This window comes from Leptidea sinapis, chromosome 30, assembly GCF_905404315.1.
Source record: "Leptidea sinapis chromosome 30, ilLepSina1.1, whole genome shotgun sequence".
Taxonomy (NCBI): Eukaryota; Metazoa; Arthropoda; class Insecta; order Lepidoptera; family Pieridae; genus Leptidea; species Leptidea sinapis.
This window is the reverse complement of record NC_066294.1, coordinates 7,913,425-8,190,192: the sequence shown is the minus strand read 5'-3', so window position 1 is coordinate 8,190,192 and position 276,768 is coordinate 7,913,425. Positions and strand designations below refer to the sequence as shown.

Sequence of the window (276,768 nt, the reverse complement as noted above, 5' to 3'; positions counted from 1 at the left end):
GTACCATCTATGACACTGCGAAAATAGTTTTACTTCAGAAACTGTAGATGGAATCATTACGATATTATAACAATAATTTGTGAAACGTATGTATTATATACATAATTATCACATATAAGTATGAAAAAAAAAACATATTTACTAAAAAAATCTATTTACTGCAGAACAAGATCATTTTCCAGGCGTTATTTACCATTGCTATTATTCAACAAGCTTTAACTGAAGGAAAGACCAATTTTAAGGCAAAAAAACATGGATTTTTTTTTATGACAATCATAAGTTTAGGATTCTAGTTAGTAAGTTATGGAAGTCGAACACAATTGACTAAACTTGACTCGATACAATAAATTCGCAAAGTTTCCTCTAAATCTTCATTTGTTGAGAGATATTTCTACGGATAAAGCAATGTCATTTGATAGTTATTTAACATTATTCAATCAAATTTAGTCTTCATGTTCCATTATTATATACTTCACAGGTTTTATTTTATTGTAAAAGAGTATTTATTTTGTAGCAAGAAATACATTTATGAAAAACAATTATTAACACTAGTTGGAATTCCTCCACACGTTAAATTCTATTTGATAAGTTTTACAATTCATCATTAAAGTCAAAGTCAAAAATAGGTCCATACAAAATATGAAATTAGGTCCATGTAGAGTTCACCGGTTTGAAGCCCGGGAGGTAATTATCATTATTATTATAATCAGTGAGTTCAATTAAAAAAAACGTCAATAGCGTCAAATTTCAGATTTAAAAATCAAGTTAGGTTTTCAATTTAAAAAAATAAAGGATTTTAATACCTATTAAAAAATTAGAAGCCAAGATAATATGAACTTGCTAAGTTATATTTATTCGTTTTAAGTCGTAACAATATTTTTACGGTTCTTAATTTAATTTATACCTCATTAATTGTAACATTTGTCGTTTTAGATGATTAGTAGACCTAGTTTGTATATCAGTAATATGTAATGTGATAAATAAATAAATAAAAATATCGATGCTGCATTGTCCGTGTGAGTTTTGTCATAACTCAGTCTCAGCTGAAATTATTTCCGGTCGCTCTGATGAGAAAACTAGAGTTGGAGAGCTGGAAATGTAAGTATCCGCGCAACAAGCCGTGGAATAACGACGCGACATATTTCATTCTTAACGAAGTTAAATTTCCGGACAGGCCCTGGAAGAGCGTGCGTAACTCAGATAAAAGGCTTGGTGGATTCGTTCTTGTAGTCTTGTACTGTGTATATCTTTTATTATGAGACATAGTGACTAGACTAACAAGACGTTCATCTATTCACCTGATGACTCCAGGATTCTTGATTGAACTCAAAATTCTGAGTGGAATCGCAATTATTTAAGACATAAGATGTTGAGTCTCATTAGCTCAGTAATTTTTCTTCTAGCGCTCTTCAGATCGAAACATAATATTATATTATAATACTTGCATATTGCTACTTGACGACAAAGACACTGTAGTCCGCTATACTTCTATGAACCTTCCGAAATCGGCATGTACCCCAATATTTGAAGTGCCGTACGGCACTCTGCGCCCTAACCAAGTTCTGACCCCTGTACTAGTGGTCTAGTTGTGTTGGTGCCACAGACAAATAATTGAGTATGGTAGGTTCATATAATTTATATTAGGCAATACGTAGTACATAATAAATTCCGTACATAATATTTTCGATAACGATTAATATCTGAGTACCTATATACCTATCTTATCCTTGTTCCATGAAATTCAATTTGACCACCCAGTAGTCAATGTATCTTACTCGTGCTATGTAAATAAGGGGGAAAACAAAACAATGCTGCAATCACGACGCAAAGTACGTACGGCTTCGCTCCCAACAGCTCGACCAGCCGACGTTGGCCGGTGAGCCACGTGTAGGGCTCCACCCCCGGCCAGTGACAGCTTCTCCGTCATCACGCGGGATATACGCTGCACATCACCCACCGTGCAAGTAGACTGGGACACCAACACCAGTTCTTCGATGGACACAGTCCTGGACCGCTTGGTCCTCTCGGCATGCTCGTTGATGGCAATGTTCATGCAGAATATAGTGATGCATGGCACGTGGCATGGCCTCACCTTCATATTGGTCAGAAACTGATCAAACAGTCAATCGGAAGGTCGAACCAGAGCTTCAGACTCCTCAGCACATGAGCAGCACCATCTCTGGCACCAATCGTCACCTCGCTGACCTCAGAGTCTTGCGGCAGACGGCTTCGGCTGGAACTTGGTCTCCACCATGAGGTACTCGTTCAGGCGTGTACCTCACGTACAGTTCTCGCAGCCGGCACTCGCCTGGCGATGGCGCTGCAACCGGGTGACCCGATCTCAACATTGTCGGGCCTGCGCGAGCCGCGGTTGAATCGGCAACTATGTGCAAATGGAGCAAGAAGCGAATTCAAATGGCGCTATCACCGATCCCCCACAGCTCGACCAGCCGACGTTGGCCATGGGCGCAAAAATATATAAATCGTGATTAATAAACTTAAAATATCATCATATCATAAAAATAAAATATCAAAAATGTAAATATATTTGGGACACCCCTATCACTTAGGAGTATAAAAAATAGATGTTGGCCGATTCTCAAACCTACGCGATATGCATACGAAATTTAATTCAAATCGGTTCAGCCGTTTCGAAGGAGTTTGGTAGCAAACATTGCGATGCGAGAATTTTATATATTAGAAGATAAAGCACCACATTACATGACTGATTTAATATTGACTAATACCTCCTCAAACTTTTGCAGTTCAGATCAAGTGCCATCTACCGTAAACCTACATCATTAAAATGGTCTTTGCTTACGTACAAAAAATTATATGTTTTAAGCCACACTACAGATGTCGCTATTAACCTAAATACTACTAAAGTTAATGATAACTTTGATACTTTATATAATAAAATAATATTAAATTATTGTAAAAATAAAACGAAGTATCTCTTTGTTATTTCAAAAATGATTTTATACCTAATACCACAAAATCTCGTCTGAGGTATGGATACAATATTTAATGATCTAGTTGACCAACTAACATCAACATTCAGGATGTCAAACTTGCGGGACGGTGTGAAGTTTTCACTCATAAAAATACTAAGTATATATAAATAAAATTAGTATTAAATCTTCAAATAGTGTGGTAGATAACTGGGGGATTTGCGATTTTGAAGTAACAATAGTAAAACTTCATCTTATACATACAATTCTCGTGTCCCTGTGTTTGCTACCAAAGTCCTCCGAAACGGCTAAACCAAATTGTTTGAAGATTTGTGTGTATATCGGGTAGGTCTGAGAATCAGCCAACATCTATTTTTCATGCCTCTAAATGATAAGGGTCACCCATCCCTAAATATTATTTTTTTGACAATTTTTTTTATTTTTATTTTATTCATCATTAAAAAATACATACATTTTCAAATTTTCACCCGTCTAAGATCTACACCAAATTTTGTATCGGGATTTTAGTATTATTCTATTCCATCCATAGATGCGCAATAGAATTGGAAGATGGCAATCGGTCGTCATCTATTTTTATACACCAAATTTTTTTTTTTTAATTATTACTACTTTATATGGCAATACTACGTTTGCTGGGTCAGCTAGTATAATTTAATATCGTAGTGACGACCGTTCGTCACTCACGTGTCCCCTGCCCGTATGCATTCCTGGTTAAGCATATGCAATGGTAGTTCAAACTTAGAATAAAATCCCCAAATCGTGCAACAATGATTTCCAGTTTCACGATTTCCTGTATCCGATATTTTTGCTTGACTATTGTTGGCACGTTCTAGCTTACAAACCTCGTTATCAATGTAACTCCATGGGAAAAGTTTAAACCTGAATAAAGCTTTCCAACGATATATTATACAAAATATATCGTTGTATAATAAAATTTCTAACGCTACCTTTGCGCTTTGTATATTACTAGTGGACCCGATGTAGAAGTTGTCCTGTACACACGTCTTAAATTTGAAAAATCGGTCCAGCCGTTAGGAGAAGTTCACTAACATACAGCAGGAGAATTATAAAAATCAGTGCAGCAGTTTAGGAGGTATTGTGAATCCAAACCATTCTCGAATCCACCTGAAGACACACAGAAAGTTACGTTAAAATCCGGCCATTTGCCGGCCGGACCGATTTTACCCCCTAAATAGGAGAACTTCAGTTACAAGAGACGCACAAAAGAAATATATATTAAGATAAGATATACTAGCTGACACGACAAACGTTGTTCTGTACATTATAAATAAAATACTGTTTAAATAAGAATAATTTAGTAAAATATGCTCCCTGTTGTTATAATGAAATTGTTTCACAGCAGAACTGTCAAACCGTGCGTCAATAAATTCTCTCATAGAAAATATGTCCATACAAAACAAATATTGGCAATGAAAATAATTATAGGTCCAAATCGAAATAAAAACTATCCTATCTCTCAAGTTAGACTAAACTCAACTCCATCAAGTAATCCCCATTAAATTCGTTCATTAGTTTAGGAGTTCACTGGAAATAAACATCAGGACACTGGAATTATATAATATACTAGCTGCCCCGACAGACGTTGTTCTGTAGATAAAAAAAATACTGTTTTATAGCAATTTGCCAATAATATTTCAAAACATCAAGAATTACTTTGTAAAAAATGATCGCTGTTGTTATAATGAAATTGTTTCACAACGGAACTGTCAAACCGTGCGTCACTAAATTCTCTCATAGAAAATATGTCCATACGAAACAAATATTTGCATAAAAATAATTATGGAACCCAAAACGAAATAAAAACTATCCTATCTCTCAAGTTGGACTAAGCTGCACTCCATGAAATAATCCCCATTAAAATCCGTTCATTAGTTTAGGAGTCCATCGCGGACAAACAACGTGTCACGTAATTTATATATATTTAGTGTAGTGTACTGACGTCTAGTCTTAACAGAGTTTGTGTTAACTATCATTGTCACTGTCACGACATCGACAGTGACATTAACCGTGTGACGTTGAGTGCTATATAAGGAATGCACAATACAGCGGAAGGCCAGTTCTAATCTGCTACATAGTAAAGATTAGTTGTTTCACTCGTGAGCAAACGAGGAACATTACATTAAGATTAAGATATATAACATGTTCATATAACACTAGAGTTTTTGAACATAAGCAAAAAGGATATGGTTTTATGAAACCCCGGTAAAAGTGAAACTTTTTTTCACATGATAGACATTTAACTAAAAAGTAGCGTGGAGCACTGGTACATATGAGTAATAGTCTTTACACTACACGGTCAGCTGCTGCGAACTATAGGCGCCGCCTGACCGTCATGCGACATGCAACACACAGACGAAAAAGTTTGAGACGATGTAATAAAAGTTTCACTTTAAAAATACAAAAATGTAAGTACATGAGTGAATCCGCGACATTTATTGTCTTGAGGAGAGTTTCTTGCGCCACTTGCTCTCTCTCAGAGCGCCATTTGTATCCGAAGCGGTGATAGCGTTAGAAATACTAACAAAAATAATTCTAAAGGAATCAACTTTGAGAAAATAAAAGATTTTTTTTTTTTTCAATTTTCCTTTAAAAGTTTAACCATGACTGAACGTTGTTAAATCAAACAAATCGCTGTAACCTTTTTCTTATTATTTCACATAAGGCCGTTAAAAAACAAAATAAACCGTAAATTGTGTAAAGTTTGACAGGTGCTTGATACATTCAATGAAACAACAGCGATAATTCAAGTTTCGCGAACAAGTTGGATTGTTTTCTACACATCATATCGCCAAATAAATCTTTCAGCCTCTTATCTGGCGCAAACTTAATTCTCATGCATAATTCATTGTTGATTCATCGAATAGGGGAAAAGTTGTAAAACTCGGACAGGGGGTGCTGACGGCTGACACACGTCGATTAGACAAAATAAACTTTATCACTACATTAACTCGTGATATCACCTCAATAAGTTACCGAAAAGTTTCTGAATATAACGGAGATAGTTGATGAAAAAGCGGCCAAGTACGAGTTCGACTCGCCCATGAAGGGTTCCGTAGCAGCAAGTGACATAATATAAAATTTGTTGTTGTTCTTTGTAACTTTGATTGACGTTTTAATATTATTGTATTAAAAAAACTACTCACTAGATCTCGTTCTAACCATTCGGTGGAAGATGATGTACATGATATATTTTTTTATACGCTTTATATTAGCTTCACCTGTATGTTTGTATGTTTGTAACCGACTTCTTTGGGCGCGATTTTGACCCACTTTATCCATGACCGATGACATTACACTAATTTGACTAAAAATTTAAAAATAAATAATAGTTAAAAAAAGCGTGGCGTGTAGAAGAATTATTATTTCAATAATATCTTAAAAAACACCCCACGCTTTTTTTTACAATAAAATATATTTTTATTACACTATTTTCAATTTAAATTTATTTTCTATTTTTTAGTTGAATTTTATATAAAGCGTGCTGTTTAGTTTTTTTGACTCTTATTTATTTAGTTTTATCATTCTCTTATTTTAGAAGTTACAGTGGAGGGGGGACAAGAGAATGTGGATGGCGGTGATCACTTAACACCAGGTGAACCGTACGTTTGTCCTCCTTTTCCATAAAAAATAATAATAAAGTAACATAAAAGTAAAGGGTATATATAGTTTATTTATGTTAATACACTTCCTATTTAATTTTTAATACTTTTTCACTACTTGTATACTTAGTTCGTGAGTTTTATGTCTACCTCTTATTTATTCCTACAAGTCATCACTTGTAATTGGTCTTTTAAATTCTAATGTTATTATTTAGTTTCAATTTAAGACTTCATTCGTTATAATAAAATATATAAATGCATTTTATCATTATTAAGAATACACTTTTAAATATACAAAGTTTTTTTGTGACGCTTGCAAAGTACAAACAAGGTAAGTTGCGTTGCTACATTACAAGATTGTTGGGAGCAGCGCGTACTAATATTTCATATTTACCATAAAGAACTTTGTAAGAAACTCGACTTGACGTGAACGGAGAGTGCTACGCGTTGATAAAAGAACTTTCTCGAAATTATAATGAAATTCGTACTGATAATTACAATTAGTGTGACCAGGCAGATTATTTCGTGCCTATTATAGATATCAAAAAACAGTAAACTGGTATAGAAATTAATCTAACTCACTAACCTAATCAGTAACATGATATCATGGTTATTTATGCAACTGTTGTGTATTAAGGGGTATTATAACATGAATGTGGGTATATCACCACATGGGGTGGTGGTAATAGTATCACATGAGTGTTTTAATACCTAATTATCAACAATTGCATACTTTATCTACACCCATAATATGAATCCTCTTTAAAATATACTGAAACAGTTAGCTTACTGCTTCTTTACTGTGAACTTCTAAAAAGCAGTTCTAGTAACCATAATATCATCCAAAGGTGATATTATGAAAATGGATGATATAATGTTGCACTGAATTTCATTACAACACTCGTTTGGATGATGTAATGGTTAGTAGGACATTGCGTGTTTTAATGTTGGCAATAAGGTAACAGTTTTAGAATATTGAATAGGAGATTTAAAGGATGGGTGTAGATTAATTATTAAATTCAAACCAGAGCTATCCAAAATTTTTATATCAATAGGGTATGATAATTTACTCAAATTATCTTGCCCAAACTAGGCATAGCCTGTATGCGACAACGATATATTTAATACCATATACTTACTTAAACATGTATAAATACTTATAAACATGCATGACTCGGAAACAAATATCCATGTTCATCAAATAAATGTTAGCACCTACCAGGGTTCGAACTCGGGACCTCTAGCTCAGTAGGTAGGATCACTGGGCTATATGGGTCGTCATTATATATATTAACTATCCATATTCAGTACAATCATAAATTTTGAACTCTTCTAATATATCTCGTGTATTCTTGATGATAATATGGTCAGCTTCAACCGAGGTTCACCAAGCATCAGTTTAGTTTCCAACTTCAATTATTGAAGTCTTCATACTAAATAAAAGAAGTGGCAGTAGTAGAGACTGCCGATATAACTGAAAACTTAAAATTTTTAAAATTAATATTTGAAAATTCATAATGTTTAATAACAGTTAAATTATTATGAATACTTATTTTCAATAATATACTAATGAAACAAGAACACTATTTCAACAATGCACAGTAGATACACATTGAACTTTTCACTAAATTCATTCAATTTCACTTATAAGATATACACAGTACTAATGTTGCACAATACGTCAGCTGTATAGCTACAGATATACTGCTATAAGCATTTCGGTGTCGCGAACTCACGAGATTTCACCCATCCAAAATGAGTCTAACTGTACATATTTATATTTTTTTTATTATTTATCGCGTGCACCAGTCATGAGTATATCGATGACGCAAACTCATAAGGTTTTCCCGTACTAAAAATTTTCACTTCAATAAACGTCGTTGATATGTTAGTGAATCATCAATTGGAGTGTGGCGGGGATTGACGACATTCAAATCAATTCCACATCACGCAGTAGGACAGGACGTGGTATTTGATTGTGCCAGTTTCGCATGTTCGAAATCAATCAAATACAGGGTTTGAATTAAGTACCTCCTAGAACTGACTGGATGCAATCAGATGAAACAATATAGTGAAAAAGAAATCATGACAAAATTATTGTACTTGGAACAGCTGCTATACATTTTGATCTTTAAAATAATATCTTTGCGCGCGATTGAAATAAAACTTAATAATAATTAACTTTAGGAATAATTAACAGATACATAAATATATATATATACATTAATTAAAGCCGTGTTATCAACTTAGCAATCACGTATTGCTGAAGAGCTAGGAGCATTGTTAGATTTTTTTGCTATTTTTGGCAATTTGTCTAACTAGAATAAAAAAAAACCTTGTATAATTACATAATTTCGTCGGTTTACTGCAAGAACTCGTAACTGACAAAAACAGAACTATGTATTAAGCCACTTTCAGTTTTAGTGATATTGTTTTCCCGATTGAGATGATATACATCTTAGACATGATTATGTTAAAGAAAAGTTAAATCCTATTATATTAATTAATATATTTATTATTACAATCAAGTGAGTTTTTTTAAATGTTAATAATTCATAATTTAAAAAAATACATAATGTTAATGAATTCTTGCTTCTAGCCTTTGACCGAGGCTTGAATTATTATTTCAATGTAAATAAAGATTTTGCTGATGCATTACTAGGCTTTCAGGAAATGGTGTGGGAAGGGAAGCGGAATAGACCTACGGGGCTCTGGTGGAGAAAAAGGGGTAGACCTACGGGACTGTGACTGAGGTAAAAGGAGTCCCCTTTACTTACCTTTACAGGACTCTCACTGACCAAACGAAACGCAACAACATAGTTGCGACTTGACGCCCGTTTTCTTCGCATGGAGATTTATCTCATCCGAGCTCTCTTCAGATACTTACAATGAAACTACGCCAGGAGCCGATCACAGAGCACTGGGTCTCCGCCAATTTAGGCAGCTCTGCGATCGGATTTAAATGGTTCGAGCTGATACTGGGGTGCGTCATAATATGTGGCTGGACTTGCGCTTTGAAGAGCGCTAGAATGTGGGCCGGGTTGAAATGTTGCCGTGCTCTATTTATGATGCCCAGCTTCTTCGAAGCCAATTTGGCTTTGTTCGAGATTTGAGACCCAGTATTCAGATACGTGGGCGAGGCTTTAAGGAAGGTGTTGTCGAAGAGCGGTGATACAACAAATGGGGTTTTTTATACCTGCAAACTTAAGACTTCTGGGGGTCAAATTGGAGCGTGGTTCTCGAGGAAGGTTTTAGTATTTAATTTTGTTAAGTTTTTGTATACATTTTTGTATGTAGTAAAGAAATTTATTGGAGATGTCGGAAAAAATAAGCCGTCTGGGAGCTTTGAACGAAAACGCTGAAAAGGGTTTACCTTTGAGATATAACAAAATAATTTATAGTGGAGTTGTGCATCTTATATAGGTCTACAGAAAGGTCAGTGTTTGCATATGTCTATCTATTAAGAATAACATACCAAATCCATCTTAATACTTTATAAAGTTGGATAAAAAAAAGCTGTTTACACAAATACAATATTAATCCTTGTCATTCTATTAGGTACTACATATTATAAAATCATTCAGAAATACATTTTTACACATTTCAGATCGCTTAAGACTATGTTATTTCCGAATACTTACATTTTTGATCTATTGACAGAACGCTATCTGTCGGATCAGCTAGTAAGTATATATAATATATAAAATAAATGCAGCGTTTATGAAAATGTTAAATAAACACAACGAAAGCGACAAAATGTTCACATACCTACGTATACTCTAGTACTAGTTTGTTTGCTACATTTAAATTCAGTACAGCAAGTTAGGGAAAGAGTTTTAGCATTTGTCCAGTGCCGTTCAACTCACATACGGAATTGTAAATTTATTTGTCGGTTTCTAGTCCAACTCTCTTTAATTCTTTACATAACATGCTCAATTTACATGACTTCAATACTGTTCAAGAAGAACTATTTATTTTAAAAAGATATAATATTATTTATTAAAGATATTTTATATTTATTTACATTACACTTGATTCTAAATTACGAGGGGTCCCCAAATTAAAGAATTCATGCCCAAACCACTGAACCGATTTTGATGAAACTTAGTACAGAGATACACAAGAGCTTGTAAAACAAAATAGACTAACAAGGAATAGACAAACGAGCATACGGGTCACCTGGTGTGATCACCGCCGCCCACATTCTCTTGCAACACCAAAGGAATCACAGGAGCGTCGCCGGCCTTTAAGGACGTAAACCTTACTTAAAGGCCGGCAATGCTTTTTTTGAAGGTACCCATGTCGTATCATCCGGGAAACACCGCACATGGAAGCTCAGCCACAGCTTTGTAGTGGTGGACGAAAGGTCCTTGAAAAGCGCACAGTAAAGGACCACCACACATCTAGAATGTGGGGATGGTATCCTAATATGTGGCGTGTCGTGCGAAGGTGTAATGCAGCGGCAGGAATCAGGTGAAATAGCTCTTCATTAAACTCCCCGTGATAAAAGCGGTAGAAGACGCATAATGAAGCGACGTCTCTACGCAACGACAAGTGATCCAGCCGTTTTTCACTGGGTCCCCGACAATTCGTTGCACACGGCCAAATAGATCGATCTGATACTGGAGTGCGCCAGACCAGAGATGACCGTAATACTCCATGTGTGGCCGGACCTGCGCTTTGTAGAGCGCTAGAATGTGGGCCCGCTTCAAGTATTGCCGTGCTCTATTTATGACGCCCAGCTTCTTCGAAGCCAATTTGACTAAGCCCTCCAGATGACCACGGAATTGGCAATCGCTCGAGGTTCCATTCCGCGACCTTCTCGAGAGAGGACTCGATAGGAAACACAAGTTTCTCCCAGCACTGGTCGACGATTTTCCGAGAGAGACCTGCATGGCCCGTGTAGCCGGCATCACCAGTGCTGTCGTCTGCATAGCAATGTATGTTGGAGGTTACCAAAATACGTTGCTATGCAGACATTAATGATATAAATCAAACTAAAAAGCCCTTATTCGCCCCTTACTTGGGCCTGGGACTCCCCTATTCTTTTTGCGCCCCGGGGAAGCACAGGGCTATGATTTACAACAACATAAACTACAGAACTATAAAAACACAAGTCAAAACGTAACAAGGAAACCTTTAAAAACCAAGCAGTGATAGCACAAGAACATCACGACATGTACCTAACGGTAATGAAACTGCAAGCCGTACTGACGCAATACGACAACCACGAGGTGGCGAAAGGGGAAGGGGGGGCTTCACATTCCCGCATAATATAATATAATTTTAGCGAGATCAGGAGATAATGTGGCCGCGTTGTACAAAAGGCAAGCTGCGGGAGATAGCTTTAAGCAAAATGTCATATTTAACGAATTATTAGACGATAAACTCATTTCAATAATAGAAATACACATTAATATTTCAAAGTAAAAGTAATTAGGCAAGAAAAAAACAAAAAACACCAATACGAAAAATATTTCGTTCAAATCTTGAAGTGAAAGTTACGAGCCAAAATTTATTTCGTTACCTCGTGACATTAAAAATATTTAACATATCAATTATTGTTTAGCTTCACGAACAGAATGGCTGCGTCCGTTACAAGTCATAACCGCTAACATTGCGAGGGTTACTGCTGCTAAACACGAAATGAGGTGTTGCTCATAATTTCACCGGTTTCAGATTGCGCGTAATATAGGGTACGGGTCACAGAAATTGCCGTATTTCCCTAATACACTACATTTAGCATAGCTAAGAACTGGCGACAGAAACATGAAGTACATCGTCGCTAGGAAATAAACCAATTTAGTTACGAATACATAGCATTTGTTTTGAATTGCACAATGTCTCGGCTCAGTATCGTTAAGGGAATGAGATGCGGAGTTTGTTCGAAGTATTATTATTATTCACGGTTTAATTTCCTTTTATTACTTTACAGAAACAATGGAATGGATGCGACGTTAGATTCAGCTCTATCTTAACAACTGTTAGTGCGAATATTCTATAAATTATGACAAGCATTTATTGCAATTAAAAATGTATAATTATTAGCCTAAATCAGTGTTTCTCAATATTATTTATTTCGCGACCCCATTGCAGCTTGAAACATACCGTAGACTCTCGCTACATGGCCAACAGCGCCAAAATGGCGAAAATCAAACATGCACAAAAGTATATTGATAGCCGCCAGTCCAGTGGTATATAGTAGAGGTCAGTGGCTCTTAGTAATAAGTTTGACACATATACAATAAAAAAAAAGCTGGTAAAGGTGGTATATTTGCTTCAAACTTTTTGGATAAAGCTTCTCATACATCATATAAATTTTTTCGATTTCAGTTGGTAGTATTATTTTCATATAATTCTTATAGTCAAGTTCAAAACATAATTATAAACAATGTTTAAAAGTTCTTCATCATTTCCGTGTATGGAAAAAATTTTATTCAAGGTCAAAGGTCAGAAACAGAGAGTTTTTCGCGATTTTCAGCAAAACGGTAAGTTTTATCACAAAAGTACCTCAGACAAAAATTGTAGATCATAAAATTATAACTTGTTGAATCGTTATATCTCAGAAACGGTGGCTTGTAAGAAAAAAAGTATTGATACATTTTTTATAGATAATTTGAACAATTTCACTGATTTTCAGCTTGTTGGGACTTTATGTAACTTCATTCTCATTTTTTGGTGTAAATTGACCGGACTATTATATTTGATGAGCTTATTCATATATTTGATAGCCCTTGTTTAGGTGCCTTATTAATCGTTATAAATTCGGTTCTAACCGGTTTGTCAAACCAACCAACAAACAATGAAACCAACAATGTACTTTACCAAATAATTGTCATTTTATTTAATTGAACATTCTAATTGCTCAAGTTACGTACTAGAGTGAACGTAGTTGTTTTAATGAACAGCATCGTTAAGTGTGTGAACGTGGAACGTCGACATATCGTCGCCTTAATGATTACCATTATCACTACACCCGAGAGTATCGTTGAAAATGTCATAGAAAATATTTCAAAATATTATGCTGGAGAAAAAGTTTGTTCGCATGTTATATAAAAACTCAAACATTTTTTTTCAAAGTTTATTTACATTCAGGCTAAGAGTTACAGAGACAGATTCGGACAGGATTTCTTCGAATTCTTTCCCTTACTGCTTTGACCACCATTTCCGTAAGAACACTACGTGGACGGCCAGATCTTTTTCTGTTACAAACAGAGGAGGTCTCATTGTACCTATTAATAGCCCGGTACACAGACATTTAAGTAATACCACGCGTATGGAGAGTTTTAAAAATCCATACCTACTTTGTGTAATGCAATCACAGCGATTCGGTTCTCTTTATCACCCCACTACATTTTAATATCGCAAAATATTGTACAATGTATTGGCGCAAAAATGAGAAAACTCAATGAACAATCATATAAAAGTCTTTACTTATGTAAAACTTAGCTGAGTGTGATAAAACGCGAACTTGAGTTTTGCATTGAACTGTCTTACCTTAATCTCAATATAATTTCAGCTGCCAAATGACAATAAAACCAAATCAAATATTATTCTAAGCTTACACTTAGCTAAGACTTATGTAAGTAAATGCTGAACAAAGTCTAAGTACGCTCTATGGATCACAGCCTTCATTTCAGTATATATGTCCAATTTTTTTCGATGACTTTTTGCCCTCTGCTGAGGTATAAAGAGCTATCGCAATTAGCATGAAACGGTAACTAACTACTTATTTTTTTAATGAAAATACGGGACGAGACGAGCAGGATGTTCAGCTGATGGTGACTGATACGCCCTGCCCATTACAATGCAGTGCCACTCGGGATTCTTGAAAAGCCCAATAATTCTGAGTGGCACTACAATTGCGCTCGTCGCCTTGAGACATAAGATGTTAAGTCTCATTTGCAACCTACAGACCGAAACACAGTAAAGTTATATATAACGGCTTAACGGCAGGAATAGGCGCCGTTGTGGAACCCATAATCTAGGCGGCATCCTGTGCGATGGAGCCTCCCACTCCCACTGTTAAGACTACTGAATACCGAAAGCCTTTATAATGTTATATTATATACTAGCTTACCTGACAGACGTTGTTCTGTACTTAAAAAATACTGTTTTTTATTTTATATGTTATTATAATGAAATTGTTTCACAGCAGAAGTATCAAACCGTGCGTCAATAAATTCTCGCATAGAAAATATGTCCAAACAAAACGAAATAAAACTATCCTATCTCTCAAGGTTGGCTAAACTGCACTGCATGAAGTAATTTCTATTAAAATCCGTTAATTAGTTTAGCAGTTTACTGGAAACAAACATCAGGTCATTGGATTTATATATTATATTAAGATATAATTTTTTTAAGGATTAGTAATTTATCCTTAAGATATGATCGCGTACTTTTCTGTGGACCTATAAAAGAGAAAAAATCCCACCGTCTTTGTTTTTAGGGTTCTTAGCCAATTTGCAAGAAACGGAACCCTTATAGATTCGTCAGGCCTGTCTGACTGTCCGTCCGTATGTCACAGCCACTTTTTTCCGAAACTAAAAGAACTATACTGTTGAAACTTGGTATGTAGATGAAAACAAATCTTATAACTATATTTACAATACTATGACTACATAAAATTAAAACTATCATTACGTGGAAGTGTACCAAGAATACTGGCAGCATTTCCGCGTTGGATAGCGCTTGGGTTTTCAGTAGCCTTGTTGAGGCGCGAAGATAGTATTTTGAACATTCTCCGCGCCTCTGGGCCCCACAGCCCAAGTGTCTCGACACCAAACGGCACAAAGATGTATGACTCACTGAGACCAACATATTTGCGACGCTTGCTGTCTTCGGCAGTCGAAGCAGTAGCCCCAGCATCAACTGACGTAACTTGGACATGAGAAGGAGCCAGAGTGTCGACGCAAGTCGCGTCCCACACCAGCGCCATTCTCCGTGCCCAAGTCACCAGCGTCATTCCATCAGGACGCTTGCCATCGCGGCGGGTAATACCATTTGACTCTAAAACAGCTGGTATATTAAGAGCGGCAAATGCCCTGCAGATGACTTCATTAATGCTGGCGTGACGACTAATTTTAGGCAGTATAACCCGTGACGTCCAAGAGCATCTACATGAACGCCACATCTACATTGATGTGGTTCATTCAGTTTTATTATGACAACGTCATATTGTCAAGTAGCGTTCCAAACGGCGCAGAAGGCAAGGCTTGTAACCAAAAGCCCGACTCATTTTATGTCACGGCCAAAAGACGAGCACGCTCTGTTCTGTTCATATATTAAAATATATATAATATCGAAAAACTTCCACCGACAATTTGTTTGAACGAGATCTAGTATGCAGTTTTTTTTTAATACGCCATACATCGTATTATCAATAACTTATTGAAAAAAAAAATACACTAGTAATTTAACACACAACAGCTCAACTTTTCAGAAGTCGTGATAAAAACTTTGTCATTAATTTAATTGAATAAATAAAATTCTTTCTTTCTATCAATAAAGAACACACAAATCGTCCCATTTCGTTTTAACAACATGGCGAGGTTTGTTGATGACGTGTTCAATTCTGTCATTTGGTCTTAAATACACAGCGTGTTTCTATTTATATATATTATGTACCCTTTATCCAGTTTTGAGATAATTCAAATTGGATTCACAATAGTCATACCCAAAGCTGAGGTCTCGATGTGTTAAGCGCTGGCTAAACTAGTGACGTGGCCCTCTCTGACGTCTCTTTGTCCCTACACACCTTGGATTATTAGTATTCACAATCCCACTGTGTTTGATAATCATGCATCGTATTATTAACTAACCTATTGCATACAATATAACATGCGAATTTTATTTCATCTTTATATTGTGACGTGGTGGGTTAAGTGATAGTAGTGAAATTAAACCCACAGGTCAACACGAGGATTTATAAGGAATTTAGGAGGAAGGTCGTGAGTTAGAGGGGCCGGTCACAATTGTAACTAAGCTAGTAGCAACAGCTAGTAGGAGTGCGGTGACATCACAGATGACAGTGGAACGCGGCGAGATGGTGATGACGGCTGGTTGATGGTACCGTAGGTGATCGCCGTAAATTCACTGGGCGCTGTCCAGGCGTGAAGATATTTATTTATTTATTTGTTGACACTCCAACAGCATTACATACAAAACAATAAGAATTATTATGGTCTAATAGGAACATAATCAGTTATGAATACCAGTTACTGGTGCATACACCACTCTAAATACAAAATACAGTTCGACCTACAAATTTAACAAGGATTTTAAGCAAATTTATAAAAATAATAGATATAGTATAACGAAGAAATATTTTATATGAATATCAACTTACATATTATTATTATTTACGAACAGAAATGTGCGGTTAGTTTTTTTTTTCAGACTTGTCACTGTGTCATGAAAAATATCAAAAGATATCCATGACACCAGAAGAGGGTTCCACGTGTGAGCGTTAGTCCAGACTAAGTAGTGTTTCCGGCATGATCGTGCGACACAACCGCCTCACTCGATAGATGTTTCTTCACTGACTGCTCCCCGGCCGCTCTCGACCTCGCTCACACCGCACGCCGATTACACCGAGCTAAGACGAGTACCGAACTATCTTCGTTCTCGTTTCCTCTGATCGACCTTCTTGACTACGTACATATACAAGAGATTAACACCTATTTACTCATCACGATGTCTCAGCAACCATTGTGATTTACATTTCAAGTAGAAGTCAGTCAGTTTTATAAAATTTTACATTCATACAAAGTATATGGATCATCAGAAAAAAGTTTTTATTCCTTTGTTTAAATTATTTCGTTTTTTTTTTATTATGAACAGAGCAACGTCTACCGTGCCACCTGTCTCATACTAAATATAAGGAATGTTTAATATCAATATTTTGGATACATATTGTTCGATTTTTGAAAGGTTATTGATACTATTTTACTGATTAAGAATCGTACTTTCAATATCAGTAAGTATAAAGTTTTTTGATATCTGTAATAGCTACAGAACATACATAACAATTACACGATATATATATATGAGGCCATTCGTCGATTATACAGTATTCATGACAATAAACTTAACGCTTGCAGACGTCTTGCTATTTGGGTGCTGTGCGTTTAGATACGACTAGTCCGAGATGATAGAACCTAAATGCTTTCTCGGAATCTCACTCAACGCTACCGCTAAATGTTCACTATCTAGGTGCATAGCATTAGACAATGTTTGCATTCCGAAAGGCAGTCAGCCGGAACTGTTTATGCACGTCCGAGTAATGCTTGCTTATCTGTGAATTACTCGTCTTCTGACATTCAAATTTTGACGTTTGCTGAACTTGGTTCATATCTAATCTTATACCTTTAAACGAGCAATACTTGTATATAAGATATAATCTGAATCTCGGAAACGGCTCCAACGATTTTAATGAAATCTAGTATACAGGATGTTTCGGGGGCATGAAATCTATTTAGCTAGGTTTCAATTTTAAAAAATGTAGTTTTAGCCGTGTTTTAATGAGAAACAGCTACAATAATATTAGAATACAAAGGTAAATTTCGCCACTATATACAAGACTGTAAAAGCTCAGATGGGACATTGGGATCGGGAAAGCAGAAGACCCCGGTTCGAAACCAGATGTCCTATTAGTTTTTTTTTTGTTCAAGTATTGTACATTATTAAAAATCCGAGAAAGGCTCGGTCGTCCAGATATTTATTTAATAACTACACTAGGTTAATATGCAGCCATAGGCTTTCAGATTCTTAAAAGTCATTAAATATATTTTTTATATAATCGCTTATAAAATGCTCACAGAATACCTTTATTTATTTACGGTGTGTGTGGATGATGCAGCAACTGTACTCAATAACTTTTGTTTTGGTTTATTACAAAAAAAAATAATATAAAATAATTCACAAAGCGTATTGATAAAACCGACAAGGAAAATTTATAAATACTATCGAATAAAATAAGTTTTGTGTTTATCATAGTTTTATGATAATATAAAACAATTTAAATAAAAAAGACTATTTTTCAAAAAATATATCTATCGAGATTTTTTTCGTAATCGTGTTTTCGAAACTGCGATAATTTAGATAAAGAAATAAAGATAAACATGTCAAAAAATTGGAACCATAGTATTTGTAGAAGTATTTTAAGTAGATTTTCAAAAATGTTACTTTTTAGGACTATAGCGCCTTAATTTACGTGTAATTTCCGTGACTTACATGATAATGAATAAAGTGATTTTGATTTGATTTACACTTAATATTAAAAATGAGGTAATGTTTGTGAGGTGCTACGGTTATAGGGGGAAATCTCAGGTTCTACTCAATTGATTTTGATAATTCTATTACTAATAGAAAGTTATTTGCGAGTTCCATCTATTATGTTAAGAAAAATTAAAAGTTATTTTGTGGTAATAAAGGTAAAAGGTGGTTTTTGGATTGTAAGTCAGAGGTAAGAAAAACATTCGAATGAAATAGTTTTTTACCAACGCTGCCATAACGATGAGAGGTATATATTTTTATATTTAGTCCACAAAACTGACAACAATTGCATGGAATGCATACAATTGTATGGATTGCAAAGTAGTAAAATATACAAAAATACTATTTATCAATTGAGTATACTGGATGTGGACGTGGCATGCGTGATTAAGAGATACAATAACTACAGCGCAACAAAACACGCTGAACAAACAAGCTTGATAAAAACAGGACTTATTCTAACAGCCAATGATTCTCTAACTAACTAACTAACTTCTAACAGATCTATGATTGCTTTGTAAATTCATATGGCATAATTTTATCACCAACCAATATGGTTATACTGATAAATACAATTGAAGTCACGGATAATAGCTAGTATACAAAGTTATATACTAACGAACTCAACAGACATTTATTAGCTGATAATTACTATGGAGTATAATTGGTTTCATCTAATAAATAAAATTCTCGTGTTCCGGTGTATGTTACCAAACTCCTCCGAACCCGATTTGTATGTAATTTTGTGTGCATATCGGGTAAGTCTGAGAATCGGCCAATATCTATTTTTAATACCCAATGAAATGATAAGTGTGACTCTCCCTTAAATATATATTTTTCATTTTTTGACAATGTATTTTATTTTTATTTTATTATGATTCAACATTAAAAAACATGCAACTTCAAATTCACGCCCTTCTACCATGTACAATTATTTTTGTATCGCGATTTTTATATTATTCTGTTCCGTCCACAAAACCGCTATAGGGTTGCAAGATGGCAATTGAATACAATAACTGTAGTACGATATATTTATAACCAGTGGGAGGCTCCTTTGCACAGGATACCTGCTAGATTCCACAACGGCGCCTATTTCTTCTGAGTAGCAGTAATGTGTAAGCATTACTGTGTTTCGGTTTGAAGGGCGCCGTAGCTAGTGTATTAATTATTTTTTAATTACTTTATATGGCAATACAACGTTTGCTGGGTCAGTTAGTGATTTTATATTTACATGTGCAAAGAGCATAATAATTTCTATCATATCATCGCAGCACCATCTTGCCAGTACAATGAATGTGTTTATGCCCAATTATTTATTTATAAAATTACTATTTGACACGTCATGTACTTCGTCATGCCCAGTTAGATGTCATTGCTTGAGGCGGCGTTGTAGGGTGGGTCATTCCCTTCCCTAAAATATGATCGAGGGAGGCGATGGTCCATGAGTCATGCACGTGAACGGGCACTACTTGTGGTGGTTAAAGATACTGTTATCACTAACTGCTTCATGTTTTTAAAATAAAAGTTATGTTATATACTTATTATAACATATTATAATATATTTAATGGTTAATATAATGCTCGCATAATTTTATTCATCTACAATATGTGGTAACGCCATCTGTTTCTTTTAGAATGAATTAAAAAGTATAGATGCGATCTCACCTCTTTATGTCCACGCATCGCCCACCTTTCCCCGCGTCCTTCGACATGCCTACCAGTAGCAGTATGAGGCTCGCCGCGAATGAAGGTCGAATCAAGCACGCTAATTGCGCACACGCATTGTACCTACCGCTTATGTTTTATATTAATACTTAAGTTATTAGGACAGTTGAAATTATAATAAGAAAACTTGTTATTAACACTTGTTTGCGCCAATTAGCTTCATTGCGTAGAATGAAAGGGCTAACTTGGATCGCGACGTCATTTGCGAAGCGACCGTGAAGAGTATACGTCGACCCCCGCATCTCAATCATCGCGACTAACACTGTTTCGATACTATCAAGCCGAAGCAGCGGCCAGCCATCTTACTACTCATCAGTGGGAGGCCCCTTTGCACAGGAAGCCGGCTAGATTATAGGTACTACAACGGCGCCTATTTCTGCCGTGAACCAGTAATGTATTAGCAATACTGTGTTTCGGTCTGAAGGACCCCGTAGCTAGTGGAATTACTGGGCCAATGAGACTTGACATCTTATGTCTCAAGGTGAAGAGTGCAGTTATGGTATCTCCCAGAATATTTGGGTTATTCAATAATCCTGAGCAGCACTGCATTATATGCAGGGCGAATCAATTACAATCAATTAAACGTCCTGCTCGTCTCGTCCCTGATTTTCATAATAAAAAAAACCTCGACGTGCACGTCGGTAAAGGTAAGGCAAGTCTTCCTAATTTCTCAATAACCGATCACATCTATCGGTTCGACAGGCGAATTACCAGCCTCCTTCTATTTACAGTCCACATAAATTCAAATGTTATAAAAAAGGATTGTGTCGTTAAAAGTGAAACTTTAATTCACATTAGTTAGTTTTACTTTTGATAGTTAAACGTTTAACTAAAAATTTTTGGAATAATATTCCATTAAGGGTATAAAAAATAAATAACAACAAAATAGATAGCAAACAAAATAGCGTGGAGCACTGGCACAAATGAGTAATAGTCTATACACTACACGGTCAGCTGCTGCGAACTATTGGCACCGCCCGACCGTCACGCGACATGCAACATACAGACGAAAAATTTGACACGATGTAATAAACGTTTCACTTTAATAATCGCGTTTTCGCAAATTCGCCTTAATTAATGGTCGTTTATCCTCCAATGTGTTTTCATTGATTACGAGTTATGTATAAATGTAAATCCATTCCATCGGATAACCAATTGCAATTTAAACATAGCAAGAATTTCTGGATTATTATACTACTCTATAATCTTATTATAATTAATTTTATAGATAATACAAGCTGACCCAGCAAACGTTGTATTGCCGATATTAAAATCGCGATACAAAAGTAACTGTTGATCGTAGATGGGTGAAAATTTGAAGTTGTATGTATTTTTTAACGAGGACTCATAATCAAAAAAATAAAAAAAAAATCGTGTGGCCATTTAGGGGAATGAAAAATAGATGTTGTCCGATTCTCAGACCTACCCAATATGCACTCAAAATTTCATGTGAATAGGTTAAGCTGTTTCAAGGAGTTTAACTACAAACACCGCGACATGAGAATTTTATATATTAGATATAAAGCTAGAATCAAACTTTAAAAACAGCAGGTGTACATCTCAGAAATTGTTTCTTTCACGACCAGTTGAATCTACGTAGAGACTTATAACAATATGTAAATTGAAATTTTGTTTACGTTTAAATTTGGAAAAATAGAACTGACAACTCTTTATTCCAAAAAAAAAAATGTAACTTGCGACCTCTATAGGTATGAACTATGAAATGCGGTTTTTTCTAGCGGTAGGACTTTTGTCGATAGGTTTGATTGCCATTCCAGCAGGAAAATAATCTCTTTTTTTTATGGAATAGGAGGACAAAGGAGCGTACGGGTCACCTGGTGTTAAGTGATCACCGCCGCCCACTTTCTCTTGCAACACCAGAGGAATCACAAGAGCGTTGCCGGCCTTTAAGGAAGGTGTACGCGCTTTTCTTGAAGGTACCCATGTCGTATCGTCCCGGAAACACCGCACCAGGATGCTCATTCCACAGCTTCGAAGTACGAGGAAGGAAGCTCCTTGAAAACAGCACTGTGTAGGACCGCTACACATCCAGATGGTGGGGAAGATATCCTAATTTGTGGCGTGTCGTGCGAAGGTGAAATAGGAAATTATACGCGGACGAAGTCGCGGGCAACTACTAGTAAATTACAAACTAGAGACCACATTACTGTATGGAAAATATTTATAACTAAACAGGCTTAAAAAATATAAGCTCTGCTGTCACCACGTCCATTTAACAAGGATCTTGATAGCAAATCATAAACACCCATTATTTGTGATGACAGCACGTGTGTTTGTTTTATTAGAGAGTGGGACACTATGACGAGCCGCCAACTCCGTGATGGAGGTCAGCTTGAAGACCCTGCTGATATTACGATATATATTATGAAATATTAACTATTTTGGGGAATTATAATATTAATACGTTAAACGAAAACTTTTAACCCTTTTAAAAAAATGCGCGAATGGATGAAAGTGAAATTTAGCACAGTTAAAGTTATATGGAGAAAACGTGCATTAACCTATTTTTTTTTGTATTAAAGAATAATAATATTGACACATTTTAAACAAACAAGGTATAGCCTGTACTATGGGTACAAGACAACGATATATTAAATATAATATACTTACTTAAATATACATCCATATTTATCATATACATGTTTGCACCTACCGGTATTCGAACCCGGAACATATAACTCAGTAGGCAGGGTCATCTAACTCAGCAGCACTGAGCTATATGGGTCGTCTTATGCAAAATTCCTTATACATACATACATAAATAAAATCACGCCTCTTTCCCGTAGGGGTAGGCAGAGACCACTTCTTTCCACTTGCTACGCTCCTTACATACTTGTTTCGCTTCGTCCACTTTCATTATTCCTTTCATACATGCTCTTCGGTTTAGGGTACTCTTGACCTGGCCTTTTTTCAAGACGTCCCTGATTTGATCTTGAAACGTCCGTCTAGGTCTACCCCTTCCAACACTTTCTTCGTCAATCGTTCTTCATTCATTCTCTCGACATGTCCAAACCATCTCAGCATAAAAATAAAAATCCTAATGAACACATTAAATTAGCTAAAGTAAATATTACACACACTATTGCTTGAATGACACACAACATACACACACATATACATTATAGAGATTAAAAAAAACCCTAATAATGTTCAATCTCAAACATTTAATGAATTATGGCCGAATTTCGACCTCTGGGTGACAATGGTAAAAAATTAATGAATTTTAATAAATATTTTCCACGGAAACTTTATTCATATATGTATTTTTAGAACAGAATAGAAACACTTTAATAGCAATTAAAAACACACACCTTCAATTTTCAGTATTAATTAAAATCTTAAAACAATAAATTAAATGAAATAAGTAACAAAATTATTAAATATAAAAAAAATATATGAACCGTGCGGCGCGTGATTTCCTGCTAAAAGGAGCTGACTCAGTACATTGTGGGTCAGTGCAGAAGACACCAACACGACACTGGTCTTCAGCAACCCCTCGTGACATTTGCAGTTTACAGTTGCTGTAGTCTTCCCATCGTAATATTTTATTTTTGTTGTCCAAGAGAATGAATTAATATCATAATATTAAATATTTACATACTGGTGTAAAATAATGACATTTTTAAATTTAAATGACCGCCATTTTGCAATTCAATTTAAGTTGACATAGCGGCAATATCTTACTCCGTTACTACTCTGTTAAAACTTCATCTATAGACTGACAATATACTATCGTATAAACGAACAAAACTTACAAGAGAATAGAACAAAACTAACGGAGATTACTATAACCAAATTTGATTGACAAGTCATAAGCAGTCAGCAATGCCTAGAAACAGGTTGGTTTTTGGAGAAGGGCGGTGATGTCCAAGTCGAAAACTACGAGACTTAGAGGAAAGTTGTAAAAGAAGTCATGCCCTCAATATATACGAAACCAATAACTGAATATTTACTAATTTAAAATTTCTTGAACTTTCAACGGAAATCGATCCGAAATATTTAAAAAAAAAACTTACATCCTGTATTATTGGACCAGTAGACTATGTTGCTGATAAGGATCAATCTTTGCAAAGATATGTATTACTACAAATGAATAGAAAATACCAAATTGTTTCTTTTATTACGAGGATAAATTCTGTCATGGTATCAAATACAGTAAGGTCATAGGAGAGACATATGTATTGGAGTCAACGGAAACCATTTTGAGCAACTTATTAATTAGGTAAAAGTGAGATATGAAAAGCAATTCGTAAAATTTTACTATTTGCTTTCGTTTTTAGTAACACATATATTTCCAAAGTTTGATCTTTATCAACAGCAACAGACTCCATTGGTTCAATAATATAGGATGTAATTATTTCGAAATTGCATTCGGGTCTATTACAAAAGTTCAAGAAATTTATAAATATGCAGTTATTTGGACTTCTTTCACGAGTTTTCTCTAAGTGTCGTAGTTTCCGACTTGGCCATCAAGGCCCTTCTCAAAAAAACATCCTGTATAACATTGACAAATATAATAATGATATTTAACGTATTTGCAGGTTCACAAGAGCATAATAATATACGAAGAAGTTTGCGGTTGGTTTGTTTGTCCTATTATTTGCTATATCAGGTTAAATAAGACATTCGATAGTCTCAAATACTGTGTATACACATATACTCACACATCATACACATGAACTGAACACTCTCCAACAAGATATCATAATACGTCTCTCTATTATCTACAATCCAGCGCGCATGGTAATCAAATCGGGTCAGGCTGAGCTCCCTAATCGAGCTAAGCCATGCTCGACCTCCGTCAAACGTGCAGCCTACATACCCTCACTGTCATTTAGAATAAACCTCTTAACACTTACCATTTGTACTATGATTTCGGCTTACAGACTCTTTAGATTTAACATGTCATTGCCTACCATATTTTACTCTATTGGGATTATTATTGTAAAACTAGCTGACCCGACAGACGTTGTTCTGTATATAATGAATAAAATAATGTTTTTATATGATTTGTCAATACTCGTAATATATCATAACATCAAAAATTACTTCGTAAAATATGCACCCTGCTGTCGTAATGAAATTGTTTTACATCAGAACTGTCAAACCGTGCGTCAATAAATTCTCTCATAGAAATTATGTATGGACACATCAAAGGAAAAACAAATTTGTTGTTTTTGTTTAATTTAGCAGCATTTTCCTATTTATTCACCTTTTAAACCTTATCTGGACTTCCACAAATAATTCAAGACCAAAATTAGCAAAATCGGTCCAGCCGTTTTCGAGTTTTAGCGAGACTAACGAATAGCAATTCATTTTTATATATATAGATAAAAGTGTATTTGCTAGAGACTGTAATGTTAATATAGTGTATGTACACTATAATGTTAACACCAGGAACAAACATAAACTTATAAATCTACTCGGTTAAGTCAAGTTAGTAAGACTTCGTCACCTTTTTGCTCTTAATAGTGATTTTCATTATTATAATACTAGAAATAAGGAATTGCTTGTAAATAATTCTAGTAGGATTCATAAGATACATAATAGCGTTAAGGGTAAATGTATACACTTTTATAATGAAGTCCCAGCCACTGTTCAGGCATTATCTATTAACAAATTTAAATGTTTTAGTACAAAAAAAAAATTAACAAAACAACAACCGACTTCAAAAACACTATTCCAAAACAATAGATATTAGGTCCTTACATATGAAATTGGCGTATTTCGTACTGGCCACTTTAATCACGATGTTCTCCTCTTTGGTAAGGAATTCCAAATTCAAATTTGTACAGTTATTTACTCATGTATTTGTGCTTTGATGACCGTCATTCATTTGTTTTTTTCTTCTGTTTTTTTTCTGTTTGCGTCACTCATTTTACAAAATGGAAAACTTAAAGTATCGCATTATTTACGAGTACGAGTTCCGCCGTGGCACTAGTGCTGCGGAAACGACTCGAAGGGTGAGTCATGTGTATGGCGGTCATGTTGCAAAAGAAAACACAGTTCGTTTTTGGTTCCAACGTTTTCGTTCTGGAAATTTCGACCTGCAGAACAAGCCCCGTGGACGGCCTGAGACCCAAGTTGATAATGAAGTATTGAAGGCTATTGTGCCAGCGGATCCATCGCAAACCACGTCCGAGTTAGCTGCAGACTGCGGTGTTAGTGATAAAACTATTTTAATTCACTTGAAGCAAATTGGGAAGATTAAAAAGCTTTAAAGGTGGGTACCTCGCGAATTGACTGAAGCAAACCGGCAAACGCGCGTCGACTGCTGCGTTACATTACTGAACCGGGACAATAATGAAGGTATTTTAAACCGAATCATTCCCTGTGATGAAAAATGGATTCTTTACGATAATCGGAAGCGCTCAGCGCAATGGTTGAATCCTGGCCAGTCAGCCAAATCCTGCCCCAAGCGAAAATTAACCCCAAAAAAGTTACTTGTAAGCGTTTGGTAGACTAGTGCCGGTATTGTTCATTGCAGTTTTCTCAAATCTGGCCAGACTATTACGGCTGATGTCTATTGTCAGCAATTGCAAACCATGATGGAAAAGCTAGCGGCTAAACAACCTAGGTTGGTCAATCGCTCCATGCCACTGCTACTTCACGACAACGCTAGACCACACACTGCACAACAGACGGCTACCAAATTAGAAGAGCTTCAATTAGAATGTCTAAGACATCCTCCGTACTCCCCGGAACTTGCTCCAACAGATTACCATTTTTTTCGAAATTTGGACAACTTCTTGCGAGGGAAAATTTTTAACTCTGATGGGGCAGTCCAAATCGCCTTCACAGATTTTATTGATTTCCGTCCGACTAAAGGGATCAATGAACTACCTATGAGATGGCAAAAGTGCATAGAAAACAATGGTTCATACTTTGATTAATTAAATATATTATATTTAAAAATATTCAACGTTTTGTTCCTTCCATACAAAACTCCAATTTCATATGTAAGGACCTAATATAATATGCACTAAAAAGTATAAAAAATAATTGCGTATTTTCATACAATATAATTCTAGTTACGATTATTGTAATTTTTGGAATCGGTGTACTTCCGCCGCGACCCGCTCTCGCCTCTCACGTCCTCACGACTCAAGCACATTTCACCTATAACTATGTATTTAGCTACAAGCCTATCTTGGACGACACCGACTCCAAAATTTACAATAATCGTAACTAGAATTAGATTGTTTAAAAATACGCAATTATTTTTATACTTTTTAGTGCATATTATATCTATTGTTTTGGAATAGTGTTTTTGAAGTCGGTTGTTGTTTTGTTAAAAATTTTTTTGTTTTTTTATTTTCAGTGAATATGTAGTACACTAACAACTTGTCTAAATATGTGCAGTAATACAAAATTTTTCAATGCAGCAATGAACGTAAGCACTTAATTGAAGAGTTCCGTTACTTTGCCATGGATTCCGTTATCAGAACCTTGCCAAACTCTCACCAAACTATCTTCCTTTCCAATAAAAAAATAATCATCGAAATCGGTTGGCGCGATTTTGAGTTATTCGTAAGTTTATCATCCATATTGCTATACGTATGTAAAGCAAATTTATGACTTTTATGATTTTTCTCATGGATGCCATTGTCAGATCTGGACCAATTACAATGGGACCATACGGGAAGCATCAGCTTTCAAATAAACAAAGAGTTATCAAAATCGGTTAGCCCAGTCGAAAGTTTTGAGGTAACAAACATAAAAAAAAACAAATACCGACGAATTGAGAAACTCCTCCTTTTTTGAAGTCGGTTAAAAATGGTTCAGTCGTAAATTCTACTACTCCACAGCTGAATATATAGCCTAGGACTGGAACATATTTTATAGCAAGAGCAATGACAGTACAATATATTGATTAAAAGGAGCCCAAAAAAATTCTGGGAGAGTTTCTTGCGATACTTCTTCTCTGTCGGAGTGCCATTTGTTTCCGAAGCGGTAGTAGTGTCTTTATATATATATCTTTATATATATATATATATATATATATATATATATATATATTATAAAATCACATCAAAGAGGATTCTAAAGGAATCAATTTTGAGAAAATAAATGCCTTTTGTGCCTTTAAGTCTTTTTTGGGGCGATGTATATGCTTTTACAATAAGATTATGTTTTGTTTTTTTCAAAAATTAAATGAAAGGGAATTTGTTTGAATTTAAGTGTTTTTTTATTACTACGTTTAGTCTTGATTTTAAAATTTTACCAAACATTTAAATAAAGTTAGCGACAAAACTGACAGATCTGTAGGGATGTTGCAAGCGGGAAGTAATCAATCTCAGGTATTTCGGCATTTTGGCATTCATAGAAGTGTTGTTTGTATTTGTCGTCTTTGGCAGCGCTACAAGACCGGTACATACAACTGACTTCAAGACGTCAGCTGATGTTAACCGTCACGGGAATCGCGCTCGTCGAAATGAATGGTGTAGAGAACGCAGAACATGGACCCAGAAACAATGTCATAAAATTATGTTTTCCGATGAGTCGCGATTCGGGCTTAGGCCTGATACAAGAAGGGTGCGAGTGTACCGTCGGCCCAGAAATACTGAAAGGCTCAGGTATATTCAGAAAGTTCATCCATACAGTGGCTTAACAGTTATGGGCGGGTATTATTAAGAACAGGCGAACTGAGCTCATTTTTGTAAATGGAAACATGAACTCTGAAAATTACGTTGAGGATATTCTCAGACCTTATGTCCATCCATTTGCACAAACCTTTGGCTCCGATTTTACGTTAATGCATGACACAATGACATACAGCTCGGCGAACCAGTCAATAATTGGCAACGGAGAACGTCCGGGTATTGCCCTGGCCTGCACAATCGCCAGACCTCAACCCCATCGAGTACGCATGGGACATGCTCCAGAGACGTGTTTTGAAGGACTTGGACGGACTTTTCTTGAGTGTTAATTCCGCCAATTCAACGATTCGTCAGTCTCGTGCTAGAGTTTGGCGAATCAACATCTCCTGATGATGCTTCGTGTAGAGGCGAAACACGTGTCGAATTGTTTGAAGACGAATATTGACGCATTAACACTCAAGAGAACTCAAAACATTTGGATCCATAACAATTCTAAAATGTTCAAAAATGCATAACATTAATGTTCCAGTTTTCACTTCTGCCGGCACAAATGTTTCTTTACAAATGTTTTAAACATTTTAACGAGCATTTGTATGAAAAATATGACGGGTTGGCCGCTTTTAAGAATAAGATCACCCTAGACATCAAGTTGTTTGTAACATCAGAAAATCCTCAACAAATTTAGTAGATTAATTCAATGAGACAAAGTTGAACTTTTCCGTATTGGACATATTTTATTCAGTAAACTTTCCGCGAGGACGAAATGACTTTATCCAATGCAGTGAAGCAATCGTTTTTTTCAGTAAATATTTAAGTTTTTTAAGGCAATTTTACTGGTTATTGTGTATTGTTTTAAACCGACCACAAGTCTTTTCAAATACGTCTGACTTTTTTTGAAATGAAAACTTCTTTAGGCGCTTGAAAACCTCCTCCTTTGTCAAGTCAATCAAAAGAGCCTATTTTGAATGCTTATTAGGAGAACAGTCGAAAAAAACTAAGATGGTTATCCCAAACTTTAGGCTCACTGTTATAAACAGGTATATTTAAGAGAGAAGTGTGCGATTATCTAGAAAATGTCCAAAAGCGTCATTTACATGAGAGCTTATCAAAGTTCATTAAATATAGTATTTTTGATTAAGGCGTACATTTAAACACTTTTTAAGTAAGTCCCTCTGAATACGTGATCTATAAAGATTACGAAACGTGGGGTAAACTGAAATAGTAATAATAAACGTAACTTTTACAATTTTCGATTTTTAATTAATTTGAGCTTTAACGCAACATTTTTAACTATAGTGCGGATGAAGCCTTATGCTGACATATGAATTACCATTCAAGTACATGGTCGTCGAAAAGATCTCGTCCATACGAGGCCAAGTTTTAGTAAGGCTTAGACTACAACTACCTCTACTGTAGGCGGCGGCACGTAAGTCTAGCGTTGAACGAAACATGTAGGAGATAGTTGCGCATGGGTACTGTCGCGCAAGCTTTACAAATATAACTTTTATTAATTAATAGTAAAATAATATTAATGACCATAATCTAGCGCAGAGCGAAATGTGGAGGATAGCTGCGTATGGGTAGATACTGTTGCGAACGCAAATATTATACTTTGAAAAATTATTAATGTTATAATGTTAAGTACTTCTGTACAAAGTCAAGTAAGTGCCAGAGTCGTTAAAAAATCTCAACTATAGAATATGTGTGTGTGTGTGTGTGCGTGAGTGTATGCGAGTGTGTGTGTTTTTAACAGACCAACTCAAACTTAACAATAAACAACAAACAAAATAAAATCAAATAACAATACAATTCTGAACGTGACTGTACACTGGAAGTGTCCGGGGTGCCGTGTCGGTGCGGGGGACGGAATGCAACTGGCGAGCCATTCGGCACTACGCAAGCTCGCCCTTCATCCCACTAGCCCCCCGCAGATACCTTACTTTTGCCTTCTGCGCAATAACAGTCGGCGCTAGACTTCCGCGTAGCCACTTATACTATCTGTCTGGTCACTGCGAGCTTAAGACATTAAATATTAGCTAATAAAAGGATTTTGTCTATGAAGATCATACCACTGGGCTACCGAAGTTCATCTTGCAAGACTTGGCATTTCATATCGTGAAAGTTTGGGTTCTTAGAGCTGGGTTCTTAGGGTTCTTATTATATACACATACATACGCACTTGCACGCACACCAAAACACACACACACACACAAACACACACACACATATATTAATTTTAAATCAGTAAATTAAGTTAGTAGTAATGAAACAAAGATTATGTTCATTTACCGTTTCAGTTAGGAGGAGCAATAATTTATATGAAGATATTTTTCAGGATGTATGTTACCGAATCATGGATATTTAAATGTATTTATGTCTGTTTAAATAAGTATATTGTATTTAATATATCGTTGTCTTATACCCATAGTACAGGTTAAGCCTAATTTGGAGCAAGATAAATTGTGTAAGAGTGTGTCAATATTATTATAATTATTAGTTAATTCGTTAATCTACATTAAGAATTGAAATGGAGGAAGAGTGGTCTTTCAATATAGGCATTAATTGCTTACAGGCCCAAATGTTAATGTTAATGTCTGTTTTAAATAATCTTAGTAAAGAATACTCCGGTACTTACTTGAGAATAGTTAATTTTGTAGTTATATATATATAGTATAAAGATATATATATATATATATATTGTTTGTTTCAGTGAATTTGAGATTGGTTTAGTTTCTCAATTCCGTCCATATAATATAATTCTCTCCGTCCATATAAATAAGAACTCCTCTTAACGGCTGGACAGATTTTGCAAATTTAAGACGTGTGTACAGGACAACGTCTGTTGGGTCCACTAGTATATATATATATAACTGCGTTCATGTAGAAATCGAAGGACGTGCATTTGAGTAGATACATATTATAAGTTTAGTTACATATTAGTAAATTCTCTTGCAACACCAGAGAAATCACAGGAGCGTTGCCGGCCTTTTTTTAAGGCACCCATGTCGTATCGTCATTCCACAGCTATGTAGTACGTGGAAGAAAGATCCTTGAAAAGCGCACTGCGGGGGACATCCATATGGTGGGAATGATATCCTAGTTTGTAGCGTGTCGTGCGAAGGTGGAATTCGGTGCGGCAGGAATCAGGTGAAACAGCTCTTCAGAACACTCCGTAACAAATGCGGTAGATAAAGTTTTCGAAATGAAGACTTTATAAGGTTTCCTTTTAATTAAAATGAAACAGAGAAAGTTTCGGTAAGAAAATATGTTTTAATTTAGTGTATTATTATTGCCTGATATCTCTGTGTCTCTTTTAATACTGCAAGCGTACTGTAATAGAGTTTGAAAGTTGCCACGTGAACAAACTTGCAATGAACTTGGTGCTAAGCTCGACGCCAGCAGACAAAGTACTTTCAAATTAAAGGGACGAAAAATTTCATATATAGTTTTCCCGATGGTTGGACCTTAGATATCGTCTAGATACTTTACTACTTTAGTGTGCGTGAGAAGCTTCGTCTTACACTCTCGATTTGTACGTCACTTTGTGTTAGTGTGCGTGCATTGCTGTTTCGACGTTTTTGCAGCTGTTACAGTTTATCTATATATAATACTAGAAATAAGGGATTGCTTGTAACTAATTCTAGTAGGCTTCATAAGATACATAATAGCTTTAAGGGTAAATTTATACACTTCTATAATAAAGTCCCAGCCACTGTTCAGGCATTATCTATACTAATATTATAAAGCTGCAGTGTTTGTTTGTTTGTTTGTTTGTTTGAAAGCGCTAATCTCTGGTACTACTGGTCCGATTTGAATGATTCTTTCAGTGTTGGGTAGTCCATTTATCGAGGAAAGCTATAGGCTATGTTTTTTTTTTCAAAATTAGGGATCCGTAATAAAATTGCTATTTTGTAACACAAGGTGTAAAATCGAAAACCTATTTTTGCGTGCGCTGCAAAAACTATTGACAATAGAACAAAATGATGTACAGGCTATAATATAGGCAATATTTTGTTGCTTATAAAACTATCGCGTGAATTATACTTTATATGGCAAAACAACGTTTGCCGGGTCAGCTAGTCTATAAATAAATTTAAATGTTTTATAAAAAAATGGCTCTGTCGAAAATCCTATTACTCCACTGCTGAATATCTAAATGATCGGACAGCCTGGGACTAGATTGTGATTATTTTATAGTGATAGAAATGACTGTATTGTATAATTTTATTGAAAAGAGCGCAAAAAAAGGAATGCTGGGAGAGTTTCTTGCGCCGCTTCTTCTCCCTTAGAGCGGCATTTGTTTCCGAAGCGGTAGTAGTATCTAGTAGTTATTAGAAATGCCATGACAAAAGAATTCTAAGGGAATCTTGAGAAAATAAATGCCTTTTATGCCTTTTATCTAGACGTAAAGATGATCTAAAGCTTGGATAGACAAAGAGCTGGTTCATTATATTTTCTTAAATCATTGATATCTATATTACGATGTTTTATCAAAATTTGTTCATTTAAATTAATTTTCACTTTATAGAAATTAATTATATTATAATTGTATTTTATTGTATCTTAGAATTAGTTCTTATGTTGCACAATCACAATTAAAATTCAAAAGTAATGTATAGGTAAGTTATACTTGCATGTGGTCGTTGTCTGTAAGTGCAATAACATTTACACTTAGATTTAAGCTTATTTTAAATACTATTTTAAGTAATTAGTAAGTGATTATTGTATTGGCGATGCAAATAAATAAATAAAATATAGCTTGAAAAATTTCAACTCGCTGTTTTCTGGATATTTAAAGTGTAATTTAGTGTATGTTTTCATTTCTCAATGTAGTATGAAATTTTCCAAGCAATATTGTCTGAGATAGTCGTGATAGCAAAACTGAATATCTCTTTTAAGTTACAAGGTATCGGGCGGACTATAAATACATCTCTATATCGTTGAAACATCGTACCAGTGGGTGACTCCTTTAAACAGAATGCCGGCTGGATTATGGGTGACACAACGGCGCCTATTTCTGCCGTAAAGCAGTAATGTGTAAACATTACTGTTTTGGTCTGAAGGGCGGTGTAGCTAGTAAAATTACTGGGCAAATGAGACTTAACATCTTATGTCTCAAGGTGACGAGCGCAATTGTAGTGCCGCTCTTTGGGTTTTTCAAGAACCCTGAGCGGCACTGTATTGTAATGGGCAAGGCATACCAGTTACCATCAGCTGAACGTCTTGGTCTTCTCGTCCCTGTTATTCATAAAAAGCGATCACTTTCACCGCACGACGAGAACTAAAAACATTACATTACATTCGTTATTACACAATACATAGACGATTAAACAAATATTTTTTTTATTATAGTTGATAGTTCTAATTCTAGTTTAAAAATCTAATTTAAAAAAATAGTAACAATTACTTGAGGTTTTAAACTTTTTAAAAGTGTTTTATTTAAATTCATTTAATATGTCAATGCGTTTAATACGTGTAATTTTTTATGGAGATTTTTGACAGTTAACCTTTAGCGTTAAGTTAATTTATAACTTATAAAGAATCTTTTATCTCTTATCTTCTTTTTCAATCAAGAGTCAGGTGAATTAATGGTCTTTTGCCTTAATGGTCTTTTCACATTTTCCATAAAAAAACTAAACATAATCCATTGAAAGGTCTTTCTTGTCTTGAAAATCCAATTTGAACCAGCAAACAAGAGTTATAATATCAATAAAGCATCACCTTTAAAAATAAATGCTGTAAACTATGTTTAGGTATCGTCGGAAATTTAATTTGAGGTCAAAAATGTCAACAATGATGTTGCCACCTAAAAATAATAACCTTTTCCATTGTGTGTGTCGAAATATACTAGAATATCATCTTAAAATTATAAGTGAAGTATAAATACATAAAAATTAATATTGTACAACATGTTCTCTTTGTATATATTACAATAAAATACATCCGAAAAATAAAATGTATTTTTTTTGTGCAAACTTTGCTTTTACACTGGCAATATGATAGAAGCTCTAAACATTTGGCTCGTCTTCACAAGAAAAACGTAAATAATGTTACAAAAAATCTTGGTCTTTGTGACAGGTATTAAATTATCTATTTATGTTTGGTAAACATTATCAAATAAAGACATTTGTAAATAATAATTTTTTCGTTATATATTTATGTTTTATGTATCATGCATCAAAATGAGTATTTATATACTATAGTTTAGTTATTTAAACTACCTAGAAAAATGTTGATAATCTCTGAATTGTTATTTTGATAGTGACATATCGTTGCTAACATTTTTGATCTCGAATTACATTTCCGACTATAGTCATAGGCAATGTTGTTGCAAGCAAATAGAATGTGACACAACAATGCTGTCTTCCCGCCAAATTTATGTCAACAACAACATTTCACTGAAGCGCTTAGAACGTTGGCTACAGGCAACATATTTCACAACATAAATCATAACTTTATTTCCTCTCGCTCACTGAATACGGACTCGAGGCGTGAGGTGTCTTTGAAACGGCATTAAGAGTTCTCGCTCCACCACCGCAAAGGAGTACGAAAATTAAATTAAGTGCAGATGGAACTGCGAAGCGTTGCGATTATATTTCAAAATTATTTTAAAGTATAACGAAGGATCTAATAAACCCTTTCATAACCGACTTTGTCGTAATACAATTAACTAATCCGGTTTTGTAATTGTGCTTTGCGAGCGTACGAATAGGGTATATAAATAATTTAAATGAAGGTCCCGATCTTAATCCGCTGGATTATGATTTATGGTCAGTTTTAGAGAGTACGGCTTGCTCTAAACGCCATGATAATTTGGAGTCCCTAAAACAATCCGTACGATTGGCAGTGAACAATTTTCCCATGGGAAGAGTGCGTGCTTCTATTGATAACTGGCCTCAACGTTTAAAGGACTGTATTGCAGCCAATGGAGACCACTTCGAATGAACTTTTTAAATTGTTTTATATTGCTTAACGGCCGGCAACGCTCTTGTGATTCCTCTGGTGTTGCAAGAGAATGTGGGCGGCGGTGAGCACTTAACACCAGGTGACCCGTACGCTCGTTTGTCCTCCTATTCCATAAAAATAAAATATGTATTAAAGTAATACACTGTAAAAGTAATAAATGTTATATCCAATAGAAAATTTTTCGAAATTATACGTCTTTAGGCGCGTTATGAAAATATGATGAGAGTGAAATTTTAAAATGCGCGCGCATCACTGTAACACAAGAGTAACAGGTTGAAGTTGGTTCCTAAAATTTTCTAACGTTTACGTCATTCGTTATTGTTTTTTTGGTTTCTTCGCCCATTATTAGGACAGGCAAAGGGTTCAAGCCCATACAGCCGTATTCATTATTTAAATATTAATAGTCAAAGCCATCTTTGCAAGATTTTTACAAAATTGTTCTTTCTAAAAACGTAGAATAGCACAATGAATACATCATTTTAATGATTTTTGCTTCGTTAGGCCAAAGAAGTATAACTTCTTGCGTGCATACATAAGTACACACACCCTTTTTTTTTCTTTGTTCCAGTATTTATGGCAGGTCTAGGTATTTATGTTACAATGTTTGATTAAAAAATTGCTTGAAAAATTCACCGCGCTAATTTCTCGACCTATAAAGTGTATCTATGTTTCCATTTCTCAATGTAGTCTTAAAATTATTTTAAAGTAAAACGAAGGATCTAATAAGTCCTTTCATAACCGACTTTGTAGTAATAATTTACTAACCTGGTTTTGTGCTTTACGCGCGTACGAATAGGTTACTTAATTAATGTAAATGAAAATAATAGGGCGTTAATGGACTCATTTGAGACGTTTTAATGATCCTTCCTGACAATTAGCTCTCGGCGCCAAAACAATGACGCATGAATTTATTGTAAGGTTGCTCAATGCTGGGTCATTCAAGTCTCCATATGAAAGCGCATGATATGTTTCGTGCATTCGCAGCTGACAATTCAGGTAAACAATAGCACATAAAATGGAATAACAATAATAGAGGGATATATAGCTATCGCTAAAGTGGAATTTTGAGGTAGATGTTTTAGAATAAGATGTTTACGGATAAGGATTTTAATAATATATAATTCACCAGTTGGCTCCTTTGTAAGAGGATGCCAACTACATTATGGGTACCTCATCGGCGCCTATTTCTGCCGTGAAGCAGTAATGTGTAAACATTATTGTGATTCGGTCTGAAGGGTGCCGTAACTAGTGAAACTACTGACACTTAACATCTTATACCTAAAGGTGAAGTCTGATTGTATATTTCACCAGTGGGAGGCTCCTTTGCACAGGATTCCGGCTTATGCCGATTATGGGTACTACATAAGCGCATATTACTGCCGTGAAGCAGTAATGTGTAAAATTTTATTGTGATTCGTTCTGAAGGGCGCCGTAGCTAGTGAAATTACTGGGCTAATGACACTTAACATCTTATATCTCAAGGTGACGAGCGTAATTGTAGTGTCGCTCAGACTTTTTGGGTTTTTCAAGAATCCTGAGCGGCACAGCATTAAAATGGGCAGGTCAATTACCATCAGCTGAACGTCCTGCTCGTCTCGTCACTTATTGTCATAAAAAAAATAGGAAATAAAATCCATTTAAACTTAATTATTTCATTAGGTTTTACATTTTATTAGTGTTTAAATTCTCACTCGAAATGAAGTTATATACACAATTATGGAAAATAACTAATTTATTATTAATATATTATATTATGGCTTAAATTCTCTGATTTTCAGGGATTCTGAAAACGTGCTTTGAGCCAAATTTAAGCGATAAACTTTCAACTTATTCTGCGCTTGTCTTTAACACGATTAAGAATTTCTGTCGGTTTGTAGAAAATATTTAGTTATGAAGTCCTAGTATATTTTCCATCCGCAGTCTATCTTACTTTTCATTACTGATTAATTAATCTAAAGTATTAGGTAATATTTAACTAGTAATACCAGGTAATATTTTACCAGTGGGAGGCTCCTTTGCACAGGATGCCGGGCAGATTATGGGTACCACAACGGCGCCTATTACTACCGTGAAGCAGTAATGTGTAAGCATTACTGTGTATCGGTCTACTACTAAGGGCGCCGTAGCTAGTGAAATTACTGGGCAAATGATACTTAACATCTTATGTCTCAAGGTGACGAGCGCAGTTGAATCCTGAGCGGCACTGCATTGTAATGGGCACGTATCAATTACCATCAGCTGGACGTCCTGCTCGTCTCATCTCTCTCGCCTAATTTTCATAAAAAAAAGGTAAATTATCCGTCTTCTGCATAATATTACATTGTATTAATAATTATTTTTTTACATATTTATTTACATGTTACTGGATATTTAAGTTAAGTATTCAAAACTATTAAGCTTATATCAATAATGTATTATTTATAAATAACATTTCTTGGTTTTCACAAGATCAACATATTACTAATCATCGTTATATAATGAAGATATGATATAAGAATAATGCGGGTATTTGTAAAAAATTTCAGATTTTTATTGTATTGTGTTTATCGCAAACCATGCTCATATCGAATACTTACTGCCTGTCATGCCATAAATCATTGGCGCTAGTGAAATAATAGGTACGTATGATGTCCATTTTGACTCCTGCACAATTTTGAAGTTTGCTAGAAATTAGCAAAAACATTGAGGTGTTCTGCTTATAAATGATGGTACGAGCAGATCACCCACCTTATATTAAGTGACTTTTACACAGACCAGTGGGAGGCTTCTTTCTGAGTGGATCCCACAATGGTGCCCTTCTCTTGTGATGCAGTAATATGCAAACATTATTGTGTATTGAGAGGCGAAGTAGTTAGCATCTTCTACACCATACAGAAATTTGGATTCAAACATGATATCTTAGCGACTCTTCTTTTAATAGGCAGGGCGTATCACATTCTAAAAGAAGAACATCCCGATGCTTTCTTCACATTTCCTCATAAAAAAATCTTCCGATTCTTTCTCTCGCCTCGCCGCACATTCTTTCGTACGTTACGTCACTTTCGATTTTGTTTGTTATAGTAATTATGTGAACCTATCATCATAAAACCTAAGGCGTAACATGATACGACCCCACAACATCAATTGAGTGAGTGTCTTCCTTGAAAGTGAAGGCCATACCAAGATTTACGTTCCACGTGTCACTCGGACGGTTGGCTCCACAGACATAGATCCAAGTAGATAACGCAAATCCCTCCGTCTGTATGAAAACCAAGCGTACCCTTTTTTTGTTCCTACTTTGACGTCGTTAAAAATGCCAGTGCATCGAGCCTAACGTTCAGCCACTCACCTCATCATTAGTTGACGTTTTCAGTACATCAATAGTCGGTATTGCTTATTACCAAAATCGGCAATGTATTATAAATCACAATGAACAGTAAAATAAAAGCGTCAAAGGTAGAGTATTGCTCGCACGCGCCGTACATACACTCGCGGCATATATTTGGATCCATGTCTGTGGTTGGCTCAGTTGGTAAGAGCGCTCGGACTAGATGACATAGGTAACTTCAAAAAGAATGCGTACACATTTCTAACAGGACGGCACGCTTCTGTGATTCCTCTTTCTGATGTTAAGGGTTACCCGTACATGTGTTTGTTTCCTTCCAAATGTTTTAGGATTTTCTTTAGTGTTAAAACCGCCAATATTTGTCACACAGACTCAAACCAGACCAGCCTCGTGCCAGAATTTGGCGAGTCAACATGTCCTGAGGATGACTCGTGTAGAGGTGACACACGTGTCGAATTGTTTAAAAGACAAATATTGACGGAATTAACACTAAAGAAGCTCGACGCCAGCAGACAAAGTAAAGTACTTTCAAATTAAAGGGACGAAAAATTTCATATATAGTTTTCCCGATGGTTGGACCTTAGATATCGTCTAGATACTTTACTACTTTGGTGTGCGTGAGAAGCTTCGTCTTACACTCTCGATTTGTACGTCACTTTGTGTTAGTGTGCGTGCATTGCTGTTTCGACGTTTTTGCAGCTGTTACAGTCTATCTATATATAATACTAGAAATAAGGGATTGCTTGTAACTAATTCTAGTAGGCTTCATAAGATACATAATAGCTTTAAGGGTAAATTTATACACTTCTATAATAAAGTCCCAGCCACTGTTCAGGCATTATCTATAAATAAATTTAAATGTTTTATAAAAAAATGGCTCTGTCGAAAATCCTATTACTCCACTGCTGAATATCTAAATGATCGGACAGCCTGGGACTAGATTGTGATTATTTTATAGTGATAGAAATGACTGTATTGTATAATTTTATTGAAAAGAGCGCAAAAAAGGGAATGCTGGGAGAGTTTCTTGCGCCGCTTCTTCTCTCTTAGAGCGCCATTTGTTTCGGAAGCGGTAGTAGTATCTAGTAGTTATTAGAAATGACATAAAAAAGAATTCTAAAGGAATCTTGAGAAAAAATAAATGCCTTTTATGCCTTTTATCTAGACGTAAAGATGATCTAAAGCTTGGATAGACAAAGAGCTGGTTCATTATATTTTCTTAAATTATTGATATCTATATTACGATGTTTGATCAAAATTTGTTCATTTAAATTAATTTTAACTTTATAGAAATTAATTAAATTATAATTGTATTTTATTGTATCTTAGTATTAGTTCTTATGTTGCACAATCACAATTAAAATTCAAAAGTTATGTATAGGTAAGTTATACTTGCATGTGGTCGTTGTCTGTAAGTGCAATAACATTTACACTTAGATTTAAGCTTATTTTAAATACTATTTTAAGTAATTAGTAAGTGATTATTGTATTGGCGATGCAAATAAATAAATAAAATATAGCTTGAAAAATTTCAACTCGCTGTTTTCTGGATATTTAAAGTGTAATTTAGTGTATGTTTTCATTTCTCAATGTAGTATGAAATTTTCCAAGCAATATTGTCTGAGATAGTCGTGATAGCAAAACTGAATATCTCTTTTAAGTTACAAGGTATCGGGCGGACTATAAATACATTTCTATATCGTTGAAACATCGTACCAGTGGGTGACTCCTTTAAACAGAATGCCGGCTGGATTATGGGTGACACAACGGCGCCTATTTCTGCCGTAAAGCAGTAATGTGTAAACATTACTGTTTTGGTCTGAAGGGCGTTGTAGCTAGTAAAATTACTGGGCAAATGAGACTTAACATCTTATGTCTCAAGGTGACGAGCGCAATTGTAGTGCCGCTCTTTGGGTTTTTCAAAAACCCTGAGCGGCACTGTATTGTAATGGGCAAGGCATACCAGTTACCATCAGCTGAACGTCTTGATCTTCTCGTCCCTGTTATTCATAAAAAGCGATCACTTTCACCGCACGACGAGAACTAAAAACATTACATTACATTACATTCGTTATTACACAATACATAGACGATTAAACAAATATTTTTTTTATTATAGTTGATAGTTCTAATTCTAGTTTTAAAATTTAATTTAAAAAAACAGTAACAATTACTTGAGGTTTTAAACTTTTTAAAAGTGTTTTATTTAAATTCATTTAATATGTCAATGCGTTTAATACGTGTAATTTTTTATGGAGATTTTTGACAGTTAACCTTTAGCGTTAAGTTAATTTATAACTTATAAAGAATCTTTTATCTCTTATCTTCTTTTTCAATCAAGAGTCAGGTGAGCCCCTTAATGGTCTTTTCACATTTTCCATAAAAAAACTAAACATAATCCATTGAAAGGTCTTTCTTGTCTTGAAAATCCAATTTGAACCAGCAAACAAGAGTTATAATATCAATAAAGCATCACCTTTAAAAATAAATGCTGTAAACTATGTTTAGGTATCGTCGGAAATTTAATTTGAGGTCAAAAATGTCAACAATGATGTTGCCACCTAAAAATAATAAACTTTTCCATTGTGTGTGTCGAAATATACTAGAATATCATCTTAAAATTATAAGTGAAGTATAAATACATAAAAATTAATATTATACAACATGTTCTCTTTGTATATATTACAATAAAATACATCCGAAAAATAAAAGGTATTTTTTTTGTGCAAACTTTGCTTTTACACTGGCAATATGATAGAAGCTCTAAACATTTGGCTCGTCTTCACAAGAAAAACGTAAATAATGTTACAAAAAATCTTGGTCTTTGTGACAGGTATTAAATAATCTATTTATGTTTGGTAATCATTATCAAATAAAGACATTTGTAAATAATATTTTTTTATGTATCATGCATCAAAATGAGTATTTATATACTATAGTTTAGTTATTTAAACTACCTAGAAAAATGTTGATAATCTCTGAATTGTCATTTTGATAGTGACATATCGTTGCTAACATTTTTGATCTCGAATTACATTTCCGACTGTAGTCATAGGCAATGTTGTTGCAAGCAAATAGAATGTGACACAACAATGCTGTCTTCCCGCCAAATTTATGTCAACAACAACATTTCACTGAAGCGCTTAGAACGTTGGCTACAGGCAACATATTTCACAACATAAATCATAACTTTATTTCCTCTCGCTCACTGAATACGGACTCGAGGCGTGAGGTGTCTTTGAAACGGCATTAAGAGTTCTCGCTCCACCACCGCAAAGGAGTACGAAAATTAAATTAAGTGCAGATGGAACTACGAAGCGTTGCGATTATATTTCAAAATTATTTTAAAGTATAACGAAGGATCTAATAAACCCTTTCATAACCGACTTTGTCGTAATACAATTAACTAATCCGGTTTTGTAATTGTGCTTTGCGAGCGTACGAATAGGGTATATAAATAATTTAAATGAAGGTCCCGATCTTAATCCGCTGGATTATGATTTATGGTCAGTTTTAGAGAGTACGGCTTGCTCTAAACGCCATGATAATTTGGAGTCCCTAAAACAATCCGTACGATTGGCAGTGAACAATTTTCCTATGGGAAGAGTGCGTGCTTCTATTGATAACTGGCCTCAACGTTTAAAGGACTGTATTGCAGCCAATGGAGACCACTTCGAATGAACTTTTTAAATTGTTTTATATTGCTTAACGGCCGGCAACGCTCTTGTGATTCCTCTGGTGTTGCAAGAGAATGTGGGCGGCGGTGAGCACTTAACACCAGGTGACCCGTACGCTCGTTTGTCCTCCTATTCCATAAAAAAAAAATATGTATTAAAGTAATACATTGTAAAAGTAATAAATGTTATATGCAATAGAAAATTTTTCGAAATTATACGTCTTTAGGCGCGTTATGAAAATATGATGAGAGTGAAATTTTAAAATGCGCGCGCATCACTGTAACACAAGAGTAGCAGGTTGAAGTTGGTTCCTAAAATTTTCTAACGTTTACGTCATTCGTTATTGTTTTTTTGGTTTCTTCGTCCATTATTAGGACAGGCAAAGGGTTCAAGCCCATACAGCCGTATTCATTATTTAAATATTAATAGTCAAAGCCATCTTTGCAAGGTTTTACAAAATTGTTCTTTCTAAAAACGTAGAATAGCACAATGAATACATCATTTTAATGATTTTTGCTTCGTTAGGCCAAAGAAGTATAACTTCTTGCGTGCATACATAAGTACACACACCCTTTTTTTTTCTTTGTTCCAGTATTTATGGCAAGTCTAGGTATTTATGTTACAATGTTTGATTAAAAAATTACTTGAAAAATTCACCGCGGTAATTTCTCGATTTATAAAGTGTATGTATGTTTCCATTTCTCAATGTAGTCTTAAAATTATTTTAAAGTAAAACGAAGGATCTAATAAGCCCTTTCATAACCGACTTTGTCGTTATAATTTACTAACCTGGTTTTGTGCTTTGCGCGCGTACGAATAGGTTACTTAATTAATGTAAATGAAAATAATAGGGCGTTAATGGACTCATTTGAGACGTTTTAATGATCCTTCCTGACAATTAGCGCTCGGCGCCAAAACAATGACGCATGAATTTATTGTAAGGTTGCTCAATGCTGGGTCATTCAAGTCTCCATATGAAAGCGCATGATATGTTTCGTGCATTCGCAGCTGACAATTCAGGTAAACAATAGCACATAAAATGGAATAACAATAATAGAGGGATATATAGATATCGCTAAAGTGGAATTTTGAGGTAGATGTTTTAGAATAAGATGTTTACGGATAAGGAATTTAATAATATATAATTCACCAGTTGGCTCCTTTGTAAGAGGATGCCAACTACATTATGGGTACCTCATCGGCGCCTGTTTATGCCGTGAAGCAGTAATGTGTAAACATTATTGATTCGGTCTGAAGGACGCCGTAACTAGTGAAATTACTGACACTTAACATCTTATATCTCAAGGTGAAGTCTGATTGTATATTTCACCAGTGGGAGGCTCCTTTGCACAGGATTCCGGCTTATGCCGATTATGGGTACTACATCAGCGCATATTACTGCCGTGAAGCAGTAATGTGTAAAATTTTATTGTGATTCGTTCTGAAGGGCGCCGTAGCTAGTGAAATTACTGGGCTAATGACACTTAACATCTTATATCTCAAGGTGACGAGCGTAATTGTAGTGTCGCTCAGACTTTTTGGGTTTTTCAAGAATCCTGAGCGGCACAGCATTAAAATGGGCAGGGCGTATCAATTACCATCAGCTGAACGTCCTGCTCGTCTCGTCACTTACTGTCATAAAAATAATAGAAAACTAAAATCCATTTATATTTAATTATTTCATTAGGTTTTTCATTTCATTAGTGTTTAAATTCTCACTCGAAATGAAGTTATATACACAATTAAATAACTAATTTATTATAAATATATTATGTTATGGCTTAAATTCTCTGATTTTCAGGGATTCTAAAAACGTGCTTTGAGCCAAATTTAAGCGATAAACTTTCAACTTATTCTGCGCTTGTCTTTAACACGATTAAGAATTTCTGTCGGTTTGTAGAAAATATTTAGTTATGAAGTCCTAGTATATTTTCCATCCGCAGTCTATCTTACTTTAGACTTTTCATTACTGATTAATTAATCTAAAGTATCAGGTAATATTTTACCAGTAATACCAGGTAATATTTTACCAGTGGGAGGCTCCTTTGCACAGGATGCCGGCTAGATTATGGGTACCACAACGGCGCCTATTACTACCGTGAAGCAGTAATGTGTAAGCATTACTGTGTATCGGTCTACTACTAAGGGCGCCGTAGCTAGTGAAATTACTGGGCAAATGATACTTAACATCTTACGTCTCAAGGTGACGAGCGCAGTTGAATCCTGAGCGGCACTGCATTGTAATGGGCACGTATCAATTACCATCAGCTGGACGTCCTGCTCGTCTCATCTCTCTCGCCTAATTTTCATAAAAAAAAGGTAAATTAAAATCGGTCTTTTGCATAATATTAAATTGTTTTTATAATTATATTTTTACATATTTATTAACATGTTAAATATCCAGTTATTTAAGTTAAGTATTCAAAACTATTAAGCTTATATCAATAATGTATTATTTATAAATAACATTTCTTGGTTTTCACAAGATCAACATATTACTAATCATCGTTATATAATGAAGATATGATATAAGAATAATGCGGGTATTTGTAAAAAATTTCAGATTTTTATTGTATTGTGTTTATCGCAAACCATGCTCATATCGAATACTTACTGCCTGTCATGCCATAAATCATTGGCGCTAGTGAAATAATAGGTACGTATGATGTCCATTTTGACTCCTGCACAATTTTGAAGTTTGCTAGAAGCAAAAACATTGAGGTGTTCCGTTAATAAATTATGGTACGAGCAAATGACCCACCTTATATTAAGTGACTTTTACACAGACCAGTGGGAGGCTTCTTTCTGAGTGGATCCCACAATGGTGCCCTTCTCTTGTGATTGCGTAATATGCAAACATTATTGTGTATTGAGAGGCGAAGTAGCTAGCATCTACTACGCCATACAGAATTTTGGATTAAACCATGATATCTTAGCGACTCTTCTTTTAATAGGCAGGGCGTATCACATTCTAAAAGAAGAACATCCCAATGCTTTCTTCACATTTCCTCATAAAAAAATCTTCCGATTCTTTCTCTCGCCTCGCCGCACATTCTTTCGTACGTTACGTCACTTTCGATTTTGTTCGTTATAGTAATTATGTGAACCTATCATCATAAAACCTAAGGCGTAACATGATACGACCCCACAACATCAATTGAGTGAGTGTCGTCCTTGAAAGTGAAGGCCATACCAAGATTTATGTTCCACGTGTCACTCGGACGGTTGGCTCCACAGACATAGATCCAAGTAGATAACGCAAATCCCTCCGTCTGTATGAAAACCAAGCGTACCCTTTTTTTGTTCCTACTTTGACGTCGTTAAAAATGCCAGTGCATCGAGCCTAACGTTCAGCCACTCACCTCATCATTAGTTGACGTTTTCAGTACATCAAAAGTCGGTATTGCGTATTACTAAAATCGGCAATGTATTATAAATCATAATGAACAGTAAAATAAAAGCGTCAAAGGTAGAGCATTGCTCCTTTTTTTGTCGTCTTTTTGACACGCGAAGTACATACACTCACGGCATATATTTGGATCCATGTCTGTGGTTGACTCAGTTGGTAAGAGCGCTCGGACTAGATGACATAGGTAACTTCAAAAAGAATGCGTACACATTTCTAAAAGGACGGCACGCTCCTGTGATTCCTCTTTCTGATGTTAAGGGTTACCCGTACATGTGTTTGTTTCCTTCCAAATGTTTTAGGATTTTCTTTAGTGTTAAAACCACCAATATTTGTCACACAGACTCAAACCAGACCAGCCTCGTGCCAGAATTTGGCGAGTCAACATGTCCTGAGGATGACTCGTGTAGAGGTGACACACGTGTCGAATTGTTTAAAAGACAAATATTGACGGAATTAACACTAAAGAAAAACTCAAAACATTTAGATAATTATGGATTTCCGCTACGTAACGCCTACTTCAATATTTTTTTTTGTTTTCTTCCATTAAAAAAATCAAAAAAAGAAATATGCACCTGGAAGGTGAGGGCTTTCCCAACAAGCTTTATCATATTATGCGCTGTGTATATGCTGTCTAATATTATGTCTTCTGCTGGATTGAAAGCGGTGGAGGTAAATCATCCGCTTATGAAAAATCGACATAATTATATATTTAAAACTATAGATTTTCAAAAATTTATGAAAGTACAATCTGTTAACAGTACTAAAAAGATCTAATTTGATGTATAATTAATTTAGTATGAATCTTATAGATGATTTTTTTGCAATTCACATTCTCTTGCAACACCAGAGGAATAACAAGAGCGTTGCCGGCCTTAAAGGAAGGTGTACACGCTTTTTTTGAAGGCACCGTCCCGGAAACACCACACAAGGAAGCTCATTCCACAGCTTTGTAGTACGTGGAAGAAAGCTCCTTGAAAACCGCACTGTGGAGGACCGCCACATATCCAGATGGTGGGGACGATATCCTAACTTGTGGCGTGTCGTGCGAAGGTGGAATTCGGCGGCAGGAATCAGTTTAAACAGCTCTTCGGAACACTCCCCGTGATAAATGCGGTAGAAGAAATACAATGAAGCGATGTCTCTACGCAACGCCAAGTGATCCAGCCGTTCCGGGTACCAGCCACAGAGTACTGGGTCCCTGACAATTCGAGGTCACGGGGTCAAATGGATCGAGGTGATACTGGGGTGCGCCAGACCAGAGATGACAGCAATACTCCCTGTGTGGCCAGACCTGCGCTTTGTAGAGCGCTAGGATGTGGGCCAGCTTGAAGGATTCTTTCAGTTTTTGAGCAAAATGAATAAAGGAAACAATCTTAGATATATAATGTTTGATTTTAAATAATATATGTAACAATTACATTGAATACTATATTCATACTCACTATGAAGCCAACAACGATTAAATACACAACTGTCATTAATATATTTGTTCAGATTTCTACTCTATATATCTATCACAACACCGTGTACATAATATACAACATGAATGGTGAGACACGGAGATTACTCGGATTCGATTTTCGTTTTAATGTGTGGATGTTAAGCGCAAGCACCAACATGTCCGTCGTCCCGGTGCATACATACGCGCCCCGTGCGTTTACGCGATAACGATGCGTTTACGCGATAACGATGCGTAATTCATTAATTCAATTAATATTTGTTTTACTTCATATAACTAACAAGCCCATGAGTATCGTTAGTTTCTAACCAGTCATGCTGTATTATATATTACTCATATATTACAATATAATTTACATAGTACAGAAATGTAACCAACTTAGAGTATGTAACCAAGTTGGAGACACCGACATCAACCATCAAAACGTACGGATATATTTTATAAGAATATAATATATCTGTGCATTATTTCATACTGCTAAGTAAAATAACAGCTGTTGTATATTGTAAAGTAACAGCCGTTATTCTTTTCGCTTCTCGTCTCCTTTTGGTTAAATACTTTAAGCGAAAAACACAGCAAATTTCTTATAGTAATTAATTGCGACTTCGAAAGGCACTAGTCATTGATATTGTAATGTGTGTACCGTTTTGTAAAAATCTGATAAGTTTTTGACTAATATTTATTACTGCAAAGCAATGCTTTAAATATTTTTTCCTTACTATGCTAGTTCTTGAAAAACCAGTTACTCGCAGCAAGGTACAGTTAAGACTTGCAAAGGCAACATGTTATTATGAAATTGTATTGACATTAAACATAATGGAGCCCGCCACTTTGTTCACGTTGATTTCGTTGCTTACAATATTAAGGAAGTTTAATTTTGTGTACGGTACTGTAACTTTGCCTTTTAATTTATGACCTGATTGCAATGAAACATCACACTAAATTTAATGGGGAGCTTACCATAATACGCTAGAGAAAATCTCATTTAAATCTTTTTTGAGAAAAGCTTATGAAGACTGTAGTCAGTAACAAGTCTAACATACGCATGTCAAACTTGGGCCTTAACAGAACAGCAATAAAATAAAACCAATATATCAGAATTGGATACAGAGAAGCAGATTGAGAGGAAGGAGAAGAGTTAGAGTACATATAAAAAGATAAAAGAGATAACTCAATTCAAAAATGTTTAAATAGTATACAGAAAATTGAAATGGCGCTAGGCAGGACATAATATGTTAAGAGAAAAGAAAGAGAAATGGTCCAAAATTATAACCGAATGGTACCCTAGAGAAAGCAGAGGAAGACAGACAAAGAGATTGGAAGATGATTTTAAGAAAGCAACGGGCCAACGGGCAAGAATTGTTACGTATAGCAAAAGATAGAGACAAGTGGAAAGCCTTAGAGGGGACCTTTGTCGAAAGACAAGCTGTTGCGAGGGGAGAACAACTGAATGCCAACGATAGCATCAAATTAGTTTAAGCTTATGATATTTTGTTACTTCTATTAAACTTTTAATATGATTTGTTAGTTAAGTTAAAAATAATAGCAATATTGTATATTTTATGGAAGGATAGACACTTTTTAAACAAAAAATCATTATAGAAGATATAAGTACGAACTTTTTGTTATAATTAAAAGCAATTTATAATGTACATTAGCTGACATTTAATATATTATATTTAAATTACACTTTATACCCATTTTCCTCCTAATACCTATCTTACGCAACTTAAAGTGCAAATTAATTACAAAATAATCTATAAGATTTTAACAGCTAACTTTGTACATAAGTTTTCTAGCAACAATCATTGTTTATCTATACAAAAAAGCCTTTGACAATAAATATTTAACATTTTTAATACATAATATACCTTAGCATTATTTTTGATCCGAATCAGCAATTTTTATTGTATTAGGGGCGGGTTATTTCACATATTTTTTTTGAAAATAAGGGACGCGACGAATAAGGCTTTCAACTGACGGTAATTTTTACAACGCAGTGCTGCTCAGGATTCTTGAAAAACCCAAAAATTCTGAGTGGCACTACAATTGTGCTGGTAACTTTGAGACATAAGATGTTAAGTATCATTTTCGCGGTAATTTCACTAGCTACACCGCCTTTCAGACCAACACAGTAATGTTTACACATTACTGATTCACAGAAATAGGCGCCGTTGTGGTATCCATAAACTAGCCGGCATCCTGTGCAAGAGCCTCCCATAACCTTAACTGGTAAAAACTCTTATGAAATACCTTAAAATAACTGACACTTTGATACTGTTTTTTTTGAGACAGTTATGTTTAATCTATACATAAATAAGAGCGCACTTAAGTGCTAGAACTACTCATACAATTACAGATCATTTGCTGAATTTTCTCTTTTCATCTTAAAACTGTACCTGATACAAAATATGCCAGTTTATTTTGGCGTAGGTATATTACATAATATATACTACGTTTTATTTTAAGTGGGACAGTATTGGTAAATTCTAATCCACAATAGATACAGAAAAACTGTCTTACGAACTATATTCGTCTTCTTTGTGTTCACAATTTTGGTGTAGTTATTTTTTGGTCAAGCGCGAGTTATTCATAAAAATTAATCGATTTCATGTAATTTATTTTACTTCAGCAAAACTCAATTTCAATTTATTGCATTGGAAGGAAAACTTTGAGCTGTAGAAGTTCTTCAAAGTTAATAAAATGTGTTCTCATAATAAAAGCCAGTTTCTGCAAAGTATGTGAATCGCAGTTGGTAGTTACACATGCAATAAGTGTTCCATTTATAAATATTATCACATTTTATTTACACTTTAGATATTTGAATACAATGCACTTTAGATACAAGCAACCTTAGATAATTTATACGTCTAGATAGATCCTGTTGCTGTTAGGCAACGCATGATAACATGCCAGGTTTATTACTTTAGTGTACATGACAGCTTCTTCTTACACTCGTTATACGTCAGTCACTTTGTTTAAATGTGCGTGTGTTGCTAAAAATACAGGATAGCTGTTAGCCGCTATTTTTTGCCGAGTTCACAACTGTCACAGTCTTTGTTCTTTGTGTAAGGCAAAACATTCAGTTAAAATAATGACAAGCGAAAAATCTGTGAAAATCTCGCCAATTTAAAAACTTTTTAAGCAATTGGAAAGGGGAATGAAAAATGTAATACAACCCACCCCTAGCTAATATCTAATTTTACAATAATTGACAATATGGAATTCGACATCATCGGCAAATGAGACTTTCTTCTCGCGCCGCGCAAACTGTATGTGGTGGCGCAAGAAATAGTTTACCGTTTGCGCATGCGCAGAGCTGGTAGATGTTTTGATGGTGGGGATCGTGGCTATGGGGCACGGACGATGGTAGGGGCAGAGCAGACTTCAGTTTTGGCAAGTATATACTTGGGGCGTCCAAGCGAATCTGCAAGTAAGTACGAATAGAATTAATTATTATAGAACCTTAAATAACTACTAATTTTGCTAAGGATAACAGAATACAGAAATGAATAACATTTTTTTAAAATATCCAGTGGTTTGTGTACGGCTGGATCACTTGGCGTTGCGTAGAGACGTCGCTTCATTGTGTGTCTTCAACCACATTTATCGGGGGGAGTGTTCCGAAGAGCTGTTTCACCTGATTCCTACCGCCAAGTTCAACCTTCGTACGACAATCCCCACCATCTGGATGTGTGGCGGTCCTCCACAGTGCGGTTTTCAAGGAGCTTTCGTCCACGTTCTACCAAGCTGTGGAATGAGCTTCCTTGTGCGGTGTAGTATAATCAATGAATTCGTTTTATAATAAATTGTTAGCTGAAATTTTGATGAGCTTAAATCAGCCCATAGCAAAAGTCAAGTTCACGTTTTATCACACTCAGCAAAGTTTTACGTAAGTATAGTCTGAGCAAAGTCTAAGCACGCTTTATAAATATAATTTCCCTTCAATTACAAGCTTTCTATATGTTTAAATGTATATTATACGACGACCCCTATAGCCCGGTGGTTAGTGACCCTGCCTACTAATCTGGAGGACCCGGGCTCGAATCTCAGTAGGTGAAATCATTTATAATATGATGAATACGAATGTTTGTTTCCAAGTCATGGATAAGTATTTATGTGTGTTTAAGAATATTGTATTAAATATATCGTTGTCTTATTCCCATAGTACAGGCTATGCCTAGTTTACGGCAAGATAATTTGTGTAAGAGTGTGTCAATATTAATTATCTTCTCGTGTTATATCAAAGCTTAAAATTTAAATTAAAAGAACAATGCAACAGTTTACGTGCAACGTTTTATGAAAATTGATATCTAATGCAAAGGCTCAAAACAAACGCAAAGTAAATAGAAACACGAAGAAGAAAAATTGAAATAGCTGAACAAAATGGAGCCGTGTTGGCACTATATCATTGTTATAACTGCCGAAAAGAAACAGATGTTACAATAGAATGTAAGTTTGATTGTCTGAGCGTTTGGTCTGTATCCCTGAGTCGGCATGTGTGTGGAAAATCATAAAAATATTCGACAGCGACATGGTATTATATTTTTTTTTATTATAATAAGGGACGAGACTAGTTGGACGTTCAGCTGATGGTAATTGATACGCCATACCCATTACAATGCAGTGCAGTGATTCTTGAACGGCACTACAATTGCGCTCGTCGCCTTGAGACATAAGGTGTTAAGTCTCATTTGCTCAGTTATTTCACTGGCTACGGCGCCCTTCAGACCGAAACACAGTAATGTTTACACGTTACTGCTTCACGGCAGAAATAGGCGCCGTTGTGGTACCCATAATCTAGCCGGCTTCCTGTGCAAAGGAGCTGTGGAGGACTGGTAAAAATATATACTTAGTCTGGCCATAATTACTGTTACAATTAAAAATAAACAAAATATTACATTTGAATTTGGAATCTGTCATTTTTATATTATGAATGCTCATTGAGTTTTCTCATTTTGGCGCCAATACATTGTACATTATTTTGCGATATTAAAATAGAGTACCGAATAAATAGAGAACTGAATCGCTGTGATTGCATTACACAAAGTAGGTATTGAGCCAAATGCAATTTAATAATAATTTGGAGGCCCTAAAACAATCCGTACGATTGGCAGTGAAGAATTTTCCCATAGAAAGAGTGCGTACTTCTATTGATAAGTGGCCTAAACCTCTAAGGAACTGTGTGCCAATGAGTCCACTTTGAATAAGCTTTTTATATTTTAAATTGTTTTATATTTATGTATTAAACAAAGACACCGTAAAAGTAATAACTGTTATTTGCAATAGAAAATACTTTCTTTCTTTGTTTCAGTATGTATGACAAGACTAGGTATTTAAGTGATACCTTTTATAATATATATTTTTATGTAATCATGTGTAGTAAGTATTGTAAATATAATTATAAGATTTGTTTTGGTCGTGTTGGATTGACTTGGGTCATTTGTTTGTCATTTTGTGTTAGAGTGCGTGCTCATATCATAGCACAAAATTTTTATTTTATTTTTTGTAGGACAACAAACAATCATACTAACAGTGTTACTTATTGTTCAAATAGTTAAGTATTTGTACAATCAATCCCGTTAAGCACACTGATCATGAATAATTTTACATAGAGGTATAATTAATATACCAAGCTATTTATAAACTAAGTACTTAACTACTACTTATAAGTATAGAAGTGAACACTCTATTATGAAGAGTTTGACACTCTATTTTTTTTGACGTTTTCACAGCAGTCACAGTCTTTCTAGACGTTTAAATGATCTAAGGATGTTTCATTGTTTCTTTCAAGCTGTCAAGAAGCCGTATAGTGCTATACCCTCTGTCGTGTAATGTTACTGCGTGGCACTTTCTATTTCAAAACGAGTAAGATCTTACCGCTCCCGCGACAGATCGCAGTCGGAATGTAGTTAGACAGCTTGCAGTGATGTCGCCGGCTCGAGACTCTAAGCCGATGCTCTGCGAGGCGTGCATCTCTAATGATCTCGTCGGAGATTCTAACCTGTAAATTTTTCTACATGTCGCATTAAGGTTCAATTTATTTCACTTATAATGGGGACTTATTTGGTATTACGGTAGATGTGCGGAGTTAACAGAAAAGTAAAATATGCGTAAAGTAAAAACTAGAAAATTTATTGAAGTAGGCGTTACTTTGCGAAAATCCATAATTATACAAATGATTTAAGTTTTCTTTAGTGTTAATTCCGCCAATATTTGTTTTTAAACAATTCGACACGTGTTTCGCCTCTACACGAGGCATCCTCAGGACGTGTTGTCTCGCCAAAATCTCAATCGAGACTCAACACTGAGTCTCGTGCCATCGTGTAGAGGCGAAACACGTGTCGAATTGTTTAAAAACAAATATTGGCGGAATGAACACTAAAGAAAACTTAAATCATTTGTATAAGTAAAAACTACTCTAAGGAGAATCCCGCTGAGTTTGTTGCGTCCATTCTTCTCAGGTCTGAGGCATACTTTTTCGAATGGGTGGTAGCTTTTGAGTTTCAATAATCGATATTATATTGTATTTTGAATTTGAATTTGAATGAATTCAGATCTTTAACCTATAAGTTTAAAAGTTAGTTAACTTACATCAAGTGTTTAGACGGTGGGGCTTTAACAAGCGGAGTTTGTATCGCGGTGTTGAACACCGCGCCGGCAGGGCTGGCTATCACCAAGTTATCTGCCCCCACGGTCACACTGTCTTCTCCGGCTCCCAGCAACAAGGACCCTCGCGAGTCACGTACTTCTAACCGACCGACATCCACTTCTAGACGGTCGTGACCTGCCAAACGGAAACAATAGCGTTGGCAATGACGTTCTATACATATAGACAAATCTCTTCGTATAAATACAAGGCCGAAATATGGAACATGCCACAAATTACACCGAAATAAGCTGCGACTTTAGATATATCTATACATTGTCGCCACGGACGAGTAAAAAAAAAGGGCTCCGTGTCACCTTACTGAAGCACCAACACAAGCCGGTAAACGAGTAAATACAAAGCCCCACGCACATATTTACACTAATACAAGCCGATCGGCAGCCATCATGAGATTTGACATCGAATGTGACAGATCAGTTTGCGTCGCAATAAAATATTTTAAAAATGTCATCGTACGTTGTGAAAAAGTGTAACAACGATACTATAAATGTATTTGTGGGCATATATGATTGTTTAAGGGAGAAAAAATTGTGTAACTAGTATCCCCCGATACCGCACACACAATAGCATAATGGTGCTTCACTTGCTAATATCACGGCGCGGAGTCCTTAATTTTTTACTTGTCCGTGATTGCCGCATTTACTCGATTAATCTCTGAATCGGGGAGACCGATTTCGACGAGACTTTCAGTGTCAGATAGTTCATGATATACGAAGTAGTCTTACATCAAAATATATATTGATATTCCACACAGAAAAATATATTCCTCGTGCTACTTTACGTTTGTAGAAAAAACAATATTTTAATAAAGATGGTATTAAATAATTTATATCCAATGAAAATATAATAATACCACATAATTTAGTTCAATAGCGTGTAATTAAATATAAAATTAGAGAGTAATTATTTTTTTATTCTAAAACTTGTATATAAATTGCAATTATATATTGAAATTTATTTAATTCTCGTCCATTGGTTGTGGTTCAGTAGAAATATGAGTTACAATAGGCTTGGTAGCAGAAGTATGATACATATGATCTAGCTGACCAGCTAACGTCAGGGTGTCGAATTTGCGTGACGGTAAATATTCACTCTGATAATTTTTCCCAAACGCGCCAAAAGAAGAAGTAGAACTTCAAAAATCCTGATAAAATTTTCTTGTTTTATCTTATGTATAAAGCAGATGCAACGATTACAAATCCCAATGATTTCTTCATCATCATCATCATCAGCTGGAAGACGTCCACTGCTGGACAAAGCCTCCCCCAATGAATTCCAAGAAGATCGGTCCTGCGCTACCCTGATTCAACGTATTCCGGCGATCTTGACCATATCGTCGGTCCATCTTGTGGGGAGCCTAACAACACTGCGTATTCTGGTACGTGGTCGCCATTCGAGGACTATACTGCCCCAACGGCCATCTGTCAGTCGAACTATGTGCCCTGCCTACTACCACTTCAGTTTCGCAATCATTTGGGCTATGTCAGTGACTTTCGTTCTATATAGACATTAAATGATATCTTACCTAAATATAATCTGCTCTGCACAATACCATGAGCGTCTCTTATAGATACAGTGAAGTTTCTAGAAGATTCTATCGAGATCGGGAAGCCTCGCCGTGATTTGATGCTGGATGCAAACAAAGAGTCGAGGACCAGAGCCTGCCCAAGGAGTTGTAATCCTCCGGGAACAATTTGAAGTTGTCCCATTCCTTCCTAAGAAAAAGATTTTATTAATTCAAACAAAACAAATCTTATAACTATATTTATAACACTATGATTACATTAAATTAAAACTATCATTACGGGGAAGTGTACCAAGAATGCCAATATATTTATAAGATTCTCCTGCACGTAGAAAAACATTATATTTCTTATTATGGAATAGGAGGACAAACGAGCGTACGGGTCACCTGTTGTTAAGTGATCACCGCCGCCCACAATCTCTTGCAACACCAGAGGAATTACAGGAGCGTTGCCGGCCTTTAAGGAAGGTGTACGCGCTTTTTTGATAATTTATACAGACTTATACAATAGAAATAATTATTAGCTTATAGTTTCCCCTTACTATAGTTAGTAAAATGATTAATTCTTTTGCATGCAATGGTATTAAATTGTATTATTTATAATTGTTATTTTTTTATAAATTATTACTAGATAGGAAACTTTTTAATATTCATGTATAAACTTTTGTGAAATTAGAATGTATTTAAACGGTACTTTTAGTGGATAACGTTGACGAGCAATCTGTTGATTTTATGTTGAAGTATTTTTTACTTTGAATTTGAATACTGGCAGCATTTCCGCGTTGGATAGCTAGGCTGATCCATTGACCAAAATAGCTGCTAACGCTTGGGTAGTAGCCCCGTAAATACAATAAGATTAATTTGCAATTTAGATAAATTTGCAATCGAAATGCAATTAAAATTAAATTAAAGTGATCAAATTTAATTTAGAAACCAAATTTGATGAACGATGCGATACTTGAAGCCGCGCCTACTGGATTGCGTCCGAGCACTCTTACCACCTGAGCCGGTTGGCTCGGACGGTTGTCCGAGTGACGCAACTATCGTAAATATTGGTATGTTCTACTCTCAAGTTGTGGCTCCATCTACAGGATCTACTTTACAGTTTATAACCCCAATAATTGCAAATTAGGAAATTGACTTGAGATGTCGCTCTTGAAATCTAAACACAATTGTTATTTTTATGTGATATCCCTAACCACTGGGATTAAATACAAATTTAAGGAGGGATTTCGGATTTCAAGGGTATCACTTAAAAATAACAAACTTTGTTTTTTTTTTCAATAAGATTTTTTTTTCTTGTTTTTGTCAGGGGTGTCTAGTCTTGCCAACTGTCTTTTAGTTCGTTCTTCGTGCTGCAATTCTTATGTACCGTGGCACAGAGTGGAGACTATCTTATTTCCTGGAGGATTTAGATGTCGATGACATAATTCTGGTGAATCATACACCGAAGCTAATATTAATAATTGGATGACTTTTGCCTAGTATAGAAGTCATTAAAGCGGGTTGAAAATGAAAACTCCTAAGACTTAAGAAAAGAGATGCGGAAAAATAATCTATTTGTCGTTGTTCGTTGCCAAAGATGCTATGAACAAGTCCGCAATAGCACTTTCACATACCAGAACGTGCTACACGCTCTTAAAATTTATTTCATATCTCAAACACCAGAACAAATACTGGTATACGCCACTGCACAGAATATTTGCTCTCCAAAACTCAAGATTTAATGATGTAGATATGTTTTTGTGTACAAATGATTTGAGTTTTCTTTAGTGTTAATTCCGCCAATATTTGTCTTTAAACAATTCGACACGTGTTTCGCCTCTACACGAGGCATTCTCAGGACGTGTTGTCTCGCCAAAATCTGTGTCATGCCAGATTATAGAGAACACTAAAGAAAACTCAAATCATTTGTATAATTATTGATTTCCGCAAAGTAACGCCTACTTCAATAAATGTTTTCGTGTTCCTCTAAAAATTACGAATCAAGAATCAAACATATTAATTATATACTTTTGTGATATTAAATTTGTTGTTAAAGTAAATTATACATAGCTACTAAATGAATTATTAAATTATTTACGTCTTATATTATAATATCTTTATTTTTTTTTAATATTAATGATAGAATTGTAAAATCCGACATGTTTAAGTATAACAGTAGTGTGTTGGTACTAAGACAACTCTATAACATATTTTGCATGTCAACTGACGAAACATATTGGGCTATTAATAATAATGTCATTTTTTAAGGTGAGCATCTTAACGTTTCATGCAAATAAAATTTCATTTCTTTTCAACAGATCTAAGCACAAACATGGTAAGTTTAAAATCACCTAATTTCTTCTAAATTCTAACAACGCTTACAATCGAATCATGTCAGATTTATTTGTCATTTTGTATATAAGTAGTATAATTTAAGTGTAAATTTAAATATAAGTGATACGCATTGAAACTATTTAAGAAGACGATCCTAATGTCCTTATTTCTATCTCAATAGATCTATTTGTGTTTTAGGATGAATTTGTATTTTTTTCCAAATAAATAAACATTGTAATACATAAGAATTATGGCAGCATAATTAGTCGACCTTGTCGCTACTCAGCGATCTCTTCCAGGTAACCTAAAGGTGTAGGAGACTTTATTATTAACTTGGCATGAGGCTTTCCATTTCACGGATTTAACCGAAACTAGCATAACATATTTAAGCGAGACAATTAAGTACTAAAGGTACACCCTTAAGTAGTTTTCACTTCAAACAAACACTCATCGTAAAAGCAACTTGATCAAAACCAAACTTTTTGACTCAAATCATTTATACGTCTAGATAGACTATGACAGCTGTGAAAAAGTCGAAATAAATTGAGTTTCGAACTGACCTCTTATTTCAAAATAAATTGCACGGACACTAACACAATGGGTCATACAAATCGCGAGTGTAAGACGTAGCTTGTCACGCACACTAAACTAATATTCCTAACCTATAATTATCGGTTGTTTAACAGCAAGAGACTCTATCTAGACGTTTTTTGTTAATAAGGGACGAGACGAGCAAGACATTAGCTGATGGTAGTTGTTACGAGCTGCCCATTACAATCCAAAAATTCTGAGCACTCAATAACTAATCGCCACCTTGAGACATAATATGTCAAGTCTCATTTGCCCAGTAATTTCACCAGCTACGGCGATTCAGACTGAAACACAGTAATGCTTACACATAACTGTACGGTACCTATAATCTAGCTGGCATCCTCTGCAAAGGAACCTCCCACTGGTAGGTATTTAATAAAATCAACAGTAATAGTGGCTATTGACGATAATAATTGTCTCAAGGCGATCTTTGGCTAACTAAATGTTCTCGACGCCTGGACCCCTTTGTATTGTGGTCACCACAATCCCTGCGGTGTTCCCTGTTCCCTGCGCCGGCGTTATCAAAAACACTCCTCGCTTTTGATCTTCCTACTTATCTACTCCATCCCAATCCTGATATCTTATTCAAAGTCAAAAATTTGATAGCAGAAACCAATTTAAATTAAGTCGATAGAAAACATGCAAACGCAATATAGCTTTTACAAAACACTTACCGAGTTAAAGTCTAAAACTTTTAAAACCCACAGCGTAAGTGCAAGGTTCACGATCATCATAAGCATGAGTGCCATCACAAGAATGTAAAGACATTTCTTGCGCCAGCCGTAAATGCCAACTTTGAATTGGCTATTATAACTGTTCCTGATCGAATCCGCTTTTGTGTCCCGGCTCGCATTGTTGTTGAGAATCGGCTCCGGACTGATCTTGTCGGCATAAGGAATCCTGCAAGAAAAATATTATTTCAAAAAGACGTGACGTTTAGTACAGAGTTGAGAATTTCAAAGTTATTACAAACTTGTATTCGTTTATATTGTAAGAAATTGCTTTAGTTTGATGGTAAAATACTTAATCGGTTTAATTTATTTTAAATAAATGTCTATAACGCATTCTTAAAAGAAACTGAAGTGTGTCAATAGAAAAATACATATTCAATCTACGAAAATTCCAGATAGGGTTTTATTTATGGAATACTAGTACAAACGAGCGTACGGGTCACCTGGTGTTAAGTGATCACCGCCGCCCGCATTCTCTTGCAACACCAGAGGAATCACAGGAGCGTTGCCAGCCTTTTAGGAAGGTGTACGCGCTTTTTTTGAAGGTACCCATGTCGTATCGTCCCGGAAACACCGCACAAGGAAGTTCATTCCACAGCTTTGTAGTACGTGCTAAAAAGCTCCTTGAAAACCGCGCTGTGGAGGACCGCCACACATCCAGATGGTGGGGATGATATCCTAACTTCTGGCCTGTCGTGCGAAGGTGGGATTCGGCGGCAGGAATCAGGTTTTTCATAAAACAGGGTTTATTGTAGTGTTATTATAAATGTTTTAAATGAGATGAATTATGGACACAAGCATATCAGAATTACACATATTAATAGCATTTTTATTTTTAATTTACGCTTTAACAAACGCGTACACATAAATATATAAAAAACGCATTTCACACGATTTCATACGATGTATTTATATGAATATACAAGAAGTATACTAACCTCACGGAAAATCAATTTAACAATGTACTTTTTTTATAACAGAGTTAGCAAGTAAGGGCTACTACCTCTGACGGAATGTATAAAAAAGAGTGTATATACTTTGGTACGTAAGCAATAAGTTATACTTGATGAGAGTTGAACAAAGCATACAAGATTTTATCACGATACGTCACTCAAACGGTTAGATCAGTTGGTTAGAGCACTGGCACGGAACGCCAGATATCGTGGGTTCGAGTCCCGCATCGTTCATAAAATTTTGTTTTTTCAAGTTTTATTTGTGTATTAATCCTAGAAGTGAGGGTTATCACTTTAAAAACATAACATATTGTTAAGTTATACTTCTTTGGTGCAACAAAATAAAATTCCTATTAAATTATTTCTCCTTATTATTAAATTGTTTGGAGAAAGAACAATATTCTAATAAAGAAGGTATTAGATATAACCAATGAAAATATTATACCGCAAAAGAAATTGTTAAATAATGTTTATTTAAATAATATAAAATGATTGTTATAAAATATATATTGAAATTAATTTAATTCTCGTCAATTGGTAGTGGTTCAGTTGCCATAATATGAGTTACAAGAGGCTTATCGTAGCTCCCCCCCCCCCGATCGTGCTGCCACCTTCTCGTGGTGGGGGGGCTTGCGTGTCCCAAGGATCTCCAAGGCTATGTCGTACGGGCTACCCATAACGGACAGGCTTGGAGAAAGGGGCCAGACTAAGAGCGGCACAGGGGTGGTGTCTCTCTGCGTGTGCCACTGATATAGCAGAGGGCACTGTGGATGGGACTAGGATGGGACTAAAGGGTTATGTAGGATGAGGGCGACGGGCTGTCGGTCACGAGACTGGCAGTATGGCTTAGGCCACCGTCGGCGCCCCCCTGCGCTTGTCCGAAGTCCATGAGGATTTTCCAGCGTTAAAAAAAACAGCTAATCGTAGCTGAAGTATGATACAAATGGTCTAGTAACTAATTGACCAACTAATTCAAAGAATGAAAAAAAAAATACGGGTTGCACTCCGGGAGTGCCGTCAGAAGTTAAAACTTGAACATTAAGTTGTGCATTTTTGAATATTTTGGAATGGTTAGGGAATAATTTCGCACGAATTGTTTTATTTACTAGCATTTATGTGGTTAAATACAATAATCATTTATTGCGCTATCATACACAAAAATGACATTTTATATTACCCATATAAAAAATTTAACACTTCAGAACTATTAAAATTATTTTACATAATACGTTTATCTCTCAGAAAAATCAACTTTCATCCATAATTTCAACGATTGTCTTACGAATTTACGATCAGGCCACGTGCCCTGACGCGAGTTTAACATTTTATAACCATCCCAAGAAAAGTGCTCAACGCTGCTAAAGAAGCTTCCACTTCAAAATCCTATTCTGGCCAACAAAGATATTCATTTAGATTTGTAACTTCATTTCTATACATATACAGTTATTATCGATATTGTCGGACTGTCAAAGTGTGTGAATAGATTTTAATAACGAAAACAGAGCAGTATTCGAGAATTGCAATTTGCAAATAAATTTGTGTGGAATCAAAAGCACGTTGTATACAATAATATTATATTATTTGAAGCACGCGGTACGATAGGACGCTTAAAGCGAGCTCTTTGAAACACATCTCTCTTGCATAAATCATAACTTTATTTCCTTTAGCTCAACAGATCGTAGTAAATCCTGCATTTCATCGTGAACAAATAATATCAAAGTAATGAATCCTTACGACTGCTGTTAATCGTAGTTATTTATCCTTGCTTTTTAAACTAACATTATTCGGAGTTTTAGTTAAATTTTTTTATTGATCTCATTTGAATGAGAAATCCTACGATTTACATGATTTACGAAGAAAAAAAAACAGTCATTATACAGGCAAATGATGAAATGACCCTGGTGGGTTGGGCACGGGGAAGGGCGTTGGTTTGGGACGTGACTTGACTCGACACTCTGGCTCCTTCTCATGTCCAAGTTAAGGCAGTTGGTGCTGGGGCTACTGCTTCAACTGCCGAGGACACCAAACGTGGCAAATATGTCAGTCTCAGGGAGTCTTACACATCTGAGCCGTTTGTCGTCGAGACACTTGGCCCGCGGGGCCCAGAGTACATAGTACTATCTTCGCGCATCAATAGGGCAACTGGCAACCCGGTTAGGCAGCTATTTCATAATACCTATCCAACGCGGAAATGCTGCCAGTATTCTGGGTACGCTTCCCTTTTACAATATTTTTAATTAATTTATATATATAGACGACGACAAACCGTTTTGAAATCAATAATCATTTCTTATATCAAGTGTCATATTAATCGATTCAAGTGATGCTTAAGTGATCACTCTGCCTTGCTCTCTGGTTACTGCAACATCGCCACAGGAACAACAAAATAAAATTCTACCTTATTAATTAATGATTAGTCTAAACAACCAAGTTAAGATTGTTAGCGAAAGAACTGCGACATCCGATTGTAAAGTAAAAAATAGTTCTTAAAAAGAAACATTTGCGAAAATTCTAGTTTTATTCTGTTGAACGGAATCAGTTGGGCTACGCGCCTAATATACGATAGTCACGCGAGGTATATTTAAAACACTGCGATCGGTAGCACTAAAACGTCTGCAATTTTAATTTATGTTTTAAAAGTATGATATTTAAACTCTTTACTACTTTTCTTCACTTATGTTTCCCTGGTATCAATAACTTTAATGCGTTCTGGGAGATGATGTATTAACCTTCTTTATCCGGAGAAGTCCGATGTCAGAACTTCATTCCAAAAAGTTCAACAGTAAAATCCAGCCAAGATCTCATTTGAACATCGAGAACACATAATATAAATAAAAGTTCACCAGTGGGAGACTCCTTTGAACCGGATGCTGGCTAGATTATGGGTACCACAACGGGGCCAATTTCTGCCGTGAAGTGATAATGTGTAAGCATTACTGTGTTTCGGTCTGAAGGGCGCCATAGCCGTCTGGGATTAATACACAAATAAAAATGAACACAAAATTTTATGAAAGATATTTTATGACGATACGTCACTCGAACGGTTAGCTCAGTTGGGAGAGCACGAAGCGCGAAAGGTGGGTTCAAAGTCCCGAATCGTTCACAAAATTTTGTTTTCAATTTTTTTTTGTGCACTAATCCCATAAGAGAGGGTTATCACTTTAAAAACATAACAAATTAACCTCATCATACTTATAGATTCTAGAAATTTCTAGCATATTCTAATTCAATTAATTACATGACTGGATATTTATACATCTATATTATATATTGTATATATCTTGCATACAAATAAGCATACAAATAATAAGTCACCCGATAAGCAGATATAAGTAACAGAGAATAATATGGAGTTAGTTGTTGGTTTAAAAATTTGAAAATCAAAATTTTCTGAACGATGCGGGATTCAAACCCACGATCTCGGCGTTCCGTGCCGGTGCTCTAACCAACTTAGCTAACCGTTATCCCGCATCGTTTAACATTAAACGGCAACTTCCTAGCAATATACAAGCATGTTGTTAATACTTCATGTTACATAAAGCATAAGTATTGAATAAATTCGAACACCCTTTTAGGATATTAATTAGTTTTTCTCCATTAGCTCACAACAGTACTGGTGTGAAAGCGCCGTGTTTTCAGCATGGAAAACGAATGAAATGCACTTTCATATTCATGGATTGACTTTATAGTCCTGTTAATTCGGAATTTTAACGACGCTTTTTATAAAATATTCGCACACGGCTGACCGGACAATTTATTGCTTTTTGGCTATGTAATACTTGTTTATAGCTGTGAATGCTTAAGTGATAACTTGTGTGAAGAATGCTTTATTGCTATAAGTAACGTGATATCTTTCTCATGTTTTACAGTAACGTCTTCAATATATTTTATACAATAATTTAACTTTTTTTTTTCTTTGAGTGTGTGCGAGTGTTACACATTTAAATAGAACACTTTTAAAGGAATAAAATGCGTGTAACTGTATTTTTACATTAGATTTTTGTGATAAAGTTATAATTTCCCCCCTGAAAACGAGATCTGGAAAGGTCTTGAAACGTCGGTTTATCTAAAATAAAAATCTAACTTTTACGCAAAAATCTAATGTAAAAACACAGAAACAATTATACGCGTTTTAATCTTAAAAAAACTACGTTTAAAAAATTGACTTCAAAAACTCAAAAGTATAAGATAACTTAATAGAGATTTATTTTTTATGGAATAGGAGGACAAACGAGCGTACGGGTCACCTGGTGTTAAGTGATCACCGCCGCCCACATTCTCTTGCAACACCAGAGGACTTTAAGGAAGCTGTACGCGCTTTTTTTGAAGGTACCCATGTCGTATCGTCCCGGGAACAAGGAAGGTCATTCCACAGCTTTGTAGTACGTGGAAGAAAGCCCCTTAAAAACCGCAGTGTGGAGGACCGCCACACGTCCAGATGGTGCGGATGGCTTGTGGCGTGTCGTGCGAACGTGGAATCCGGTGGAAGGAATCAAGTAAAACAGCTCTTTGGAACACTCCCCGTGATAAATGTGGTAGAAGACACACAATGAAGCAACGTCTCTACGCAACGCCAAGTGATCCAGCCGTTCACAGAGCACTGACTCCCCGACAATTCGAGCTGCTCTGCGTTGCACGCGGTCAAATGATGATGGTCAATTAAGGACGCCCAGCTTCTTTGAAGCCAATTTGGCTTTGCCCTCCAGATGGCCACGGAATTGGCAATCGCTCTAGATTTTAAGACCCAGTATTCCGATACTAGGCGAGGCTTTAAGGGAAGTGTTGTCGAAGAGCGGTGATACGACAAATGGGGTTTTTTTAGGGGTAAACGCGCAAACTTGAGCCTTCCGGGGGTTAAATTGGACAAGGTTTAATTTAACCCATTCCGCGACCTTCTAAAGAGAGGACTCGATAGAATACTCAAAATATAGATTTAATTAATTATGCAAATCTGATACCTTTAATATAAAATAAACTATTATTTGTATGTGCTACCTATTGATAGGGTTTAAGTCGGTGCTTGCGCTTGGTTTTTTTGGTTCTAGACGAAACTATCTAACTTCAAACCTATCAATAGGTAGCAGATACAAATAATAGTATTTTATTAATATTAAAGGTGAAGATTCGCATAAGAGGTGTATTTAATTAAATCTCTATAAAGTTATTTTAAAGTTTTTAGTTTAGGAAGTCGGTTTTCTAGTTTTTTTTTATTTTTTACTTTTTAGTGTAATTAATCTGGTAAACTATAAGATTTCGGTGCTTTTTATTGTCATATATTAAATAGTAATTTTTAAGTAGGTACGGGTAGGCCTACGAAAGGTTGCGCGTGCCTTAAGCAATATAGATCCCATATTTCACATAAAAAATACCCATAAAATTGAGAACCTTTTCGAAGTCAGTTAAAAAGTGTTTTATTTTTTTCCCTTTTATTTTTTCCTCATTTTTGCGTACATGTTACAGCATAAATATAATTAATTGATGTAGTTAATTTATTACCTAATGTAAAGTTATACATTATAATTTCTACTACACCTTTAGGTTACATGGAAGAGATCGCTGAGCAGCGATAAGGTACTACCATAACTTTTATATACAAATTGTTAAATTATTTTTAGTTCAATAAAGAATTTTCATTAATTTTTTCTTTATACTTTCTTAATTAATTCATACTTAAATTCATATACACAATCGTGTCCTTTCAAAGATTTCTTACTATATCCTTTTGTCTCAATCGAAATTATTATTTTGTTTTTATTTAATATCGTCATTCCAAATAACGAGGGTACAATGTATTTTAATGTGAAAAATAGCCCTATGTTTTTTGTACACATGAAGTTGAACTTATTAAATAGTGAAAGCCCTCGTTTTAAGATAGGAAAGCTCACACTTTGGTAAGAAATATCGTTCAAAACTTAGTTTTACCTTGAGCAAATGAAGAGATTAAAAGACTAGAACCGATATATGTAATTCGCTATTCTCAGCCTCAATAACCTACTAAGAAAATTCTCATATTATATATAATATAATATATTCAAGAAAAAAGAAGTTGCTCGTATCATGCATAACAATTATCGCACGGATGTAAATAAACCTTTACGTTTTGATTTACTTAACACACAACTATGGAGGAAATGTTATTGAAGTGAAACTTCTTTAGAATCGTTGTGATTTCAAACTTGATGAAACGAAAAAGCGTGACGATAGAGCTACAAACAGGTGAAAGTGTAGGATTCAGCCGGCAAGATAATCGGACAGATGATTTAACGTGGGAGAGATAGAAAGCATTATACAATGTTTAGGTACCAGGCCAAGTATACCTACACTGCAAGTATACCTTAATATATTCTGATGTCATGCGCATGGCTCATTACTAAATAGACACCAGGAGAACATAAATATGGTAGCGGTGATAGTAATGTCTTTCATAGCGGTTGAAATCATGTGTCATCCTAGCAACATGTACTAGGACCTCATATGCAGCTTAGAGTTTCATGCACAATGCACATCTTAAAATTATTATACAAGTTCTGACCCGCTACAACTAGTTCATTGGTGTTCGTGGTTCTCTTTGTGCTCTTCTTCGTTCCCCCTCCACTCTTGTTTACCAAGGCAAATTCCCACAGTTTGCTTGGGTCTCAGCGTTGTACGTGTGATAATCTTGAGAAAAGGCAATCACAACATAACAACCTTGGTGTTTTGTATACGTGTACGGATCATATAGGTACTCGTACCTACGTTTGTACAGATTTTTATCATTTTTATAACAAAGTTCTTCATCATTTTTGAAGGTTTCACTTCTACCACGTGCGAATAGCACCCATGTTTTTTTATTATAAAACCATTTTCAATACCACGGGATATTTTACTTACAGCTGTTAGTAAATAAAGGTATAACATTTCATTTAAATTTTGTAAAAAATAAAATAAAAACAAAAAGCGTTGTTACATTATAGCGGCGGTAGAATATCTAAAATAGAAAAATACGTCACATAATATAAGGATATGTGAAGGTGTAGTGGACAGTGAAGGCTATAAATTTTCAAGGATTTGGAGGCGACAAGAGAATTGTACAGTTAAAATACAAGTTAACATTCACTGCAACATTTTTACTACCAAGCGTGTTTGCATTTCAACATGACAAAACTACGTGCAGAAGTAGCCATAAATAATTAAATAGTCAATGATTTACATCTTTTATATTTTATAACTTGAACTACTTACACAAATAAACCCACAAAATAAAACTTGTTTTGTTTTATTTCTTGCTTACTTTAGGTTTATTAGTAATTTTTTAAGTGATTTATAAGTAAGAGTGTGAATTGAACGAAAATTGTCAGTGATTTGCTATTTTCGTGGGATAACTTGACATTATTTGTTTTCGTATAAATATGTATGTGGTAGCTGAAATAACAGTATTTTTAGAAATCTTATAATAAACTTTAAAAATATTTATAATAATATTTAAAAATATTTGAGAAAAACAAATATTGTATTCTTTCACTTAAAAGATCTCACAGAAATGCTTTTTGGAAAACTCTATTTGTGTTGTTTTTCCCCCAAATAATTTCAACAATAGTTTATCTGATTAGTAAACTTGAGGTGCCAATTTGTGTTTCTTTATTTTCACTAATTTCACAATTAAAAGGTCATCAAGTAATCAAAATAAAGTTAATTTTTCGGGTTGATACCAGCATCCCACTACGTTGACGTCTGGCATTCCACAACCGCGCGTTTTGCAAGAAATGTCTTGCCTCGCACGGCCACTATGTAGAATCAATTACCAGTTGCTGTTTTCCCGAAACGATACAACTAAGGGACCTTCAAGAAAAGAGCATACTCCCACCTTAAAGGCCGGCAACGCATCTCTTGACACCTGATGTTGTGTTCCATGGGCGGTTTCCTCACCATTCATCATCACATGAGCCTATAGCCCGTTTGCACCCTCTTATGTAAAAAAATAAATACATAAACATAATAAATAATATATATAATAAAAAAATACTGTTTTATAGAAATTTGCCAATAATATTTCAGAACATCAAGAATTATTTCGTAAAAAATGCCTGTTGTTATTATGAAATTGTTTCACAGCGGAACTGCCAAACTGCGCGTCACTTAATTCTCTCATAGAAAGTATGTCCATACAAAACAAATACTAAAAAATAAAATAATTATGGGTCCCAAATCGAAATAAAAACTATCCTATCTCTCAAGTTGGACCAAACTGCACTCCATGGAGAAAACCCCATTAAAATCCGTTCATTAGTTCAGGAGTCCATCGCGGACAAACAACGTGTCACGTAATTTATATATATTAAGATTAGAGTGTACAAAGTTCTAACTTCGCGCCTCATTAAGGCAACTGGAAATAGCAATGGCAGCTATTTCTGTCATCGGATCAGCCTAGCTATCCAACGTGGAAATGCTGCCAGTATTCTTTGTACACTTCTTGTAATTATCTATTAAAGCATGTTATCATAGTATTGTAAGTAAATATAGACATAAGATAATTTTGTTTGAATAAAAAAGACCATTACTAAATATATATATTATAAAGATATAAGAAATGAAACACATAATGTTTGCTGTGCTAATTAAATATACCTAAATATAGTCAATATACCTTTTAAAAGTTAAGTCTCCTTATAAGTGGAATATTTCAAGAGTAAAGACACTTGAGCTCGGCGTTCAGTGTTTATCTCCCGCGCCAGGCTTGCAACACGTTTGGAGGGTTTATGTGGCATTAGAAACCAATTACAACAATATCACTGGACTCACACGTCTTTTGTGTTTTCTTTAAACGATCGACCGCCTCCTCTTGCGAATACATTTCTATTGTGCACAGAGTTACATCAAATGAATAAAATTAAAAATATGATCTTCTATTAAGTTAGGGACACTTGCGCCAGTAGGCCACTCTTCCAAATCTTTTAATATAAACAGTGCCAAAAACTAGGGAACACAAATTAAGTCTGTAAAAATAAAATATAACAAAAGAAAAATATTATGCGAACAGGATGTCTGTGTGTTTACATATGTGTTTGTGCATGTGTGTGTGTGAGTGTGTGCGCGCGCGTGTGTGTGTGTGTGTGTGTGCGCGCGCGAGCGTGTGTGTGTGTGTGTGTGGAGCGCGCGCGCGTGTGTGTGTGTGTGAACACGTGTACGTGTGAAATATATTGTACTTATTTGTATTAAAATATTTTATTTAAGATATTAAATTTAAGATGATAAATTTGATAATAGTATTGAAATTAATTGTTATATTGTGAATCCTCTTTTTACAAAACTTATTATTGAATAAATGAAGGCTCCGATTGGAGTATTTGGAAAATTTTATTATATGAATATAAAAAGGGAAAATCTTTTGATATTTCTGTTGTTACGGCACTAGAATATGATTACTTTTAGTAATTAATTATTAAATATAATAAAATGTTGTTAACCAAGCAAAAAAGGACGTTGAACGACTTTCTTGCGCCATTTTTTCTCTTTAGATATTATTTTTTGAACGAATTCTCAAGTCAAAATATTTTACTATTATGTGACGGGACTCAAGAGCCGCGGGTTTGAGTCCCGCGTCGTGCAGGAATTTTGGTACAAATTCAATTTGTACAATCAAAAAAATTTTCAAGGAAAAAGTTTTCAGTAAGTAATAGATAATGTATCGACTAATAAATTAATAATTTACTAACAAGACTTTGGCTTGGCATTGGCTTCGAAGAAGCGTCATCAATAGAGCGCGGCAATACTTCAAGCCGGCCACATTCTAGCGCTCTACAAAGTGCCGGTCCGGCCACACATGGAGTATTGCTGTCTTCTATGGTCTGGTGCACCCCAGTATCTGCTCGATCCATTTGACCGTGTGCAACGTAGAGCAGCTCGAATTGTCGGGGACTCAGTGCTCTGTGAACGGCTCGATCACTTGGCGTTGCGTAAAGACGTCGCTTCATTGTGTGTCTTCTACCGCATTTATCACGGGGAGTGTTCCGAAGAGCTGTTTAACCTGATTCCTGCCGCCGAATTCCACCTTCGCACGACACGCCACAAGTAAGGATATCATTCCTACCATCTGGATGTGTGGCAGTCCTCCACAGTGCGGTTTTCAAGAAGCTTTCTCCCTCGTACTAGAAAGCTGTGGAATGAGCTTCCTTGTCCGGTGTTTCCGGGACGATACGACATGGCGTACGATATGGATACGATATGACAAAGCGCGTACACCTTCCTTAAAGGCCGGCAACGCTCTTGTGATTCCTCTGGTGTTGCAAGAGAATGTGAGCGGTGGTGATCACTTAACACCAGGTGACCCGTACGCTCGTTTGTCCTCCTATTCCATAAAAAAAAAACAATATAACATATATAACTTACAAGCAGAAGATCTAACTGAAGTTAAGCGATATCATGTGTGAAATGGGTGGCCTTATGATAGCATCCTTAACATCCTATGTTACTTTATGAGTTATGACACTCAGAATACTGTATTTCGCAAAAAACTAAGCATCTTCCCTAATTACCAACCATTAGGTGTATACCTTTGTATACCATTAGGTATACGTCACTATTTCTCATAAAAAAAATACGAGGTCAACATGATCTCAGTCTTCACGCATTACAAAATGCTCTAAAGTGTAAAGTAAAACGATACAACTCCCTACCCATCCTCAGAGTCTAGATAGAGTTTTTCATATGTAAATTAGGGACGAGACGAGCAGGATGTTCAGCTGATGGTAATTGATATGCTCTACCCATTACAATGCACTGACGCTCAAGATTATTGAAAAACCCAAAAATTCTGAGCGGCACTACAACTGCGCTCGTCTCCTTGAGACATAAGTTGTTAAGTCTTATTTGCCCAGTAATTTCACTAGCTACGGCGCCCTTCAGACCGTAACACAAAAATACTTACAAATTACTACTACACGGCAGATATAGGCGCCGTTGTGGTACCCATAATCTAGCCGGCATCCGGTGCAAAGGAGCCTCCCACTAGCAAAGTTTCTCGTCAATATGATCCGAGTCTTAACGCATTACAAAATGACCTAAAGCGTAAAGTAATGCGATACGACCCTCATAACATTGCAAATAGAGTGGCTAATGTGCATGTTATTTATGATTGCTGGACCTAAATACTAAAGTTGCTGCTTTGTGTAATTGTAATTATTGCTAAAATGTTTATTTTTTTTCCAACATAAACATAAAGCTTCTACAGATCTGTATGAAGCTCAATGTTATTCATATCAATCTCTTTCATTCAAGTATTTATCTACCACAACAATATTACTATCATAAATTGCAGGACATACCCGAAATAGCTCTAATAAGCACAAGTCGAGTTTCATAACATACGAAAAATATTGTCTGCATTATACATAATTGAGATAAAAGATATAATGGGGTTGAATACAATAAATTTAGCGCGCGGAAGTATAAACGATGTTCGTATTCAAGCACGTAGCGACTCGTAGCTCGTAGTGCCGTAGCTTGTAGCGCCGTAGCTCGTACCACCGTAGCTCGTAGCAGGGAGGGCGCGTGCCACAAATGAGGCATATTAATCATCTCCATCAGGGCAACTCGACTTCTGAGCTTCCTACTTTGTCTGATACGCTTTAATAGGACGGTTGAATTCTTACACAAGAGTTATGTCTGAAAAATGGCCTTTAAATTGTATTTTTATTAAACGTATGGCATGAAATATATTCTTCTAGATTACTTATGAAAATTTACTAAATATTTTGCAAATGAGATATGGTTTTGCTACGTTCAACCAAAAATTATTGGAATATCATATGAAGCGTTGTATTAACTGGAGGTATAGCTCGTATTTAGATATAATATATTTATATTGCATCGTCAATCATTAACCACTACGTTGATGAGCATTTTTATTGTATTGTATTTACCAGTGGGATGCTTCTTTGTATAGAATGCTGGCTAGATTATGGATACTACTTCGGCAGCATCTAATGGGAGCCGTAGCTAGTGAAATTACTGGGCAAATGAGACTAAACATATTATTTCTCAAGGTGATGAGCGCAATTGTAGTGCAGCACAGAGTTTTTAGTTTTTTTTTCAAGAATCCTTAGTGGCACTGCATTGAAATCGGCAAGGCGTGTAAATTACCATCAGCGGAATGTCCTGCTCGTCTCGTCCTATATTGTAATTAAAAAAAATGTCAGTAAGAAAAACATACGAAATTACAAAAATAAAAGTAAATAGAAGAAAAGCATCTCGTAAGATATTCGAACTAAGGGTTCGAACCCTTAGTTCGAATATCTTACGAACATGTTAGAAATATTATCTAGAATCAGAATAGTTATAACTAAGAAATATATAAACTTAAAAATAACTTTCAAATCAGTACGATTGTGTACATCTGAATATAAAAATATTTTCACTAAACAAAGTCAAATACAAACATAGCAAAATGTATAATTCATATCGTTAGCAATTGTTCACTGTTCGTGTTGATGAACATTTTGGCTTTAGTCAAACCGCTGTGAAATTACAATACGTTTTATATGAAAACTGAGGTAGAATAGTCGAGTATGTGTTCGTACATCGGCCAATATCGGCAACACAACATTGAACAAGCACAACGCACTCGTTAGCAATATTCCACTAACGAAGCGAACTAATAGCTATTAACATCAATAACGAAACACTTTTCAACTGGAATACCTGCTCTACTACTTGAATGTGATTCTGTCATACTAATTAATACTTCAGGAAGGCACTAACTAGCGTTTTTATTTTGTGTGTAATGATAGTAATTTTTTTGTAAAATTGAAGCAACAAACAAATATTCGAATTAAAATATTTCTATTCAAAATAGTTTGTGATATCACTTAGTGAATGTCAAAAACTGCCACCCATTCCAAACAGTATGCCTCAGACCTGAGAAGAATGGGCGCAACAAACTCAGCGGGCTTCTTTTTTTTTGAAGTGAAACTTTTATTACATCGTCTCAAACTTTTTCGTCAGTGTGTTGCATGTCGCGTGACGGTAGGGCAGCTCCTATAGTTCGTATATTGGATGCAATTGCGTTCGGATGGAAGAGTAGGTACGAACCCCACACACTTGATAAAGGTTTTTTATTTTAATATAAATAAATGTAAATCATGATAAAACAAATAAACAAAATAGCAAAAAAAAAACAATTTTATATGTTTTTATTCTATGCTAATATTAATACCTATGTTATTTTGTGAAAAAAAAACGTTTCACTTGCATCGTGGTCTCATAAAACCACACAATTGCTTTTTTATAAAAAATATGGTTACAAAGTAATATCGTACAATTAAACTTATTATTTAAATGCCTGAGGGCGCTCGCTCCATTCCCAATCTGTGTTATCATTAAGAAAGTAATTTATGTAATAGTTACCTTTACTACACAATCGTTTTTAGCAATTATTTAGAATTTTGTAATTCATTTGTTTTGAACATTTTCTGGGATCTTGCTGTAAAAGCATATACATCGCCCCACAAAAGACTTACTAACTCGACTCAGCCGAATGGTAGGCATTATAAGTTAATATCTGTACCTATAACATTATGGTTATGACAGTTTCTAGCAAATTCACTTTTGTGCCTATGTACATATATAACATTATCAAGAAAATAATTTTGCTCTCAATCATTCTTTAGGACCTAGCTTATAAATAGCGCGAATAGGCCTCTACTACAGCACAAATATTGTATTAATAGCGGCGGCGTTTAGTACAATGTTACATCGTACAATAAAATTAATTATTTAATAGCTTAAGGGCGGTCGCTCCATTCCCAATCTGTGTTATCATTAAGATAGGTCATTTATGTTATAGTAACCTTTACCACACACGTTTTCAAATAATACTTTTGCATTTCGTAATACTCACAATTGTTTTGAACATATTCTGAGATCTTGTTAAAAAAGCATATACATTGCAACACAAAAGACTTACTAACTTGACTTACGGCCGTTTTCAATAACGTATCTCTAGTTACGGATACATTGCTGTCACCGTTTAATGATACTGTCTTATCTATCCATAGTTATGTCCAATATAGTTATAGTCCAAAGTGTTATGTCGATAGATTATTGAAATGTAAGTAAACGTAAAAGGATAGATTTCTCCACCTCTAGTAAGTTAAAATATGGATAGATAGGTTATTGATAACAGCCGTTAGCCAAAGAGTATACATAATAAGTTTATGTTTGTTTTCTTGTTATTTCCTACACTATGGTTATGACAATATATGGCAAAATCACTTATATGCTTATGTAGAATCATAAAATTATCATGAATATAATGAGAGGCATCAGTAAATATTATATTTATTTCTTTAAAGTTTGCTCGCAAGAAATCTCCAGGATCTGGCGTATAAATATTATGTTAGTGAATTGTACTGTACAGAGAGGGTATTAAAATCGGTAGCATTGCCCCATAGCAACATACCATATGACATAATACTATGGAAATAACTGAAGTAAACTAGTCAAGCCGTATTTATGTCAGTTAATTGTCTAAGCGGTAAAAATAACCGCGTATGCTGCAGAACTCAGACTATTTGCCAATCCTTCAATATTGTATTCAATTAACTTAAGGATAATTAGGCACTTCTGCTCAAACTTGCCAACTATAAAATCATAAATCAAGAAATTATGGTTAAGAATAACAAATTCGTTAATTTAAATTAAATAATATATTCAATTCAAATATTCTCATTGGCCAAATATCGTTGAATAAATAATTTTAGGTTTTATTTAAAAGAATGGTTGAGATTGAGACGTCATTCATTCAAGGACTCATTGCACATCAAATTTAATAAATATAGATATGTCTATATAAGCCTCGCTAATATATCAAACTATATGAGACAGAAAAAAAAAATCAAATCAAAAGTTATTCATTCATGTTCATTCCATTGCACAGGATGCTGGCTATTAATATGTGTAAGCATTACCGTGTTTCGGTCTGAAGGGCGCCGTGGCAAGTGAAATTACTGGGCAAATGAGGCTTAACATCTTGTGTCTCATGGTGACGAGCGCAGTTGTGCTGCCGCTCAGAAGAGCTTTTTCAAGAATCCTGAGCGACACTGCTCTTTATTCTTTATTTTTGATAAAAAGACATAAAGAAAAAAATGTTCGTGGCGAGAATTTCATTGCTGCACTTTAAATTCAATATTTACAGGTTCTTAATTTTACAATAATTTAATTATAATCTTCAAATTAAATAAGCGAAAAATTCATATAAGTAAGTAAGGGTGCATTCAAGCAAGCATTACAAAGCCTGCAACGAAAACCAAAACAAATAAAGGGACGTGTTGACAAAATGTGACGCTTGGGTTGGTTTTTATTTTTGTTATTAGATATGAAATCGTAAGAGCAATTCGAGGTGATTTACCTTAAATTGTATGTAATATTCAAAAGCGAACCAAATGTTTCAAGTTCAATTAAAATGTCACATTTAATATTGCCTTACTTTTTTTTTAAATTGATATACTTTTACGCAAATTATTTTACTCCAAACTAGGCACAGGCTGTACTATGGATGCACGATATATTTGATACAATATGATTACTTCATCATACATAAATAAATAAAAACAACCATGACTCAGAAACCAACATACACACATATTCATCATATAAATGTTTACACCTACCATGATTCAAATCCGGGACCTCTAGCTCAGTAGGCAGGGTCACTAACCATATATGCGACGTCAAAAAAATTTGCTAGCTTTCAACCCATCGAATACAAAATATAAATTAATATTTATACTAATTTTCCTCGCGAAGTGCCATTGTATTAATGTGACTACTGGGCCGGAAGTGCGTCATATATTACGTGCGTAATACGCGAGCGTAAAAGTTGTATAAAAATCTGTTACATCGTAGCTGAGCAGGCGTAAAAGCTATGGGAAATAAATTTCTAGCGCGTTCGTAATTTGTTTTTTTTTTCGTTTTTGTATTGCAATATTTTGACAAATTCAATCAATCAAATTCAAATTAAATTTTTTTTTATTGCAAGTACATTTACAAGAAATTCTATTGCAAGTCTAACTTTAAAAAAAAAGTACTTAAAGTAAACCTTACATATAGAATCAGAGAAGACTGTCCAACTATTTTTAACATTTAAACAATCTTCGATTTTGTAGTATCCTTTACTTTCATTTTTAAGGCAATTTAATATGTGGTTTATATTTATTGTAAATACTGTTCTATTGTTAAACTTAATTTAATTCAAGACCTTCACTGAACAAAGTTTTTACATAAAAATATGTTTTATATAACAATGAAACACCTAGCTTTCTCGCATTAAAATAATATAAATTAACCGTCTCTTGAAATTACATTCTGACTAAAAATACATGATATAAAAGTGTTCTAACTTTAAATTGTGGGAGTAAGTCGAGAAAGAAACAAGTTTATCTCGTTATGTACTTATTTGCGTAACATTTCTCGCTGAGTTTAAGTCCTGTGCTAGCAAATTGCATTTGGATTAAGGCCACAGTTTACATTTGAAATTTTATGTCTGGTAATTATCATAACCTTTTCGCTGCCATTCTAAAGAACTGATTACAAAAGAATTTAGGAAAAAATGCTTTAACTCAGTTCAAATATATAAAAAAATATCGTATCACAATACATATTTATGAATGACTGGTAAGAATTAGGATATTTAAGAAGAAATCTCAATCACTACTCGATTCTCTTGCTAAGCTAATTATTTTTTTAACTAATAATCTGTATTCAAATGAAGTGTGGATATACGTATCAGCTCAGCTCTATGCCATATTTCACAAACATAAAACAATGATTATTCTAACTTAGATCTATATCATTTGTCAAACTATAAACTTAAATGTGAAATAAGAATAATGCACAGAATAAATTATACACACACACACACACATACAACACAGCACATCACAGGAACAGTGTGGCCTTCTATTATAATTTTAAATGTGTTATGCACTTTTAGCCATATTATTAACTATGTTTTATATTTAATTCAACTGTATCACTGTATGATTATCAATATTATAAATAAATAATTGCACCTCTTCGCTATTTAAGCGCAAGCACCGATAGGTCCGCGAGTCCACCCTCCCGCTTTTACTTACTTAGTGACCTACGCGTCCAGTGCCAGCGTGGTGTACTAACTTACTTTTAATTTCAAAAAAAATATTTTTTAATGTTATATTTTTCTTCAAACCTCCAAATATTACGCTCTCGAGTATCTTAAGTGTCAAACTAGTAATTATGTATTTTATAACAAAAAATGGTATAAAACATTTTAAACTATATCTATCTCCAGACAAACTCTACAAAACTAATACAACGAACAAAAAACTGAAGTATCAATACATCAGTTAAGAGAATAGAACGAACGCTGTAACGCATATGGGACATAGTATTTCAATTATGTTTCTCATAACACACGAAGCATACCTGTGTACGGAGATATGGTGCAGCGTATAGGCAGACGACGTCATGTTCGGGTTAATACCTCGCCTGAGAGACACGAGGCCGGCTCAGCAAAATGTCAAAGCCAAATTGAAAATTAATTTATGCTGGCAAAATTTCATTAAGTCCACACAATTTATTTGTTATTCAACGGGTACCTTGACTTTTACAGACAACTATTCTATTACACCCAGTTTGCTATCGCAAGAGTTTATTTTAATGTTTGTTATATTTTAATGTATGAATCGTATGATAACCTGTTAGTTAAAACAAAAAATTTAAGCCTATATTTATTATAACACAATTTTATATTTTGAGTAATTGCCTAGTATTCATTTATCACTTTATTAACTCCTAATACTTATAATCAAAAACAGACCTAATGAAATCCTTAGAACTTTCTTACGTATTTATAAAGCTACATCATCATCAGCCGGAAGACGTCCACTGCAGGACAAAGGCCTCCCCCAAAGATTTCTACGACGATTGGTACTGCGTTGCCCTCATCCAACGTATTCCGGCAATCTTGACCAGGTGATCGTCGGTCCATCTTATGGGAGGCCTACCAACACTGCATCTTCCGGCACGTGGTCGCCATTTTAGGATTTTACTGCCGCAACAGCCATCTGTCCGTCGAACTATGTGCCCTGCCCACTGCCACTTCAGTTGCAATGATTTTATAAAGCTTATTATGCAATATATCATCAGCACACACAATTATACATTAATATTCACTATCATACACACACACAAACATACACATACTAAAGACACCCCCACACTTAATTATTGCTAAGTAAAGATTGTAGATATGGCGAAGCGGGACATTCTGACACAGTATTTGTCACCAAAAAGAAGATCTCAAGCAATTATGTCATGTAATACTTTTAGTACCAATAAAGAAATTTAAATTTGAATTGGAATTGCATTTTATTGCGCTACTCCAAATACAATTTATTGTTAAGTGTAAATTTCACAATGTTATTCATATACAATTATAACTATAAGTTATTGTAAATGTTATCTACTTTATATATAAAAAATAAAAAAAATGTTACAACACTATTTCGTTAAGGCGAGTCTAAAAATACATTTCGTATTTTTAAACTCGCTCTAACTCTATCTTTTTCGGTTTTTCTCCAAGACACTGGACCTATTTTAGTTTAGGAAAAACGGCAAGGCGTGTAGCTTATGTTATAAGGAATAATAAGTTATTCCTCAGGCAACCTAGAAAAATAATTACAGTTTCGTAGAAAAACACTAATCATTTCCGTAGGTTTGAATTTAATTGTGTGAATTTAATCCAATTGTTGTTAAGATTTCTTCGAATTGATGCTATTAAATTTTAATTCAAATTTATTTTATAAGATAGAGAAAAAAATTTATAAAAATACTTTAAATTTTATATATTTTGTATCAAAATTAATCACTATTCACCCAAAGCTTATAAAAAATTACATAATAATTTCATACACATAATCTATACTATAATAATCTCTGTCTGTCATTCATTTTCAATGAATGTTTTTAATAAATTAACATTATGATTCACTAACATCAAATTAATGCTACAAATTAATATTGTATGTTGAATATACATACTTAGACTAACTTCTGAACATGTTAATTAAGAACCGCCAAAGTAAAATCTTAAAAAGATATTGCTAAGTATATGAAAACTCGTTTTGAATCCAAGCCAAATGCGAACCAGTTTTTAAGTCTTTTTACGTGTTTCTCAATGATGCTAGGTGCTCAATGCCTGTTAGGTGTTATGTTCAATATGAGTGTTTATTCGAAAACTAAAAGTTGGCAACGTAGCTAATTGCAATATGCTATGTGCTACAAATATTGAATTAAGAGAGTGAAACATTGAAGTAGCTTTGGCTTTTGAAGTGTTATACACAGTTGTAATTATATTGTTATGTTTTACTTCATGAATATAATAAGATAGTTTGATGAGATAGTTATAATCATGAATATAATAGATAGTTATTATAAGATATATTATAGAGGCAATGTGGGTACTATCCATTTTTGTACCCATCACTCTTTTTACAAGGACATCTGGGCTTTGATTCACTACAGTTATATATCACAAGAAATCGCGAATAATTGAAACCTTTCTTGAGGGCTTATATAAAGCTTATTATTTTACAAAAAATAATTAGATATCCACACAATTCAACAATTCAATCCAAATATTAATATATCCAAACAAAGCCAGCTTTATTATTTTAGTGTGTGTGTGACAAATTACCTTTTACACTCGCGATTTGTATGTCACTTTGTGTTAGTGTGCATGCATCACTGAAAATAGAGGTTAACTGTCATCCTCAGTTTTATTCTATGGTTTCAGCTGTCACCGTCTTAATGATCTATGATATCCACTTTTAAAATTTTTAACATAACCCAAATAATTTAAGGCATTAATATGCGTTTTTTGCTTTGATTAGTTGTATGTGTTTCTGTAGATATGGTACGAAAAGATTATCACTCATGCTTATAAAATTATGATATAACATTGACTTTTTAATTCGAAATATGTCATAGCATTTAGGCAAGTATTACACGTTTAAACAAAATAGCGTTGTAACAAGCGACAATTTAACTGTTATTTTAGCTAAATGTTGAAATAAATTAACAGTGTTAATTATCCGTATAAAGTAATATTAGTGATGTAGTTATGTTATGTGAAGTGTTTCTTCCGACTCCATATTCGTTTTTAAACTTTTGTAACTTAAATTATAATCATTAAATTAAACTATCAGACGCGTCAACCTCAATTCAGTTTTGATATTTCGAGTGTGATTTTTTTTATATTATTTTATTTATTTTAGCAATTTTATCTAAATTTGGGTGCGTCTAGTAAACTTGTCGCACTCAAATTTTTAAATGCGCAAACGGCTCTTTTTCAACCGCAAGATACTATTTTTCCCGCATGAGTAATACAAAAAATATCATCATATTGAGAGCAGTATATCCTATGTGTGGGCAAAATAGATCGACATGATTACACCAAGTGGCTGTAAGCGACGAAGCTGAACGCACTCGCGGGAGGGGTTCGGAAAGAGTCGTAAAGACTCCGACGTTCACTTATAAATTAGTATCATAAAGCAGTTGAGAAGTTTGTTAGCGTCACGGCGACCATAAAACAACGCTTTACTTCTGCGAGGGATACGCCTGTCTACCCCGTTCCCAATCTTTCAATTTGCCGAGTTATAATCTGATGTAATTTATTGCTAGCGGCGCGAATGTTCTACCTATTACGCGTGTTTCAAATAATTTAGATTTTTTTTTACATCATGGGAAAATGTTTTATTTACTACTAGGCTAGATTATGGGTACCACAACCGCGCCTATTTCTTCCGTGAAGCAATGCCTTGTGTTTCGGTCTGAAGGGCGCCGTAGTTAGTGAAATTTCTGGGCAAATGAGACTTAACATCTTTAGTCTCAAGGTGACGAGCGCAATTGTAGTGCTGCCCAGAATTTTGGGTTTTCTAAAATTCATGAGCGGCATTGCATTGTAATGGGCAGGGCGTGTCAATAACCATCAGCTGAACGTCCAGCACGTCCCGTCCCTTATTTTCATTAAAAAAAAAAATATTCTAGCTGATGTCAGCGACTTCGTCGCGTAGATAAGGGGTTTTTAAAAATATTACGCTTCCAATTGAAGATTATCTTATGTCCTATTCACGTACCGGTTCCCGTTTTCGCTCCCGTTCCCAACATTTTATATTATGCATCTTATTTCAAGGAAGATTGCTATGGCCAACTAAACCTACTATTTGTGTAAATATAGCTCATCGACGTGAATTTAAGATTTTCACAAATCCCGCGGGAACTATGGATTTTTGTAGTTGTAGCTTCCTCAAACTCTAGTCTATCGCTGTACCAAATTTCATCAAAATCAGTTAAGTAGCTCCGTCGTACATAAAATTTATAGTACTATAATAATCATTATATTCGATTGCCATCTTGAAACTATATTGCGTATCTTTGGATGGAACAGAATAATATTAAAATCGCGACACAAAAGTAGGTTTTGATCGTAGACGGGGGGAAATTTGAATTTGTATGTATTTTTTAATGCTGAATTATAATAAAATTGTCAAAAAAATATAAATATTTAGGTGTGGATGACCCTTATCATTTAGGGGTATGAAAAATAGATGTTGGTCGATTTTTAGACCTCAAACCTCTTTTTAGACACGAAAATTTTATAAATAAGATTAGTAGGGATTAAATAAATTAATTTGTTTTTATATAAGAGGGGAAAACGTGTGAAATGCTGACGTGATAGGGAGTAGAGAGGCAACCGAATATGGACATCTGCAACACCAAAAGATGCTTAGCCCGCTATTAAGGTGGGAGTATGCTCTTAACTTGAATGTCCCAAAGTTGTATTGGTAATTATTGACTCCACATAGTGTCTGTGCGAGAGTCTAACCGGACATAACTTCATCGTCAATTATTTGACCCGCTCTTGGCTTCCGTCAACGAATATATTAAAACAATCACGTTTTGATTTCATGCTATCATAGTATTGTAAATATAGTTATAAGATTTGTTTTGAGAGAGAACATAAGTATAAAGTTGTTTTAATCACCGTGTACAATAATTAGAATAAATAAGAAACCAATTAATTTTTAATGCACAACAATAATACTATCTTTTTCCGGTGCATTACTTTTCAGCAACAAAGAAGAATGGGTCTAAAATTAGTGCCTTGATTAACTCTCCAATGCTTTTTGAATTACCAATAAACTACAGCAGGTTGCATTTACGTTGTAGAAGGCGTGTAATATAGCAGTGCAGTAACACCAAGCTCCCCTTAAAACTTACTTACGATATTGCAATTTCTAACCAAGATCCTGTGTGCTATATTTCAACACTACAAAATACTAAAAAATCGCAACTGTTCGTAAAGGTTTTTTTTTTGTTTTATTGTATGATATCATGACCCAGTGGCTAATGACCCTGCCTACTATGCTAGAGGTCCCGGTTTCGAATGCAGGTGGTGCAAACATTTATAAGATGAATAATGAAATTGGATGTTTTTCATGGATGTTTTAATACGTATTGTACAAAACCCAAAAATATCCCACTAACTAAGGTATAAAAACACTTAATAGGGGCGTATCAATCGTATATTAACCAGTTACATTAATAAGTAAGGTCACAGTTCTATAATAAACTTAGATAATGCGTCCTTGATGGCTTAGGACGACATCTATGAACAATATCAAACAAACCTTAATCGATTACAAACCTTAACACGTATAAATGATGAGATTTTGAGCAAAGATTTATTCCATTTAAATAAATTAATATGACTTTTCTTTCTATATAACTTTTATATTATGTTGCTTGCTGCTACGGAACCATTCAGGGCGACTCGCACTTGTCCGCTTTTTTAGAGTCCAGAAATTCAATTTGCTCCTTTTTTACTCTGTTTGTGGGATTTTTAAACACAAGTGCGGAAAATAATAACTTTCCACACAGAATGAAACAGTCTAGTCCAGTCAAAGCTAACATGGAACAACAGCTTTATTTGAATAAAAAAAACTTCGTTTAAGAAATCCGACTTCAAAATACTGAAAAGTATCAAATAACTAAAAAAACTAAAAAATTTGGTCATCGAGGTAAACAAAAATTTTCATAAAATGAAAACTACTGGGCCAAAGTATGTAAAAAAATTATGGGACCAAATGGCATCTAGTCTACATCGAACTAAAAATTACATAATCGGACCATAAATCTTATAGTAATCGGTGTACATACATAAAAAAATATACCGATCAAATTGATAACCTCCTCCTTTTTGAAGTCGGTGAAAAAATGTAGACTTTAAAGAATATTATAATATCTGAATATAGTATCAATATACTTCACAATAGAATTGGGTAAACAATAGTTATCATTAACAAGGTTCGAGGCATGAAATACGATATTACGCTCTTCAATAATATAATCCTCGTTTTAATAAACATGTAAATGCAGTTGGCCAAAAATAAAAGGTAAATATAGGGAAATCTGAATTTAATTTAACGGCTACTGACATTAATAAAAGACCAGTACATAATTGCATTACGAATTAATGAGACGTGTTTAAATGTTCCTCGGTATTCCATTAATTAACGCTTGATAAATTTAAAATGTGTGACCGTTTTATATTATGCTTATCAGCAGCTCTTTTTACGGTTAAAATCAGATTTTAACATCCAGCATAAACATATATATATATTCTGTAGTAAAGAGTATATTAAAAATAATTGAAGGATTGTTTAATAGACTTAGGGTCATATTTCATAGGGACACCACGGTTACGTATCCAGTCGCCGCTACCAACTAAATGTATACAACTCTATATAGAGTTACTCACCTGTTTAAATTGGGCAGATGAGTTAGCTAGAAGAGGCTCAAATATTACTATGCCACAGGGCCAGAACCATCTTACCTCTACCTTCTGGCTGGCACAAAAGCCACATTCGGAAACGCACAAGAAACCAACACAAAAATCTGTGGCTATCATTAGAAGACTGCAGACAAACACGGGGACACGCAACATTAATGCCAGTTTGGCAAATCGCCTTATTAAGCTCAATAGGATCCAACTTAAACGGATAACAGCGGCACTAACCGGGCACGGTCCCTATAACAAACATTTTTTTAATGTGGGCATAACTGACAGCCCCCTGTGCAGTGCCTGCATCGTGGCAGAGGAAACTGCTGCACATGTACTTCTGCATTGTCCAGGTGTAGCAACTAACCGGGCTCAATATATTGGTACCCCAAATACACTCCCAGAAGTTTCAGGAAGGAGAAGGGGTTGCTAAGGTTTCTGGAGGAATTGGGGTGGCAGGAATAACAAATATATTCCCACACACGCAAAATAGGCACACAGTCGTCGAGTTGCGAAAATTAGCCCGATTATACCATACCATAACATCCGTTTGGTTGCGAAACCAATTTGGTGGCGCGACCTCTCGGACGAGCCAAGACTCTGGTGTCTGTATAGTGCCTAGTTCGAAATATAGCACTTAGTTCTACGCGGTTAAAAAGATTAGAGAATTAAGGCTAGGGATCGATGGCCTTGATGAATCGAGCGGAGCTAGGTTACCACTCTCGCGGATTATTATATTTTTATAGTTTCGATATTAGGACAAAACCAATTAATTGTGATTTGAAACTTATTCTGTTTGTATTAAGTTACTTAATATTTTTATGCCTAGAAGTAATAGTACAAATAGTAGAAACTTTTTAAAATGTGGTAAACGTAAGGTATATGTCAAATCATTATTCTCGTAAAGTTGTGACTCGTGACGAAATCGTGTGGAATGAATATGGGGCTTGTTGCCGCATAGTTTACTTGCAGCGCTTAAGTTTGTTCAACCGGAACTTTCCGTCAATTTCGAGTCTCGAAGTATTTTACTATGTTTTATAAGATATAGTTATTTGATTTGAATACAAGAATTATACAAAAGTAGAACACTTTGGTATGGGGATGGTATTTGCAGCAAAAATACTATTTTTGCATCTAACACGGTAATAATTTTTTTAATAAACTTTGGATCAACATAACTATTTTCTCCGCGGACACCCCTTTTGATCCAATGAAATAAATAACCTAATTAACACAATTCCGTATTAATGTATATTTAAGGTTCACACCAATATATTCATAATTTTTTTTTTATTGAATAGGAGGACAAACGAGTGTACGGGTCACCTGGTGTTAAGTGATCACCGCCGCCCACACTCTCTTGCAACATCAGAGGAATCACAGGAGCGTTGCCGGCCTTTATTCATATCTCATTTATATTACCTAATGCCACTTATTATATATTATATACAGATACGTCTAGAATATAATATGATTTAATATTTATTATTATTACAATTATTTATTTTTATTTTATAGGACATTGGCACTAACAGATAAGATACATAATATCTTTAACGGTAAATGTATACACTTCTATAATAAAGTCCCAGCCACTGTTCAGGCATCATCTATAAATAAATTTAAATATTTATAAAAAAATGGCTCTGTCGTAAATTGTATTACTCCACTAGTGACTAGATTGTGATTATTTTATAGCGATAGAAATGACTGTACAATATTGTATATTTTTATTGAAAAGAGCGCAAAAAAAGAATGGTGGGAGAGTTTCTTGCGGCGCTTCTTCTCTCTCGGAGCGCCATTTGTTTCCGAAGCGGTAGTAGTATCGATAACAGAATATAGGTTTTAATCAAATGAGCAACAGTTGGTTATGATTACATTGTGTAGAATATACTAATAAGGTGACAAAATATACTAATCTATTTAGAATATAAACTAAAAAATATATGGTAAGTAAGTGTCAAACCTTTATTTGTTGATAAGGCTCAAACATTATATATGATTTAAATATATTTTAGCTCTCCAAGTCGTGGTTACATGTGTGTGTGTGTGTGTATGATCTGAGCTTTACATTTTACGGAACATATAAAAAATACGCAATATGGATAATTAAATTTAAGGAAAGCAAGTTATTCTTTACAAACATTTTTTTGTATGAAAATAAGGGACGAGACGAGCAGGACGTTCAGCTGATGGTTATTGATACCTACCGCATGCAGTACCGCTCAGGGTTCTTGAAAAACTCTTCTCAATGCATAAACATACATTAAGAAATACCAACTTTCGTGTTTATAATATAAGTAGGATTTATGAAGTGTACGTACTTATATTTTACTCGGTCATTAGATTTTTCTTCTGTTACATGCAAAGAAATACAAATTTAAGAATAAGTAATTTAGACCCTGCACAATGGCACAATTCGGCAGATTTAGAGTGATTTCCAAAATCGTCCTACACAGTACCAGGTATTTGAGATGAGAGAGGAAGGTGCGTGTAAATTATTCAACCGATACGAGCGTGCTCCCCGGGGCTTTGGATGGAATACTAACATCTGAACTGTGATTGCGCTCCATAAATCTACTTCAATCACATCTAACGTCCATTCTTTACGAATCTAGTGTCAGGTATGTCCGCTTAATGTTTTTTTAAATTATATATGTAGGTTATGAAATTAAACGGATATGAGATCATTTACATATTAAGGCATATACATACAGATCTATGATAATAGTTCTTGAATGAGTATTGTTGAAAAATAAGTCCTGCGTAATAAAAATACAAGAAACACCACACTGGCTTGAGAATCCTAATACCATCACTATCCAAATACAATTATTAGTGTTAAATAGGAATTGTTATTATTTAAAATAAGAATATATTCTTTTAACGAATTTTAAAAGTACAAGGCCATATTGTTAAGATATTGAATCTTAATTGTCTTTTTAAACAAAATGTTTCAAATCAAATGTCCAAAAAAATATACATTATCTTATATTTATAATGGTTATTGATGGCTTATTAGTTTACTAGGAAGTACTTGCTTTAATATTTGTGTGGTATTCTATATGTACCACAAAAAAATGTGCACGTAATTGGGTCTGTGGCAATTACCACGTGATGGCGGAGCGGTTTTGTTCTAAGAATGGAATCAAAGGACAGGCAAATGTAAAAAACGACCTACGTGGTATTCCTCTGTTCTACTCTTGCAAACGGTGTTGATATGGACTGTATTTTGAGGGACTTTTACTGAATTACCCGTCGTAATTCACTCTCGGTGCGATGCAGTAGGTATATTCACCCGGTAGCGAACAACTAATAGCGGCATCTTCTCCGTGTGTCAACGCAGACAGACTGGTGGTGTGTTCACTCGCGTGGTGCTACGGACGAACTGTTCGTGTCCATGATATGGAGGCTATTCTCTGGCCTGCCTTCCACTAGATTGACTAGCTTGTGTAGGCGGATAAGGCTTAGGTGAGCGAAGGATGGATATAAGGAGTAAGGTATGACGCGGACAATATTGATCATTAAAATTTTAACTGAATGAAAAAAAACTAAGAAAAAAAATCTACAAAAATAATAAATAGTATGAAAAAGAAAATGTTTATTTTTAATTTTGAAACACAAGTTTTTGATCTGAGTCAATATTGTATTATTTTCATAATTTGATTTTTGTGATTTTCCCTTATTAAAAATAATAGTAATTATACCTATACATAAGAATATATGCGTAATTGTATATGTTTCGCAAAAGTTTTATATATGATGACAACTGAAGCCATTTGCAATTTGCTCTCGAAAAATGCCACTAAACATTTCCGATATGACGGGTTAAATTGTTGAAGTACAAACAAGCCACGGTCGTGAGTGGGCACGTGACAAGCAATATAAATTGCGGGAAGCTGCAGTTCTGAAATCAACTAGCGCTGTCGACTCAATCGAATAATTTTATACCCATCGACAGCTCGCTCATTAATTATTCAATGGCAACATGAATCCTCAACACAGAGCACTGCATGTTAACTGACAATATTACAAGAATGTTTTAACATTACATTAACTTATGAGTAAATAGGGTTGTTTTTTTTGTAATAGGAGGACAAACGAGCGAACGGGTCACCTGTTGTTAAGTGATCACCGCCACTCACAATCTCTTGCAACACCAGAGGAATCACAAGAACGGCCTTTAAGGAAGGTGTAAGCGATTGTTTTGAAGGTACCCATGTCGTATCGTCCCGAAAACACCGCACAAGGAAGTTCATTCCACAGTTTTGTAGTACGTGGAAGAAAGCTCAATCAAAACCGCACTGTGGAGGACCGCCACACATCCAGATGGTAGGGATGATATCCTAACTTGTAGCGTGTCGTGCGAAGGAGGAATTCGGTTGCAGGAATCAGGTTAAACAGCTCTTCGGAACACGTGATAAATGCGGTAGAAAATGCGACAAATCGAGCTGCTCTACGTTGCACGCGGTCAAATGGATCGAGCCGATACTGGGGTGCACCAGACCAGAGATGATAGCAATACTCCATGTGTGGCCGGACCTGTGCTTTGTAGAGCGCTAGAATGTGGGTTGGCTAGATAAATATGTGGTTATTTAAATTATACACAATTTGAGTTATTACGGAACCTCCTTTGCACAGCAAGCCGGCTAGAATATGGGTACCACAACGGCGCCTATTTCTGAATTCCGTGAAGCAGTAATGTGCAAGCATTATTGTATTTCAGTCTGAATGGCGCCGTAGCTAGTAAAATTAATGGGCAAATGAGACTTAACATCTAATGTCTCAAGATGACGGGCGCAATTGTAGTGCAGCTCAGAACTTTAGGGTTTTTCAAGAATCCTGTGCGAAACTGCATTGTAATGGGCAGGGCATATCAATTACCATCCACTGAACATCATGCTCGTCTCGTCCCTTATTATCATAAAAAAATAGACACCGCAAATGCTGCAGCAAGTGCTACACGAGTCAGCTCGCGTCGGGTTCCAATACGTTTATAAATAAATAAATACGGGATAATAAAACTCATAATTACCCACATTTAACACAAATACATAGAATATTAAACTAAAAAGTCTAATCCTAAGAAAATTAACGTTTGCAATTCAAAATATAGCACTAGAAAGTTTAGGTTACATAGTGGAAGACAGCTTTAAATGTGTTCGTAATTTTAATTATTCAAACTGTGAAATTTTTATTTTTGATACTGCAAACGTTTGAAAATCGAATTCAAAACTTCGTTATTGAAAGTTTAAAGTAAGTACTCCTGTCAATAACTTACACTGTCTACCCTTTTTTATTTATAGTTTATTCAACAAAATATACAAATGCAATAAAACTCAAAAAGAAATGTCACGATTTCTATCCTATGAACCTAGATCTATACGTGTAGATAGTCTATATCAGCTGTGAAAACAAAAACCTCTATTTTGAGCAATTCACGCACACTAACACAAAGTGTCATACAAATCGCGGATGTAAGACGTAGCTTGTCACGCAGACAAAAGTATTAAACCTGGCCTGTTTTTATCGGTTGTCTAACAGCAGGAGACTCTATCTAGACGTATAAAATATATAAGCCTATGAAGAATTCAATTCTTGAACCTTTAGTGGTATCAATGTTCGCATACTAAAATAATCTAATTATGCGAAACTGTATTAATTTCAGTGCACCAAAATACATTTAATTGACAAACAGGAACACAAAATTGCGCTTATATTCTGCCGGCGTCCGCACTCGTTGAACTGCAGTGCGATGAATAAATACAACATCAAAACGGCGACAACCGAATTTCATACATTCTACTCGTGTTTGTTGAAATCTTGTTTGTGATGTATGAGTTATAATTATGTATGTTCTGACCCTAATATGATTGAAGTTTTATTATTTAGTAAACTATTTTTCGGCGCTGATTATTTGCGAATATTTTTAACTTTATCATACTTTTTTGATGAAGCCGTTGTTGTGATGTATTCTAATTATTAAAAGTGACTTCTGACCCTAATATGATTGAAGTTTTGGTGAATTATTATTCGACGATGATTATCTGTGAATATTTAAGAAAAAGGTCTAAATATAAATCGGCACTAAAACTTTATCATACTTTTTTGATTAAGCCGTTGTTGTGATGTATGTATTTTAATTATTAAAAGTGACTTCTGACCCAATATTGTTGTAGTTTAGGTGAATTATTTTTCAGTGATGATTTTGTGCCAAGATTTCAGAATAAAATCCAAATATAAATCGACTTTTTTGATTAAGCCGTTGTTGTGATGTATTTTCATATAGAAATGTGATTTCTGACCCAATATTGTTGAAGGTTTGGTGAATTATGTGTCGGCGATGAGTTCAGAATACGGTCTTGATGTAAATCGAAAATCATATTTTATCATACTTTTTTTAATTAAGCCGTTGATGCACGATTGAGTTGCAAACATTTGATCATTATGACTGACTTTTGTTTTTATGACAAGATTTTCAACAGATTATAATAATTTACCCACAAGATTATTTTATCTATTCAGTTCTCCAACACTTTCAATATTCAAGCATAAATAAAAACAATTTGTTATAATAGAATATAAATCAATAATTAATACAAATGATATAAAACAAACACGCATTGGCTCTTTATGAAAATACAAATTAAAAAGTTATATTCACTGTAAATAGTTTGTACTAGGAAAGGTAAGTAAATTAAAATAATTAAGTTAATGTTTTCCATCACCCTGTGAACAAAAGCAACGCATTTGCGTGTTTATCCATAATTAATACAAAAAGCATCACTGAATCGAAATATATTCGATTCAGACGCAGTATCAAAATTGTTAGTTTTACTTAAAACTTTATTTTGTAATTGATCTGTAATGGTATTTGTTAACTTTTCGACCATTAGCCTACATATACGGAAATCGATCCACACCATTCATATATTTTTTTTGTTTCGTGAACTGTTTCCAGACAGAACATAAAATTTACATATAAGTTATTTGCACCGTAGGTGAGTCTGCTCGTAAATCTCGCGACAAGGGGATTTCTGTTGGTGAAGTTTCTTTTTTATTTCTACTTTATCTGTGTAACGCAAGGGTCTGAATACTCCGGCGCAACTGTGAAGCCGGCTTAACTTCAATAAATCAATTTGTACACTCATCCTTACTTATACACTCTCTCCGACTCGATTTCGAGCAATGTACATTGCGAGTCTTTGTAAAACACTCAATTACATCCAACGTGTGTATGTAGACACATGTACTTCAAAATCTCTGTCGCATACTAATTTATTTCGGAATTTCACGCTTACAAATATGTGTGATTGAAAGCATAACATTATTTGAATGTTGAACAGTTGCAGTGCATGTTAGATATTAGATTATTAAAACAGAATAGTTCAAAACTATGTTTTCAATTACAACGCAATCTAGATTCACGTTATTATCACTCATCATTTTACAATAATGTGTCAATTTGTGATACATGTAAAGTGCGAAAAATTTGTCGCTATGAAGTAGATGAAGTAATAGCACAGTAGACATTATACAAACGATTTGAGTTTTTCAAAAAATAAATGTTAAAAACAACCGTTGTATTTGACATGCTTGCTAATGCTAAAGTTAATATTTCCGTGCTCAAACTTTAACATAAACAAATTGCATTACAGGATCGGCTGCAAATGGTAGCACTTACTAATGTCGTGTCCATTTCGCATCTCAAAGTTAGATGTAACTGTCGTGCTATGTTAACACGATAACGCCAACTTTCCAGTCTCGAAATGTGAATACCTTGTTGCGAAAATGTGACTAACGGAACTGTACAAGTAACTCGGCCGTCCTTCCGTGACACATATTCAACAAGCTCTTGTGCTAAGCTGCCATATGCGACTCACAATACCAAATTCAATGTTATTAAGGAATACTTGATTTTATGTGTTTTTAAGCTATTGTATAGCTTCTACCGCAGGCCTTGAGCGTGGAGACCGAATCCAGAAATTCCGGAACGAAAATAACCTAACACTTACTTACTAGATCTATATAGATATTTCTATGTCTTTTTGTGCAGAAGGTCTCAGGTTCGAGCCTGGGGTACGTCTTGACTTTTTTTAATTTCTTTATTTTTTTATCACGTTTTTTAATTTTTATTATTATGACAAGCATTTATATTTAATTTCACCTGTCCCGTTGTCTGTCTGTAATCAAATCTTGCAAGTAAAATTTTACTCACTTCTCGTTTGCTTTTCTTTAAATTAATTTTATCAAAAAAAATACTGCATAAATAAAATAAATAAATAAGTAATTATAATTGCATAAGTTGATAAAAAATCCTATGCAATAGCTTTACCGCGGCAGTCCCCGAGTGCCACACATCTTTTTTTTATTGAAATGAAACTTACAATAAATCGTCCAACAAGGTTGCCTTAAATGTTTAAACCATACAATAGAAACAAATACTTAAAGCGTGTTTTAGAGTACATACATACTAGTGCTAGCACCATCTATCAGCAAACGATTTAGATAATATATACAGTGCCGATATTAACTCTGCGCAATCTATGTCGAACAACGATGATCGAAAGTATTACTTATTAATTAATTTTCTTTATTGAAGCGAAAACTTCTTTAGCATCGTTGTGATTTGAAAGTCGATAAAATGAAAAAGCGGCAGTAAAAGACATGAATTCATAATATTTATTTACATGGGAGATAATGAGATAGGAAGCATTATACAGTGTTTAGGTACCAGGCGATCATAGTTGAAGAAGAGATTGTCTTATGTATGATGCGAGTATACCTTAATATATTCTGACGTCATACACACAACGACACCAGCAAACAACAGGAGCACATAACTATGGTAGCGATGATGGTAATATCTTTCATAGCCATTGAAAAAATGTTTCATCCTAGCATCACGTACCAGGACTTCCTTCATATGCAGTTAAGAGATTTATGCACGATGCAGGTTTCACACTATTAGTAGTTTATGCTTATTGAAAATTACTTTCTACTTTTAAGTTTGGTTTTCTATAAAAGCATGTTTTTTTTTTAATATTCATTAACTATTATTAATCATGAGAAACTTGTTTGAAATTTAAGCTAATTAAATTTAATGATGAATAAATTCCTAAATATATTATACCCAGCGAAAAACAATGAAATGTAATAGTTTTATTTTTAGAGCTGCCTTATGAATTCCGTAATATTATACGTGATAAGTGCACTGCGCCGAGTGTCCCCACGGATGTTTCACATAAGAAAACCTAGGAAACATTCTAGACGGAATAGTCGTGCAACAGGAAACTAATATGAATATCTATCATGTTTTCTATTGCGTTCCGTCAGCGAGCAATGTCAGTTTACTTATTATTGCACTTGTGACCTAGGTGAAACTTATTTGAAATGAATTATCTAGATTCTAGAAAAAGCAAGAATAGATTCAACGCCAACGAATTTAGCTTTGCGGGTTGAAATCTCGCTGGGACAATGCCATGATTTTCCTGTGTGTTTGTAAAGCCTGGGTATATGTGATTCCTCAGGCATAATCTATAAATAAATTTAAATATTTTATGAAAAAAATGGCTCAGTCGTAAATCCTACTAACTCCACAGCTGAATATCTAAGTGATCGGACAGCCTGGGACTAGATTATGATTATATTATAGCAATTACAATGACAGTACAATATTGTATATTTTATTACAAAGAGCGCAAAATATAATGCTGAGAGAGTTTCTTGTGCCGCTTCTTGTCTCTCGGAGCACCATTTGTTACCGAAGCGGTAGTAGTATTAGAAATGAGATCAAGAAGAATTCTAAGGGAATCAATTTTTTGAAAATAAATGCCTTTTTCGATAAACTGCACATTGGATTTGCCTTAATTAGTCAATATCTCAAGTGTGAAGTTTACAAGTGAAAAAAAAATTTGTCTCGTTATTAATGATATGTGATGGACAGGAAGAATCATTAATAACAAAACTCAAGAGCCAAAACTGGTCTGTTGACGTATCTATACATTTAAATAAAATTGGAGTGTCTGTTTGTAATATTGAAATAACCGTTTTTACTACATGTATATAAATATACTCGTACATTTTTATAATTTTTTCTATGTAGATGACGAATGCATCATATCATAAATTTGATTAGTTACTTATAAGTCTCCAACTATTTCCAGATTATTAAATTAATTGTAATCCACTTTTTCTATGAAAAAAAAGCCCGCTGAGTTTCTTGCACCCGTTCTTCTCAGGTCTGAGGCATACTATTTTGAATGGGTGTTAGTTATTGACGTTCAATAAGTGATTTTAAATCCCATTTTGAATTGGAGGCTCCTTTGTACAGGACTCCGGCTAGATTATCGGTACCACAACGGCGCCTATATCTGCCATGAAGCAGTAAGGTGTAAACATTATTGTGTTTCGGTCTGGAGCCGTAGCTAGTGAAATTACTGGGTAAATGAGACTTAACATCTTATGTCCCAAGAAGACGAGCGCAATTGCAATGCCACTCAGAATGTTTGGGGTTCTTCAAGAATCCTGAGCGGCACTGCATTGTAATGGGCCGGGCGTATCAATTACCAGCAGCTGAACGTTCTGCTCTACTCGTCTCTTATTTTATAACAAAAATTGATCAAAAACCTCTAATGTGAGAAATGAATGTGTAAATACATCTTAACGTTGATAAATAGTATGAAGTTGGGAAAGAAAATAAAGTCGCGAGAAACGAGCAACAATTCCGAAGCTATGTTGCGGCTGATATTAATGAAGATTACAAAATATACTGACGTTCGATTGCTATATTCGTAATTTTATATAACTTGCAAATTTTATACAATTAATTTTAGGTTTACTGCGATGAAGATATAGACGGTCACTCAAAGAAAAAAATTAAGGAAATAAATATTATGACAATGGAAATAAATATTATACATTTATGAATGTGATTTTCGTTATTATAACACTAGAAATAACGAATACTCTATATAAGTTTCAAGCAATCGCTTGTAACCTATTCTAGTAAACATCATAAGATACATAATAGCTTTAAGGGTAAACGTATACACTTTTATAATAAAGTCCCAGCCACTATTCAGGTATTATCTATAAATAAATTTAGATGTTTTATCAAAAAATGGCTCTGTCGTTAATCCTACTACTCCACGGCTGAATATGATTTTTTTATAGAAATAGCAATGACAGTACTGTTTCAGAATCTTTTATAGAGGATTCTGTTGATAATTAGGTATTAAAACAGTCATGTGATACTTTTATCAAACCCACATTCGTGTTTTAATACCCCAAAAATCTTGCATAAATAAATATTAACCTAGACAAATAGAATCTACTTGATTTAAAAGTTTGATTGACATTTAATACTCACTTTCGTCCTTTATGGTCAGTATACACGATATGATTCCTGGCTGCAGGGGTGTGACGTGTTCGTTCCAAAGAGTGAGTATCCATCTCCTGTTATTTGACCTTTCGTTTCGATGTTACTCATCTATTACAGTTCAGATCGTAGCTCGTCGGATCATTCACAGCACTCACAAACACTTGCAAAGCCGTAGTGCGCTCTCAACTCTAGTGCAACTACAGAATTATGCGGTTTCCCGCCCGGGAACCGTTAGCAAACTTCGAATGGCGGGCTTGTTAGTGCTTACTGTTCTTCAGACATTGTGCTCACTGTTTCGACTTCTTAGCTGCAAAAGTTTCAATGCTCATTTCGATAGTTATTTAACTATGCAATAATTCTACACCATTTTCGTATTTAGTAAAAGAGATTCATCATATTTTGTTCCAGATATCATATATCTTTAAACGAGCAATCTTGTATATAAATTCTGAATCTCGGAAACGGCTGCAACGATTTTAATGATATTTAGTATACAGGTAGTTTCGGGGGCGAGAAATTGATCTGGCTAGGTTTCAATTAAAAAAAAGTAGTTTTATCCGTGTTTTAATGAGAAACAGAATAATATTAGAATACAATGGTAAATTTCACCACTATATACAAGACTATAATAGCTTAGATGGGACATTGGGTGATCCGGATAGCAGAAGACCCCGGTTTGAATCCAGATGTCCTATAGTTTTTTTGTGTGCAAGAATGTACTAAACATTCATAAAAATCCGAGCAAGGTTCGGTCGTCCAGCTATTTTATCCTAAAGTATTAAAATATTCAATAATGAGGTTTAACTTATATTTAAACACCACAATACTTTATGTCCACAATCTTATTTTTAAATTATCTATGTATTCTTTGGGAATTTTTCGCTCGAAGTGCGAAAGAGTCGGCTTGTAATATATACGAAATATATAATCATTTTTGTAATCTCCGTAGGCGGAGGCGTACCGAATAAGGCGGGCTTATTTTGAGATTAGCAGAAGATGGGATTTGATTTACCAAAGAAATATCAAGTAATTAAAGTTTTAAAAGTAAGTTTATTTATATTTATATTATACTAGCTGACCCGACAGACGTTGTTCTATATATAAAATTAAGTTTATGTTTTACCTCCTGAGAAAGTTAGAAAGATATAAATTCTAGTAAGTTATTCATTTTAAACTATTCTTTCAATTTGATTTCTGAACGACGGGGGACACATCAAAGTAAAAACAAAATTGTTGTTTTTATTTAATTCCGGGTATTTTTATTCACCTTTTAAACCTTCTCTGAACTTCCACGAATAATTCAAGACCAAAATTAGCCAAATCGGTCCAGCCTTTCTCGAGTTTTAGCGAGACTAACGAACAGCAATTAATTTTTATATATATAGATTTATAAAAACAATCCATTTTTATTAAAACATAGATTTGAAGCTAAAATACATAAAAGATAATTAATTATACTTTATTCGTATTATTTAATCCACCAGTGATGATTACATTAATACAAGTATTAAAACAGTATTCATTCTAAAGTTAATTCTTAATGCATTATCTTTTAAGGCAGATACAGCATACAATTATTATAATCAAGTGAACTATAATTATATTAAAAAACGTATTAACTTATTACCGAAAAATTATCACAGTTAGGTTAGGTTAGGTTAAGAAAAATTATCACAGTTAGGTAGTTCGTTTTATTAAAATTAGTTAATTAAATTTTTTATTACCATTATAGCAATAAATTATATTATAATAAAGCATTAAATTCAAAACTATTCGAATAACGTTAAATCACAACGTAATTATTTCACGAAACAATTTAAGGCATCAATTTCGTAGGTGCTTAAGTATTTTCTCGTTTCATAAATTATATTTTGCAAGACAGTGTACAAATGGGGTTTAATTAACTGGGGAATGTCGGGGAAATGGCAAATATGCCGAGATCGCCGAAGCGCGCTCGTCTCACGCCAAGCTCACTTAGCTACGATTTACATTCATTCACATTTATTTATAATGAGGGCCTATGCGAAGGCACCGGGCCTTTTAATGAACAAAAGGCTGTGATCAAGTACTTTATATTTTAATTAACTAATAAATAACATTTTGATACTGTCTCGTTGACTTGCACTTTTCTTGTTCATTATTTTAGTTGAGAACTAACTTAATAACGGATTATAGAGTTGGATATGCTTCAAGCATTAATATTTAATATAGATTTATTATCTTGTTTGTATTTTATTTTACTAAATATGACAAATGAATTAATTTAACACCTACAGTACATAATTTAACATATGTATTTTACTTACGCATGTCAATATTTTTTTATAGAACCTTTTTAAACGTCTGTTTCCAAATCTTTATTTGCACTTACGAGTGAATTTACACTCAAACAATACTTATTAATAATTAAGATTATATTACCCATAGAACATAACCCGTTTTTTTTTAAAATATTAGTATAGTATCCTTATTATCAAAAGCGACAACGCAACGTAATAAGTTCGTACCGCGCGTGTGGAAACCTGTGCGTTCCCTATTAAAGCTTCTCTCAGACTGACTGAAGTTCAGTCCTCGATGAAATTGTCCTGTGAACAGTACATGGAATCAAATAAAACCTAAACACGACTGTGTAAAGTTCAAATTTGATTAAAATCTTAATTTCGGTAAAGAAAATAGACGTGATAAGATCCACGAACAGATACATTGCTAAAATGAAGTCTTGTCCCGTTAACATAATGACGATTTCAGAAGCAGACGATAATACGTCTAATTCAAAAGTTTTCAAGACTTTAGGAGATTCCAGTTAAGTTGCCATGGACTCTATACACCTGGATTTAAGGTTTAAATTGCCTTCAATATTTACCCGAGGGAGGCGGTCGTACGACTCTTGGGGGTGGTGCGTAAATTATGCGCATGCGTTAGACTTATGAAAATTTTCAACTGGAAACTTTTAGTGCTCAAACTATTCGAATAGAAAAGAGTCACTTTTCGATTAGACATTCGGAATCAGCAACAATATATTACTATCAAAATTCTTGTAATGTTTGATCTTGTAATAATATAATTCCCAACAAAGGTGAAATTTAATTATTTTTAATAAATATTAAGTTTATACGAATGCAAAAACTACTACATTTAAATGCCTTTATGAATAACAATTTAAAAAAAAATATGAGTATGTATAGAAAGTAATTAAACTAAATATTTTTTTTTAATGATAGCATCGATACTTTTACCATTAAATTCATTCGATTCTTCATTTAAATCTATTTATACTGATTTTAACTGCAAAACAATAGTAACATGTGATACAGTACCATCTATCATTAGTACACTAATATAATTCGGAGCTTAGAAACGTATTTACGGTCGACAAACTAGTCGACGTTCGTGGCACCCCCTAACAACGTTCGACTCTGTTGTAACTTTCAATATCAGCTTTGTAACCGCTTTGTGCCGCCATTTCTTGTGTCACTGCATTGAATATATCGACTGCTCTCCTTTGTGCACGGAATATTGCTCCTCTTTTGTCGAAATGAACGTTACCTCCCCGCGAGTTGTTTCAGCGAAGAATTCCGCGATTGCAAAGTAATATTTCCCCTTAAGAATTTCGATGTGTTTCTTTCATGTCGAAGATGACTTTACTTTGTATTGTGTCGGGAAATGTTATTTAGAATTGTCGATTCAATATTGATGCTTAATGCATTGTATTACTTTTAGTTCTACGTAGAGTAATTGAGATAAAAGCAGCACGATTATGGGAACGGTAAATCCTTTGTTGTGATAATTGCATTGGGGTTGCCGTTTCACGTCTAATAGACTTTAGACCGCCAATTAGTCTTGGATTAGCAGAGTTGCGACAGCAGCAATATTTGTTTTGAATTAACCTTTAATGAAACATTTCTTCTAACTTAATTTACAATACTATTACATTGAATTAAAACTATCATTATGGGGAAGCTTGCCAAGAATACTGGCAGCATTTCCGCTTTGGATAGCTAGGCTGATCCGTTGACTGAAATAGCTGCCAGCGCTTGGGTTTCCAGTAGACGTGTTGTGGCACGAAGATAGTACTTTGTACATTCTCCGCGCCTCTGGGGCCCCAATAATTTAATAGTTTGTATATTTTGTTATAGTAATTACCTTAGGTAATTTATGTGTCAAGAAAAAACCTTGTGCTGTTGGGCAAAAGCCATGTCTTAGGTTGAGATTTATAGAGCGTACTAACACTTTGCTCAGATTTTATGGCGTAAAAGAGTGCAAGGATAGGCATAATCTTTCGTTTCGTTTTCATTATAATTTGACAGCTGAAATAATATAAAGTTTTAGCTAAGACAGACCAATGCAAAAATAAGTTCGCATTTTATCACACTCAGCTAAGTTTTACGCAAGTAAAGTCTGAGCAAAGTCTAAGTAAGCTCTTCACAGAATATGTTTTTCATTGTATTCTCACATTAATGTCGACTTGTTTTCGTCTACTGCGTCTAAGTTAAAAAAACCGTGTGTTGTCGTTGGACACCGGATACGAACGAAGTTCCTAATTATAAAAAATATATTAATTTTACTCATTTACTTAAAACTTTATCTTCAATAACATCAAAAAGGTACTGTGAACGTCATTATGTTTTGATTTTATGTCAATGTATTTTTGCAGTTATAAACCTATTTAAATATGATTTTAATATTCGTTTATAGTATTTTGTTTGATTTGGCCTTGTTACCAATGCTCTAAATAAATAAAATAAACAATCAATTTAATTTGACAGAAATGTGTCAAATCTCAATAATTGTTACTTGTCAATTATTTATCTTAATATATATAAATTACGTGACACTTGTTTGTCCGCGATAGACTCCTAAACTAATGAACGGATTTTAATGGGGATTACTTCATGGAGTGCAGTTTGGTCCAACTTGAGAGATAGGATAGTTTTAATTTTGATTGGGACCCATAATTATTTTTATTTTCAATATTTGTTTTGTTTGGACATTTTTTCTATGAGAGAATTCAGTGACGCATGGTTTGACAGTTCCGCTGTGAAAGAATTTCATTATAACAACAGGGAGCGTTTTTTACGAAATAATTCTTGATGTTTTGAAATATTATTGGCAAATTCCTATCAAACAGTATTTTTTTTTAATCATCTACAGAACAACGTCTGTCAAGTCAGCTAGCAAGTATATTAATAATAATCAGCAAGATATTGTCCCGTTGCAACGCTTCGACGTACATGAACATTCCGGACGTTTTTTCCCGGTTGGGGTACCCCTCCGCATCGTCCCATAAGGAATATCGTTCCAACAACAGGTACTGTCCTTACCTTAAACCTTCTATCTTTATTCATTATTATATCCACTACTTTGTATGTCTGTCTGTGTCTTGATTTATATAATATTGTATATTCGCCTAAATATTCTATTGTTTACTTATCTTAAGTAATTTCGTTCTGTTTTCATGTATGTGTTATTATATTCTTTTATGTTTACAGTGAAACTATTCTTGGATATATCCAATATTGTAATTTGTATATTTTATTTAACTTCATTTTATACTATAGTGATGTATCTGTTTGTTTCCTTAGTAAATAAGTATAGATCTAAGTCTTATTCTAGGAATATGCTTTTCACTTTGTTTAAGTATACGTGCGTTGCTGAACGTAGAGGCTAACTGTTTGCCGCTATTTTTTTCAACGCGTTCACATCTGTCTATCTACACAATTTGTTATGTTTTTAAAGTGATAACCCTTACCTCTAGGATTAATACACAAATAAAATTTAAAAACCAAAATCTCTCAAGTTGTGGCTTCATCTACAGGATCTACTTTACAGTTGATAACCTGCTCAACCCCAATATTTGAATATTAGGAAATTTACTTGAGTCGCGATGAGATGTCGCTCCTGTAAATCTAAACAATTTGTTGTGTTTCAAAAGTGATAACCCTCACTTCTAGGATTAATACATAAATAGAAATTGTAAAACAAAATTTTATAAGCGATGCGAGACTCGAACCTACGACCTGAGAGTTGAACAAAGCATGCAAGATTTTATGACGATACGTCACTCGAACGGTTAGCTCAGTAGGTTAGAGCACCGGAACTGAACTCCGAAGGTTGTGGGTGCGAGTCCCACATCGTTCATAAAATTTTGTTTTACAAATTTTATTTGTGTCTATGTACACGTTTATAATATCTTAGGTTATTACAACAAATTTGATAACATTTGTGGCATTAGAAAGTTTGTAAATAGTTGAAAACTCAATTAAGTCATTAGATTGTATATCTGTTTAGTTGTCTAATATACTTTCGTCCAAAACTCGAACAAACTCTATTAGCATGAGTCAAGCTTAAGACAGATAATTATGAATTCTCAGTACAAGCCACACGGTAACAAGTTGATAAAGGCTGGCCGTATGCGGAACGCGTTCCTCAACTGACAATGGCAACATTTGGGACACAAACACTCAAGTTTGCTGAGCACTCGAAGTTTTCACTTTATTATAAGGCGAGGTGATTGATGAAAACATGAAGCTTTGTAATATTTTATGCTGATATAAGGTAGAATATACTTTAAAATGTTTTGAAGTCGATTTTTTATATTTTTAGATTATCATGTCTTCAATGTATCAGATCAGCTTTAGTGATTACGTAAAAATGTTGACAAACAATACTTAGATATAAAAACTATTTTTTGGGAAAAATTTTCAAGTCCAATATGAACCCTTATTGAATTTGTAGAATCATTTGAAGAGTATCAAATGTATTTCTCAACTTTTCCAAATTTTCCAAGTGGTAAATGGTAAAAAGTGGGTAGCATTGATATTCAATAAGTTTCATTTTCAGACGTAAAAAATTACTGATTGATTTTAATCTTTATGAGATAAGAAAATCTCGTGTGTCCGCTATGTGTTCCTGAACTACTGAACCGATTTTAATAAAATTTTGCACACTTTGTGCAGTTTGATCCAACTTGAGTGATAGGATAGTTATTATTACAATTTGTGACCCGTCAATTTTTTTTAATTTCCAATTCAATTTCTGTATATATAATTCTTTGAGATAAATTTTTGACAAACAGTTTGACAATTCTGATTTTAAATTATTTCATTGCAAGAACAGGGAGTACAGATTAAATTCTACAAATTTCATAATTAACAAAAACGTTTTTAAATTTTGATATCGGGTTATTTATGCATTTGTTAAAGTTAAGTAAAGCTCACCATCACCAGCTAATATTATTATAAAACAACTCGTGGTTCAAATATTTAGTTAAGTTATTACTTAAATATTTCGTGATAAAATGTACTCTATATCAATCTCTCTATAAAAATCACTTATTGAACGTCAAAAACTACCACCCTTTCAATATAGACTGCCTCAGACCTGAGAAGAACGAGCGCAAGAAACTCAGCGGGCTTTTTTATAAAAAGTTCATCTGAAAGTATTTAATGTACTTATATGAAATGCAAAAATTCAATTAAATGAATAAATGCAAATTTAATACAGATTATATAATACTACGACTGTTAAGAATTAATTTGTGTGCCAATCATAAACGAACAAATATATTATTGTGTTGATAACGGGTGATATCGAGTTAATTTTAAATGTTACTACCAGGAAATAAAAATGTGATAGGAAAAAGTCCAAAAAAAATCTATACGGTTTTTCTTTTTGTGCGGTAGTATAATGACTCTGAAATTTTTAAAATTTAACATTGCATCATGCACTTCGTAATATAAGTTTTCAGTTGACCTTATCGAACCTGGAACACGTAGCTTTTTAGTCACTTACACTTTCAGACATTAATATCCTTAGATCATGTATGAGTCTACATTGACTGTGACAGCTGTAAAAACGTCGAAACAAAATAGAGGTTAACAGTTACCCTCTATTTTGAGCACACCACGCACACTAATACAGTGACATACAATTCACGAGTGTAGGACTTAGCTTGTCACGTACACTAAAGTAATAAAACTGTTTTTATCGTTTTTATAGTAGCAAGAGGCTATTTAGACGTGTTATTTATCTAATAAGATATCATTAAAAAGTTCTCGACATTTAATTTTTCATTTGAAAAATTGTGATGAAAATGAACTTTTGAGCAGTATGTAAGGCGCATTGCTAACCCAGTGCTAATTAAGGCCGGATTAGTGAACAAATCCATGTCCACCGTTTAATGTTTACAGCTATTTTCGAAAATAAAGCAAATAGTTTTTCTAGCATGCCAACTATTTTTATTTTTATTTGGGACAATTATGTTACAAACAGTTTTTAAAAACATTTACAAAGTAAGACTGTACAAACACCAATAAAGTTTCCACTAATATACATATTATGTGAGAAGTCAAACAAAAACATTTTTTTTTTCAAATTCAAATTCAAATATTTTTATTCAAAATAGGATGTGACATCACTTATTGAAAGTCAAAAAAAACTACCACCCATTCCAAAATTAATGCCTCACGCCTGAGAGGAATGGGCGCAACAAACTCAGTGGAGTTTTTTTTCATCAAAAATATGTTTACAAAGTAATATTGTACAATTAAAGAAGATAGAAAGTCATTTATGTTATAGTAACCTTTACCGCACAAACGTTTTTTAACAATTCTTTTGAATTACGTAATACTTTTGTTTTGAACATTTTCTGGGATGTTGTTGTAAAAGCATATAGATCGCCCCACAAAAGACTTACTAACTCGACTTAGCCGAGTAGTGGGCATTATAAGAAGAAGAAAAAAAACTTACTGAACTTTCAAGGAAAAAAACATTAAAAGGTTATTGCTAGCTTAAAGTAAATTATAAGTACCAGTACTCTCTAATATATTTTAATTGTGTGATCGAGCAAGCATGTAAATCAATATTGTTAAACTATTTAAATAAAACACTTTTAAGGGATTAAAACGCGTTTAATTGTAAATGTGTTTTTACATTAGATTTTTGCGTAAAAGTTAAATTTTTTTTAGTTAACCCGATGTTTCAAGATCTTTCCAGATCTCTTTTTCAGGGGGACTGCAGATGAAATGAGACAAAGATAGTATTTGTCATAGTTGCCATTATGAAGTTTAGCACCATTTATTGCCTCGGCGATGGTATTTGCTGTAGACAGATGAAACTGTGTGTGTGTTTACCAATGTAAAACACAGTTACAAATTACACGCGTTTTAATCCTTTAAAAGTGTTGTTCGAAGTAAATCCATCGAACAGCATTATATTACAAATATTGCATAGTAGGTAATATTAGTTATTTATAATCATGTGTTGCCTTGTAAGGCTAGTAAGGTAGTACGTGAGTAACCATTGATCGGTCCGGTCCTAGTTACCATTAACCATTTGTCTAGAACTAGATTAGTAGAGATCCGCGTACTCACAAGAAGAACCAATAATTATAGTTATTTAGCAAGTGTCATAGATTAATTTAGTATCTTAAGTAAATAAATACTTTTACCATAAAATCAATATAGATATCTACCCCTAAGTGCACCCCTTTTCATGGTCCTTCGAGCCGGAAGTGTTTCATTTAAATGAAATTCATTTAACTCGCGTTAATCACAGAAAATACTATTGTTAGACTAACTAAATATCAAAAACTATTCTGTAAAAAAATTTCGTTTAGAAAGTTAACAAAATTTACATACATAATTGTGAGGTAAAACCCAGTGCAGTGTAATTTGATTTGTGGTTAGCTGTTGCGAATATTGTGAGTTTGCAGTCATTCACTAATAAACACTGTATTGTTTTATTTTAATTACTTTGTAAGGAACTATTGTTTTGGATACAAATTAATAAACGTATCTGAACTGTTAAGAGCTTTCATGACACGTTTAAATATATCATTAAAAAGTTTTAAGTGTTATTGGCGGAAATATAATTTTGACATCAAAATTAAGGCAGTTCTGTGACACTAAAACTATTTATTTTATGATTTTTATATGTTTAGGCAGTTCATTTAATAAAGTACAAATTATAAATTTTTACAAGAGTGACATCTCAAGTCAATTTCCTAACATGCAAATATTAGGGTTGAGCAGGTTATCAAGTGTAAAGTAGATCCTGTAGATGAAGCCGCAAACTGAGAGCTGAACAAAACATACAAGATTTATCAACGATACGTCACTCGAACGGTTGGCTCAGTTGGAAGACGCTCGCACGAACGCGAGAGGTCGCGGGATCGAGTCCCGCATCGTTCATAAATTTTGTTTTTAAATTATATTTGTGTTAATAATAATAAGTCATGCTATAGCAATAAATCATGACAAATCTAATAACAAAAAAAAATTAACGAGAGTAACTTACTCTGGCCACTGTTGCGATTAAAAATAAACAAAATATTACATTTGAATTTGGTATTTGTCAATTTTATATGATTGTTCATTGAATTTTCTTTGGTGCCAATACATTGTACAATATTTTGCGATATTAAAATGGAGTGGGGTGAGAAAGAGAACCGAATCGCTGTGATTGCATTCGCAATTCGCAAAATACGTATGGAGCCAAATGCAATTTTAAATCACTCCATAAGCTTGGTATTAGTAAACTTTTTGTGTATATTGGCTATTAATAGGTACAATGAGACCTCCTTGTGAAAAAAGAGATTTGGCCATAGACGAAGTGTTCGTACGAAAAAGGTGGTCAAAGCAGTAAGGGAAATTGTTCCGCCCAGACGTAGGTATAATTTTCAAAGAGACCGCTGAGTTACTCTACTGTTCTATTACTTTTATTGTGCTAATAGGGTTCATTTTGTCCCAAATATTTAATAGTAAGAGACGCTTTTCTCGCGGAACTTAGCTCACACAGAACGAACCGATTCAACTGAGAGACAGTCAAGAATAGAGCATATTCCCATATATACTCCCATATTTAAAGCCGGCAACGCATTTCTTGACCGTTGATTTTGTAGATAACCATGGGTTGTCTCACTACTTTACACCACGTCTCTTACCCGTTTGCCACCACTTATAAAAAAATGTAATTATAACAAAAACATTATTTTACGAAAATAAGGGATGAGACGAACAGGACATTCAGCTGATGATAATTGATTGGCCCTGCTCATTACTATGTAGTGTCGCTCAGGATTCTTGAAAGACCCAAAAATACGGAGTGGTACTATAACTGCGCTCGTCACTTGCCCAGTACAGCCCCCGCTTACACATTACTGCTTCACGGCAGAAATAGGCGCCTATATCCGGGTACCAACCCATAATCTAGCCGACATCCTGTGCAAAGGAGCCTCCCACTGATAAAAATGAAAATATAAATCAAATCCAATATAAATTGTGGAAACAAATATGTAAATTTATCATTGAATATCAATAAGTTAACACATTAGGAGCGTATTGAATCTTGTTTAGTATTCCGCGCACTAGGTCGGGCGGCCGCAAATAACAGAAAGAGCAAGTCCTGAGGGCATCGCTTCAGCTTTTCAATTTCCCTTTTAGAATTATTCGTGCTAATCGAATACGACCGAGGGTCCCGAGGGACGCGATCCCGATGATTCATTCATGAAACTAATGTGTTGCTTTCACGGAACAACTTACACCGTTATTGGGAACATTGATTGTTATTTATCGTTAGACAACCAGATTGTCAATCTATTTTACTAAATATAGCTGTTTTAACCAAGTTTGATCATTTTTCTCATTAAGTTTGTGAGATTGTAAGGGGTAATAATTGGATCTACTGAATCGGTTTTGAAAATTCTGTCACCAATAGAGAGTCATATTATTTGTGTGTGTCATCAGCTATATATTAACCCATAATATGAAAAAACTTTTCGTGGTAGTCGGGATTTGCAAAGTAACCATCTGGATGTGTGGAGTTCCTCCACAGCTTCTACTTACTACAAAGCTGTGGAATGAGCTTCCTTTTGAAGTGTTTCCGGGACGATATGACATGGGTATCTAAAACAAAAGCACGTACACCTTCCTTAAAGGCCGGCAAATCTTCTGTGATTCCTCTGGTGTTGTGGGAGAGTGTGGATGGCGGTGATCACTTAGAACCAGATGACACGTACGCTCGTCAATCCATCTTTTTCCATAAAAAGTAAGTTGGAGAAAATAGAGAAAGAAAAGTCCGTAATGAGGCTGTACCTTCTTCGAAATTTGCGTAAGAAAGTGCATAAGATGGATTGGCGTGCCTATCTCTTTTTAAAGTTTTCCAAAAAATTGGCCATTTTACAGAATCATATGCTTTAGAGAAGTCAACAAAGTAAATGTAAGTATGTTATTGTTTATTAAACCCTGGAGCAAATCAACAGGTTTAAACCATTCCAAAACACTGATAAAGGCATTGAATAACAGAAACGCGAATGAACCCTCATCATCGAGCAGGAAAAACCTATGCATACACACCAGAACGACCTACAATTGTAAATGAGTGCAAGGTCCCATAAACATTGCACAGTCGCTTGAAGGTTAACAGTGATATTTTATCGCAGCATTTACAAACGGCGTCTGAATAATCGGGTGTGGAGTAATGAACACAAGCCTAGGGCCCAGGAGTTTAATTTTCCTCTTCCGTTCGCCTGTCCGCTCACCCGAGCTCATTATGGCGACAATACCTCGCGAATCATTTGCGCGAGCTCTCGGCTGCCATCGAATGTTAAACAAAGGCCTGCTGTATTCGAGAATGATGAATGCTGTATTAAAATATTCTCGCGGGCTGCGAAACTTCGGTAAGTATAAGTTTATGTTTATATAACGACATATTTGTTGGATGCATTTTATTTTAATGAGTAATCTACTTCTTTACTAAAGTAGTATTTAAGTAAATGTTTGAGTCGAGGCGAAAACCGCAATAAATGATGCCATGATGCTTTTTTATCTAGTTATACAACATGTCGCATACAATATTTTATAATTTTAAATAAAACTATAATTAAACAAACACATATCACAACTTTTTGGGCGGGAAATGTATTGTTTACATACTTAATTTGGGTTTTTTTTCTATCAAGGAATGGCAAAGGTACACCCATACAGCCAACGTGGGAAAATTAAAAATTACTAATTATATAACAATAACGTTAACAAGTTTTTTCTTAAGGTGACATTAAAGTATTTAGTCTAATAATTTAAACATTAAAATATTATGTGTGTAATATAGTATGTAATACGTATTACCTAATAATTATATGCTTTTTTGGTGACATTACAATAATTGGGCCATAAACAATGATTTTTTAGGCCATAGACTTTCTTAAACACTCAATAAAGTATGTACTTATAAATAACAGTAAAACTAAAGGAGTAGAAAAATAATATTTAAAACATTTACACGATAATCGCAGGAAATGACCGATTGACAAATCCTTTCCTTAATCAATTAATAACTCATGCAAGTCAAATGTCAAAATAATAATCATTATCGGCCTAACAAATAAACTTGGTATAAAGTTATAACTGATGATAAACAAAGAATATGCAAAATGTTTACAATATCGTTGACGACACTGTCAATACAATGATAATTCTGAAGTTTTCCAAATGACAAGCTGCCGTGCAAATAAACGCGGGAAACGTTAAACGTCCGAATAGACCATTCGTAAGCAAAATATCTATTTGTAAACATTTTACATATTCTTGGTTTATGCTTAGTTATAACTTTATGCCAATTTTATTTGTAAGGCCGTATTAATATAAGTCTTATTTAATGCCTTAATACAATCTCTTCTAGGGGACTGTTCAAGATGCTGGTATCTGCAATATAATGTGTATAATAACGCAATCGAAAGGATTCATAATAAATTTCCACGTTACATAGCCCATCGAAATTTAATTTCTGATCATAATATCTCCACTGTATATAGCTTCGAAAAAAGACGTACTTTCAGAGATCAAATTATAAATTAATAGATAACAATGTTAACTCCCCCTTATTTCTAAGTAATATTGATTTTGCATGCTGTAGATTGGGTGCACGTTATAGACCTACCTTTGCGCGGGCTAAATGGAAAACTAGGTACTCGGCGAATAACTTTGTATCTTGTGTGTGTAAAAACTTCAGCAGTAACTATGGTGATACGAACAATCTTCATATTAATATTGGTGCTCTTAGAAAAATAATTCTGGCTAACATGCTAAATTTTGTTGTCATCTTGTTTTCAGTTATCAGTTCTTATTAAAGTGAAACTTTTATTACATCGTCTCAAACTTTTTCGTCTGTGTGTTGTATGTCGCGTGACGGTGGGGCGATGCCTATAGTTCGCAGCAGCTGACCGTGTAGAGTATAGACTATTACTCATTTCTGCCAGTGCTCCACGCTATTTTGTATGTTTTTATTATTTCCCATTATCATTCCAATTTTCCAAGTATAAAATTAAGATTGATAAAGCTATTTTTATAATCTTAATGGAATATTATTCCAAAAATTTTTAGGTAAATGTCTATAATGTGAAAAAAGTTTCACTTTTACCGTGGTTCCATAAAACCACACAATCCTTTTTTTTTCATTTTATTTAGTTCTTATCGCGTAAATGATTTCGATTGAGCTATATTTTTTAGTCAGTAGTGGAAACTTGATTGGTTAAGTAAGAAAATAATTTGTGTTACTTATAAGTTATTAATTTTCTGTATGTTTCCCATAAAAATAAAAATAAATAAAAAGTATTACTTGAAAATCATAACAAAACTTATTTATTCCACTTAACCTTGCTAATCTATATGAGCAAGACATTGTATATTAAGCATTTTTATTACAAATTTAACAATTCTAAGTTACAGTACTTCAATTACATACAAAACTATAACGTTACATAGAATACGGATAGAAACCCTAGTTAGTACGACACACCCAGACGAGAAGGTAATAACGATTCCACCTTTAGCAGTTTATCTTTATGGGATTACTAACAACAATTTCCTTTTGGCTATTACAATCGAGTAGCGAGAGTAGGGGATGGGAGTGTGACCACAAATTACACGAGACGAGTGAATACTCTCTCGATCTAATCTGAAAACGATGTTGATGTTAATTAATATTTAATGATTATCAATTATTAATGTCTCATTTTATTGTACTGTCGACAAAAATTAAGCGTTATTTTAGCGTTTATTCCACCTTCGCATGACTCGCCACAAGTTAGGATATCATCCTCACCATCTGGATGTGTGGCGGTCCTCCACAGTGCGGTTTTTAAGGAGCTTTTTTCCTCGTACTACGAAGCTGTGGAATGAGCTTCCTTGTGCGGTGTTTCCAGGACGATACGACATGGGTTCCTTCAAAAAAAGCGCGTACACCTTCCTCAAAGGCCGGCAACGCTCTTGTGATTCCTCCGGTGTTGCAATAGAATGTGAGTGGTGGTGATCACTTAACACCAGGTGACCAGTACGCTCGCTTGTCCTCCTATTCCATAAAAAAAAGCGTGGCCCCACCTTAATGTCATTTTCCTACAGTCGTAATAAACATGTAGGTCTAAACCTACATTTCCTAAGTAACTGTTATAATTCTATCACTAATAATTGTAATACAATGTTTTTTGTGCAAATATTAACCTGTTTTTATGATTTTAAAAGAGTTATTATTATTACTCACGAATTAATTTTGTCGATTGTACTTTGGAGTAAACAATGTTTATTGAGTTTTTTTTTGTGTAATAATAATATTAACACAAACTCAAACATAAATTATCTTGCCCCAAAGTTGGCAATATATGATGGGTGCATGACAAAGATATACACATTTTAACATAAGTAAATACATATAAGCAACCATTACTCTTAAACAAACATCCATATTCATATCATATAAATATATTTGCACCTACCGGGATTTGAAACCGGGACTCTAGATAAATAGGCAGGGTCACTAACCACTGGGCTATGTGTGTCTAATCTGTTATTATGTCTCTAAATTAGTTATTGCGTCTTATTCATAACAAGTCCTTTCTCTGATTTATTCCTGATTTTAATTGATTTATATTTCCGCACTTCAGCTCCTGAGGATGCCGCATAGAAGCAAAATTTCTGTCGTGAAGCAGTAATGTGCAGCTAGTAAAATTACTGGGCAAATGAGACTTAACATCTTATGTCTCAAGGTGATGAGTGCAATTGTAGTGCCGCTCAGAATTTTTGGGTTTTTCAAGAATCCTGAGCGGCACTGCATTGTCCTGGGTGGGGCGTATTAATTACTAATTTTCATAAAAAAAAAACACGTGTTGAATTGGTTTCAGCAGAATTTTACGTCGTTTGGTCGGTGGTTCAGTGAGGCCACCTCTTCTGTGGAGGACGTGTATGTTCTTTTCCTCTAATCTGAGCTGGTGGGTTTATTCCTTCACATGAGTTCTTATATGAGAATAATATATCCTTTTAACACTCACTGAATCATTAACAAAGAACGTGATTTCATATATTCTTCTTAGGTTTCGTGAAGTGTGGTTACGAGTAATTCATACAATATTCGAACCCTTAAAATAATATGAGAAATAGATGAGCTTCATTGCTCCTAGAAATATTTCAGTAGTAAAAGAATAAGACACTATCCACCTTATAAATAATGGTCCGCTAACTTTAAACAACCGCTAAGGAGTGTTTTTTCTCAAGACTTAGGTCAATAGAAGAAGACAGAGTGAGAATTACCAATGCTTTAAGTTAGCAGACTATTATGAATAAGGGTGTATATGTTTAACAATTGTACCATAATATTTTTATTTTCGGTATCGTGAAAATAAGCTGTGTTTTGTAGTGATTATTACTAAGTGAATATAAATTGATAGAATGACTTTTATATAATTATAAATAAAGCTGGGTTGCACCAACTAACTATAGCAGTAGAAAATATGTTAAATTATCGGTTAAGAAAAAAAGTGTTGCACCATTTGGCAATTTATAAATGTCATCATAACTTTAACTGTTAACCGTAACTGTCCAATCTTCACCGGTTAAACCAAAAGTTTGAAATAAATATTGGATATTCACTTGATATGTCACTTTTTAACTTTAACTATGCCAAGGAATACGATGGCACAATACATGCCACAGTCTATGTTATAGTCAATGTTACTGTTTACGTTAAATTTGACTTAAATCTTAACTATAACAGCTAATACGATGCTACCCAGCCTAAGTATTATAGAGATGTTAATTATTGAAATGATAGAATAGTTTAAACGAAAGCTGTTATATAAGTGAAATAAGTTTTTATGCATGACAGAAACTGTAAGTTATGTTGTCAGACGGCGGAGTACTCGTAGGGTAGGCGCGACATTCGGCGGATGATTGTAAAACGCTCACAGACGGAGCCTATTCGATTTCACGGCTGGCCGCACCCGATATTTATTGTCATCGGTGCAATAGTACGACACGGTACCAACTGAACCGCGTTGAAAAATCCCCGACCAAATCGCACGAAAACATTTCCACAGATCCTCAGCTTCGGGCGGCTAACAGGGAAATTTGTTGCGAAAATGTAAAAATCGGAACAGCACAGTTGATTTACACACCACTTGTCTCGTTAGCGGCGAATGTTATGTCACACAATTTATCATACATACGTGATGTCGACTAACCTTATATCTTTCAAGAAATAAACGAGAAATATTTGCATTTCCGAAATATTATAACACCTCTAGAGAACGTGAACTTGTAAAGGAAGATGGCGAGAATGGGCCTACAAATTTAAAAAACTAAGGAAGCATCGTACAAGTACAAGTTTATATTTAATTATAAACTTAAGTTTATAAGATATTTATATAAAAATTATTGAGGCGCTAAGATATGGGAGTCAAAAGAAAGAAATAATTATAATTTATTAAAAAATGAGTCATCTTGCACTAACGGAACGTTTTGCGCAAATGATTTTGACATCTACATATTTTTGACATGACAGTCATTTTTGTACGGATGTACCGACACCATCAAACTATCTAAACCTACTCAAATCAGTAACACAGTAGTAATTCACGATAAGATTATTATCGTTATTTGATACCAAAAATTAGTAGGTAATCTTTAAAAGATTCGATACCTGCTTGAGAAAATAATGAAGTATAATTCCTCAATTATTAGCTGCTGGCCAATCTTCCACATATTCATTTTATTATCTAACATAATATACAAATTATTGGTTAAACAATAGATATTGATTAATAATTTTAGATTATATTTTACGTCTTTTTAGACTTACTAATGATTTGCTTTTTTCTTAGTTTTGTTACGTTAATTTTTATTAAGTTTTCATGATGTTCGCCATTTCTTTCAGTTGGTCCCAAAATACATGCATTCTCGCCATCCTCCTTTCGTTCCAATTATGATGTCTATGTCTCAAGATCTGGCACAGAACGACTGTTAGAACAAATCTAACTATACCGCTCTGTATGTTAATAGGGTTAATAGGCACTAGGAAATTGATAGGCCATCTCTGTAGTCATTTTCAGTAAAAGCGTATATTTCGCCGGAGGTGTCAGACATAATTGGTATTCTGCCAATTCGTTAGATATCCGTTGTCTATAGCCGATTTCATCCCAATTAACATTGGTTCAAACTGTTTCGAATGCATTTGATATATTTCTTCACTATCTTAAAAAAAGTAAATAACAATATTAATTTCGTGTTTTAAATTTCGGTCTGATCTATAATAAAACTGAAAAATGAAGTTGTTGTTCGATACTCTCATCAACAAAAATACCGTGGATTTTTATTATACTGTAACTATAGGTCATACTGTAACTTTGTGGATTATTTTGAATTATAATAGCCACACATTTTGTTTAATATATGTATTATTTTTAACCGACTTCAAAACAGAAGGAGGTTCTCAATTCGTCTGTATGTTTTTTTTATGTTTGTTACCTCAGAACTTTCGACTGGGTGAACAGATTTTGAACATTCCATTTGTAGCTGGTGCTTCCCGTGTAGTCCAGATTGTAAATTGTCCAGATCTGACAGTGGCTTTTATGAGAAAACCATAAAAGTCTTAAATTTTCTGTAAGTATGTGCGCGACAAATTGACAAATAACTCAATATCGCGCAAACCGATTTGGATGATTCTTTTTTTATTGTAAAGATATAAATATACTTCAAAGATAATAATAAATAAGAAGAATAAGATTAATTTATTACATTGTCTAAGAATACGGGGTCCATAAGGTCTCACCTAAAGTTCTTTACCCATCATTCTTCCTAAAAATTTTCATCCTAAAGTTTTCATTCATACTATTTGTAGTGCTACCGGCGATGCTCATAACACTGATGTTTCCGAAAATTGTAATTAATAACATCATTAATGTAAATATATTTAAACTCCTACTGTTTTTTATAATAACGCTTTTATCCCTAAACATACTCACCATAATATTTTCACTCAAACTCAGAAAGAAACATTTACCAAGTGTAATAAAAAATATATGTGGGTAGAAGATGATAAACAATTTTAATGAATTGTAGTTAATAGAGCTTTGGTCCATGATTATAGTGCTACCAGTCTTATCACAACGTAATACACAGTTTTCAAGAAAAAACAAAATAAAAGTCTACCCTCCCCCCTCCCTAATTTGTTAATGGGGGAAACGCCTACAATTTGGTCTGGCGTTGTTTTAACTGTTCTAACATAACCTAACCTAACAAATTTTAAAGAAATATATTAAACTAGTGGACCTAACAGACGTTGTCCTGTACACACGTCTTAAATTTGCAAAATCTGTCCAGCCGTTAAGAGGAGTTCTTATTTATATGGACGGAGAGAATTATATTATATGGACGGAATTGAGAATCTAAACCAATCTCAAATCCACTGAAACAAACAAAAAAATCATCAAAATCGGTCCAGCCGTTTAGGAGGTAGTTTAATTGTGAATCTAAACCATTCTCGAATCCACCTGAAGACACACACTAATCTCAAATTCACTGGAACACACAAAAATATCATCAAAATCGGTCCAGCCGTTTAGGAGGAGTTCAGTGACATACACACGCACACAAGAATTATATATATAAAGATTGTAAAGCAAAATACACCAATAAAAGTGATTATTTGAAAGCTATAGCCTCTAATATTAAACTTATTTAATTGAAATGTATATCTATATGAAAACATGTATTTAACTACTTGTACCATTTATTTATTTTTTTTTTTTTTTTTACCATGGTACTATTATTCTTATATGTTATACCCTACATGTTATGTGAAAACAAAGTTACGCAAAATTAATGTATATAATATTGATTATTATGAATAAAAAGAAATCTAAACAAAAAAGATATGACTTTGAATAAAAGTATAAACGATGGTTATGTTGAGAAAATATAGGAAAACAAATAAAAGTAAAATAGACTAGCTGACCCGACAAACGTTGTTTTGCCATATAAATTATTTTTAGAGTTAGACCTGCTACCTGGCAATAAAAGTCGCCGAAATAACTGGAACAAACAGACAGACAGACAAAAACTGAAATAAAAAATATTTTAGTGTATGTACCGTATGTATTCATAATATACATTTAGTAAAAAACGTTTATTTCAATATTACAAACTCCAATTTTATTTAAATGTATAGATAATTCACACAATATTTTTATAAATTATAGCCTGTATGTTATTCTGGTGTGTAAGCTATATTATTGCAAAGTTTCATCAAAATCCATTCGGTAGTGTTTGCGTTAAAGAAGTTCAAACATACATCCAGACATACAAACTTTCACATTTATAATATTAGTAGGATAGTAGGATGTTTATTGCTACTGACATTATGAAGTTGAATGCTTCGGAATTATTAACATTAGAGACAATTAATTAGGAATTGTGATTGTTAGGGTGAAAAATGTTGGGAAGAACATTTTCGGATTTCCAATTATCGGAGTTGAAATTGTAGGTGAACTTTGGCGCACCCAAGAATACGCAATTATTTTTATACTTTTTTGTGCATATTAAATCTATCGTTTCAGAATAGTGTTTTTGAAGTCGGATGGCGTTTTGTTAATATTTTTCGATGTAAATTCCTTTGCATTTTACACAATATTGCATTCTTTGGAATCACTTTAGTAAGCAGTCCCTGAGGGCCGTCTGGAATGGCCTTTTAGAACGCATTCACTTTAGGGTTTGTTAATCATATATATATAACGAGGAAAGAACCTCTGTATTGTTTTTAAAAGGTGTGACGTCATTACTGTTGACATCACAATTGCTATCTTGCTGAAGATCACTCATTGGTTCTTCAAAGAAAACTACACGAGTAGGTATTTTATTACTTTCGTTTATTCAACGGGCAGCGTTACAACGCCCCAGAGAGGTCCTCAATGTCGGAGATCTGAGGGTACTGCACTTTTATTACTTTCGTTTATTCAACGGGCAGCGTTACGACGTCCCAGAGAGGTCCGGACCGTACGACGGCCCGAGCACGACTGACTCAAGTGTCGACCGTGCGGCTGTATTTATAGGACCCGGTGCACGTGCACGTGTTGTGAAATTTAAAAAATCACATGGTGTAAGTTCCGGACCGTATGATTGATGCGACCTTAGATAATTTCTACATCTGGATAGAGCCTCTTTCTGCTAGAAAGCCGATGAAAATTGGCCAGTATTATTTTTGTGTGCGTGACAAGCTACGTCTTACACTCGCGATTTGTATGTAATTCTGTGTTAGTGCATTGCTCAAAAATTCTATTGTTTCCTAGAACCTATTTAAACAAAGTATTGTACAACTACTTGAGCATAGAATCATCACAAACATTCATAGTTTATTGATATGCACTCAGCGTGATAAAGGGAATGATTTAGTGAACCAAACTGGGTGGTAATCCCGTAAACAGAATCGTGGAGAAGAGTCAACAATGTTCTGAGATCCGACGCTTGTATTCGAAGCCACGCATTGCAACTGTCGAGTGAGTTACGTAAACATATGATATACTTCCTGCGTTAGATCCAGATTGAAACATCATTAAATGCATTTTTAACCAACCTCAAAAGAAATTCTGTTCTTAATTCGACTGTATTTTTTTAATTGAAAACTTCTTTAGCTGCGTTGAGCACTTTTCTTGTGATGGGTATAAAATGTTAAACTCGCGTCAGGGCACGTGACCTGATCGGAATATCGTAAGACATTCGTTGAAATTATGGATGAAAGTTTTTCTGAGAGATTGAGAAAATCTTTGTATTAGTTCTGAAGTGTTAAATTTTTTATGTAATAAAAATTGTCATTATTATGTACGATAGCGCAATAATTGAATATTGTATTTAACCATATAAATGTACTCTTATACTGATAAATAAAGCAATTTATGTGAAATGTTTAAGTTTTCATTTCCACCGGCACTCTCGGAGTGCAACCCGTTTTTTTTTATGTTTGTTACTAAGGTAACACTGAAAATGTTTAGAAAATGAAAAACGGCTTAATGTTAACAGTTGCCAATACTTTTATTTTTTAATAAATACTTTTGTTTTCGAAATAATCTCCGTTCCTCTCTACACATCGTCGCATTCGATGGAACCACTGAGATAAGCAGTGAGCCCATTCTTCCTCAGAGGTCTCTTCTATGGCATTTTCGTACGCTTTCACCGCATCTTCATGGCTCGTAAAGCAAATACCTCCAATTTTATCTTTAGTTCTTGGGAATAAATAAAAGTCGCAGGGCGCCAGGTCAGGACTGTATGTATCTAGACACCTGTCATAGTCAAATATTCAACAGTCCGTTTTGCGGAGTGCGTTGAAGCATTATCGTGGTCAAGGAGGATCCTGTCATAGTCAAATATTCAACAGTCCGTTTTGCGGAGTGCGCTGAAGCATTATCGTGGTCAAGGAGGATCCTGCTTTGAGGACGCTGCTGTCGAATTTTATCCAAGACAACAGACAAACAGCGATTGACAGAAACTGTCCTTCCATTTTCTAGCACAACTGTCGCGAAACGACCTTTCCGACCAAAGAATGAGGCATTCATCTTTTTTCCTTGACTTCTTCCTTTCTTTACCTCAGTTGGCCGATCCTCGAAAGGAAACACCCACTGAGCTGATTGTGTTTTGGTTTCGGGTTCGTAGCAATATATCCAGCTTTCATCACCTGTGACGATGTCAAATCTATTAATCTAACATTTAGCGACAACAGTCCATTCGAAGGTGTTTCTGGTTGTCGGATAAAGTATGGGGAATCCATCTGGTACAAAGCTTCCTGACGCCTAAATGTTTGTGTAATATTTTTTGAACTTGACTCATACCAATGCCTAGCCTTCCCGTATCTGCTGATAGGTCACTCTCTTATCGTCCTCTATCATGTGTCGCACAGCACTGATGTTATCTTCAGTAGTCGCTGTTAAAGGACGTCCCTCACGCGGATCATCATTGAGATTGCTACGTCCACGCTTAAACTCGTTAAACCAATTGTAAATAATGGCACGAGATGGGGCTTCGTTAAGAAATACTAATCGCTGCCTATCATAGCTTTGTTGTTGAGTAAGCCCACAACGAAACCCTTAATAAATCATTGACCGAAAATTTTCTCGCGTTAGGTTCATTTTCACGTGTAACAAGAGTTTTAGATTTGCCATCAATTCACAAAAATAAATGACAAATGAATGCAGTATACTACATTAGGTTACCTAGGAGTTCTTAAATTGAAATTCAAAAAAAGTTTTCATTAGCAATGTTTCTAACTGGCCAGTTCCAAACATTTTCATTGTTACCCACGTACCTAATAACTTTCGACTGTGTGTCAAGCCTACCTTGGCTGACACCAATTACAAAAATAACAATAATTGTAACTACATTATATTGTCATAATAAATTGATTGACTTTGAGGTACTCTAATATTTTTCATTTCTTAGGAGAACTCTAAAATTAAGTTGATTGCTTAGTAGGAAAATACGCAATTTCTTTTTATGTTATATTGTTTTGGTATGTTAATATGTACTTAAACTGAGTTTTGAAAAACTTTGCATAAATGCTCTCGCAGCAAAGTCATTCTCCAACATGGGCGTCCTCGCTTTCCGCTAAAATGACAAATAGGTTTTTGAAAGCATTATATATTGAACTATTGTCGCATCTTTAGATAATTTATGCGTCTTGATAGACTGTGAGAGCTGTGACAATGCCGAAAAACATTGAGGTTGACTGTTAGCCTATATTTTCACACAACACGTGGTAGAAGTTCACACCCTCAAAAATTTTGGCCTCGAGATAGATGAGAATAACGAAATGAGACGTATGTATAAGTTCGGAATGAAGATAATTGTAGGTTTTAGTAATGATCAAAGTGATACAAAGTTTGATAATTATTTAAAATTATATTCGTATATTACATAGATTTATTCAGACTCAGAGCTTACATTTTCGATAAATGATAGAAGACTATGACTAACTAGGGGTAACTAAAATATGAAATAAATTCTTTGGACTTAATATGCTCAATATATCTTTGAAATACTGCGTCAATTACTGTTTTTGATGATACAGTGCGACTGCTGTAGACCTTCAAATTAAATTTGGCGTCCAAAAACGCAATCAACGTATTCGCTTTATCCGATACAATATTTACATTAAACCTTTAAACTGCATATGAAGTCCTGGTACATGTTGCTAAGATGACACATGATTTAAACCGCTATGAAAGACATTAGTATCACCGCTACCATACTTATGTTATCCTGGTGTCCATGTAGTAATACTTCGTGCGCATGACGTCAGAATATATTAAGGTATACTCGCGTCATACATAAGACAAACTCTTCTTCTACTATGATCACCTGGTTCCAACACACTGTAATATAATGCTTCACATCTCATTTTCAAATCACAACGATTCTAAAGAAGTTTTCACTACAGAAACAATCAATAATAATGAAAATCTTGCTTTTGAAGAGTTTTTTACTTACGGAGCAGTTAATAAATTGCAGTTGATTGTCTTTAAAGAAAGTCTAATAAAAAAGACTATAAATACAGATATTACAATTAAATAGCTGAATAAAAACGCTCTTGTGTCGATTGTTGGGTTTATTTATTTTATTACTGTAGCTTTTAAACGGGCAAAGTAACTGTAATCTACTTTTAAGTGATTGAAATTAGTCATTGAAACGATTTGACTACTTGCGAGAATTTTGAAGTAGGCTGCACGTATCAACTATTACCGACAAGGCATTAAAGGCAAGGATCTCTGATGATAATCATATATATTGTGCAAATACTTATGCCAGTTAAATTGGTTTTGAGTGAAATAGTAAAACAAAAATATTTGTAACAATTATTCCAAATATGTCTGCAGCAAGCCAAGGGGCAACCAAACACAGGGGCTAGAACTGGCGTGGTAATGATCCGAGAATGCATGCATAATTTAGCCGCAAAGAGCTTGTTTGTAATGTTATTAGTTCGTAATCTCGTCGGAAACTGGCAACAACATCATTTGCCGGGCTTTAATATTAAAATAATTCATTTCGGAGCTCGCAACACCGATGCAGGCAACAATGCTTAAATAACGAAGTGGTATTTTTAATTGATTGCCAGCTTTCTACGGAGTTGTAATTTGGTTGGGTTTGTAATCAAATGTTTGCGAGATGGACCATCATGGTCACATGTCTTTACTCTGTCAGTTTCACGGCAATACTAAAGTATTTTTTTTGTAAATAAGGGACGAGACGAGCAGGACGTTTAGCTGTTGGCAATTGATACGCCCTTCCCATTATTGTAATGCATTGCCGCTCGGGATTTTTGAAAACTCTGAACGGCACAAAAATTTCGCTCGTCACTTAGATACTTACACATTATTGCTTGCATGCACGGCAGAAATAGGCGCCGTTGTAGTGGGTGACAAGCGCAATGGTGCCGCTCAGAATTTTTGGGTTTTTCAAGAATCCTGAACGGCACTGAATTGTATTGGGCAGGGCGTATCAATTACCATTTGCTGATCGTCCTACTCGTCTCGTCTCGTAAAAGGCAATTGAAGAGTACGAAGTAGGGTAGGGCGGGGATAGTTGAGCATAGGGGCAAGTTGGGCAATTGAAATATCTCGGAAACTATACACCGCACGCAGAAACATCAAATAGCGAAAAGAAAGCGTCGACACAGAAGAACTTATCGCATGACCGCCAGTGGCAACACGTCGATCGAGTAAAGTATGTACTTTTTTGTGTGCTGAAAATTAATAATGCGGTAATGTTACCGCATTATTAATTTTGACAACAAAGAGTAAAGTAGTTGTAAACAGTAATATTTTTTCATTCGTTTTCAATCGGGTAAGTGTTATACTATAATAAATTTATTCTACTCTTGATACATATAAAGGTTCTGTGTATAATTCTAACAGTTTATTCATAATCTCACCTTTGTCTTAAAATTTCGGGGTGGGGCTAGTTGAGCTATAGTTGCTCAACAAACATGGATTCAGCGTATCAGATATTTGTAATGTGGATGAGACAAGAGTGTCCACTGTGCTGAAGCCAAATAAGAATGTAGCTGGGAAGTTTAATGTTTACCAGGAGAGGAACATTCATACAATGTCAAGTTTGCAGAAAATGGGCTCATACAAAATGTGTGCCTTACTTTCGTTTGTGTTAATTGCAACAGTAACATGAGTTCATTATTCAAAGAATTTAGTTTTGTCATTTTGCCCATAAAATTATAAATAATAGATGAATGTCAAAAACAAATTTGATTTCGTATCTAGTTAATATAGAATCCATCTGAGTGCTCAATTTGCCCCATATCCTTGCTAGAAATAATTACTATGGACACTTTTGCTAAGGGATATATTAGTAATTGATCAGTATAGCCACCCAAGTGAAAAATTGCTCAACTATCCCCGCCCTACCCTACCTATTGCTAATAATTACAAAAACAATAGTCAACTGAAAACTGTAAGGGAATCAATGGAGACCGTCGGTTTGGTTAGATTTTTTTCAAATTAGAGGTTATAAACATCGGGTAAACGTATCCCTGGGGCGTACGACCGAGATGTACCCGAAGCCACTTACGAAAACACATTAACCAGTAATCCAGGGGTAAGTGGTGTATTTACGTCTGTTCTATCCAATAATTATGAGACATATTGTTATGCTTTTCGACTGCAATATTTAAAAGCATTCTTTATTTACTTGAGCGATATGATTTTTGATTTTATATATAAAATTTCTACATTATTTAAGTCTTAGGTACTAAGTATATAACTCCATTTATAGGCAGCTACAACATGCTAGATAGATAAGTCGTGCAACAGAACTTAAGCATAGAATTAAAGGATATAAAAATGATCATAAAAAAAATGGTGAGAAAACACACAACACTTACAATTCTAAGAAGTGCTTGGCATCTCCCACTTGAGAGTCAAGTGATTCAACGAACTCCTCCGAAACGGCTAAACCAATTTGTTTGAAAATTTGTGTGTATATCGGGTAGGTCTGAGAATCGGCCAACATGTATTTTTCATACCCCTAAATGATTAGGGTCACTCACCTTTTTTATTTTACTATGATTCAGCACTAAAAAATACATACAACTTAAAATTTTCACCCATCTACGATCAACACCTATTTTTGTATCGCGATTTTAATATTATTCCATTCCATCCACAGATACGCAATAGAGTTGCAAGATGGCAATCGAAAATAATGATTATTGGTAGTACGATTAATTTTATATACGATATATTTGGTAGGTCTGAGAATCGGTCGTCATCTAATTTTTAATACCCCAAATTTAACTATTTATTATTTTTATTACTTTATAATATGGCAATACAACGTTTTCTGGGTCAGCTAGTAATCTTGTAAAAATCGGAAATAGCTGAAATCCTTCATCAACTTCGTTCGTTCGCTTTCAAAATTAGCCGGATTATAACTTCGTCGCCATAGTATACGTACTATTTCAAACATATGTCAAATCTCACTGCACGTTCCATACTAAAATAAATTTCAAATTTTACTAAGGCAGTCTCGCCTCTTATTACGTACTACGTAGCATTTACATCCTTTTGGGCTACGTAGTCAATCATAAGGCATAGTGTACTTTTTGACATTTACAATTGTCGATAGTATTTTCTTTGTTGAAACCTAAAGTAAAAATACACTTACAATTAATTACACGCGTTAATCCTTTAAACAATATTATTATACTGAAATAAATTTATAATAGAATAGAATAGAAACACTTTATTAGCATTAAAAAAACACTCACACAAAAACACAATAATTTACAATATTAATTAAAATCTTAAAATTCAATAACGTAACAAATATTATAAAAAATTAAAAATAAATCATTAAAACTACTTTTAGTTGTGAGCGTGATTCCCTGCTAAAAGGAGCTGACTCAGTGCAGAAGACACCAACAGAACACTGGTTTTCAGCAGCCCCTCGTGACATTTGAAGTAGAAAGTTCTTTTAGTCTTCCCATTGCAAATTAATTTGCGTAGGTATCAAAGTAAGTAGTGTAATAAAATAAATATAAATAAATAATTGTAATAATAATAAATATTAAATCATAGTATTATCTGTACGTAACTGTATATAATATTATAAAGGTGGCATTAGGTATTATAAATGAGATATAAATATATTGGTGAACATTAAATAATGATAAAAATACAGAACTGTGTTAATTTATAAGATACATTGCACATCAAGGATTTCAATTGTCTCTTTTTGCATTCGGAAACAGATCCATAATTGATAAAAAGATCGCTATAATAACAACTCAATTTGCATTCAGTTAACGCGTCAACGTGCTCAACACGATTTATGTAAAAGCCGGCAAATTCAAGCGAGCGCTCAATTCTTGGAGCTGAAACAAACCGTCTTTGCCCGACGGGCGGTAATAAAAACGGCTTAAATAGGATTTTAACCGCGAGTTCCTTGCCTTAATTAAATTGGATTTGTGAGTGAAAGAAATATACGTGAAAAATTCGTGTCAAGATGAGGTTTTACGCGTTCCTACCGTTAGTAAGCGGATTAGATATGCTCATTACGGTTTATTGAGAGGAAAATTATTTTAGAAGGAATAAGTAAACGCTGTGTTGTGTAAAATATTCTGTAGACAGGATGTGACAGTTGGCACTTCGGGACTACAACTTGACTTGTAAACTTACGTTTGAGTAAATTTATCAGGATATTTTGAATTCGGTGTGAGTGTGACAACAATGAAGACAATATTCATAAAATATTTGTCAGCAGTATATTGTTTACTTGATTCTGACAAGCGCTACCAACTATGAACTGCCATAAGATATCCCAATTAATAATTACATTTATTTAACTACTTATTGCGTTAGTAATGTTATTTTAAATAATTATCACTATAAATAACTATAATCTTATATATAAAATTCTCGTGTCACAATGTTAGTTACTTTACTCCTCTGAAACGGCTTTACTGATTTTTACCAAATTTTATATGCATATTCAGTAGGTTTGAGAATCGGCTACTATCTATTATACATACATATATATCCCTAAATGTTAAGGGTTAATTCCCCTAAAGAAACCCTTAAATTTTTTTTTGACGTAATTTTTTGTTTAAATTTTTATGATACAACATTAAAAAATACATACAACCCTAAATTTTCAACCCTCTACGGTCAACCCTATTTTTGTATCGCGATTTTTATATTATTCTGTTCCTTCCACAAATCCGCTAAAGGGTTGCAAGATGGCAATGGATGAATACTTACAATAATTGTAGTACGATAAATTTGGTAGGTCTGAGAATCGGTTGCATTTACTTTTTACACCCCATATTTTTTTTTATTACTTTATAGGGCAATACAGCGTTTGCTGGGTCAGCTAGTAGCATATAATATTCAGATCTTTAGTTAACTTAATTCGTGTAAGTTAGTTGGCACTACAGCAGTGTCAACTAACAGTTGGTAGCACCATCACGGTAGACGGTCGTGCCCTATATAAGCGACTAAGTTCGAGTGGGCTTATTGTGAATTCTAAGGGGAAACGAGGCCCAATTTGTGACTGAGTCAGTTATTATTGTAATTATTAGTGGAAACTGTAAAATACAGATTATTATGTGCGTTTAAATTACCAACCCATTTTACATATTTCAAAGTCAAAGTCAAAAAAATCTTTATTCACTGTAAAACTTTATAAGTTATTTAGTGCAAGTCAGGATGAAGTACAAAAGTAACAATAGTATTCAAATGAGTATAACAATATTCATTAACAAAATTTAGAACATTAATTCCAACTATCTTTATCATTCAAGTAATCTTTCACATTATAGGCCTTAGATGTTAATTTATTTTTTACGATACATTTAAATTTTTTAATAGGTAATATTTTAATTTCATTTGGGAGTTTATTATAAAATATAACACAATCCACTTTAAAAGATTTAGCAATTTTACGGAGTCTAGTAGATGGAATTGTGAGTTTATGTTTGTTTCGAGTATTGACACTATGTACATCACTATTCTTTGTAAATTGGCTAATATTTTTATGAGCGTATAGGAGATTCTCGTATATGTACTGGCAGTGCATTCAAAAAAAAATAATATATGAGATGGTTTCCATTTTTGTTCACATACTCACACACATACACACACACACACACTCACACACATGCTCACACACACACACACACACACACACACACACACAATTAATTGTAAATTGTAAAATTTGGTTTTTAATCATTTCTGTTTATTTCTATATTGTTTACTAAATAAAATGTATCTGCTAAGGAAGTTGCGAGATATTCCCAATACAAGTGTCCTAAGACAACTTACTGGGAAGTCTCAACCATTAAAAAAAGTATATGTAATCTTTGAAATAAACGAAATTTAATTTAATTTAATACAGATTTTTCAATTTTATTATGTGCTTTTAAATAACCAACCCATTTTACATATTCAAAAATGTTAAGATATGAGATGGTTTCAATCTTTTTGATTTACTGTACACGTCCTTATTGTAGCCTCAAATACCCATTATCGTACTTTTTATACCTTTCGTAAATGTAGATATGAAAGTAGGAATTACCCAGGTAACAGCTGCAGTTACGGCAGCTTAATTATCTTACAACACGGTCCGCTATTTTAACTTGACTTTTCATTTACGTAGTTTTGTTATTATATATAAGAATTTATTTTTAAACTATTTTAAACCTGCACTTAGCTGGTTTTGTAGCAATACTATCTCAAAGTCGCCATTAAGACTTTACTGTACCGACGCGACGAGCAGGACGTTCAGCTGATGGTAATTGATACGCCATGCAGCTGCAGTGACGCTCAGGATTCTTGAAAAAAATCTGGGTACTGTTGCGCTCATCACCTCGAGACATAAGATGTCAAGTCTCATTTGCCAATTAATTTCACTAGCTATGCTTACATATTACTGTTCACGGCAGAAATAGGGGCCGTTGTGGTACCCATAATCTAGCCGGCATCCTGTGCAAAGGAGCCTCGAACTGGTGAATCTGTTTTATAAACTATCAACACTTATCTATCATTCAGTTCTTTAGATATTACTTTAACAGGAGCATTATCAACTAACTGACAGTGTTATTTCATTTCGTTCGGATGCACTGATAGATACATAATATACATTTTCTTAGTAATTGTTATATTTCTAAACAATCTAGTATAATATCGTTTAAGAAAGGTGCTTACAGCTTTTCATGAGATATATTTTCAATGGACAGGAATAGAGACATGGCTTATAAATTTAAAAAGTGGAAAATTAACTTGTACTTATATATGCACACAAGAAGATAAACTTCTTTGGCCTAACGAAGCAAAAATTATTGAAACATCAAATATATTTATTCCTCTTCCACGTTTTTAGATAAATCTTGTAAAAACCTTTCTAAGATGGCTTTGACAATTGATTATTAAATAATGAATACGAGTGTATGGGCTTGAACCCTTTGCCTGTCCTAATAATGGACGAAGAAACCAAAAAAAAAACGAAAGGACGAAAACGAATGACGCAAACGTCAGAAAATTAAAACAACCAACTTCAACCTGTCACTTTTGTGTTACAGTAATGCGCGCGAATCTTAAAATTTCACTCTCATAATTTTTTCATATCGCGCCTAAAGAAGTATAACTTCAAAAATGTATGCAGTATAATAATACGACAATATTAAGTAAGAGTGAGTACTTTTCTGCTGATCTGCTAAATAGTTGGGAATAGACCTAAATTTGCATTATTAAAAAAAATTGTATGAGGATTAAATTCTATAACAAAGTGTATTCGGTCTCATAGTAGTTTTCATAACCAGCAACTGAAAAATATTGTTTTATTTCAAGTATTAAGTTAAGTTAATATTTCAAGTTAAGGTACTTGAGGTAATTATTTTATTTATTATATACAGAACAACGTCTGTCGGATCAGCTAGTAGTTGTACTGACTAGACTGTATTATTAAAAAACGTGAAGTAAAATTATTCCAAGAGTAATACTTTGTCACTACAGAATAACAAGGCAGAGACGTTTCAGAGATCTTATTTACATCCTAGTATTTTATTTTATTAGAATATCTGTTTTTGTGACATTTAGAGGTAGGCATATGGTAAACTGAGAAAAAGAGACAGTATATTCTACGTAAGCTGAGCTAAAACTTTTGGCGAAAAGGTTTGCAGCGCCTGGACTACCAGTGGCATTTACGTTTGTATCATGTTGTATTGCATCGGTGAATTTTTTGGTTATTTATTATAATAATTATTTGCCCGCATTGAATAGCTAATTTGGCCAATATTTTTTTATTTTTGGGATACTTTTGAAATAATATACAAACTGCTCTGCTGCTTTTTTTCTATGATACAGCGCATATAAGGAATATGTCATTGTGGACACTCTGTTTAATAGTATTTCCCTGTAAAGTTTGATCTCCTATTTCATCCCTATGTAGGTGAAAATTTCAAAAGTGCTCGAACAAATGTTTATATATAATTTCTAATCAATTGCCCAAAAGTTTCATGGTTTTATCTCCGATATTGACAAATTTCCATACAAGCTGCCATCCTATTTCAACCCCTTCATTTAATTTTTGCAATATAATGTAGCCTTCGTCCATTTTCAAGCTCTAGTCTATCTCTGTATAAAATTTTATCAAAATCGGTTCGGTGGTTTAGGCGTGAAAGCGTAACAAACAAACTTACATTCACATTTACAATATTATTAGTAGGGATGCTTCCAAAATAGTTTGACACTATTACACATGTTCTTCTCTCTTAATATCAAATATTCCTAGTAATTATTACGAATTATTTTAAATCATCGTTTTCTCATATTAAAACTCTTCAAGCCATTTCAATTGAGCTGACTTACAAATGATCGTAGACTCGTAGAGATTTATAAGAAGGAAATTGAAAAAGGTGGCAGTGATCGATGTATAGTTTAACTGAGAACAAAATAGTTGAATGTGAGAATGATTCATTCGTTTTTGTTGCCATGCTGACATTAAATATAATGTATACTAACTTCGCCGTGTGAAGTGAAACCCGCCTTTCGCTCGCTGAACACATCACTTGGAGGATTACAATTAAGCTATATTGAAACAGAATCATAATTTAAAAATAATTTAAATTAATATATTAATAACTATTCTCTTCACCTATAAACTCATAAAGTTTTCCTTTTTATACATAATAGTTCCTTAATATAAGACAGGTATATTTTAAAGTTACATAAATATTGTTTATTTTTTTTTTCATTATTAAATTACATACAAAATAAATTACAAACTACATAGGAGACGGTAATCACTCTCTGCATAGGGTTTTCTAGTGAGCCATCCAGAGTAATTAATACATTAAAAGTGCCTCTTTGAAAACAAAATTTTTTGCTTATTACAGAAAGGTTTACTGTCGAAATTCAAAGCAGATCATTAATTTAGAATGATTCCTCATCAGATCATACCAATACAGATTTTAAAATGAAATACTAAGGCTAAGTAAGGTTGAACCCAACACTGTTTCTTTTTTCTTTTAAACTTTCATTTCCTACTTCCTACCATCTCAGGATGGTGTGGCAAATCTGGTGTCTGTATGGTGTCTAGTTTGGTAGCTTACAGATACCACCGCGCCACCGTGCTGTTGGACTAAAATGCACTCAATGAATCCCCATTAAAATACGTTCTTTAGTAATGGTGTTCACTGGTAACAAACATCAGGACACTGTATTTATATATATTAGTAGTTCACCCGGCAAACCTTGTATTACCAGTTAAAACAATAAAAAAAAATTCAATAATTAAAATTTTTGGGGTAAAAATATAGATGACGACCGATTCTCAGTCAGAGACATTTATCGTACTACAATAAATATTGTATTCGATTGCCATCTTGCAACCCTATTGCTGATCTGTGGATGAAACAGAATAAAATAAAAATGGTGATTAAAAAATAGGGGTGTTCGTATATGGATGAAAATTTGAAGTTGTATGTATTTTTCAATGCTAAATCATAATAAAAGAATTGTCAAAAAAATAAATAAAAAAAGTATTTAGGGGTGGGTCAGGCTATGAAAATAGATGTTGGCCGATTCTCAGACATACTACTGAATACACATATAAAATTTCATAAAAATCCGTCAAGCCGTATCCGAGGAGTTTGGTAACAAACACCGTGACACGAGAATTTTATATATTATTAGAAGATACTATAATAATAATAATGATAATAATAAATCTATAAATTCAGGCATTTCACCCATAAATCTACAAACAATGTTTACTTAAATTACATGAAAAGTTGAGTTTAATTTGATTTTAAATAAATTGCAAATAAAAAATTAATATAAGTCAAATGACAATTAAAAACAAAATAATTAAATTATAGATATAAAATTAATAAGTACGATACAATTCATTGATGTTAAATTTAATTTCAGTACTAAAATATATGTAATCAATCACATTTCATTAAATAACTAACTAAAATAAATAATATTAAAAATTACAAATTTATTAAAATCTAAATCTAAAGAGCTTACAAAATATAATATGATAACTAAAATATATTATTAATAGGAGTCCCCTTAGGCAAGGTTCCGAAGATACTGGCAGTGTTCCCCCTTTGAATAGCTAGACTAATTCTTTCTTCGAGGTAGCTGCCAGCTCTTCGGTCTAAAAAAAAATAATTTCAGTACAATGTTATCTGTGAACTGATTGGTGTCGCCATCGTCGTTTCAGTGTTGCTAATTAATTCCAATGTGCACAAAAGTCGGGAAAGTCGACACATTTTTATTTATATTATTTACTTTGTATGAACACGGAACACTCGAAAGTAGTAGACACTGACAGTCGCATGACATTTCAGCATGGCGACCGTAGTTCCTGTTTTTGCCACTTCACAGATAAGTTGGTATTACTATACTTACATTTTGTTATGTTTTTTAAAGTAATAACCCTCACTTCTAGGATTAATACACAAATAAAATTTGAAAAACACCAAAATTTTCCGGCGTTCCGTGCCGGTGCTCTAACCAACTGAGCTAACCGTTCGAGTGTCGTATCGTTACAAAATCTTGCATGCTTTGTTTAACTCTCATGGCTTTATCTACAGGATCTACTTTACAGTTGATTACCTGCTCAACCCCAATATTTGCATATTAGGAAACTGACTTGAGATGTCGCTCTTGTAAATCTAAACAATTTGTTATGTTTTTTAAAGTGATAACCCTCAATTCTCGGATTAATACACAAATAAAATTTGAAAAACACCAAAATTTTATGAACGATGCGGGAATCGATCCCACGACCTCCGGCGTTCCGTGCCGGTGCTCTAACCTACTGAGCTAACCGTTCGAGTGACGTATCGTTACACAACCTGAGAGTTGAACAAAGCATACAAGATTTTGTAACGAAAAACGCAAAATTTTATTTGTGTATACTTACATTATTAAAAAATGTTATGTCAAATATACTATCAAATATAGCCAGAAGGAAGTCGGTACGATCGACAAGTCTTCAATAGCAACATACAAGGTAGTCGCTCTATGATAAATATTGCACACTCGACTCATTTCAGTCGCACAAAGAAGAAAGCTTCTGAGCTGTTTACCTCATAGGTAAGCATTGAGATCGAACTTAATCCCCAGAGGCTGAAGCTCAGCTGGAAGTGATAGATACTGAAAATTGCATAAAATCCATCAACAAATCGTTTTTGATACCTTTACGTAAAACGTAGAATGGAACATGCTTTTATTCCATTAATATTTAATTGCACGTAAATGTGTTTTAGTATTGTATTCAAAGGCTCAGTTAAATAAGTAAATTTTGAATAGATTTAAGTAATCCCGGGAATATTTTATGTTAAGATCACAGGATTTATATCACCTTGATTAAGTTTTTACTTGTTCTGTGGTGTTTCCAGGACGTTACGACATAGATACCTTCAAAAAAAGCGCGTTCACTTTTTTAAGGAGTCGGCAACTCCATTGTGATTCCTCTCATTGTACTGTACGGCGGTAATCACTTAACATCAGATGACCCGTCCCCTCGGTTGTCCTCTCTTCCATACAAAAAAAATATTATGCTTAAGGTCATTGGGCAACTTAGCATGAAATCTATACCCTCGACGTACAGAAAAAAAATTGAAATGGATGTTTAGATAAATTTCTCTTGTTCATGAATATATATCTCGCATTAATGTGTATAGTGGGGTTAAGGCCAAAAACTAGTAAAGAAAATTGTAATATTACTAAAATATTAAGGTGTATTATAATTTAACCCTTTTTTATCAGTTTCTTATAAGAAATTATCATTTCATTCATAGCACAAGGCTCCCACTGCTGGGCAAAAGACTCCCCTTTTTTCCATTCTTCTCAGTTCCCTGCAAAGACCCCACCACTCGGCTCTGTAGGTATCTAGGTCGTCTCGTCATCTTTTGCGGGGTCGGCCCCGAGGTCTCTCTTTCTCTCGCCCAAATTGATTGATAATGATTTTGAGTTAAACGTAATATTTAATCATCTGAATGAATGAATGAATAAGCCTTTATTGCAAACAAGGTAAGATTCATACAATATATATAGTCTAATCTAATCTAAATAATATTGTAAACTAAGTAATATTCTAAGCTAAGTAATAATAATCTAAGTAATATTCTTATCTAAGTAATAATCTAATATAAGTGATATTCTTAATCTTCTACATCGTTCGCTTGTCTTCCGACATAGGCCTCCTCCAGAAATTTCCATTGTGATCTATCCAGAGCAGATCGTCTCCACGTTGGTCCAGCCACTTTTTTAAAATCATCTTCCCATCTAATGGGTTGTCTTCCTTGATTTCTTTTCCCTTGTCTTGGATACCAGTCTATAATATTTTTTGTCCATTTATCAATATTGCTTCTCAAGGTGTGTCCTGCCCATCGCCAGTTTAATCTTTTTATAGTGTTGTCTATCCTTTCTAATTTCGTTTTCTTCTTGATTTGTGTTAGTCGTACCTTGTTTTTCCTTTTGATCTTTAACATGCTTCTTTCAATGCTTTGTTGACACACTTTCAATTTTTGTATATTTTTCTTTGTTAAGGACCATGTTTGGCACCTATATGTCATGCAAGGTGTAATGCACATATTGAAAACTTTGCTCTTAAGTTTTTGCGAGATCTCATTAGTTTTCATTATATTTTTTAAAGACCAGTATCTTCTCCAAGAACTTGCGACTCTTTGCTCTATTTCCTTGTCCATGAGGTTTGTGGGGGATATGATTTGGCCCAAATACGTATATTCTTCAACATATTCGATAGTATTTTGGTCCACTGTTATAAGTTCATGTTATCTGTTAGTCATTATCTTGGTTTTTTCAGTGTTAATATCCAAACCCACTATTTTGCTTTCTTGGGTCAAATCCTGTAGCATTTTTTGGAGCGTTCTAGGATCTTGGGCAATAATAATTAAGTCGTCCGCAAATCTTAAATGATGTAGGCGTTGACCATCTATGTTTATTCCCTGATCCTCCCATTCTAATTTTCGAAAGATTTGTTCCAAAACAGCCGAAAATAGTTTGGGTGATAGCGGATCTCCTTGTCTCACACCTTTGTTGATCATAAATTCTCGTCCTAATCTTTCCAATTTAAGTTTTGCTCTATTGTTTTTATAAATTTCTTTTATTAAATTTATATATTTGCCGTTAATTCCTTGTATTTTTAGTGCGTTCCAGAGAGAGTTGTGTTTTATAGAGTCGAATGCTTTACTGTAATCAACGAATCCTAAATAATATGGTTGGTTATATTCATTACATTTCTGTACAAGTTGTTTAATTACATGGATATGGTCTATCGTTGAAATTTTTTTTCTAAAACCAGCTTGTTCTCTTGGCTGCGACTCATCTAATGTTGTGGTTATTCTATTCAAAATAATTTTAGAAAATATTTTGTACAAGTTGGGCATTAAGCTTATTGGTCTATAGTTTTCAATTAATTGTGTATCTCCTTTTTTATGAAGTAATGTAATTATATTTTCTGTCCACTGTTTTGGTATTTGTTCTGTCTTCATTGTTACATTATATAGATTTGTTATTAGTGTAATTGTTTTACGAAGAGTTCCTTTTATCACTTCATTACATATGTTATCCTCTCCAGGTGATTTGTCGTCTCTTTGAGATCTTATAGCTTTTTCGACTTCACTCTGTAGTATAGGTGGTACTTGTTCTTCAAACTGTGCCGTTCTGTAATAAAAATCTTTTGTTTCTGTTTCGTGATCTTCGTAGAAGGAGCTGTAGAAGTTAGTTGCGATTTCTAATATATGTTCTCTCGATGTTTGACACGTTTCTGTTTTTGTATTCAACAATCTAGGAATCCACTTTTTGTTACGATCCAGAGATTTTTGTGCCCTTTTCACTCCACCCGTTTTTTCTATATGGTCTATAATAGTGTCAGTAGCCACTTTCCTTTTATATTTCCTAATGCTTTCGTTTATTTTTTTACTTATGTCTTGAATTTCTTTTTTATGAGTTTTCCGATCAGCCAACAAATCTTTCCTCTTATCAAATAGTGTCAACGCTTCGTTTCCAATGTTATTCCTTTTTTCTTTACGTGTAATTAACTTATCCTTGAATTCAATTAAATTCTTCTCTAGAATATCATATTTGTTTTGTATAGTTTCATCTTTATTGTTGTATATTTCTTGTTTAAGTTTCTTTTCAAAATCGTCCAATAGGTTCTCTGAAATCAGTAGCGATATTCTTCCTCTGTTTGGTTTTTTAATATACCTGGATCTTGTTTCTTTAGATTTCATAGTTCCTCTTAGAATTCTATGATCAGAGCTAAAATTAAAACTATTGACGACATCCATATTCTCGAATGTTCGCGGTCTGTTTGTAAGAATAAAATCAATTTCGTTATAAGTAATTGCATCAGGGGAGACCCATGTCCATATTCTGTTTTTGTTTTTCTTAAAAAATGTATTTGTAATAGTAAGATTGAATTCGAAAGCAAAATTGATTAATCTGTTACCATTATCATTCCTCTTGCCATAGCTATACGGGTCTATAATTCCTTTTTCTCGTTCGGTATATTCTCCAATTTGACTATTGAAATCCCCCATTTGATTTTCTCCAATGTAGAGGTGAGTGTTTTATAAAACAAATTTTTATCTTCTTCTGTTGCTAGTTCGTGTGGCGCATATATTTGAAATATTGTCCATTCTTTTTTGTAGCCTGGCAATTCTACGACCAATATTGCTATTCTATCAGAAATACCTGTAAATTGATATAATCATCTGATGATGACTAAATATGTTTAACGAATACTGAAAAAATGTTGAACGTTATCGCCCGACCAAAATATAATGAAGATAGACTGAGCAAAAGTGATGAAAATATAAAATACCTTCATTGTTAAAGTATCAGAATTAAGTATTTAAATTATTCATCTTTACAATTTATTCACATTGTTTTAAAAATAAACAACTACATAAAAGTGAACGTGGGTTAATACATTTCTACATTTTAAATAATATAAATATTATATAATAATACAGCAGTATGGATCGTTTTTAAGATTCTCGAGGTAGTTGAGAAAGAATTTGGGATCATTATTGAAATCCAAGATGGCCCTTGCACAAATTTATGATTTCAACAATATGGATATCGTTTTAAGATTCTCGGGGCAGTTGAAAACGAATTTGGGATCATTATTGAAATCCAAGATGGCCGTTGCACAAATTTGAACTTTATGTATTGTAATGAATTGAACTTTGAAAGAATGTGTGAGAAATACAGTGACTTCCCCTCAATAAAGACAATAAGAAAAGTACCATTGGACACTTTCATAGCTGAACTGTACTTATGAAATTAAGTATTGCTATTAGATGCTTGGTAAAATGTTAAGATCTCAGTTTTATCGGATTTCGTTCCAAGGTTTTCCGTTACAGAGAACGAATAAATGATCATTTTTGAAATCAATGGCCGGCCGTTGCACAAAGTTTTGATTTCAACAATATGGATATCGTTTTCAAGATTCTCGGGGTAGTTGAGAACGAATTTTCGATCATTTTTGAAATCCAAGATGGCTATTGCACTAATTTTTGATTTCAACAATATGGATATCGTTTTCTAGACTCACGGTAGTTGAGAACAAATCGGAATCATTTTGGTAATCCAAGATGGCCACCGTGCATAATTATTATTAGCACAGTTTGCAGACATGGTCGCTATCTATGAGCCTGATGAAAAAACTCATTGTCGCTCAGAGGGCAATGGAGAGGGCTGTTCTCGGAGTTTTCCGCGAGATCGAATCAGAAATGAGTAGATCCGTAGGAGATCCAAAATCAATGACATAGCCCAAATGGCTGGGCACATAGTTCGACGGACAGATGGCCGTTGGGGCAGTAAAGTCCTCCAATGGCGACCACGTACCGAAAGACGCAGTGTTGGTAAGGCCCCCCACAAGATGGGCCGACGATCTGGTCAAGATCACCGGAATACGTTGGATGAGGGCAGCGCAGGACCGATCGTCGTGGAGATCTTTGGGGCCTTTGTCCAGCAGTGGACGTCTTCCGGCTGATGATGATGTTGAGATACACCACTTACACAATCACAAACACACTCCACAAACAGACACAAACATACATGCACACAAACATTTACACTACGTACATACATACAAACAGACATACGAGTACATACAATCATAAACACATACATACACACTTACATACATTACACAAAACATCACCACACTCGCCGGCGAGTGTGTTCTTATCACCTTTTCATATTTCATCTTCATTTTCATTCTCTCTCCTTCCCACAAGCACACAGCCGGTCTGAGGTTCGAGTCTCCTTAGGAGACGCCCCGCGACTGTTGTTGCTTAGTCTTTGCGGCCTCCACGGCCCACGTCCTACTTCGCTGTGAAAGCCAGGGCTGCTAACAGCACAGAGGAGGTTTTAGTCGGTATGGGGTGTCCGCTTACGCGGACACTCGAGTCCGACATATTACGCCCCGTTCCGGGGCGTAAATACGTGACAGTATTTCCTCCTCATCTTAACTTTTTGAAGCACAGTTTGAAAACATAAAAATAAAATAATGATTGAATTGATGAATATTCTGCAATTTTCGTTATTAATAATAAAAATTTAATTTTAAAATAAAACGTTTGTATATTATCCATTTATTTTGGTGAAGCAAAGCGCACCGGTTACCAGATAGTTTACATAAAACTAGGAAAGTCGGTACAAGCTTAATCAATTTTGTCATTTGTAACATCAAATAAATATTGCACGCGATCAAAAAGGTCCACTGAAGAATGATAACCGATTCGAAAAGAGATACATGTCGTCAGAAAACAATTGGGAGTACGTGAGCCTCTGATCGGGGAGACGATGGCTTCACGTCCCGCGTGCTCAATGCATACCAAGTAATGAGGACCGTTTCAATTTCACCCCCTTCCTTCACAATTTCCTTCATAACTCATACAAAGTGGGCACGAAGCTCGCAGAGATTGAAAATGATCACTGGAACGATTAACGAGCTCTCATGAACTGCTGATAAAAATATTTATAACACTTCCCGCGACTTGGCCGGGCAGATTTAAGCGTATTATTAAAGTGAAAACTTAATAATACGCTGTACGCATAATTTAAGATGAGATAGAATCTCTGGACTCGTGAAACCGTTGAATTCAAAAATTTTTAGGATGTGACATCACTTATTGAAAGTCAAAAACTACCGCACATTCCAAAACGAATGACTCAGACCTGAGAAGAATGGTTGCAACAAACACAGCGGACTTTTTTTTTTCATCAAAATAAAAATATGTTTACAAAGTAATATTGTACGATTAAACTTATTATTTTATAGCCTGAGGGCGGTCGCTCCATTCCCATTTTATATTAAGAAAGTCATTTATTTTATAGTAACCTTTACCACACAAAGTTACGAGACGCAGCTATAGTATGTGCATATATGCATGTACATATAGCAGACCGCGAACTCTAGATAAATAAAATGTAGATATATTATTCGAATCAAAATTTTTTATTTACTATTTTAGTTACCATGAACCTATGGTTTGGTTGGTTAAAGAATATTAAATTTAGATTTCTAATAATTTATAAAATACATTTCATAACCCAATAACCCTAGTACCCATACGCGCCAAAATAAGTTTTCACTTCTGTTGGCACTCCCGTAGTGCAACCCGTATTTTTTTTGAGTAACTTGACTTTTTCTTGACATATAGAAGGCATAAAAACAATATTTTTTTCTCAGAATTGATTCGTTTAGAATTCTTTTTGATGTCATTTCTAATATACTAGATACTACTACCACTTCGGAAATGGCGCTCTGAGAGAGAAAAGGCGGCGCAAGAAACTCTATATAATAAGACATGATCATCAAAAGCGCGTACACATTTCTAAAAGGCGGGCAATGCATCTGTGATTCCTCTGGTGTTGCAAGAGAATGTGGGCGGCAGTGATCACTTAACATAAGGTAACCCGAACACTCGTTTGTCCTTCAACTCCATAAAAAAAATATTAAATATTACGATGGACTTAGTAGTGGGTAGCTTCTTCTTCTCTTCTTAGGATAGGATGCCGGCAAGATATTACTGCGCCTATGACACTTAAAATGTCCCAAGACGACGAATGCAATCGCCGCTCATAGTTTTGTGTTTTCAGAGAAACCTTTTTTTATATATACAGCCTTTAAGTTGGGAGTATGTATTGTGCTTAAAGATCCCTATATCAGTTTGGGAAATGTGCATTATCTAAACTGCCGCCTAAAATAACACTAAGCGTATGTTACAAAATTTAAAATGAAATTAAGTGTCGAGATGCCACGCACACAAGCATCTAATAGTTGCCGTAATAAAAAGCTATTGTTATTAGGTAGTGCGGTATCTAGTTGAAGCACAGCGAAGACCAATCTTTAATCTACATAATGTACATGTATTTTTGATTGAACTATTCTGTCCTGCTACCTCAAGTTATTAATTCTTATCCTTATAAATAAAATATTTCGAATATATTGAAAGACAATATTTATTTATGTTTATCAGATAGTGAAAATATGTATTTACTTAAGGCCTTTCCCAATATACTATCTACAGATAGAGATGAATTACTACCTTCTTACTGTCAGTAATTAGCTGTCAATAATCTGAAGCTGTCCCAATATACCCGATAAGTCATTCTTATCGCTTTATATTATGACGCGTGAATTGCAATTTCCATACAAACTTCTATCGGTGATGAGATATACGTCGTTCCATTGACAGACAGCGTGTACGGATAAGTGAGTTACCGTCGATAAGTTTATTGGGGCAGAAAAGTCAACGATAGTTACGACTTACGATTTTTATCTCAAGTAGGAGATATTATATTGAATATTGGGAACGGCCGTTAAAAGTTTATATTGACAGACAGATGTATTAATTATAATACATGTAGAAGGGGTTGGTGATGTAAACGCACTTAAAATAATTTAAACCTGTATTTTACTATTTAATAATTATTATAATAAATGACTCAATACAATTTGGGCAGCGTTACCCCTTACAATTCATGTTCTATCGAACTGAGCGCTCTGGCTTATATAGGGCACGACCGTCACAGTGATGATGCTGCCTAAAGTAAGTTGGCAGTACTGTAGTGCCAACTAACTTACAGGAATCAAGTTAACCAAAGAATTGAATACAATTTGCCATTATAGTTATTTCTAAAATTATGGTTATTAAAGGATTAAAACGCGTGCAATTGTAACAGTTTTACATTAGATGTTTGCGTAAAAGTTACATTTTTATTTTAGTTAACCCGACGCTTCAAGACCTTTCCAGATCTTGTTTTCAGGGGGACTGCAGCTGAGAAGTGAGTCAAAGATAGTATTTGTCACAGTTGTCATTATGAAGTTTAGCGCCATTTATTTCCTCGGAGGTGGTATTTGCTGTACACAGATGGTTTTTGGCAATACTAACATAGTAAGTAGTTAAATAAATGTTATAATTAATTGGGATATCTAATCTAATCAATCAATGTCAAATGATGTCAAATGTCTTATGACAATTCATGACGTTGGTAGCGCTTGTAAACATATCAAGCTATTATACACATTAGATAGTACACCCACAAAATATTATAACACCGCTTAACATGTTGCTTACGATAAAGCAAAAGCTGAGCTATAAAAGTGATATTTTACTGGCGATATAGTAACAGCTGCATTCAAGCATCAATTGCGAAATTTCAGTATTTATAACGTCGTTCAGTTCCACTTAATTACTCTAATAAAACATTCAGAACATACTACTAAATTATAAGGATATTTCAGCTAAGCCTTAAACTTTATTGTTAAACCAGTGCGGTTTTCAAGGAGCTTTCTTCCTCGTACTTCAACGCTGTGGAATGAGCTTCCTTGTGCGGTGCTTCCGGGACGATACGACATGAGTACCTTCAAAAAAAGCGCGTATACCTTCCTTAAAGGCCGGCAACGATCTTGTGATTCCTCTGGTGTTGCAAGAGAATGTGGGCGGCGGTGATCACTTAACACCAAGTCACCCGTACGCTCGTTTGTCCTCCTATTCCATAAACAAAAGAACCAATCAAGTTATAGCCATATAACCAAATGTAAAGGACATTGGTGTAAGATAATTATTAATTAATTCCAAGTTTTACAACATAAGTAAAAAAATGTACCTATATTTTTTATGGAAAAAAGTGATGGCACGAGTAAGATGTTAAGCTGACTGAAGCTGGTAAGGGATACGCCCTGCCCATTACAATGCAGTAGTAATTTCAAAGCCTTAAATGAACTAACTAATCTTACTTATGATGAAGTGGCAGGTCTTATGATCAGACTGATATGACAAGAACACGTAGTTTATAGATGTAACTCACTCCAAACTTCTAAAGACACACCCGCAAACGCATTCAAACACACACACACCCACACACCAACACACGCACGCATGCACACTCACATACAATCACACCTAAATTTTAACGGTATTTTCTATTTTTCTGATTTTCGTTGCATTTGCAGATGGATGGATAGATGGATAGACAACAAAGTGATCAAACTTCTAGTGTATTATTTTAGTACAATAGCAATGACAGTACAGTGTTGTATATTTTATATTAAAGAGCGTAAAAAAGGAATGCTGGGAGAGTTTCTTGCGCCGCTTCTTCTCTCTCAGAGTGCCATTTGTTTCCGAAGCGGTAGTAAATGCCTAAATATCTTATAAGGGTTCCGTTTTTAACTTTTGTCGTACGGAACTCTGAAAATGAAGAAATATATGGAATGTGTCATTTCTCGGGAACCCGTAGAGATACCTGTCGGATGTTCATGTCGCTAAAAACGTATATTTTAATACTCTCAAGGAAATCAAATTTTATAGGATATTTTCCGTTGACCTATTCTGTTGGATATTGGCTTGGGCAAGTAATACCGTCATATACTTCAAATAAAGGGGAAAGTCTGAAAACTCCTTGAAGTCCATCCTGAAGGCTCGTTTCAGCTCCTGTCTCAAGGTGACGAGCGCAGTTATAGTGCCACTCAGAATTTTTGGGTTTTTCAAGAGTCCTGAGTGGCACTACATTTTAATGGGCAGGGCGTATCAATTACCATTAGCGTAACGTCCTGCTCATTTCATCTCTTAATAACATAAAATAAGTAGGTATACATTTGTAATTAATTCATAAAAAGGATATTTAAGCAGGGAACGGCGATTAAATTTGAAATGTGTTAGCCATGTCATAATATCGTATGAAAGAACTTCATTGGTACAAGCTTAAACAGATTTTTAACAATTTTTATGATGTATTGCTTTCGATTTATGACCTATCAGCCAAGATAGGTTTGTAAGTATATACATAGTAATAGGTGAGATGTGCTTGTGTCGCACGCGCGACGTAAGGAGGCGAGAGGCGAGAGCGGGGCTGCGGCGGAACGACACCGATTCCAAAAATATCAATAATTGTAACTAGAAATCGATTTATTAATTAGCTTGATCCAATTGTATAAAAATACGCAGTTATTTTTTTAATTTTTAATGCATATTAAATTTTTTTACAATTACAATGATTCTTGATAAAATAATTCATAAAACCACCGCATTTTTGTCATTTAGACAGAACCCAGTCTACGGTTTGAGATACGGTCGTTCCCAATATACTATCTACAGATAGAGATAAATTACTACCTTCTACTGTAGGTTATTAGCTGTCAATAATCTGAAGCTGTCCCAATATACCCGATAATTCATTCTTATGGCCTTATATTGGGATACGTAAATTGTAATTTCCATACAAACTTCTATCACTGGTAAGCTATACGTCGTCACAGCGTGTACGAATAAGGTGAGTTACCGTCGATTAGTTTATTGGACAGTAAAGTCAACGATAGTTACGATTTTTATCTCAAGTAAGAGATAGACTGAATATTGGGAACGGCCGTTAGTCATCAGTTTTGAAATATTTCTGGCTCTCCCAATTAAATCTAGTCATCAAAAATAGACCTACGTGTGGAAATATGTGAGTATGAAATATAATTTTCATTGAATTATGCTAATGTTTCACATTTATTTAAATAAAATACTTTTTATAGGATTAAGAATCGTATTATTGTAACTGTATGTCGTGGCCAGCAACGTGTATTTAGACACCTGTTGTTGCGGATGTCCATGGGCGGTTGCCTCACCACTCCCATCCCGTGAGCTTCTTGCCCGTTTGCCTCCTCTAAAATAATAAAAACCTTTGCAGATACGTTAGCAGAAAATACAGTTAAATTACACGCCAAATTTCAATTCAAATCCAAATATTTATATTCAAAAAAGGATTTAAAATCACTTATTGAACGTCAAAAACTACCACCCATTCAAAAGAGACTGCCTCAGACCTGAGAAGAATGGGCGGAAGAAACTCAGCGGGCTTTTTTTTCTTTAATATAAAATATGGGTTACAATGTGATATCGTACAATAAACATTTAAAATTAAGAGCCTGAGGGTGTTCGCTTTATTCCCAGTCCGTGGTGTCATTAAGAAAATCGTTTATGCTATAATAACCTTTCCCACACAAACGTTTTTTAACAATTCTTTTCAATTTCGTAACACATTTGTTTTGTACATTTTCTGGGATCATATTGTAGAAGCATATGCATCGCCCAACAAAAGACTTACTAACTCGACCCAACCGAGTAGTAGGCATAACAAGTTTATGTTTGTTCCTCGTGTTAACATTATGAATGTCACAGTTTCTAGAAAATTCCTCAATGCGCTTATGAACGTACAATCCTTAAAAATATTCTATTTAAATAAATGAAATATTTTTTAAAATTATTACTTAAACTCAATTAATCCGAAATAGAGATCGTTACAAAAGCAGCAGAGTTTACTTTTTCCCTTTAAAAGTTGGAAATCTTACATCGATTCGGAGATGCCGACGATTGTTGGCAAACTTTGCAAATTGTGTCCATCTGCCGCGATCCGGCGCGCTCCCAGATTACCGCAGAAAGACGTATTTAATCGCTTGTACAATACGCCTCTAATAATTTGCAGGGCTCCGTACAAAGGTAAGATTGATTGATACTTACATATAAATATAATTGCAGAGTCTGTTATTAAGAATAGAATAGATTAATATTTAATTATCATGGGAATTGACATAACATATTGCAACAACACTTGGTAAACGTTATGAAGCAACATCAGTTCGTAAAGACGCTATGAATGTAGAGAAGAAACAACTATGGGAAAAGAGAAAAACGATGGGTAGTGCCCACTGTCATAAATGAACTGCCACAGGATTTGCTAAAAGATGTTTCCTCTAAAAATCACCTTAAACAAATTCTCACAAATCATTATCTTTTACTGTGCCCTTGAAATGAATTTAGTATTCGTTTATTTACTATTTAATTTATAATTTTAACTTTACTATGCCGTGTTAATTTACAAATACGAAATAAGTTTAATGCTGTAAATTAGGTTTAATAGTAGTTTTAGGTTAATAGTGTAAATTTAGTATTATTGTAAATAGTATGGTTAGTATTATAGTTATTATTGTTAGTATTATCTTTGCACGAGAGCTGCTGCCGACAAACTACTTACGAGTTTGGCAGACTGTAATCATGAAATTTGTGAAGGCTACGGCAATAAATGAATTAAAAAAAAGGAACTGATAAGCAGCTCCCATCTTTTAAATCATATAACAACTAAGCCTATTTTCCTTTCGATGACAATAAGGGACGAGACGAGTAGGACGTACATTGACGTACGCTGATGGTAATTGATAGGCCCTGCTCATTACAATGCGGCACCGCTCAGCATTCTTGATAAGCCTAAAATTCTAAGCGACACTACAACTGCGCTCGTCACCTTGAGACATAAGATGTCAAGTCTCATTTTCCCAGTCATTTCACTAGCTACAGCGCCTTTCATACCGAAACACATTACTGCTTCACGACAGAAATAGGTGCCCTTGTGGTATCTATAATCTAGCCGGCATCCTGTGCAATGGAGCCTCCCACTGGTAAAGGTTGGAACCACTTCTACAGGTCAAGTCATTCTCCGGTTCTTATTTTCTCTTTTATTCTTGTTTATTGATGAAATACTAAAATGTTCATGGGACTACGCCGTTTCATTTAAGTGTTACATACCAATTTCACATTTTAAAAATTTTCACTCGAACACTAATAACAGGACAAAGACTTTCAAAGGAGGGATTTCTTTGATTTTTAATTTGCTGGATTTGTTCCCAAATAGCAGAATAATATAAATAAGTTTTGGAAAATTGAGGAAATTTAAAATACTTTCTTCCATTAATATCACAATTGTTACAACAATTACATTAAACCGAAAAATTAAAAGTATTTAAATAATTTATATGGCAAAACAACGTTTGCCATGTCATCTAGTTGTAATATATAATATGTAAAATCTGTAACAGTATAGAAAGATATTTAAACATAAACTAGTAAAAAAATACCACCTTTTACAAGGATCGCTATTGCTACACTGGCTGCAAAGCAGAAGATATAATATTTTAAATTCAGAACGCTTTTAGGTTGTCAAAAGAGTTGGAGAATAGATTATAAAATTGTTGAATTGAAATCTAAGTTGATCACCATATACTTAGAATATACTTACTAGCGTATAGTGGTCCATATCTATATAAACTCGTCAAAATAAAATAGGGCCTATTAATAATAACATCTATTTAGAATTTTTGTTTGGAAATAACTCAAGAGGCAATGATTAGCGAAATAAAGCATTTGGTTGTGTTGTTGAGCGACAACTTGAGCATTTCTTTCATGGGGGTAGATAAAAAGTGAAGTGCATGAAAAATCACAAAATTGTCCCTTGACTTTTTAAGTCTATATATAATACATTAAAGTAGCTATTTTAATATTTAAAATACAAAGGAGGTAATTCCACGCGTGGCTGACTGTGTACGACTTGTGAGCAAAAATCGGTTACATTAACTATAGATTCCCTTTCCTTTTTCATCTTCCTGTATGTTCGTTACAGATGTTCTTCTCTCTCGCATGATCTGTCTTTCTAGTAGTAGTATATTGTACGTTTATGTTTAATATAAAAATGGTACATGTTTCTAGGAAGACATTACTATCACCACTACCATAGTTATTGGAACGAAGTTCCTTACGGCAGGCTTGGAGGGATTTTGCTGCGCGACCGAACTGAAAAAAATGTGATAGTAAAACCGTAAGAAAAAATCCGTGGAAAAAAGTGCGTAGAAAAGTGCGTGGAATAAAACCGTTAAATGAGACGTCCGCAGGCGCTACACACAAGCGCGACTCGCATACACAAGCGAGTAGTGTATAATACCTTTCTCTTTCTCCCTCTTTTTGTCGATTCTACATTAACCGAAGGAACTTCGTTCCTACCTGGTGTCCCATGACACCACATCATTTTTTATATTCTCCTGTTGTCTATGTAGTAATAGGTATACTTGCATCAAACACAAGACAATCTCTTCTTCAACTATGATAGCCTGGTTCCAAAACACTGTATAATACAGGAAGTATCACATTTTCTTCCACGTTCAATCTAATAAATTTATGAGTCTGTCACATTCTCTCGCCGGCTGAATTCTATACATTTACCTGTTTGGGTCTCTATCGTCTCGGTTTTTCGTTTCATCAAATTTTAATATCACAACGATTCTTAAGATGTTTCACTTCAATTATTTAATTTTAATATCTACAACAATAATAATATATAATACAACGATAATTTATAACTATTGATTAATATGAAATATTAATGTTTTCTTTATTATTTTTTCTTAGGTAATTTATACGTCGAGATAGACTGTGACAGATGTGAAAAAAGTCACGCACACCATCACAAATCGTAATCGAGAGTGTAAGACGTAGCTTGTCGCGCACACTAAAGTAATAAATTTGGGCTGTTTTCATGTGTTGCATGCATAGGACAAGAGGCTCAAAGCTGGACGTATACATTATATTAGATTTTATTTATCTACAAACAAATTAGGTTCTAAATAAGTGTAAAATATACCTACTTCGAGCCTAATTTCAAAATTTTCATTCAAACCATAGCATAAACCCTGTCAATAATTTTAGAAATGTTTGTTTCCAATATCAGCGTTGTATTAGTAAGTAAGTAATAAATAATATAAGAACAAATTACAATACAATTAGTAGAAAACAATAAAAATAGAGATACTAATGCTATACACACATGGAAGGATTACTTTTAATGGCTAAATGATAAAATTGAAAAAAAAGTGTGTGCATGTAATCTTTACGCGCGATTGAAGTAAAATTAAAAAAAAAATATCTTTAGGAATCATTAACAGATTCATTATAATATTATATTAAATTTACATAAAATAAAACTGTGTTGCCAACTTACCAATCACGCATACTACTATTATTACTGAAGAGCTAGGAACATTGTTAGATTTTTTTTTTATATTTTTTTCTCGGAAACGCTGCCAATGTACTACATCTTTTGAGCAAAGTTGGCATTTCCTCTACCTAAAATAAAAAAAAGCCTTTTTTTATATATAATTTAATTACCTTATATTATTTTGTCAAGTGAAATTCTATATATTTTACAAAGAATGATATAATGTTATATTTTGATATTATTATTCATCACAATATAAACACTTACACTTTTTACAGATCAGGTCATTATCAGGTTCTTGATTTTCTCTTTTATTCTTATTTATTGGTGAAAGAGTAATATTTTCCTGGGATTACGCCATTTTATTTGACTGATTATTATTTATTTTATAATTCATTAATACCATACGCACATTTTAATCACACATAAAAATGACTTGAGATGTCGCTCTTGCGACTCTAAATCGAAATCTAAACAATGTGTTATGTTTTTAAAGTGATAACCCTCACTTCTGAGATTAATTACACAAATAAAACTGGAAACAAAATTTTATGAACGAAGCGGGACTCGAACCCGTGAAGCCACAACCTGACAGTTGAACAAGGGCTACAAGATTTTATCAACGAATACGTCACTCGAACGATTGGCTCAGTTGGAAAGAGCGCTCGCACGCGAGAGGTCGCGGGTTCGAGTCCCGCATCGTACATAAAATTTTGTTTTCAGTTTTATTCGTGTTTTTAATCACAGAAGCGAGGGTTATCATTTTAAAAACATAACAAATTAATGAAATGATATCAAACTAGGCAGCAGCGCGAATCGCAAAAAGAAAGTTCTCAGCAAACGTTTGGACGTATATTCCTAACACTGATATAAATTATAAACTTCCTAGATTTCTTTTATTTTTTTTCCATGCAAGCTATCGTGGCAATATTGTGAGAAATAAATTACTATATCTTAATATTTATAGTATAAGGTGTTTCTTGTGAAATTCGTTTTAGACAAGTTAACTATTGTTGAGTCTTCTCAGATACAGACAATGCTCGAACGTTCCTGGCTCACTGCAAAGTTCTTTCAGGTGCCGGCGAATACCTCATTTATTACACACCGTAAATTATTATTATTAAAAGCCTTCTCGCTATTATTTCTTACTTCGGCCCGCCTTGGCGGGTTTGCCACGTAATTTACTTTTATATAAGTATTTTGCCGCCGATTAAACTGTATTGAAATTTTGGCCAGTAAATAATTTGTTCTCATTATTATGTCTCGACTTTTGTTGTTAATAGTTCTTTATTTTCTGTTACTCTGTATCTCTATTTTTATATGAAAATAAGGAACGCGACGAGCACGACGTTCAACTGATGGTAATTGATACGCCCTGCCCATTACAAAGCAGGGCCGCTCAGGATTATTGAAAAACCCAAAAATTCTAAACGGCACTACAACTGCGCTCGTTCTTGTGTCAAAAGATGTTAGGTCTCATTTGCGCAGTTCACTAGCTACGGCGCCCTTCAGACCGAAACACAGTAATGCTTACATATTACTGCTTCACGACAGAAATAGGCGCAGTTGTGGTACCCATAATATAGTCGGCATCCGATGCAAAGGGCCTCCCACTGGTAATATAATAATAGTAATAATAATAATACTATTATAGTACTGCCAGAAAAATAAATACATTTTAAACTTTACCCAATTATTTCATAGATTTTTCATCATTATAATGATAATCAGGATCACAACACAACACCTTTACATTAATCAACAATTACATTAATGACGAGCGCAATTATTGTACTGCGTCTCAGAATTTTTGGGTTTATCAAGAATCCTGAGCGCCACTACATTGTAATGGGCAGGGCGTATCAATGACTATCAGCTGAACGTCCTGCTTGTCTCGTTCCAAAAAATATCCTAGTGATACTTGTTTTGCACACCGTACCAATGTGAGGTCATCGACGTCAGATTCAGACAATTTAAACCGAGTATTAAAATAATGAAGTCTAGTTTTTTGCCAATTCTGTGCTCATAGTCAAATGTACATTTTAAAAAAATGTTGATATGGAAAGACAAATCTATAGATTTTACCATTTACCACCACTTTCAAATTGGCTACCAGCTTATATGAATGTTATCATAATCATGTTCAGTAAGTAATAATTATTGTTGGTTGAAATTGTCTATTAAAAATATAATAAATTATTTTTAGTTGAACATGTACAAAGTAAAAGAACTTGTAATAGAACCTATCAAGTTACCAAGTTAAATGTAACAACTGTTAGTATTCGTCCATGTTAATATCTTTTACTTAACGCCATAGAAAGTATGATAGCAAATTTAAATATCAATCATGTTAAGTATAGGAATTGTTGGTCATGAAAAACATAATTAAATGATTTTTGTTGATCCGGTACAAAATAAGATAAGTTATTTGGAATACAAATATGATAAATAAAGCAGCTATTAAAAGGCATTTATTTTCTCAAAATTGATTCCCTTAGAATTCTTTTTGATGTCATTTCTAATATATTTGAAGTATGTTTTAGTTATAAAAAATTACATTCATTAGTAATAATCGAAATGTAATCTGTAGGTAAATCTAAAAAAAATCATAAAAAATGCATGACATTACTTTATACGAAATTTGTTTAAATTACGCAGTATCTATTGTATATGTTATCTAACAAAGCGCTAGCTTGTTTAAAACCAAAAGCGTCGACGTTCGTTTTTATAACAAGCCCAAACACTTCGAAAGCAAAAAATTTTTTTGTAACCCGAGCCCGTTGCGTCATGCGGTGACTTTGGCGTCGGTACACACGATAGGCGCGAGCGCAACGCGCGGTGTGGCAGCTGGGCACGCCAGCTCATAAAATAATCATAATCTGTCCAGGCTGTCAGATCATTAAGATAGTCAGCTATGGAGTAGTAGGATTTACGACAAAGGCATTTTTTAATAAAACATTTATATTTAAATATAGATAATGCCTAAAAAGTGGCTGGGACTTTATTATAAATGTGTGTATGTTTACCCTTAAAGCTATTATGTATCTTATGAAACCTACTAGAATTATTTACAAGCAATCCCTTATTTCTAGTGTAATAATAATGAAAATCACTATTGAAAGCAAATGGTGACGATTTTTGTGAACGTATATTAAATTTTATATATCTCAATGTCAGCAGCATGACCCCACAGTAAAATACCGTACGTCATAATGCTGTGAAAATAACTGAAGTACACTTATCTAGTGGTCGCAAAATTCATCTACTCTCTAATTTTTCTAACGGCAATTGCCGCAGAGCTGAGTCTATCTGCTAGTTGGGCAATGTGTGGACCCCAAACTTTTTATCGAACGTTATACCCAAGAAGACCATAGTGCCCACAAGTTCCAATCTCTGGTCATTTATAAGTACGTTGGTTTGTACCTCCGCTGCGTTTGGTATAATGAACCGTAAACAATTTGTTTTATTTTACTGTTTAAGTGCAGATTATTCGTCTCAAAATTTCAAAAATTTTACTAAAAACAGGTAGCATTGAAATAGGCCTGAAATTTGCTGGGTAAAAAGAACTGCCCAATTTAAACATTGGTATAATTTTTTTGTATTTCATGAAGTCAGGCAACACACCCTCATCTATGCATTCGTAAATTGCTAATTCAGGTGCTATAACGACAAGTATGTTTTTTCAATATTAGTCGAATGGCCCCATAGGGTCTTTGTATTGTTTATGTTAATTGATAAGAAGATTTTAGTATCTCGCTACCTTTAAATATACTTAAATTTCAAACAATGGAAGACACTGGTACGTGCAATTTAAGCATATCCTGTGCTGCTTTTGGTGAAGAGTTTAGGTCTTTGGTCGTGATAATTGGGATTTCAGAGTTGTACCTATTTATTAATTTCTATTTCCGAATTTACAAGTATTACGGCAACTCGATCTACCAGTTTCATTATGAATGATATTCAAGTTGGTTTTGATTTATTGTTACTTTTAAATAATAGTATACATCCTCCAAAATATAATCTATTCATTTAAATTGACTCGGTAAAAATAATCATATGCATATTTCAATATCAACCATGTTTAGTGTTGAAATTGTTAGTTGAAATTGGTCATGAAAAATATAAATATATAATTTTTGGTGATCTGGTACAAAATAAGATAACTTATTTGGAATACAAATATGTTAAATATAAGCAGCTATTAGTATACATTCTCGAAAATTTATTCAAATTCAAATATTTTTATTCAAAATAGGATATAGTCACTTATTGAAATTCAAAAACCACAACCCATTCCAAAGGTATGCCTCAGACCTGAGAGGAAAAGGCGCAACAAACTCAGCGGGCTTCTTTTTTTTTTATAAAAGTATGGTTATAATGTAAAATCGTACAATAAAATTTATAATTCAACAGGCCGTGGACGGTCGCTCTATTCCCAATCAGTGGTATCATTTATCATATTGACGACCCATATAGCCGAATCGTTAGTGACCCTGACTACTAAGCTAAAGGTCCCGGGTTCGACCCTGGTAGGTGCAATCAAATATATGATAAATATCGATGTTTGTTTCCGAGTCATGAATGTTTAAATTATGTATTTATGTATGTTTTAGTAAGTATATTGCATTAAATATATCTTTAATATAGTATTGGCTTTGCCTAGTTTGTGGCAAGATAATTAATAGTGTAAAAGTGTGTCAATATTATTATTATGTACTAGCTGACCCGACAAACGTTGTTCTGTATATAATAAATAAAATAATGTTTTTATATGAATTTGTCAATAATATATCATAACATAAAAAATTACTTCGTAAAATATGCACCCTGCTGTCGAAATGAAATTGTTTAGCAGCAGAACTGTCAAACCGTGCGTTAATAAATTCTCCCAAAGAAATTATGTATGGACACATCAAAGGAAAACAAATTTGTTGTTTTTATTTAATTTAGCAGCATTTTCCTATTTATTCACCTTTTAAACCTTCTCTGGACTTCCACAAATAATTCAAGACCAAAATTAGCCAAATCGGTAAAGCCGTTCCTAAGTTTTAGCGAGACTAACGAACAGCAATTCATTTATATATGTATAGATTATATTTATAATCTATTCTATCTATCTATTATATTTATAATCTATTCATTTGAGTGGACTCGGTAAAATGAATCATATGCAAATTACAATATCAATCATGTCTAATGTAGCAATTGCTAGTAAACTTCCATGGAATGTATTTTTAACAAGAATGTCCACAATTCGAAAGCGAAATGTATTGTGGTCATCGTCACAAATGGAAGCGTGTGAATACAATCGGCTCACGTGTTCGTATCGGTTTCCTCTCCTAAAAGCGATTCGCCGTAAACAAGAATTAATGCCAAACCTGCATCGACCATTGCACTCTCCTTTATAGTGATACTGTAAGAGCATTCTTCTGTGAGTAATAAAGAGCTTTTATGAAGAATATTTCTAATTTTTATTTTTTTATTCGGTATCTAGTAGTTACCTGGCATACCTAATGATGACGATTAAGCTGTTAATAATTTTACTTAAATTTCTCACGTTATTGAAAAAGAATGTATAAAATTTAGATGTTTGATGATGATCTCAACAAACAAAAATATTTTTTTCATGAAAATAAGAGATAAAACAACCTGGACGTTCAGTTGATGCTAATTGATACGCCCAGTCCATTACAATGCAATGCCACTCAGGATTCTTGAAAAACCCCAAAAATTCTGAGCGGCACTACAATTGCGCTCGTCACCTTGAGACATAAGATGTTAAGTCATTTTCCCAGTTATTTCACTAGACACGGCACCTTTCAGACCGAAACACAGTAATGTTTACACATTACTGGTTCACGGCAAAAATAGACGCCGTTGTGGTTCCCATAATCTATCCTGCATCCTGTGGAAAGGACCCTCCCACTGGTAAAAGAAGTAAGACTAGAAGAAAAGAGAAAACAAACGGAACAGATTTTTTGATATAAAATATTTTTTTATGATAAAAAACGTTTGCTGCAAAACCTTTAAGAGCGTTGGATTTTCAGGGTTTGCGCGAACACTGAAATTGAAGTGTGTCGCTCCCAAATGTAAGCGACAAAAGGCTTCAAAGCGTTTTTCCTCATTCCACGACACGTACAACCATTGGGTACGGACTATCCTGATATTTAAAAGGTTTGTAAACATACGCCACTCACTCTAAAACTATAGGATACTATACAAATGGAAATTTGGAATGTTTGAAAATTTATCAATATTTCGTGATATTTATTTTATTTAACCTCAATTCATTTTTAAAATATTAAACGACATACCTTCCATAAAAAAGAGTGTACATCTACCTTTTAAGCCGGTGACACTCTTTATTTATTTATTTTTTTATTTATTCTTAATGATACATCAACAGTAACACACATAAAACAATTACCTAACACTATCTCGGAAATTACATTACTGATGCGAGTACCAATAACAGATGTACACAACAAAGTCAAAGTCAAAGTTTTTATTTGCATAAACATGTTAGATTGATGTTACATAAATATTATTAAGTACATGTTTGCCACATTTATGACGTGCAAATTTTATTTCTAAATCATTAGTGACAATAATATAAATTTAACAAAAGATTAGTAGCAGTATTATATAATATATAGTCAAGTTTTTAGTTGAAAATATTCGTCTAATGAATATAAGCAGTTTTTACTAAGGTATATTTTCAATTTAGATGTGAAATTCCTATTTGACGTTTTTTTCTTATTATTTTTGGGATGTGATTATAGATTTTCGTGCAAAGAAACAGTTTCTTCACTTTTTGTTTCTAAAATTCACAGTTGCTGCTGTGACAATTATTAACTGTTACATACCTATTATTACTAACTATTAACTATTTACTAACATAATATAAAATAAAATTTAATTACAAATTAAACTTGAAAATAGACTTTAAGTTACATAAGTACAATTATTAGATATAAAAAGGATAAAACATTTTTTTTTATTTATTTATTTAAATACCGAGTGGTTATTATATATTGTAATGTTTCCGAAGATTACCTATAAATTCCTGCAGACTATTGGTATAAAAGTCTAATTTCACAATTTTTTTATTTATCTCATTGTACTGCTTAAGCAGTCGTGGTACTGGTGAAAATGACTTGTGATTACTATGGTGTTAAAAGAAAGTAGACTCGTTATTTCTCCTTTTTTCATAAAATAAAATAATTCATAATTATTAGTACTTTTGTCCTTGAGCAAAATGAAGCAGCCATTTTAAAAATTACTTTTCTAGAATGATCGATCGAACGATAACATTCATAACATGATATACATTATCGTTTCAATCGTAAAAATCTTGTAACTTTATTTACAAAACTATCATAACATTAAACTAAATCGAACGTTACGGGGAAGTGTTCCAAGAATACTGGTTGCGTTTCCGCGTTCCATAACTAGGCTGATTTTTTGATCTAAACAGCTGCCAGTGCTTGAGATTCCAGATGCCCTATTGAGGCGCGTGGATAGTACTTTGTATATTTCCCAAGTGCCAAGTGTCTCAACACCAAACGGTACAAAGATATATGACTACTGAGACATATTTGCGACTTATTATTAATATTTATTACAAGAAAAGATTAATATACGCTGTGTTAAAGATACCCTGGATCCGTATCCATATCATATCCGTGATATGAAGTAGAATTGAGCCTTTCGTGTTATATATCAGCTTGGTCTCTCTTTTAAAAAATTAAATTTAAAGAAATAAATATTATGACTGTTCATTCTCAGTACATTTATGAAAATTTTATATACGTTCACAAAAATCGACACCTTATTGCAATAGTGATTTTCATTATTATAACACTAGAAATAAGGGATTGCTTGTTACTAATTCTAGTAAGCTTCATAAGATACATAATAGGTTTAAGAGAAAATGTATACACTTCTATAATAAAGTCCCAGCCACTGTTCAGGCATTGTCTATAAATAAATTTAAATGTTTTATAAAAAAATGGCTCTGTCGTAAATCCTATTACTCCGCTGCTGAATATCTAAATGATCGGACAGCCTGGGACTAGATTGTGATTATTTTATAGCGATAGAAATGATTGTACAATATTGTATATTTTTATTGAAAAGAGCGCAAAAAAAGAATGCTGGGAGAGTTTCTTGCGCCGCTTCTTCTCTCTCAGAGCGCCATTTGTTTCGGAAGCGGTAGTAGCTAGTAGTTATTAGAAATTACATCAAAAAGAATTCTAAAGGAATCAATTTTGAGAAAATAAATGCCTTTTTATGCCCTTTTTTTTAATGTGGAATAAATAATAAGAATAAAATAAAATAGCAAAAGCCCTTAAGTACTTTAAATGCTATAGATAAAGAACATTTTATACTCACGGACTCGTAAAAAAATAAGAACTCCGTGTCACCTTACATAACAGTGAGGCACCAAAACAAGCCGGAAAACGTGTAAATACATACACGCATTAACTACACTAATACAAGCCGATCGGCCGTCATTATCAGATTTGCCATCGTCTGTGACAGATCAGTTTGCGTCGCAATAAAATATTTTAAAAATGCCGTCGTGTATTGTAAAAAAGTGTAAAAACAATAATATAATATAAAAGTATTTGTGGATATATGATTATTGAAGGGAGAAAAAATTATGGAACTAGTATACCGCGTAACTGCACACACACTAGCATAAAGGTGCTTCACTTGCTATATATATATCAAGGCGCGGAGTTCTTATTTTATTACTAGTCCGTGTTTATACTTAATCCTTTCCAGAGCCTACATATGCGATAGTACACCACGGGCAGCGACCATGCAACATGACGGGTCTCCATCATATTTTTCGTGCGTCGTTCGGAAGTATCACCAAGTAGGTACGGCCTTCGATCGATAGGGCGAAGTGGTGCTGTCAGTTGGCCGCCGTGGTCTCCCGACTTCACGCCACTCGACTTTTTTTTGGGGACACGTGAAGGAATACATGTTCCGAAAAATTTGTGAAGCCGAGGATGAATTGTAAGCCCAGATTGTTACAGTATTCGATACGATTAAGACTGATACGAAGGTGCTACAATGGGTCCGTGCCAATATCGTGAAACGTTGCACTAAATGTTTCGAAGTCAGTAGCAAGTGGACATAGTAATGAATTAATGTGTGTATCGCCCGCCGCCTGCGCCTCAGGTTCATGAATGAAATGGGTGTGTGGGCGGGGAAAAATGAAAATAGCCTTATATAACTTAATATTTATATATTTTCACTACTTGATACCAATTTACGCCCTAAGATATCGCACAGGATTTTTAACATACTACAGACGTATCTGACATTACAGATAGACAATTGAATTACGTTTGTAATCTTACATATCTTGATATCTAGCAATGATTGCTCTATAACAATCAAATAAACTTTAAATTACGAAAGGGTCAGCATTCTCACTTAATGAACAAACAAATGACTCATATTAAAGATTAATATCTTTGCACTAATTAAAAATATTTTCATAAAACCTGTTTATATTTTCCCAAGTCCTCGTTTCTCGACCGTAAATTATTCCCGTCAAAGTATTCTCTTAGGGCTAAATGGCAGATAAAGGACTAGACTGGTAGAGCATTAACATTTATAACATTGTTTTCATAAATATATTTATTTTGAATTTTATTAAATATTAAATAAATAAATGACATGTTAAATATTATTTCCTATTATTAATGCGAGCGTTACGCATTGAACACTTTTATATAAGGTATTTTAGATAAAATACAAGCTGGTTTGATATCTCCAAAGGTGTCAGACAAGGTTGTGTAGCCTCGCCTTGGTTGTTCAACCTATTCATAGATAGATGCATGAATGATGTGAGAGAATTGCAATGTAGAATTAGTATGGAAGTATTGTTTGTTAGGTGCCTTGAACGCCGATGATCAAGTTATTTTTGCATCATCGGCGAATGAGTTGCAACAAATGATGGATTGCTTGCTTTAAAGCGAGAGGTTTGAAAGTGAATGCAAGAAAGACGAAAGTGATGGTATTTGAGAAGGATAAAAGGTTGACTGAGTGTAATATTAGAACTGAAGATGAAAGGGTAGAACAAGTTAAAGAGTTCGTTTATTTGGGTAGCATGTTTACAAGAGACGGAAGAAATGAAAGAGATATTGAAAGGAGAGTGACAGCGGGAAACTGTGTGAATGGAGCGCTGCATGCCTTTATGAACGGCCAGACTGTGCCAAAAGAAGCCCGAATGGCTGTCCAAAATGGAGTGCTTGTCACCACGTTAATGTACGAAAGTGAGAGTTGAGTATGGCAGAAGAAGCATAGAAGCAGAATTAACGCAGTTGAGATGCGATCACTGTGTGTATGTGTGGGGTAAGACTGTTTGATAGAATTCCGAATGCGGTAATGCGAACGCGCTGTGGTCTGAAAGAGGATGTTGTGACAAGGACTGAGAAAGGAATGCTGAAATGGTTTGGACACGTGGAGCGAATGAGTGAAGAACGAATGACGCATTAATTATATAAGGCAAGTGTGTGGGCAAGTCGGTCGCGGGAGACCTTGTAGAACATTTGTCGACCAAATTGGGGACGTTTTGAGAAAAGGAAAGGTCCACAGCACCCACAACCGGCGAGCATGTATAAAAAAAGCAATGAATGTAGAGGAACCGCGTGAGGTTTGTAAGGATAGAAGCAAGCGGCATTCTTATGTCTCTTCCTACCCCGACGGGAACAAGGGGTGAGTTTATGTTTATAAGGTATTTGCGTAAAAGTCTGGAGGGCACAGTACCGCGCATTTCAAAGGGCAAACAGGGCAGCAACACCACGGCACCCCGCTCCACGCTTAAGGTGGACTTCTGTAACATCAGGGGAATTCACTCCAATTTAAACGCCATCCACCACCACCTTGAGACGGGGCAGCCGGTCAGGAGTGTAGTGCCTATCCGACGCCAACGTCGCAGACCACCAGCGACCCGCCGCGTTTGGCACTACAAGTCAACAGATTGGGATAGGATGCGTTCCTTTTTTGCATCCTACACTTGGCGCAAGGTATGTTTCCCTTCGGATGATCCTAGTGCTTACGCTGTTGCAGTAGCCGATGTGATACTGCAGGGCATGGATATTTTTATACCAAGCTCTGCAGTACCGATCGGTGGCAAATCACAGCCTTGGTTCGATGCGTCAGTTAAAGCAGCATCTGGCTGCAAAATCAGGCGTATCGAACTTGGGTTGCGGCGCTGGGCTGAAAGGATCCGAACTGCAAAGTTCTGAAGACGAAATATAACCGTGCCTCCTTTAAGCGGCAAATCTCCCGTACTAAATCAAAGCACGTCGTCAAAATTGGTGAGCAGCTTTCCAGTTACCCGACCGGAACTCGCATGTTCTGGTCGTTGTCGAAAGCTGGTCTTGGTAACTTCAACCAGCCGTCCATGCCGCCGTTGCATATGAGGAATGATACCCTGGCCCATACGGCAAAAGAGAAAGCCGATGTCCCGTGTATTCTTTTTGCCTCCAACTCGACTCTTGACGACAAGGGAAAAACACCACCGACCATCCCGCGGTGTCAGAGCTCCATACCTGAAGTACAGTTCAGACAGAAAACTGTTCGCTCAAAACGGCGAGCTCTGTTTTCGTTGGACGTCAGGTCAGTCAAGCGGACCGGATGGCATTTCTCCAATCGTGCTTAGAATATGTGCCCCTGAGTTGACGCCGGTGCTAACGCGTTTATTTCGGCATTCTTATTCCTTTTCTTTTTCCTTTTGTAAAACAAGCAAAGGAGGTTGTATAACAGGATGTAATTTTAATTGTAAAAGCAAATATTTTGAGATATACCGAAATGGTGAATATTAATAGTAATTGTAGTGTATTGACATCTAGTCCGAAGTGAATGTGCTAACAATCATTGTCACTGTCATGATATCGACAGTGACATTAACCGTGTGACGTTGAGTGCTATATATGATATACACAGTATATTATATGATATACACAGCGGGAGCGCCAGTTCCAATCGGCTGTCGGTTGCGAGCAGACGTCTCCGGGTGTTGTGCTATATAGTAAAGAATAGTTGTTTCACTAGTGCTTAAACGTGGAACATTACAATAATTAAAAAGTTTATTTCCCAAACATTACAACATCTTAAAAGTTTAAAATATATTTCTAAATTATACTATTTACATACTTACAGGTAGCAAAGACTGAAAGCTAAACTAGTATGAACTGTGTTTCAGCGGTCAGTGACTTCCTGTCGATACCAAATGAAAATAAAATATAAACGAATATATGGTTATAAATATTACTTAATTTAGATTATTCCAGCTTTTACCCGCGAATTCGTGCGCGTGCAATAGTTACTTTGGGCATCAATAATTATTTTTAATATACTTACTTTGCAATTAATACACAACAAACTGCTGTGAATTTTTATAAGCTAACAATTATAGAACAAATGTTTATTTATTTCCTATCAAGTGCCTAAATACAAAGTTTCATTTCATGTTATCTTCGATAATGACGAATTTTTTCGAAATTTCCACCCCCTTTTTCAATCCCGCCAAGCCTTTTAATCACGATAAAAAGTAGCCTATGTCCTTTCCCAAGTTATTTTCTAACTCTGTACTAAATTTCATGAAAATCGGTTCAGTGGCTTAGTTAGGCGTCAAAGCGTAGCAAACTTACATTCACATTTGTAATATTAGTAGGGATATTCGTATTATACCATACTCGTTTATATTTACTGTAGGTATAGCGGAAATAATAATTCATTTACGAAATCCTATAGAAAGAGAGAAATTTTTTTCAAATCGAACTTAGAACTCAATCCATGATAGTCATAAAAAACCCCAAGCGGTTTTCTTTTTTACTTTCAAGTGTCATTAATCAGGTAAACTATAAGATCTCGTTGCTTTTAATTGTCACATATTTATAGTGTTTTAAGTAGCTATGGGTAGGACTACGAAAAGTTCCGCCTGCCTTTAACAATATAGATCCCCTATTTCAAGCTCTTTTTCTTGTCAAAACTAAGTCATTTTTAGCTTCCGAAAAAATACAACTCGTCACCCATCCAGCACATAGCCCCGACACATAGCACATAGCACTTATTTCTGTATTTTCCCCAAAATCAAAGATTGGATGAGAGGTTTCACTTTTATCAATTCCGAAGAGGCAGTGATAGCGTTTAATCAGCACGTAGAAAACATGCCTTCAGATCTGTGGTTCTCCTGTTTTAAAAAATGAGTATTTTGAAAAGCAATAAACATAATATTTTGGTAAGAACATGTTGTTTTTTTAAGTTACGCAAAACTTTTAGTGTGACCTACGTATGACACTGAGTTGTAAAATATAATATATAAAAATATGTAAAATTTACATCCTATGAATGTACTTAAATTTAAGGATGTAAAAATTAAAACAAAGATAATTATTATTATCAAATTTATTGCGATTTAATATTACATGAACTTTTGAGTTTTTGAAATCGGTTCTTGTAAACGTAGTTTTTTTTACTTCTTAGTGTCATTTATCAGGTAAACTGATTTCGTTGCTATTTATGCCCATATATTAAATAGTAATTTTTTTATGTAGCTATGTGTAGGCCTACGAAAGGTTCCGCGTGCCTTAAGCAATATAATAAGCAATAATATATCCCCTATTACACGTTCTTGTGACACACTGAAATATCGTGAATAACGTTTGTTAGCTATGAATGACAGATAGCCTAAGACCCACTTATCGGCAAACAGGTTAATAATAAAAATATATAATACCCCCTATAAAAACTCCGCACACAAAGTATAATAACATCACCCACGTAAACAAAAATATTGATAAAATGAAAACTACTCGGGCAAACTATGTCAAAAACCTCCTTTTCGAAGTCGGTATAAAACGCCTACCAACCAGCGGACGGTCATAGAGTTACTATAGCTAGCAAAACTATTAAACAACTTTTTAATCGAATCAATGTGAGTTTTTTCAGTATAAATCAATCGCGTGCCAGCACGAAACCATTACACTTTGTTGACACCAACGTATGCCCTTTTATATATTCACACCGAGCACACAAAGATTGAGCCGTGAAATTGAAAATTGTTTCTGTGACCAAAATTTTATTCTACCCACGTTTTGTGAATATCATAACTAGATCAGATTGCAGTTTTAACGAAACATGTGCTTCTGTATTCAGCATGATTGCTTTTGGTTTACGATTCAATGAAGATTTAAAATTAAGTTATCCATTAGATTTCCTTAACATCATATGACTCTATTTTTTTTAGGAGAGGAGGAAAATACATTTACGTATTGAAGACTCCGGGGCTCAATGTCGGGTCGGGTGTAAACAACCCCTAACGACTAAAAAGCTCCTCTGTGCTGATGATAGCCCTAATAGTTCTAAGACTACTTCGGACCGTGTTTTCACGGCTACGGATCGGAATCGGATCGGATTCGGATCGGACGTAGTGCGAAAGCGCTCTAAGGATTTTCAAAATTGTGTCACGTTCGTCACTCTGAGCCATACTCTGTTAAAAGCCCGACGAGATAGTCCTCGTTCTGTAATCATTTATCACCACTCACACTTCCATCATAAATCACACACCTGCAATAACACTACACACAAATAGTCACACACTTATACACATACATATTATGTAACCTCTCAAGAAGTCTTTTCAAACGTACTCTACGTTCTATCGTTCTATTGTACTAACAGATATATTCGATCGTTAGTGATCTTCTCTCCATCCAGCCTTGTGAGCATGCGGTTCTGGTTCCAGGTTCGAGCCTCCTTCCGAGACGCCCCGCGCCTGTGAGCTACATTTTCGGCCTCCAAGGCCCCCGCCCGGCTTCGCTGTAATAGTTATTTATGCAACTGTTGTATAATAAGGGGTATTAAAACACGAATGTGTGTTTGAAAAAAGCAGTACATTAGGTTCTATTCAGTGATTTTTTAAAGGTTAACAAATAATAACACGAAAACTGAACAATCTAATAAACGCAATTGCAGTTTTTCTACCACCCATTCAAAAGAGACTACATCAGACCTGAGAAGAATGGGCGCAAGAATCTCAGCGGGCTTTTTTTTTATATAAAATATGGATTACAATGTAATATCGTACAATAAACATTAATAATTAAAGAGCCTGAGGGTGTTCGCTTTAATCCCAGTCCGTGGTGTCATTAAGAAAATCGTTTATGCTATAATAACCTTTCCCACACAAACGTTTTTTAACAATTCTTTTAAATTTCGTAACACATTTGTTTTGTACATTTTCTGGGATCATATTGTACAAGCATATACATCGCCCAACAAAAGACTTACTAACTCGACCCAACCGAGTAGTAGGCATAATAAGTTTATGTGTCGTACAAATTCCGGGTTTTTTTTCTAGAATCCTCTTACAATCAATGAACGTTGTAATATATAATAATAATAATTTAATAATAACTTTTATTTCTCACCAACAACCAAAATTACAATATAGCGAAAACTTCTAAATACATAAGTTTTGGTCGTGGATCGCTGGTGCCTGGTAGGTAATAAAATACCCTAGTATTACTGGTCACCATGATTCCACTTTTACACAGTGATTAAAAAGCTTGATATTCCAAAGTATAGAGGTAAATGTGTGTGTGTGTGTGTGTATCTGTATGTGTATGTGTGTGTGTGTGTGTGAGAGAGAGAGAGAGAGGGTGTATGTGCAAACATGCGTACGATAGGGTGTTCTCGGTTTATAGGTGTGCTAACTATCCAATACCTCCAGAAGAATAATATATATCTTAATATATATATTTCTTTTGTGCGTCTGTTGTAAGTGAACTCCTCCTAACCGGCTGGACCAATTTTAATGAAACTTTCTCTGTGTCTTCAGGTGGATTCGAGAATGGTTTAGATTCACAATTAGACTACCTCCGCCTAAAAACGGCTAGACTTTTTTTGATTTATTTGTGTGTTCCAGTGAATTTGATTTTGGTTTAGATTCACAATTCCGTCCAAATAATATAATTCTCCTGCTCATGTGTATGTTAATGAACAGCTCCTAACGGTTGGACCGATTTTTCAAATTTAAGACGTGTGTACAGGACAACGTCTTACGGGTCCACTAGTATATAAGTAATTTCTAAAAAACTTTCATTAACACCATTCAATTTTCCCACTATATATATATTGGATTAGTGGAGTAGATATATTTATATATATAGAAGGGGGTTGTGGGGGCCTTGCCAACTGCGAATAGATTCGCAGTAAAAAAACATAAATTAAACACAAAATAAGAATACTATTAATTATTATTATTAATCCGAATAAATAATTATTAATTGTAACAAAACATAAAATGATATGGTATATTTTAATATCATCAAGACTTACTGTTACAAATTACAATTTACAGTACACAAGAACGTAAATAATTTATCAACAAATAATTCATTATTAAATAATCCACTGAGACACTTGTTATTTGAAATTGCTGAAGTTTATTATTTTTGTGTATCAAGCCGTAAATCAAATGAATATTTCCCATAAAACCTTTGAGAGCTTTTAAGAACTGGTTACAAAGACTGACAAGGTATTTTCATTAGGCATGTTGCAGTAAAAACTTAATAAAGTTTACACAAGAATTTCTAATTAGAAAATTTACCTCTTCTCGACATAGCAATATTTCAAGCGCGTGGAGGTATTTCCAATAAAGGTCCTTACCAAGTCATAATTCTTCAAAGTAACGTCTAATGAGATGTGGATATTAAAGTTTCGTAGAGATTGCTACATGCTACCTGACCATGCATGCATGCCATGCACGCTTTCATTGTAAATAATGTTCTTAATTCGATTGGTATTTTTATGTATTTACACCGATTACGCTGAGACTTATGATCCGATTTTCGTGATTCTTAAGTTTGATGCGGAATTTTTGCGATTTGGTCCCATAAAAATGGCGTTTTTTGGCCCAGTAGTTTATGAACATTTTTGTTTACTTTGATGATGTTATTGAAAATGAAAAATGAAAAATATTTATTTCTATAACAAAAATGGTACAAACATAATAGTGGATGTGAGAAACACCTGTGCCAGAAGGCCACGCTCTTCCATATCAATTAAAATTAACAGTACCAAAAACTAGGGATCACAAATTAAGCCTAAAAATATAATTTAACATAAGAAAAATATTATACCAACAGGATTTCTGAGTGTGTGTATGTATGTGAGTATGTGTATGTATGTGAGTATGTGTATGTATGTGAGTATGCGTGTGTGTACGAGCATGTGTGCGTGTGTGTGGTGTGTGTCATTGTTACTTCTCGTAAAACACTACTTATTGTACTATCAAGAAGGTATACCTAAAATTTACTCCGTGTAGTTAAATAGCTCTTCCATGTTATTGCTATTATGGTTTGTGTACTGCTTTTTTAGGAGTTTTCATTTAGATTGACTGTATATTATTATTATTATTTACACGTTTGCTGATAAGTTGGTCTTAGGCTATCTGTCATTCATAACTAACAAAAGTTATTCACGGTATTTCGGTGTCTGACAAGAACGTGAAATATGGGATCTATTTTGCTATAGGTACGCGGAACCTTTCGTAGGCCTACCCATAGCTACTTAAAAAAAATACTATTTAATATATGGGCATAAATAGCAACAAAACAAAAAACAGTTTACCTGATAAATGACACTAAGAAGTAAAAAAAACTACGCTTACAAGAACCGACTTCAAAAACTCAAAAGTTCATGTAATATTAAATCGCAATAAATTTCATAATAATAATTATCTATGTTTTAATTTTTACATCCTTAAAGTTAAGTTCATTCATAGGATGTAAATTTTGCATATTTTTATATATTATATTTTACAACTCAGTGTCATACGTAGGTCACACTAAAAGTTTTGCGTAACTTAAAAAAACAACATGTTCTTACCAAAATATTATGTTTATTGCTTTTCAAAATACTGATTTTTTAAAACAGGAGGACCACAGATCTGAAGGCATGTTTTCTACGTGCTGATTAAACGCTATCACTGCCTCTTCGGAATTGGTAAAAGTGAAACCTCTCATCCAATCTTTGATTTTGGGGAAAATACAGAAATAAGTGCTAGGTCGGGGCTATGTGCTGGATGGGTGACGAGTTGTATTTTTTCGGAAGCTAAAAATGACTTAGTTTTGTTGGCCGTGTGTGAAGAAGCGTTGTCGTCATGTAGAACGCGGCTTTTTGGTTGTTTTTCGCGAACTTTTTTTACCACCCTGTTTAAAGAAATGGTAGAATACCACTCGGCATTAACACTCTTTTGTTCTTCAAGTGGAATTACCTACGTTTCGCGCCTGCCTCACTTTTTTGTCCCTGTTCTCATTTGCAAACACCCATTCACAAGATTGCTGTTTTTTTTCCGGTTCAAAACAATAAATCCACGTTTCGTCTGTGACAATGTCATAAACAGTATTAGAATCTCCGTGGTCAAACTTCATTAGCGTCTGTGAGCACCATTCCACGCGAGCCCGCTTCAGTTCTGCTGTCAGTTCACAAGGGATCCAACGACACCCACGTTTCCGAACTTTCAATTTTTCGTGTATAATTTTCTGAATTTGGCTCATACCAATCCCCAATAGTCCTCGAATTGTCTCATACCCAACCTCCTCCAAATTCAGCAAACCATCGCCTCACGGCGCTCAAGCAAGGTGCTTCTCTTAGTCTTGCAGAGAGAGAGAGAACTTTTAAAATCATAAAAAATATAGAAAAAAAAGCTCTAAAATCTTTTCCACTTAATTCCATTTTCGTTGCGTACGTAGAATTTGCTGTGAGATATAAAAAAAAATGACAAATGATTTTTTTTTATTACTAAGAAGGTTGCAACGTTTCAAAAAATATAACATTCGAAATTTAAATAGTTCCGATTAGTTAAAAGTTTTGTACTTCTAGCGTGCCCCATGTATAAACCCTTATTATAGGCCTTTTATTTTCTTGTCAATTTATTAATCATGTGGAATGGTAATGGCACGATATTTATTTGTTTAATTATAATTTTTCTTTTTTCGCTGGGGTGTGCCAAAACAATGTGGTCTTTGAATAGCCATGTATTTTATTATATTTCTAAATAGAGCTTATGGACAACTGAAACTATACTAAAAATTATCTGGTACCACTGATAATACAGTCCACTATTTTTTCTTTCAATATTTAATTTAAATCGTAAGGCGAGGGCGTTGAATTCATATAAATATAAATAATAATTGCGAAAATATTTGAACTTACATTGTAAAAAAATTAGCCAGATATTATGTTTTGTATGTTTCTTTTGACAAACTCTGAACATGAAATGTCTCTACATTTTAGTGTCTTTTAAAAAAAAGTCTAACATGAGCACTTAAGGCATACACGTTGGATTTACCAAACTTTTGAAAGCTTTCTCTAGCATTGGCAAAAAAGCGATGATCTGGCAAAAACCATTGAGTATATCATTATGAAATTATCACAAATTAATAGATAATTTGCCATTTATTTATTTAATTAAATTGCGTTATATGCGACTTAGTTACTAAACAACTAAACTAAATAATTATCACATGCACCTCGTAATAAGGCATAGCAATGAACGACAGAGGGGCAGACATTCAAATATATGTTTTTCCTCTAGGTATTCATTAATAGAATAGTAACATTTTTCCAAAAGTGACTTTTTCAAAGAGCTTATGAATTTTTTATTATTGGTTTCGGCTTTTAAGTGTTCTGGTAACTTATTATAAATTTTAATTGACATTGGGTAGGGACCGGAACTGTGTAATGTTAATTTTGAGTTAGTTTGCATAAGATTATTTTTATAGCGAGGTGTGTTGTGCCGTATTTATATTTTAGTATACAGCTTATATTCGAATTAGGTATATTTTCCCAAAAAATCGCGGTCTCTTGCGGACGACGGCCAGTAGTGAATTAGCGACCACTGTCACAAGTAGACTCTAAGCAAATACTATTTCATTTGCTTGTAAATTGCGCTAACCCCCGAATCGCTCCACATCGCTGGCAATAATGACAAAGTTCAATGGATATTTTTGACCCGAGTTCCTGAAGTCCGCGTGCACAATTAAAATGTGATTTTTTGAAGGTTAAGGGTTAACTTTTCACGGTATGTATTTATTTTTATCCAGATGTTTTCACCTGAAAAAATATTTATTTATATTATTTTTAACAAGTGACAAAGTATTTCTCTAATATATCATAAAATCTGCAACATAATAGAAAGTATATATAATAAAATGATTAAGTTTAAGTAACGCTAACATATCATGCAGCAACAACATATGTATTCTTTTTCATAGTTAGCAATTAATAACTAAATAGTAATCAAATTGTCTATATTAGAAATCTCAATGACACAACTAAATTACAATGCAGTGCCGCTCAGGATTCTTGAAAAACCCCAAAAATTTTGAGCGGCACTACAACTGCGATCGTCACCTTGAGACATAAGATGTAAAGTCTCATTGCCCAGTAATTTCACTAGCTACGGTGCCCTTCAGACCGAAACAAAGTAATGCTTACACATTACTGCTTCACGGCAGAAATAGGCACCGCTGTGGTACCCATAATCTAGCCGGCATCCTGTGCAAAGAAGCATCCCACTGGTAAAACTTACTTATTAAATATTGTATAGCTACAAATATTACATTATGCAAAATTATTCAAAGAGTTGAAATTTGCTGGTTCCGATTGAGTCTATTCAAAATTCACGAGAACCGTTTTTAATCTAAAAAGACTTCCCGAAAGTGAGAACGCTGTAAAGCAACATTAAAGCTTCTCGTTCCGAAATTGCAGTGGCTTAAGTGAGTTTTCATTTGTATGAAAACCGGCATAATCTGGAATAATACTAGCAAAGCATAGGCCTTCAAAGACGGCACTCGGCCGCGTAAACTTAACGCCCTTAATGAGTTTTTATATGGATTTTTATGTAACACCTCTACTTATACAAACCTACATATGGCTTACATTTTTTACAGTCAAATTCAAATAAACTTTATTCAATTAAGCTTATAATACGCTCTTTTGAATCGTCACTACAAATATTTCTTTTAAATTACTGAGTTTAACATGTGTTCGTAAAAAGCTCGTGAGAAGTACTTAAAAGAAACTTTTTTTAATGAAAATAAGGGACGAGACGAGCAGGACGTTCAGTTGATGGGAATCGATGTGCCCTGCCCATTACAATGCAGTGCCCCTCAGGATTCTTGAAAAACCCCAAAAATTCTGAGTGGCACTACAACTGCGCTCGTCACCTTGAGACATAACATATTATCACATAATTTCACTAGCTACGGCGCCATTTAGACCGAAACACAGTAATGCTTACACATTACTGCTTCACGGCAGAAATAGGCTCCGTTGTGGTACCCATAATCTTGTCTTCATCCTGTGCAAAGGAGCCTCCCACTGGTAGTCAACTCAACGGCCACTCTTTTGAATCAAATAGAGTAATGTGCATTATAAATTAGTTTGTAAGGTGCTGCATCCAAAATATGAGTCCTCTTTAAATTATATAAATTATTTTATAAAAAGGTATAAAGAATTAACTATTTAAATATAAATTATCGAATATTGGATGCCTCAACCTTTAGAGCTGGTTATGTCCTTAGTTCCTTACTAATATTAAGGATGTGGGGTTGTTTGGTTGTTATGCTTTCAGGCATTACTACTACACTACTTCACCAATAATCATGAAAATGTACACACAATGTTGACACAGAAAATAATACATTAATTCCTCCCGAAATTTTTAAGGGTTCCCTTGCGGATTGCGATTCGAATTTTAGGTTTGATCCACCGATGGCAAAATACATATGCACATATTATCTATACCAATATTATAAAGCTGCAGTGTTTGTTTGTTTGAACGCGCTAATCTCTGGTACTACTGGTCCGATTTGAATGATTCTTTCAGTGTTATGTTTTTGGCTATGTTTTTTTTAGGGATCCGTAATAAAATTGCTACTTTGTAACACAAGGTGTAAAATCGAAAACCTATTTTTGCGTGCGCTGCAAAAACTATTGACAATAGAACAAAATGATGTACAGGCTATAATATAGGCAATATTTTATTACTTATAAAACTATCGCGTGAATTATACTTTATATGGCAAAACAACATTTGCCGGGTCAGCTCGTTTAGTATAAAAACAAAGCCGAAATATAGCACATACCACAAATTACACACAAAAAGCTTAAACTGTTATACATTGCCGCATTTATTCCAGTTTTTCAAAATATTATTTATCAATAAATAGCAATGTATTATATGTATTCAGATTCGAACAGCGACAGTTGACACACGTCTAAGGAGAAAAGTGAGCTTACATTTTCTTTAGGCATACTTTTGCCGTTCCGCTGTCAGACTGCTCATAATAATATGTCCTTATATGTATAAAGAACGTCACTGTGAGTCCACATATATAAAACGAATGACGTCCAATGAGAAACAATATTTATAGATATCGTTTCCAAGTCGGAATTTGGGATCTTTTGCAAAATTCAAGATGGCTGCCGCGGCCGCTACATTTATCATATTTACAACAATATTGATATCGTTTCCAAGATTCTTGGGGTGGGTCAGATCGAATTAAAAAAAAAATAAATACATGATACATATTTTATACATGTGTAGTATGTGTATTACCTATTTGCACATGCACACGCTTATCTCATGCAACCTCTTGAAGGGTAAAATAAACGGCTCGCTCGACACCCGCTTTCAGCCACTCTCGCAACGCACGCCAATTTACCCGACCTAAGACGAATACCGAATAATCTTTACAAGCATCGCACTCGCTTCTTGTGCACGATGATCTTGACTACGACAAATAGATTAAAGATTTTTATATGATATTGATTCACAATTAGAATATTTTTACATGAAATTCAAAAAAGTATTATCACCTTATTTATTTACCAATATACTATACCTCATTCATTTTCTCGTATCATTATAAATTTATACTCATCCGTAGCACATTCATTATTTCACGATTCTACATTAAAAGACGGTATATGTAGTCGCTCGTAGGGGCTTGCTACGAGCAACGTCTGACAGAACGGAAGGATGCCGTTGCTAATTACTCGCGAAACGCCAACCAAGAGCAGTACTGCATTCATTCCATCTTTTTCCTGATGTCGTATGGATAAATAACTATATTTATATACGTCTATAAGCTGAGTTTATTACACAAATAGTTCGTGCTAGATGTTATATTTATCGCTCAGAGATATTTTAATTACTTAATAGCAACAACAGTTTAGGACGTTTTTATGTATAATATAATCTAGTCTAATTATTTATTTATTGAGGAAACAAACAGATACATCACTATAAAACAAAATGAAGTTAAATTAAATATAAAAATTAAAATATTGGATATATCCTAGAATAGTTTTACTGAAAACACAAAAGAATACGATTATACAGACATGACTACAGAACCTTAAGATAAGTAAACAATAGAATATTTAGGCGAATCCACAATATTATATAAATCAAGACACAGACAGACATTTTATAATAAGATAATTAATGAGATGATTGAAAAATAAGTGGCGTTATCTTATATCATTAATAAGTCTAGATAGACTATGACAGCTGTGAAAAAATAAATCTCAGAGTAATAAGTGAAAATACCGATAGAATTGATAACCTCCTCCTTTTTGATGTCAGTTAAAAAATAAAAAATGAAACGCGCACGAAATAGGTAAAAGCTAGTATTAAATAAGTTCGTATTTGAAGCAGATCGATCTTGAAGCTCCTTGAACCTTCCACAACGGTAGAAAGGCATTAAAGTAAGCACGAACATACAAAGGTATATCAGGCATCGTGGCGCGCCGTCGTCGGAACCATTCATAATATTGTAATAAAGGCTTCCAACTTGCAGTTATTTCGTGCTTAAACGTTTTACTGCGGTCATTATCTAGCGTTGAAAGGATATGCAAGCGATAAATTGTTAAACATACGCTTATCTTGGTATCTGAGATACGCCCTGTTTGTTACAGTTTTAACTTACAGTAAAAAATGATTGATTTGATTGTTTTTATGTCAGTCATCAACATACACGACGGCAAGATCACTCGCATCCATTTAATCATTACTAATATACTGACGATAAATTTCTATTCACATTACTCGAAATGTGAATAGAAATTTATAAACTAGTTTAGTTAGTTTTATAAACTAAAATACAATGTTTTTTTTATTGAAAAAGAAACAGTTTGAATTTTTTTGTCAGTTATCAACGTACATTGCGGCAAGATTACTCGCATCGATTTAATCATGACTTATATGCCGATGATAAGTTTCAAATAATTCTGTAATATTGCGAGCAATGGAATTTAATTAACTAAAAGATCCCAGAAAATGTTCAAAACAAATGAATAACGAAATTCAAAAGAATTGTTAGTAAACGTTAGTGTGGTAATGGTTACTATAACATAAATGACTTTCTTAATGATACCACAGATTGGGAATGGAGCGACCGCCGTCAGGCTATTTATATTAAAATCTGATTGCATCAAAATTTTATTTAAAAAGAACTGTGCTTAAAAAAACTCAAAAGTATAAAATAACCTCATAAAGATTTAATTTAATACACCTCTTATACAAACCTGATTGTGACCTTTAGTAATAAAATACTACCTATTGATAGGGTTTAAGTCGGTGCCTGCCCGCTTGGATTGTTTGGTTCTAGACGAAACTATCCCGCTCAAAGTGTATGGCATGGCGAGTGTGAATGCTGTTATTGTATTTGGCTTAGCACATACTTAAAACCCATCAATAGGTCGTATTTTATCAAACAAGGAAGTTCATTCTATAGCTAAGTTGTCCTGAGAAGAAAGTGCCTGGAAAACTTCACTGTAGACGAACGCCACACATCCAGATGGTGGAGATGATATCCTAATTAGTGGCGTGTTGTACGAATACCACTTTCGCCACAAATACGTAGATACTGGTTAAGTAAATGTAAAAGGTAAAATAGTTTATTTTTTCCTTTTTTCAGATGACCAAATCTTTTCGTGTCTAACGCAGAGGTCCTTGTCCGAATGCAGAAGAACATCGAGTTAGTGAGAACCATCAAACGGAGTGAGATCTCGTACCTCAATCATATACTTCGCAACGACCTATCGTTCAATCTCAAGTCTTGGCGGTACCTATACCGCCAAAACTATTTTAATGGAAAAAATTGCTGGGTGTTTGAAGAATAAAGAAGTCCTGGCTCAGAAATATAAGGGAGTGAACTGGCATAAAGATAGTCCAGTGGGAAGCTTCTATTCACCGGATGCCGGCTAGATTATGGGTACCACAACGGCGCCTATTTCTGCCGTGAAGTTATAATGTCTCAAGGTGACGAGCGCAGTTGTAGTGCCGCTCAGAATTTTTGGGTTTTTCAATGATCTTGAGCGGCACTGCATTGTAATGAGCAGGGCGTATTAATAACAAGCAGCTGAACGTAGTAGTGCCTCGTGTAGAGGTGAAACACGTGTCGAATTGTTTTAAAAACAAATATTGGCGAAATTAACAATAAAGAAAACTTAAATCATTTGTATAATTATATATTTTATTTTATGAAATGCTCACATAATGCCTCTATTTATTTACGGTATGTGTGGATTGATGCATCTACTATACTCAATAACTCTTGTGTTTATAAGTATTAATTTACTTTTTCTCTTTTTTTGACTTACTCGTGTTAGCCTTTCAGTTTTTGACATTTGAGTCACTTTGCATATATTGTAATTGAAATGATTTGTAAAACAATTAAAATGTAAATCTGGGCTTAAAAGAGTGGCAATGAGTTTCTTGCTACTTTTTTACATTAGCTCAACCCTTTACGAAGTGGCGGTAAATTCAATAAGAAACAATTTTTTTTTTGACATTCATAAGTGTTATTTCCGTGACCTACATGAATAAAGTGTTTTTGAATTTGAATTTGATTGATGCCTCGTTGATGATCGTGACCTCTACAAACAGCATGCTTCTGTTATAGATTTCGTAAAATACTGTCTGTTTGATAATATTTGTCATTTATCTATACTGTATCTCAATGTGCACATAAAGGGAGCGCCTTCCTTCGGCTATAAAGAGAGCATTTAATCCAAGCTTATCTGCCCGGAAGTATTCATTAGATGATTGCTCCGTTAGTGCTCAATATATATCCACTCACTTCAATCAAATAATTGATATGTTTGTTATATATCCCTAGGCTTTTCAGGCTATTTTCCACAACTCGATGTCTGCTATGTATTTTTCTGTGTTAAAACAGCCTAGGGTCAAGTTATATTGAACCTAACCTAATCTATTTAACAACATCTCTATTTCTCAGTAGTATTTGTAAGTTTCCCATACTATGTTTTCATTTACCGTATAAGAAACAAATAATACATAATACTTTGATTAAGGATTGGTCTCCAATGCCCTCACTCCAATCACCTAGATACCGCACTACCTAAGAAAAATAGCTCCTTTATTACGTCATGTATTAGATGTATGTGTGCGTGGCATCTTGACACTCAATCGCACCTTTCAAATTTTGTAACTTACGCTTCGTGTTATTTTACATTGAAATTAATAAAATACAAAATACTTACTGATGATATGTGATCCCAGTGTCTATCCTATTTCTTGTAGTATTATTTTTACAAAGTTTTACAACGCAACCTGGTTTACCGCAATTTTAGTTTCAATAGCAAAGTTTAACAGAACATGTGGCACGACAACGTCACACATTGTTCGAGACTGACTCGAGTACGTCCATTTGGGCGTAGTAAAAGTTGCCGCACTTTGCGACTACGCCTGCGATATCTAGTTGGAGTGCAGCGGAGACCAATGCTTAATCTAAGATTTACTATGAATGTTTAAATCGGAGATACATTGTACGTGGAACGGATTGAACCGGCGTCTCTTTAATAAGATGCAATGTCTCTGTGACTCTTTGCACCACTATCCATAATTGATATGTTTTAACACATTAAAGCAATAATTATATAACTACATGTTATATATATATTTTTTTATGAACCTATGACGCGCATTGTTTAATTTTATAGCAAGTTAGTGCTAGTTTATGATTAATAATCACTACATATTATAAAACAAACTCCTCCGCCACGTCTGTCTGTTCGCGATAAACCCAAAAGCTACTACACCGATAGTCGTGCTGTTTTCACCAATGGGGAGCGTGATTGGTATATGATTTGTTAATTTTTTGTACACATTTTTGTTTACATTAACGATATTTGTTGGAGGTGTATTCAAAAAAAATTGCCGTCTGGGAGTTTTCAACGAAAATGGTGTCTAATAATTAATAATGTATGGTGGAATTGTGTATCTTATAAAGGTATAAATGATTTGAGTTTTCTTTAGTGTTAATTCCGCCAATATGTGCATAAAACTGTAATAATTATTATGACGGGTACTCACGATATATATTTTATCAATTTGGTGCTGGAGATCAAATGTGGGTGCTCCGACTTATAAACTTTCACAACTGTATTAATAGTGTTTGTTTGATTCCAGTCGGTTCATAAAAAAACAAGTAACATCAATTGGAATAATACTTTGACAAAATATGCGCAGGAAACGTCACTCGATATTATGTTAATAAAATTCATTTATTTAATTTTAATTTTAAGGGTAAATGTATAAAAGTCCCAGCCACTGTTCAGGCATTATGTATAAATAAATTTAAATGATTTATAAAAAAATGGCTCTGTCGAAATCCTATTACTCCACTGCTGAATATCTAAATGATCGGACAGCCTGGGACTAGATTAAGATTATTTTATAGCGATAAAAATGACTGTACAATATTGTATATTTTTATTGAAAAGAGCGCCAAAAAAAAGAATGCTGGGAGAGTTCCTTGCGCCGCTTCTTCTCTCTCAGAGCGCCATTTGTTTCCGAAGCGGTAGTAGTATCTAGTAGTTATTAGAAATGACATCAAAAAGGATTCTAAAGGAATCAATTTTGAGAAAATAAATGCCTTTTATGCCTTTTTAATGCCCTGGGGCTCGTCGCTTCATTCCCAGAGATTGACATCATTTCTAACATGCAAGTTTCTCACTCGGTAGAAAGTAACAATAGCAATTCTTATTTACAGTACTTAATCTCTGATACACGTAGAAATTTGAGACTATGCTCAACGTTCAAAGTTCCCAAATTCAATCAGCAATTACAAATGAACTAAAACAAAGTATAATTATTTCTATCAACTTATTAAAGTTGTTTTTATGTTGGACTTCATATTTTCCAAATAAGTCACCCTCAGGACTTGTTTGCTGTTCGTATTTGTGCAAGCAGGCATTACGATCGATTTTTATGAGTAACAGCAAGGTGGGTCAGCCATTGTTTACATCCAGCTCAGTGATATGAAGAGCAAGAATGAATAAAACATGTTTTTGTATTAAATTAACTTATCGTACATTTGTGAGTTTCTTTGTTTACTTTTTAACGTTAAGAGTCCCTTTTATTCGGTTTATGATGCGTGTGTTAGATTGGCTACTAGATAGAGCATAAGGAAAAGAAATTAAAACTATAGCGAATATGGAAATAATCGAATGATATTATAATTAACCTTTATATTCAAGTAGACCACCATAATTTTAGAAATATACTAGCTGACCCAGCAAACGTTGTATTGCTATATAAAGTAATAAAAAAATTTATGGGGTGTAAAAAGTAGATGCAACCGATTCTCAGACCTACCAAATTTATCGTACTACAATTATTATTGTAAGTATTGATCCATTGCCATCTTGCAACCCTATAGCGGATTTGTGTATGGAACAGAATAATATAAAAATCGCGATACAAAAATAGGGGTTGATCGTAGAGGGTTGAAAATTTAGAGTTGTATGTATTTTTTAACGCTGTATCATAAAAAAATAAAAACAAAAAATTACGTCCAAAGAATATAAAAAAAAATTGTGGTGGACCACCCTTAACATTTAGGGGGATGAAAAATAAATAGTAGCCGATTCTCAGACCTATTGAATATGCATATAAAATTTAGTAAAAATCAGTAAAGCCGTTTCGGAGGATTAAGGTAACTAACATTGTGACACGAGAATTTTATATCTACTTAATGAAGCTACATGAGTTCGTAAAAGGGGTTTGATATGTGGAGACGCTTTTTCGTTTTATCGACTTTCAAATCACAACGATGCTAAAGAAGTTATCACTTAAATAAATAAAATAATGGTGAAGAACTAAATAAAATAATAGTTCATATGGCGAAAATAACACGATATTAACATGTCTGGCAATAAAAAGCTGTTCAAATTTGTATTCAAAATAGGACGTAATTCCGTTCCGTAAAACGTTCCAAACCACAATCATGTCGAAATTGAGTTAAGAACACAATCTGGTCACGTGATTCATATTAACGGACTGACAAAAAATTGCAGCTCTATTGTCACTCTTTATATGACATCATGACTTAGTAGCCCAAACCACATGTATGGAACACACTAATATTTATTAAACTTTATTTATTATACTTTTTTTTTATATTTATTATACATTGTGGCTTGGAACGTTTTTCAGGAACTACGTCCAATAGGACATGATACTAATTATTGTAAGTATAAGGGCCGGTTGTTTCAGGGAGTTAGTTAACGTGACGTTTGTCAAATATTGAAAGTTACGAACGATATTTAACGATAGTTAAATATGAAGCGTTCTTTAATGGCCGTTCCCAAAACACTATCTACAGATAGAGATAAATTACTATCTTCTACTGTCAGTAATCAGTTTTCCCGATAAGTCATTCTTATCGCCTTATATTGGGACGCGTGAATTGCAATTTCCATACAAACTTCGACAGCGTGTACGGATAAGGTGAGTTACCGTTGATAAGTTAATTGGAACAGAAAAGTCAACGATAGTTATGATTTTTTATCTCAAGTAGGCCACAACCGGAGATAGACTGAATATTGGGAACGGCTTGAAGAAAAGTGACTTTGGTGAGATAAATTTTTTCTCGTCCCATATATCCAGATTAATTACACGTTTTCGAAAAAAATTTCGATACATTACATTGCAATTACATTTGTACCATAATCGGAAGAATTGTAGTCAAATAGAAAAGATTTCGAAAATTGAGAATCCATATTGTTTACTGAGGGACTGAAAATGATGAGCACGAGGATAAGCTTCGGTTACCAAAATTGTTATTATTTAAGGTACCTCAAAGCTAATATTTTGTCAAACAACGCATTTTATGGTTTAACGGTAGTTTGCGCCATAGTTAACAGCAAAGAGGATGTAAATACTACGTAATAAGAGGTGGGACTGCCTAAATAAAAATTTAGTTTTGTATGAAACGTGCAATCATTTAATATAAGTTTGAAATAGTAGTAATTACAGTATGGCGATTGGCGACGAAGTATAATCCGGCTAAGTTAGAAAGCAAACAGTTGCTTAAGACGTAGTGGATTTCGGCTATCTCCGTTTTTTACAAGATTACAGCCGTCATCTGTCAATCTATCAATGACTGCACGTTTCATACAATCGGGTGAATCGCTTTTTTCTTAGAGAGTTTAGTTGGACGGGTTAACAGTAACGTATCTATATTCGTAGCGACAAACAACCGGCTCTTACTCTGTGTAAGTCTATACGTAAAATACCTGCTATACTATTCTCCGAATTAACATATACCCGGTTTGTTGGTCATCCATTTTACAGAATATACAAACGTAATTTGTATGTAATTTTTCATGAAAAATATGTATCAATCATTTTGTATCGATACACTTTGACAGCCGTTTAAAAGTTCAAATGAGTGTACCTATGAGCTAAATTAGTAAAGTTAACAACGGTTATGATATTTTTGACAAATGAATTTATGAATTTTTAAACTCACCCCCAGCAATGTACAGTAATTGTGTTGTGCTTATAAATAGCCCGCGATCAAATCAATCTTTATTACAGACATTACTAGTGAGAGGCTCCTTTGCACAGGATGCCGGCTATATTATGGGCGCCTATTTCTGCCGTGAAGCAGTATTGTGTAAGCATTATTGTATTTCTTTCCAGATCTACTTTTCAAGTTGAAAAACGTCGGGTTAACTAAACTAAAATAATAATAAAAATTTACGCAAAAATCTAATGTAAAATCAAAGTTACAATTACACGCGTTTTAATATTTTAAAAGTGTTTTATTTAAAAGTCTATTCAGTCAGTATGTAAAATGTAATTTAACTGAAGCGTTGCATATTATATAATACTAGCCGTTCCCGCCCGCTTCGCTGTTTTATTCTAAAAGTAAGGAAATTCGAAAAATAAGTAGCCGTAAACCATCTAGGATAAATTTCGCATCGAATGGTGGTAGTTTAATGTCGGTTCGATCAGTGGTTTAGGCGTGAAAGAGCCTGAAACAAAGACCATGTTCATTATATATATATACACATAAATAGATAAAGAATGAAGATGGCGTCTTGACCAAAGAGAATTTAAACACTACGTCTTGACTGAGAGTACTTAAATTGAGGCGTGTGGTTGAAAATGCATGAAGTAACGCCTGTTAATATTCAACCACACGTGCTGACTTAGAAAGATTTTTCGTTCGTCAAAGAATTATCCGTGTTGACGTCGGGCATTCTACAACAGCGGGTTTTGCGATTTTGCCACTTTGTGGAATCAATTACCTTCAAGCTTACAGCATACTATCGGAAACTTAATGGCCAGTAACGCATCTCTTACAGAACCCTAGTCAGGCCTGTCTCACTCTCCGTGTAGGTATCGATTGGCGGCCTCTATTGAGCAGGCCAGCCAGTAGGTACTCAAGAGCAAGCAGTGACGTATGCAAGAGCCTGTTGTCACCTACATCACCTATCCGATCGATATTTTAAAATTGGGGAAACATAAAAAAAGCAAAGCATATTAAAGGTTAAATTTAAGCTTCTTAAAGACGCTGAAACAATCTTATTTTAAGTCATTTTTATTTGAAATTACCATTCATGGTAGCTACCTCTTTAATTTTCTATGTACTAAGTAGGTTTGACTATGTTGTGGTCTTCCAACGCATACATAACTATCTGCAACTACTGTAGGTTTGACAACAAAAATATATTGATTTACTAGCTGACCCAGCAAACATTGTATTGCCGATATTGAAATCGCGATACAAAAGTAAATGTTGATCGTAGATGGGTGAAAATTTGAAGTTGTATGTATTTTTTAATGCTGACCCATAATCAAACAAATTTAAAAAAAATGTCATTAAAATTAAAAAAAAATTGGCGTGGACCACCTTTAACTTTTAGGGGGATGAAAAATAGATGTTGTCCGATTCTCAGACCTACCCTCATTAGAATCGGTCAAGGCGCTTCGAAGGAGTTTAACTACAAACACCGCGACATGAGAATTTTATATATTAGATAATTACGATAACTTACCTACTTATATTAAAGAAAAAACTGAGCTATTTTTATAAGATGACCTTATACTAGGTAGGTAGAGTTTTAGGTAAAGAAAACAATCCTAATATCATCATTAGAGGTTAGAGTCACACGATATGTTTGTAATATTTTGACACAAAAACTACTGGACCGATTTGAAAAATTTTTTCACCATTAGAAAGCTGCATCTTCACATAGGCTATGTTATATTTTCAAAAAAAATAGGGATCCTTACTATAAATTCAATAATATAACCCAAGGTGTGAAAAAAATTGTCATAACAATTTGTCATCACGTGCGCTACAGAAACTATTGATGATAGAACAAAAAAAAATTTCTACAGTATTATAGAACATATCTACAAAAAAATCCGTGATACCATATGTCCAACTACTGTAGTTATGCCACTATAAGTCGACTATGACGACCTGTATAGCCGAGTGGCTAGCGATCCTACCTACTAAGTTAGAGGTCCCGGGTTCGAATCCCGGTAGGTGCAAGCATTATATGGATGTTTGTTTCCGAGTCATGGATGTTTATATGTATTTATGTATGTTTAAGTAAGTATATTGTATTAAATATATCGTTGTCTTGCAACCCATTACACAGGCTATATATGCCTAATTTGGGGCAAGATAATTTGTGTTAAAAGTGTGTCAATATCATAATATTATTATTATATGTATTTTTTTACATTTTAAAAGTTAATTTAAGTCCCGACAATAATCAAACCATATTATTCATTCCTCTGTATTAATCCTTATCCCAATAAATTATACGTTTAAATACCTATGTAATACTTTTAAAATTATTAAAATCGGACATTCAATTGAAAAGATATGCACGAATTCCAAAATGTCAATCTAAAGATAATAATGCCAAAATAAAATAATAGCTAAGTGAAATAAAACTTTTATGTTAACGTTAAAAATAAGTCTATAATCCGACTTTCCACTACCACGAGATGGGTATCTAAGCGAGTGAAACCGCGAGGCATTGCTAGTACTTAATAAAATCAATCAAAACTCAAAATTTAAGGTAAAAGAAATACTCATTTAAATTTAGCTGTATATATTTTCTTCATAACGCTAAAAGCGTTATTTGGAAATGAATGAAATGAACAGTTCAAACAATTTGATCCTCTTACCTCAAAAGCCTCAATTTCTGATAAAATCAGTTTGTGCAACAGAAAATGAAGGAAACCAATTAAATTTAGATGAAATTATTCGTATCACTGCGATCTAAAATACACGAATACAGTTATAATCATACTTTCACAATCTAACAAACTGGATAAAATATATATTTTTGTAATTAATTTAATCGATTTTATTATTCTGCTTCAGAAACGTCCTGCGCTCCCATGTCCGACAGTGCACAAAAGATCACGGCAAGCGTTTCTATAGTCCTATGCTATCATGTCCCCGTGCACATGCAAGACAGTCGTCAAAAAAACTGCCAATATCTACGTATCCCTAGACAAAAACACCAGAGAGAATTTTTTACCGGGTGTACTATTAATTGCTCTTGGCTCTAAGAGCCATAAAACAAAGCACATCGCTTTTAAAGACAAAATATATTAGTATTTATTTGGCTTTAGCCGTCGGCGGCCATTTTTGCTTAGCGTACAACGGGAACATTATTTTTTTATAATTAAAAAAAAATTGTGATAGAAATCATAAGATCATATTGTAACGTGTCCACTATAGTAAAAATAAACAACGAACTCAATTGAAATATTTTTAATATTATACATAGGTACTAAATGAATTATTAAGTTATTTACGTCTCATATTATAATATCTTAAAATTTCATTTTATAAATATTATTGATATCATTGTGAAATCCGACATGTTTCAATATAACAGTACGATTAGTGTTTAGACAATTTTGTAACATATTTTGCATGTCAATTGACGAAACATATTGGATTATCCATTATATTGTTAACACCTTAAGTACAATGTTTCCTGCAAATAAATTTCATTTCATTTCATTTCATTTCATTTCATTTCATTTATTTTGACGCGTTTAGCAAAAAAGTTACAATTTCTCGTAGAACTCTGAGAGAAATGCGTCATTCACAGCACGAATGTATCATAAATCAGGTTTTTTGTTTACAATAACCAAGCTTGTTGATCTAACAACCCATAAAACGCATAATGATACTCGACTATTATAAACACAAGTGGGTGTCACGTTTCAAGTGGTCGGCGCCTGGTTTGGCGCCAAAACAGCTCAGCAAGGCTTCTGCGGGTGCTCGAGACGTGTTATCTAAGAGAGATAGGCAGAGATTATATCAGAGAGATTAATTAAGTTTAGTGTAAAAGTGTTTTTTAAATGCTGACAGTTTAAACAATATGTTATGTTTTTTAAAGTGATAACCCTCACTTCTAGGATTAATACACAAATAAAATTTGAAAAACAGAATTCTATGAACGATGCGGGACTCGAACCCACTACTCTTCTCATCTTGTTTGCTTTGTTCAACTCTCAGATTTTATAACGATACTTACTCGAACGGTTGGCTTAGTTGGTTAGAGCACCGGCACGGAACGCCGGAAGTCGTGGGTTCGAGTCCCGCATCGTTTATAAAATTTTGTTTTTCAAATTTTACTTGCTGATAGTTTAAATTTATTATTTGGAGTCAACTTTGTGATTGTTTGCAATCAACTAATGAAAATCAAATGAAATGAAATGATTTATTTGTATGAATCATGGTAACATAGTTGTTAACAATTAATTGGTGTACAGCACAATTCGCCAATATATCGGCATACAAATATTTGATTGTCAATATTGGAATTTTTATATTTATACGTCACTAATAAACATTAAATAGTTTTAATTCAATAATATAATAATAAATAAACATTAGTTTGTAGGTACCTCTCAAAAAATTACGTTTAAATACTATTATTTTTGGCTAAAGAATTCTTTTAAACTATAAATTTATCTATTAGCCATAATTTTAATTTTTTATGCATTAATGTTTAGGCATCTCTCTAATATTCTTTGGTAGGTGGTTAAAGACCCTAATACACATACACTAAATTCTATGACATCAGTTTCTTCATAAGATAGTCGTTAGATTTAGATCAGAATAAGTCCTGAATTTATGCATATCATTATTTCAACGTGGTTAACATAGACATTGTCCATATCTTGCTAAGCAATTGGGGGTAGGGTGTGCTCTTAAGTAGTATCTTTCGACGAAAAACAACTTCAATTCTACTCGCGATCATTTTTGTCACGAAGAATCATTATTTTTCAACATTTAGCTTGTTGAAACCGAAATGATTAACGACCTTCTTTCAAAATCTGTTTTTAAGACTTCCGTTTCTTCCATGAAATAATAATGAAAATAGAAAAATACAAGAAACGTAAAGAAAATTCTTAAGCTATTTTAAAAGATTTCAGAGGCTCATTGTTTTTATTTCTAAGGATTATCTATTACACGAATGACTTAATTTTTGCTATTGAGCGTTTAATTTTTCTTGGATCTTTTATTTAACGGTTTTGACAAAGAAGGCTTTTTAAGGTTTTTGTCTAGTTCTGCGCAGGCTACCTAAAATTGTATAATATTATATTAAATAGGCAAAGTTGTTCTATGATTTAAAAGATGGGCTGGGAGTTTCTTTACAGTTCTTCTCCCCATATCAAAGCATTGTTGTGTTTGCCAAGGGTTGTTGCAATATTATTGTCACTCCCTGTGGTAAATAAATTTATATCTATTAGATAATTATATTGCAAATTAAATATTTTGTTTGACGTATCATGATGATGAAATGATGTTTGGATGAAGATTTTTTTAGATTTTGGTATGCCGAGAAAAGTGTTTAAAACAAGGAACTATGGTCCATAAGAAGATTTCAAGTTTCTAAATGGTAAACGTTCCAAGATTGTTCTGAACTAATAAAACTAACTATCCTATTAAGAGTTTCAGCCATTAAGTGCACCTGGTAGTTATAAACAATATTTGTCTTAATACCAGTACCTGCAGAAGTGTATCTCTGGCGTAATTTTACAGTCATATATTTTCTACCAAGATTTACAGTTGCAATGGGTAAAGCACATTTATGTGGTTGAGGTATATTTTGAATTATTGTGCTTAGATACTTTTTACTTCTAGATAGAGTCTGTCGCTGTTAGACAACCGATAAAAACAGGCCAGCAATATTAGTTTAGTCTGCGTGACAAGCTACGTCTGACACTCGCAATTTGTATGACACTTTGTATTAGTGTGCGTGAATTGCTGAAAATAGAGGTTAGTTATAAAGTCTATTTTTTCGACGTGTTCACAGCTGTCAAGTGAACAAATCTTATAACTATATTTATAATACTATGACTACATAAAATTAAAACTATCATTACGTGGAAGCGTACCAAGAATACTGGCAGCATTACCGCGTAGGATAGCTAGGCTGATCCGCTGACCGAAATTGCTGCCAGCGCTTGGGTTTCCAGTAGCCTTATTGAGGCGTGAAGATAGTATTTAGAACATTCCCACGGGCCATGTGTCTCGACACCAAACGGCACAAAGATGTATGACTCACTGAGACCAACATATTTGCGACGCTTGCTTACAAATTCATTAATATTTAGTACAAAATAATTAAATTTAAAGCGATATTTCACTCGATTGTGTCAGACTACCTAACATCGATGTCGGTCGATGTTAGTCGATATTTTGTGCAATCAACCTTGAAATTCGGAATTTGGTATTTTTCAATCGTTCAAAGACCACCTTGTTTGAAATGATCCAAACGCTTATTTGACTTCAATTTATTAAATAAAACACTTTTTAAAGGATTAAGCCGCGTGTAATTGAAACTTTGTTTTAACATGAGATTTTTGCGTAGAACTTACATTTTTTTATTATTTTAGTTAATCCGACGTTACAAGACCTTTCCAGAGATCGTTTTCAGGGGGACTGCGAGAGAACGAGACTCAATTTATTATTCAATTCAATTAATTCATGAAAAAGCAAGTGTTGCAATATTGCAATGCAAAGCACGTAGGCTGGAAGCCTATGGTATACGCTATAGATACGTCATCACTATCAATTTTACTTGCGACCAAAAAGGGAATGAGACTGGAGGTGAGTCACTTGAAGGTACATAATAAACACATCCGGCGCATTTTGCAAAATCACAGGAATTATATCAGTTTTGCTGGCCTTTTCTTGTTTGGCTTTGAAAAATTCACAAAATCATAAGAAATTTATTGAAGTGATAACTCCTTATGGGTGGGTAAACTGCTTCGTAACGTAACGCGTTACGGCGCCAGTCTGTCTGGCCTCCTTTTCTCTCACGCATACGGCAGCGGTAAGCATGCTCCTCTTCTCTCACTCTAACCAATTGTTACTTTTATAGGATTAAATAATTCTACTAACAGTGTACACACACAAAATTCTAAAGTACATATTCAAGTATTGTAACTGAGAATAAAGAAGCTAAGCTTTTCTCAAGTTAAACAATTTCAATATTAGTAGTTCATCTTAAATTAGTTTAAGTTATCACTGTCGGGCGTCCCGAGACGCAGCCGTTTTTTTTATTTTGAACAGAATAAAATCTATGGAGCTGACTAGTTTTTAATACAAATCGGAGGCTCTTTATTATTATGTGTACCACAACGGCGCCTTTTTCTACAGGGAAGCAGTAATGTGTAAGCATAACTGTGGTTTGGTCTGAATGCTGAATTGAATGTGAAATTGCTGGGCAAATGAGGCTTGACATCTTATGTCTCAAGGTGACAAGTGCAGTTGTAGTGCCGCTCAGAATTTTCGGGTTTTTCAATAATCTTGAGCGGCACTGCATTGTAATGGGCAGAGCGTATCAATAAACATCAGCTGAACGTCCTGCGCATCTCGTCCCTTACTTTAAAAAAAATAATAGAATCTCTGTATTCGCTATACCTTACTTACTATTCTTAATGTAATCCATATTTTCTTAATGCTCGCAGCTTATTCTTGTAGCGAAATTTATGCACCATTTGCCATACCGCTCGTACACGTTTGAATAAGGTTGGAACTTTGAATTTATGTTTTAACGGCTTGCTTTCGTGAATGATAATATTGTAATTATTCATTCTATAAATTTTGATTATTTATTTTTTAATACCTGCTTCGTGGACGACATAGAACATCAAAATACTATGCTTGAATCTAGCCCGATTATATGGAGACTTTAAAAAGAAAACAGAAAAGGCAGATTGAGATTTTGATATAGGCTATCATTTATTTATTTTGTATATTTATATACAGGGCGTCCCAAAATTATGGAACATGAAGGGAAAGTAGCTTAAATACCGTAGATATGGTATTTTACTGAAAGAAGACTTTATGTTATTTTTAAAAGTTAGAAATACTGCATTCAAAGATTTTCTAAAAATTATTTGCCTCGTCTGGGAATTTAACCGACTTAAATGTAAAAAAAGTTTTTCGATCCCCTACTTTTATGGTGTCAATCGAAAGAATGGTCTAAAACTAATAACTCTTCTTAAGTAACATAGTATTTTAAAAGAAAGGAACAACGTAAAATGTTTGAGTCAAATTTCAAGTGCGCGACGTGGGCGAGTTACAAACAGAATTGTGCCATATCATTTCGAGTATTCACCATAAAATGATAAGAAAATCAACAGGCAGCGGACTCATTAAAGATTGGCGATTTGCGTAAGACAAGAAGGATCACATTTTGAGCATTTAATTAATTAATTTACAAAAAAAATATTCACTTCATTGACTACTTTCTATTAAAATACTATGTTACATAAGAAGAGTTATTAGTTTTGGCCATTCTTTCGATTGGCATCATAAAAGTAGGGGTGTTATTTTTACATTTGAGTCGGTTCGATTCCCAAACGAGGCAAGTAATTTTTAGAAAATCTTTGAATGCAGAATTACTAACTTTTAAAAATAACATAAAGTCTTCTTTCAGTAAAATACCCTATCTACGATATTTAAGGTACTTTCCCTTCATGTCCCATAACTTTGGGACGCCCTGTATATTATCAATATATATCTAAGTCCTTATGCCTCTCCTTATGACTTCACATCTTAATAAATGTCTCAAGGTGACGAGCGAAATTGTAGTGCCGCTCAGAACTTTTGGGTTTTTCAAGACTCTTGAGCAGCATTGCATTGCTATGGGCAGGGCGTATCAACTACCATCAGCTGAATGTCCTGCTCGTCTCGTCCCTTAATGTCAAAAAAATAAAATAACATCAATGTTGGTAAGGCTAACAATATCTTTAGTATTTCTGAGGGTAGAATAACAAAAACTAGCATATTCAAGCACAATTTTCTGAATAAGCTTAATAGAAGCAAGCTCGTCGCTGCGGTGTTCAATACAGCAAAGACAAAGAAGTAAATTATTTCGTTCATTTCTTTAGGATGTCTTTGCTGAAGTCGCAGCAAAGCTTTATTGTTTCCACGAAAAGTAATAAAGAGGCTATATTTATCACAATCGCCTTTCAACGTAAAGGCCATATACTATTTACGATGCTAACTATGCATTTATCTTATTTATTTATTTTTTATTTTAGCTATTTATTTAAATAAAAAGTGTGTGTACTTGTGTATCCACGCAAGAAGTTGGCTACTTACATGTTGGTATTAAATTTTACAATAAAATACCCGAGCACTGAGCAATAATTCAAGAAATATATTTAAGCTTCTTTAACAAAGAAGGATTACTATAGTATTATACATTATAAAGAGGATAATTATGTGTGATTCTTGTCTGGTTGCAGGCGACCTAAAATTGTATAATTAAATTTAGTAGTCATAATAGGATTAAATAGTCTAAAAGTTGTTATATGATTTAAAAGATGGGCTGGGAGTTTCTTTCCTATTCTTCTCCAAATGAATAGCCCTTCACTAACTGATGTACCTTCATGACATTTACCAAGTGTTTTTGCAATATATTATGTTATGGTCACTCCGTATGGTAAATATATTTCTTTTTCTAGTATATATGTAGGCATATATACTAGAAAAAGAAATATATTTATTATGATTAGGATCCAAGTTGTTGATTTGTGTATCAAAGCTATTACGATCGGGGGTTTACGGGTTAGAAAAATTCCTCGTATTGGTTCCATGCCAAGTTTTCTACACTTATCTAGAACTACTACAGACATGCATTACAGGGTAATAAACATGTAATGAAGCAGTTTTGTATGTTTCGTTGATTGAGGGGTTTCAATGAAAGTAATAGTAAAGTATGTTGACGATGCATATTATAACAAATATTTTGGGGTTTTCTAGGTGGAGCTGGCGGATTGTGCTGCAGCTTCTTGGGCACCTTACTTGCAGATTGCGACCTTAATGCGGTTTTATTGTCTATAATTTAAAATTTTTCAAAGATTTTTGTAAAATTTCATGTCTCTACGCCTTATGGTTCCAGAGAAAATTTATGAGTCAATACGTAGGCAGAAATCTCTTGTATATCTCTTTAGGTAGATTATCATGGTACCTAAAAGATTAGAACTCTAAACAATAAAATAAAAAAATTACTCAGAGGAAACTATAAATAGATTTTTGAAGTCAAACTTCTTTGGAATCGTTGTGATTTGAAACTCTATGCAACGAAAAAGCGAGACGATAGAGACACAAACAGGTTAAATGTATAGGATGCCGGCGAGAGAATGAAATAGAATACATTCTTGAATACGTTCTCGGTCTCTATAAATGATTTAAAGCGACAGTCAAAAGAGACTGACACATAAATTCATAAGATTTAACGTGGGGAAAATGGAAAAGGTAGCGTTATACAGTGTTTTGTTACCAGGCGATCATAATTGAAGAAGAGATTGTCTTATGTACGAGTATGACGCGAGTATACCATAATAATTTCTGACCTCATGCGCACGAGGTATTACTACATCCATCCAGGAAAACATAAGTATATAAACATATCACTATGATCACTACTTACCTACAATTATCCTCTTCCCGAAATTTTACATTAGTCTCATTATTTTGAAGCCAAAATACTTGAAGGTTTCACTTGAACCACATGTGAATTGCACGTATGTTTTTTTTTAATTTTAGTTTACTAGTTGCACAGTTTATTTTATTATTAATAAGCACCTTCCCTTATCGATTTTTATTGTATTTAAATTCATATTTTATTTTCTCTATATTTTACATAGACAAACTGACAACAGCAATATTACAAGATTGTAAAGGGTTTTAATATTAAACTTTTGCTTTTACTGTTCGTTGTAGAACAGCTCCTTGAAATGGAAACAATTACAGTAAGAGGATCAAATAGCTTGGAACATCTTCTAGTTACTGTAGAAATTTCAAATTATAAATTACTAATTTTGTTATTTTCTTACTAAATATTAGTTATATCAAAAAAGAGGGTTGCCGTCACTTTAGAAAGGTATCCTTTTGACTTCTATTTACTTGAACACCGTACAAGGAAGCTCATTTCACTGCTTAGCTGTATATGGAAGAAAGTTCCATATATAGAAGAAGAAAGTTGAAATCCGCACTGTGGAGGGACGCCACACATCCACATGGTGGAGATGATATCATAATTTGTGGCGTGTCAAATCAGGTGAAACAGCTCTTCGGAACACTCTCCGTTATAAATGCGGTAGAAGACACACAATAAAGTGACGTCTCTACGCAACGCCAAGTGATACAACCGTTCGCAGAGCACTGGATACCCGACGAGCTGCTCTGCGTTTCACGCGCTCAAATGGATTGGCTGATACTTTCTAGCGTAAGATTATATATTCGGATGTTTTATGCATAAACCTAGGCATAACGTACCGGAGTGTTGGTAGGCCCCACACAAGATGGACCGACGATCTGGTCAAGATCGTCGGAATACGTTGGATGAAGGTAGTGCTGGACCAATCATCGTGGAAATCTTTGGGAAAGGCCTTTGACCAGCAGTGGACGTCTTCCGGCTGACCATGATGATGATGATGAGCCTATGCTACGATTTCAATCATGCAAAGTACTTTATTTTGGTAACAACTACATTATTACGAAAGTTAAAATCAGTTTAAACGAATATTAAATATAAAACGCCAGACGAGTCGAGGCAGCAGATTTCTATACAAGCTAACTGCAAAGGTGTGCATTTTTTTTATAATTAATTCGACAAAGGCGTTGCGAATACAGCACCTACATACTCTTATAATTAAGAGAAAATATTATGCTTAATGAAAGCTTAGCCCCAACTCACGTATTGCAGTTTACTTAATTGCTTTCAATGTTCTCGTAAAGTCTTCGCTTAAACTTCAGCTTAACGCAGTTCAATATTTTTTTTTTTACGGAAAAGTAGGACAAACGAGCTTACGGGTTTTAAGTGATCACCGCCGCCCACATTCTCTTGCAACACCAGAGGAATCACAGGTGCGTTGCCGGCCATTAAGGAAGGTGTACGCGCTTTTTTTGAAGGTACCCATATCGTATCGTCCCGGAAACACCGCACAAGGAAGTTCATTCCACAGCTTTTTAGTACGTGGAAGAACGCTCCATGAAAACCGCCACACATCCAGATGGATGAAATTAAATTATTGAATCACAAAGATTTTTGTGATAAAAAAACTTAAAAAAAACCTATACTCCTCTATTGGGTTACACAGCTCTTAATCAAAGTCAATCTTTATTCAATTAGACTTAAACTAAGCCTATTTTGAATCGTCATTATTTGACATTTTGACCATTTGACCCATATATTCCCGTGGATGGTGACCCTGCCTACTGAGCTAGAGGTGTATGTAGGCACAAACATTTATTTTATATGTTTGTTTTCGAATCATGGATATGTATATGTATTTATGTATGTTTAAGTATGTAGATTGTTTTAAATAAGACACTTTTAAAGGATTGGAGGCAACGCTCCTGTGATTCCTCTGGTGTTGCAAGAGATTGTGGGCCGCGATGTTCACTTAACAGGTGACCCGTACGCTCGTTTGTCCTCCTATTCCATAAAAAAAAAATATGATCTAAGTAGTAGATGTTTAATCGGGGTTTAAATAAAGATCCACGCGTTTTGAAAATCAAAATCAATCTTTTGTGAGGCGGCTAAGATCGTATTATGAATATTCAAACAATTGGCGGTCCCTAAAGATAAAGCCCTTCCGAGCATAAGAGAGACGCGGATGCGAAACTGAAAACAATACGATATAATCGTGGCATTTGGGTATTCCTAATAAGATTTACTTTAATGCTGATGTTCATCGTAGCGTGCATTATTTGTGGTGGTATTATCTAAACATTGGTCGGTAGCTTTCTATTATTCACGTAAAGATACAATAAGGCTTAACAGTAATATAATATGTAGGATGCTTGTGTTCAAATATCTGCACATATTAAGTGAATTTGTTAGAAGCTTGTCATAACCATAATGTTAACGTAGTTTTTTCCACGTGGTTTTTTGATGTTAAGAGCTGATTAGGGATCGATCAGTAAAGCAGTTTAAAAGTTATTTCAAAACAACCCCATATAAAAAAATATTCGTAGTTGTTTGAGATTTATTATAATCTGCCTGTCCGAATCCGTCCGAACTGTACACACATACAGACCTACGGTATAGTCAGGGAAGCTTCCTAGGACCTTAAAACGTCTGATGAACTAGTTTTTCTAAAAACGGGGTAAAACCAATAACTACCCGAATTTTCGAAAAAATTCAATTTTCCTAGCGGGATGTTAAAAATTAAAACCTTTTTCATCCACTCAAAACGTACTAACACAATCGGTAATAAAATATGTAGGACGCTTGTGTTCAAATATCTGATGCACATATTAAGTGAATTTGCAAGAAACTTGTCATAACCATAATGTTAACACCAGGAACAAACATAATCTATAATGCCCTATAATTAACTATAATCTAAATGTATTTTGATATTTAAAAAAAAATGTTAAAAACGTTTGTGTGATAAAGGTTACTTACTATAAGCAGTTGTCACATTGACGTACGATAAACAACTAGACTTACGATAATTGTAACGCCCAAAAATTGTCTGAAGCAAAACTCTGCCTACGCATCTATTAAGCAGTTTTCGTTGAGTTTCGTATTGACCGCGCTTTGAATACAACGGCACGCAATGAGTGTTCAGTGAAAAACGATGTTTAGAGAAATCTCCAATATATGTGGTTTACCTTTATTAATTATTGGGTGCATTTTTATTTAAATCCACTTGGTATTTCCTAAATAATTTTAATAAAACTTCACATACAAGTGGGCCCCTTTGCAAAGGCAGCCGGCTAGATTATGGGTACCACAACGGCGCCTATTTCTCTCTAGTAATGTGTAAACATTAATGCGTTTCGGTCTGAAGGGCGCCGTAGCTAGTGTTATTACTAGGTAAATGAGACTTAACATCTTATGTCTCAAAGTGACGAGCGCAATTGTATTTTTTGCTCAGAATTTTCGGGTTTTTCAAGAATCTTGAGCGGCATTGCATTGTTATGGGTAGGGAGTCTCAATTACCATTAGCTGAACGTCCTGCTCGTCTCGTCCCATATTTAAATGAGAAAAAAACCCTCAAAATAATTGATAAATTGTCGACACAATAATATAATAATATCCAATTTTTTAGCCTCATACAGAATCTTTGAGTTTCAATTGATCGAATTCGGAATTTCTAAGTAATTCCGAAAAAGCACTTTTTTTGGTTTTCTTTCGTCAACGACTCAACTCACGAACGAATCAACCGATTTTAACCGGCACCGATCGACTTGGTTTTTTGATGTTAAGAGCTGATTAAGGATCGACCAGTAAAGCAGTTTAAAAGTTATCTCATAACAACCCCATATAAAAAAATATTCGCAGTTTTTTGAGATTTCTTAAAATCTGCCTGTCCGAATCCGTCCGATTTGTACACACACATACAGACATACGGTATAGTCAAGCTTCCTAGGACCTTAAAGCGTCGAGATCTGATGAACTAGTTTTTCTAAAAACGGGGTTAAACCAATAACTACCCGAATTTTCGAAAAATTTCAATTTTCCTAGTGGGAAGTTAAAAATTAAAACCTTTTTCATCCACTAAAAACGTACTTACACAATCGGTAATTACAAGCATTGTTTAATATAACTGTTTGTTTGCGACATTGTATTACTCTTTCAATAAAATGGACGGAGTATAGTTTGAGATGTTATTATTATGTTGATTTCCTCCGGGACTAACGGGATTTCCCTTGATAATAGCTCCTGTAAATTAGACATTGTAAGTAAACGTCGCATTTAATATCATGCTTATAATAGTTCTATTTCAATACTTTATAAGTTTTGAATAAATCTAATATTAAATATTTGGAGTTGAAAGTTAAAGAATGTAATACCAGTGATGTTTTTTATCGACATAAGGTGTGTGCATAAGACCACATGACAAAAGTAAAAACTTGATCAAGGCGACGTTAATAATCTATATATATATAAATGAATTGCTGTTCGTTAGTCTCGCTAAAACTCGAGAACGGCTGGACCGATTTGGCGAATTAAGGTCTTAAATTATTTGTGGAAGCCCAGTGATGGTTTTAAAGGTGAATAAATTTGAAAATACTCGGAATTAAATAAAAACAACAATTAATTGTTTAAAATGAATAACTTACTATAATTTGTATATCTGTCTAACTTTTTCAGGAGGTAAAAAATAAAATAAATTTTAGATAACTATAGTAGGTAGATAATACAGTTGTTAACTATCTATCAGCTTATGTTTATGTAGATTGATATATCTTAAGTTTTGTCACAAATTAAATTTCTGAACGCAAACAATATTATTTGACATACATACAAAAGTTTAGGTCTATTATTATTAATTGTCATCGCGTAGCATAGTTTAACCGGATATTGCAATATCAAGGGAATCCTCGGAATAAAGATAGTATGTTTCCCCTTGGTTAACGCCAGTAAAATGGTGGCTTTGATCACATGTTTATGCAAGGTTTTGACTTCAAGTCTGGTTCCTTCGCAAAGTTTTCGTGGGTTTTGATTGCGCATTAAAATAATTGAAGCGCCAACTTTGACGTATAGGATGTGAGGTGGTATTCCTGGTGGCTCAAGAGTGTGAAGAAACTCTACAGGATAATGCACAGCATCATTGACCTCCAATACAGTGTCTAAAGATTCATATTTCATTTGAAGTAACTGAAAAATTATTAAGCTGAGTCGTTTCTTGGAGAAAGAATAGCTCTCACTCTCAGCCATGCAGCGCAATTTATTCCAGATTGAACAATATTGTGGTAGATTCTGTCTGCTAAGCTGGTCAGATCTCTCACGACATGACCAAGAGTACTGGGAATATTTATTTTACATACTTCATCCAAAATATTTCCATCACCAATTTCTAGCAACAAATTGGAGAACTTAAGGCAAGCCTTCACTTCATCTGTACGTGTCCCTCGTGAGACAACAGGCAACATGTGTCTGAAATCACCTGCCAATAGTACCGTGACTCCGCCCATGAGTCGTTTACAATTCCTTATATCTCGGAGAGTCCTATTAAGAGCTTCGATGCCTTGCTTATGGGCCATAGTAGACTCATCCCGTTTAATAATTTTGGCTTCTCGAAGCACTTGTGCCGTGTTCAGGTTCATAGGTAATTTGATAGCAGAATGAGCTGTTTTCTCTCCATCAAGCAATCCCTCTTCTAAATGAATAAATATAACAATTTTTTTTATAAAGTATTTTATCATTAATTATATAGGTATCTATACAGAATACCACTACGGCCGAACTTCATAAGACTTTCATGTAACATTTCAAACCCAATTTCACCCCCTTAGGATCGTAAAATCTTTTCTCAGTTGATACCTACTCCCTTAAAAGACCTACCAAACTTCAATTTAACAATAATAAAAATTTTCCCATTCAAAATTTCATCCCCTACTTAACCACCGTTGAGGGAAGATTTTCCAAAATAACATATAGGTACTGATTTTCGTTATTAAATTATAGCGAGTAACGATTTTTACGTCTCTAACTTCAAAAACATAGGACTTTCATACAACCGTCCAACCCCAATTTCCCCCGTTTGAGGTGGAGGATTTTCATAGCATCCTTTTTTCTTGCACTTGCCGCAATAAAGAACCTACATTTCAAATTTCGGGATTTCTCAAAATGATTTACACAGATTTTTATTATTTAAAACTAATAACCTAAATGTCGATTTTCACGGCTTTTTCAAAATATAGGACAAAAATTTCAAACATCTTCTTCCATGTACTTATTATATGTACTTCCATACAACCATCGACCCTCCTTTCACCGCATTAGGGGAGAAGTTTCTTAGGCCAGCTAAGAAACTTCTCCCCTACCTACGTCCTAGAAAGAACCTACCTTCAAAATTCCAAGTTTATATATGCATATTTTTACACACATAGCATGACAGTTTATTTGGTACAAAGTGCGAAATTCGATCCACAAAATTTTATGGAATACAAAATTAAATCAAAAATTATATAAATATATATCTGGCTCATAGTACTCCTCAAATATTTAGAATACGACATATCACGCACTCACCCCACAACCACTAAAAACCTCAAAAAATATTATAAAAAAAATTGGCAGTTGTAGAGATTACCGATAGAAGTGAAAACTTAAAACTCTTACTATTACAATTTGAAATTGTTTAGGAATATCTAAATTTTTAACATAAATCTATTTTGAACACTTATTTTCCATAATATATTAATCAAACATAAACACTATTCAACAATGCACAGTCACATTGAACTTTTCACAAAACTTTTTTTTTATGGAATAGGAGGACAAACGAGCGTACGGGTCACCTGGTGTTAAGTGATCACCGCCGCCCGCATTCTCTTGCAACACCAGAGGAATCACAAGAGCGTTGCCGGCCTTTAAGGAAGGTGTACGCGCTTTTATGAATGTACCCATGTCGTATCGTCCCGGAAACACCGCACAAGGAAGTTCATTCCACAGCTTTGTAGTACGTGCTAAAAAGCTCCTTGAAAACCGCATTGTGGAGGACATATGCAGATGGTGGGGATGATATCCTAACTTGTGGCCTGTCGTGCGAAGGTGGGATTCGGCGGCAGGAATCAGGTTAAACAGCTCTTCTGAACACTCCCCGTGATAAATGCGGTAGAAGACACACAATGAAGCGACGTCTCTACGCAACGCCAAGTGATCCAGCCGTTCACAGAGCACTGGGTCCCCGACAATTCGAGCTGCTCTGTGTTGCACGCGGTCAAATAGATCGAGCTGATACTGGGGTGCGCCAGACCAGAGATGACAGCAATACTCCATGTGTTGCTGGACCTGGCTTGAAGTATTGCCGTGCTCTATTAATGACGCCCAGCTTCTACGAAGCCAATTTGGCTCTGCCCTCCAGATTGGCAATCGCTCGAAATTTCGAGACCCAGTATTCCGATACTAGGCGAGGCTTTAAGGGAAGTGTTGTCGAAGAGCGGTGATACGACAAATGGGGTTTTTTTAATGGTAAACGCGCAAACTTGAGTCTTCTGGGGTATAAATTGGACAAGGTTCAATTTACCCCGTTCCGCGACCTTCTCGAGAGAGGACTCGATAGAAGACACAAGTTTCTCCCGGCACTGGTCGACGTTTTCCCGAGAGAGACCTGCATTGCCCGTGTATACGGCATCACCAGTGCTGTCGTCTGCATAGCAATGTATGTTGGAGGTGTCCAACATATCATTGATATGCAGAAGAAATAGCGTGGGAGATAGCAAACATCCTTGGGGTACTACCAGCGTTCACGCGCTTGGGATTTGATCAAAGACCGTCGACAACGACTTGTATGCTGCGCCTAGTAAGGAAGCTGGAGGTCCTTCCAGGAGTTTTGAGAGGAGCGCCTTGTGCCATACACGATCAAAGGCCTTCGCTATATCCAGGCTAACTGCCAGGCCTTCCCCCTTGCTTTCAATAGCCGCCGCCCATCTGTGTGTTAGGTATACCAGAAGATCACCTGCCCACCGACCAACGTCGTTGATCAACTAGTGACCCTCTAGGTATACCAAAAGTTGGCGGCTAATTATGTTCTCCATGATTTTGGAGAGCAGGGAGGATAAAGCAATAGGCCTGTAGTTTGCCGGATCTGAACTGTCTCCTTTTTTTTGGATCGGATGGACAAAGACTGATTTCCATGAGTCACGGACTACGCTTTTGGAATAAGAGTGCCGGAATAAATGCGTTAGCACCGGCGTCTAGGGACACACGTTCTAAGTATGATTGGAGAAATGCCATCCGGCCCGCTCGACCTCCTGACGTCTAACGAAAACAGAGCTCGCCTAACAGTTTTCTGTCTGAACTGTACTTCAGGCATAAAGCTCTGAAACCGCGGGATGGTCGGCGGTGTTTTTCCGTTGTCGTCAAGAGTCGAGTTGGAGGCGAAAAGAGCGCACAGGAGATCGGCTTTCTCTTTTGCCGTATGTCATTCCTCATGTGCAACTACGGCATGGACGGCTGGTTGAAGTTACCAAGAGCAGCTTTCGACAACGACCAGAACTTGCGTGTTCCGGTCGGGTAACTGGAAAGCTGCTCGCCGATTTTGATGACATACTTTGACTACGCATGGGTGATTTGCCGCATAAAAAATCTGGAGGCACGGTTAAATTTCCTCTTAAGAACTTTGCAGTTCGGATCCTTCGTGCCCAGCGCCGCAACCCAAGTTCGATACGCCTGTTTTTTGCAGTCAGCTGCTGCTTTAACTGACGCATGCAACAAACCTTGCCCCAAGGGTAGAATGCAAAAAAGGAACGCATCCTATCTCAATCTGCTGACTTGTAGTGCCAAACGCGGCGGGTCACAGGTGGTCTGCGAGGTTGGCGTCGGATGGGCACTACACACCTGACCAGACAATGGTCGGACGTTTCGAGAGGGGCGTCGACAGAGACCTGGTAACTATCGGGATGTGTAGTCAGCAGAAGATCTAATTAGGATGGCATGTGGCTATCCACATCCGGGAGCCGCGTTGGCGACTCTACCAATTGGGACAGACCATACGCCAATGCAAAATTATGCACAGATCGCCCTGTGTAGTCTGTGGTACGTGATCCAAGCTATTCGGCATTGTGCCCGTTGAAATCACCCAAGACTACGATTTCTGCGGAGGGGATCTGTTCAAGCACGTTGTCAATTGCCGTTTGAACGCAGCCCATGAGGTGATCGGTTTCTGCGTTACCACTATGGGACCTGTAGACGCACGCATAGATGCGGACGCAGTCCACTAAATCTACGCGGAGCCAGAGGGTAGACAGGTCCCTACCCTCAAAATTGCCGAGATGGCGACAGCAGATATCCTCCCTAACGTACACACATACGCCGGCATGAGGCATAAAATTGTGCTCAATTTTGTACCCGGGGTACGATAAATATGACGTATCGCTAGGTCGAGATATCTGCGTCTCCGTAAGGTTTCCTTACGGAGACCAGCTGCGCCGTCTCAAGGTAGTGGTGGACGGCGTTTAAGTTGGACTGAATTCCCCTCGAACCTGATGTTACAAAAGTCCACATTAAGCGTGGAGCGGGGTGCCGTGGTGTTACTGTCTCGTTTGTCCTTGGTCATGCGCGGTACTGTGCCCTCCCCAGAATACGAGGGGCAGCCTGAGCGCGAATGCTCGGGGAGGGATTCTCCAGCTCTACAGGAGCCGATACCCTCCTGGGGTAATTTTTCTTTTGATACCACTCCCTTAATTTGTTGGGCGAAGGGGATGGCCTCCGGTCCTCGACACTAATCTATGCGAAACATAGCGGCACTAGGCCGCTACTTCACGCCGGTATTCTGTGCGAGTGTGGTAAGTACGAGTCTGGCCCGATTGTGCTGACGTCAAAAGACGGTAGCGTGACTTTCCCACTTTCAATAAGCCCATAGTCGCCTCTTACGACACCCTTGGGCCTGGGACTACCCTATTCTTTTTACGCCCCGGGGAAGCACAGGGCAGTCCATTCAATTTCACTTATAATATATACACAGCACTAATGTTGCAGAATAAGGATAAGGAGGATAAGCTATAAGCATATCGTTGACGCGAACTCATTAGATTTCATCCATCGAAAAATGTCTAAGATATCTTCTATATATATAATGAAAATGGTCTTTGTTTGAGGCTCTTTCAGGCCTAAACCACTGATCGCATCGACATGAAACAACCACTTTTCGATGCGAAATTTATCCAAGATGGCAAAATTCTCCGGCAGCGAAGGGGGCGGGAACGGCTAGTGTGTTTATTTTTTTTTTTTGTGACGCGAACCCATAAGATTTTCCACTATCAAGAAGTGTGCGGCTAAAGAAGTTTTCACTTTAAAAATATATGTTTCACGCGTGTAAATTATAAACAGAACATAGTTATTATTTGAAAGCATACAATTAAGTTAGCCATGATCGATCCTCAAAACTTTATACACTATCATAGTATGAGTAAGTATTGACATGTAAAATGATCGATGGCCGTGTTGCAATATTGCTTAAAACATAGAAATGATTAAACTTTACTATTGTGAGAAAAAACTTATAAAATCTGATTTTATATTGAGATGCTTAATAGTGTAAGCTGATTTATTTCACTTACATAATGATAGGGATAAACTATTCACCTGATATTAAAACGTTTTTTGTTTACCATAAATAACAAACTGTACACATTATCTTTTTTTTTATTTATTCAACAGAAACAAACGGTGACATTCATAATTGTTATCATAAACAGGATATTAAATCTAGCACTATAGTTTCCTAATTTTTATTAACAGCCAATACAGATATGATTAATGAATTAGTTAGGTAGGTACAACTAACAATATTTTTTTAGATTTGGTTACAGGTTTTTTAATGTATGCATGTAAAATATAAGCATCTTTAAATGATGCTAATATTTTAAAAGTGAGAAGGTCTAAGTGGCAAAGTTCAGTATCCAAATATATAACTAGACACTCTTCTGATAAAAATAATTGTTTTTGTTTATAGCAGTTAAAACATTGAACTTTTTACTATTAATATTATGTGAATAAGAAAAATAATAAAATAATAGTAGCACGCATTTCAACTTTCGAGATAATTGGTAACCCAAAATTATGAGGGGCACCGTTCTTGCGATTTTCATGAGATGTTAAGTCTCAGAAGCTCAGTAATTTATAATTAGTACTGCTTCTATTCTCATCTCAGCCGAAAGACTTCCACTGCTGGACAAAGGCCTCCCCCAAAGATCGCCATGATGATCGGTCTTGCGCTGCCCTCATCCAACCTACTCTGGCAATCTTGACCAGATCATCAGTCCATCTTGTGAGAGGCCTGCCAACACTGCGTCTTCCGGTACGTTGTTGCCATTCGAGGATTTTACGGCTCCACCGGTCATCTGTCCGGTTGTCTAGCTGCCCTGCCCACTTCCACTTCAGTTTCGCAACCATCTGGGCTATGTCGGTGACCTACGGATCTCCTCATTTCTGATGCTATCTCGAAGGGAAACTCCGAGCATAGCCCTCTCAGCGACTAAGAACTTTTTATTTTGATTTTCTATATTGAGCGATTGTAGAAAAACTTAGTAATAAATAACTTAACAATTTGTTATGTTTTTAAAGTGATAACCCTTACTTCTAGGAGTAATACATACACAAATAAAATTTTAAACACAAAATTTTATGAACGATGCGGTACTCGAAGAAGATGAAGCCACAACCTGAGAGTTGAACAAATACAAGATTTTATGACGAAACGTCACTCGAACGGTTAGCTCAGATGGTTAGAGCACCAGTACGGAACGCCGGAGGTCATGGGTTCGAGTACCGCATCGTTCCTAAAATGTTCCTGGAAATCCGCCATTTCATTTCACTAATTATTATTTTCATTTTATATCCTATTATAATTCATTAATATCATTTGCACGTTTTAAAATTTTCACTCATTAAATAAAATAATTGAAAATAAGAAATTGAAGGTTAGATTATTGATTACCACAGATGAAAATGCCTTGTTATTGAATATTAACGAATATGGTTGAATGGGCTCGAACCCTTTGCCTGTGCTAATAATGAACGAAGAAACCAAAAACCGTATGGTGCAGAAACGTGACGCCATCTTGCAACAGACTTCCGGTTCCGTTGCATTGTCGTCTAGTTACCTCGTAGTCTCGCCTAAAAAAGGTATTCCTATAATAATACTACTAAGTCGTACTTTAAAAATACTAATGAATATAAGATAACATTCAATAGTAATAAATTTACAAACGTTAGTCCCAGCTATTCTTTTATAAAAATAGTTTTTGATTTTAGTGAACAATTTTCAAGCTAATTCACAAATTAATACTATTATTACACCCCCCTATCACTCAATGTTGTCACTTGTTTTGGTTGTATGAATTTATAATGAATCAAAAATTGCAAATGTCGCAATCTGTGAAACATTCTCATGAATACTAAAGACGCTCTTCGTAAGCCATTTCCTTACGCAGAGCGTGGCATTTGTCGACGCCTCTACTACGTCTCTGTCACAAATCACATCTCTGACGAAATTGATAACCATATTTGTTTCCATCAGGTTTTTATTAGATTCAGTTTGTTACCATCAAATTGGATTACAAATTTAAAAGTAGCTAAGGTAATGTACCTACATATCGTCTAAAGAAGCTCTTCCGAAAAAGTAACATACGAGTAGCGCAACTTGAGGGTAGCTGGCAATTTAAGAATTCGTTCAATTTTAATAACCATTTTATTATTTCGACTGAAGGACTAGCACACAATGTCAAAAAAAAATAAAAAAAATATACATATTGATAATAAATTAAGAAAAATACATTTGTAATAATTATGCGAATAAATTTTGCAGCAAACCATGTATAGATAGATAATTGCCATTTGAATGATTTTTATTAATTAATTTAATTTATTTATTATAATTTAAATTTTACACTAACATTACAAGGTTGATAATGCGTTAGTGTAGTTGATATATAACTCAGTCCATTTATTTTTCAAAATTATCGAAATGTATAAAATTGAGTCCTGCTAATATTTGTCGAGATCGTGTAATTCAGTTTATGTCACGGTTTTCAACTTTTCTGTCGTCATGATACCGAACAACCTTCATTGAATGTCACAAGGCGACGCTACGTGGATTTACTAATAAATTCCTGCTCAAAATACCAACGTTTCTGTAATTCAGCAAAATTCACAATATATATGTAGGTGCAATCATTTATGTGATGAATATGAATGTTTGTTTCCGAGTTATGGATGTTTATATGTATTTATGTATGTTTAAGTAAGTATATTGTATTAAATATATCGTTGTCTTGTGCCCATAGTACAGGCTATGCCTAGTTTGGCAAGAAAATTTGTGTAAGAGTGTGGCAATATTATTATAATTATTATTAAATTAATTTAGCCTTTGATGGTTTTGCCTCAGGTTTCTCAAAATCAAATATTTTTCTTCAAAATTTAAAATCACTTATTGAACGTCATAAACTACCACCCCTTTGAAATAGTTTGCCTCAGATCGCATAAAATCGGGCACAAGAAACTCAGCGGACTTTTTTTTATAAAAATATGGATTACATTGCTTTATCGAATAATAAACGTTTATATTTAAATAGCCTGAGTGTGTTCGCTCCATTCCTAGTCTGTGGTATCATTAAGAAATAATTTATGTTATAGTAACCTTTACCACGCAAATGTTTTTAACAGTTTTTTAAATTTCGTAAAACGTTTATTTTGTACATTTTCTGAGATCACCACAGATTGGAGATGGTGCGACCGACTTCAAGCTATTAAATAATAAATTTTATTGTACATTAAAACAATAGTTTCATTTAAAAAAAATTAATAAAAAAACAAACGACTTCAAAAACACTATTCCAAACCAATAGCTATAATATGCACTAAAAAGTATAAAAATAATTGCGTATTTTTATGCAATCAAATTAATTGATCTAATTATAGTCACGATTATTGTAATTTATAGAATTTAGTGTAGATATACTAATTTTTACAGACAGTTAGAAATTCTGCCACAGATTGCACCGTTACTGTAAGTCGTTAAGGAGTCCCATTGATCATAATATTCGACTAAGACAATAACTTGACCATAACTTTGTTATGGTAGATGACTTAAATATCCGGATAGCATAAAAAATATTCGGCCGAGTATCGTTATATTTGATCCTAGGAATTGAAAAGTTCCGTTACTTTGTCATGGATTCCGTAATCAAAACCTAACCAAACTCTCACCAAACTATCTTTGAAGTATATCCTTTCCAATAAAAAAAGAATTATCGAAATCAGTTGGCGCGATTTTGGGTTATTCGTAAATTTATCATCCACATTGCTATACGTATTTGTAGCAAATTTAAGACTTTTATGGTTTTCTCATGGATGCCATTGTCAGATCTGGACCAAATTACAATGGGAATACACGGGAAGCACCAGATTTCAAATAAAAAAAGCATTATCAAAATCGGTTCACCCAGTCGAAAGTTTTGAGGTAACACACATAAAAAAATACCGACGAATTGAGAACCTCCTCCTTTTTTGAAGTCGGTTAAAAACGAATCCTGCTGTATTTCTTGCGTCTGTTCTTCTCGGGTCTGAGAGTGTGATATCATATCGTATTTTGAATAAAAATATGTGAATTTGAACTAAAGAAATAATAATGAAACTAATAAAATGCGCAACTATATATTGGAATCCAATTTACTAGATATTCATGTGACACCCTTTAATAAAAACACGAAATAAACATTGTGTGCGTAGTCACCTCATCCGAGATATAACTGGAGTTTACTCCTTACGAAAGCCACAAACACACATTCATATGTATGCGCGACAGCCAACTTGGAATTAAAAAAAAGGTGTGTTGGCCTAACAAAGCAAAAATCATTAAAATTATTTATTCTGCTATTCTACTAGAATAGCACATTCTACGTTTGAAGAAGGACCAATATTGTAAAAATCTTGCAACAATGACTTTGACAACTAATTATTAAATAACGAATACGGCTGTATTTTGCTTTGCCTACCCTAATAATGGACGAAAAAACCAAACAAAAAATAACAAATGTCGCAAAAGCCTAAAAATTTTAGAAACCAACTTTACCCAATTCACTTTTGTGTTACAGTGATGCGCGCGCATCTTAAAATTTCACTCTTATAATTTTTTCATAACGCGCCTAAAGAAGTATAACTTCAAAAAATTTCTGCCACCTGGAGACTTTCCAGACGATACTAAACAATATATTGTTAAAATGATAATTTAATGAAATGATAAACGTCGGTAACGCTATAGGTTGAACCGTTGACTCTCACCACGGAGCCTCCGATTCGATCCTCGCCCGTAATGTACCTATGTGTTCTCAAATCCATAATATGTACGTTTATTTAACCCTTTATATAGTAGCTCCCTCTTCTGATTCCTCTGGTGTTAGAAGATAGTTTGGAGGTGCGGTATCTCTTACCCTTGCCAAATCGGCAGTACTCCAGGGCACTAGATTTGTCAGATAATCATAAACCGAAAGTTTAAAACAAGAACTGAGGTGTACGGCATCTAACTCCCTCACCAAGTTCTGATCTTTATTTTGATTATAAGATAGTTTATTTTGCATAGTTTGTTTCAATGGATTTCAGATACATTCACGCAAATCATCCTAATTATAAACAATCTTTTGCTACATTGCCGATCTGAGGCATACTGTAAGATTAGAGTTTCCCGGAAAGTCTATCAAGTGTCCCGTATGATCGTTTGTCCTCCTATTCCATGAAAAAATAGGCCATCTTAGATTTCAGACTACATAATAAAAGTAACTCTAGCCACAAAGCAAAATAATACTTCAAGAAGGTTTTAAACGAAAAATATTGTGTTTACTTCGAAATGTTTCTGCCGGAGTCCTTTTAAAAAAGTTTTGAATACTGTCGCGTGAAAATAGGTACAGCGCCTGTTATACTAAGCTTCAATTAAGAATCTAGCTTGAACTCTTCATTTATCTTGTTTTGTATTTGGCCACACAGGAGAATACCCAACTCAACTTTGTTTTCTATTTAAGTGAAGCCTCGGACTCGCCCATGAAGGGTTCAAAAAGACAAAAAATCTGTGCTCAAAATCACACATTACAATCTCATCATTTATACGTATTAAAAAAAATAACTTTTTTTTTATGGAATAGGAGGACAAACTAGCGTACGGGTCACCTAGTGTTAAGTGATCGCCGCCGCCCACATTCTCTTGCAACATCAGAGGAATCACAAGAGCGTTGCCGGCCTTTAAGGAAGGTGTACGCGCTTTTTTTGAAGGTACCCATGTCGTACCGTCCCGGAAACACCGCACAAGGAAGCTCATTCCACAGATTTGTAGTACGTGGAAGAAAGCTCCTTGAAAACCGCACTGTGGAGTACCGCCACACATCCAGATGGTGGGGATGATATCCTAACTTGTGGCGTGTCGTGCGAAGGTGGAATTCGGCGGCAGGAATCAGGTTAAACTGCTCATCTGAACACTCCCCGTGATAAATGTGATAAATAATAAAAAAAAAAATGGATAAAGAAGACTCACAATGAAGCGACGTCTCTACGCAACGCCAAGTGATCCAGCCTACTACTTACTAGATCTCGTTCAAACCAATTTTCGGTGGAAGTTGGCATGGTAATACATCATGTATTTTTTTAGTTTTCTCATTCTCTTATTTTAGGAGTTAAAGCATCAATAAAACAACAAATAGTTATCTTGCAATTTATAGCACATGATTATATCTAGTTACTCATGTGCCCATCACAGGCTATGCCATATATAGTTTGGGCCAAAATAATTTGGATAATTAGTGTAAAAGCGTGTGAATATTATTATGTGTACCTGTAGATACATAACTATTTCTTTTATTCGGTTGTACGTATCGAATAATTGAATAAAATGATTTTAAATGGGACATAATGCGTTCAATATGTAAAAATATGCAGATTATTCCCATAGTGACTGTAGCTGTCCAGTAACAATTAAGTCGGTACGATCAATAAATTAATGAAAAGATTTTTTGTAAATGTAATATTAAGTTAATTTTATTGTGTTCACTTTTTTTGCATTTTGATTTAACTTAGTTGTAAAAGCTTTATCTGATACCCAGAAGTTTCATTGAACCGATTACAATCCCTATATTGAGTGGAATAATTTTCTTAGGATTATACGAATATGATTTGAGTTGTAATGATTCATAGAACTAACTTGGGCATAGCGTTTATACCGACATAAAATAATGGTTTATCTTATTTGCCTGCTTGGCCAAACACACACAGAATAATTTCTTATATCTTTAATTTTTGAAGTAAAAATTTCTTTAGCGTCTTTGTGATTTGAAAGTCGATAAAACTTTTGGTACCAGGCGATCATAGTTGAAGAAGAGATTTTCTTATGTATGACGCGACCATACCTTACTATATTATGATTCTGACTTCATAGACACCAGGAGAACATAAAAATGGTAGCGGTGATAGTAATGTCTTTGTAAGCAGTTGAAATCATATGTCATCCTAGCAACATGTACCAGGACTTCATATGCAGTTTAGAGGTTCATGCAAATTGCAGGTTTCACTTCTAACGTGTATACTTTGCACGCACGCATTTTTTTTACGTTATTGTAATACAAACTAGCCCACGTCACTAAAACTTAAACTGCCATGCTCTCCTTCCTGACTAGAATATTCTGCTAGTCATAAAATACGACACTGTGCCTACTAGCGTAAAGGAATCTCGACATATCCAGCTAGATTGTAAACAACTTGTTTATTCTTTCTAGTGAGTTTGTAATTACACTGTTCAAGAATATTCTAGAATAATTAATCTTAATGATCAAATACGATGGCTAATTTTGATTATTCTAATGTGAATCAATCTTGCTGAACTATATTTAAAATGATATGATTACATTAAATTAAAACTTTAATTACGGGGACTTCCCGTATTTTAAGTACACTTGTACCAAAAATGGTAGCAGCATTTCTGCGATGGATACCTAGGCTGATCCGTTGACCGAAATAGCTGCTATCGCTTGGGTTTCCAATAGCCCTATTAAGGCGTGTAGATAGTACTTTGTACATTCTCCACGCCTCTGTGCCCCACGGGCCAATTGTCTTGACACGAAACGGCAGAAAGATGTAAGACTTACTACGACTTACGAATTTGCGACGCTTGCTGTCCTCGGCAGTTGACGCAGCAGCCCCAGCACCAACTGATGTAACTTGGACATGAGAAGGAACAAGAGTGCGATTATCTAATAAAAAAAATTCTCGTGTCCCGGTGTTTGTTACCAATCTAACCAATTACCAAACCCACAAATTTTCAAACCAATTTGTTAGAAAATTTGTGTGCATACAGTAGGTCTGACTGAATGAACTTCAAATTTTCACCCGTCTACGATCAACACATAATTTTTTATCGTGATTTGAATATTATTCCACAAATACGCAATACAGTTGCAAGATCGCAATCGAATATAATGATTATTGTAGTACTATAAATTATGTACAATATATTTGGTAGGTCTGAGAATCGGTCGTCATCTATTTTTTATATTTTATTGAATTTTTTTATTACTTTATATGGCAATACAACGTTTGCTGGGTCAGCTAGTAATATATAATATTTTTTATAATTATTACTCTTCATAATTTGCTTTGGTAACTATTTTCTCTCCTATCAATTCCGTTTTAACCACAGCATATTATGTAACGTAAAATAATCTGTAAATATTTGAAATTGTATGAATAAATAAGAAGAACGAAGCTAACAAGGAAATGAGTAAGACATAAAAATTACACTCGCCATACGGTGGAAGCGAGTTTTGACAAATTATTTTCGAACGTGTGTCAAGGAGCGCGGCCATTATACGGATGATTGATCGTGTTGATACCGGCACGAATAACATTTCTTTTGCAATCTTTTAGAAAGTTGTCAATGGTGCTTATTTAGTTTAACTTTGGATTTTTAAAAATTCCATTACCCTTGTTTGAGTGTCCTTTGCACCGGATGCCGGCTAGATTATGGATACCACAACGGCGCCTATTTCTGCCGTGAAGCAGTAATATGTAAACATTACTGTGTTTCGGTCTGAAGGGAGCCGTAGCTAATGAAATTACTGGGCAAATGTGACTTAACATCTCACGTCTCAAGGTGACGAGCAATTGTACTGCCGCTCAGAAATTTTGGGTTTTTCAAGAATCCTGAGTTGCACTGCATTGTAATGGGCTGGGCGTATCAATTACTATAATCTGAACGTCCTGCTCGTCTCGTCCCTTATTTTCATAAATAATAAAAATAACTAATCTTTTAAGCAATTTGACGTTTTCGTTCTTATAACGGTTCCCAATAATTTAGAAAAAAGCTATTTAAATAGGCCACTTGCTAGTAGAAGTCGCATTAAAGTTGTTTAAAAGTTATCTTCTTTGTTCTAATTTGTTCTAATGAACAAACATAGATAAAGGCTAAAAATTAAACATGGTTTCGTGGAGTATAAGTTATAACTAGTAAGTAATTATAGTAAATAGTAAACTTTCCACTAGTTGTCGATACATATTTAAAGTGAAATTAATTATTTAATTTCATTAAATATAATACAGTCACTTTCTTTTTCATTTTGACAGTAAAGGATAGCATGTGATATAATGAAACATTAACTGTTAATGATGCTTTCTGCAACTAGAGGTTTGTATGTTATGCTATTTGCAGTGAGCCAGGATAATATAAGCCAATACAAAATTAATAATTATGTTATTTTGTGGTGCTGTTAGCATTTATATTTATATTTTATTTTATATTATATTATCCAACACAATAATCACTAATTAATTACATTAATTTCTAAATAAGTCTAAGTCTTATTGTACTAACAGGCAACGACCACGTGCATTCATTTAGTAAAGACAGCATGAGCTCAAATTTATTTCAACTAATACTTCGTTTAAGGAAAAAAAACTCTGATGCCCAACTTTAAGCTACATCACAATACCTAGGTAACACTGAAAATGTTTAGAAAATGAAAAACGGTTTAATGTAGAAAGTTGCCAATACTCTTATTGTTTTTCTAAGTAATCTGCGTTCCTCTCTACACATCGTAGCATTCGCTGGAACCACTGAGAAAAGCAGTGGGCCCATTTTTCCTTAGGGGTCTCTTCTATGGCATTTTCGTACGCTTTCACCGCATCTTCAGGGCTCGTAAAGCGAATAACCCGAATTTTATCTTTAGTTCTTGGGAATAAATAAAAGTTGCAGGGCACCAGGTCGGCACTGTATGGCGGATGACCTGCTATAGTCAAATATTCAACATCTGATTTGCGGAGTGTGCTGAAGCATTGTCGTGGTGAAGGAGGATCCTGCTTCGAGGGCGCTGCTGTCGAATTTTTTCCAAGACAACAGGCAAACAACGTTCCATTTTGTAGCACAACTGTCGCGAAATGACCTTTCCGACCAAAGAATAAGGCAATCATCTTTTTTCCTTGACTTCTTCCTTTCTTACCTTAGTTTGCCGGTCCTCGAAAGGAAACACCCACTGAGCTGATTGTCTTTTGGTTTCAGGTTCGTAGCAATATATCCAGCTTTCATCGCCTATGACGATGTCAAACACAGCATTGGAGTCACCGCCGTTGAAGTTATCTAACATTTGGCGACACCAGTCCATGCAAAGCTGTTTCTGGTCGTCGGTTAAAGTATGGGGAATCCATCTGGTAAAGCTTTCTGACGCCTAAATGTTCGTGTATAATTTTTTGAACTTGACTAATACCAATGCCTAGGCTGGCCCGTATCTGCTGATAGGTCATTCTCTTATCTTCCTCTATTATGCATCGCACAGCACTGATGTTATCTTCAGTAGTCGCTGTTAAAGGACGTCCTTCACGCGGATCATCATTGAGATTGCTACGTCCACGCTTAAACTCGTTAAACCAATAGTAAATAGTTGCACAAGATTGGGCTTCATTAAGAAATGCCAATCGTAACCTATCATATCATAGCTCTTGTTGTTGAGTAAGCCCACAACGAAAGTCATAATAAATCATTGACTGAAAATTTTCTCGCACATTCACAAAAACAAATGACAAATGAATGCAATATACAACATTAGGTTACCAAAGAGTTCTTAAATTGAAATTCAAAGAAAGTTTTCATTAGCAATGTTTCTAGCTGGCTAGTTATAAACATTTTCAGTGTTACCCACGTAGGTAAGATAGCGTAGTGGAGTTTCGGTACCATTTTTTGGTCTTCTCGATCAATTTGAGTAAAAATTGGCGTTAGAGCATGAATAGAGTATTTCTACTTTGCAGTTTGGCTTTACCTCTTCACGAGGAAGTAGAAAACGTTTTAAAAGACCTCCGCTTTTGAGAGAACCTCCAACATCCGTACTGGATCGTAGACCTAATTCCAACCCACTAATACATTTTCCTTCACAAAGTTTGTTGAGTCCAGGTCCGAAGCCTTCCACCGCAAAGGTATAATAACCTTCCCGTGAGATAGCTGAAATATATATGTCATAGTCAAGAAAGTCGAGCGCAAGAAGCGAGTACGAAGATTATTCGGTATTCGTCTTAGCTCGGGGTGTAACTGGCATGCGGTGCGAGTGCGGGCGAGAGCGGGCGCCGGGCGAGGGCCAAGCAGGCAGAATTTAAAGAACTATAGAGCGAAGCGGTTGTGTCGCAAAACGTTTCTTGTTGATTAATATACCTTGTATTTTACAAACACGCACAAAACAGAGGTTTTACTTGCTTCTCTTCTGATGATGATTAATTAATGGAATGCCTATAAAATTGTTAAGCGGCGGCCATCTTGGATTTCAAAAATGATCTCAACATGTATTATAAGTTATAGGCAGTTGCGAATGCGCACCTAAATATTTAGTATGTGTGTTCCCTCTCCTATGACTAATAAATCAGTGTGCAAACGACTAGCGAGTTTGATTGACGTGCGTCCTAACCATAAATACTGCGCAAATACTTAACAAAAATTTTTAGAGTTCCCTCCATTTCTCATTTACACTAATTTAAGATCGTGTGTAAGATTAAGATTCTAATTAAATAACTAAATATTGCAGTCTCATCTTACAATTGCTATAGTCAATCACTATTCTAAATTATTATAGATTTATAATTCATTTCCAATTTTTAATGCATTTTAATGAAAATTCTATTGATTTGACTTAATATAAAAATACTCATTAGCTTTTTATTTTATATTAAAATTTTTGTTTTGTGTAAGCTAAGTAAGTACTTAGGTACGTTTTTAAATTTTTTTTCTGAAACATTTCGAAAAGTATGAAATAAAATAACTGATTCGATTTTGAGTCTTAGTATATAAACAGTATAAAAAACTCAGTATCTTTTCCTATTTTATATAGATTTGTTCGCATTTCTTATCAACAAATGGCTGAATAATATATTTAAATTATTGTTCAATCACATAACAATCTAAATAGGCAAACAAAGCCAACTGTAGAAGTCTGTGATGAACGCAATCATTTCTGAGTCACCTTAAAATTGAAAAACTTTTGCAATGCCTTTCTTCTGGAAATAGTTCATGTTTGCATCTGAGTGAGTTGTCATTGTACGGATTCTGTGTTGCAGTATTTATTATATTGCAAACCTGTTGGCTTCTCAGTATTGTGTACACTGTCCGTTCATTCGACTCTTTGTCTGTCGTTAGGTTATTTTATATGTAGAAGGGGTTGGTAATTTAAACGCAGTTAATAAAATTGAAATATTTGTATTTTACAGTTTCCACTAATAATTATTATAACTGACTCAATAAAATTTGGGCAGCGCATACTTACAACATAATATTCAATCATGCAGACCTTTCACCATATTTTTTTATTTTTTATTATGGAATAGGAGGAGAAACGAGCGTACGGGTCACCTGGTGTTAAGTGATCACCGCCGCCCACATTCTCTTGCAACACCAGAGGAATCACAAGAGCGTTGCCGGCCTTTAAGGAAGGTGTACGTGCATTTTTTGAAGGTAAATATGCCGTATCGTCCCGGAAACACCGCACAAGGAAGCTCATTCCACAGCTTTGCAGTACGTGGAAGAAAGCTCCTTGAAAACCGCACTGTGGAGGACCGCCACACATCCAGATGGTGGGTATGATATCCTAACTTGTGGCGTGTCGTGCGAAGGTGGAAAATAAACATAAATTCAAATCAGAACTCATAGCTACTTTCAATGATATGTATCATTGAGTAACTGATGCACGAACATATATTAATATGTTTATTTATTTTATATAGTTTAGGTATTTATGTAATACCTATTATGTATATATTTAGTTACAATGTTTTTTTATGTAACGAAACCTATATAATCTCAAAATACATCTCATTTTTGTTTTGTAGGTATCGCACCACGTAGAATTTTTCGGAAAAAGTAAACAATTTAATGTTATGGAAACCTGTTATTGGCATTATTTTTTAAAATATTATTAGTTCTTTATCAAATCTGTAATATGCTGTTAGTTTTCTTAATAGAATAAAATACATAAAAATAAAAAAAAAGTTAATCATCACCAAACAGAAAACTTACTATACGAATAGGCTTAACAGGCTCAGAAAGTCAGTCGCTTTTGTTTGGTGTTTATTCTTTTTTACATGTTTTTATGTGGATCATATTGCGTTCCATACTATACTACGTTCATAAATAATAATCGTGCTTACAACGTGTGCCCCTGAGTTGACGCCGGTGCTAACGCGTTTATTCCGGCACTCTTATTCAAAAGGCGTAGTCCCTGATTCATGGAAGTCAGCCCTTGTCCATCCGATCCCAAAAAAAGGAGAGAGTTCGGATCCGGCAAACTACAGGCCTATTGCTATTACCTCCCTACTCTCCAAAATCATGGAGAGCATAATTAACCGCCAGCTCTTGGTATACCTTGAGGGTCACCAGTTGATCAACGACCGGCAGTACGGCTTTCGCCATGGTCGGTCGACTGGCGATCTTCTGGTATACCTAACACATAGATGGGTGGCGGCTATTGAAAGCAAGGGGGAAGGCCTGGCAGTTAGCCTGGATATAGCGAAGGCCTTTGATCGTATATGGCACAAGGCGCTCCCCTCAAAACTTCCATCATTTGGGCTTCCCGAGAGCTTATGCAAGTGGACCTCCAGCTTCCTCACTGGGCGCAGCATACAGGTCGTTATCGACGGTTATTGCTCGAATCCCAAGCCCGTGAACGCTGGAGTGCCCCAAGGCTGTGTGCTATCTCCCACGCTGTTTCTTCTGCATATCAATGATATGTTGGACACCCCCAACATGCATTGCTATGCAGACGACAGCACTGGTGATGCCGTATACACGGGCCATGCAGGTCCCTCTCGGGAAAACGTCGACCAGTGCCGGGAGAAACTTGTGTCTTCTATCGAGTCCTCTCTCGAGAAGGTCGCGGAATGGGGTAAGTTGAACCTTTTAAGAGTCCAATTTAACCCCCAGAAGACTCAACTTTGCGCGTTTACCACTAAAAAAACCCCATTTGCCGTATCACCGCTCTTCGAGAACACTTCCCTTAAAGCCTCGCCTAGTATCGGAATACTGGGTCTCGAAATCTCGAGCAATTGCCAATTCCATGGCCATCTGGAGGGCAAAGCCAAACTGGCTTCAAAGAAACTGGGCGTCATAAATAGAGCACGGCAATACTTCAAGCCGGCTCACATTCTAGCGCTCTACAAAGCGCAGGTCCGGCCTCACATGGAGTATTGCTGTCATCTCTGGTCTGGCGCACCCCAGTATCAGCTCGATCCATTTGACCGCGTGCAACGCAGAGCAGCTCGAATTGTCGGGGACCCAGTACTCTGTGAACGGCTGGATCACTTGGCGTTGCGTAGAGACGTCGCTTCATTGTGTGTCTTCTACCGCATTTATCACGGGGAGTGTTCCGAAGAGCTGTTCAACCTGATTCCTGCCGCCAAATTTCACCTTCGCATGACACGCCACAAGTTACGATATCATCCCCACCATCTGGATGTGTGGCGATCCTCCACTGTGCGGTTTTCAAGGAGCTTTCTTCCTCGTACCACGAAGCTGTGGAATGAGCTTCCTTGTGCGGTGTTTCCGGGACGATACGACATGGGAACCTTCAAGAAAAGCGCGTACACCTTCCTTAAAGGCCAGCAACGCTCTTGTGATTCCTCTGGTGTTGCAGGAGAGTGTGGGCGGCGGTGATCACTTAACACCAGGGGACCCGTACGCTCGTCTGTCCTCCTTTTCTAATCTTCTTGATGACAACAATTTAAAAATAAGCCTACATTTAAGGTTCTAAGGCCTCAGAAAGCTTTTTCCTATAAGCTTGTTGGGCTTTCCTATAACATGTTGGGCGATAAAACTTAATAAAGTTTAAACATGTTAAGGAGAAATCCAGGAAACTGGAATAGCTGGTTATGTACGAGTAAAGAAAAAACATACGATTATACCGATTTCTCTTTTTGAGTGGCTTAAATATAGGAAATGGTTGGAATTTCACCAAACACTTTCGCCCTTCTACCAGTATATTTAGATATTATACTCTACAAACCATTCAGATGGCTGGGAGTGAGATATTTACAAGAACAATTAATAAACTTGTACGTTTCGGCTGCCAAGCGATATTTGTTTAGGACTGGCTACATTTTATATAACGTTATTAGCTTAATATTGACACTTGTAATATAAAAGTATTTTAAATGCTAGTTTCTTTTTCACTATACATTTCTTATTCAGTTATGACGCGGAAAGCTGGACACTGAAATAGGCCGACCTTTGAAACATCGAGTTGGAGAAAAATGCTACAGTTTCCATGGACCACCTTTCGCACCAATGCAACGTGTCTATTCTAAGAGAGCTTAGTGTCAAAACTAGACTTTCCACTATATGCCTTCGTAGGGTGATGGAATTCTTCGGACCTATTTCTCGTAAAGAAGGTCACAATCTTGAACAGCTGATTGTGACAGGCAAGGTAGATGGCAAACGTCCAGGAGCACGCAGTCCCACGAGATGCCCTTGATGAAGCTAAGGATCGCAGTAGATGGAGGGAAATCGTACGGGAAAAACTGATGCAGCGGGGGATGGTAATGAAGTAGCAGGTAATGAGGAAATGTAAAAAAACTCACACAACGAAACTAAAATTATAAATCTTTGTTTTTAAGGGATATGTGCCCTATGGACTCAAACAAAGCCTGCACCGATTTAGATGAAGATCTCTGAAAATATAAAGATTAACCCAGCCAGTTCTCCTGTGGAGTTTGGTTGCAATAGAAGCATTTTTTTTATTTTTGGTAATTTTGTGTCATTGTTCATACATGAATAAATAACTTTGGAGCTTGATTTTGACGTAAAACACATTACATGCCATAAGCATTAATTTTAAAAATAAATGATTGTTGAACAAATTAATAAAAATTATCGATTAATTACTACTTTTACATTACTCTTTTTATGTGGGAAGCCATCGAATGTAAATGGCAGTATAATTTCGTTTTGTTTAGATATAATTAATTTTTTTGACTGACGGCTGATTCTATACATACGTAAGATACAAACTTATTTCTTCTATCTTCTCTGCATTTAAACTATTTAAAAAAATAATAATATGGGCGCTTAAGGCATGCATGTTTTCTATGAGAGTATTTATTGACGCACGGTTTGACAGTTCTGCTGTGAAACAATTACATTGTAACGGCAGGGAGCATATTATATGATATAATTCTTGATGTTATGAAACATTATTGATAAATTCATAAAATAACAGTATTTTATTTATTATTAACAGAGCAACGTCTATCGGGTCAGCTACTTAGAATTATATATAGCGATGCATTTAAAAATGAATACCGTCCCACTGAGATACAAAATTATAAATAACATCTTATTATACACATAATCCACAGAAATATTATCCTATTCATAACAATAAAACAAACAAAACAAAAAGGGCAAACGGTCTATAATGCAACAAAAGAGAGCCCAACGCAAAAGAAAATTGGATTAATTTAAAAAACACTCTTCGCGTTCATATTCAAATTGTCATCGTCTTTTAAATTCCTCATAATCCGTCCAATTCTGTTTCGAGGAAAGCGTACGGGACGAAGTAATCAAGACGGCTTCAACTGGATTGTGTTAGAATTCAAGTATATCTTCCCAAGCAATAGTAATTTCATCCAAATGAAGGGAAGATCAAAAAGTTTTTCCACTTCGGTACTATTATTGTAAAATTTGCAGAGCGTTATTCTAGAACTTTGCCTAATCTATATGTATTATAGAGGAAGTGATAAATTTGACAGAGACGCTGAATCTGTTCTGTATAAAGTTAATTACTACAGTTTGAATAATTCAATGCAATGTTGCTAAGAAATGATGAAATCCCAGCGAAATTTTAATCTTAGCTGCAATACTCGCTTACGTGATTATGTCAAATCTTGGAGCTAAATTTAATGCATAGTTAAATACTTAGATACAGGATTGGTCTCCGCTGTGACAACTAGATACCGCACTACCTAAGAACAATAGCTTTTATTACGGCAACTATTAGATGTTTGTGTGCGTGGCATCTTCAATCAAATTTTGCAACATACGCTTCGTGTTATTTTACATTGATATTAATCAAATACTTACTAATCGTTTGCGATCTTGTATTATTATTTTTACAAAGTTTTACTACACAACCCGGCATTTTATTTTCAATTATTAGCAAAGTAAAACAAAACATGTGGCTCGTCAACGTCACACATTGTTGGATACTGGCTTGAGTACGTCCATTGGGGCTTAGTAAAATTTGCCGCACTTTGCGACTACGCCTGCGGTATCTAATTGGAGCACAGCGGAGACCAATCCTTAATCTAAGGTAAAATATTATAATTCAAACGTCTCCATACAAACATCAATACAACGCTTATGCATTCCGTATATATCAATGCCTGGGGAGTGCAATTACACTAACTGCCTTAGATTTGCTTGATTTGAATTAGCTACGTGCATTGTGGTGTTATTTCGTGGAGGTGAGGTTGAAATATCGATGCGTTGTTTGGCTGGTTGCTTCCGAGTTCCGACTCGTATAGATGCAGATGAGCCCGCTATTTGTCTTGCCTGATCGCTGGGGCTTGATTAAACTCTGAAACATTTAGCATTCACCTGCTTATTCGTTCTAAAGTAAAGGGTTAAATATGAGAATGGCTCTGTCGTAAATCCTACTACTCCACAGCTGAATATCTAAGTGATCGGACAGATTACTGAATATCTAACTGATTGGACAGCCTGGGACTAGACTATGATTATTTTATAGCAATAGTAATGACAGTACAATATTGTATATTTATTAAAAAGAGCGAAAAAAAAGAATGCTGAGAGAGTTTCTTGCGCGCCTATCTCAGAGTGCTTGTTTCCGAAACGGTACTAGTATCTAGTATATCGGAAATGACATCAAAATGAATTCTAAACGAAACAATTTTGAAAAAATAAATGCCTTTTATGCCTTTATCTACACCCATACTTTTAATGCTCTATTAAAGATTCTAAAATTCATAAAGTGTGTAAATATTGTTTTGAACCTCAACTCAATCAACAACACGGATGACATCTTGCCTACTGCCGCTACATTGAATTTTCACGCTTAAGTACAGCGAAGACAGGTCAGAATTGCGTCTTTAATTCATTCTTTGTGTTCAATTGTAATGTGCGCCTACGCAAACCGGTCATAGATCCAGATTACAGAAGTGATATTCAACTAATAGTGATCAACTAATAACAATTCACCTTTTGCGTTCGACAAGCATAAGTGACCGAATATTGTTTTGTACCAACTGCCACTGTATTGAGCCAGAATCGCTTAAATAAGTACTGCGAACATATCTTGTGCTAACTTGTATGCATTGAGTACTCACGGCATCCATTCATAGACCGTGTATTATTGAAGCACTTTCTCACCGTTGCTTTATTATTTTCTGCGTATTACAGGCATACATATATATAAATATAGTCAAAGTATTATTATTTTCTAAAAATGATGACCTGTAGTCGCTGCGGAGATGAAGCAACAGAAACGATAAAATGTTCAGTATGCACGAAACAGTATGACTTTGAATGCTCTGGAATTACAGAACGCGGCTATCGCAGACTCGGTGATCGGCAGGCATCTTGGCGGTGTCCGGCTTGTAAAAACCCAGGCAATTTGAGTGTTGTGACTCCTACCCCAGTTTCTTCACCGATATCGCCATCATCAATAAGCTTGGAAACCATCATGCAGGAACTAACAAGCATCAATTTAAAACTGGCGCCACTCTCCAGCCTTGTAGCGGATATGCAGGTCGTAAAAAAAGAGCTTAGTGACCTTAAAGCCTCTGCTTCTGAATATTCAACGAAAATCTCGTCACTTGAAGCAAATCTCGCCAGGGTAGAGAAGGATCAAGAATGTGCATGCAACCACTCAAGGTTCTGGTGACCAAACTAGAGGAAGAGCTTGCTGACAAAGATCAATGGCTTCGCTCTAACAATGTGGAGATAAAAGGCGTACCGATCAGAGACAAAGAAAATCTTTTTGATGTAGTTAATAAAATTGGTAATAAGATCTCATGTCCTGTATCTAAAGATCAAATAAACTTTGTACATAGAGTTCACACAGGCACCAACAACGTCAAGAATATAGTACTATCAATCACAAACCGGTATAGCAAAGAAAATTTTGTTGCTGCTGCACGCTCCGTTAAAGACCGTCTCACACCTCAGGATATTGAGATTTCTGGATCTGGAAAATTTTTTGTAAATGACCACCTCACCACTAGAAACAAAATGCTGCTTACGACAACTAAAGCACTCGCCTCGACACCCGATTTCAAAATTATGTCTTCTTGCCAAAGTGTTTGAGCGCATCATCTATAATCAACTTTACCCTAGCCTTAAAAATGTGTTAAACCAACAACAGCATGGTTTTATAAAAGGAAGATCAACGGTTACTAATTTATTTATTTTCACTGACTTCTTAACTGATTGCATGGACGGTGGTCAACAAATTGACGTTGTGTATACAGATTACACCAAAGCTTTCGACCGCATAGATCATAGAATCCTTCTTCAGAAACTTGCTGGTCTTGGTATTAGGGGTAACTTATTTAGATGGTTAAGTTCGTACGTAAAAAACAGAACTCAGGCAGTTGTTTTAAATGGCTACACATCCTCATGGATCACGATACCTTCTGGAGTTCCTCAGGGCTCACTCCTAGGTCCTTTATTATTTATCTGTTTCATAAATGACATCGATACATGCTTTCATCATTCCAATTATTTACTTTTTGCTGACGACATGAAGATATTTCGGCCTATCAACGATATCTATGACGTTGATCTCCTTCAGGAAGATCTCAACAGACTAGCAACATATTGTAGTAATAATAAGCTTTGGCTTAATATACCTAAATGTCTTTTTATAAGTTTTTCCCGTAAAAAGCTAATCATCAAATTTAATTATACTATAAATAATCAATTTCTATTGCGGGTCGATTGTGTCACAGATCTAGGTGTAGCACTTGACTGCAAGCTAACTTACGAATGTCACATCGACAATATTGCAAATAAGGCATCACAAGCACTTGGGTTTATAATACGTTCAGCGAACTGCTTCAAGAGAATGAAAACATTAAAAATTATTTTTTGCGCTTATGTTCGTAGTCATTTAGAGTATGCTAGTCAAATCTGGAATCCGGTATATATGATACATAGTAAAAGAATTGAACAAATACAGAAAAAATTTACGAGATTTTTAAATTATAAGTTCAGAATTCCCAAAACAGATTACAAGACTCGGTGTACTCGATTTCATCTTCTACCATTAACACTCCGTAGATCCATGGCTGATATTACGACTATTATGAAAATTGCTCAGGGTAAGATTGACAGTCCAACCTTGTTATCTAAAATAAACCTCAATATACCGTACCAACATTCTAGAAAAAAGAATCTCCTCCATATTCCACTCATGCGCACAAACTATAGATCACACTCCTTTATACCACGTACTTCGTATAATTTTAACAAACTAAAATCATCCGAAATAGATCTTTTTTGTTCCAGTTTAGGTAGTGTTAAGAAATATATTATACAAGATTATTTGCAAGTCACAGAAAAGTAATACAATGACAACATAATATATGTATACTTTAAGTCAATTTAAATTGCAAAAAAGCGTAGTTAACTAGTACATAGTAATGCCTTTAATTAGTTTAAGCATTTGTAAAAACGTAAAAAAAAAATACTATTTAATACCTATTTGTGGAGGCTTTTAATTGGCCTACATGTAGATATGTAGATATATGTTTTTGTATTGACGGCTGTTAGCCACCCTATGAAAATAAAATAAAATAAAATAAATTCAAGCTTATTGCTAATATTAAAACACCCAATGTAATAATAACCATTACATCATCCAAACGAGTGTTGTAATTAAATTCAGTACAACATTACAACACTCGTTTGGATGATGTAATGGTTATTAGGACTGGCTTTTTTAATGTTAGCAGCAAGCTAACTGTTTCAGAATCTTTTATAGAGGATTCATATTATTGGTGTAGATAAAGTCTTGTATGCAACTGTTGAAAATTAGGTATTAAAACACTCATGTGTGATAAACCCACATTCGTGTTTTAATACCTCTTAATACACAACAGTTGTATAAATAACTATTTATGCCTTTTAGTAGCGTTAGCTTTGTTAGTACGCTTAGATACTTTTGGAAAGCGCGGGTAGATCGTTCACACAGTGATTAGGACAGATAAATTACGGACATTACTTGTAATGAATGTTTAGGTGCTCGTAATGACATCGCGTAAAGTGTCAGCGCTATTACTTCACAGCTGCCGTTGCCGAGATATTGCCTCAAGCATTAACCGATTCTGTGTACATTTATCCATCAGTATGGCTATCTCGTTATATTAAAACAGATGTTATTTTTTTGACTCAAATGTATTGCAATACTACCTTGATAGTGATATGTAGATTTACACTATTTTTTCTGGGGTACTAACTATGACTGACTAACTATTTAGGTTGACATATTGACACCAGTGGGAGGCTCCTTTGCACAGGATGCCGGCTAGATTATGGGTAACACAACGCTGCCTATTTCTGCCGTGAAGCAGTAATGTGTAAACATTACTGTGTTTCGGTCTGAAAGGCTATTGAAATTACTGGGCAAATGAAACTTAACATCTTATGTCTCGAGGTGACCATCGCAATTGTAGTGCCGCTCAGAATTTTTAAGTTTTTCAAGAATCCATAGCGGCACTGTATTGTAATGAGCAGAGCGTATCAATTACCATCAGCTGAACGTCCTGCACGCCTCATCCCTTATTTTCATTAAAAAAAAATACAATTTTTTCTGGGGTAAGTACTATGACTAATTAATTATTTGGGGTAGATGACAAATTAATTAAATTATTAAGACTAATCTGTGTCTGAACAGATTGAATGTAAGTTTACTTTTCAATTATTAAGTAAACAAATTGACATAATTTATTTTAATATCCAGCGATTGATACGAATTTTAAAATTAATCATTCAAAATATCCATAATTTTTTATTGGAATTAAAATTATGCATATTAATGAACGTACACAATAAGAATACCGAAAACCAATATTTTTGTCTGCATATCTGTCTGTTTGATGCGGCTTATATTCAAAATGATTGGACTGGCTTTGAAAATAACATTTACTTGTATGTATCTGGCGTAATTTAATTATTTAAGCCTTAAAACTACTGTGAGTCTAATTCATGCATTCATTCAATCTCAGTCATAACATGATCTCAATGGATCTCTATTTTTTGCATAAAAATTTAAAATGGAGCTCTTGGCAGCCCGAACTTATTAAACAGAATAAGGTTAGCGGTTCTCAGACAAAATGCACGGCCACATATTTAAAAAAAAAATACTTTTAGGCCAAGAATTACAAAGAGTAACCTAGGTCGAACGCTCCTATTAACAGAATTGTAATGTCCTATAACAATATATTTAAAATTGCAGAATTGGACATATTTTCGAACTCTGCATCGATTTTCAAACGCAAAAATTAATTGAAATGTGTTAATATATCATAAGGCATAAATGCATACAACGTGGGCTTTCTTTTAAATTAATAAAAAAAAAATGATGTGATCATACTTCTCCAGCTATTGCTAGATCTTCTTGTGATATATATGTTTGTGTTGATATGCCCCGCCCAGTTCCATTTCATTCTTTTTGGTATTGTTGCTACGCCCTGTAATCTACTTTTTTGTCTTTTATTTTTATTTGGTATCTTATCTAATTAGCCTTACGTTTAAAAATTCTGGCGTTATAAGGAATAAAATTAAGTTAAGCGCGTAATAAGCTATGATTATATACGTACTAGGGGAATTACCCCCTGCTATTTATACAATTATATTTACCACCGAAAATTGTTTAAGAATAATGTAATCAGTACTTTGAAAAAATTGTAATAGTACCGTCTATTTACTACATCTTACGTTCACAAAAATTGTCATCTTTTTGTTCTTAATAGTGATTTTCATTATTATAACACTAGAAATAAGGAATTGCTTGTAGCTAATTTAAGTAGGCTTAGTAAGATATATAATAGCTTTAAGGGTAAATGTATACACTTTTATAATAAAGTCCCAGCCACTGTTCAGGCATTATCTATAAATAAATTTAAATGATTCATTAAACACACATTCACTGAATATCTAAGTGAAGGGACTAGATTATGATTATTTTATAGCAAAAGCGACAATACAATATTGTATATTTTTATTAAAAAGATCGCAAAAAAAGAATGCTGGGAGAGTTTCTTGCGCCGCTTCTTCTAGAGAGAAACTCTGAGAGCAGAGCGCCATTTGCTTTCGAAGCGGTAGCAGTATCTAGTATATTAGAAATTACATCAAAAATAATTCTAAACGAATTAATCTTTGAGAGAAAAAATGCCTTTATGCCTTAGCAGACGGATGAGTCATAAAAACGTTTTTCAAAATGAATTCGGTATTTGAAAATCCCATTCGACGCAATTAGCTATCCGTGATAATATTCTAAATTCAAAATCTACCGTTTTGATAGGTGTGTCGATGAAGCAGTCCCAATTTCCTGCACTTAACAACACAGGAAGCAATTTTGACGACTCATCAAACGACAGGCGGCAAGGCCTACGATCAACTGTCTGCATAGTTGATGAGGCTCTGCTAATGATAATTCGTTCATATTTTATCTATACAGTCACGGCCTTACAAATAAACTTAGTATTAAGTTATACCGGAGAATAAACGTAGTAAATAGGACGAAAATTTATTGGAGTAGGATTATAGGCGTCAATTTGTGGAAATCCATAATAATCTAAATTCAAATTCAAATATTTTTATTCAAAATCACTTATTGAACGTCAGAAACTACCACACATTCAAAATAGACTGCCTCAGACCTGAGAAGAACGGGCGCAAGAAACTCAGCGGGCGTTTTTTTGTTTATAAATATATGGATTGCAATGTAATATCGTACAATAAACATTTATAATTAAAGAGCCTGAGGGTGTACGCGAGGTGTATGTTATAATAACCTTCCCCACACAAACGCTATTTCAACAATTCTTTTAAATTTCGTAACATATTTTGTATTGCATATTCTAAAAGCATAGACAGCGCCTTATAAAAGACTTACTAACTCGACTAAACCGAGTAGTAGGCATAACAAGTTTATGTTTGTTCCTCGTATTAACGTGTTAGTTATCTTTAGAGTAAATTTCGCTAAGATTAAAGATTTATACCTTGTTCCAGAGTTCGGTGAGTCAACATTTCCTGAGGATGCCTCGTGTAGAGGCGAAACCCGTGTTGACTTGGTTTCAGCAGTGTTTAATGTTGCCGATAAGCCCGGCCGTTCGATCGGAGGTTTGAGAGTTGGCAGATTCTTCGTTAGAACACACGTTTAAAGTCTCAATCAGGCTGAGATCATTAGAGCGCACTATAACTTTGTTCAGATTTTACTTACGTATAACTTAGCTGAGTGTCACAAAACGCGAACTCGACTTTTGCATTGGGTTGTCTTATTAAGATAAGACAACTCAGCATAATTCCAGCTGTCAAATGACAATAAAAACGAAATCAAAAATTATGCTAAGCCTACAGTCAGCTCAGTTTTACTTACGTAAAGTCCGACCTAAATCTAAGTACCAGTGGGAGGCTCCTTTGCACAGGATGCCGGCTAGATTATGGATACCACAACGGCGTCTATTTCTGCCGTGAAGCATCGGCGCCCTTCAGACTGAAACACAGTAATGTTAATACATTACTGCTTCACGGAAAAACTAGGCACTATTGTGGTACCCATAATCTAGCCGGCATCCTGTGCAAAAGAGCCTCCCTGGTAATGCTTTTAAATTTGACAATTTTGTATAAATTTACATATAATAACTCAACTCTTTAACAATAGTATCAGATTACAAATTAATAAAAACATATCCAAATACACTCATAAACGGCAATTAATCATCAAAACATAATAATTGCATGTTGGATCGAATTGCACATTGCAAAAGTGAGCTTACGCACGGCACGGCACGGCACGACACGGCAATCGGCAGGTGGCTAGAATTACCGCATTTGTTACACGTTTACATGAAACTGTATCAATATTTCATACGGATTTTCACGACCCATCGCGCCCCTGCATTTTCCCGCCCTAAATAATGAGCAATTTATGAAATACGCAATATAATTTTTGAAGCCATAAAGGATTATGTGTAATTTATTACTGTTTGCAGGTAATTATGATAAAGTTGAAGGGTCGGTGGTGCAGTAGTTAGAAGCATCGTTTCTCACCTCGGAGCCCTTGTTCGATGCTCACCCGTTACTTGCAAATGTGCTTCGGTTTTCGAATTATATCACTTCATTATTATAAAACAAAGTCATTCACCGTGTCGGTCTGTCTGTCTGTTCGCGATAAACTCAAAAACTACTGCACCGATTTTCATGCTGATTTCACCAACGGATAGCTTGGTTGTCGAGGAAGGTTTCAGTATATAATTTGTTAAGTTTTTATATAAATCTTTGCCTACATTAACTATGTTTGTTGGATATGTCGGAAAACTGCTTTCAACGAAAACACTGCCTAAATCCTTGGAGATAATATAATGATAATAAAATAATGTATGGTGGAATTGTATATCTTATATAGTTTTATAGAAAACTAGCTGACCCAGCAAAAGTTGTATTGCCGATATTAAAATTACGATACAAAAGTAACGGTAGATGGGTGAAAATTTGAAGTTGTATGTATTTTTTAATGCTGACTCATAATCAAACAAATTTAAAAAAAAATGTCAAAAAAATAAAATTGGCGTGGAGCACCCCTAACATTTAGGGGGATGAAAAATAGATGTTCATGAGATCGATCAAGCCGTTTCGAAGAACTACAAACACCGCGACATAATAATTTTATATGTTAGATTCCGCGATGGCATATGTCTATCTCTTATGAATAACATATTATATTCATTTTGATACATTAAAATATTGGTAATTATAAAGTGGTTATATAAAAGCTGTTTACACAAATATTATATAAATTTTTAACTGCGTTCACTGCGTAAAATTCCGAATGCGGTGATACGAGCGCGCTGTAGTTTGAAAGAGGATGTTGTGACAAGGACTGAAATAGGAATGCTGGTTTGGACACGTGGAGCGAATGAGTGAAGAAAGAATGACGCATCAAATATATAAGGCAAGTGTGTGTGGGCAAGTCGGTCGCGGGAGACCTCGTAGAACATTCGTCGACCAAATTGGGGACGTTTTGAGAAAAGGAGAGGTCCGAAGCACCCGCAACCGGCGGGCATGTATGCAAAGAGTAATGAATGTAGAGGAAGCGCGTGAGGTTTGTAAGGATAGAAGCAAATGGCATTCTATTGTCTCTGCCTACCCCGACGGGAACAAGGCGTGAGTGTGTATGTATGTATGTATTAATTTTTAACTCATTAATTTTGATTACACATTTCCGAATTATTTTAATTTCATATCTATATATATACAAGCTGACGCGACAGACGTTGTTCTAATAAAAAAATACTGATTAATAGGAATTGGCCAATAATATTTCAAAACATCAACAATTATTTAGTAACGTATGCTCCCTGTTGTTATAATGAAATTGTTTCACAGCAGAACTGTCAAACCGTGCGTCACTAAATTCTCTCATAGAAAAAATGTCCATACAAAACAAATATTGGAAATAAAAATAATTATGGGTCCCAAATCGAAATAAAAACTATCCTATCTCTCAAGTTGGACTAAACTACACTCCAAGAAGTAATCACCATTAAAATCCGTTCATTAGTTTAGGAGTCCATCGCGGACAAACAATCTGTCACATAATTTATACATATTAAGATAATATCTCAAAAGTCTGATAAAAGTTTAAAAATTTAAAAAGGGTTTTGCCTATTTTATACCTTTTTTAAACCGCAATTACTTTTGATTGAATAAGCCAATTTTAACGTTGAGTTAACGTTAGTTTTCAGTCGATCGATAAATCCCTTTAAAAACTATTCCGAAAAAAAAACATTTAGATTTTTTTTAATACTTGTTTTTATATTTCTTTATAAAATCTACCAGTCCGAATCAGTCCGAATTATATTCAAAATTTAAGTTGGTCAAGCCCTTTCGAATGGAGCCAACCGCGATGAGACCGTTCAATATTTATAAGAGGTTTACATACATCCATACACACACTCACACACACATCCATACATAAAAACATACAGACACCACCTCGGGATTAGTCGGGAAACTTCCTAGGACCTTAAAACGTCAAGATCTGATGAAAACTCGATTTTCGAAAAACGTGTTAAAACCAATAGCTTCCAGATTTTTGAAAATGTTCAAACGGAAAGTTGAAAAAGACGACGAAAACTAGACGTTTAAGTGATACGCCCAACCAATTACAATTGAGTGCTTCTCAGGATTATTGATTGAACTCAAAATTTTGAGTGGTATCGCTATTATGGTCGTCAATTCGAGACAAAATTTTAAGTTTCACTAGCGCAATGACGGAAGAAAAAAGTTATAGCTTAAACACGGACGGTCGCACCAATTGGTCCGGCATCGTACTCTATACGGTCCAGACGATATTCAAATTCAAATTCAAATATTTTCATTCAAAATAGGATGTGAAATCACTTATTGAAAGTCAAAAAAACTACCACCCATTCTAAAGTGAATGCCTCAGGCCTGAGAAGAATGGGCGCAACAAACTCAGCGGGCTTTTTTTTTTTCATCAAAAATATGTTTTACAATTAAAGTAACATTTACAAAGTAACATTGTACAATTAAACTTATTATTTAATAGCCTGAGGGCGGTCGTTCCATTCCCAATCTGAAGAATGGGCGCAACAAACTCAGCGGGCTTTTTTTTATCAAAAATAATGTTTTACAATTAAAGTAACATTGTACAGTTAAACTTATTATTTAATAGCCTGAGGGCGGTCGCTCCATTCCCAATCTGTGGTATCATTAAGAAAGTCATTTATGTTATAGTAACCTTTACCACACAAACGTTTTTTTTAATAATATAGATAATTATAATAATTTGGTGCGTTGGACAATGCGACGTACTTTTACCAGTTATCCTTTGCAAAGGATGCCGGCTAGCTTATAGATACACAACGGCGCCTATTTCTGGCGTGAAACAATAATGTATAAGCATTATTTTGTTTTGGTTTGAAGGGCTTCGTAGCTAGTGAAATTACTAGGCAAATGAGACTTAACATCTTATGTCTCAAGGTGACGAGCGCAATTGTAGTGACGCTCAGAATTTTTGAGGTTCTTCAAGAATCCTGAGCAGGACTGCATTGTTATGGGCAGGGCGTTTCAATTACCATCAGCTGAACGTCCTGCTCGTCTCGTCCCTTATTTTCATTAAAAAAATACTATCGAATATGGCCCGATGGCTCGGCCGTACCAAACCGTTCATGTGGTTAGGTTTTACGGTTCTCTTCAAACCGAAAAACAATAACACATGACTTTCACGGAAGAAAAAAGCGCCTATAAACAAAATATGGCAAAAATTAACGTATGTACACTGACCTGTATAAATACCACCTAATTCCATCAATTTGACAGCAAATTTTTTGTGCCTATTTGAAGCGCCACTCGCGAGTGTCCAGTGAACTAATTTTGACGTATAATACAAATGGCTGCGAATGAACGTACAATACTCTGAAGTATTTTCGCATTTTGAATTAATTTCGTTCTACTTCAAGAATCAACGTAATACAGTTCCCAATTTTTTTTGTAAATAGTTTCCCACCATCTATCGATGTTCGCTGAAGTTGTCTTCAATAGTTTTAGTAGCGCAGACTCTCGCTACATGGCCAACAGCGCCAAAATGGCGAATATTAAACAGGCACAAAAGCACTTTGACAGCTGCTAGTCCAGTGTTATATAGTATAGGTCAGTGCGTATGTATTAGTTAGTTCATGCGCGCATTTAACAACAGCTAAATATATCTCTTTACATTGATTTCCTTCCGCTGTGCTATTTAAAATGGGTCATGTGACGTATCCACGAGTTATTTTGATCGTAGACCGTACAATAATAATTTAACTATTTAGAAATTGATTCAACATTAACACAACTTTACGAACAGTTAAGTAAATATCCCTCCCTATTGCATTTTTGAGCGACATACTTCTTTAGGCGCGACGATAACTACGTTGTACGAATGAGACTGAGCTATCACGATCGGCTAGATAACGCTCGCTTAGGTAAACTTAGCTTGATTTGTTTACAAGAGAGCGATCATTCCCTTGCACAACCAGTGGGAGGCTCACTTGTAAAGAATGCCGGCTAGATTATGGGTACCACAACGGCGCCTTTTTCTGCCGTGAAACAATAATGTGTAAACATTATTGTATTTCGATCAGAAGGGCGCCGTAGCTAATAACATTACTGGGCAAATGAGACTTAACATCTTATGTCTCAAGGTCACGAGCGCAATTCTAGTGCCGCTCAGAACTTTCGGGGTTTTTCAAGAAACCTGAGCAGCACTGCATTGTAATAGACAGAGCGTATCAATTACAAGCAGCTGAAGGTTCTGTTCGCCTCGTCCCTTATTTTCATTAAAATAAAATGATATCTAAATTAACCAGTGTCATTTATACACAAGGAGTACTCACCTGAAAAATGTTGTTTTGCCATATAAATTAAATACCCCGCGTCCACGCATTGTATGAGTTGTCATATGTAATGAAATGTCAATGACAGAATTATTTGTATAACGAATAAAAAAGTATTTTTAAGTCAAAACATATACCGCTTCCAGATAAGTAATCACCAACACTTCATGCACTAAAACCTTCTCCGAAACACGCTGCATCTAATGGTACAGGTATTATTCCGATCGGTTCAGTAGTTTTAGTTCAGGGTAGCCCATTTTGACTGTGACCAAGTTTTCACTTCAAAAGTATAAGTTAAAATAAAATCACAATTACTTAGCGGCGAATTGTGTACTTCGCTATATAGATTTATATATAATTATGATAATAAATAAAAAAATAATATCACACGTATAAAATATAGTAAGTACAAAGGTAACATGAATGCTGAATGCCGAAAATAATTTTGCCGACGTAACGTGGTATTCAAGTGAATAATTAGGAAATGATAAATGGAATATGTGAAGGATTGATTGGTTATTATAGACCCGTGAAATATGAGTTGCATTATGCACCATCACGCAGGGAACCATGCGATGGTGCTTTAATCCGACATACGAACGTAACTATTGCTACCTAATCTGAAAATAGTACAGGATCCGAATGCGAAATTTTATAGTATTATCGAACCAAAACATTTCAAATATTTTCAATTATATCATAAACTGACTCTTAAGTCTGTTTTTTTTAAATCAAAATAAAGGACGAGAGGAGCATGACGGTCAGCTTATGGTAATTGATACGCCCTGCCCATCACAACGCAGTGCCGCTAAGGATTCTTAAAAAACCCGAAAATTCTGAGCGACACTAAAATAGGTACACGTCATGACTTATAAGATTAATTAAAGAAATGTAAATTTATTTAAAAAAAACATGTGTGCAATTCACATGTGGTAGCCTTAAAAGATAAAAATGAGGAAAAATCTCTACAAACGTCTAATACGTACACGAGTTCAAAGCAGCACGGTTGTTGTGATGCCTTATGTACGCATGCGCGCACAAACACGTTTCGCAATCACCTGGGGTATGTCAGTGCCATTTTTACTACGGATCTCCTCATTTTTAGCTCGTTCTCGCGGGAAAATTATAATTTAAAGATTTGTTGTAAAGAGTGGATTTCAGCATTTTTACCGAATTCAAAAAAGGAGGAGTTCATCGAAGCGTGTTTTTATTTAAATAGGAAGATAAACCACTTTGTTGGTGATAGGGCGAATAAGAGTCGTGGGTACTAAGACCCAAGATGGGCTAATGAAACGGCCGGCATCGCGCGTAGCTTTACTCCTTAAGGGTGAGTGCCGTGACAACGACACTAAGGGCAACGGTTCCACCTGGCATAACAACCATAGATATTACAAACTAGCTGACCCGGCAAACGTTGTTTTGCCATATAAAGTATAATTGAGTTTTATAAGTAATAAAATATTGCCTATATTATAATAGCCTGTACATCATTTTGTTCTATTGTCAATAGTTTTTGCAGCGCACGCAAAAATAGGTTTTCGATTTTACACCTTGTGTTACGAAATAGCAATTTTATTACGGATCCCTAATTTTGAAAAAAAAACATAGCCTATAGCCTTCCTCGATAAATGGACTACCCAACACTGAAAGAATCATTCAAAGCGGACCAGTAGTACCAGAGATTAGCGCGTTCAAACAAACAAACAAACACTGCAGCTTTATAATATTATAGTATAGATTGTATTTAAGGAGGATGGCGAGAATGGACCCACATAATTTAAAAATTAAGGAAGCATCGTACAAGTACAAGTTTATATTAATTATAAACTTAAGTTTATACGATATTTTTATAAAAAATATTGAGGCGCTAAGATATGGGAGTCAAAAGAAAGAAATAATTATAATTTATTAAAAAATAAGTCATCTTGCACGAACGGAACGTTTTGCGTATTTGACATCTACATTTTTTTCACATGACAGTCATTTTTATATGGATGTTCCGACACCATCAAACTATCAATAGATAGGTAGGAATACCTACTCTAATCAGTAATTCAGTAGTAACTTACAATAACATTCCATAAGATTATTATCATTTTTTGGTACTAAAATCAGCAGGTAAGTTATCTCTAGGTAAATCTTTAAAAGATTCGATATCTGCTTGAAAAATGAATGAATTGTGAATCCTCAATTATTAGCTGCTGGCCAACCTTCCACATATATTTTATATAATCTTTTAGGAGACAGTAGGCATAGACATTATATACAAATTATTTATTGAACAATAGATATTTATAATTTTACGATTAATAATTGTAGGTTAAATTTACTTTTAGGTATATCTTTTTTCCCCCACTTTTTTAGACTTACTTACGATTTGGTTTTGTCTTTGTTTTGTTACGTTCTACATTTATAAATAAGTTTCAATGATGAACGCCACTTCTTTCAATGGGTCCCAAAATACATGCATTCTCGCCATCATCCTTTGCGGGCACTTGATTACAAGTTTCATTGCAGTTGTAATTGAATAAGACTCTTGGAGGGGTTTTTTTTATGGAATAGAAGGACAAACGAGCGTACGGGTCACCTGTTGTTAAGTAAACACCGCCGCCCACAATCTCTTGCAACACCAGAGGAATCACAGGAGCGTTGCCGGCCTTTAAGGAAGGTGTACGCGCTTTTTATGAAGGTACCCATGTCGTACCGTCCCGGAAACACCGCACAAGGAAGCTCATTCCACAGCTTTGTAGTACGTGGAAGAAAGCTCCTTGAAAACCGCACTGTGGAGGACCGCCATCCACCACACATCCAGATGGTGAGGATGATATTCTAACTTGTGGCGTGTCGTGCGAAGGTGGCATTCGGCGGCAGAAATCAGGTTTAACAGCTCTTCGGAACACTCCCCGTGATAAATGCGGTAGAAGACACACAATGAAGCGACGTCTCTACGCAACGCCAAGTGATCCAGCCGTTCACAGAGCACTGGGTCCACGACAATTCGAGCTGCTCTGCGTTGCACGCGGTCAAATGGATCGAGCTGATACTGGGGTGCGCCAGACCAGAGATGACAGCAATACTCCATGTGTGGCCGGACCTGCGCTTTGTAGAGCGCTAGTATGTATATAGTGGGCCGGCTTGAAGTATTGCCGTGCTCTATTAATGACGCCCAGTTTCTTTGAAGCCAATTTGGCTTTGCCTTCCAGATGACCACGAAATTGGCAATAGCTCGAGATTTCGAGACCCCGTATTCCGATACTGCGTTGAAGTAGGGGTTGGAAGTTTGAATGGTAGTTCGTCATTATCAAAAATGAAACTTTGTATTTAGGTACTTGATACGAATTAAATAAATATATTTTGTTCTAGCGTTTTTAAAATTTTGACATGTGTAGGGTTGAAAAAAGGGATGAAAATAAAAAAATTGTATTCTTTAAGTAGGTACTTTAAGTAAAATATTTTTCACATGGGAAACTTTATGTGGCGAGTATCAAACCCGCAATTTTTTTATGTTTTAGCAAAGGATGGAAAAACAAAATACTGCAATAGAATTATTTGTATTATTTTTCTAAAAAAAAATCACAAAATAATTTTCCCATTGTATGCTAAACAAACAAAGATGGCCGCCACCAGCAAAAGCCAAATAAATACTAATATATTTTATCTTCAAAAGCGTTGCATTTTGTTATATGGCTCTTAGAACTAAGAGCAATTCATAGTAAACCCGGTAAAAAATCTCTCTAGTGTTTACTTCAAAGGGGACGTAGATATTGGTAGTTTCTTGACGGCTGTCTTGCCGTTTCCAGGGAGACACGGTTGCATAGGACCCTAGAAACGCTTGCCGTGTACGCTTGTGCACTGGTGCTTGATTGAAAATTAATGAAGCTCAGTCTACAGTGTGGCATCAAAAGGCGAATTCGACTCTTAATCCTAATATAGAATAGTCCTTTCTCGCGTTTTCTGACGGAGATTGCGACGTTCCGACAACAAAATACTCGTGGCTGTCTCTGACGACATCAGGAATCCAGTGTTTAAGCGCTGGATCTCTGTTCACATGAACAAGAACAAAAAATGACTGCTCATTTGAGCAGCACATATTAGACATAGTTATGTGCAATATATAGTTTTAGTTACTCTAATTTTACTTTTAACTTGGCACCCCTTTACAGTGTAAAATTTTTCTTCTAAAATTTTTGTTCTAAAAACTATGGATCGTATTATGACTGAAATATATTCCTTTTATTTTAATTTTATTAGCTGGTTTAAAAAGTTCACCATGGTTTTTAATGTATAATACATAATTTTTTAATTACTTATTTCTAATATATACAGGGTAATTAGTGTTAACAGACGGTACTTTTTGAATAATGGTCTACACGAGTCTATAAGACTGACATCTAGATGTGTGGATGTCCTCCACAGTGCGGTTTTCAAGGAGCTTTCTTCCACGTACTTCAAAGCTGTGGAATGAACTTCCTTGTGCGGTGTTTCCGGGACAATATGACATATGTACAAAAAAGCGCGTACCCCTTCCTTAAAGGCCGGCAACGCTCCTGTGATTCCTTTGGTGTTGCAATAGAATTTGGGCGGCGGTGATCACTTAACACCAGGTTACGCTAGTTTGTGCTCCTTTTCCATAAAATAAAAAAAGACATTGCATGAAGCTCCATACACATTTTTTGTGCCATAGTACATAAACTATGAAATAAAGGGTTCACACAATCTTTGCGGAAAAATTTCTCCATTATTATGATACCAGCTATCAAGTCCGATGTCCTCTAGGGGTCACAAAAAGTGCCCCGTTATCCCCTAGGGGTCACATTGGTCAGCCTAATAAAACATCTCTGAAGCATTCAGCTTCAGTCAATATAATTTTATTGTTTCTCATTATATTGAATGTACCTAACTGAGTAATTTAAGAACGAAATTTATTTATTTAAAACAGCATTAATCACGGTTTGTTGGAGTTAGTACCGACTAGTTTCGGACTAGTCCAGCCGTTTGCGCGTGAAGAAGTAACAAACATACACACACAATCACAAACTTTCGCATTTATAGTATTAGTATAACTGTGATGAAAAGATATCTTTAATAGTTATTGTTAGAAATAGCGCGGTCAACTGTGATTAATTCTTCAGATAAAATCTTAATTTCGATAACAGAGAAAATTCTCCAAATCCGGCTTATACCTTTACATTAATGATGTCTAATTGTGCTTAAATAATGAATCGTTTCGCCATCCGAATGTTTTTTTTTAACAATTACAACACACATAAATGTGCGGGTATAGTTACAATTAACTTCTACCTTCAGACTGAAGTGGGTATCGAACCTACAACTGTCTGCTCGACAAATAGGCTACTTCTCAAGTCTCAAAAACAGTTTTTATAATTAAAATCAAATAAAAAAACAGAACTTTCAAATGAGAACACTGACCTGTTACTTGGCTGCGAAGGAACGTACAATACTTTGCAGTATTGATGCATTTTGAATTAAAATTCGTTCTTTTTCCGTGTTATTTATACTTCAAGAATCAATATAATAAAGTATGTATTTGATTTGTAAATAGTTTCCCACCATCTATCGCTGTTTGCTTAGGTTGTCATCACTAGTTTTAGTACCGCAGACTCTCGCTACATGTCTAACAGCGCCAAAATGGCGAATATCAAACAGGCACAAAAGCACTTTGACAGCCGCCAGTCCAGTGGTATATAGTAGAGGTCAGTGAATGAGATGTTTTATTTTCGTTAATTCATATTACAATATCAGTAACTTTACAATAACAATCATGATTATTTGATCGCAAGTCCAAACCTCACTGACTTAATGAACTTATGAAAATATAATTTACAAACAATGAGAGTGCCGGTGCAGAGATATTATTGTGCGATGCGTCCTCGAAATAAACGCGTTATTCATTCATAAAGACCTCTGCTATGTCGGGTACGTGTTCGTTTACGTTACACACAAACTCCAGTGATTAAGCACAGGATTACAAATTAATAATAGGGGTTGAAGTATGAAATTGCCGTTTTATTGTAATACGTACTTCGAATTGACATAGAACCTTCATGGTTCGGGATTTTTGAGTGAAACTTTTTTCGCTTAAAAAAAGAGTTTGAGAAGTTTTTACATTAATTTGCTATTCGGGAGGGAGAAAATTCCAACGAATTATAATTTTGAAAATTGGTCTTTCCTCTCTTCAGTTATAGGTGTTCAATCAACTATATCGTGTAATGTATGTAAACGGGAATAAGTTTTTTTTTTTATGGAATAGGAGGATAAACGAGCATACGGGTGTGTACCTGGTGTTAAGTGATCATCGCCGCCCACATTCTCTTGCAACACCAGAGGAATCACAAGAGCGTTGCCGGCCTTTAAGGAAGGTGTACGCGCTTTTCTTGAAGGTACCCATGTCGTATCTTCCCGGAAACACCACACAAGGAAGCTCATTCCACAGCGTTGTAGTACGAGGCAGAAAGCTCCTTGAAAACCGCACTGTGAAGGACCGCCACACATCCAGATGGTGGGGATGATATCCGGATAACTTGTGCCGTGTCGTGCGAAGGTGGAATTCGGCGGCAGAAATATTTTTATGATCATCTCACTAATAGGTATTATAAGCTATATTGTTTGTAAGAATAGATAGTTACCGATGTATATATAATATGATGATGGATGGTTATGTCAAGTTTATAGGTAGTACAGTAGTAGTAGCTACTGCAATATAATCACATAAACTATGTTAAACGATTTATTTCGGTCATCACAAACATGCAGATTTTTCGATTTAAAAACGCTTGGGAAAAACATGGCGTGCCTAGAAAAATCCCTAAATGTATGCCTGCGATTTGTTGATATTCATTTCAAATGCAACTTTTATTTTGGGTTTTTCAATAATCCTGAGCCGCACTGTATTGTAATGGACAAGGCGTATCAATTACTATCAGCTGAACGTCCTGCTTGTCTTGCCTCTTATTTTCATTTAAAAAAAACTCCCCAGCCCGTAATCATCCGACTGCCTGCGCGCCCGTGCCATTCGCCCTCATTCGAACCGCACTTTAATATCGCGCACTCGGTTGTTTATCTTCATCTTCATAACTATTAAAATATATTTTGTCCAAATGTAAAAGACAAATCTATCTGCTTTGAATACCAGATTCGATTAAAGCATTTTTTTGATAGGATCAATTTGTGACCACCAAATGTGCGTTAGAAAAACATAAATAAATTTGTTGTATTTATGGTTCATTATTTAATCCTATAAAGGTATTTAGGGTTCCCATAAGAAGATATAAAAAATCCAGCATTCAAAAACCTGTGCATATTCAAAGTTTAATAAAAGGCAATGGATCTCTGTTATTTAAGACATAAAACAAAAGCCGCTCAGTTAATGACAATGCTAATTGGATTTTATAATACATACGGTTGGCATGAATCTAGAGCACATCCGAATCATAATGTGTCCCGGGAGTTGGTACCTCTTTAAACATGCACAACTTCACAACAACGTGGATTCGACATTGGTCGATCGTGGTGCCCGGCTGACGTCTCTCGCGCAGCCAGCGATCAGTTGTATACTGACTTTGGAAACTTAAACTGTGCTCGTATCCCACAAACTGTTTAAATACGATATTATATTGACGTGGGTTATCATTTTACTAGAGTTTCTTATCAAATTTAGACGCAGTGCTAACGTTAGTCAATTATGTAAGTGCTGAAAGTTGTACAGGTAACTATCCTTCAGTTTAGATATTTCTACGAATATATTATGTTTAATCGTTTACCTAATACAATTATACACTGACGGCGTTAAAATATATTTGGTATATAGTTATACTTAAGAATAAACCTATGAATGAATATGATTGGTTTATTCGGACATATAACGTTTCCCGCGTTTATTTACAAGGCCACCTGACGCTCGGAAAACTTCAGAATTATTATTGTTATGACAGTGTTGTCAGCGATAAAGTCAATATTTTGCATATTCTCGGTTTTTCTCAGGTATCACTTTATACCAAGTTTATTTGTAAAGCCGTTAGAATATTATGCGTGACCAAGTTTGATTTGTAAATGTGATAAGCTTGGAAGTTTACGATATATCAATCAAAATTGGTTAGAGTAACAATAGATTCGCTTTCCTTTTCTATTTAACTGTATCTCCATTAGAAATATTCTTCTCTCGTATACTCTGTACATACATAAATACATCTTTACGCTAGTAAGTCTACGCATAATACATTTATGTAGATCTATAGTTCATATGACGTACGCGATATTAACACGTGTGGCAATAAAAAGCTCACCAGTGATATTCTCGGAAAGAGTCGGGTTTGTGGACAATAATAAAAAAGCGCCTTTAGATGAATTCAATGTATTTCATTCCCGTGAAAATACAAGGATATTTGTGGTGATTTTACTATAGTATTATATGTGTAGAATATTTCTACGGGCGACGATGTCGAGCGCGGGAAGCCGTTCGGCGTCAAACTTGTCGCGTGGACTCACTCTCTGATATTATATTCTGAAGCACGTCCGCCTTACCTCGTTTCGCGCCAGATATTTCGAGTGTTGCTTCTAGCACCTATGAGTTTATCTAGTCTCCGTCAAACTAGTCGCCCGGTGCAGCCGCCTGCATCGTAAATTACAACGGTCATACCAAGATCACTCAATATAAACCTCTATTGCATTGTATTATGTATCGTTAAAACGTTGAAAGTTCCGTACAATTGACAATTCTGGAATATTGTGTGGCGTTGATTGGGTAAATTGTTATTTGTTTATCGAAAGATGAGTTTTAATGCACAAGTTATTTTTTATCTTATCTTTATATATCATTCTTCTGTGAGCCGATTTGAATGAAATTTTCTGTGTGTGCTCAAGTGGATTCGAGGATGGTTTAGATTCAATTGAGATACGTCTTAGATGACTGGACCGATTTTGATGATTTTTTTGGAGTGTTCCAATGAATTTGAGATTTGTTTAGATTCTTAATTAAGTCCATATATAATTCTCCTGCCCATGTGTATGTTAGTGAGCCCCTCCTTACGGCTGGACCGACTTTTTAAATTTAAGACGAGTGTACAGGACACCGTCTGCCAAGACCGCTAGTCTATACATATAAATAAAATTGGAGTGTCTGTTTGTAATATTGAAATAACCGTTTTTTACTACGTGTATATGAATATATAGGTAAATACACCAAAATAACATTTTTCACAAATTTTGTCTCTCTGTCTGTCTGTTTGTTCCGGCTTATCTCTGAAATGGCTGGACCGATTTTGACGAAACTTATATTGGCAGGTAGCTGATGTAATAAGGAGAAACTTAACCTACGTTTATTTTAGAAAAATATTGTAATGTTGCAATGGCCAAGAAACGGTCTAACTCTAAAAATATTTTATTTCCAATATTTGTTTTGTATGGACATAATTTCTATGAGATAATTTATTGACGCACGGTTTGACAGTTCTGCTGTGAAACAATTTCATTATAACAACAAGGATCATATTTTACGAAATAATTCTTGGTGTTATGGAATTCATAAAAAACAGTATTTTATATTATACTAGCTTATGATATCCTTGGAGGATCGTAGGCAAATCCATGAACAGATATTTTTATATAAAATCATTAATGGGATGTTGGATGATTGCCCGCAGCTATTGAGCAAGATAAATATTCACATGCCAACTAGAGCACCTCAACTGGCAAAATATAAACCGTTTATACCTGATCGAGCAAACTCTAATCTCGGATTTAACTCCCCACTGAATAGGCTGTTGCGTCAATACAATACTATAATTTCAAACAAGCGATCTATAGATGTTTTTGGAGATACAGTAGCACAATTTAAGAGAAACCTGACACTCTGATTAGTAAAATGTAATGACCTAATTTATAATAAAAAATGCATAGACAAGATATATTGTACCTATACTATAGTATTTTAGTGATTATATTGAAGTGACTGTATTTTAGCTTGTAATGATTTATAGAATTAATTTATCTTTTTATATTGTTTTAACATGTTAGCGTTATAGGACTTCAATTTACTTTTATATAAGTAACAACTAAATTGTTTGTATGTTAATGTGCATGATGTGTTCACCTGTAATTGCAGGAACACGATTTTTTAAATTTATGTTACAATCTTATGAATTGTTTTGTGTATTCTGTGTTGGTGGACCTTGTATAAATAAATAAATAAAAATAAATAAATAAATAGCTGACCCAGCAAACGTTGTATTGCCGATATTAAAATCGCGATACAAAAGTAACTGTTGATCGTAGATGGGTGAAACTTCGAAATTTTATGTATTTTAATGCTGACTCATAATCAAACAAATAAAAAAAAAATGTCAAAAAAATTAAAAAAAAAATTTGGCTTGGACCACCCTTAACATTTAGGGGGATAAAAAATAGATGTTGTCTGATTCTCAGACCTACCCAAAGTAAATTATAACTAATAAATATATTTTCATGGGAATCTTAACTAATTATAGACTCTTTAATTGATGCTGAATTTAATTATGTTAGAACTTGTTTACTAAATTGACATTTTGTTTATATCACTACTGCCGGTTTGTTTAAAGGACAATATTTTCATTTTCTAGAATTTTTTTGTTTTTTTTATGAAAATAAGGGTTGAGACGAGCAGGACGTTCAACTAATGGTTATTGATACGCCCTGCCCACTACAATGCAGTGCCGCTCAAGATTATTGAAAAACTCAACAATTCTGAGCGGCACTACAACTGCGCTCGTCACCTTGAGACATAAGATATCAAGTCTCGCGGTGTGTGTTAATAAACTCCGAAAGGGCTAAACCGATTTGTATGAAATTTTGTGTGCATTTCGGATAGGTCTGAGAATCGGCCAACAGCAATACAACGTTTGCTGGGTCAGCTAGTAGGCGCATATAAATGTATAGGTACTGATAATATTTTACCAACAAATACCACCGTAAAATGTTATGATATGTGGAATAAAAGAAGAATAGGAGTAATAAACCTCAGATCATTTACGTCTATGACACAGACTATGACAGATGTGAAAACGACGAAAATAGTTGAGTTTAGAATTAAACTCTATTTGAAGCAATTCACGCACACTAACACAAAGTGTCACATAATTGCGAGTGTAACTAATATTCCTGGCCTGTTTTTATCGCTTGTCTAACAGCAAGAGACTCTATCTAGACAAATCAAATCAATGAGTTTCTTGCTACTTCTTATTAGCTCAACCCTTTACGAAGTAGCGATAGATTCAATGAGAAAAATATTTTATTTATCATTTCCGTGACCTACGTGAATAAACTGATTTTGATTTGATTTGATTTGACATTTAAGTTATTATCTAAGAAGATAAAACATACATGAAAACGTTTTTGTATGTGTCATCATTTCACTCTTACACCGATATAATAATAAATACTTTGTTCGTGGAAAATTCCTTTTCAATATCCACCCCATTGCAGTTCCCTTTTATGGTGCTCCAGCACAAACAGCATGTAAATACTACGTAATAAGAGGCAGGTCTAAGTATGAAACGTGCAGTGATTTAACATAAGTTTGAAATAGTAATAATCACAACCTGAGAGTTGAACAAAGCATTCAAGATTTTATGACGATACGTCGCTCGAACGGTTAGCTCAGTTGGTTAGAGCACCGGCACGGAACACGCGTAGGAGAAATTAGGAGTAAAAATTGATTTTAATATTTAATATTCTGCGAAATCTTTATGCAGCATTTTCCATGATTAGATTTTTGTGTCCTCTTGACCAGGTCATCGTTCCATTTTGTGGGGGACCTACCAACACTGCGTCATCCAGTACGTGGTCATTCATTCCATGGACTTGGCTACCACAAAAGCCTTCTGTTCGTCTTGACTTTGATTGTCCTACGGACCTCCTAATTTCTCACAGGGAAACTCCAAACATAGCCCTCTCCAATGCCCTCTGAGCGACCATGAGCTTTCTCATAAGGTCCATAATATTGACACACTTTTCACACAAATTATCTTGCCCCAAATTAAGCATATATAGGCTGTGTTATGGGTTACAAGACAACGATATATTTTATACAATATACTTACTTAAACATACATAAATTCATATAAACATACATAAATACATTTAAACATCCATGACTCGGAAACAAACATCCATATTCATCATATAAATGCTAGCACCTACCGGGATTCGAACCTACCGATCCTACCTACTAACCTCAAGCTTAGTAGGTAGGATCGCTAACTACTCGGCTATACAGGTCGTCAATGAATGCAAGATATATTTACTTAAATGTTTTCATCTTGCAAGTTATATCTCATTCACGACTACGATACCTCCATTAAGAGAATACTAACCCATTATAAATAGACAAAAGACGTATGCCTCTATTTCTATTGTGTGATAAAATGTTTCACTATTCATACCGTTTTGCAAGTCACCGGTCATGTGTCTGTTACGAATTGCATTCTGTGGCCATAAATGATTCAGTGGGGGATCTGTTACCTGACCCTTGCAACAATGCACTTTACGCTATTTTCACTCCCACTGTTATTTCGGTTGACAGGTGCTTTAAGATCGAATTATTTTCAACATATCTTTTATAGATATACAAATGATTTGTGTTTTCTTTAGTGTTTCTTCCGCCAATATTTGTCTTTAAACAATTCGACACGTGTCTGACTCTGTCTATGTCTCGTCCCAGATTTTGGCGAGACAACACGTCCTGAGGATGCCTCGTGTAGAGGCGAAACACGTGTCGAATTGTTTAAAGACTGAAATACTGGCAGAATTAACAGTATAGAAAACTCAAATCATTTGTATAATTATGGATTTCCGCAATGTAACGCCTACATCAATAAATTTTGATGTATTTATATGGGAAATAGTGAATAGTTTGTCTCGAACATGATTTTCGAATGATTTCTTATGAAACATACTCAATTTTTTATGGGAGGCTCCTTTGCACAGGATGCCGGCTAGATTATATGACCAATCCTTAATCTGTATCGTCGAATACAGTTATTCGACGCTATAAATAAATTTCATAACATACGTCATTTTAAAAATATACATGAAGGTTTTCAAATAGCCGTTAGACATTGTTAATTAACTAATAATTGAGTTAAGCCGTTTTGATTGTTTGAATATAAATCAATAAAAAAGTTATACGAATGTGGGCATATAAACTGTTGAAATCGCATAAACTATTTCAGAGCTAAAACAACACCAAACAAATTTGAACGATCAAACGAAATAAAGAGAATATATAAAGATTATCAAAATAGAAGCCAGACTATGGGTACGCTTAACTTCGTTACAGTCGCTACAGGAATAGACACGTAACCTCGATTCCGACATCGAATTTAAACAAAACGCTGAATTCTGCTCGAGCACGTAGGTAGGTACTTCTGTTTTGACATTTTGTTAATGAACTATAAGATAGGTGTGTTGAATAAGTCTAATGAACTCATACATGCCAAACTGCACGAGAATAATTTACCAGTTTGAGGCTCCATTGCACAGTATCCCGATTAAATTATGGGTGCCACAACGGCGCCATATTCTGGTTTATTTTGTTACTATTTTTCATATATTCAAAAAGAACTAATTCGTCACACATCTTCAGTAAAAATAGCTCTAGATATCATCAATTTACATTAACACATAAAGACCACCAAAAAATCAACTGAAATACCTTCAAGGATGTTTTTACTATATTTTAAAAGTTATATTTAATAACTTTTTTTGGATTGCTCACTTTGACACAAGCTATCCAATTTAGATTGAAATGTTACCTCATGGTACGAATGAATGAACGAAAACAGTTTGCGATTCAATTGCCGACTTAGTTAAGCGTCAACCTAAATAAGATAGCTCTAATGACGTCGTGGTATGAAATAGTAAAGCAATTCAGTTTAGGGCGCCAATTGAATCACAATAACAGTTCATAGTAGGTCCGCAGGTCTTCGTTTGCTTTTTATCTTTCCTTGTGCTATGAGCTGTAGTAGGTCATATTTTGAATTTCGCATTATATGTCCCAGATATTTGAGTATTGAGATATATATATATATCTCCTTTGTACACATTTGAGTAACTCTGTGGACTTTCCTATTGTCTTCAACACAGTGGTACTGCGAACACGATCTCTCCATGAGATTCGCAACATTCAAAGCAGTAATGTGTAAGCATTACTGTGTTTCGGTCCGAAGGGCGCCGTAGCTAGTGAAATTACTGGACAAACGACATTTAACATCTTATGTCTCAAGGTAACGAGGGCAATTGTAGTGCCGCTCAGAGTTCATTGGGTTTTTCAATAATTCTGAGCGGCACTACATTGTAATGGGCACGGCGTATCAATTGCCATCAGCTGAACTCTTCTCCTATCGTTTTTTACTGTCGTAAAAAATACAAAATTGCGATTTAATGGACTGTATTTTATTACAAAACAATTTAAAGCTTGATTTAATTTTTAGAAGACAGGGGTACATTTGATATACCCATACCCAGTTTTGATATTAAATATTGAGATTAAAAACATATTTATTGAAATAAAACTATTTAATATGCTAATTGTTGTTAACTGAACAATAAATGACGTCACACCGCAATAGTCATTGCCGCGTCGCTTCATATTTGGTTGGTTGTTATATTACGCGCGGTAATTGATTTCTGAAGCGTGACGTCATAATTGGTTACCACGACACACTCGCGAATTATTCAAATTTTGTTGATAAAAATACATAGTGTAAAATAAATCAAATCAAAATCACTTTATTCATATAGGTCACCGAAATGACACATTTGAATGTCAAATAAAGTGTATGTGTACTTAATTAAAGGCATAAAAGGCATTTATTTTCTCAAAATTGATTCCTTTAGAATTCTTTTTGATGTCATTTCTAATAACCACTAGATACTACTACCGCTTCGGAAACAAATGGCGCTCTGAGAGAGAAGAAGCGGCGCAAGAAACTCTCCCAGCATTCTTTTTTTGCGCTCTTTTCAATAAAAATATACAATGTTGTACAGTCATTACTATCGCTATAAAATAATCACAATCTAGTCCCAGGCTGTCCGATCATTTAGATATTCAGCAGTGGAGTAATAGGATTTACGACAGAGCCATTTTTTTATAAAACATTTAAATTTATTTATAGCTGATAATGCTTGAACAGTGGCTAGGACTTTATTATTGAAGTGTATACATTTGCCCTTAAAGCTATTATGTATCTTCTGAAGCCTACTAGAATTAGTTACAAGCAATTCCTTATTTCTAGTGTTATAATAATGAAATTAAAAAATTATGTATGCATGCAAGAAGTTATACTTCTTTGGCCTAAAAAAGCAAAAATTCTTCAAATTATTTATTCCTCGTGTTACTCTACGTTTATAGAACGAAAAATATTGTAAAAAATCTTGCAGCGATGGCTTTGACAATTAATTATTAAATAACGAATACGGCTGTACGGGCTTGAACCCTTTGCCTATCCTAATAATGGACGAAGAAACCAAAACAAAAATAGCGAATGTCGCAAACGTCAGAAAATTTTAGAAACCAACTTCACCCTGTTACTCTCATCATATTTTCATACCACGCCTAAAGAAGTATAACTTCAAAAAAAAAAATTTTTTTTTCTTATTGAATCTACCTACTAAAGCTACTTCGTAAAGGGTTGACCTAATGAGAAGAAACTCATTGCCACTCTTTTAAATCAAGATTTACTTTTTAATCGTACTACCCGTTTACATTATCTCTGGACTTGACGTCGATGACGTCATATCGTCCGTTTGTTACTGTGTGCAAAAGAAATATCACTAGGATATTATTATTAATAAATAAACAACGATTTATTGTTTCTGTATTAAAGATTGATGTAATGGTTTTAGAGCGGCAAAATTGGAAAGTGAAAAAATTTTTGTTAGTGATCAAGATTGGTCAATATTATTAATTAATTCTGTTTAATCGACCAATTCGCAATTCATATGTCGGACGTGTTTGGATGTGAAAAAATTTATGTAATATAATTATGAGTCAACTAAATTTATAATTGTTAGAAAAAAACAAATATTTATTCATGTTTTTTAGAATATATAACATATCATAAAGTTTATGATATGTTATTAGTTATTTTAGTTTTAAAAAATAAAATATATAAACTATACATTTATGTAAAATTTCAGTATTGGGGCGGATTTTTTTCCGGTGCCCAGGGGCGGCATTAAGTTTAAATCCGGCCCTGGTTCTGTAAAAAAGATCTGGCAGTATAGCGACACAGAATAACAGAAACTACAGACCTATTAACAACAAAAGTCAAAAAGTTGCAATGAAAACTTCAAAAAAAATGACAGCACGAGAATATCACATGGAACTGTAAACCGTACTGACGCAACAAGACGAGCGCGAGGGGGTGAAAGGGGGAACGGGCGGGGGCATTACATTCCAGCGATGTCGAGAGATAATGTATTCATCCCGCCAATAGCGAAGTTTCATATTTTTTTAAATCGACAATTGCGTCAGTTTCACATCAGCCTAGCGAGACTAAAAATCTATTCACGCGATTGTATGAAACCTGCAGGCATTGATAGATTGACAGATGACGGCTATAATCTTGTCAAAAACGGAGATAGCCGAAATCCACTACGTTCGAAGCAACTGTTCGCTTTCAAACTTAGCCGGATTGTACTTCGTCGCCAATCGTCATACTCTAATTACTACTATTTCAAACTTATGCCATATCACTGTACGTTTTATACTAAACTAAATTTAAATTTTTATTTATGAAGTCCTACCTCTTATAACGTAGTATTTACATCCTCTTTGGTTGATACTAGCAGCAAAATTCCACAACCTGACATTACGTCAAAGTGCTATGTTTAGCATTTTCAGCATCACGTTGACGTCTGGCATTCTACAAACGCGCGTTTTCTTCAAGAAATTTCTTTCTCACTTTGGAAATCAATTACCCGCTGCTGTTTTCCAGGACTGATACGACTTAGGGACTAGGGATTAGGGAAAATAATAGTAATAACGTTAATAGACTCCGATACAGGACAAGTGTATAAAAAACATGCGATGTGACATCACTTATTGAGAGTCAAAAACTATCACCCATTACAAAGAGAATGCCTCAGACCTGAGAAGAATGGACGCAAGAAACTCAGCTATTTTTTTTTTTTTTCATCTTAAAAATATGTTTACAAAGTAATATTGTACAATAAAACTTATTATTTAATAGCCTGAGGGCGGTCGCTCCGTTCCCAATCTATGGAATCATTAAGAAAGTTATTTATATGTATACTAGCTGACCCGACAGACTTTGTTCTGTAGATAATAAAAAAAAAAACTGTTTTATAGGAATTTGCCAATAATATTTCAAAACATCAAGAATTATTTCGTAAAAAATGCTCCGTGTTGAATGAATTTGTTTCACAGCGGAACTGTCAAACCGTGCGTCACTAATTTCTCTCATATAAAATATGTTCATACAAAACAAATATTGGAAATAAAAATAATAATGGGTTCGAAATCGAAATAAAAACTATCCTATCTCTCAAGTTAAAATTAAATCTGTTTCCCGTTAAAATCTGTTTATTAGTTTAGGAGTCCATCGCGGACAAACAACGTGTCACGTAATTTTTATATATTAAGATATGTATCAACTCTTTTAGGCTACTTTAGTCCTAATAGATAGAATAAAATATGTAGAAGTATAGGTTTGTTCAATGAAGTTGGATTTTATTGTAAGCCAGTAGACATAAAATCTATTGGAGTGACCTGGAGGTATTGGTTTTACATAAGTCTCTATTCACCGCGTACGTTACATTACAAAACCGGAACACTATATATGAGACCTGTATTTTTCGCGAAAAATTTACGAAGCGGCAAGTCGTAAGAATTGGAAGTTTTATGATTTCGATTTTTACAAGTAGGTATTTCAAAATTATGCGATACTTATTTGTTAACCGACTTCGAAAAAGAGGAGGTTCTCAATTCGATCGGTATTTTTTTATGAATGTACAACGATTACGCTGAGATTAATGATCCAATTTTCGTAATTCCTTAGTTTGATGCGAAATGGTTGCCATTTGGTCCAATAAAAATTTGACATATTTTTTTGCCCAGTAGTTTTCATTTTATGACCATTTGTTTATACGATTTATGACATATTAAAAATCTACTTACTAGATCTTGTTCAAACCAATTTTCGGTGGAAGTTTTCATAATGTACATCATATATTTGTTTTAGTTTTATCATTCTCTTATTTTAGAAGTTACAGGGAAGTGACAAATGTTAGGTTTAAATAACTTTATTCTCATTAAGACCTATAGTCACTTACATGAGAAATTAATATTTTACAAATTAAAGTAGGTACTTAAAACAATGATTTTGGTAGGTACAGAATGCAATTCAATGTTAGGCAAACAGATAAGACATAAAACAACCTACATATGTTATTGAAACATTTCATAATTATTGAGTATGTGCCTTTGAAGGCTCGCTTTAAAAGAAGTCAATGTTTTGGCATTTCTTATTTCTGAGGGCAGGTTGTTATATATTTGAACTCCCTCAAAGGTTATTGTTTGTTTTCCATAATTACTTCTCACCATTAGCAGCTCAATATGACTAGCTCTTCGTGTCCACAGTTCTAGTTAAATTCCTTTTTTTAAAGGATGTGTTAGTGTGAATTTTTTTATTTAAAATCTTGTAAATGAGTAAGCATGTAGTGTGTGTATATAATTGTCTGATTGTCATAATTTTTGTTTCTGTGTAGATTTTATCAGTTGAAGTTAAGTAGGGATAATGAAACAGTACCTTTACTTGTTTATTTTGTGTTGTCTGTAGTTTAACTAATTTCGACTTACAGTCGACTTTGCAGTACGACCCCATATTTCTATGAGATACAAAGTACAATAGTGGTTTAACTAGTGAGTTGTAAATTGTAAATCGGACACGGCGTGGAATAGATCTGACAATGTTTCGCAACATACCAATTAGAGATGATAATTTTGTTCTTACTTTATCGATATATGGAATCCATGCCATATCACCGTCCAAAATGAGGCCTAGATATTTCTCTTCTCTTTTTTCTTCGATTCGTTGATTATTTATTCTTAAATGTGTGAAAGGAGGAATAGTTTTGTTTCTTGCTATAAAGATGATGTACGAGGTTTTAGATATGTTTATAGTTAAAATGTTACTTTGAAAGTATTGAAAAATAGTATTAAGATCGGCCTGTGATCGGCTTGTGAATTGATTTTTCAAAGTAAAAAAGGCAAGTGTCATCAGCATAAAGCGTAATCTATCCGTGCAAACCTATTTCACGAATGTTGTTGACATAAATTAAGTATAAAAGGGGTCCTAAGATTGAGCCTTGAGGCACCCCGTATAAAGGTGATAAAGGCTTACTTTGATGATTATTTATGTTACCACTTTGGAAGTGTCTCTCGCGCAAACTATTCAGCTTAGAAAAAAATGATATTAAAAAAAATTTTGAAGACCTATCCATAAATACTCCAAACGCGTATGGCTTTGATGAAGAAAAATTTTGAGATTTAGTTCTAAGTCTGGGGAACTTCCAAAATTTAATTGTTTTTTTTTTTTTTCAATTTTTGTGAGAATATCTTAAAAATACATACATCTTCTTAACAAGTTTCATCGGTATAGTCCTTATAGTTTCGGAAAAACGTGGCTGTGGCATACACGGACACACAGACAGACATGACGAATCTATAAGGGTTCTGTGTTTTGCGCTTTGGCTCAGAACCCTAAAAAGGTTCAAGTGCTCACTGAGAAAATGTAGAAGTTGTTTAATTATTTGTTCCAGATTATTAGTCACCTGATCCAAACAAGCAAACGTGATGAGAGTAGAGGATACAAGAACAGAAGCAGAAGGCACCCGTGGCTGGGAATGTAGTTCCAAAACTGAGGAACAGCCCCCGAACAACGAAACACAAGAGAAATTAAACTGTGTTCCTTTAGTTCTCAAAAGTGGTTGGAGACGAATCTCTCTCTACGGAATCATAGTATTTTTAATGTGTCTAGTGTTTCTGAACATAGCACTGACCTTGTGGATTATAACCACATTAAGACTAACAAAGGTATGAAGCATTTATGTTTGCTTTTGGTAAAATAAAGTTAGATATTGGAATGGTTAACATTATATTTTTTTTAAATGAGGTATGTTGCGAGTGCAAGCAGCCAGACAAGAATGCCAGGACCGTGGCTGATGGATGTCCATAATCTCTGCATCTTGACGATGGGCATGGTTGTAGCAAATGTGTTGTTGGAATTGTCAACATTTAAAAATAATTTATCAATTTATTAATTGCTTGTAAAAAAAGGCTTGTTGTGAGTGCAAGCAGTCAGGTAATTATGTCAGGACCGTGACAAATTTATTTCCATAATAGTTCATTAGACTGATTTGAATATCGCGTTTGTCTGTTGTAATAGAAAATTGGATACTGAAATGGTTAACATTTTATAAAAAAAGATATAATATTTAAAATAGGGTATGTTGCAAATGCAAGCATCCAGACAAGTATGCCAGAAACGTAGCTAATAGATGTCCATAATCTCTGCAACTTGAAGATGGACATGGTTGTTATAGAAAATTGGTTTTTGGTCAACATTTAAAAATAATTTATCAATTTAGTAATTGTTTGTAAAAAAAGGCTTGTTGCGAGTGCAAGCAGCCAAGCAATTATGTCAGGACCGTGGCAAACTTACTTCCATAATATATTATTAGAATGAGTTGATTGTCTATTGTATTAGAAAGCCCTAATTGTCGTATCACGACTCTTCGACAACACCTCCCTTAGCCTCGCCCAGTATCAGAATACTCGGTCTCGAAATCTCGAGCGATTGCCTATTCTATTGGCTTCGAAGCTGGGCGTCATAGATAGAGAACGACATAACTTCAAACCGGCCCACATTCTAGCGCTCTACAAAAGGCAGGTTCGGCCACATATGGAATGTATTAGTCCCCCTTTTCCATAAAAAAAAATTAGTATGTAAAAATATCAAAATAATAAGCATAAAAAATAGTTGATTTGGCACAATTTTCCTATGCTCACCCCGATACCCTCACCGAATTTGCTCATCTACGTAGGGATCTTTCTATTTTTATTAAAATATTGCCCATTACAAATATTGTACTCTAATATTAGTGAAGGTAAATCATTTTATCGGATTCAAGGAAAATCTTCGATAGTGGAACTGTAAGGATTAACCATTTGCAGAATGGCATCGGCCCTCTCACAATTGTCAGAGATGGCATTCGGCTGGAAGGCAATGCGTGGGTGACCGAAGAGCTGGTAGCTTCCACAATATCTTCCCCGCCGACTCAACCGCTAACCGTACAGGCGCACAGAAACTTCACTATTCTTGTGTCTGAAGAAAGTCATAAAGAGCGATCAAAATTAATCATAAGTGGGTATTCATAGAATTTAAAATCTTTTTTTATATTTAGATACATGCACATACACTTTAACACAATAATTTATCTAGCTATTTTTTTTTAATATAATATAATAATAAATATTACTAAAAATAAAATTAATATAATAGTTTAAAGATTGAATTAAAATGAAATTAATTTAATTAATGATTTAGTAATGTATAATTTATTTTTAACCGACTTCAAAAAAGGAGGAGGGTTCTTAATTCGTCGGTATGTTTTTTATGTTTGTTACATAAGAACATACGACTGGGTGAATCGATTTTGATCATTCTTTTTTATTTGAAAGCTGGTGCTTTCCGTGTGCTCCCATTACCATCAGCTGAACATCTTGTTCGTCTCATATCTTATTGTCATAAAAAAAGGTCGCTTCGATCCGGGGCTGCTGCTTCGACTGCCGAAGACAGGAAGCGTCGCAATTATGTCGGTTTCAATGAGGCTTACATCTTTCTGCCCTGAGAATGTACAAAGTAATATCTTTGCGCCTCAATAATGCTACTGGAAACCCAAGCGCTGGCAGCTATATCGGTCAACGGATCAGCCTAGCTATCCAACGCGGAAATGCTGCCAGTATTCTTGGTACGCTTCCCCCGTAATAATAGTTTAAATTTTAAGTAATCATAGTATTGTAAATACAGTTAAAAGATTTGCTTTGTTTGAATAAATACTTTAATTCTAAGGTAATTTGTATTATTGATATATTGCTTCATCGTTTTCAGAGAGGGATAGCGTAGAGTGTGCAGGTCACATGTTTAAAGTACAGGACGCGAGAGGAGGCAGTGTGTTCCAAGCGTCTAAGGACGAAGTTAGAGTATTCGCCGATGCTCTCGTACTTGAGGGCACGGGCGGTGTATCTGTGCGAAGTGCCCTTCAGACGCCTTTTGTACGCGCGCCTCCGGGTTCTGACCTACAGTACGTACCTACCTTCCTATTTTAATCAGTCATGCTATTTTTTTATGAAATTTTTCTCGCTTTTAATTTGATATTTTTTAGAATAATAATTATTAAATATTGAAATATTTTAAGTTTAGCATGAGTGAACTCGCCATTCCTCACACTTAAGTTTTATGAGGATGGCTTAAATTACAAGTGGGAGGTTCCTTTGCACAGGATGCCGGGTATTAGTAGTATAGATTATTTAGTATTAGATAGTTACATAGAATACATTACTTACACATTTAAATAAAATATTTTAAGGGATTAAAGCGTGTGTAACTGTTTTTACATTAGATTTTTGCATAAAATTTAAACTTTTATGAAAATTTCATCCGAAGTCCCCCTAAAAACGAGATCTGGAAAGGTCTTGAAATGTTGGGTTAACTAAAATAAAGTGGGTTAAAACAGTCATCAAGTAAAACCAGAGAATAGGAAAAATTTACAAAAAGATATAACAAAAATCGAAATCTAACCTAAACCAATATAGATAATATACTAAAAAAAAGAAATTTGTTATTTTTAATGTGACTTCTGGGATTAATTACACAAATAAAATTTATAACTACATCAGAGAAATAAACTTGGTATAAAGTTATACTTGAGTATAAACCAAGAATATCCAAATCTTTACAAAATAGACATTTCGCTTATGATTGGTTTATTCGGACGTATAACGTTTCCCGCGTTTATTTGTAAGGCTGCTTGACATTAGGAAAACTTTAGAATTATTGTTTAGGATTATTTTTTTGTTGTTTGCTGAGTTCTCGTAACAGGTTTCATCATGCTTGCTTAAATGTCACTGCTTGTGGCGGCGACATGGGACGGGTCGTCCCCTTCCCTAAAATATGGTTGAGGGAGGCGGTGGCTGGCTCATGCGTCATGCTCGTGAACGGGCGCTGCTTGTGGTGGCAGGATGATCCTGTTGCCGGAGACTCGGTTTCAGATTCTTAAAAGCTATTGTGTGTATATATATATATATATATATGTATGGGTATATACATATTTATTTATTTATAATCGCTTATAAAATGCTCACAGAATACCTTTATTGATTTATGGTGTATGTGGATGATGCAGCTACTGTACTCAATAACTTTTGTATTAATTTACATTTATTTTTTTGACTTACTCGTGTAAGACATTGACTATTTGACGTTTGAGTGTGTTTGTTGCATCATTTTACATATTATATTGTTATTGAAATGATCTGTAAATCTTGATATAAAAGAGTGGCACTGAGTTTCTTGCTACTTCTTCTCATTAGCTCAACCCTTTACGAAGTAGCGGTATATTCAATAAGAAAGATATTTTATTTTTTTTGACAAGTGTCATTTTCGTACTACTTGAATAAACTGATTTTGATTTGATTTGATTTGATTTATCATTGTTTTGACAGTGTTGTCAACGATAGAGTCAACATTTTGCATATTCTTGCTTTAGTCTCAGGTGTAACCTCATACTTATTTCTGAGGCCGTAAATATTTATTCTTTAGTCCATTCAATGTTTAAATTTGCAGATTAGAATCATTAACAAGGCGTTTGGACCTCCGAGCACCGCAGTCCATATACTTGGAGAGTAGAGCCGGCAATATCGACATAACATCACATAGCAACATACAACTAGATTCTGTTGTCGGGGCAGTAAGTCAATATTCATCTATTAAAAATATGACGTTTTTCGTAACTCAGAATTTTTTTCTGACAGAAATAACTCTTAGTACTTCCGGCACAAAAAAGTCAATAGAAACAATAATTTTTAACCGTTTTAATATAATGTTTTGAAAAAAAAATATTTCAAATTGTTAATATAAGTAATATTTTTTGAAAATCTCCAAGTGTGGGTATTTGTTGATTTATTACTACTTGTGTATTAAATATTAAAAGTTCTCAGTCGGCGTTTGTGACTATCCTTAATTTTTTATTGAAAATAAGTTTCAAAAATAAATTGACATTAACAATTTAATTGTTTCTAAACAGTTTGAAGTTTCTAATTTTAATACTAAAAGTTTTCACGTTAATTTTTTAAATTGAGCTTTCTTTTAGCTGTATTTCAATTAAAACTCCTACTTAACATGTTTCCACTTAAAGATGAATATCTATTTATAAAAAATGTCAGTTTATGTGCCTGTTTATCCATTAAATGACTGCATCAATTTTGACGAGATCATCCCTAGGAGATATCTCATATCATAAGGAGTAACTTACGCTATTATGTAATTATTTATAACAATCTGACTCCCGCGACTTCGCACGCGTGTATACATGACTGAGCACGTAGTGTTTATAAAAACTTATTTCTTAAAATTTAATAACTTTATGTTAAATTAAGATATCGCAATATATTTTTAATAAGGGCCTAATGTCTACGTAATAAAACTTAGAATACTTCATTGAAATCTATCCCGTAGTTTTAGTAGTAGTCGTAGGTTATCCGTGATGAACGCACAATTTTTTTTCTATGGAATAGGAGGACAAACGAGCGTACGGGTCACCTGGTATTAAGTGATCACCGCCACCCACATTCTCTTGCAACACCAGAGGAATCACAAGAGCGTTGCCGGCCTTTAAGGAAGGTATACGCGCTTTTTTATTTTAAATTTAAATAAATTTATACCTCTATCATTTAATTTATATACAGGGTGCCACGCTATAAAATGTGAAATGTACAAACCTGCTAAAATGGTCGAGTTGCTACGTGAAATCAATTTGCCTAAGATATACAATCACCATCATCATCAGCCGTAAGACGTCCACTGCTCGACCAAGGTCTCCCTCCCCCAAAGATTTGCACAAAATTTCCTCCGTAAAATCTTTTCGTCCCAAATACCACAGCGTCTAAAGACGAAGGTTGTCAACCAGTGTGTGTTGCCAGTGATAATCACTATCTATGGGCCTAATGAGAAAGCTCATGGTCCCTCAGAGGGCAATGGAGAGAGCTATGCACGGAGTTTCCCTGCGAAAATCAGAAATGAGGAGATCAGTAGGAGAAGTGGCAGTGGGTAGGGCGTGCATAGTTCGACGGACAGATGGCCGTTGGGTCAGTAAAGTTCTCGAATGCCGACCACGTATCGGAAGACGCAGTGTTGGTAGGCCCCCCATAAGATGGACCAACTACTACTACTATGAGGACAGCGCAGGACCGATCGTCATAGATATACAATATTCAAACATAATTATTATTATATCTTCTAATATATAAAATTCTCGTGTCATGGTGTTAAACTTTGAACTCCTCCGAAACGGCTTGACCGATTCCCATGAAATTTTGAGTGCATATTGGGTAGATCTGAGAATCGGACAACATCTATTTTTCATCCCCCTAAATGTTAAGGGTGGTCCTGAACATGAAATTTCATATTTAATTTTTTTGGCATTTTTTTTAAGAAAATATATTGAGAAGATATATTAGGCGTTACTTTCCGGAAATCCATAATTATACAAATGATTTAAGTTTTCTTTAGTGTTAATTACGCCAATATTTGTTTTTTTTTAAAACAATGCGACACGTGTTACGTGGCACGAGACTGAGACTCGTGCCAAATTTTGGCGAGACAACACGTCCTCGTGTAGAGGCGAAACACGTGTCGAATTGTTTTAAAAACAAATATTGGCGTAATTAACACTGAAGAAAACTTAAATCATTTGTATTTTTTTTAATTTGTTTGTTTATGAGTCAGCGTTAAAAATACATACAACTTCAAATTTTCACCCATCTACGATCAACAGTTACTTTTGTATCGCGATTTTAATATCGGCAATAAAACGTTTGCTGGGTCAGCTAGTATTTTATATAAAAACTTGCTTATAATATACATTCATAATCACGATTCTCGGTCAATGTTCACTGGTAAGTTCGAGGTAGATCGACCTATAATTAATAACTACTAGGGTGATAGGATTTTGAAAAAACGACTACCATACTTATTAGTCTAGTCAACGAGTGCTTTTTGGTCATAATTTTTTCGCCTTCTCCGAAAATGATAGAGGTGTCATTCGATTCGGAATTTCATGTAGATAGATTTTGAGAAAATGCTAAGGCCGATCGCATAAATTGCAATAGTTATAAACAATTAAGTGAAAAAGGCAATTTGACTTTTCACCAATATCTCTACCTCTTTGTTTGTGTGTCTTTGCTTGAACACTTATTCAGAAACTGCTCAACCGATTGAGATGCGGTTTTCGTTGATGGACTGTGGAAACGTCCCCGCAATATTATTTATTTCATTTCAATTTCAAACAAACAAAAAGTTAAGAATATTGAAATCACGGGCACCAACCAGTAAGTGTAAAAAGTTTGTGCGTATAATATTTACGCGAGATTGAAGTTAAACTAAATAAGAATTATTAAAATGATTTGAGTTTTCTTTAGTGTTAATTCCGCTAATATTTGTCTTTAAACAATTCGACACGTGTTTGGCCTCTACACGAGGCATCCTCAGGACGTGTTGTCTCGCCAAAATACGAGACTAACAGTCTCGTGCCAGATTATGACCAATATTGGCGGAATTAACACTATAGAAAACTCAAATAATTTTATTAATTATGGATTTCTGCAAAGTAGCACCTATTTCAATAATTTTTCTTAAATAAGAATTAACTTTAGAAATAATAATTAGTAACTGAGCGTTACTTCCGGCAGTAACAGTCAGTTATAATGTAACAAAGCGCTACTTCCGTCAAAAAAAAATCCGAGCTACCCTCAAATCACGCCTAAAGAAGATTTACTTCGAAAATACTTCAAGTGATGACAAGATAGACCGACGTAACAATATTATCACTATAATTGACAGTTGCGATGTTTGACAGAGCCTTCATTCACCTCGAGCGAAATTTTTACAAATAATTTTCAAGCTAATATTATGACAAGATGGACTTGTAAACTTAAATGAACCAGTATTCATATAAAACTAAAACTTTCTGCTTCCAAAATCGGTTTACCACTTAAATGTAATAAATTCTTTGAATAAGAGCGATATTGGAGAGGAACCCAATTAAACTTTTTATGAAATACATTTAGTGCTAATATAATAAATTGACTACCCCTATAGCCCAGTGGTACCCTGCCTACTGAGCTAGAGGTCCCTGGTTCGAATCCCGGTAGGTGCAATCATTTATATGATGAATATGAATGTTTGTTTCCGAGTCATGGATGTTTATTTGTATTTATGTATGTTTAAGTAAGTATATTGTGTTAAATATATCGTTGTCTTGTGTACAGGCTATGCCTAGTTTGGGGCAAGATAATTTATGTAAGAATGTGTCATTATTATTACAATTATTATGGAATATGTTTAGATAATTTACTGCTGTGTCTATACATTGAGTTTTAGAAACCATCAAATACAAATACTAGATTTGGAATTGATGTTATATGACTTTCGGTTTAAAATTTGTGAAACAGAATTTCAAAAACTGAGAATGTAGCACCGCTCCTTCTCTCTCAGAGCGCCATTTGTTTCCGAAGCAGTGGTACAGTTTGAACTTACATCAGAAGTATCTAAAGGAAACAACAGCCTAAAATATATATTCACCTTTCCGTTCCGGGAAACTCTGATCGCGCGGTATGAATAAACTTAAAAGGAATTATGACTGCAAAATACTTGACATATAAAAACTTTTTAATTTTTTTTAAAACTTTTTAATATATACTATATCCCATGACGATATAGCAAAGAACTGACAAACCACTCTGAAAATTTTAAAATGGAAATCCCTATTACTTAAGTTATTAATAAGTAATCCTATTTTTTCAGATAAAAATCGATGCTCCTAATATCATCATAAGCAACTTGAAGGAGGGAAAAGTGACGGAAAAGGCGCAAAAAAGCACAAAAGGCAAGAAAATATATCAATTGTGCGCTTGCGCGTCCGGAAAGTTATTTCTTGCAGCGCCCGACCTACTTTGTTCAATGCACGATACTGACACAGAACTTTGTCGATAATCGTAATTAGATTATATTTAGATAGTTTAAAGCATTCATTAGTGGCATCTTCAAATCTATCTTTTTCCGCTTACTTAAATTTCAATAACCTTTTGACAGATAGCATTAGACCATAACTATATTGGACATAACTGTGGATAGATAAGATCTTGACATTGCTGTCACCGTTTAATGACGTTTGTATGTGACGGATGTATCCGTATGTTAAACTAAGGATGGATAGGTTACTGAAAACGGCGGTATATAAATATAGTTTCAGTTAACATACTGATAGTTAAAAGGGACCATTAATGCCTGATAATTATTAAGGTTCCTAACAATAAAAATTGTTAATTGCACGGTTACTAATTAATGGTTTGTTATTTTTAAGTGACATCCCGCACTTCAAGGATTAAATATACAAATTTAATTTGTACCAAAATTTACAAATGGCTCGGGAATGTAAATGAAATATAGATCGTGTATATGGAGCTGCAACCAGAGAGTTGAACAAGATATATCAGGATTTACGGTGGATGTGTCACTGGGACGGTTGGCTCAGTTGGTAAGAGCGCTAGGACTAGACTAATATAATAAATGTGAATGTAAGTTTGTTTGTTACGCTTTCACGCCTAAACCACCGAAGCGATTTTGATAAAATTTGGTACAGAGATACACTAGCGCTTGAAAAAGGGCATAGACTACCGTTCATTGCAAAAAATAAATGAAGGGGTTGCAACAGGGGATGGCAGTTTGTATGGAAATTCGTCAGTATTGAAGATAAAACCTTGAAACTTTGTATTAGGTAATTGATAAGAAATATTTTATAAACATTTGTTCGAGCATTTTTGAAACTTTGACCTACATGGGGATGAAATAGGAGATTAAAGTTCTCATACCAATGAAGAGACTGTCCACAATGACAAGGGATATGCGTTGTATCATAGAAGAGCGCTGCACACAGTGGAGCAGTTTGTGTGTGTATTATTTGAAAAATATCATATATAAAAAAAACCCCAAACTAACTGTTCAACGCGGATGAAGTTGCGGGTAAAAGCTAGTCGTCTATAAATTTTTGTTCAATTTAAAGTTGTTAATTAATAAATGGAATGTTATGGTGATTTAAGATAAGATTTAGATGTTACACTATTTTTTTTTTTGAATAAAGCAACGGGATGACCAAGACGTTCACCTAAAGGTAAGTGACACACGCTGCGATTACGATACAGTGTCGTACAGTATTGTTAAAATGTAAAGGAAAAATTAAAATCTAAGGCTTGGTTTTTTTTTATGAAAAAAAAAATGGTTATATTATATTAGCTGTTATAGTTAAGGTTTAAGTAAAATTTAACGTTAACAGTAACGTGTACTTTAACATAGACTGTGGCATATATTGTACCATCGTATTCCTTGGCATTGTTAAAGTTAAAAAGTGATCAAGTCAATTACGAATATTTATTTGAAACTTTTGACAGGTCACTGATTTAGGTACATATTTACTTTAGAATTATTTAACATTAACATTAGCTTTAACCGGTGAAGTTACAATTAAAGTTTTAACTGAAACTTAGCCGCATTAGCCCAGTAATTTAACAACCTATCTCCCTTCAAACAAGTCCCCTCGATTTTTTCCATACAAGTTGTCGTTGTATCGGAGGAAGCACCTATCTATAATAAAAAGAAATAATTCCAATCACAATAGAAATAATACTCCCATAACAATAAAAAGAAATAAGTCTAAGATAATTTATACGTCTAGATAGATAACCGATCAAAACAGGCCAGGTTTAATACTTTAGTTTGCGTGACATGCTACGTCTTACACTCGCGATTTATATGACACTTTGTGTCTCAAAATATAGGTTAACTCTAAACTTTTTTCAACGTTCTCACAACTGTCATAGTCTATCTTGGCGTTTAAATTACTCAAGAAAAAAATATATTGTGCAACAAGTGCACGAGTTGCACATACTAGTTTGTATAACAAATGCGAGGATTTATTTATTATTTCCGACTCCAATATTCCTTTTTAAACTTTTGCAATTTAAATTATAATTTTATATATTAAATTTAACTGTCAGACGCGTCAACCTCAATTGAGATTTGATATTTAAAAATTGGCGTGTACCAAGTATAATTTGCGAGCGACGTGTAAACTTTTCGCACTCAAACAACATTTGCGTGCAACAAGTAAACTTTTCAATGCACGCACATAATTTTAAAAAGGGCAAACGGCTCTTTTTCAACCGCAACAGCGAGCGCTAAGATACGTGGGTAACACTGAAAATGTTTAGAACTGACCAGTTAGAAACATTTCTAATGAAAACTTTTTTTGAATTTAAATTTTAGAACTCTTTGGTAACCTAATGTAGTATATTGAATTCATTTGTCTTTTTTGTGAATTGGCAGCAAATCTAAAACTCTTGTTACACGTGAAAATAAACCTAACGCGAGAAAATTTTCGGTCAATGATTTATTATGACTTTCGTTGTGGGCTTACTCAACAACAAATCTATGATAGACTGCGATTAGCATTTCTTAATGAAGCCCCATCTCGTGCCACTATTTACTATTGGTTTAACGAGTTTAAGCGTGGACGTAGCAATCTCAATGATGATCCGCGTGGGGGACGTCCTATAACAGTGACTACTGAAGATAACATCAGTGCTGTGCGACGCATGATAGAGTAAGATAAAAGAGTGACCTATCAGCAGATATGGACAAGCCTAGGCATTAGTATGAGTCAAGTTTAAAAAATATTACACCAACATTTAGGCGTCAGGAAGCTTTGTACCAGATGGATTCCCCATACTTTAACCGACGACCAGAAACACATTCGCATGGACTAGTGTCGCCAAATGTTAGCTAAGTTCAACGGCGGTGACTCAAATGCTGTATTTGACATCGTCACAGGTGATGAAAGCTGGATATATTGCTACGAACCCGAAACCAACAGACAATCAGCTCAGTGGGTGTTTCCTTTCGAGGATAGGCCAACTGAGGTAAAGAAAGGAAGAAGTCAAGGAAAAAAGATGATTGCCTCATTCTTTGGTCGGAAAGGTCATTTCGCGACAGTTGTGCTAGAAGATGGAAGGATAGTTACTGCGGACTGGTATGTCAATCGCTGTTTGCACAGGCAAGACAACAGTGTCTTGCAAAAAATTCGACGGCAGCGCCCTCGACGCAGGATGCTCCTTCACCACGACAATGCATCAGCGCACTCCGCAAAACGGACTGTTGAATAATTGATTATGGCAGTTGGCTGCGACTTTTATTTATTCCCAAGAACTAAAAATAAATTCGAGGTATTCGCTTTACGAATCCTGAAGATGCGGTGAAAGCGTACGTAAATGTCATAGAAGAGACCCTCAAGGAAGAATGGACCCACTGCTTTTCTCAGTGGTTCCATCGAATGCGACGATGTGTAAAGAGGAACGGAGATTACTTCGAAAAACAATAAAAGTATTGGCAACTTTCTACATTAAGCCGTTTTTCATTTTCTAAACATTTTCAGTGTTACCTAGGTACTACTTTTCCCGCACGAGTAATACATAGTAATCAATGTATAATCTAGTCTAGTCTAGTTGTTATCTCAGTTTATTGAAACACTCTTTTTTCTTCTGTGATTGCGATCAGTATGTTAGGAAGGTAATCAATCTTGTTGATGTCGACGCTCGGTAGAACGTGACCGCGGATACCACAGCGTACTCTCTTTCCGTTGGCTCTGCCCCACTAATTACAACGTTGCTAATTGAAGCCACAACGTTTTTCAAACATTTTCTAAAGCGGGAAAAAATTTCTATTGCGTTTAAGTGACTTCAACAACGGCTTATCCCTACTAATGTTTTAAATGTGAATGTAAGTTTGTTTGTTACGCTTTTACGCCGGTGCTACTGAACCGATTTTGATGAAATTTGATACAGCGATATATTAGAGCTTAGGAAAGAATATAGACTATATATTTTTATCCCGGAAAAATCCATGGGATTTGTGAAAACCGAAATTTACGTCGATGAGCTAAAACTATTCCAATAGTAGGCTTAGTCTGCCATAACAATCTTCCTCAAAATAAGATTATTTTTTGAACGGGAGCGAAAACAGGAACCGAAACTGGAATAGGACATGAGATTCGAATCTTATCGTAAATAGTCAATTCCAAACAAGCCTATTATTATTTAGAAACCTTTAGCTACGCGGACGAAGTCGCGGGCATCACCTAGTGTCTCTATAAATGCAATTCACTGTATTATATTAAAAAAATATAAATATTTTGATGATATGGTCAGGCTGGTAAAACTAAATACTGTTCCAGTGGGAACAAAATGCTGCTCCTTTGCACAGGATGCCGGCTAGATGGCATGGGTACCACAACGGCGCCTATTTCTGCCGTGAAGCAATAATATGTAAGCATTACTGTGTTCCGGTCTGAAGGGCGCCGTAGCTAGTGAAATTACTGGGCAAATAATATTTAACATCTTATGTCTCAAGGTGACGAGCGCAATTGTAGTGTCACTCAGAAGTTTTAGGTTTTTCACGAATCCTGAGCGGAACATAAAAATGTCAGATTCCAAATTCAAATGTAATATTTTGTTTATTTTTAATTGTAACAGTATTTATGGCCAGACTAAGTAGCAATTACTAGTAGAATAAAAAAAAAATATTAGCGTCGCCATTGGTCAGATACAATATGACCTGAATATGACAATAAATGTCAATTGCAATGAATACTTGTCGGTTATGTTATAATCTTAGTATAATATATGAGCACAATGAGCAGCATTTACCATACATTGTTAAATAAATATCTAATATATAAAATTCTCATGTCGCGGTGTTTGTAGTTAAACTCCTTCGAAACGGCTTGACCGATTCTGAGTCTGAGAATCGGACAACATCTACTTTTCATCCCCCTAAATGTTAGGGGTGGTCCACGCCAAATTAATTGTTAAATTTTTTGTAATTTTTTTTAAATTTGTTTGATTATGAGTCAGAATTAAAAAAATCATCACATTTGTATAGCGATGTTAATATCGGCAATACAACGTTTTCTGGGTCAGCTAGTAATATATAAAATAATATTTATAGCAAATTGTTTCTTCTTATCTGTTATTTAAAATTGAAAATGTAACAATTCGTCTTTTATGTCAATGTTCTGTTTAGATAAAAATATTTGTATAAGAATAATCATATTCACTACATTCTTAAATTATTCATATTAATTTATCAATGAATTGTATTATCATACAAAAAAGTAATAAGACTTAAATGTATGTTGTATAAAAATATTAAGTATATAAATCATAAATATGATTTTTAATTTTCCCCTTAATAAATAAACAAACACTAGAGATGCAATCAAAGACACGGGTTCGCAAGAAATCTATCTTTCAAGTTTCGGAATAGAACGAAATGCCTACGTACTTACATACATACATACTCACGCCTTGTTCCCGTCGGGGTAAGCAGAGACAATAGAATGCCACTTGTTTCTATCCTTACAAACCTCACGCGCTTCCTCTACATTCATTACTCTTTTCATACATGCACGCCGGTTGCGGGTGCTTCGGACCTCTCCTTTTCTCAAAACGTCCCCAATTTGGTCGACGAATGTTCTACGAGGTCTCTCGCGACCGACTTGCCCAAACACTACGTACTTATACCATTTAAAAGCCATTATCTCAAACTATTTCCACATTAAGTCCACCGAAAGCTTAGAATACAGAACAAACCAGGAAGAGTGTTCATTTACTTTTACACGCTCATCCACCCGCGATGGTCTACTTATACCAGTGCTCTATGACATTACCGCGCATCGGCCATTGATAATTTAACGATACTACGCCGTTTCGGCGTAGCTTACACTACCTCATAGTTTCTGGTTTGTTCTATATTCTGAGGCTGAAACACAAACACAATGGAAAAAAATTAGCATCGTTCGAATTTCGAATCTGGATCGATCTTTATAGCGATAATTCTACAAAACGTGGCCTGAAATTTCAATTAAATTGTTAGTGTTCTAATTCTTTGTTAAGTGCTTTAGCGCGCCGTTTTAATGCATTATACAGTTTGATATTGAGCAACACAGCACAGCCACTTTGTGGAATTATCTGGCGAACCTTCAAGTTAAGAACATTAATTTATTTTATTTTATATATTAGGAAACCAACAGATTTAAAAACATAAATAATACTTAAGATAGTTACAGAGAGCCAATTATAGGTTTCCACAATTAGTGCTAGAGCTATTTCTAGAAACTATTGCTTCAAAAACTATTAGACACAAAAGTATTATAGATAAACACAATAGTAATACTGAGAAATACTATTGTTAAGAAAACACAATGTTCACAAATATGTTTTCGCTTCATTAGCTATCAAAGAAAGCAAAATTGTAAGCAGTGTATAAGAAACATACAAGGAATAAAAGAAAATCCGCGTTAAAGTTTTATTTGCTTGCCTCATCTTCCCTTCACATAAAGCCCTGAACAATTGTTTCAACATACTTTTAAGTAACGGCTCTATAAACGAAGAAAATCACGTGACAAATATTTACGGGTGTGTTTATTTTTGTTGTTACATATGTGGGATCTTGGAATTGTTTCTTTTTTTTTATGGAATAGGAGGACAAACGAGCGTACGGGTCACCTGTTGTTAAGTGATCACCGCCGCCCACAATCTCTTACAACACCAGAGGAATCACAGGAGCGTTTCCGGCCTTTAAGAATGGTGTACGCGCTTTTTTTGAAGGTACCCATGTCGTATCGTCCCGGAAACACCGCACAAGGAAGTTCATTCCACAGCTTTGTAGTACGTGGAAGAAAGCTTCTTGAAAACCGCATTGTGGAGGACCGCCACACATCCATATGGTGAGGATGATATCCTAATTTGTGGCGTGTCGTGCGAAGGTAGAATTCTTTTCTTTAGTCAGTATTTTTAAAGTGAAACTTTTATTGCATCGTCTCAAACTTTTTCGTCTGTGTGTTGCATGTCGCGTGACGGTCGGGTGGTGTCTATAGTTCGCAGCAGCTGACCGTGTAGTGTATAGACTATTACTCATTTGTGCCAGTGCTCCACGCTAGTTTGTTTGTTTTTGTCAGTTAAATGTAAATGTTGTTATTTATTAAAGTGAAGATTTTATTTGCTTACTTTTATTATTTTCCATTATCATTCCAATTTTCCAAGTATAAAATTAAGATTGATAAAGCGATTTTTATACCCTTAATGGAATATTATTCCAAAATTTTTTAGTTAAATGTCCATAATGTGAAAAAAGTTTCACTTTTACCATGGTTTCATAAAACCACACAGTATGTTTTTTAGTTTTGTTTGGTTTGAATAAACTTTATTTTCACTAAGCCCTATTGTCACAGTGATTTTGGTAGGTATACAATGTAATACACTTGTAACGTATTTGGATATCATCCCCACCATCTGGATGTGTCCTCCACAGTGCGATATTCAAGGTACGTTTCCACGTACAACAGAGCTGTGGAATGAGCAACCTTGTGCGGTGTTTCCGGGGCGATACGACATGAGTACCTTCAAAAAAAGTGCATGCACCTTAAAGGCAAGCAACTCTCCTGTGATTCATCTGGTTTTGCACGAGAATGTGGGCGACGGTGATCATTAAACACCAGGTGACCCGGACGCTTGTTTGTCCTCCTATTCCATAAAAAAAGAAACAATTCCAAGATCCCACATACGTAACAAACAACGTACGGGTACTTTCGTTTGTCCTCTTTTTCCATAAAAAAACCTATGTGATACACCTTATCACATAGGTTTTTTTTCAAAATCACCGATTTTAGAGAATTTGTTTCTCCAACACAAGTAAGAAATCTGTGGAAAACTTAGTTGGCCTACATGTATTTATATTATTAGAATTGTAATTGGACGTAGTTCCTGAAAAACCTTCCAAGCCACAAACATCCCATTTTAAGGAATGCGTGTTTAAAGTTTTGTAAGTATTGGTGTATTCCATACGTGTGGATTGGGCTACTAAGTCATGATGTCATTCAAGGAGTGACAGTAGGGCTGCCATTTTTTGTCAATCCAATAATATGAATCACATGACCAGATTTGTGTTCTTAACTCAATTTCGGCATGATTGTGGTTTGAAGCGTTTTTCTGGAATTATGTCCAATTATAAAGTAAGATGTCAAGTAAAATTGTTTGTTGTTCCCAATAATATAAAATAAAAAAGTAAAGTCCAGTGTTTTAAGTAGCAGGTCCTGTGAACATTATTTAAATAAGGCAGCAGGTGTCATTTACGCAACCCGCGGCTGCACAAACTTCTGGGAAACAAATGTTAAACGACTTTATATTGTTCCATAAAATATACAACGATCTTTCACATCTCTTGCCATTCATCATCATATCAGTCGAAAGACGTCCTCTGATGGTCAAAGGCCTGCCCCAAAGATCGCCATAACGATTGGTCCTGCGCCGCCCTCATCTAACCTACTCCGGCGATCTTGAACAGATCGTCGGTCCATCTTGTGGGGGGCCTACCAACACTACGTCTTCGCCATGGTCGCCATTAAAGGACTAAACTACCCTAACGGCCATCTGTCCGTCGAACTACGTGTCCTGCCCACTGCTACTTCAGTTTCGCAACTACTGGGCTACGTCGGTGATTTTGTATGTCCAACGGATCTCCTCTATTCTGATTCTATCCCGCAGGAAAACGAACATAGCCCTCTCCATTACCTTCTGAGCGACCATTCCATGACGGGAATATGTACTATGTACTGGAGAAGAAATCTAACCTTTATAGTTGGCAGTTGTGGCTAGCTATAGTCAACTCACTTAGTTTATGCCAAGCCACGGACGAGTAGTAAAAAAAAAGGACTCCGTGTCAACTTACATAACAGTGAGGCATCAAAACAAGCCGGTAAACATGTAAATAAATAGCTCCACGCATACACATACACTAATACAAGCCGATCGGCCGCCATTATGAGATATGCCATCGTCTGTGACAGATCAGTTTGCGTCGCAATAAAATATTTTGAAAATGCCGGTCGTGCGTTGTGAAAAGTGTAAAAACAATACTATAAAAGTATTTGTGGATATATGATTATTTAGGGGAGAAAAAATTGTGTAACTGGCATACCCCGTAACCGCACACACACTAGCATAAAGGTGCTTCACTTGCTAATATCACGGCGAGGAGTCCTTCTTTTTTTACTAGTCCGTGTGCCATATGTTTTATGTATAAAGAGGTTCAAAAAAGGCGAGTGGCCACAAGATCTCGAGTTACCGCTTAAATTGGCGGGTAATATATTGTATACATACTTATCTCTGGTGAGTGATTTTATTTTCCTTCAAGCAAGGGCAAAGGTATACATACAGCCAACGCGGGAAAAATTATAAAATTACAAAATATACCTAGCAGCATCTTAGCAAATTATATTAACAAGTTGTTTTCTTAAGTTGACATTAAAATGTTTAGTCGAATGATGAAAATATTATGTATGTAATAAAGTATGTTCTACCCAATATTTCTATGAACCTTCCATGCCTAACTTAAATTTCGTTGTCTGTGATACCAACACAACTGCGCTTGTTTGGCGAAATTATAGTACTGTTAACGATAGTATTTTAGGCCATAGAGTATAGACCTTTTTAAAGACTTAAATAATGTAGTTTTATTACTAATCGTGGCTATATAAATGTATTAAATATATTATAATAGAAGTGAAACTTTATATGACTGAAGTAATGAGCTTGTTAAACCAGTGTGACATATTATTCAAGCAGTAATGCGGGGAATTGTAAATATCAGTTCTGTGATAAATGTTAACATGCTCTGTGTTCGCGGATGACAAATACGTCTATTAAAACCACCTGGTGACGATATACACTACAAATATTATTTACAACGTGTTCTGAATTATTTATCGAAATATTTCATTAGTGATCGAACATATAATACATTTAGCAGACAGCTTATAAAATTTAGGACTGAACTCCCCAATTGTCAAAGCTGGTGAACAATAAAACATGCTTGTTAGAAACACTCAAATGTGGATATTATATTCAATGAAGAATCCTTAAGAGAAAATTTTAAAGAAATAAATATTTTGACTCTTGCTTCTAAATAGATTCTTGATAATGTTCTATATGTTCATAAGCACATTGAGGAATTTACTAGAAACTGTGATAATCATAATGTTAACACGAGGAACAAACATAAACTTGGCTTAATAGTTAGTCTTTTATTGGGCGGGGCTTTTACAATTCCAGAAAATTTATAAAACAAAATACGTGTTACGAAATTTAAAAGAATTGTTCAACAACGTTTGTGTGGGTAAGGTTACTATAGCATAAACGATTTTCTTAATGATACCACAGACTGGGAATGAAGCGAAAAAAAAGCCCACTGAGTTCTTGCGCCCGTTCTTCTCAGGTCTGAGGCACTCTATTTTGAATGGGTGGTAGTTTTTGACGTTCAATAAGTGATTTTGAATAAAAATATTTGAATTTGAATGATTCTCAAAAAATATATAAAATATAAAAAATGCGCCTAGATCCCTTGAGAAGCTCAAATAGCATATCCATATTGTTGAAGTCATAATTTGGCGCTGCGGCCAAAATAATAGTTTAATAAATAATAGCTAGCAACGGCACCTTCATCGTCTCGTTTTTTCGTTTCATCGAGTTTGAAATCACAACAATTCAAAAGAAGTTTTACTTCAAAAATGATTCACAGTACAGACAATTACTGTAAGTGGAAAGCCACATAATATCTTGCAAATTAATTATCATCTTAAGCCCTTCCACCTGCTCCCTAATCAGAAGCCACCGAGATAATCTTCCACGTCGCCAGATGTCGCGAACGTGAATGAAGAGAAAACGACACACGTGCCTATTACTTTTTCTCATTATCTTCCTTATAAATGTTTTACGCTCGCAGAATATTTCAATTTATTTGGGCAGCCTTCTTACTTTGGGCACTGAAATTTTCATTTAAAAGTTCACTTACCTACGTAGGCTTATCTTTGTATTGTTTAATATTCGTTAACTTTGAATTAGGCTAAGCGTTTTTGATATATTAATTATTTATAATATAATTCTCATATATTATAATTTAGTCTGTATTTAAATCATAGGAGGGTTACCGGCATTTTAGAAAAGTATCAGCGCATTTCTGAAGGTATCCACCTCGTATTATCCTGGAAACTCTGCACACGGCAGCTCATTCTATAGCTTGGTTGTACGTGGATGAAAGATCTGAGAAAACCACACTGTAGAAAAATAGCAGTTATCCAGATGGTGGAGATAATATCCCCAATTCGACAGACCAGATATTTCCGGAGCAATCCATATGTGCCGTACCTGCCCATTAAAAACCGCTAGAATGTGGTACGCCTTGAAGTATTGCCACTCTTTGTATATGATGTCTTTTTACCCGGCTTCTTCAAATTCAATTTGGCTTAGCATTCTAGACAACCAATGGTTTGGAAATCGTTCGCACAACTTTCTCAAGAAAGGACTTGATAAAAGATACAAGTTTATCCGGGCACTGGTCGGTGATTCCCAAAAGAGACATGCGCCTCAGTGTATCATCAAAGAAGACCTGAATCTTGGTGCGTATAGTCGATATACAGGACATGGCCTAGCTAGATTAATCCCTGCAGTTAAAGAAAATGTGTCAACCACACCGAAAAAAGAAAATTCACAGGTGGTCGAAAAATTTATAAAAACCTTAGTAACTTAGAAACAAATGTTCATATTCATTATATAAATATTCGAACCTATCGGAACTCTAACTTTTCTTGCTGCATAAGCACGTGCGTAGGAAAACATATGATGAAATGAAAATTAGTTATGGCGAGACAATTGACAGACATACCTGAGGTTCCGAGGAAGAGATGGTCTGCAGCTGGGGCCCACGCTAATCGTCTAGGAACTCTCTTGATATCCTAAAGTGTGATGACCGAGTACTTTGATGCGATGCGAATATGCCGATGACCACTGATGAATGAATATGCATGCGACTGTGTCGGTGCCCGGTGACAATTGATTATTAACCGGCGCGAGAGTCAAATTTCATTAGATTAGCCAATCAGATACTAATGTGTCTGTTGTCCATAGTTATCTCTCTATTATCTACAGGAATCTATCTGCACTAGAGCTTGCCATAACAAAAAAATACAACAAAGAGAATAGAGACTAGTGGAACAAATACTAGCCCTAGCTTAGGCTATGAGGTAGTGATAATTAATATAATTTAAAGTGTACTTTGTCAAATATAATTACAAATATACTTCCGAAAATAATAATAATAATATTGACACTCATTTACACAAATTATCTTGCCCCAAACTAGGCATAGCCTGTACTAAGGGTACAAGACAACGATATATTTAATACAATATACTTACTTAAAGATACATAAATATATATAAAACATCCATGACTCGGAAACAAACATCCATATTCATCATTATTTGATTGGACCTACCGGGATTTGAACCCTCTAGCTTAGTAGTCAGGGTCACTAACCATTCGGCTATATGGGTCGTCATAATATAAGTAAAGTATGTAAAAACAAATATTTTTCCAGTAAATTAGAGTTGGGTGTAAGATTGTTGAGCTGAGGGGAAATATTGAATGTTTCACCTGCAACACTCACGTACTGTAATAACATTTACACAGGGGAAATTCAAACATCGAACTATTTGCGCATTTTGCCCCAAAATGGAATTTCTTTGTGATCTCTTGTATAAGCGATAAATATTAAATCGACGATTGTATTGAAGACAAACGTGCGACTATTTTGTTTGACATAAACAAATTCATTTATGCATATCAGAATCTTTGAATACATTTTCTGAGAGGGATTCAAAGCTCCCTTATAACTCAACAACATAATCGTATCCCGCTAAAATCTAAATACTAAAATTATCAAAATACCATAGTTATTTTTTTAACCGACTTAAAAAAGTAGAGGATTTTTTTTTACCGACTTCAAAAAGGAGAGGGTTTATGATCCGATTTACACGATTCATCTTTACTTAGATGCGGAATGTTTGCCATTTGGTCCCATAAAAATATGACATATAGTTTGGTCTAGTAATTTTCATTTAATGAACATTTTATGAAAATACCAGCTGACCCGACAGACGTTGTTCTGTATATAATAAATAAAATAATGTTTTTATATGAATTTGTCAATAATATATCATAACATCAAAAATTACTTCGTAATATATGCACCCTGCTGTCGTAATGAAATTGTTTCACAGCAGAACTGTCAAACCGTGCGTCAATAAATTCTCTCATAGAAATTATGTATGGACACATCAAAGGAAAAATAAATTTGTTGTTTTTATTTAATGTAGCAGCATTTTCCTATTTATTCACCTTTTAAACCTTCTCTGGACTTTCACAAATAATTCAAGACCAAAATTAGCCAAATCGGTCCAGCCGTTCTCGAGTTTTAGCGAGACTAACGAACAGCAATTAATTTTTATATATATAAATTTGATTTCGTGGATGATATAATTATAGTTTATGTACTTCTTTTTTAAGGCTTTTCATTAAGGTTGATTGTACATTATTATAAACCCGTGTCCAGATAAGTGGAACTTAGGCTACCTGTCATTCATAGCTAACAAACATTCTTCACGATATTTCACTATCTCACAAAAACATTTTTTTTATGAAAATAAGGGATGAGACGAGCAGGACGTTCAACTGATGGTAATTGATACGCCTTGCCCACTACAATGCAGCGCCGTTCAAGATTATTGAAAAACCCAAAAATTAAGAGTGGCACTACACCTGCGCTCGTCACCTTGATACATAAGATGTTAAGTCTCACTTGCCCAGTAATTTCTCTAGCTACGGCGCCGTTCAGACCGAAACACAGTAATGTTTACACGTGACTGCTTCACGGCAGAAATAGGCGCCGTTGTGGTACCCATACTCTAGCCGAATTCCTGTGCAAAAGAACCATCCACTGGGAAACTGGTGAAATACGAGTCCGTTTTCCGTTTTCATATCTTGGGATCTATATTGCTTAAGGCGTTCGGTATCTTTCGTAGGCCTATCCATATTTACTTAAAAAAATTATATTTAATATATGACAATAAAAAACAACGAAATCTTATAGTTTACCTGATGTAATCTAGAAAAACCCTACTTTAGTTTACAAAACAACCTGTTGCAGACACTAAAAAGTAAAAAAAAAAACTACGTTTAGAAACAGCTTATGTTTTTTTTTTGTGTCTGTCTATCTGTATGTTTGTTCCAGTGAAATTTTAAATAAAATCCAATTTTATATAGCGATCGGTACATAAAACAATCAACGCTAGGAAGGCTGCGGGTGGGCGTTGTTATATAAAAAGTTTTTATCTTTTTTGAAGTGAAAACTTGGGCCGTGTTGGGCACTTCTTGGTAGGGTAAAATCTTATGAGCATGTCGGTGACGCAAACCCATAATTAGCGCGCGCGATATCTATTTAAAAATATGATGGGTGAAATCTCGTGAGTTCGCGTCACATCCCTCTACCTCACTAGTGAGTCACTCATTAGAAATGCCTAATAATTATTACTATTTAATTATATTCTTAATTGGTTCTATAATTAAATTGTAATCTCTTATGTTGATATTTAATTTTAGTTACCAGTGGGAAGCTCCTTTGCACAGAAAACCGGCTAGATTACGGGTACCACAACGGCGCCTATTTCTGCCGTGAAGTAGTAATGTGTAAACATTACTGTTTTTCGATCTGAAGGGCGCCGTAGCTAGTGAAATTACTGGGCAAATGAGACTCAACATCTTATCTCTCAAGGTGACGAGCGCAATGGTAGTGCCACTCAGAATGTTTGGGTTTTTCAAGAATCCTGAGCGGCACTGCATTGTAATGGGCAGGGCGTATCAATTACCATCAGCTGAACGTCCTGCTCGTCTCGTAACTTATTTTCATAAAAAAAATTGTAAATAATTTGAATTTATGTTAGGCATTAATTAATTATTGTTAATCAAATAGAAGGAAACTCTGCCTAAATATATTTATATCAAGAAGATTGTATAATTTAAATAACCACCCCATTTTACATTGTTTCTCATGACACGTCAAAAGAAGTAAGTATATAAGAAAGTCTTCCAAAATCTTATAACAATAAATACTTATTGAAAGTGTTCATAAGTGTTTTACTTTATATGGGGGTGCTCTATAAATGTTTGATAGGGCCATCTCGGGAAATCTCCGTCTCCATTCGCAAAGGGTCTGCAATAGTCAAATAAAACGAGAATCCCAAATATTATTCCTTGACATTTTCCCTGTTCTTGAACTTTTATTTTTATGCCCTTACAAATTCTTATCTGCAGTGGAACACACTTGAAGAGATTTACTAACATACTAGTGCAGATTTAACGTAACCCGAGGCTTCTTTCCACAGCGTGCTTCATTTGTTATTTTTATATAGAAATAATATGTGTTAACCAAGTCAGTTGTATATTTTAACGTGTGGTATTAAACTTATCTTTTTTTATGGGGAAGGAGGACAAACGAGCGCATGTGTCACCTGGTGTTAAGTAATCACCGCCGCCCGCAACACTAGAGGAATCACAGGAGCGTTGCCCGCCTTTTGGCTTTGAAGGTACTCATGTCGTATCCTCCCGGAAACACCACACAAGGTATAATTATAGAATATAACTAGCTGACCCGACACACGTTGTACTGTACATAGTAAATAAAACACTATTTCTTATGGATTTGTCAATAATTTTTCATAACATTTAGAATTATTTCGTAACGTATGCTCCTTGTTGTTATAACGAAATTTTTTTACAACAGAACTGTCACACCGTGCCTCAATAAATTCTCTCACAGAAAATATGTCCATACAAAACAAATATTGAAAATAAAAATAACTATGGTCCCAGATCGAAATAAAGACTATCCTATCTCTCAAGTTGGACCAAACTGCACTCCATGAAGTACCTAATCCCCATTTAAATCCGTTCATTAGTTTAGGAGTCCATCGCGGACAAACAACGTGTCACGTAATTTATATATATTAAAATTATCTCATCTAATAACTCAATTTTATATTAATTTATTAGATGAGAAGAATTTCATATTTATTGATATCGTTATGCATAAGTACTAAGTAGCATACATGTTAATGGTATTCCCTACAAATCGGGAAGTTATTGCTTTTACCCCGTTTTTCGAAAATTCGAAGAGCTTAAAAACATAGAACAGGTAACTGTTTGACCTCGTAGACCTCAAAATAACATAAATTATATTTTTGAGCTCCAAGAGTTCAAAATTTTCATAAGTACAATTTAAGCGTTTAGGTATGAAATTTGCGGGAAGTTGCAGGGATGGCCTTTGGATTCAACCGTTGTCCTAATTATTTTTGTGGTATGGAAATAAAATAGAGTATAATCAGTAATCGGAGTAGATCGGTCGGCTATTTCATTGAGATCTTGTGCAAATTTTCTATTGAACAAAACATGGCAGATAAAACTCCAATTAAAAATCATTTTTTGAATAAAAAAAAATATTATTTAGTAGATAAAGAACAAAAAATAGGTGTATTTCGTATCTATTTACATGCCACTGTTTAATGAAATAGGTAAAAAAGACGGCAGGTCATCTTAACAATTTATTATTTTCCTAATATTAAATAAAAAATATTGGGGTCGAGCAAATCTGTAAAGTAGATCCTGTAGATGAAGCCACAACCTGAGAGTTGAACAAAGCATACAAGATTATATGACGATACATCACTTGAACAGTTAGCTCAGTTGGGAGAACACTCGCACGAAACGCGAGAGGTTCGAGACCCGCATCGTTCATAAAATTTTGTTCTCAAACTTTATTTGTGTATTAATCCTAGAAGTGAGAGTTATCACTCTAAAACATAACATATTGCTTACAATTTGTGCGTCATATTTACGTAATACAACACGTACAAGAAAAATCATATAAAAGTCACGAGTAAATACTACAAAAGGCAAGCAACTCGGAGCAGAATTTGTCAATTCCAAAATCAAAATTGATGAACCTTTATCACAATCTCGTATGTTTTCATTCTTCGTGAATGTGAACGGTGTTAGCCACCTCATATTAGTATGCCTTACCACAATAATCAAAGTCGAATCACAAAAGATTTCCGAAACGCGACTTGCACAAGGGATGGGAGTCAACATTGTGTAATCAAAAGGGTCGCAATCATCCTCCCCCCCTTGCCTCTTCTGTGTCGAACACAGCTTCATCAACAAAGCCAAGGGAATCTTTGTAGACACAGATATTCTTCAAAGCTTATTGGCGATTCTATTCCACGACCTTCATATTACTGACAACACTCGATTTCGTGTCGCAGATTTTCTTCTAAAAGTGTAATCAATAACTAAATAACAAATCTTTATTGAAGATATTGTTTTTTACTCGTATCGCATTCTATACCCGTAAATAAGACTCCACTGTACAGCTGGAGCTCACAAACTGTAACATTTAATCAAGAAGAAGCATGCATAAAGAGATCTTGAATTTGCCTAATTATAAAAACCTACTAGATAACCGTTCGTACAAGATTCCAACACCAATAATAAATACAATACAGAGATGCTTACACACACTCACTTGTAGTAGACATGGAAGCTATTCTTAAAGTGATTACTTAGCGTTCATAAAATGTTAATAAATAGATAAATAAATAATAATATTGACACACTTTTACACAAATTATCTTGCCTCAAACTAGGCACAGCCTGTACTATTGGTACAAGACGACGATATATTTAATACAATATACATACTTAAACATACATAAATACATATAAACATCTATGACTCGGAAACAAACATCTATATTCGTCATATAAATGATTGCGTCTACCGGGATTAGAACCCGGGACCTCTAGGGTAGTAGTCAGGGTCACTAACCATTCGGCTATATGGGTCGATACATATTTAATATATTGTAACTTGATTAATCAGATACTCACACACACACACACATATATATACAGAGTGCACTTTTTGACCTTTCGGTTCATATTGGTAACCATAGAATGTAAATTGGTTGCCTACAGGACAGGCTTTGCCTAGTGTATGGACCAAATACTATGTAATATTATGCGATAATAAATCATTTCAAAATGACCGCCTTGCAAACATTAAAATGTTACTGTTAGGGCTTGAAGTATGAAATTACCGTTCTGATTGTAAAGTTAAATTTATTGTTGTGATAACTTCTTATGGGAGAGTAAACCGCTTCGTAACGTAACGCGTTACGGCGCCAGTCTATCTGGCTTCCCAGTCTCTCACTCCGCCTCTCTCACTCTAACTCATTAGAGTTAGATTGAGATTATTATAGATCATCACATATATTAATGTACATACACAAGATTCTAATGTAAATATTGAAGAATTATAACTAAGAATAAAATATATTTTAAAATCAATAAAAGATTTCCTTAATAAATAACCTTTTCTTACATTATCATATTAATAAACATACAATCTAAGTAATTACTTAAGTTAAAAATATTCAATATTAAAAAGTTCAACTTAGATTAGTTTAAGTTATCACTCTTGTCGGGAGACCACGACGCACACGTTTTTTTTAAATTCAAATTCAAATTAAACGAATTCACCCTCGTCATCTAACATTTTTGCCAAGTGACGGAAGGACGGTAGAAATGACGGTAGAACTCTGGGGACCAGAACTCAAAAACTCTGTTAAGGCATTTTGTATTCCTACATGTGAAGAAATTTTTTACCATTAGAAATGTCCAAATCGAGTATAAAATTTTAGTTGGTTAGGGATTGCTTCTAAATGTAGGTTTCTCGGTGAAGTGGGGTGAGGTCTTGTGTTATAGTGGAGTAATAAAGGTGACTATCGGTTGACTGAAGTTCAGTACAATGCACATCAATATAGATATGGCGTTCAGGTAGATGCTCTAGGGCCTTACGGGTTATCCTGCCTAAAATCGCCAGGCCGTATCAGTCATCACGCCAGCATTAATGAAGTCATACAGAGGGCATTTTCCGCTCTTAATATACCAGCTGTTTTAGAGCCAAATGGTGTTATTACCCGCCGCGATGGCAAGCGTCCTCATGGAATGACGCTTGTGGAGCCGTGGAGAATGCACAAAGTACTATCTTCGCGCCTCAGTAAGGCTACTGGAAACCCAAGCGCTGGCAGCTATTTCGGTCAACGGATCAGCCTAGCTATCCAACGCGGAAATGCTGACTTAAATCAAACCATGCCACATTATCAGTTACCATTGCATTCAATTTATCATTGATTACCTTAATGTATAGTGTTAATCGGAGTTCATTATTCAAATCTATTATAGTTTCCTCTCCTTACGTAGCATTCAGATTTCTAGCAATTTCTGCTGCGTTTGTTGTTTTCAAAACTTTTACTTTCTAAACTCGTACTGATTCTTAATTTTTCAATCCATCCATATTTAAGTACTTGTTTCTACAAGAACGAGAGTCAGAGAATCTGTCCATAGTTCGGCGAGCAAATAGCTCTAGAGTTGTATAGACGAAACAAGTGTTAAATTGGTTTCAGCAAGGTTTACATTACTAATTAACCAGGTCGTACAGTCGACCGTTCAGCGGGTACGGACTTTTCAATTGAGGACCGAATAACCCCTCTTCTAGACCGTGTG

The 276,768-nt window shown here is 34.8% G+C and overlaps 2 protein-coding genes and 1 long non-coding RNA gene across 5 annotated transcripts; 2 read left to right on the top strand and 1 right to left on the bottom strand.

Moving 5' to 3' along the window:
* The first annotated feature begins 38,295 nt into the window (after positions 1 to 38,295).
* Positions 38,296 to 262,424, top strand: LOC126973738 (uncharacterized). Its single transcript, XR_007731417.1, has 2 exons — positions 38,296 to 38,353; positions 261,608 to 262,424. It is a non-coding gene; the product is annotated as an uncharacterized LOC126973738 (long non-coding RNA).
* Positions 48,318 to 97,897, bottom strand: LOC126973713 (delta-sarcoglycan-like). The gene is made up of 7 exons (XM_050821042.1): positions 97,801 to 97,897; positions 96,065 to 96,383; positions 59,830 to 60,055; positions 56,246 to 56,435; positions 54,645 to 54,837; positions 53,931 to 54,054; positions 48,318 to 51,477 (listed from the first exon to the last, which is right to left on the bottom strand). The coding sequence occupies exons 2-7, from the start codon at positions 96,145 to 96,147 to the stop codon at positions 51,283 to 51,285; spliced, it is 1,011 nt and encodes a 336-aa protein (XP_050676999.1). The 5' UTR covers positions 96,148 to 96,383; positions 97,801 to 97,897; the 3' UTR covers positions 48,318 to 51,282.
* On the top strand, positions 236,300 to 257,189 carry LOC126973716 (delta-sarcoglycan-like). 3 transcript variants are annotated; one of them, XM_050821048.1, is made up of 6 exons: positions 236,300 to 236,498; positions 248,631 to 248,904; positions 250,045 to 250,234; positions 250,982 to 251,174; positions 252,716 to 252,839; positions 256,952 to 257,189. In XM_050821048.1, the coding sequence occupies exons 2-6, from the start codon at positions 248,665 to 248,667 to the stop codon at positions 257,138 to 257,140; spliced, it is 936 nt and encodes a 311-aa protein (XP_050677005.1). In that variant the 5' UTR covers positions 236,300 to 236,498; positions 248,631 to 248,664; the 3' UTR covers positions 257,141 to 257,189. The 3 variants fall into 3 exon arrangements, with proteins under 3 accessions (XP_050677005.1, XP_050677002.1, XP_050677003.1); XM_050821045.1 differs by having other exon boundaries at positions 236,300 to 236,520; XM_050821046.1 differs by lacking the exon at positions 236,300 to 236,498 and adding an exon at positions 237,403 to 237,555.
* Positions 262,425 to 276,768: the final 14,344 nt, after the last annotated feature.

Coding starts and splice junctions, on each gene's coding strand:
- LOC126973713 (XM_050821042.1), bottom strand. CDS start 96,147: ATGGATACTCACTCTTTGGAACGAACACGTCACACCCCTGCAGCCAGG. Junction 56,436..59,829: donor AAGTTTTAGACTTTAACTCG/GTAAGTGTTTTG, acceptor TCTTTTTCTTAG/GAAGGAATGGGACAACTTCA. Junction 54,055..54,644: donor CCACCGTCTAAACACTTGAT/GTAAGTTAACTA, acceptor AAAAATTTACAG/GTTAGAATCTCCGACGAGAT.
- LOC126973716 (XM_050821048.1), top strand. CDS start 248,665: ATGAGAGTAGAGGATACAAGAACAGAAGCAGAAGGCACCCGTGGCTGG. Junction 250,235..250,981: donor GCGATCAAAATTAATCATAA/GTGGGTATTCAT, acceptor CATCGTTTTCAG/AGAGGGATAGCGTAGAGTGT. Junction 251,175..252,715: donor CCTCCGGGTTCTGACCTACA/GTACGTACCTAC, acceptor TTAAATTTGCAG/ATTAGAATCATTAACAAGGC.